Genomic DNA, 268,497 nt, shown 5'->3' with positions numbered 1-268,497 from the left:
TGTTTTCCTTTGCAAAACTTTTTGTGTGCACTAATCAATCCCCGTTTTCTTCCTGTGTGCAGGTCGCTGTGAGCCGAAGGGTGCTTTGACTGGCAGCAACTCCGGGATCACCAGTATAGTTTGACAGTGCTGTGAGTGTCATACTGCTTAATATCCTACCCTGTCTAAAATGGGGGAGGGGAGACTAATTATTCTGTTTGTACGTATGTTAGTCACGTAAAATCTAGCCCAATTTTGATGAATGATGCGTCTTGCCATAGAGCTACGCCATTTACAAAATTCCAAACTTTGAACAAGCATATCTCCTGTCCCGTTTGAGCTCGAATTGTTGTCACTAATTGGCTCAAGGACTGCATCATTCGTGGCGGACAACATGTTAACGGTTGCCTCTGTTTTTTGCTTGTGGATGCTTGCACGGCAAGTTAAGCTGGAGTCACAACTGTAGCTCTTTGGTCTTTTGTGAACTGTTACAACCTGAAAATTGTACTGTTAAAAATTGTTTTTAAATACTTTAAACTAGATTTTTTTTTTGTTTTTAAAAATATTTTTTTATTGAATGCAATGATGCTTTTCCACTTCACTGTTTAATTGTGATATTATGTGTCTCAAGTCTCCTACTTGCTGGCTGCGTCCAATGACTTTGCCAGTAGGCTGTGTGCTGTGGATGACTACAGACTGAGGGTAAGTATGCCTCAGAAGGGCCCTTCTGTACATCCAGAACAAAACAAACCTTATTCACTTGTACTTATTGCTGTAGTATGCAAGTGAAGGTTGTAGGGCTGACCCCATTTAGTCGAATGTTTGGTCGATAGGCTGTTGGTCGACCACAATTTTTTTTAGTTGAGTAGTTGTGTGTGTGTGTGTATATATATATATATATATATATATATATATATATATATATATATATATATATATATATAGCTAGCCTAGTCGATGGATGGATGGATAAATAAATAGATAGATCGATATATATATCTCTATCTATATATATAGCTAGCCTAGTCGATGGATGGATGGATAAATAAATAGATAGATCGATATATATATCTCTATCTATATATATAGCTAGCCTAGTCGATGGATGGATGGATAAATAAATAGATAGATCGATATATATATCTCTATCTATCTCGATTTATTTATTTATCCATCCATCGACTAGGCTGCGGGAATGCTATCGTCCAAGAAGGGGAGTGTGGCTAGGATGTACAAGGCAAGTCTCTCTCTCTCCAGAATGCGATCTCCAGCCATTTTGTGAGCATTCATTGTTTCACAACTTTATTGTGAGTTGTTTGCCCATTGATTGTTCGTGTCTATCAACTCCCCATTACATTCATCACCAGTATTAGCCTTCATTTACTGTTAATTCCCATAATTTGTCATTTCTGTTAATCCATTCAATAATATTATTAGACGTTTCACCATTATTAGCCCATTATTATTGTCGGAGTGGACACCTTTGCAGAGTTCACAACCTATGCTATACTTGTGAGAAACAAGTTTTGGTTTAGTTTGGTCTTTTGTTTGGTGTGGTCCTGTCAATGGTGAGTAAGGATATGCACCTGATTATGCATATAAAAGTAGGCCAAGGCTACCTGGCCTGCACGCAAAAGTAGGCTTACAAATGTGCCCAATTTGGATATGTCTGACAGTATTTTTGATTATCTTAACTCAACACATGCAAATGTCAAATTACGATTTACTTCATATCACTTGCACAAATAGCCTACAGCTGTGTCTGTTCTGAGTTCACTGGTGCAATAAACTGAGGGCCCAGAATATAAATAAAAAAAAGTGAGTTTCAGGCCAGACACAGTTGGTAGTTGCTACAAATGTTTCAAGTACGTTGCAGACAGGTCATGCGTAGCCAATGTGATTTATAGGATAGTTATTTTTAGCAGGATATTTTGTACCTGCAGGCTGCAATGTTATGTGTTGGTTTTATGTAGGCTATTACATAGTTGGCAGTGGCAATTTAATTAAGTAACATTTAGGTTTGTATCATTTTAATTTAGATTAACCAAATTACAATTTTTTTTTTAATATAAAGACTATTATACATTTTATTTTAGCCTATTCCTGGCAACTTCAGGAGCGTAATGGAAGTATCTGCGAAGGCCATCGGGAGGAGGGTCGGGAACAGTTTTTTCTTTTTTCTGGTTAGGCTATCTTTATCTCTTGCTCCTTATTGAGTCATTTTGTGTTGTAATTATTTAATCCATCAGCGTGCTTAAAGCATCAGACAAGCTGTGTATATATAGTTGATTTTATTAAAACGCATGGGGAAAATACACTTTTTAAAAATTTGACCATTCGATTGGTGGAAAGAAAATACGTATTGATCGAACCAAGATTGTTTTTAGTTGGGAACAGCCCTAGACTGTTCTTAGGATGGTTTCAGCAATTACAGCTTTCTTATGATCGATGCTATGTGGTCAGGAAATACTTCTCTCCCTATGTATATAAGAACATTTTTGGAGCCTAAAATGTCCTTCTAGGCTGTTTGTCAGATACTGTAAAAGTCATATGTTGGTCAATGATGTTATGTAAAAGGTCTGACGCCCAGTTCCCACTCCCTGCTATCCATCGGCTCCCAACAGCCCCTGCTCTACCCCCAGCATGCTCTAGTTGTGCATCGTTGGACACAGGGGCTGCTGACATAGAGGATAACCTCACATCCTGTGTCTCTAAGAGACCATGGCGTCACTGTGTTGATGGACATCCAACAGAACCAATCACTAAGGGGTATCAAGCTGTGGTACGGGGCTGGGCCGCTGATCTCAACTTTCAAACTGAGACCATACCTGTTTTCACAAACGCAAAAGGCAATGCTCTTTCTATTCACCTTAATGTGACTGGGCCAATAAGAGATGCTGTTTTTTTTGTCGCACAACCCACCCAGCACACACTGACAGGCCACAGCGGGAAGGTGCTGGCGGCTCGTTTTCTCCTGGACAACACTCTCATCGTCTCCGGGAGCTACAACAGGACTTTAAAATTGTGGGACCTGCGCAGCAAAGTCTGTAAGTTGTATTTTTCCCCATTGGTGTTAGCATTTCGTTGACATTCCTCTTTCCTCTTTTAAAGGATTTTTTTTTTTCAGCCACACAACGTCTTTTTTAAGAGATTAATGTGGATTGTTTTTTAAGAGATTCATGCGTGTATGTTCTACTCGTTGGGGATTCGTTTTTCTTGTGGATGGAGCCTTTGGTCAGTTCTAAACGCCCACTCTGTTTCTTCCTCTCAGGCATGAAGACTGTTTGCTGGATCCAGCTGTAATGACATAGTCTGCACAGAGCAGTGTCATGAGCAGCCAGTTCGATAAGAAAGTGCAGTTCTGGGACATCAGGTGAGTGTGGAGGGTGAAACTTTATTCGGATAGTCCCCAATAGATGGTTTATAGACGTCCACCTAACTGTCTACTAACCTTAAAGGGGCAATCTACAGTTAAAACAAAGTCTTTTCCCTGTCCATTTCAGTGAAAAGCTGCGGGATAGGGCTGGAGAAATGTAACCACTCTCAAAATATATAAACCAGAGCTATGGATACAAGGACTGACCATCCATGATATCAAAATTAGTTTTGAGGCTATATACTGTTTTACAACTACTTTAACAAACATTGGAGTAAAATATGCTTGTATTTGATGTGTTGATGGGGTAAGACAGTTGAACTAACCTCATGAGGCATTTATAAGTTATTTTCTTCAAGTCAATGGGTACATATCATTAATTTACCAAAACGGTAAACCTAACCATATCCCTAGTAAAGCTTAATGTATGCTTTCCATTTGTTTTTCAACCTCTGACATGAAATTAGCAGCAGCAGCAGTACAAAAACTAAGCAAGCAAACACATTCCTTGCTCCTAGAAGAGGAATTAAAGGGGAATTGCAATCAATCTAAATTTGTATTTTCCCCAGATTTAAATGGTCTTCTGATGTGATTTAGACTTGGAACACCCCATTTCGTTGTTTCTCTAAAAATAATTGCAATTCTGAATGAATAACACAATGATCCAAAACCAGGAAAAAATCCAACTGAGAACAGAATTCGGGAAAATATACTGAATTTGGGGAATTTTTATTTTATTGGCTCCCCTTAAAAATTGCTAGTGTATCATAGCCTTTTTAGGCAATATTGCCAAGCAATGTTCCTGGAAACAGTGGGATATGAGACACTGGAGCAATAAAGAGCAACATGAAAATAGATTTCATGTGAAGCACAATTTGATTTAACTTCCATTTATTTACTCATCTCCTATAGCTTATTGCGGCAGGGTAGCGTAGTGGTTAGAGCGTTGGACTAGTAACCGGAAGGTTGCAAGTTCAAACCCCCGAGCTGACAAGGTACAAATCTGTCGTTCTGGCCCTGAACAGGCAGTTAACCCACTGTTCCTAGGCAGTCATTGAAAATAAGAATTTGTTCTTAACTGGCTTGCCTAGTTAAATAAAGGTAAAATGCAATCTGGTTTCCGAGCTGGTCACCTCAGCCACGCTCAAGGTCCTAAACAATGTCATAACCGCCATCGATAAGAGACATTACCTGACCTGGCCAAGGCTTTCGACTGTCAATCACCACATTCCTATCGTCAGACTCAACAGCCTTGGTTTCTCAAATGACTGCCTCGCCTGGTTCACCAACTACTTCTCTGATAGAGTTCAGTGTGGGCCATTTGTCCGGACCTCTGGCAGTCTATGGGGGTGCCACAGGGTTAAATTCTCGGGCTCACTCTCTTCTCTGTATACATCACTGATTCTCTGATCCACCTCTACGCAGACACCCTTCTGTATACGTCTGGCCCTTCTTTGGACACTGTGTTAACTAACCTCCAGACGGGCTTCAATGCCTTCCGTGGCCTCCAACTGCTTTTAAATGCAAGTAAAACTAAACGCATGCTCTTCAACCGATCGCGGACGGTTCTGACCTAGGATATGTGGGCAACTATAAATACCTGGATGACTGGTTAGACTGTAAACTCTCCTTCCAGACTCACATTAAGCATCTCCAATCCAAAATGAAATCTAGAATCGGCTTCCTATTTCGCAACAAAGCAGCCTTCACTCATGCTGCCAAACATACCTACCCTCGTAAAACTCACTGTCCTACCGATTCTAGACTTCGGCAATGTCATTTACAAAATAGCCCCGAGGACAAACCATTCAATGTTGTTTTTTTTAAGTCACTGTCTTTTCAATATGTTTTCATGGGGAATCCAGAATTCTAATAGACTTTTCTGCAGTTCCTACCGCTTTCCACTGGATGTCACCAGTTTGTAGAAATTGGTTGAGGTTTTTCCTTTGTGTAATGAAGAAGTACCATAGCTCAGAACGAACGTCACTTCATGTGTACCTTTTTGATTGAGGCGCGTAACCAGAAAAGTAGCGTCAGTTTGTTTTGCTCCTGTATTGAACACAGATCATCCCGTCTTCAATTTGATCGATTTATATACGTTTAGAAATACCTAAAGTTGTATTACAAAAGTAGTTTGAAATGTTTTGGCAAAGTTTACAGGTAACTTTTGAGAGATTTTGTAGCGGCGTTGTGTAAGTTGGAAGCTGTGTTTTTCCTGGATAAAACTATCCAAATAAATGGACATTTTGGATCTATATCGACGGAATTAATCTAACAAAAGGACCATTTGTGATGTTTATGGGACATATAGGAGTGCCAACAAAAGAAGCTTGTCAAAGGTAAGGCGTGATTTATATTTTATTTCTGCGTTTTGTGTCATGCCTGCAGAGTTGAAATATGCTACTCTCATTGTTTACTGTTGTGCTATCATCAGATAATAGCATCTTGTGCTTTCGCCGAAAAGCCTTTTTGAAATCTGACATGTTGGCTGGATTCACAACGAGTGTAGCTTTAATTTGCTAACTTGCATGTGTAATGTGTGTTTGAATTTGGCGCTCTGCATTTTCCCTGGCTATTGGCCATGTGGGCCTAGCCCAGAGAGGTTAACCATTAACTTCTGGTGTAACAAGTGTTTGAAATTACAACCCAAAAAAGTCCCTCCTATTTGAATAGTAATTCCATAATGTTCAATATCACAAACTTATGACTTATACAGTCGTGGCCAAAAGTTTTGAATTACATATGAATTAAATATTAATTTTCAGTCTGCTGCCTCAGATTGTATGATGGCAATTTGCATATACTCCAGAATGTTAACATTACTGCTAGAAATTTGGTAACTGATTTGTCACCCTGCATTAAAGTCCCCCGCCACTAAGAGTGCCGCATCTGCATGAGCAGTTTTCTGTTTGCTTATTTCCTTATACAGCTGACGAGTGCCGTCTTAATGCCAGCATCTGTCTCTGGTGGTAAATAAACAGCCACAAAAATATAGATTTATCATCAAAGTTTATCATGAGACTGCTTCAGGTGAGCAAAATCTAGAGACTTCCTTAGATTTCGCGCTCCAGCTGTTGTATACAAATATACACAGCCCCCCCACCTCGTCTTACCGGAGTGTGCTGTTCTGTCTAGCTGGTGCAGCGTATATCCCGTCAGCTGAATGTTATCCATGTTGTCATTCAGCCACGATTTTTGTGAAACATAAGATATTACAGTTTTTGATGGTAGGATATTTGTGATCGTACCTCGTCCAATGATTGTACATTGGCAAATAATACTGTAGGTAAGGGCAGCTTTCCCACTCGCCATCGGAGGATCCTTACAAGGCACCCCGCCCTGTGTCCTATATACATGCGTCTCTTGCCAATGACTGGGGTTTTGGCCTTGTCGGGTGTCTGAAGTACACCCTGTGCGTCCTGCTTGTTGAAGAATTAATCTTTGTCTAATCCGAGGTGAGTGATTGCTGTCCTGATATCCAGAAGATACGGTGGCAAACATTATGTACAAAATAAGTTACAAATAACTTTGAAAAAAAACACAATAGCACAATTAGTTAGGGGGCCTGTAAAACAGCTGCCATTTTTTCCGGCGTCATCTTATGGGGATATATGCCTTCTATTAACAATTTTCCAAGGAAGTCATACCCACTTCCCCTGGAGAGTAGTTATGGTTTTTGTGCCTATTAATTGGTCATGATACCTTGTTTTTCGAACCAATACTGAAGCATCTGCAGATTTACGACTGGAGATTACGGGTGACCAAATGTCTTATACCAGTGTTACGCCTCATCATTGACAACACACATTACCAAAACTATTCAGTTGTCTTCCTATTTCCACATAGGGTTTCCCCTCCCAAAAGGGCATAAACCAACCTCTCTCCTTATTGCTACTACGAATACACACATTTGAATATCTTGGTTTTTTTTAAAACCATGAATGTGGCTTTTGTTCAGAATTTATAGACAACCTTATCACCATCCACATTACCTCCGGTTGGCCTTCTCCATGGACTACTTCTTTACAACCTACCGTACTAGTACACAAGCCTAACAATTTATCCATACAGGGCAACACCCCCACTAGGGACCTATCCTGAACGAAACCTACCAGACACTGTAGTGTCACTCACAGATCTCGCAAAGAACTAGCTCGACTCTGGACCTATCCTTATGGAACCTACCCTACACCATATATTTTAATGTATCTTGCTGACAAACACCTCCACTCAGGACCTATCCTTAAAGGAACCTACCCTACACCATATATTTACGACCTGTCGTTACACAATGGGCCTACTGAATAAACTTTCTAGGTCCGTATCCTATAATTGTTCAGCCTACGATTCTCATCTGCCCAATATGTCAGAATGAGTGGTAACAGGTGTAGGAACTGAGCCTACCTTGGTGCTGGCTCCTGTTTCACTGATTCGGACTCTAGTTTGACTGTATAATTGTGGTGAACCCTGCTCGCAGAGCCAACTGTTAGGTTCTAAATAGAGTAACGGACAACTAGTCAAAGCTTAAACCAAGTGTATTCACCCACAAGTATTTATACCCTGCTTTAGGCAGCGTATCCTCCTTTTCTCTAAACACCACTAAACAATTTTTGTTGCTAGGCAGGAAGTTTAATTTACGTGGGTAATAAACTATTCCTTCATCTGACCTGACCTCGACCCACATTCCACCCTTATCAGTGACCGCAACATGTACATTTCTCCTTCATATAACCATTAACTTCTGGTGTAGCAAGTATTTCAAATTACAACCCAATACTTGCGACATGTTTACATTTTTAAAGTAGATCTCAAATTAGAAAAGGGGGGGGGGGGGTCTCATGCTGCTATAGGGGAATATCCAAATAATGAGAATGTTTGGAGGTGGAGAACCCAGCTGGGGAAATCATACATACCCAGTGCATTTGTGTCATGGGCAATGGTTGTATGGGGTCTTTGCCTAGGGGGTCATTTTATTATCATGACACTGGCTTTTTGTCCTGGGGTGTGTTCATTAGGAACCCAGAGGAAGGAAAATCTGCCTAAACGGGAAGGACCTACCTGAATTTGTACAATACGGTGTGCTCTAATAAATATCCCCTCTTGCAACACTTAACGTTTTTTAGCTTGAGCCGTCAGTTCATTTTGATTGTTCTGATCATCGACTTGCGCAGCAACACGGTCCGTCAGACCTTCAGGTACAGGGACATGTCACTTTAGTACTGTAGACTCAAGCTCATTTACCTGACCACCACACACCACTTGATGTCAAACCAGCACTGTTTTATTTCTTGTAAATTTGTAGTCCTGGATAGCCTCATCCATATTGTCAATTAAGATAATCTGAGGTGATTGCATGGGTGGTCAGAGATTGTCTTTTATTCTTATTGGTGAATAGATGCTGTATGTGGGCAATGGAATAGTCCTAATAATGCAAACCCTGCCTGTCTGACACTCAACGTATTTCAAAGGAAACCTAATATTATTGGAACCCAGGTCTGATATAGATTAGTGGTGTTGGAGGTTTGTCAACAGTGTTTTCCAATCTTTCCTCCCAGTGCTCAGGGCTTCAATTGTGGCACTGACTGGACCAGAGTCAGCTTCAGGTGAGTGGACACCACCTTTTTATACCAATGGGTGCCCTAAATGTCACTCTATTCCCTATATGGTGCACTACTTTTGACCAGAGCCCAATCATTGGTTTATAGTTTTACTAACATTGGTCATGGTCAAATTCCCTACCATCCTCCATGAAAGTGTGCACATGCTCACCTATCCAACCACAGTCCCATCAGTCTCCACTCGAGCACCTTGTTTTGATCCTCCTGTTTCCTTGTGTTCTCAGTCCCGATGGCAGTTATGTGGCGGGGGGCTCTGCAGACTGAGCGCTGTATGTGTGGAACGTCCTGACGGGCAAGTTGGACCGCACCCTGGGCCAGAACCACTGGTAAGTTTGAACTTCTGGAGTAGGATCGTCTCCCTTGGACAATTCTTTCTAGTCCATTTTGCATTTTTTAAGTTTCAGGTTCAGAATTTGAGGGATAAGCCATAGACTTGGATAGACAGATCTCGTGCCACAAAGCCTGTTTTTAACGGGCAGGGCCATTGAGGACTTTTACCATTTTTAAGTAGTGAGCTGGGTGGGACTTTTTTGCAGAGTTTCCCTTAAAATTTTAGCAGTGGTGGCAAGGGTCAGGGAAGGATGGGGGAAGAGGGTCTCAAGAGTGCCCCACCGGGAATGGACTGAAGGTCCAACAAGTCTACTATGGGGTTGTCTGATGCTGTTCATTACTCTTGTTGACCGAGGGAAAGTACTTGTTGATAGTTCTAGCATCTTCAAAGTGTGGCGTGTTAGGGCACAGCTTGTCCCATTAATTAATCAGAGAAAGTGTGGATTAGCTGATAACTACGAAACAAACATTCTGGATAATATATATAGGATCTTGAACTATTTATTGATCAGCATTTTGATATGCTTAAAAAAGAATCGGATACACTGACGTGAACAAAATACATTTCCTCGAGCTCTGCGATTGAAACTGAAGGGAAGCCGCTGTCTAAAATTCTAAATGTAATATAGGGGAGGGATGTTTTTATAATATCTCCAGAAGATTGAGCATTGCTTACAAGCATGAGTGAGCCATTTAAAAAAAAATGGATCTATTGCCTGGGCTACTGGGGGAGGTTGAGGCCTTAAACAGGTATGGATTATAGTAGGGATGCACGATATATCGGTGAACATATCGGACTCGGCCAATATTAGCTACAAATGCCAACATCGGTATCGGCCGATATCTAGTTTAACGGCCCGATGTTTAAAACCGTCAAATGTCAAAGCTGACGTGCGTACCTATATAATGTATGTACATGCCGTAATGACGTCACGTTAACGTGCAACACAGCATTCCTAAACTAGCCCACAATGTTTGCTGTGTGGATTGAGCAGTCAACAAGTCGATATATGCATTGATATATGCACTGCATCGCAGTAATTAGTGTCACTACAAACCCAGGTTCGATCCCAGGCTGTGTCACAACCGGGCCGAGGCCAAGTTGTGGCGGGCCGGGCACCTGCAAGCTGACTTCTCTCGCCAGCTGGACGGTGTTTCCTCCGACACATTGGTGCGGCTGGCTTCCGGGTTAAGCAAGCAGTGTGTCAAGAAGCAGTGCGGCTTGGCAGGGTCGTGTTCCAAAGGACACATGGGACTCGGGAGAGGCGAAGGTTGAGGGCCATTGCTGCAAATTCCCTACGGACAAGACTAACTACCAATTGGATATCACAAAATTGGGGAGGGAAAAAAATCCTCTATGGTGCTGCCCATGCTGTCATAGAAGCCATTATGGCACAGATGAAAGGAAGGGATCTTTCTCCATCTCTGAGATACCTGATACTCCTGTTCTGCCGTCCTGCTCAATTCTGACGTTCTGTTTTCTCTTCTCTCTCAGCTCGGCCATCAACTCTGTGTCCTGGTCACCGTCGGGAGCCTACGTGATTAGTGTGGAGAAAGGCAGCAAGGCCGTGCTCTGGTCCGACATGTGATTGGCTCTGCTCTAGCCCTCTGCCATCGGTTGACTGGCTGGCTGTCTGTCTGGACTGTTCAATGGAAGCACAGACTGGACAAGGGGTTCCCTAGCCCCACCCTCTAATGTCCAATCCCCCCATTGGCATTGGACCATTCTGTGCTCAAATGCGTGGGGGGTGGCTTGCCTATAGGAGGAGGTCATCTGTTGGGCAGCAGATAATTAGTTTGTGTCCAGTTGGAAGTGTCAGTGGAAGAGCCATGAAGGCAGTTCTCTAAGTATAACACTATCATATATCCATTTGAAATTATACCCAACCAAGGCGAGTGAGTCACAGTTGAACTTATAAAACAGTTGTTGCCAAATTGCCACTATAACCAGAGCTGGATTGTCTGTTTTTACAGCTGCAATTGGACACATTGTTAGTTTTACATGACCTTGGGGTGGGCATAGGCTTTTAATGTTGGAGTCTGTCTGCTCCTCCTGGGCCCAGTTTTTCAAAAGCTATCTGATTGGATTCCAGCCATAGAATATAATTAAATGCACAGAAATAGAATGGGCGTATCATTGACTTGAATGGGGATGCCCGTTTGATTCACAATATTTCTATACATTTAATCCTATCCAATTGCTGAGCATTGAGGTTGTCAGGGGTCATTTAATACTGTAGTTCAGTGGTCTTCAAACCTTGTCCTGGCTACCCACAGGGCCTGTTAAGTGGTCGTTATAGCTCTGCACCAACACATCACATCAAGTACTTAAGTAGTTGAACTGGGCTGGAGAAAAGGCGTGATCATTTGAATCAGCTGTGCAAGACGAAGACAAAATAAAAAATGTGCACGAGGACTGAGAACCACTGCTCTTCATATGTAGACAGGCTTTCATAGCTCTCTTTATCTGAGGACAGAAAACCTCACAAGAAACAGACTTCATTATAGTCAAATTACACCTCACTGAATATTATGTTACTGTTATCCCCATCCTCACTTCTAGGGACAGGAACTACACAAAGGTACTGTTAGAGTTGCGTCAATTCGAATCTGGTATCAGGATAAATATGACAATGAGTCACCGATTGTATACTATGTATTTTTTATTAGCTAAGCAATAAGTGGTAAATGCAATTTTCGTATATACGGGCTCTCTGTCCCACCTCGCAGGGCAGAACAGAGAACTGACTAGACGTATGTAAAACAGTATTCTTTATACTGTGATAGACAGTTCCAACCCGTCTGTTGGCCTATCACAGTTGAGACTGGGCGAGGTTTAAACTTGCTCAGGCACTCAGGCGGGTCCCCGCCTCTTGGCGCTTCTGTTGATAGATGTAAGTGTTGCTGTGAAGAACATCCAGGCTCTCATGCTCCATACCGTTATCTCGCACCTGGCTCCTGTTATCTAACAAAAGACCGCTTGTTCTGCAACCCCACGCTCTGAATGTGCCCTGTCTTCTGTATTTTTCCATCATGAGAAAGTCCCCTGGCCCTGACACTTTTAACAATGTTTCAAGTCAGCTATGTTGTATAACACATACATACCACACAAGCCAACAGCAGATAATATTCAATAATATATATGGTAATGGGCTATAGTGCATAACACAGAAACCTCATAGTACCTACCCTATCCAGAATAGCCTACTCGCTCACTGATAGTTGAGGCTTCTATCCTATCACCCTCATCCATGGCTGTTAGCTAGCTACCTATCTACAAATTAATATTTTTTTTTTACAGTGATAAATACATCAATATAGCTAGCTAATATGAAGTTAGGTAGATGGTGATATTTAATTCACTTAGCTAGCTATCTATACAGTATGTGAAGTTAGCTAGCCAACTAGCTAGCTCATTTAGCAGCTCATTTGAGTTAGCCTGCACTTTAGCTAGTTAGCTAATAATACATGTTTTATACATATTCAAAATGTATTTACTTACTTGAATAGGTCCTCCCAGCTATCTGTACAATTGGAAACAGGGCAAAAAAGTTTATCACCAGAGCATTTAGAGGATATTACTATTGAACTATGTACCCATTAATAACTAGACCTTCATACAAACTTGCTATGCTGAATTCTTAACGCACAATCAAACATACTGCCAGAATGCCCACGAGCGAGTCACAATGGGTGGCCTAAGCGGCACACGGCAATTTGGAGAGCCTCAAACCCCAAGGCTCTCCAGAGGGTGGTGCGGTTTGCACAACCCATCACCGGGGGCAAACTACCTGTCCTCCATGACACCTACAGCACCCGATGTCACAGGAAGGCCAAAAAGATAATCAAGGACATCAACCACCCGAGCCACTGCCTGGTCACACCGCTACCGTGTGTCTCACGGTCAATGCGTGAGAGTTGGCAACTCAGGAGTTGTTATTTTTCAGTTTCATCCTAATAACAGATTGTATTGGCAAAATACAATAAGGTAGACATTTTTTGGTGCCATTTAGGGAACATTTTATTCTCAGCATCACTCCAGTGAGGAGAGGCTCAGCAACAGTTTGTTTCAATTCTTTTGACATGGCTTCACAATAGTGTTCCAGATCAGCCAACGTTCTTTGGCCTTTTTTGTTGTTGCCATGTGTGAATTTTGTCCAGCCCTTGGAAATCAAGTTTAAAACTATGAGTTTGACGTTATATCTGGTTGCTCTTCTTAGTACAGCTACAGTTGGTTTGTCACTCATTCAACTGACAAGCTCTATTATTATACAATTAATAAACAAGTATTACAATGATCTATTCCAGTGCTTAATTTGAACCGGATCCTGCCCAAACAGGATTAGGCACCTCTCCGTTTTGTACTGTTTTGTTCTGGAATCTATTTGGCTGGATCCGATACCTCTAATGTTATGAAAGATAATTGTCACTTTTTGCAATGTAAACATTCTAATAAACGCAAAGTTCATTCGAGTTGCCTCTTACTTAATTCTCCTTGTATCACTCACAGAACTAGAATGAGATTCACTTTCTTTGATCTCTCTCCCTCTGCTCAGATAGACATCAGCCTGCAACTCATCTCTCCTGCACTGCACTTAATAATTTATTTCCTTATAGAATTATAACCGCACGAAGTGTTCTGTAGGAACTGCAGCACGCCTGATAAATTGAGACAGATTTGCAAAATTTATAGAGTTACTGCTGTCTGTTCAGAAAGAAATGAAATAATTCAGAATAGCCTACTACACCATGAGAAAGCCTATAATTTTGCCACAGAGGATAAACAGCTTATTTTTAAAATTGCCTAGCTGTGGAGTGTAGCACAATAACAAGTCGTTGTCTACTGCCGGGAATGAGGCCAATCTGTCAGTGAACAAACATCATGCAGACAAAATTGGCCTTTCCCAATATTTTAAATACCCTACAAATTCGGGAAAACACAGGTTGGAAAGCAAATGGCTCCTGCTGAAAAGAGAAGAGTCTAATCTGTTAGCTGTAAGCTACCAAAATATTTGATACAAAACGAGAGAGAGCAAGATAGAAAGGCTTTTGGTACGAGCATATAGGCCATCACCAGCTAGTGAGCTGGCATCATTGATTGAGTCAGTGAAAGTGGAAAGCATTTTTAGGACTATCATTTCCACCTCATATTGTAGCATTACAATAGGTGTCTCCACACACGTAGGCCTAGGCTATTGATAGATTCAAGGTTGTTTTCATTGATCTCAGATTTTCAGTTTGTCACTGTCGAAGTAGCCTGTCATTTCGATCATTTCTGCGGTATTATGGTGCTTTCAAGACAACTGGGAACTATGGGGGAAAAAAAAAACAAGGTCGAATCATGACGTCAGTGATCTTCAGGTCAGGAAGTAGGAACTCTAGAAAGAGGCCAGAGTGCCAAAGTCTCAAGTCATGTAAAATTACATAGAATGAAATGCTTTTATAAAAGGCCAAAAATGTCCCTGACCCAGGCCACAAAATGTTTTTTTCCCATGTATGCAACTTTACTCTTTCTGCTCTTTAACACTACGCAAATGTGATGATATGCAATGCTTTATTATAAAGGAAAAAACATTTCTTATGCATTCCTGTACCTCAGAGCTCCTCACGTCACCCCCTCTCATGCTCACTTTTTGTTTCGCACCTCCCGATTTACAAATTCAGCACTGATCTATTCAGCACAAATATATTTGATAATCTTATTCTTCATCTAGCGCTCAATACTCAGCAATAAACAATGTTTCCCCTTTTGTTTATATTCAGTGCCCATTCAGACAGCCTCAGTTACCATGACAACGGCAGTAGCTTCTATGCTAGCGGATTTAAACTAACTATGAAAACGTAATGAAAACAATACAGCAATAACATAACTACGCTCCTTATATTATGTGCTTTACAACTCTCTCACCTTGGAAATCAAGTTTAAAACAAAGAGTTTATATTTGGTTGCTCTTAGTACAGCTACAGCTGCCTTGTCACTCATTCAACTGACAACAAGCTAGCCCAAGAACTACTGCAGTGAGAGCTCATAAAGCAGGGGTGCCCAACCAGTTTATCGCGATCTACTGGTCGATCACGGAGTGCTTGCCAGTCGATCGTGAGATGATTATACATCTACTAAAATTCAGCCACACAAATCAATGCCTATAATCTTTTTCTGTTTTAACGTTCGACAGTCCTCCATTCACAGCAATGTCTGAAAAGTGATTTACATAAAATACGACCTGTCCCAGCCCACTTATTGACGTATGCCTAGTTAGCGCGGTCAAATGCCGCCCGGCAAATCCAAGTCGAAGTAACAGTGATGCCAGTCAGGTAGCTAGCTAGCTAACTTTGTAGCCAGACTCGTTCTTAAATTGTTCTTAAGTTGTGTGGTCGACAGCAGCAATAATGAGTGAAGGGAAGGATACAAAAAAACGTATACCGTTTCCACAAGGAATGGGAGGATGATTATTTTTTCTTCATGTCATACTCAAAATGTGTGTGCCTTATCTGCCATAATAGCAATCGCTACCCCAAAGAAAGGTAACATCACACAAAACCCAGGAAAGAGATTTTCCAAAGACTGAATTACGAAGAAGAAGAAAGAACAAGAACTAAAAAATCAACTGGCAGCGCAACAGCCAATTTCAACAAGGCCTGTGGCCAAAGGGAAGGCGGCAACCATAGCATCTTATCGTGTGATTCACGTTCTTGCTAAACATAAAACGGCGTTCAAAGATGGGGGGGATGATCAAGGAAGCATTTATTGAGGCTGTAGACTTGTTGTTTGGGGATTTTAAGAATAAGACTGAAATTATGGCTGCCATCAATGACATTCAGTTGCACAGAAAGGGGAGGGAATAGCGGAGAACCTCGAGGATCAACTGAAGAAGGATATTGACACCTGCGAGTGTTATTTCCTCAAGTTTGACAAGTCCACAGATATGGTAGATGTGGCACAGTTATGCATTTTCAGCAGAGTGGTATTTGACAACACGAGTATAGAGGAGGAACTACTCGCCATTTTACCACTGAAAGGACGGCAAAGATATTTTTCAAGCTTTTATGAAATTTGCTAACAAATTCCAACTGCCCTTTTGTAAGCTTGTCTCCATTACTACCGATGGGGCACCCGCTATGGTAGGCTGCATTAGTGGGTTCGTTGCATTGTGCAAACGGGATGATTCTTTCCCTGACTTTCTTAGTTATCACTGCGTAATTCATCAGCAAGCTTTGTGCGGGAAGATGTTAAACATGAAAGAGGTGATGGATGTTGCAATTAAGATTGTGTGTTCTAGTCAAGCAAGAAGCCTACAGCGGAGGCTAATTCCCGCTCACTTAGAAGAGACTGAAGTGGAGCACACAGACCTGCTGCTGCACACGGATGTGCGGTGGCTGAGCAGAGGTACATTTTTAGGGAGATTCAGTGAGTTGTTGCCTGAAATCAAGGAGTTTCTCAAGGTCTCCAAGCATGTAGAATATGCACAATTAGAGGACACACAGTGGCTCCTGGATTTAGCTTTTCTCACTGACATAATTTACATGCTTAATGAATTGAATGTAGAGCTACAAGGAAAAGGCAAACATGTAATTGACATGATCAGCTGTGTGAACACTTAAATGCAAACTACAACTGCTCACAAGAAAGCTGCAACGTAAGGACCTGCACTTTTTTCAACACATGCATTCAGAACTTGAACGTCAGCGCAAGGATACAGCACAGCCTGACAGTGCACATTGCGTGGCGCAAGTCCAGAGCATCTTATCCGAGTTTGACAGTCGTTTCACTGACTTTGCATCACTTGAGCCTATTGCCACTTATATGTGCTTTCCCTTTGACACAGACATACATGTGGAAGTCATTGCCCCCAAAATAGGATCACTTTTTCAGTTGGACACAACCATAGCATAAACTGAAATTCTCACCCTTCAAAATGACATTCAGCTGAAATCCAGGGCAACCACTGACATGAAGGAGAGTTCTGGGAGCTACTGCTATCCCAACATAAGATGTGCTCTCAACTTATCAGCTCCTTTTGGATCAACCTACCTCGTGAGTCTGCATTTTCTCACATGAAGATAATAAAGTCCAAGTACAGATCTACTATGACTGATGACCACCTTGTGGCCTGCATGAGACTTGCAACAAGCTGCTTGACTATGAAAAACGACTTGCCTCCACCAATGCCAAAAGTCACACTAAGGTAGGAAATTAAATGAGTTGTACTTATTTGTGGAAAACATGTTATTGGTCCACATTATATTTGGGTATCAAATAGGTATCATAGCAGCAGGTCCATACTCAGTGGTGTGTTGCTTTTCATACGTTTTGTTGGTTGGTTCAGATTTAGAGACTGGTAGATCTCATCAGGCTAGCAAATGAAAAAGTAGATCTCACGTCAAAGAAGGTTGGGCACACCCGTCGTAAAGCAACCGCTAAGAGTCAGCAGCACCCTCTGTTGGCCAAAACCAGCGCAACCCCACTTACATAAATAAATGATTAGCTAGAAATGACAAAGTTGACCATATATCTCACAATACTTCAGCATAGCACCATACACTACATACAGTATACAATACACGGCCCAACATAGTCAGCACAGCTACCGCATGCCATAGGTATGTCAAAGAATTGCATGTATTACTCTGTTCCTTTAGTTACTGCAATGACATTTTTGCAAAACCCTTTTTTATTTAGTCAGAAGTAGTTTCATTCAGAAATGTTAGAGCTTTGAAGATGCAATTTGCAATATTTACTGTCATTTTAATTAACGATACAGTCCATTCAGAAAGTATTCAGACCCCTTGACTTTTTACACATTTTGTTACGTTACAGCCTTATTGTAAAATTTATTAAATGGTTTTTTTCCCCTAATCAATACACAAAAACCCATAAATATATCAACCAGTACAAAAAAAATAATAATTATAAGCTCCATAATATTTCACATGTCCTGTTGCTGCAGGATTATTTTCCTGCTGTGAGAAACTGGTCAAATTAAGATCTGTGCCTGTTGATTCTTGAAGAATATGCCTCATGAGCTTTGTACCAATTGTAACCCCCATCATAACTAAATATTAGGTCATATTACTTCATCGTTTACTCCATGTTAAGAACATGTTTATATAGTTTCAAAATATGCATACTATAACATTGATCTCATGGACTATAAATCCCTGCATCCACTGTTCCAGCAAAGAAGAAGAATACTTTGTCTATTTTCCTTTCAGATGATGAAAATGTGTCTTTTTCTTTCAAACCCGGCTTGGAATACTGGGTCAGCCACAGTGCAGCGCCACTGGAAATGGTATTGGGATAACAAAGCCAGCAACCCTATGGTTGCCAGCTCACTGCTGTTGATAGCCCGCCTTTCAACTACTGCAAACAACCCCAAAATACATAAGACAACCCCAACTACCCCCTGTCTATGTGTTTGATTCAGTTCATCAGTACTCAATACACTACCACACTCCATATCCTAATCCTACTATACTCCAGCAAACACACTAAACACTCATACAATACACATCCCAACAAACAGTCAACACGGCTACCGACCGCATGTCAATATGTATGTCAAAGAATAAATGCATTACACGGTAACCTCAAACAACCCCAAACTATCCCTTCCACAAACAGCTATCACAGATTACCACAAACAACTCTAAACAATCTCAAAATACCAAAGTGCCCAAAACAGTTACCACAAACTACCACAAATAACCTCAAATAACCCCAAAATACCCATATACTGTAACATCAACAAACCACAATCAACCACAAAATACCATAATCTTGGGTAGTTTCTAGTTTGTGCTATTTCGGGATTGTTTGTTGTAGTTTGTGGTATTTTTGGGGGGTTATTTGTGGTAGTCTTGGGTAATTCGTAGGAATGACCTTCCGTCACAAATGGTCTATCTTTAATGTCACAAATAGTTTATTTCAGATATACTGGAGCTAAAATTAATATAATATATAATAATCTATGCCATAGCGCATCCTGACTTTGCAAGTGCCATGCTCTACCAACAGCCACACAGGATCACATTAATGTGATTATACCATTAGACATTGAATACACCATCAGACATTGAATGCGGGAGCAATGCGTGCTCTTTCAGGTGCATGTGGGAAAATGCATGTCAGTATTAAATGCAGGAGGACTGTAAACTCCCTTTGCCCATCTTTCTGTTTACCTACACTCTTCGAAAAAAAGGGTCCAAAGGGTTCTGCGGCTGTCCCCATAGGAGAACCCTTTTTGGTTCCAGGTAGAACCTGCTGTGGAAAATGTTTTACCTGGAACCAAAATGGGTTCTTCAAAGGGTTCTCCTATGGGGACAGCCAAGGAACACTTTTTGGTTATAAATAGCACCTTTTTTCCCGTAAGAGTGTACTGTATCGACAGTTAGTGTGTAGGGTGGTCTGTGAGAGAACAGATTGCAGTGATTCATCTCTGTGGATTTAATATTCAAAGTGAAATCCCATAAGGCCCTCTGATCAAGTCAGTCTGCAGACTGCTGATTTTGACAACAAGGTCTTTACAGCTCAGTCAGGCGAGAGAGACTGCACTGTAGTACACATGTACAGTGTCCATATTAGAACAGCCAAGTCCTAGTGAGATTGAGGCTGTCCTAATATGGACACCTAATTACAGACCTGACTGACTGACCCTGACCTCTGACCTCTGTCTAACAAGTTTTTATTTAACCTTTTATTTTGACAGGGAGTCAATGCTGAGACCAAGGTCTCTTTTCCAGATGAGCCCTGAATAGCACCACAATACACATCAAAATACAATAACACATTAAACTACACATTCATAATCCCCTTGACTTATTCCACATTTTGCTCTGTTACAGCCTGAATTCAAAATGGATAAAATATATTTTTTAAATCCCATCCACACACAATACCGCATAATGACAAATGTATTGAAAATGAAAAACAGAAAGATCTCATTTACATAAATATTGACACCCATACATTACATTACTTTATAAAAGCTTTTGCCCATTATTATTTTCAAAATTCTTCAAGCTATGTCAAATTGGTGGTTGATCATTGCTAGACAACCATTTAAGTCTTTCCATAGATTTTCAGGTAGATTTAAGTCTTCTATCACAGCCATTAAACTCTGTAACTGTTTTAAAGTGACCATTGACCTCATGGTGAAATCCCAGAACGGTTACCTTCCTCTCCGGCAAATGAGTTAGGTAGGACGCCTGTATCTTTATAGTGACTGGGTGTACACCATCCAAAGTGTAATTAATCTACCAATGCCTTTCTTTGTGAGGCATTGGGAAAACCTCCCTGGTCTTTGTGGTTGAATCTGTGTTTTAAATTCAGATGTGTGGGGATGTATGTGTGGGGTACAGGGATGAGGTAATACACAGATTCAAAGAGGAGTCCGTAAAGAAGTTCATGAATTCAAGAATTCATCATTCATTTCGATAGTATAGAAAATAGATTTTGGATTGTTCTTATTCTCCTCAATTAAGTTGGAAAAGTAGGCTGATCGAGCAGCAGTGAGGGATCTTTGATATTCCACTGTACTGTCTTTCCAAGCTAGTCGGAAGACTTCCTGTTTGGCAGAGAATGCACTCGGAGCATGAGTGTGGAGCATGGTAGAATGCATATTGTGTCTTGTGGGCTGCTGAACCTCTCTCCATCCATGATTTTGGGCCAGACGCAGGCAAACTGTCATGTCGACAGAGGCCAAAGACCCATTCATGTTCCCCTACAACATGGTGCAGGATGCCTCTCCACATGTTCTACAACATCGAAAACCATTTATCAGTAACCATTTATTTACTACACAATAGCCTGCCATATGATTAATCACTGTAATGACAGTGCTGAAATTGCGGTTTTAGCGTGATTACCAGCCATTACAATATAAATCATCCAATAGTTGGATTTTCTTAGTGCCACAGTATTTCACTTACAATGAACTCTTCATATGTCCCAGCCTTTTTACAGCACCACCAGAAGTGGTTGACTATGTCCTTACTCCACTGGAGAAGGATGGAGTACCCTGCCTCCTGCCTTGCCTTTTTTGAGAGAACGTTTTGAGAGGGGGTTGAGAGAATTAAATGTACTTGCACACTGTTGATGAGACTGTTGTACTGATGATATTGTCAGTGTCCCCAATAGTCATTTGCATACAAGTAAACATTTTTTGGGCTATTATTAGTTTGAATTCATGCCCTCTTACTTGACCGACACAGTCCAGCTTGAAGCAATGCCAATGCTAGACAGAACATGCACTTCAAATGCTCCATCTTTGGCATGAGTGGATGTGGATGGACCTCATCGTCCCTTCTGGTATCTGAGGATATGTTACCAGAAGGATGAGGATATGTGATATGTTACTATGAGGATTATATGAGGATATAATATGAAAGATATTGCTGTGCATTACAACAACATATTCTCCCAATTACAGACACTATTTGGCAAACTATCCTAACCTTGCAAATTGGTTAATTAATGTTTACATAACGTTAGCTAGCTAGCCAGGCTGGGTAGTAATGTCACACATCACACAAACGGTAACAAATTGACAGTTGGTGTCGAAAGCTGCCGTGTCATTGTAGCTTCTTGTAAACTCTGTTTACATAAAGTTGTACAATGTTTACAATCTTAAATTGTATGCCAAATCAATGTTTGCATTTTTAGTGCAACGGTTCCACATTTTAATTTAGTTACAAGGCACAACAGTCATTTATTTGTACATCTCTAATTTAACAGCAAAGAGGCCACTTGCAATCATTTTCTATTTTGGCTTTATTGAAGTCCTTCTTTGCCATCCCCAGGCAAGCTGAATGGTATCTCCTGAGGTAATAGATTCAACTGTTCAACACTTACAGCCAAACACATTCTGGAAAAGTCTATAGATTCAGTGTTCACTTTATTAGGTACAAACCCCGTTGCATCTGGAACAGCGTGAATTCAAAAGTGTTGATGAACCTGGGAAAGGAGATAGTGTTCAAGTTAAGTCCAGTTGGAGTTTATTACAGTCAGTTCACGTTTTGGAACTTTTCTGAGTTACAAAATACAATCACAGACTGCTGTCATTTTGGACAATATAAAGTTCAAACAAACAGTAACAGAATACATTAATACTTCTCTGCATGCTTTAGTGTCTAGCAAGCCATGACCACGGGACTTGGTGTATGTAGGAGCAATTTATTTTTGTTAATAGGGTGGTGAACCTAATAAAGTGGCAAATGAGTGTAGATATCACAAACAACTCCTTTTGAGCAGTGTCTGTCTGTTATACGTTTGATCAATAGGTATAATGGTCAATCTGATCCCCAAGGTCCTCATAGGCTCACTTGGATATATAGAGTTGGAGGTAAAGAAAATATATGAAACTTGGACATTAAAACACTGGCAGAATTATTTGAAAGAACACACAAGACAACACAAAGCAATAAATAATATAAATAATATACTCAACTAGAAAAAATACAAATAATAAATTTTTTTTTAAAGCTTTAAAGATAGCATACTTTATACAAGTTAAACACACCAGGCAGAAGGCTACAAAGGTTAAAGGGCAAACTATAGTACAGGGACAGAGCAAACACCTCACCATTGTTCCTGTAAACAGTCAAGAGATAGGAGTGGAGAAATGCAACCACTCACAGACAGTCATGGCCGCAGACCGACCATCCACTGGACCAAAAATGAAAGTATGAATAATAATAATTTCATGTAGGCGTGAACAAAAAAAAAAAATATATATATTTTTAAACTGATTAAAGAAGCAACACAATGGAGTGGCAGGGTAGCCTAGTGGTTACAGCGTTGGGCTAGTAACCGAAAGGTTGCAAGTTTGAATCCCCAACCTGACAAGATACAAATCTGTCATTCTGCCTCTGAACAAGGCAGTTAACCCACTGTTCTTAGGCCGTCATTAAAAATAAGAATTTGTTCTTAACTGACTTGCCTGGTAAAATAAAAACTGGCCTTCTTTAGACTAGTTGAGTATCTGGAGCATCAGCATTTGTGGGTTCGATTACAGGCTAAAAAGGGCCAGAAACAAATGACTTTCTTCTATTCTTGTTTTGAGAAATTAAGGCGAGAAATTGCCAAGTAACTGAAGATCTCGTCCCTTCACAGAACAGCGCATACTGGCGCTAACCAGAATAAAAAGAGGAATGGGAGGCCCCAGTGCAAGAGGACAAGTACATTAGAGTGTCTAGTGTGAGAAACAGACGCCTCACAAGTCCTCAACTGGCAGCTTCATTAAATAGTACCTGCAAAACACCAGTCTCAATGTCAACAGTGAAGAGGTGACTCCGGAATGCTGGCCTTCTAGGCAGAGTTGCAAAGAAAAAGCTAAATCTCTGTCCAGTATCTATGTTCTTTTGCCCATCTTAATCTTCTCTTTTTATTGGCCAGTCTGAGATATGGCTTTATCTTTGCAACTCTGCCTAGAAGGCCCGCATCCAGGATTTTTACCATTTTAAATGGCTTTTGGTGAATGTCTGTTGAATGTCTGAATGTGTGAATATCAACCAACTTTACCTCGGTACTCCGGAGCTTCCGTCACCTTTCAAAACTGTCACCAATATTTACTCTTGACCTCCCAATATCTTGTTGTTGTTTTCATTTTTTCCTTTTTTTCTTCGGTTGATAGTGACACTCAAAATATTGGGTAGCCAGGCATTTGTCTGTCATTTGATCAGATTTCTACGAAGACGTTTGCTGCTTTGTGCCAGAGAGCTGTCTTGTGAGAACAATGATTCCGATATAGTCTTGCTGTGTACATCTGATGCAAACACATTCCATAGATTTTTTTTGGTCACCCTAACATGACAAATAATTAATATAAACAAACTGATATAGCAGAATTCGAACTGACACTTACTGAGTCTGGCTTTAATGTTTCATTTTTGTTGTTATTCTGTAATACTACTAGCCACCTAGCAATTTTAAGAAGTTGGCTTTAGCTAGCCCATATACTGTAGGTTCCCAATCTCCCAACCTCATAACTAGCTACCAAGAAACAATTTCAAGCTATCAAACAAGTTATAGTAGCTAGCTTGTCTAGCTGTCTTAGCTGGCATGCCTGCTGGCAAGGTTGGAAGACTTTAGAAAAGCAAGCAATTACTAAATGTACTGAATAAGACTCACATTCCTTTCAATCTTTTACCCAGATTTGAGCACAGATGCAGAGAAGCTTTTCTTTTCGCAAGTCAGGATGATACAGACAGCTCAAGAGGTATGCTTATTATGCAGAAAAATATATACAGTTGAAGTCGGATGTTTACATACACCTTAGCTAAATACATTTACACTCAGTTTCACAATTCCAGACATTTAATCCTAGTAAAAAAATCCCTGTCAGTTAGGATCACCACTTTATTTTAAGAATGTGAAATGTCAGAATAATAGTAGAGAATATGATTTATTTCAGCTTTTATTTCAGCCACATTTCCAGTGGGTCAGAAGTTTACATACACTCAATTAGTGTTTGGTAGCATTGACCTTAAATTGTTTAACTTGGGTCAAACAATTCGGGTAGCCTTCCACAAGCTTCCCACAATAAGTTGGGTGAATTTTGGCTCATTCCTCCTGAGCTGGTGTAACTGAGTCAGGTTTGAAGGCATCCTTACTCGCACACTCTTTTTCAGTTCTGCCCACAAATTTTCTATAGGTTTGAGGTCAGTGTACCTAAACGTAGACTGAGGTCACAAGACGCAGGCCTCCTTATTTTGCCTAGAATTTCTAATGGAATGATCTGCCTGCCTAATGATGGAATTATCTGCCTATCCATGTGAGAGACGCAGACTCAGCCTCGACCTTTAAGTCTTTACTGAAGACTCATCTCTTCAGTGGGTCCTATGATTGAGTGTAGTATGGCCCAGGGTTGTGAAGGTGAACGGCAAGGCACTGGAGCGATGAACTGCCCTTGCTGTCTCTGCCTGGCTGGCTCTCCTCTCTCCACTGGGATTCTCTGCCTCTGACCCTATTACAGGGGCTGAGTCACTGGCTTACTAGTGCTCTTCCATACCGTCCCTGTGAGGGGTGCATCACTTGAATGGGATGAGTCACGGACATAATCTTCCTGTCTGTTTTTGCGCCCCCTCTTGCTTGTGCGGTGGAGGAGATCTTCATGGGCTATACTCAGCCTTGTCTCAGTTTAGTAAATTGGTGGTCTGTTGATAGGGATGTGGGGGCTGTGCTTTGGCAAAGTGTGTGGGGTTATATCCTGTCTGGTTGGCCCTGTCCGGGGGTATCGTCTGACAGGGCAACAGTGTCCCCCGACCCACCCGTCTCAGTCTCCAGTATCTATGCTGCAATAGTCTCTGTGCCGGGGGGCTTGGGTCAGTCTGTTATATCTGGTGTAATTCTCCTGTCTTATCTGGTGTCCTGTGTGAATTTTAGTATTCTCCCTCTAATTCTCTCTCTCTCCCTCCCCTCCCGGAGGACCTAAGCCCTAGGATCATGCCTCAGGACTACCTGGCCTGAGGATTCCTGGCAATCCCCAGTCCACCTGGTCATGCTGCTGCTCTAGTTTCAAATGTTCTGCTTGTGGCAATGGAACCCTGACCTGTTCACCGGACCTGCTGTCTGCCGCACCTGCTGTCTTGACCTCTGAATGCTCGGCTATGAAAAGTCAACTGACATTTACTCTAGGTTGCACCCCCTACAACTACTGTGATTATTATTTGACCCTGCTGGTCATCTATGAACGTTTGAACATCTTAAAAAACAATCTGGCCTTAAGAGAAAGGAGCGAGGGAGCGAGAGATGGAAGGCTGTCACACTGAAAGCTTTTAGGAGCTGTGCTCTTCAGCTGGGGCCCAGTTTTCAAGCTCTTCCTCTCTTTTCCCACTTCATACTCTGGAACCAGAGACCACTTCCTTCACGCTGGCTCCATAATGAGTTCAAGACACCTGAGAAACTTGAACCCTACAAACAATGGGACGACAAACAAAAGGCATTATGTAACCTGAACACCTACACCCAGCGAGTGACCTTGTTTCTCACACCACGATATACATGTACAACTAGATGTACACTTTGTTTAATGGCCTTCCAGTGTCATTGATATGTAACAGTTTGACCTATAAAAGTTTAATAAATTATTATTTACTTGAGAGAAGGCTAAATATCATCCATTCTGCACTTCTTCTATATGCTTTATTGAAACTATCCTCACATTCAATATAGTTGCCTGGTTTGGCTCACTCGCATGGGTAAGCCATAATACACTGGAGAGAGTTGTACAAGTCAGTGGAAAGATAGACTTTTGTTTACTCCCACTGAGACATATCCCACTGGGCACAAACTGGTTGAATCAATGTTGTTTGCACATAATTTCAACAACAAAAATTCAGTCTTACCACTTCTGATGCCGCTGAATCAACGTAATTCTGTGACTTTTAACCTAAATCATGGTTCAAAGTTTTGTTGATTTCACTCTGAATTCATGTTAGTTGACAACTCCATCAAGTGTCAATCAAAACTAGACTTGAACTGATGGCTGTGCCGAGTGGATCTGAGACATCTAAAAATGTTCACCATAAAAATTCACCTTCATTGTAAAATATTCCATGCATCATTGCATTTTCAGACTTATGTGTGATAGCTTATTATTCGTAATGTGATGAGTAAATTGGATAGTCATAATTTAACTCAATTATAGTTTGCAAAAAAGACTGTTCAATGCATGGCTGAGCACTTACACTCTTAGAAAAAAAGGTTCCAAAAGGGTTCTGTCGCTGTCCCCATAGGAGAACCCTTTTTGGTTCAAGATATAACTATTCTGTGGAAAGGGTTCTACATGGAATCCAAAAGGGTTCTACCTGGAACCAAAATGGTTTATTCAAAGGGTTATCCTATGGTTCCCAATGTGTTTAGAAAAGGCAACATGTTGTACAAAGAAAAAAGAAACGTATCTGATATAGCCTATAGCTTAGGTATACTCTATGCTATACACTCTTAGAAAAAAAGGCACCTTTTTTCTAAGAGTCTATAGCACATAGTATAGCGTAGAGTTCATTCAATTAAGTTGAGAATTTTCATAGCCTAACTAAAATACATATTAGAGTCTTTTCATTATATTCTCTTTACAGCAATAGCCATTTGCTTTCCAAACTATGTTTTTTACCACGATTGTATTTTGAAATATTGCAATATGCAATATATTTCCACTGACAGGAGCAAAAATGTTGTGCTATCCAGGAGCACAAGTACAGGACATCAATAAGCTGCTCCCAAACATTTCAAACCAGCATCAGGAAATTGAGTCAGTCTGTCATAACTAATGTGGGATTCAATTGCATTATGAAGTGCAGCTCAGAACAGATTCATTTGAAAGAACTGATTGGGTCACGAATTGACACCAACTTCATACAAGCGCATTTTCGTAATCTTTCCTTCTCCTCGCCGCCTCTCCTCGATTACCTTTGACCCTTTTCCAAAAGAAGGCGAGAGGAGCAGGAGGATGCATGAGTTGAGAAAAACCCCGAGTGGTGCTGCTTTGCCCTGTCTTGAACACAAGGGGGTGCTAATTCCTCTTGACTCCACCTTCCACTCATTGTATATATCATTCCCTGGGGGCGAATGATATGGCGGTGGCAGTCCGAGTCGAGGCCACGGCAAGATGCCTGGATGAATCTTCGGATAGTGAACCAGAGCAGGAACATGGATCTCCGCAGAAATTAATACGCAAAGTTTCCACATCGGGTCAGATACGAAGCAAGGTAAACTGTAATTGCATTGGTAACATTGCGATTCAAAGCCAAAGGCGACCATACTTTTCGGTAGCTGTTCTCTCCATCCGCTATGCTAATTTTCTAGCTTTGCGAGGCCAGATGGGAAACACCGCTCTTTCCTGTCTCTCTACATCCGCAAGATGGCGAGTAGGGTCCCCGGACAGGTCTCGCTTGCGCTAGCTGGAACTATAATAGCTCGAGCTCTCGATATCAGTAACGTTACTGTACTATCATCAGCACCACACCTAACGGTATCATTACTGAGTGTTGATAAATCGTAACGTTAGCTAACCTTCATCAAAACCTTAATCTATTTTAACTTAAAATATATTAAATCCGTGGATTACTGCTGCTAAATACCTCCATATGTGAATGGCCAGCTGTTTCATAGCAATATGATACTCCTCGATTCTGTTGGCCAGCTCTAGCTAGTTTTTGCTTCTAACTACTATCGCAATTGATTCATTCGGCATCTCGTTTGATATTCATAACTATCTATACGTTTTCAGGAGCACTTATCTGCCAACAAATATGTTGTAATATACAATATTGTACATTGGAGACAGGCTAATGATTTTCCTTTCAAGAGTGATTTCACATATAGGCCCCTTTTTTTAAAATAACCGATTTCAGTCCTCTTTAAAGTGAACTCTGAGAAGAAAAAAAACAAGCTAAATAACAGTTGTCGTTGTATTCACACTGCCCTTGCCTTTGAAAGAGGACTCAACTGTTTTGCCACTTCACTTCACCTATTTTGTGGGCCGAGTCCTATTTGCGTTCACATTGCTGTATTTACAAAGGAAGGAAAGAAAGGAACCAATATATTCTCTGGGTTTATACAAAGCATAGGACGAGCCATTCCATCAGAATGTGTTGTCAGTTGGCTGGCCGAAACCTGGTCTCAGAGCATTTCGTATTATTCTGTACGTAAATCCGTTAGCTAGGATAGGATTTAGGGTTAAGTTTAGGAGTTAGTTAAATGGTTAAGTTTTGGTTAGGGGAAGGGTTGCAGTTAAGGGACGGGTTAGCTAACATGCTAAGTTGCAAAGTAGCTACAACATAGTAAGTAGTTAATTAGTTAAAATGCTAAAGTTGTCTGTGTAGTATCTGGGATCTACATATGTTTATATTAGTTACTGTGCTGTTACTAAGCAGTAATGCATTACGGCAGTGTTACGTTACTACACCTAATAGGAAATGCACATGCGCACTGGGGTGCCGGGAACTGTAGAGCACGAGGGGTTTTGACTAAACAAAAACTAACTGTACTCCCGTCTCCTGCCTGGTCATTTCTCCACAAAACAAATATTACAGTCTGTGATGAGATTTGAGCTCGCAACCTTTGTTGCTGGACGTTCGTGTTATACGCTCGCCCATCCACCCTGTCTTATGTAAGCGTACCAAACACAACATATCATACTAATTTGCGTGTTCTGGATTTACGTTTACTACGTTACGTCTATGACACCAGGTGCGACAGCTAGATATACCTACTTACATTTTGAAAGCTAACAGATTTGAGTTAAAAGATGACACATTAATTGTAGTCAGAAAATATTATTAACATGTCAATATTATTGGTAACATAATAAATAAAAGAAGAAGAATTGCAGATGAAAAACATTAATTCCACGTCTATTCAATGTTGGTTCAATGTAATTTCATTGAAATGTGGAAACAACGTTGATTCAACCAGTGTGTGCCCAGGGGGAATGCTGTAATTCAACCGAGACTCTGAGCATTTTGTATTATTCTTTACCTAAATCCAAGCTGCTCCATTCCATGTATTATGCTATGTTTCGAATGGTATGTATTAATGTGGGAATGTCCATCATCCATTTCTTATGATATGTTACGAAATCCATTTAGTTGTAGATAGCTGGCTAACATTAGCTAGGCTAGGGATTAGGATTCAAGTTCTGTAAAATTGTATTTGTCACATGCCGAATACAACAACATTACCTTGAAATGCTTACTTACGAGCCCTTATTAACCAACAATGCATAATAATGCTAAAGAAAAAATAGTAACACAATAAAAAAGGAATAACGGGGCTATATAGAAGGGGTACAATGTGTAGGGCTACAGGGTAGTCAAGGTAATATCTACATGTAGGTATGGGTAACGTGACTATGCATAGATAATAAACACAGAGTAGCAGCAGCGTTCAGTGCATTCAGAAAGTATTCAGACTAGGTTTGCACAGTTTGGGGAATATTCAGAGGTGGAAACATCCCATAGGAATATTTGGGAAGTAACGGAAATATATGCAAATTAATATTAATTCCATTTAAATGTAGATTTTTTTTGCAATGGATATATTTACCATATCATATGGAGACAGAAACATAAACCTTTTACCTTATCATAAGTAGACATAATTGAAAATTATAAAATCCTTCCAATAGAAATTTAAAAAACGATTTAGTTACGAACTTGAATGAAATGAGTTGACTCTTCACATGGGAGGATTTCACTGAACAACAAAAGAAAGGGAATATTGAATGATTCCCAATGATCCATCGTATCTCCCAAAAACGTTTTCAACATACATCTATAAAATAGTCTAGATAGTCTAGAAACTAAAGCTTTGGTTGTCTTCCTCTCAAGCTTCCATTGCTTCTCCCTGGACTTCCGCTTCTCCCTGGACCTCCTTAAAGTCCACCTCTTGAACATCAGACTCTGAGGCTCTGAGGCCTCATCTTCACGGTCACTTTCCAATCTTGTTGAGGATGGCTCATTGTCAGGCTCAAAAAGCCAAAAATTTGCCCGGATGGCCACTAATTCTTCAACCTTTGTATTGGTCAAGCCTGTTGCGTGCTTTGGTGTGTGTGTTCCCAAACAAGAAACAGTTGCGCTCTAAGGCGGCTGATGTTGTTGGGATTTAGAGGATGATGGAGGCAACAGGGGAAAGAGCCTCAGATCCACAAAGTCCCTTCCACCAGGTGGCTGATGAGATATGTTGGCATGACTGCCATATTGCATCACCATCCCAAAGCCCTTGCTTGGACGGGTACTTCGCCAGACTGCCAAGAACCTTCACGCTTTTTGATGTATTTCAAAACTTCAGTTTCCTCTGCTTGGCGCAACAGTGAAGTTGGCAGGGCAGTACAGATTTCTTCTCTTACATCTGCAAGCAGAGTCTGAACATCAGACAGGATGGTCTCCCTGCTGGGCAGCTTCAATGTGGCGAGACTTGCCGAAGCAGTCTCGCCAGGCTTCCGGCTTGTCGACCTCTGTAGCGGCGTCTCCTCTTCTTACGAATTATGTGAATTTAGGTCTGGTCCGGGAAGAGCTGTATATCCTTCGCATCCGACTCATTAAAGAAAAGGTCCTCGTCCAGTTGGAGGTGCTCAATTGCTGTTCTGATGTCCTGAAGTGCTTTTCGGTCATAGGAAACGATGGCGGAAACATTATGTACAAAATAACGTTTAAAACGGAGCATAGAAACACACAAAATAGCACAATTGGTCAGGAGCCCGTAAAACGGTGCCCATCCCCTCCGGTGCCATCCATTCACCAAAGTTAGAGTTAGGTTAAAGGTTAGGGAAAGGGTTAGGTAAAAGGGTTAACAAAAAAAGTGGTCTAAAATCAGGAAAATAGCATTGTCAGCTGGGCTGGATGCTGTGTGAGTACTAACCTACTTATTGTTAAAAGAAACACAAAAACGAACTACGCCGTTGAACTCGTCATCAATTTTCTCTACTCCGGAGGACATAAAACAATATAGAGGTAAGATAGATTTTGAGACATGACATGTATTAGCAATTGCGGAGGCTCCAGAGACTTGTGGATGCCAAATCGAGCTCCGTACCGCATCACCGTGTGCCTCTCAAATTGTGTAACAATGCGGAGGGCTTTTATAGGTCTGTTTAGCTCTGCATTTACATGATTGGTTGACGGTAGATGTGGGAGGGAGGTTTTGTATAAACGCAAACTCACTTCCTTGACAAATTCCTTCACAACAGCTCTGCGAAGCACAAGAAATACGATGCCTCATGTCTACCAAATTCATCAAAGTATTTGCGTTCCGGTGGAAGTCATTCACTGTCAATGGAGCATTTCGCAATGCTACGTTGGGGGTGCCTCATTAGGCTGTGGGGCGTTCTGTGTACCCCATGCGTTTAATATTTTCAACTTTTGCATTGCTTTGCTGTGTGGTGGTACAAACAGAAGTACACACATAGACTCCAACTAGGTAGCTTTAAGCTAGTTGAAAAGCGAAGCATGTGCGTCAAGTACGGAAATCTGGCCAAACAAAACGCTTATGCATCTGGTCGACATCGGGCATGAATGCTCTGACTTCTGCGGAGACCGCATCACAGTAAATGCTGTACGGCCGCAGCAGATGTCGGATTGACCATGCAGAGACTTAATGCCTCTTGAGTAAATCTGAGCTGAAGATCTTTTTTCAGGCTATTCCGTTAAAACAACTAGAGCCTACTGTATGCGCATGTTGTAATCACACTTCAAATCTTAATTGGTTAATTTCAAACTGTAATTTTTTGAGGCGCAGCCATAAACTAGTTTTGTACAATGGCAAGTGGTGGGGTTGATAAAACCCACATTTTAGGATTTTAGCCAGACCTAAACGATATCATAACCGCCATCGATAAGTGCCAATACTGTGCAAACCTGGCCAAAGCTTTCGACTCTGTCAATCACCACATTCTTATGTGCAGACTCAACAGCCTTGGTTTCTCAAATGACTGCCTCGCCTGGTTCACCAACTACTTCTCTGATAGAGTTCAGTGTGTCAAATCGGAGGGCCTATTGTCCGGACCTCTGCCAGTCTCTACGGGACTGCCACAGGGTTCAATTCTCGGGCCGACTCTCTTCTCTGTATACATCAATGATGTCGCTCTTGCTGCTGGTGATTCTCTGATCCACCTTTACGCAGATGACACCATTCTGTATACGTCTGGCCCTTCTTTGGACACTGTGTTAACAACCCTCCAGGCAAGCTTCAATGCCATACAACTCTCCTTCCGTGGCCTCCAACTGCTCTTAAATGCAAGTAAAACTAAATGCATGCTCTTCAACTGATCGCTGCCCGCACTGTATCACTACTCTGGACGGTTCTGACTTAGAATATGTGGACAACTACAAATACCTAGGTGTCTGGTTAGACTGTAAACTCTCCTTCCAGACTCACATTAAGCATCTCCAATCCAAAGTTAAATCTAGAATTGGCTTACTGTTTCAAAACAAAGCATCCTTCACTCATGCTGCCAAACATACCCTCGTAAAACTGACCATCCTACCGATCCTCGACTTCGGCGATGTCATTTACAAAATAGCCTCAAATACCCTACTCAATAAATTGGATGCAGTCTATTACAGTGCCGTCCGTTTGGTCACCAAAGCCCCATATACTACCCACCACTGCGACCTGTACACTCTCGTTGGCTGGTCCTCGCTTCATACTCTTCGCCAAACCCACTGGCTCCGGGTCATCTACAAGACCCTGCTAGGTAAAGGCCCCCCCCCCCCCTTATCTCAGCTCGCTGGTCACCATGGCAGCACCCACCTGTAGCACGTGCTCTAGCAAGTATATCTCTGGTCCCCCCCAAAACCAATTCTTTCTTTGGTCTCTCCTTCCAGTTCTCTGCTGCCAATGACTTGAACGAACTACAAAAATCTCTGAAACTGGAAAACTTATCTCCCTCACTAGCTTTAAGCACCAGCTGTCAGAGCAGCTCACAGATTACTGCACCTGTACATAGCCCATCTATAATTTAGCCCAAACAACTCTCTTCCCCTACTGTATTTATTTTGCTCCTTTACACCCCATTATTTATATCTCTACTTTGCACATTCTTCCACTGCAAATCTACCATTCCAGTGTTTTACTTGCTATATTTTTTTACTTCGCCACCATGGCCTTTTTTTCCTTTACCTCCCTTATCTCACCTCATTTTCTCACATTGTATATAGAGTTATTTTTCTACTGTATTATTGACTGTATGTTTGTTTTACTCCATGTGTAACTCTGTGTTGTTGTATGTGTCGAACTGCTTCGCTTTATCTTGCCCAGGTCGCAATTGTAAATGAGAACTTGTTCTCAACTTACCTACCTGGTTAAATAAAAGTGAAATAAGTAAAGAATTCTCCTAGATTAATTTCACATTTCCACAAACGGCAAAGGGTTTCCTTTCAAATGGTATCAAGAATATGCATATCCTTGCTTCAGATCCTGAGCTACAGGCAGTTAGATTTGGGTATGTTATTTTAGGTGAAAATTGAAAAAAAGGGTCAGATCCTTAAGTAATGGAGTACGAGATTGAAGCAGTCCACACCAACTACATCATTCTCATGGAAAACCAGGGGATTGCAGTAAACAAAAACTGTGTCCATCGGGGCTCTTCCTTTTCATGTTTAGCTGGCTCTCATTTCATTGTTGTTGCGCTTCAGTCTTGTTAATTACTTCCTTTTATATTTGTTCCTAAGCTGCTACATTTTGTGTGTACACAACACATTTTTCCTTTACTAACCGTTGGTAGCGGAAGGCACACTAACGCCCTGGACCAGAGCTAAGCTGTCACCTGCTACCACCCATTGAGCAGCAGTTCCTATTGAAATTAATTTATAGCCATGGTGGCAGCTCTGTGCCCATTCTTACAGTCATATTGGCTACCACAGTATTAGGCTAACTTTCTCGTTAACAAGGAATCATATTCACCTCAGACCTTCAAAGCCTTTTAAAATTTTAAAATAAAGCTATGCTATGATGATAAAGCTGTTATGACTAGGGCTGTGGCGGTCAACCAGTGATTGTCATGCAAATAACTTCAGGTCTCACAGGTATTGGACCATTAATTAACATTAACACGTTTAGTATCTCCTGGCTTCCACACACAGCCTACAAGCCACTGATACAGACCTTTTGGAACGTCTACATTTTCAGTCTAAATCCATGTAATATAGCCTACACCATCACAATAAATACATTATTTATTTTAGACAGATCTAAAGAAACATGATATGAAGAAAATGTAATCTATTTTAAAAGAACAGCATACCCTCATATCTGGCTATGTTATATGGCTGTGGGCTATGCTAGTTCATTTAGCAGACAAGATTTGCTTAGAATTCCTTGGCATTATTTTATAGTATGAAGAATACAATTGAACATAGCTGAATAAAATAGAAAATGCATTTTCTCCATGCGATTTCGAGGGAGTGTCAGGAGTGTGCAAATGTGGCTATTCTGTGTTGAGCGGTTAACAAAGAAACAGGTTCTCATATGCTTCATTTTGAGTTATTTATGTAACTTTAGTTGTGATACAAAAGTTAAGCTATATGCTTTGATTTAATACATTCTAAGGCTGCATTCGACTCTAATGATTTGAAAGAAGTCGCATGAAAGGCATGCTCTCTCCTTGCTCAGGCTGCACACTTCATTAGTCTCATCACCTACTCCTGTTTATACAAAAAAAAATACAATCATTCAAAATAGGCTACTAAAACATGATTTTGGCCACAGAGATATTTAGCTTATTTTTTATAATAAATTGTGTATTGTTTTAAATTGTATTGTTTACAGTCGGAAGGAAAGACAGAGAGCAATTTGACCAGATTATTGTTGAGTTGCGTCTCTGTGAAAAGTAGAGGCCAAGCCAGGCATACCGCAATTTTCAAAATACAATTGCAGGTAAACATAATTTGAAAAGAAAATGGTTATTGCTGTAGAACGAAGACAATGAAAGGACTATTATGTCTTTTTAGTTATCAAAAATTATCAACCTAATTGAGCGAACAACAGTATAGCACCAGCGGAGAGCATCTGTCATCTCCCCGGTGATTTCCCTGTGAGTGCGCACTGTGCATATTCACTATTTAACATTGTTGGGTCAGTGCTACTTAAAAGTTTGTTTTTGGAAAATAATTTCCTCCTCAAGGACGTTCAGAGACTTGTTCCAAAGTCTCACTCCTGCGTTGTCTTGGCGTGTGCTTAGGGTCGTTGTCCTGTTGGAAGGTGAACCTTCGCCCCAGTCTGAGGTCCTGAGCGCTCTGGAGCAGGTTTTCATCAAGGATCTCTCTGTACTTTTCTCCATTCATCTTTCCCTCACGCAAAGATAGAAGAAACATAGGTCTACTATACGTGCTCAGCCATGCATTGAACTGTCTTTTTTTTTTGCGAACAGTGATTGAGTTGTATTATTAGCCTAAATTATGACTATCCAATCTACTCATCACATTACCAATAGGTCTGCAATTGGTAGTTGGTCTGCAATTACATAGGTCTGCAAATGCGATTATGCATGTAATGCATTATTATAAAGGTGCATTTTTATGGTAACTGATTTTCCCCAAACTTGAAACTCAGGAGCCGCCGGTTAGGCTAACCCGGTTGTAAAGTGGATTAATGTGCTTCATTTTAAGCAGCACGAGAAAGCTGGATCCTCTTTTAGATAGTGGCCAGTCAAAATTCTCTTTTCACACGCTGGGCATCATTCACAAGTGATAGATAATACATCATTCACAAGTGATAATATTGTCGCCCACCAGACTATTGTCCATTTAATCTGGTCTTTTACATGTATTAAATAATATGTGACATTTTTTAGATATATTTTAGAATGGACTATTTATCATTCACCTGTCAGAAGCAGGGGGGGATGATCTATGCATATAAATAGCGAATGGAGGACGCTTTTCCCTTAGTTCATTTTCATGCCAGCCAGGTAGGCTATACTCCTGTTATAAAGTGAAGCAATGTGCTTAATATAGTAGGCCTAGCCTATTAAGCTGGTGGGATCCTCCTCTTTTTAATAGAGGCCATCAAAACTCTGTTTTCTCACGTAATTGCTTAACCAATAGAAAATTGGGCAACGTGAGCTCATGGTCTCTCATGATGTTTGATTTGATTTTCGAAAGCATTTGCATTGATGTCAGAGGGATTAGAGTGCCAATAGAGTGCTGAGTACCAGGCCATTACTGACTGGCATTTAGCATGTTTGGTAGATTATTATTGACCATCAGCAGCATCAAAGCACAGCTTTGGAGTTACCGGTGTGGCGGACTGGCGGTAATACGTCACTGTAACACTGTAGTTATGACTGACTGCTTAGATTTAGATGTATTTAAATCTGGACTTCAAAGCCAGTTCCACTGCTGATTTTCACCTGGGACTGATTTAGACCTGGGATACCAAGTGGGTAAAATTATCAGGTAGAACAGAAAACCAGCAGTACTCTGGACCTCCAGAATCGGTTTTGAATATCCCTGCCTTAGGTGATGCTTTACTGCGCAGCACTGCTTTTCAAAGCAGAGGATGACTGTGGAGAGCATGTGGTCAGAGCAAAATGTTGGTTCATCAACAATTCTCTGGTTGCCCCTAATGCTAACATTGGATGCTCGCCCAAAATCTTGTCTCCACTGGAAGGCTAAGTCCCAATACTCCACTCTCTGACTTTTTCGCATAGATTTAACAATGGTGAGCAACTTCTTCCAGTAACTTCTTCCTATGCATTTAAATCCATGCCATGGAGTTTGCAAGGGCACACTTTGGAAGAAGGTTGGAGATTTTGGGACACACCCTATCTTTTTTTGCTGAGTCTCTAATTGGTTAGGTAGAATTCAAGATAGTAGGCCTACCTCCTTCCTACATTTAGACACTAGGTGGGTTTATTTGTGAACTGACTGTGTGTCTCCGCTCTCCAGCTTTGGCAATGTCTTTAATGTCAAGCCCAGTTCAGTGACTCTGCCTCCCTGGATATGTAAATCAACCATGGCCAATGCTACTGTCCAAACCCCCTATATGTCAGAGTAGAGGAGCTAGGCTAGGCTATATCTCTGTGCAGACAGATGATATAACGGTGCTGGTGGTAAGAGTGCTCTGTGCTGCAGGGGTTCGGGTAGCTAAGCTTGGTAGATTAAGGGAGACATCGTTCAGACATTGTGAATGGCTGGCATTGTTAGTGCAGCTCAGGGGATCATACAATCGATTTCACAGACGTTCCCGAGAAAAGGTTGTGTGGTTCATGATGATATTATATTCTTACCTATTTATATAGTCATGGGGTTGATGTTTTGATAAGGCTGCACATTGATGATCCCATGCATCACTTGTGTTTGTGTGTATGTGCATGTACTTTAGTGTGTGTGTGTGTGTTTGGGAGGATGGGGACGTCACTGACTAGTCTCCCTACGTTGTCATCCTGTGCAGACGATCCTGAAGGAGGGCAAATTGGTAAAACAGACCAACTCGTTCCAGCGCTGGAAGAGACGCTACTTCAAACTGCGTGGGAGGACTCTGTACTATGCCAAGACTGCCAAGGTTGGTATTAATTTTTACCCTTTATGTATACAGGGAGACATTTTTTGTTGTTTTGGCTCTGTACTTTAGCAAATGATACAATTACTATTAATTTGAAGATATTTTCATCCATATCGAGTAAACCATTTTAGGGGACCAAAAGTATTGGGACAAATTCATGTAATTGTATTTGTTTTTATTATCTATCCCCACTTCCTGGGGCCAATCAACATTAAGGCAATTATATACAATTTTAAAAACATTTCACAACACAATAAGTGTCTGCCCTCAGGCCACTACTCTACTACCACATATCCACATATCTACAACGCAAAATCTGTGTGTGTGTGTGTCTCCACAGTCCTCTCTGTTCCATTTTTTAAATTTAAATTTGACCCCTTTTTCTCCCCAATTTCGTGGTATCCAATAGTTTTTAATAGCTACTATCTTGTCTCATTGCCACAACTCCTGTGCGGGCTCGGGAGAGACGAAGGTTGAAAAAAGTAATGCGTCCTCCGACACACAACCCAACCAAGCCACACTGCTTCTTAACACAGCGCGCATCCAACCCGGAAGCCAGCCGCACCAATGTGGTGCACAATCATGAAGTGGAACGACATTTATTGGATATTTCAAACTTTTTTAACAAATCAAAAACTGAAAAATTGGGCGTGCAAAATTATTCAGCCCCCTTAAGTTAATAATTTGTAGCGCCACCTTTTGCTGCGATTACAGCTGTAAGTCGCTTGGGGTATGTCTCTATCAGTTTTGCACATCGAGAGACTGACATTTTTTCCCATTCCTCCTTGCAAAACAGCTCGAGCTCAGTGAGGTTGGATGGAGAGCATTTGTGAACAGCAGTTTTCAGTTCTTTCCACAGATTCTCGATTGGATTCAGGTCTGGACTTTGACTTGGCCATTCTAACACCTGGATATGTTTATTTTTGAACCATTCCATTGTAGATTTTGCTTTATGTTTTGGATCATTGTCTTGTTGGAAGACAAATCTCCGTCCCAGTCTCAGGTCTTTTGCAGACTCCATCAGGTTTTCTTCCAGAATGGTCCTGTATTTGGCTCCATCCATCTTCCCATCAATTTGAACCATCTTCCCTGTCCCTGCTGAAGAAAAGCAGGCCCAAACCATGATGCTGCCACCACCATGTTTGACAGTGGGGATGGTGTGTTCAGCTGTGTTGCTTTTACGCCAAACATAACGTTTTGCATTGTTGCCAAAAAGTTCAATTTTGGTTTCATCTGACCAGAGCACCTTCTTCCACATGTTTGGTGTGTCTCCCAGGTGGCTTGTGGCAAACTTTAAACGACACTTTTTATGGATATCTTTAAGAAATGGCTTTCTTCTTGCCACTCTTCCATAAAGGCCAGATTTGTGCAATATACGACTGATTGTTGTCCTATGGACAGAGTCTCCCACCTCAGCTGTAGATCTCTGCAGTTAATCCAGAGTGATCATGGGCCTCTTGGCTGCATCTCTGATCAGTCTTCTCCTTGTATGAGCTGAAAGTTTAGAGGGACGGCCAGGTCTTGGTAGATTTGCAGTGGTCTGATACTCCTTCCATTTCAATATTATCGCTTGCACAGTGCTCCTTGAGATGTTTAAAGCTTGGGAAATCTTTTTGTATCCAAATCTGGCTTTAAACTTCTTCACAACAGTATCTCGGACCTGCCTGGTGTGTTCCTTGTTCTTCTTGATGCTCTCTGCGCTTTTAACGGACCTCTGAGACTATCACAGTGCAGGTGCATTTATACGGAGACTTGATTACACACAGGTGGATTGTATTTATCATCATTAGTAATTTAGGTCAACATTGGATCATTCAGAGATCCTCACTGAACTTCTGTGAGTTTGCTGCACTGAAAGTAAAGGGGCTGAATAATTTTGCACACCCAATTTTTCAGTTTTTGATTTGTTAAAAAAGTTTGAAATATCCAATAAATGTCGTTCCACTTCATGATTGTGTCCCACTTGTTGTTGATTCTTCACAAAAAAATACAGTTTTATATCTTTATGTTTGAAGCCTGAAATGTGGCAAAAGGTCACAAAGTTCAAGGGGGCCGAATACTTTCGCAAGGCACTGTATATACTGCATTTTATATTATTCTACCCTATCTCATTCACTTAATAATGTTTACATATGTGGAGTTACTCATCTCGTATGTACATACTGCATTTTATACTATTCTACCGTATCTCATTCACTTAATAATGCTTACATATCTTGCATTACTTATCTCATATGTACAGTTGAAGTCGAAGTTTACATACACCTTCGCCAAGCACATTTAAACTTAGTTTTTCACAATTCCTGACATTTAATCCTAATAAAAATTCCCTGTCTTATGTCAGTTAGGATCACCACTATATTTTAAGAATGTGACAAGTCAGAATAATAGTAGAGAGGGATTTATTTCAGCTTTTATTTCTTTCATCACATTCCCAGTGGGTCAGAAGTTTACGAACACTCAATTAGTATTTGGTAGCATTGCCTTTAAATTGTTTAACTTGGGTCCAACTTTTTGGGTAGCCTTCTACAAGCTTTCCACAATAAGTTGGGTGAATTTTGGCCCATTCCTTCTGACAGAGCTGGTGCAACTGAGTCAGGTTTGTAGGCCTCCTTGTTCGCACACACTTTTTCAGTTCTGCCCACAAATTTTCTATAGGATTGAGGTCAGGGCTTTGTGATGGCCACTCCAATACCTTGACTTTGTTGTCCTTAAGCCATTTTGCCACAACTTTGGAAGTATGCCTTGGGTCATTGTCCATTTGGAAGACCCATTTGCGACCAAGCTTTAACTGATGCCTTGAGATGTTGCTTCAATATATCCACATACTTTTCCTTCCTCATGAAGCCATCTATTTTGTGAAGTGCACCAGTCCCTCCTGCAGCAAAACACCCCACAACATGATGCTGCCACCCCCGTGTTTCACGTTTGGGATGGTGTTCTTCGGCTTGCAAGCTTCCCCCTTTTTCCCCCAAACATAATGATGGTCCTAATGGCCAAACAGTTCTATTTTTGTTTCATCAGACCAGAGGACATTTCTCCAAAAAGTACGATCTTTGTCCCCATGTGCAGTTGCAAACCGTAGTCTGACTACTTTATGGCGGTTTTGGAGCAGTGGCTTCTTCCTTGCTGAGCGGCCTTTCAGGTTATGTTGATATAGGACTCGTTTTACTGTGGATGTGTGGACCTTCACAAGGTCTTTTGCTGCTGTTCTGGGATTGATTTGCACTTTTCGCACCATGGTACGTTCATCTCTAGGAGATAGAACGTGTCTCCTTCCTGAGTGGTATGAAGGCTGCGTGGTCCCATGGTGTTTATACTTGCATACTATTGTTTGTACAGATGAATGTGGTACCTTCAGGCGTTTGGAAATTGCTTCCACCGATGAACCAGACTTGTGGAGGTCTACAATTTTTTTCTGAGGTCTTGGCTGATTTCTTTTTATTTTCCCATGATGATGTCAAGCAGAGGCACCGAGTTTGAAGGTAGGCCTTGAAATACATCCACAGGTACACCTCCAATTGACTCAAATTATGTCAATTAGCCTATCAGAAGCTTCTAAAGCAATGACATAATTTTCTGGAATTTTCTAAGCTGTTTAAAGGCTCAGTCATCTTAGTGTATGTAAACTTCTGACCCATTGGAATTGTGATACAGTGCATTTATAAGTGAAATAATCTGTCTGTAGACAATTGTTGGAAAAATTACTTGTGTCATGCGCAAGGTAGATGTCCTAACCGACTTGCCAAAACTATAGTTTGTTAACAAGAAATTTGCGGAGTGGTTGAAAAACAAGTTTTAATGACTCCAACCTAAGTGTATGTAAACTTCCGACTTCAACTGTATATACTGTTTTTTTCTATACTATTCTACTGTGTCTTAGTCCGTTCCGCTCTGACATCACTTGTCCATATGTATACAGTCTTAATTCATTCCTACTTAGAATTGTGTTTATTGGGTATATGTCATGTAATTTGTTAGATATTACTGCACAATCGAAGCTAGAAGCACTAGCATTTTGCTACACCTGCAATAACATCTGCTAATCACGTGTATGTGACCAATAAAATGTTATTTTATTTACTGTGTGTCTGCCCATAGTCTGTGTTGGACTTGTGATCTGTGAATAGACCTCTGTTGGCATGTATTGGGTATGCATAGGTGTCTGAGCTGTGTGCTAGTTGTTTAAACTCAGTGCATTCAACATGTCAATTCTTCTCACAAATACAAGTAGTGATGAAGTCGATCTCTCCTCTACCTTGAGCCAGGAGAGATTGACATGCATATTATTAATTTTAGCTCTCCGTGTACATTTAAGGGCCAGCCGTGCTGCACTGTTCTGGGCCAGTTGTACATTTCCTACGTCCCTCTTTGTGGCACTGACCACATAACTGGAAAGTAGTCCAGGTGCGACAAATCTAGGGCCTGTAGCACCTACCTTATTGATAGCATTGTTAAGAAGGCTGAGCGCTTTATTATGGACAGACCTCTCCCCATCTTAGCTACTGTTGCATCAATATGTTTTGACCATGACAGTTTACAACCCAAGGTTATACCAAGCAGTTTTGTCTCCTCAACTTGTTAAATTTCCACATTATTCATTACACGATTTAGTTGAGGTTTAGGGTTTAGTGAATGATTTGTCCCAAATACAATGCTTTTAGTTTTTGTAATATTTAGGACTAATTTATTTCTTGCCACCATTCTGAAACTGACTGCAGCTCTTTAAGTGTTGCAGTAATTTCACTTGCTGTAGTAGCTGACGTGTATAGTGTTGAGTTATCAGCATGCATACAATAGACACACAGGCTTTTATTCTGAGCCAGTGGTAGGTCATTAGTTAAGATTGAAAACATTAATGAGCCTAGACAGCTGCCCTGGGAAATGCCTGACTCTACCTGGAGGCCCCACTGAACACCCTCTGTGTTCTGTTAGACAGGTAACTCTCGATCCACAATATAGCAGGGGATGTAAAGCCATAACACTTATGTTTTTCCAGTAGCAGGCTATGATTGATAATGTCAAATGCTGCACTGAAGTCTAACACAACAACGACCACAATCTTTTTATCTGCAATTTCTCTCAGCCATTCAGTCATTTGTGTAAGTGCTGTGCTTATTGAATGTCCTTCCCTATTAAGCATGCTTGTCAATTTGTTTACTGTAAAATAGCATTGTATCTGGTCAAACACAGTTTTTTGGTAACAGTCTGGTTGGCTTGAGCCAGTAAGGGGGGCTTTACTATTCTTAGTAGTGATGCACCGATATGACAATTTTGGCCGATACCGATATCCGATATTTTCCTTGCCAAAAAAAACAGATACCGATAACCGATTATTGAACATTTACAGTTAAATAGTTAACACACACACACATGGACGCAGCGGTCTAAGGCACTGCATCTCAGTGCAAGAGGTGTCACTACAGTCCCTGGTTCGAATCCTGGCTATCACATCCGGCCGTGATCTGGAGTCCTAAAGGGCGGCGCACAATTAGCCCAGCGTCGTCAGGGTTTGGCCGGGATAGGCCGTCATTGTAAATAAGAATTTGTTCTTAACTGACTCGCCTAGTTAAATAAAGCTTACACACACACACCGCACTGACCAAAAAGTTATTTTGTTGCCGTTTACGTATGTCCCCATTACCAGTAAAACATAATGAAAACCTATTTCTTTCACTTACTTGCTGTTCTATTTCGTTGTTAATTTGCTCAGTCGTTTCATTCTCAACCAGGATTTGAATGGAACGCCGTTTGGGTCTTTGCATGTCAAAAAAATAAAACATTGACCAGTAGATAACACTATTTGACGTGTCAACTTAGCTCGTTGACCAATCATGGCCTGACTATGAGTTCACATCATATAGTATTTTAACGCATACATAAATTTTTTACGTTGTTATTACACATTGATTACACTATCACTTATATTTCATGTCACAACGTACGTATGCTATGATGCTGGTAAAATCGTCTCGTGCACCTACAGTGCTGGTCATAAAAAAAGAGTTTGTTTGCATCCATGAGCTAGCTATGTTCTTCCCCAAAAACATAGAAAAACGACAATCTGTTTCAGTAGCTATAGTTAGCTAGCTAGCTAACTATATAGCTAGGCGGCATCATCTTAACTAACCCTAATTTATAAGACTTTGATTAATAGTCATCAGACCCATCTATGTGAAGATAGCCACAATAAGGATTAGCCCCAATAGTGGACTTTGCGGTTAGCCTTCAAAATAAAATTATGTGATAATTCTACTATTTGTTTTCATTTGCATCACTGTCAATGACATACTTTTATTTTGAAGGCAAACCGCATATTCCACTATTTGTGCCTAATCCTTATTGTGGCTAGCTTCACAACACATAACCAAGTCCAGTCGAGCCTCACGGTAGATTTGGGCAACAGGGTTAAGTAGCTGGCTAGCTATTTATTTTCATTAACTAAAGTTCAATTCAATAGGCAAAAAACAAGTGGCAACCTAGCTAATACTTACTCACAAGGATTCCTGAATCATTGCTAAGAATAATGAAAATGACTGCAGTTTCTACTGGTCGTTGTTTTCAGGCTGATTGTATTGGTGTCTTTTGGTACCAAGCTAAAACTAGCTACCCCCGAAGTTGTGGTCAAACAAATTATGCTTTATTACCAATGCGGTTTTGTAAACACATCGTTCATGGTCGTTGTTTTCTTGTTTGCAGACTTTTTTTGTACAGCTTTGACAACGCTTGATAGCCCCCCATCTTTCTTCAGAGATTGTTCTGTTAGGTGACCTAAACTGGGATATGCTTAACACCCCGGCAGTCCTACAATCTAAGCTAGATGCCCTCAATCTCACACAAATTCAATAAGTAAAATTTCAATAATTTCAATAAGCATTTCTCTACGGCTGGCCATGCTTTCCTCCTGGCCACCCCAACCTGGCCAACAGCTCCACACCCCTCGCAGCTACTTGCCCAAGCCTCCCCAGCTTCTCCTTCACCCAAATCCAGATAGCAGATGTTCTGAAAGAGCTGCAAAACCTGGACCCGTACAAATCAACTGGCCGTTTTGTCACCAAAGCCCCATATACCACCCCCCACTGCGACCTAGTGTGCTGGCCCTCGCCAAATATTTGTTGCCAGAAACACTGGCTCCAGGTCATCTATGAGTCTATGCTAGGTAAAGCTCCGCCTTATCTCAGCTCACTGGTCACCATAGCAGCACCCATCCCAAAGCCAACACCTCCTTTGGCCGCCTTTCCTTCCAGTTCTCTGCTGCCAATGACTGGAACGAACTGCAAAAATCACTGAAGCTAGCTTTAAGCCACAGCTGTCAGAGCAGCTCACAGATCACTGCACCTGTACATAGCCCATCTGTAAATAGCCCACCCAATCTACCTACCTCATCCCCATATTGTTTTTATTTACTTTTTTGCTCTTTTGCACACCAGTATTTCTACTTGCACATCACCATCTGCTCATCTATCACTCCAGTGTTAATTTGCTAAATTGTAATTACTTTACTACTATGGCCTATTTACTGCCTTACCTCCTCACGCCATTTGCACACACTGTATATAGACTTTCTTTTTTTCTATTGTGTTATTGACTGTACGCTTGTTTATTCCATGTTAAACTCTGTGTTGTTGTTTGTGATGCACTGCTTTGCTTTATCTTGGCCAGAATGCAGTTGTATATGAGAACTTGTTCTCAACTTACTAGCTTACCTGGTTAAATAAAGGTGAAATAAAAAATAAATAAAAAAGTGCTACTGTATGTTTTTTTACACGCAAAGACCCAAACAGCGTTCTATAGTATGTATGTTGTGAAGCTAATAGAAGTGACGCTATTACTGTGTAACTCCGGTAGGGCAACATCTGAAAAATAGAACACTTGGTAGTGTGTACCGGTGCTCGACCAGTCGGTGAAAGCCAACATCACCCATGGCAGAGAACGGTTGATTGTCAAGGGCAATGAATTCCATTATCTTGGCTTTAATGGATTTCGTCTTTGAGTTGTCTCGCTGAAATGTTCTTTTTTTTTTCAAATGACTGCTGGACTTGTTGACTGCTCGATCCACATAGCAGACATTGTGGGCTAGGTTATGAATGCTGTGTTGCAGGCGTAGTGCAACATTTTACGTGGAGTCATTAAGGCATGTACCTACGTTATATAGGTATGCACGTCAGCTTTGACATCGTTTTTGCACATCGGCGTTAAACTAGACATCGGCCAATAGTGATGTTGCCATTTTTAGCTAATGTCGGCCAATTCAGATATGTTCACCGATTATATCGTGCATCCCTAATTCTTAGGTAGCAGAATTACTTTTGCTTCCCACCAGGTCTGAGGGCACACACTTTGTAGTAGGCTTTAATTGAAGATATGGCAAAAAGGAGTGGTAATCTCATCCGCTATTATCCTCAGTAGTTTCCATCCAAGTTGTCAGACCCAAAATTTAATTGAATGTGCTCCAAAGCTTCTTTATTTAATTTATCTTGGTTTCAAAGTGTAGTTTATTTTTATTCAGTTTAGTCACATGATTTCTCTATTTGCAGTATGTTTGCCAATCGGTTGTGTAGCAACCATACCATTTTTTCAATTTCTCATCCATCCAAGGGGATTTTTACATTACTTTTCGTAAAGTGTGCTTGTTTATTAGTAACTGGGATAAGCAATTTCATAAATGTGTCAAGTGCAACATCTGTTTGCTCCTCATTACACACCACGGACCAACAAATATTATTTACATCAACAACATAGGAATCACTACAAAACTTCTTGTATGACCTCTTATACACTATTTTATGCCCAGCCTTTGGAACTTTGGTTTTCCTAGATATGGTTACTAAATTGTGATCACTACATCTGATCTGGATACTGCATTCAAGCACATTTCTGCAGCATTAGTAAAGATGTGATCAATACATATTGATGACATAAAGGTTGACTGATAACCTGAACCAGGTTGCAGGCACTGGTTACAGTTTTAAGCTTTTTCTTGAGTGGACAGCTTGATAAAAGCCATTATTGAAATCACCCAGAAAATATACCTCTGTTGATATCACATACATTATCAAGCATTTCACACATGTTATCCAGATACTGACTGTTAGCACTTGGTGGTCTAAAACAGCTTCCCACAATAATGGGTTTTAGGTTAGGCAGGTGAACCTGTAGCCATATTATCTCATTTGACATGAGATCCTCTCTAAGCCTTACAGGAATATGACTTTGAACATAAACGGCAACACTTCCAACATTGGCATGTGCCTCTTCTGAAGCTGTTGAACCATGAATTGCTACCACTGTATCATCAAAGGCATTATCTAAGTAAGTTTCAGAGTTAGTCAGTATATGCATGTCATCTGTTACTAGCAAGTTACCAATTTCATAAACCTTGCTTCTTAGGTTGCATATGTTAACGTGGGCTATTTTTAGCACTTTTCTGTGATTTTTGTTTGTTTTTATTGGTTTACTGGGAGACTTATCTGAGGTATACACGACAGTGCTATTTATGTTTGAGCTGAGGGTAAGTTGTAGGGTGAGTTGCACACAGTGGACCTCCTACTAGGGAAAACTGCATAAGTGCTAACAGTATAATTCAGGTTCATAGGATCATGATTACTGCATACAATAGCTGCAAAATTGACAGAGGCATTTAGGGAAGTTAGAGGGACATACATTAGGTTACTTACATTATGACTGCCAACTCCCATGGGACAATGTACATTTGCAGCAGCACTATGACAACTCAGCGACACAATGGTAGGGATTATCTGAGCAGGGCTTGGGTCATTGATAAATCATTGTCTCAATGTAGCTTTGAAATGTGCGGACAGGGTCCAGGAGGCAAGATGATTTGGATAGACACTGTCATTCACTTTTATGTGTATTAAAGTTGAGTATTTGTTCCCATATTCGTAGCACGCAGTGACTATATCAAGCTTGTGACTACAAATGTGTGTGTGTTTCAGATTAATTTATTGTAAATAAGAATATAATATGTTTCTAAACACCTCTACATTAATGTGGATGCTACCATGATTACAGATCATCCTGAATGAAACGTGGATATATGTGAGTGAGGAAGTTAGAGGCATAAATATCTTATATATATTTGTGCGTCTAACTTTCTCACTCAGGACTATCCGTAATCGTTGTAGCATCCACATTAAGTGTTTAGAAACATATTATATTCTTATTTACAATAAAAGTTACTCTAAAATAACACAATACATTATTTACTATTCATTTCTATGGGCTTCAAAATAATCTGAAACACAACCAAACAAACCGCAAATACATCCAACAAGTTTGTAAAGTCACCAGCTTGATGTAATCATTGTGTGTTAGGAATATGGGACAAAATACTAAACTTTTTACTACTTTAATACAAAAGTTAATTTGTCAGAATACTTTTGGTCCCCTAAAATGGAGGGACTATGTACAATAAGTGTAGTAATTTCAAAATGGTTCATCTGATATGAATGAAAATACCCTCAAATTAAAGCTGTTTGCACTTTAACCTGATAGTATTGAGAGCTATTGACATGTTGAAAGCACTGTTTAAACGGCTAGCGCACAGTTCAGACACCCGAGCATATCCCACAAGACAAGCCACCAGAGGTCTCTTCACAGTCCCCAAGTCCAGAACAGACTATGGGAGACGCACAGTACTACATAGAGCCACGACTACATGGAACTCTATTCCACATCAGGTAACTGATGCCAGCAGTGGAATCAGATAAAAATACACCTTATGGAACAGAGGGGACTGTGAAGCAACACAAACATAGGCACAGACACACACATGATAACATACGCACTATACACACACGTACACATGGATTGTGGAGTATGGGCCTGAGGGTAGATACTTAGTGTGTTGTGAATTCTGTAATGAATGTTTTGTAATGTTTTTTAAATTGTATAACTGCCTTAATTTTGCCGGACCCCAAGAAGAGTAGATGCTGCCTTGGCAGATAGTCATTGAATCGATTCAAATCCAAAGTGCTGGAGTACAGTTCCAGAACAACAAAACCTTTGTCACTGTCCCAATACCTTTGGAGCTAAATGTATATGTATTTTTTTATTGAGCCAGTATAGTGAAGAGGAGATAGGAAAGATTGTGAGTCAGAAGGACAGTGGGTCCAATTCAAACTCATGCTAATTCTGTAAGCCTAGGCTGTACGTGTGTGCCAGGGTCAGCGACACTAACCCCTGGACCACACAGGCCAAATTACATTTGAAAATAGTTCAGTAGTACCTATCTACAGACAGTTTTCTGTATTTTTTATTTAGACCTAACAGTCAGATGATGTAACAATTTCTTCTTTTTTTCCCTCAGTCCATCATCTTTGATGAGGTTGACCTGACAGATGCGAGCGTGGCCGAATCCAGCACTAAGAACGTCAACAATAGTTTCACTGTGGGTCCCTTCTTTCTATTTCTTTCTTTCTTTAGCCTACTTCTTTAGATTTTTCTGTCCGTCTTTCTATATTTACAGTACCAGTCAAAAGTTTGGACACACCTACTCATTCAAGGGTTTTTCTTTATTTTACTATTTTCTACATTTTAAAATATTAGTGAAGACATCAAAACTATGAAATAACACGTATGGAATCATGTAGTAACCAAAAAAGTGTTAAACAAATCAAAATCTATTTTATATTTTAAATTCTTCAAAGTAGCCACCCTTTGCCTTGATGACAGCTTTCCACACTCTTGCCATTCTCTCAACCAGCTTCATGAGGAATGCTTTTCCAACAATCTTCGAAGGAGTTCCCACATATGCTGAGCACTTGTTGGCTGCTTTCAATTCACTCTGCGGACCAATTCATCCCAAACCATCTAAATTGGGTAGAGGTTGGGTGATTGTGGAGGCCAGGTCATCTGATGCAGCACTCCATCACTCTCCTTCTTGGTCAGATAGCCCTTACACAGCCTGGAGGTGTATTTTGGGTCATTGTCCTGTTGAAAAACAAATGATAGTCACACTAAGTGCAAACCAGATGGGATGGCGTATTGCTGCAGAATGCTGTGGTTGCAATGCTGGTTAAGTGTGCCTTGAATTCTAAATAAATCACTGACATTGTCACCAGCAAAGCACCCTCACACCTCATCTTCCATGCTTCACGGTGGGAACCACACGTGCAGAGATCATGCATTCACCTACTCTGCATCTCACAAAGACACAGCGGTTGGGACCAAAAATTTCAAATCTGGACTCGTCAGACCAAAGGACAGATTTCCACCAGTCTAATGTCCATTGCTCGTGTTTCTTGGCCCAAGCAAGTCACTTATTATTATTATTAATGTCCTTTAGTAGTCTCCTCTGAACACTTGATGTTGAGATATGTCTGTTACTTGAAGTCTATGAAGCTTTTATTTGGGCTACAATCTGAGGTGCAGTTACATTTAATGAACTTCTCCTCTGCAGCAGAGGTAACTCTGGGTCTTCCTTTCCTTTGGCAGTCCTCATGAGAGACAGTTTCATCATAGCGCTTGATAGTTTTAGCGACTGCACTTGAAGAAACTTTCAAAGACCTTGACATTTTTGGGATTTACCTTCATGTCTTAAAGTAATGATGATGGACTGTCATTTCTCTCTGCTTATTTGAAATGTTCTTGCCATAATATGGACTTGGTCTTTTACTAAATAGGGCTATCTTCTGTATACCACCCCTACCTATCACAACTAACTGGCTTAAACGCATTAAGAAGGAAAGAAATTCCACAAATTAACTTTTAACAAGGCACACCTGTTAATTGCAATGCATTCCAGGTGACTACCCCATGAAGCTGGTTCGAGAGAATTTCAAGAGTGTGCGAAGCTGTCATCAAGGCAAAGGGTGGCTACTTTGAAGAATCTCAAATATAAAATATATTTTTTTGGTTACTACATGGTTCCATACGTGTTATTTCATAGTTGTGATGTCTTCACTATTATTCTACAATGCAGAAAATAGTAAAAAAATTTAAAAAAATAAACCTTGAATGAGTATAGGTGTGTCCAAACTTTTGACTGGTACTGTATGTCTTTCTGTCTCTTGGCTACTGTCCAGCCATATATGAGCCTTGTGTTGGCCGTGGTCATTTTAACCTAAGGGTCATCATCATGTGGTCATGCGGTGGTCAAACGACCAAACTGCAGGATGAACACCACTAAAAGTGTTGCGGTGTGTTGCCCTTAGGTTGCCTTTGGGGTCGTTTCACTATAAAAAGCAAATGAAAGAGGATTTCGATACCCGCCATCTGATTTGTTCTGAAATTGTTTTGGTTGTTGGAAACGGATAAGTTTAGCATTCCTGCAAAATGATTTTGTTGAAGTATAATCCCCACGCCAATCCCACCCCAACAACAAGTATTTAGTATCAGTTCTCTGTTTGACAAGTAGAATGGAGCTGTAGATTAAATCATTTATGATGAAAGTGCACAGTGATTTGTTTGATGCTCATTTCCAATAAATATTGAGGGTTTTGTTCTGGTGACATGATGATTTGATGCTTGGCTGCCGTTTGACAAGTAAATAATCTCGCTCCTTTGTCCATAATAATCTGATCATGTAGGCTTATACCTGCACTGTATCTGCAAGTTTTTGGCTAGAGCGCACGTGCCAAGATCGGAGTGGGCACATTTACTATATAACGCAACATGTTTTGTAACAAAACCATCAGTGGAGTTAAAAATAATATGGAAACCCATTTAAAGTGGTGCGTAGCCTAGTGGTTAGAGCGTTGGACTAGTAACCGAAAGGTTGCAAGATCGAATCCCTGAGCTGACAAGGTACAAAATCTGTCCTTCTGCCCCTGAACAAGGCAGTTAACCCACTGTTCCTAGGCTGTCATTGAAAATAAGAATTTGTTCTTAACTGACTTGCCTAGTTAAATAAAGGTAAAATGAAAATTAATTTAAAAAAAAGCAAGATTCACCTATTTTGAATGTCATATTGTTTTTGTGCATCTCTGAGCGATGTTCTATTTAGACCCTGGGTCATTTCATGTTTATCTGAGCTATTGCCGTTCAAAGAAACTACACTATGAAACAAAGATAAAAGACAAAGAATGATAGTAAAAAGCTTTGGAGCAGATTTTTTCAATGGCAAGACTACCAAATTTAGGCATGACATGCTGGCAACAAACGCTGACACTACAATTCCAAGTATATCTGACCAAATTGTGAAAGACACAAATTGTAATTTTTAATTCCGTAAAGCGAGTGTGGAAGAAGTGAAACAATTATTGTTGTCTATGAACAATGACAAGCCACCGGGGTCTGACAATTTGGATGGAAAATTACTGAATATAATACCGGACAATATTGCCACTCCTATTTGCCATATCTTTAATTTAAGCCTACTAGAAAGTGTGTGCCCTCTGGCACGGAGGGAAGCAAAAGTAATTCCGCTATCTAAGAATAGTAAAGCCCCCTTTACTGGCTCAAATATCTGACCAATCAGCCTGTTACCAACCTTTTAGTAATGTTTTGGAAAAAATTGTGTTTGACCAGATACAATGCTATTTTACAGTAAACAAATTGACCACAGACTTTCAGCACACTTATAGGGAAGGAAATTCAACAAGCACTTAAACTGAGAAACTGAGAGAAATTGATGATAAAAATATTGTTGGGGCTGTTTTGTTAGACTTCAGTGTAGCTTTTGACATTATCGATCATAATCTGCTGCTGGAAAAAGTGATGTGTTATGGCTTTACACCCCCTGATATATTATGGTTATATATTATTGTGGATAAAGAGTTACCTGTCTAACAGAACACAGAGGGTGTTATTTTAATGGAAGCCTGTCCAACATAATCCAGGTAGAATCAGGAATTCCCCAGGGTAGCTGTCTAGGCCCCTTACTTTTTTTCAATCTTGACAAACGACATGTCACTGGCTTTGAGTAAAGCCAGTGTTTCTATGTATGCGGATGACTCAACACTATACACATCAGCTATTACAGCAACTGAAATGACTGCAACACTTAACAAAGAGCTGCAGTTAGTTTCAGAATGGGTGGCACGGAATAAGTCAGTCTGAAATATTTAAAAAACTAAAAGCATTGTGTTTGCGACAAATCATTCACTAAACCCTAAACCTCAACTAAATCTTCTAATGAATAATGTGGAAATTCAGCAAGTTGAGGTGACTAAACTGCTTGGAGTAACCCTGGATTGTATCAATGTTTTGACCAAGACAGTTTACAAAAGTAGCTAATATCGGGAGAAGTCTGTCCATAATAAAGTGCAGCTCTGACTTCTTAACAGCACTATCAACAAGGCAAGTCATTCAGGTCCTAGTTTAGTCACACCTGCACTACTGTTCAGTCGTGTGGTCAGGTGCCACAGAGGGACTTAGGAAAATTGCAATTGGCTCAGAACAGGGCAGCAAAGCTGGCCCTTGGATGTATAGAGTAGAGGTCGACCGATTAATTGGGGCCGATTTAAAGTTTTCATAACAATCGGGAATCTGTATTTTTGGACACCAAAAACGTATCTTATAACAAACAATCAATCAATCAATCAATCATAATCACTAGTTAACTACACATGGTTGATGATATTACTAGTTTATCTAGCGTGTCCTGCGTTGCATATAATCGATGCGGTGCCCATTCGCGAAAAAGGACCGTTGTTGCTCCAACATGTACCTAACCATAAACATCAATGCCTTTCTTAAAATCAATGCAAAGAAGTATATATTTTTAAACCTGCATATTTAGCTAAAAGAAATCCAGGTTAGCAGGCAATATTAACCAGGTGAAATTGTGTCACTTCTCTTGCGTTCATTGCACGCAAAGTCAGGGTATATGCAACAGTTTGGGCCGCCTGGCTCGTTGCGAACTAATTTGCCAGAATTTGACGTAATTATGACATAAGATTGAAGGTTGTGCAATGTAACAGGAATATTTAGACTTATTGATGATTAGATAAAATACGGAACGGTTCCGTATTTCATTGAAAGAATAAACGTCTTGTTTTCAAGATGATAGTTTCCAGATTTGACCATATTGATGACCCAAGGCTCGTATTTCTGTGTGTTATTATGTTATAATTAAGTCTATGATTTGATAGAGCAGTCTGAGCGATGGTAGGCACCAGCAGGCTCGTAAGCATTCATTCAAACAGCACTTTCGTGCGGTTTGCCAGCTTTTTTTTTGCATTATTTAATCCAAATTGAACATGTTTCATTATTTATTTGAGGAATTGATTTTATTGATGTATTATATTAAGTTAAAATAAGTGTTCATTCAATATTGTTGTAATTGTCATTATTACAAATAAATTTAAAAAAAACAATCGGCTGATTAAACGGTATCGGCTTTTTTGGTCCTCCAATAATCGGTATCGGCGTTGAAAAATCATAATCGGTCGACCTCTAGAACACAGAGGGCAAACATTAATAATATGCATGTGAATCTCTCATCGCTCAAAGTGGAAGAGAGATTGACTTCATCAGTACTTTTTTTGTAAGAGGTTTTGACAAGCTGAATGCACCTATCTGTCTGTTTAAACAGCTCAGACACCCATGCATACCCCCACAAGACATGCCATCAGTGGTCTCTTCACACTCCCCTAGTCCAGAAAAGACTATGGGAGGCGCACAGTACCACCTACAGCCATGACTACATGGAACTCTATTCCACATCAGGTAACTGATGCAAGCATTGGAATCAGTTTTAAATAACATATAAACATTACACCTTATGGAACAGCGTGGACTGTGAAGCAACATAAACATAGACACATGCATACTCACATGTACACATGGATTTTGTGTTGTAGATATATGGTAGTGGAGTGTGGGCATGAGGGCACACACTTCGTGTGTTGTTAATTCTGTAATTAATGTATTGTAATGCTTTTAAAATTGTATCACTGTGTTAATTTTGCCAGATCCCAGGAAGAGTAGATGCTGCCTTGGCAGCAGCTAATGGGGATCCATAATAAATACAAATTGATGAAAAAGTTTGCATTTGAATCAGTGACCAGGTAAAATGGCCTAATTTCTCAGAAATCAAATCAAATCTAAACAAAATAATGTTGCAGGAACGCTCATCTTATCTGTTTCTAACTGTTTCTAAAATATTTCAGAACGATCTGAGATGGTGGGTGTCATGGCTTGATGAAATGATATGGAACAACCCTTTGGACTCATTTACATTTAATAACTGGGTGGGGCTGTGTTAGTCAGTGAGTATCCGGAAGTGGCGGCTTGTGTTTGTGTGTGTGTGTGTGCGTGCATGTCTGTGCATGCGTGATAGAGAATGTTGACAGTATGCGAATGCGTCCACAGAGCTGCATTTTCTGTGTTGAGGTTCATTCCTCCTGCTCTATTTCTATTGGTTTCTCACACTGGCTGGAGTGGAGCTCTCCTAGTCTCTTGTTGATGACAGCCCAAACCCAAGCAGACCTGGGTACAAATACTATTTGAAATAGTTTCTAATACTTTAGTTTTGCTTGATTTAACTTGACTGCTGCAATGAAACCAATAGAATAATCGCAAACTATCTGGCACTCCAGGAAGCCTAAAGCAAACACTCAAAGTATTTGGAAAATTTCAAATAGTATCTGAACCCAGGTCTGAGCTCAGGCGAAGGTGGTCTTTCAGTTCCAGACAGCCAAATTAAGTACTTGCCTTTCACCGCCTGTCTCTCTGTGTTGTAAAGAGGGGCTGCTTTGTGGCCTTCAACACCCCCACTCACACCCCTCCCTCCACTCCAGCCCCCTGTGTGGGATCGCCTTGACGACAGGAAGTTTATATATGTGAGTCAGAGAACAGAGGCAGGCGGATGGGGGAGGGGCCTGCACCACGGTTCCCTGCTCTCTCCCAGTAAGAGACCACTAAGCTGGCTAGGCTAACAGAGCTAACAGCCGAGTGGAAAGAGAAGGAAAACCCTCCTGGAACACCTTCCACTACAGGGATCCACAGAAGGAAATGACTAAGAGAATTCTGGGAATTCTCTGCTGGGTAGAACACTCAGACTACGGGAAAAAAGGAACAAAAGCCAGGCAGTAACGGAAGGTACCTCTTTCGGGACTCCGGAGTGAGAGGCTTCCTTGAGCCAGTTTTTAGATAAGATAGGAGAACTCTACGCCAGCCACGTAGAACTGTTTGTCATTGCTTCGTCAGGAGGACTTCAGGAAAGGAGTGGGAGACTGCAGCCGGTAGAGCCAGTGACTTGCTGTCAAGGAGTAAATAGTGATAGTACAGCTCCTAGACCTGGACCTGACCCATTCTCTCCCAACCCCAGACCAAATATAGCAGAGCACACTCAGCACAGTCTGGAGAAGAAGAGAGGAGAGGGGGAGAGAGAAGGAGAACCACCGGAGCCAAATTTGACTGGACTTCACGCTGGAAGTAAGGCAGAAGAATGTCAGGAATGAGAGTGTGTGGGGGAGCACAGAGACGTGTGTTAGTGGTGCGCGGGTCGGCTGTTTGTTCACCCTCACCTGCCTTCAATTACTAATATTGTAACCGCCGACTACCATCTGTAACCGCCGACTATGTGATAAAGTGAAAATCTGTGGCTGAAGGGTGGGTGGCGGGCGGATGTATAAAGAGAAACAATACTTGAAAAAAAACATACATTTATAATTATTGTTCAATTTCTATTGGCTACATGTAGTTTTTTTCTCTATTATTTTAGGCTCTGGTATTAGTGCATGAGCCTAAGCTTTAGGGCTTAACTGTACCAAATAGCCTACATCGCCAAATAATTAAAAAGTTACCGTCAGTCCACGGAAATGTTATTCAATAAGACGAAACCTGCGAAAGGAAAGTTGAAAAAAGAGAAGGGAAGGCCAGAAAAGTAATGTTTGGGAAATATTTGGTGAAGTGGTAAAAAAGGATCATGTGTGATGTCGACAGTCACAAGACGGGACTTCAAATAGGCCTATGGCATGTCAATGGAACTGTAGTCTACTGTTTAGATGGGTTAAATGGAAACTGAAATCTGGGCGGGCCCCCGAGTGGCTCAGCGGTCTAAGGCAGTGCATCTCAGTGCTATAGGCGTCACTACAGACACTGGTTCGACTCCAGGCTGTATCACAACTGGCCGTGATTGGGAGTCCCATAGGGCGGCTCACAATTTGCCCAGCGCTGTCCAGTTTAGGGTTTGGCCGGGGTAGGACGTCATTATAAATAATAATTTGTTCTTAACTAACTTGCCTAGTTAAATAAAATAACAATTACAAAAATGGACTGTAGGTCTATCACCTCTCACATAGCCTTAATAATAACTCCTGCAGAATTAAGCTTTTCTTGCAGTAAAATGATACACCAAATCTAGGCAAAATTTGGACTTGGGAACAGGAGTGGAGAAACATGATTTCTTTCTTTCTGCTTCTTGAGAGAACGCAATGCTCAGTTAGATACCATCTGTAGATGTGCTGTCTTCATCATAAAAGCATCACAAATGCTGATAGTATTTCAACCTTATAAAATATGCATCGAAGACAAACTGAAATCTTATGAGAAACACGTTGGGTAGTTTTCACAGCTTTCTTTTTCAAACTGATGACATTTTGTACAGAAAATCTTTCCAAGTCTCTAAATGTCTTTGCTATGCAAAAGATAACAGAGAACTTTACCGATGTCAACAAGATTGAAGCATTCATTCTATCGATCTATTATATTATTCTGTTGAGAAAGAGTTTATTTAGTCTTCTAGGGCAGCATATAATGACAAAAGACAAGGTACATAATAATTATAGACAAGTTGACTAACAAATAGCCTACCAAAATGTTTGAAATTATAAGCAGAAACATATCTTAAATCAGGAACAAAAAAAAATCCTGCACCCTGTCAAATCGTTCTGCAGTCTTTGACTGTAGACTATAGAGCATTTTCTATATTTGCGGGTTATGGTTGGATGCGGGCCTCCAGATCTTCACTTTATCACATATATTTGGGCGGTTGCGGATGGGTTATTAGCAATTGCGGACAGGTGCGGGTGAACAAACAGCTGACCTGCGCACCACTAGCTCACTTACACTTTATCAGTGCTGTATCTTCTCTCCATCTCTCTATAGTAGGGGTCTCCAACCATGTGCTAGATTAGGGTTGGGGTGAAAACCTACAGGACAGTAGCTCTCCATGAACAGGGTTGGAGAGCCCTGCCAATAGCCTAGAAGTGTCTAGTGCACGAGTCAAACTCATTCCACAGAGGGCAGAGTGTCTTCGGGTTTTCGCTCCTTCCTTGAACTTTATTTATGAATTAAGGTCACAAATTAAGGAACTCCCCTCACCTGGTTGTCTAGGTCTTAATTGACAGGAAAAACCAAAAACCAGCATACACTAGGCCCTCCATGGAATGAGTTTCAAACCCCTGCTCTAGTGGGTAAGCCATGCATTGTCCGCTCACTTTTTGGCATACATAGTGATGGCGTCCCAAATGGCACCCTATTCCCTACATAGGGTGCTACTTTTGAACAGAGCCCCATGTGCCCAGGTCAAAAGTAGTGTTCTATATAGGGAATAGGGTTCCATTTGGGACACAACCACGGTGTATGCCCGAGTGTGTGGACAACTCATTGTTGGACTGCCAGTGCGTGTGTATTACATCAGCCTTTTTAGATATAGGCAATTGTGCTTTTTGAGGGCCTTTCGCTTTAAGTAGGTGCGTGTGCGTGCGCCATAGACTTACATAGACAACTCTAGTAGCTTAAAGCCTGTTTTACCATGGACGGCGCCATTGAAGAACTTCCTATAGGTTAAGTAAGGATCACATAATTCCATCCTCGTCGTCAGAAGGGATCAGCCAATAAATTATACTCTAAAGCAAACATTCCATAACTGCAGGTGTATTTGGAAAGTACAGGTGTACAGTGTATTTGGAAAGTATTCAGACCCCTTGACTTTTTCCACGTATTGCTACATTACAGTCTTATTGTAAAATGGATTAAATTGTTTTTTTCCCCCTCATAAATCTACACACAATACCCCATAATGACAAAGCAAAAACTGTTTTTTATAAATATTTGCAAAAAACAAGAAAAAAAACCACTGAAAAATCCCATTCACATAAGTATTCAGACCCTTTACTCAGTATTTTGTTGAAGAACCTTTGGCAGCTATTACAGCCTTGAGTATTCTTGGGTATGACGCTAGAAGCTTGGCACACCTGTATTTGGGGAGTTTCTCCCATTCTTCTCTGCAGATCCTCTCAAGCCCTGTCAGGTTGGATGGGGAGCGTCACTGCACAGCTATTTTCAGGTCTCTCCACAGGGTTCAAGTCCGGGCTCTGGCTGGGCCACTCAAGGACATTGAGACTTATCCCGAAGCCACACCTGCGTTGTCTTTGCTATGTGCTTACGGTCGTTGTCCTGTTGGAAGGTGAACCTTCACCCTAGCCTGAGGTTCTGAGCGCTCTGTAGCGGGTTTTCATCAAGGATCTCTCTGTACTTTGCTGTTTCCCTCGATCCTAATAATCAAATCAAATTTTATTTGTCACATGCGCCAAATACAACCTTACAGTGAAATGCTTACTTAAAAGCCAATAAGCAACAATGCAGTTTTAAGACAAGTAAGAAATAAGAAATTAAAGTACCAAGTAGTAACAAGTAATTAAAGAGCAGTAAAATAACAATAGCGAGGCTTTATACCGGGGGTACCAGTACAGAGTCAATGTGCGGAGGCACCGGTTAGTCGAGGTAATTGAGGTAATATGTACATGTAGATTAAAGTGACAATGTATCGATAATAAACAGAGAATAGCATCAGTGCTACCGCTTGCCATGCAGTAGCAGAGAGAACAGTCTATGACTAGGGTGGCTGGAGTCTTTGACACCTTTTATGGCCTTCCTCTGACACTGCCTGGTATAGAGGTCTTGGATGGCAGGAACCTTTGCCCCAGTGAATTACTGGGCCGTACGGCCGGAGGCCGAGCAGTTGCCATACCAGGCAGCTCCCAATGGTGTAGCTGCAGAACTTTTTGAGGATCTGAGGACCCATGCCAAATATTTTCAGTCTCCTGAGGGGGAATAGGTTTTGTCGTGCCTTCTTCACGACTGTCTTGGTCTGCTTGGACCATGTTAGTTTGTTGGTGATGTGGACACCAAGGAACTTGAAGCTCTCAAACTGCTCCACTACAACCCCGTTGATGAGATTGGGGGCGTGCTCTGTCCTCCTTTTCCTGTAGTCCACAATCATTTCATCTTTCTGGATCACGTTGATGGAGAGGTTGTTGTCCTGGCACCACACGGTCAGGTCTCTGACCTCCTTCCTATAGACTCATTGTTGTCGGCGATCGGGCCTACCACTGTTGTGTCATCAGCAAACTTAATGATGGTGTTGGAGTCGTTCCTGGCCATGCAGTCATGAGTGAACAGGGAGTAAATGAGGGGACTGAGCACGCCCCTGAGGGGCCCCCGTGTTGAGGATCAGTGTGGCGGATGTGTTGTTACCTACCCTTGTTACCGGACCATCAGGAAGTCCAGGATCCAGTTTCAGAGGTAGGTGTTTAGTCCCAGGGTCCTTAGCTTAGTGATGAGCTTTGAGGGCACTATGGTGTTGAACGCTGAGCTGTAGTCAGTGAATAGTAGTCTCACATAAGTGTTTTTTTGTCCAGGTGGGAAAGGGCAGTGTGGAGTGCAATACCGATTGTGTCATCTGTGGATCTGTTGGGGTGGTATGCACATTCTGGGATAATGGTGTTGATGTGAGCCATGACCAGCCTTTCAAAGCACTTCATGGCTACAGACGTGAGTGCTATGGGTCGTTAGTCATTTAGACAGGTTACCTTAGTGTTCTTGGGCACAGGGATTATGGTGGTCTGCTTGAAACATGTTGCTATTACAGACTCAGTCAGGGAGAGGTTGAAAATGTCAGTGAAAACTCTTGCCAGTTGGTCAGCGCATGCTTGGAGTACATATCCTGGTAATCCGTCTGGCCCTGCGGCCTTGTGAATGTTTGACCTGTTTTAAAGGTCTTAATCACATCGGCTATGGAGAGCATGATCACACAATCGTCCAGGACAGCTAATGCTCTCATGCATGTTTCAGTATTATTTGCCCCGAAGCGAGCATAGAAGTAATTTAGCTTGTCTGGTAGGCCCGTGTCACTGGGCAGCTCGCGGCTGCGCTTCCTTCCTTGTAGTTTGTAATTGTTTGCAAGCCCTGCCACATTCGACAGGCGTCAGAGCCGGTGTGGTGTGATGGGATCTTAGTCCTGTATTGATGCTTTGCCTGTTTGGTGGTTCGTCTGAGAGCATAGTGGGATTTCTTACAAGCTTCCGGGTTGGAGTCCCGCTCCTTGAAAGCGGCAGCTCTACCCTTTAGCTCAGTACGGATGTTGCCTGAAATCTATGGCTTCTGGTCGTGGTATGAACAGTCACTGTGGTGACTTGATGCACTTATTGATGAAGCCAGTGACTGATGTGGTGTACTCCTCAATGCCATCGGACTAATCCCAGAACATATTCCAGTCTGTGCTAGCAAAACAGTCCTGTAGCTTAGCATCTGCTTCATCTGACCACTTTTTTATTGACAGAGTCATTGGTGCTTCCTGCTTTAGTTATTAGCAGGAATCAGGAGGATAGAATTATGGTCAGATTTGCCAAATGGAGGGTGAGGGAGAGCTTTGTATGCATCTCTGTGTGGTCTAGAGTTTTTTTCCCTCTGGTTGCACATTTAACAAGTTGGTAGAAAGTTGGTGAAATGGATTAAAGTTTCCCTGCATTAAAGTCCCTGGCCACTAGGAGCGCCTCCTCTGGATTAGATTTTTCCTGTTTGCTTATGGCCCTATACAGCTCATTGAGTGCGGTCTTAGTGGCAGCATCGGTTTGTGGTAGTAAATAGACAGCGACATTGAATATAGATAAACTCTCTTGGTAAATAGTGTGGTCTACAGCTTATCATGAGATACTCTACCTCAGGCGAGCAAACCTTGAGACTTTTAGATATCATGCACTAGCTGTTGTTTACAAATATACATGGACCGACACCCCTTGTCTTACCAGAGGCTACTGTTCTATCCTGCTGATACATTGTATAATCCGCCAACTGTATGCGATTAATGTCATCGTTCAGCCACGACTCAGTGAAACATAAGCTTATTACATTTTTTAAATGTCCTGTTGGTAGGATATACGTGCTTGTAGTTCGTGTTTTTTTATTATTCAATGATTGTACCTTGGCTAATAGGACGATGGTAAGGGCAAATTACCCACTCACTGTAAAGGCAAATTACTCACTCATCACGGGATCCTTACAAGGCACCTTGACCTTTGTCCTCAATGTCTCATTCTCTTTCTCCTGCGAATGACGAGTTAAGGGCCTTGTCGGTTGTCTGCAGTAAATGTCTCTCGTCCGACTCCTTAAAGATAAAGTTGTCTTTCAGTACGAGGTGAGTAATCGCTGTTCTGATTTCTAGAAGTTATTTTCAGTCATAACATGTGGCAGAAACATTATGTACGTCAGCCATTCTCTCCGGTGCCATCATCATCATTATTAGTCTACTTGCCGCTGAAAAACATCCCCATAGCATGATGCTGCCACCACCGTGCTTCACCGTAGGGATGGTGCAAGGTTTCCTCCAGATGTGATGCTTGGCATTCAGGCCAAAGAGTTCAATTGTAGTTTCATCAGACCAGATAATCTTGTTTCTCATTGTCTGAGAGTCCTTTAGGTGCCTTTTGGCAAACTCCAAGCGGGCTGTCATGTGCCTTTTACTGAGGAGTGGCTTCCGTCTGGCCACTCTACCATAAAGGCCTGATTGGTGGAGTGCTAAAGAGATGGTTGTCCTTCTGGAAGGTTCTCCCATCTTCACAGAGGAACTCTGGAGCTCTGTCAGAGTGACCGTCGGGTTCTTGGTCACCTCCTGACCAAGGCCCTTTTCCCCGATTGCTCAGTTTGGCCAGGCAGCCAGCTTTAGGAAGAGTGTAGGTGGTTCCAATCTTCTTTCATTTAGGAATGATGGATGCCACTGTGAGCTTGGGGACCTTCATTGCTGCAGACATTTTTTGGTACCCTTCACCAGACCTGTGCCTCGACACAATCCTGTCTCGGAGCTCTACGGACAATTCTTTCGACCTCATGGTTTGGTTTTTGCTCACACATGCTCTGTAAACTGTGAGACTTTATATAGACAGATGTGTGCCTTTCCAAATCATGCCCAATCAATTGAATTTACCACAGGTGGACTCTAATCAAGTTGTAGAAACATCTCAAGGATGATAAATCGACACAGTTTGCACCTGAGCTCAACTGGTCTGAATACTTATGTTAAAAAAATTATGTTTTTCCTTTGTCATTATGGGGTATTGTGTGTAGAATGTTGAGGGGGAAAAAATATTTTATCCATTTTAGAATAAGGCTGTAACGTAACAAAATGTGGAAAAAGGGAAGGGGCCAAGAATACTTTCCGAATGCACTGTATACCAAAATTGGCTTTATACCTGTTCAAACAACACACTCCAGGTGGCAGTATGCACCCTTACAGTTTGTTTACCAACTCATAGAAGAAGAAATGGACTACTTTAAAATGGAGATGGCCTCAATGGTCCCCCATGGTGTCACAGATGCCATAATGCGACAGATGCAAAGAGGAGAAGTCTTACTAAATCTATAGTGTGTGTGTGTGGGTGGATGGGCCATCTTAAGTGTGTGCATGTTTGTGGTGCTGGTCTCTGGGAGAGAGGAAAGGCGTGCAACTATTTTTATCCATCTGGGAACAGGAGCCCCTTTGTGAAGAAGCTGTGGAGGAAAGGAAATGGACGTCCGCTCTGTGGAAATAGCGCTACTTATCCACATTCATCCACATCCTCTGACCCAATCAATCTATCAATACATACACACAAGCACAGACTTCACAACGTTTCCAAAAACGTTGTACATCTAATAAAGCTGATACACAATACACAGGCACGTTCACCCTCACACACATCTTTGTGTCACATTTGTGTACACACACATACTCAAGTTGGCCCATCAACTCAGTCAGAGTGCCAAAGCATGGGACTGGATGTGCTTCCTCCTCTGTTTGTATTCCTGGCCACATGGCATTGCACAACCCCTGGTTTCATTTCTCTGAGCACTTGGTGTGTCTTGCGCTCTCTCTCGCTCTCTCTTTCTGTCAAGTGATATTTGTCTTGTCCTCTCTCTGTGTAGATCATCACTCCTTGTCGCCGGCTGATTCTGTGTGCAGAGAACAGGAAAGAGATGGAGGACTGGATGGCAGCCCTGAAGAGCGTTCAGAACAGAGAACACTTTGAGGTGAGGGCAAGGTCACAGAGTCAGGGGTAAGAGGTCAAGGGTCACTCTTCTCTACCTGTCTTCTCATCCAATCCCAGGGTAAGTCCCATTAATCTCTCCTTCCTCTTGAAGTGTGCGCTCATTCACTACTCCACACAAATGGAAAAGCATTAGATTGGTGTAGGCATGGGCTAGAGGGAGATTCCATGTACCAGTCATTTCCTACCAAATCCCTGAAGGTATGTGATGCACACTTTGGTAAGCAGAGATACCTGGGACCCCCCTCCCCCCAAAAAATTGACCGCTGGACTCTACTCTCCTAGCCTAGACACTTGTGTGGAAGGAAAGGAGAAGCGGGGTACCTAGTCAGTTGTCCAACTGAATGTGTTCAACTGAAATGTGTCTTCCGGGAAAGGATACATACGACAGGTATAAGTAATATGGTAGTAGCAACGATTTGACCTTTAGTAGGTTACAGTGGTTCTTCCTTTAAAAGTTTTGAGCTCATGCCGCGACCATTAGTGGTAGATGGTGGCATTCTGTCATTGCACCACCCTATCACTAGGACGAGTTAGAATGCTAATCTATCGGTAGTCTAAACTGTGGCACAAATGGACTATCTTCTCGTAAATTAATGGAGGTGTTTTCAGTCTGAGTCTCTTCTCTGGCACTAGAGTCCTGCATCAGGGAACAACAACAAAAAACTGTTGGTGGTCCTGTAGTTAAGAGAGAACTTGGGTAAATACAATGGGGGAATTTCACTTGACATGTGGATTTTTGAAAAATAGGCACTGGGGGCTTTTGGTTTCTCTCCCTCTAAAAACAAATAAATAATTCTAAATAACAAATTGGCTTTATTTATAGATTTTTTTTAGACTTACTATATAACATATTGGATCACAAAAAAATACAACTTTTCCATTAGCGTGTAGTTTACCAATAAAATGGACTGACAGGTATGTGGACATACTCGATATACATATCCCGGAAGAAAGAAATGATCTCACTCCAGTACATTTAATAGAAAGTTGGCAAAAATAGTTAGATCTTGCTACCATGGAAAGGAAAATAGCAGTCTATTTGTGGAAAAATCACCCTGATTAACTCTTTAGTCACATCACAGTTGAACTGTTTGCTTATGGTTTTTCCTACACCTAGCGACCTATTTAAATTATATGAGAATGGCAAGCCAGACAAAATTAAAAGGGCCTATTGTCTCAAGAATGGCCTTTTTCCCTTTATTCAGATTACATCTGCTCACTTTCAGTTATATGACTTCTTTTTAAACAAGCCAAAGAAAGTTAGTTGGAATTTCAGTTTCATCCACCAGAAAATACAAATAATACAACAAATGTTGTGGTTAAATTCAAATATACTAATTGATCAAAAAAGCTTTATCAATTGGAACCTTTATCAAGTGGAAGGGGGAAAAGGTAAGGAACCTGTCTGTTGGCCCAGCATTAAAGACCAAAATTGTTCAACGAAAATTGTGATAAATAAAAATATATACCAGTTTCATTTAAGGACCAAAAAATTGACAGCTGTGCCATTACAATTTGCAAAATAGTTGGGAGGAGATTTTTGATGTACCGATTCCATGGCACATGGTTTATGAATTGACACGCAATTTCCCATTCCTCCTAAAAGCCCTAATCTGCTCACTTAAATGAATAGTGATCCTGGTCATTGTTATAGCATAATCAAAGTGAGGACAATCAGTAGTACTCCTCACCCCGCCCCAAACTCCACCCTTAAAACCTGTTGTGACTCGGGGGAAGTATTTTCATTTTTGGAAAAAAAACATTCCCATAATAAATGGGATATTTTGTCAGGACAAGATGCTAGAATATGCATATAATTGACAGCTTAGGATAGAAAACACTCTAACGTTTCCAAAACTGTAAAGATATTGTCTGTGAGTATAACAGAACTGATGTTGCAGGCGAAAGCCTGAGAAAAATTCAACCCGGAACTGCCCCATATTTTGAAAGCGCTGCGTTCCAATGAGTCCCTATTGAGCTGTGAATGGGCTATCAACCAGATTACACTTTCTACGTATTCCCCAAGGTGTCTACAGCATTGTGACGTAGTTTTACGCATTTATGTTGAAGAATAGCCGTAGGCGGCTACGTTGCGCAAGTGGTCACCTGATGCCCCCAGAGAGATTCTTGCGTAAAATACAGAGATAGCCATTACTCCAATCGGTCCTAGTGAAAAACGAATTGTCCCGATGGATATATTATCAAATAGATATTTGAAAAACACCTTGAGGATTGATTATAAACAACGTTTGCCATGTTTCTGTCGATATTATGGAGCTAATTTGGAATATTTTTTGCCGTATTCGTGACTGCAATTTCCGGGTGATTTCTCAGCCAAATGTGAAGAACAAACGGAGCTATTTCGCCTACAAAAATAATCATTTTTTTTCGATTTAACTTGATTGCTTTTCTGATTTCCGTGACCAAGTTACTAGCTGCTAGCTGGACAAAATGCTATGCTAGGCTATTGATAAACTTACACAAATGCTTGTGATTTTCATGAATAGGAATATTTTCTAGGGATATTTATGTCCGTTGCGTTATGCTAATTAGTGTCAGGCGATGATTACGCATGCGGGATGGGGAGTCAGTAGAAGAAAATGTAGCACAGTTACCATTGAAAAACAAGCTGTTTATCTAAAAAAAAAAAATTACATTGCGTCCAAAGAGAACAGATTAAATGGACATAGTTTTCATCAAGCCAGCTTTTTTCTATGGTGCTACCCGTTCCAGGGTTAGGAGTGTAACCACCAGAGGACTAGAAAATGAGATTGTGAACTCTGCAAATAACGTTTCCACTCTGAGAATGAGAATGGTAAATTACTGCAATTAATACATTCAGTCAATGCATTGGACTACAAAAGTGACCATCCACCCATGATGGGCTATTAGGAGGACAATAGACTCTAGTCAAGGAGGGTAGGAAGGAGGGTAAGGGGAGCATTGTATTTAAAGACACTGCACAGTAGCCTAAAAAACATATGTATTTTGAATTAGTAAAAAAAAAAAAACGGATTCAATAACATATTTCTACCACGGTAGATGCTGTGTTTTTGGTTGATGGCCAATATTAAAAATGGACAAATGCATTCTCTCCGTCGCCCACACGCACTTTAAACATTTGGATAATAAAGCATTTAAAGGCTGACATTGGTTGATTTTAATACTTTCTGATAGACAAAATTTTAACTCCACCCATAACTTTTGAACTTTTGAACATTCCCAGAAGGCAGATTATTATAACCTACCGCAGGCCTAAAACCTATGGGTTTAATGTTCTGAATTAATGCTTATATTGAAGATAGAAGCCGCCTCTTAATGAGGGCTGATCTCTGAGAGCTGATCTGTTATCCAACGATTATTATTATTATTATGATATAAAAGCCCCTTAGATGTTATCTGTAAGCTTTTACATTCTAAATCAATATCACACACCAGTTTTGCCATAAAGTTTTGCCATAATAAAAAATGCCCCTTAAATATTAATTTTGAATCCTCCAATCCTCCAATTTAATTAGATCTACAGTGCCTTTCCATAAGTCCACTCAAGTTTCTTCAACTGTCTTCCGACTGTGATTAGAGCGATGTTGTTGTGCCGTGATGCCAGCAGATTCCAGATTGCCTTTGCTGATCGTTCATCATCTTCAATCATCAGTGAGTCGATGGCTTGAATAGTCTCGCTAGAAATTTAATTTAATGTAAAAATGTACAGCATACAGTAAAGACCAGCAGTCAATTTATTTCAGCATTATTTTTAGCATTATTAGGCCTACTTTACTGTATTGTAGCCTACGGTACCTGTTAATTTTCCTGGGCTTTGGAGTTCGGCGTAACACAGGGGAATAGCACTGTCCATGACCATAATCCCCAAGTCTAACAGTATTTTACTGACATGTTTAATTATTCAAGGCTCCTTTCTTTTCTCTGTGCTGGAGTTCTTTTAAGAATACAAAAGAATCCATCCAGCCTTGATAGGCTATCAGCAGGACAATAGACTCTTACCGAGTCCACCAAACACATTGTTTTCTAACCAAATCTGGATGGATCCATAACGAATTACTATGGGAGTAAATATCACTGAATGACAGAAGTATTGCAATAAAGTAGGCTAATGAAGGAAACAAAGTGTTGCTTACTGGAACACCCAAAGTCATCCAATTGTTATAATATGATTTGAAGCAATAGCCTACCCGCGTGTGGTCAACTATTTCAGCACCGTTTCGCGCTGCTCTGAGACAAGCATGGGGACTGGTCTTGATAAATCAATGAGATTGTTATTTTCACTGAATCTCCGTTTGGGTATTGGTTAGCCTAAAATTAGGGTGTGGAAATGTTATGATTATTTTGCTCTTCACTCGCAGTCACTTAGTAGCCTACTCCCGATCGGTCACGTTGTACAGCTCCATATTTTCCTAACTGAAACCCTGAGGGTTTCATTTTTCTTAGAATAATATTAAATCAAATGAATTAAGCTACATTTCTTAAAATCAAACCTATATACTGTCTTTACAAAAAAAGGTTTTTGTAATATTTATTTAATCAGGCAAGTCAGTTAAGAACAAATTCTAATTTTCAATGACGGCCTAGGAACAGTGGGTTAACTGCCTTGTTCAGGGGCAGAACGACAGATTTGTACCTTGTCAGCTCGGGGGTTTGAACTTGCAACCTTCCGGTTACTAGTCCAACGCTCTAACCACTAGGCTACCCTGCCGCCCCAAACAGTCAAATGCTTCTCAAAGATGCACTCTGGTGGCCAAACTAGCACTAACTAGCATTATAATTCTGTGGCAGCCCGCAATCTGTGGCGCAGTACGATGCAACTTTTAAAAGTTTCGCCGTATACATTTTTTGCAAGGCAATAACGATATCTACGCTATTGTCTGCACTGGGTTTCTTAACCCTGATCCTGTTGGACTGACAGGCGTGCACGTTTTTGTTATAGCCCAACACTAACACACCTGATTTCAACTTCTTAAGCCTTTGATAAGTTGAATCAAGTGTAGCCTATTAGTGGTGGGTAAGAAGATGGACATAAATCCTATCCTCTGTGGGAGGATATCCCAAATGGGACCCTATTAGGATATCCCAAATGGGACCCTATTTCCTATAAACTGCACTACTTTTGACCAGGGCCCATAGGGTGCTATTTGGGATGCAACACAGGATGAAGAAATCCTGAAATGAGTAGTGGTTATTAACGGGGACGATTTAGGGCTTATTTCCCCTCTCTTGTCTCCTCTGTTCCCATCCCAGTCCACCCAGTATAGCATGGATCACTTCTCTGGGATGCATAACTGGTACGCCTGCTCCCACGCCCGCCCCACCTACTGCAACGTGTGCCGCGAGGCCCTGTCTGGAGTCACCTCGCACGGACTGTCCTGTGAAGGTACGTACCTCTCTGTACACACACTGCCCTAGCTATATGCCAGCTAAAGGTCTTCACGGATCCACCTGTACCTGAATATCTGAGACCCAATCTGGCCCGAGCGGGTCTGGATCTACAGGTCCGATCTGATATGATTGTCATGGATCTTGGGTATGTGTAATGTTAATTGACTTGTCTGGAAGATTGGAACGCGAATGGAGACACTATGCGCGAGACAGAGACGGTGCACACGAAAGAGAGACTGGTGGAATGCTGCATCACAGTGTGTGAATGTGCATCTGTGTGTCTGTCTCTTTGGCTGTCTATGTGTTTGTCAATCTGATGCGTTTCTCCTTCTCACAGTGTGTAAGTTCAAGGCCCACAAACGTTGTGCTGTCCGAGCGACCAACAACTGCAAGTGGACTACTCTGGCATCCATTGGGAAGGACATCATCGAAGATGAGGATGGGGTGAGTGAGTAAGGGGTCAGTTTAGCATTTTCCCCACTAATGGTTGAGGTTAGGATTGGGGAAGGGGAAGCTGAACCTAGATCTGTACCTAGGGGAAACTTCACCCCGGAGCTGTGTGAGGGCTCCTCAAAGATAAGGCTAGAGATGTCCCCTGTACCCCAGCTAGAGAGAAGTGCAGTGTTGCCGGTTTATTAAACATCATTGTACGTTATGCAAAGTATACATCAAATATGTCGAACAGTATAAATAAAAAAAAGCATGCAACATTAAAAAACAATCCACAGTGTATCAAGAAATGGCATATACGTATAAGGCCTTGCCTTATAATCAATATATTCAACAAATCGTTGATTACAAGTAGTAGCCTATAGTGCCATTGCCCACTATTCCTACTGTTAAAGACGTCTGAAATTATACCTACAACAGGGACTATCAGTTTGTTCTCAAAGCTAATCCTCATTCACTACTAGGTAAACACTCACTGCCCTCACTCTTTCACTCACTCACACTGCGGTGACATGTCATTGGGTGCAGAACATCATCCTGTGGGAACAAATAACTAAAATCACAGTAGTGTGTACAAAGCAGGACAGGGCTTGGTTTTGTACTGTGCAGTGATATTTGAGAGTTAAGAGGATGCTGTTCAGACAAACACACCAGAAAGGAACTATTTGTTTACATGACTAAATATCTAAAGTCAGTTTTCTAATGTTTTTATCATATAAAGTATAAAACTTCTGGAATAATATGGCACTGTGTTAGTTATGTGAATAAACATTTACACTGAACATGCATCCCTGTTAGTGAGCATTTCTTTGCCAAGATCGTACATCCACCTGACAGGGGTGGCCTATCAAGAAACTGATTAAACAGCATGATCATTACACAGGTGCACCTTGTGTTGGAGACTATAAAAGGCCACTCTAAAAGTTGTAGTTTTGTCACACAACACAATCCCACAGATGTCTCAAATTTTGAGGGAGAATGCAATTGGCATGCTAACTGCAGAAATATCCACCAGAGCTGTTGCCAAATAATTTAATGTAATTTTTTCTAACATAAGCCGCCTGAACCACAGGTTCAACAGTACAGGGCAGATGGCAGACGTATGGCGTCGTGTGGGCGAGCGGTTTGCTGATGTTACTGTTGTGAACAGAGTGCCCCATCGTGGCGGTGCGGTTATGGTATGGGCAGGCATAAGCTACAGACAACAAACACAATTGCATTTTATGGATGGCAATTTGAATGTACAGAGATACCATGATGATATCCTGAGGCCCATTATCGTGCCATTCATCCGCCGCCATCACGTCATGGTTCAGCATGATAATGCACTGCCCTGTGTCGCAAGGATCTGTTCACATTTCCTGGAAGCTGAACATTTCCCAGTTCTTCTATGGCCTGCATACTCATCAGACATGTCACCCATTGAGCATTTTAAGGATGCTCTGGATCAATGTATACGACAGTGTGTTCCAGTTCCTGCCAATATCCAGCAACTTTGCACAGCCATTGATGAGGACTGGGACAACATTCCACAGGCCATAATCAACAGCCTGATCAACTCTATGAGAAGGAGATGTTGCGCTGCATGAGGCAAATGGTGGTCACACCAGATACTGACTGGTTTTCCGATCCACGACCCTACATTTATTTTTAAAGGTATCTGTGACCAACAGATGCATATCTGTATTCCCAGTTAGGTGAAATTCATAGATTAGGGCCTAATGAATTTATTTCAATTTACTGATTTTGTCACGTTCGTCATAACGAGGGGACCAAGGCGCAGCGTGATTGGAATACATTTTTATTTTATTTAACGAAGAACACTTAAACAAACTAACAAAAAAGACCGTGACGCTATAAACAACTAGTGCTGACCTGCAACTAACCATAGACAATAACCCACCAAACCAAAATGGAAAATGGCAACCTAAATAGGATCCCCAATCAGAGACAACGATAAACAGCTGTCTCTGATTGGGAACCAATTCAGGCCACCATAGACCTACATATACCTAGACATACCAAAACCCTATAGATATATAAAAGCCCTAGACATGACAAAACACACATACCACCCTCGTCACACCCTGACCTAACCAAAATAATAAAGAAAACAAAGATAACTAAGGTCAGGGCGTGACAGATTTACTTATATGAACTGTAACTCAGTAAAATGTTTGAAATTGTTGTTTATATTTTTGGTTCAGTGTACATTCCCTTTGGTGCAAATTGTTGTCTTATGGGCAAAGGTTGGTTGCGCTCTCTCTCTCTCCCTCTCTCTCTCTCTCTCAATACTAAAGTCTTTATTGGCATGAGAAGTGTAACCACATAGTGTTGCCAAAGCAAACATATATAAACATATTAAGTCAATGATGACAGAAATAAATACTTACTGAATAATAACAGTGACTTCTCCCTCACTGCAGATCTCTATGCCTCACCAGTGGCTGGAGGGCAACCTGCCAGTTAGTGCTAAGTGTACAGTGTGTGACAAGACGTGTGGCAGTGTCCTCCGACTGCAGGATTGGCGCTGCCTCTGGTGCAAGGCCATGGTGAGTCTGCATGCGTGTCCATGCGTGCATATTTGGGTGGTGCTTCTCTGGGTTAAGTGCAAATCAGATAAGTGCAAACTTCATTACTACTATGCCACAATACAGTAGTAATGCACTTTGGTTTCCGCATGCACTGACTTATGACATATTCACAACAGTCACAAGGCCATTGTACTTATCAGGTTGTTGACTGTACATACTTGCCGTAATGCTCTGTGTAGTGTGACCTAAAATAAAGTGTGTGTGTGTCGATGTCCAGGTGCACACGCTGTGTAAGGAGCAGCTGTCCACTAAGTGTCCCTTGGGGCAGTGTAAGGTTTCGGTCATCCCTCCCACAGCCCTCAACAGCATCGACTCCGACGGTGAGTTCTGCTCCTCACTTCATCTCCGGGGCCAAGTTTCCCCTAGGTACAGATCTAAGATCAGCTTTCCCTCTCCCAATGCTAACCTTAACCGTTATTGGGGAAACTGACCCAAGATCAGGGGCAACTTCACTTACACCTGTCTTTGTGGGTGAACAGGACATTTCGGGATGTCAGCGTGTTAGGCCTGGGTAGTGTTCATTAGGCCTAGGTTTCCAAAAATTCCCAGGTTTTCCAGAAATCCCGGTTGGAAGACTCCAGGAATCAGAAGGGAATAAGCACGGTTTTATTAAGCACGGTTTTTGCTTAACCTGGACATTTTGTAAAGTTAACATAACAAAACAATAAAAAATATGCTCTTTCTTATTAGATATTAGGGGCTGGTTTCCCAGACACAGATTAAGCCTAGTCCTGAACTAAAAAGCACGCTCAATGGAGATTCTCCATTAATCTGTGTCTGGGAAACCGACCCTAGAAGTTCAGGTGTGTGCCAGAGTCTGGTATAGAGGTTAAAGCTCCCGACTCCGGACCTTGTTTATCCTCCTGAATATGGGGGTTTGGGGCTGTTCCTGTTTGTGGCCCTCTATGTGCCAGTCATTGGTCCTCATCTGCCTGTCATTGGTCCTCATCTGCCTGTCATTGGTCCTCAGGGTTCTGGAAGGCCACCTGTCCGCCTTCCTGCACCAGCCCTCTCCTGGTGTTCGTCAACAGTAAGAGTGGAGACAACCAGGGCATCAAGTTCCTGCGCCGCTTTAAACAGCTGCTCAACCCTGCCCAAGTCTTTGACCTCATGAACGGTGGGCCGCACCTTGGGTGAGCCTGCCCTGTGAGTCTGCCCATGCTTCTGACATGGCTGTGTGTGTTTCCGACAGCACTGTGTTTATTGCTGCTTGTCTTAGGGGGCTCTCTTCTGTGTCTCCTAGTTTACGGCTCTTCCAGAAGTTCGACACGTTCCGGATCCTGGTTTGTGGGGGTGACGGCAGCGTGGGCTGGGTCCTCTCTGAGATCGACACTCTGACGCTCCACAAACAAGCAAGTTTATCCCGCCCCGTCTCCATCTGCAATGAGCTGAAAATAAGCTTCCATCAGTTGGGCTACACCAACTGACTCTTGGGCTCTTTCTCAATTTGTGTTTCCTCTATTTCTCATGTTCTTGGACATCAGACTTTCTCATCTAATGGGTTTTGTGAAGGAGGCAAGGAGAGGAATCAGGAAAAGATGAATTGAGAAAGAGCTTTTGCCACTTTCCCATCATCCCTCAGCAATCCCTGAGCCTAGCAGGCTACTCTGCCAGTCAGCCACTCTCATGTTTCCCTTGTCCCTCTTTTAGCAATCTAGTAACAAAGCTACCATTTAATAACACTCCCTCCCTCTATTAGATAGATAGACAGAGAAACAGACAGACCACCACTGCCCTCTGCTGGTCGTGAGGTACACACAGTCCTGGCTTTCCGGGCTCTGTGTTCACATATATTAGTTATTTTCGGTTGCTTGAACACTTTTCTTGAAACAGGGTTCACATTTGCAAAACAGTTACCACATCCCACTAAACTGAAGTGCGTTTGCCAAAACAACATATTTCCCTTTCGAAATGCACTTAACACCATCAACTTAAAATACCTATCACAAAATAACTCTTATCAAAACAGTATAATTTGTTGTTTAATGAGAAGAGGACTTCTGCAACATCCTAGAGCATATAATACATGTGACTGAACAATCTGAATCCATCAAAACAGTATAATTTGTCATGGAATAAGTAGGTAATTTCACCATTCAATAGGTAATGCCTCAACAAATACTACACTGAACAAAAATAAACGCAACATGTAATCTGTTGGTCCCAGGTTTCAAGAGCTGAAATAAAAAATCCCAGAAATGTTCTATACTCACAGAAAGCTTATTTCGCTAAAATGTTGCACAAAAATGTGTTTACATCCATGTTAGTGAGCATTTCTCCTTAGCCAAGATAATCCATCCACCTGACAGGTCAAGAAGCTGATTAAACAGCATGATCATTACACAGGTGCATTGACTGATTTTCTAATATGAACTGTAACTCAGTAAAATCAATGAAATTGTTCCATGTTTATATTTTTGTTCAGTATATTAATTGGGTTTTGTTTGGAGCGCACCTGTCAATGTTGAGTAAGGACGCGGACCTGATTGTGCATAGAAGTAGGCCTAGGCTACCTGGCCTGCAATTAAATGGAGGCTTATAAATGTGCCCATTTGGGGATCTGATAGTATTTTATATTGACTTAACTCACCACCACTAATGAGCTGTGTAGCTTCTTAAAGTAATTTTTTCTTCACCTCAAACAGCAAGTAAACAAAGTCTGTTTCTATGTCCATTGAGAATGACAATACTTCCTATTTGAAAAATGTTTCCAGCTCTCTCTGTTTTGATAACCACTCGGTATAAAAGTGAAAACAAATGTCATGCTCTGATCCGGTGGAAGCATCATAAAATATGCCTAACCCTTGCGTAAATAAATAATGCCACAGATGTCTCAAGTTTTAAGGGGGTAAGAAATTGGCATGCTGACTGCGCAGAGCTGTTTCCAGATAATTGAATGTTAATTTCTCTACCATAAGCTGCCTCCAACGTCATTTTAGAGAATTTGGCAGTACGTCCAACCGGCCTCACAACTGCAGACCACGTGTAACCACGCCAGCTCAGGACCTCCGCATCCGGCTTCTTTACCTGCAGGATCGTCTGAGGGGGGTTGCTGAGGAGTATTTATGTCTGTAATAAAGACCTTTTGTGGAAAATAATGAATTCTGAGTGGGTCTTGGAGAGGCCCACCCATGAATGCACCCCTGCCCAGCCATGTGAAAACTACAGATTAGGGCCTGATTTGTTTTATATGAACTGTAACTCAGTAAAATCTTTGAAGTAGTTGCGTTTATATTTTTGTTTAGTATAAATATAACCATCAATATGCATTTCTATGACAAAAACAAAATGGTAGGAGTTACTAATCAAAGATTTGATATGTGAGCTATATTCGTGTTTTCTGAATTAGGATTAAATGGGGGAGAACGGGGGTTAAATGTAACGAGGGTCAGTTGTAACTGGATAAATAACTTGTTGTGTTGCAGTGCCAGCTGGGTGTTCTGCCCCTGGGGACAGGAAATGACCTCGCCCGCGTCCTGGGCTGGGGCTCGGCCTGTGACGATGACGCACAGCTGCCTCAAATACTGGAGAAGCTTGAGAGGGCCAGCACCAAGATGCTTGACAGGTAGGAGAGGGAGGTAGGATGGGAGGAATGTAGAGGGGGGAGAAGCTGTAGAGAGCCAGCACCAAGATGCTCGACATGTAGGTGAGGGAGGGAGGAGGGAAAGAGAGAGAGACTTAGGGAGGGAGGAAGAGAGAGGGAGGAGAACGGGGTGCGGGAAATATTCACCAAGATGCTTGACAGGTGTGAGAGGGAGGAAGAGCATGTAACTAACTGTTAAAAAGGTACCATTAAAGGAACCATTTGCAGAAATCGCTCCACCATTTTCTGGTTGTTAAAATTCTAACAGTTGGCCTAATTTCAGTTTGTGACAAAACAAGCATTGATTGTGTAGAGAGTCGTTTTACCATCTAAACCGCTGTGAAATATCAATGAGAATGAGAATGGCAGATTTATAACTCAGATGTCTATGTAAATTTGGTCAGGTTGCCCAAAAATGTACATATTGTAGCTTTTAAGTCAGTTCTCATTAGTTCAGGAGTTTCTTCTGGTCAGGTCAGAAAGAAAGAAAAAAAGCAGGCCCTATATTATCCATTGTTTTTATTTTTCGTCTAGGTGGAGTATTATGGTGTATGAGACAAAGTTCCCACGGCAACATTCCAGCTCTACGGTGACAGAGGATTGCAGCGATGACTCTGAGGTACCTGGCAATGACATACAGTGCCTTGCGAAAGTATTCGGCCCCCTTGAACTTTGCGACCATTTGCCACATTTCAGGCTTCAAACATAAAGATATAAAACTGTATTTTTTTGTGAGAAATCAACAACAAGTGGGACACAATCATGAAGTGGAACGACATTTATTGGATATTTCAAACTTTTTTAACAAATCAAAAACTGAAAAATTGGGCGTGCTAAATTATTCAGCCCCTTTACTTTCAGTGCAGCAAACTCTCTCCAGAAGTTCAGTGAGGATCTCTGAATGATCCAATGTTGACCTAAATGACTAATGATGATAAATACAATCCACCTGTGTGTAATCAAGTCTCCGTATAAATGCACCTGCACTGTGATAGTCTCAGAGGTCCGTTAAAAGCGCAGAGAGCATCATGAAGAACAAGGAACACACCAGGCAGGTCTGAGATACTGTTGTGAAGAAGTTTAAAGCCGGATTTGGATACAAAAAGATTTCCCAAGCTTTAAACATCCCAAGGAGCACTGTGCAAGTGATAATATTGAAATGGAAGGAGTATCAGACCACTGCAAATCTACCAAGACCTGGCCGTCCCTCTAAACTTTCAGCTCATACAAGGAGAAGACTGATCAGAGATGCAGCCAAGAGGCCCATGATCACTCTGGATGAACTGCAGAGATCTACAGCTGAGGTGGGAGACTCTGTCCATAGGACAACAATCAGTCGTATATTGCACAAATCTGGCCTTTATGGAAGAGTGGCAAGAAGAAAGCCATTTCTTAAAGATATTCATAAAAAGTGTCGTTTAAAGTTTGCCACAAGCCACCTGGGAGACACACCAAACATGTGGAAGAAGGTGCTCTGGTCAGATGAAACCAAAATTGAACTTTTTGGCAACAATGCAAACGTTATGTTTGGCGTAAAAGCAACACAGCTGAACACACCATCCCCACTGTCAAACATGGTGGTGGCAGCATCATGGTTTGGGCCTGCTTTTCTTCAGCAGGGACAGGGAAGATGGTTAAAATTGATGGGAAGATGGATGGAGCCAAATACAGGACCATTCTGGAAGAAAACCTGATGGAGTCTGCAAAAGACCTGAGCCTGGGACGGAGATTTGTCTTCCAACAAGACAATGATCCAAAACATAAAGCAAAATCAACAATGGAATGGTTAAAAAATAAACATATCCAGGTGTTAGAATGGCCAAGTCAAAGTCCAGACCTGAATCCAATCGAGAATCTGTGGAAAGAACTGAAAACTGCTGTTCACAAATGCTCTCCATCCAACCTCACTGAGCTCGAGCTGTTTTGCAAGGAGGAATGGGAAAAAATTCAGTCTCTCGATGTGCAAAACTGATAGAGACATACCCCAAGCGACTTACAGCTGTAATCGCAGCAAAAGGTGGCGCTACAAAGTATTAACTTAAGGGGGCTGAATAATTTTGCACGCCCAATTTTTCAGTTTTTGATTTGTTAAAAAAGTTTGAAATATCCAATAAATGTTGTTCCACTTCATGATTGTTCCCCACTTGTTGTTGATTCTTCACAAAAAAATACAGTTTTATATCTTTATGTTTGAAGCCTGAAATGTGGCAAAAGGTCGCAAAGTTCAAGGGGGCCGAATACTTTCGCAAGGCACTGTAAATTCCTGTTCTACACATTGTGATAGTTTTAGCTGAATTCGAGTACAATTGCAGTTACATTCCATTTATGGATGGAGTCATCAGACACTTGTCTTCAGATACACAGTATGTAGGCTACTGAGCTTGTCTGACACTTTAAGCGCACTGAAGACAAACAACTGACTCAAGAGGGAGTCAGAGATCAAGATAGCATAAACAGAAGAAAAATGACTTTTCCCGAACCATCTCGTCCTGCTGAACTTCGCAGATTCTGACACTATGCTCCCGAAGTTGCTGGTAATAAGCTACACCAGTGGTCAGCAACCTTTTCCATTTGGAGTGCCAATTAAATTAACTGTTCCACAAAAATGTGCATATGATTTTCATATGCACATTTTTGTGGAACAGTTTCATTTATTTTATAATAAAGTCTTCGTATCTCAAAATTGTCATGTGGTTGATAAAAATTATATCTAAATGGAAATTATACAAATCTAAAAATAACTTATATTGCCAACTATGTAAAAATAGCCTAAATAAAGCCAACAAATAAAAACATTGCATTCTGCAGGTAGAAAATATCAGAATAAAAATAAATCACACTTCCTCAAGGAATTTGAAACATTCTATCTACTTGGTCTAGCCCGAAGCTTGCAACATTGAATAAAATATCAGTTTCCCACACAGCTGTAGGCTATTTATTTGTGCAAGGGAGAAGAAGTAATCAGGTAGGTGTATTTTATGACGTTTCTACCGAATCAAAGCATGACATTTGTTTTCCCTTTCACACCGAGTGGTTATCCAAAGGGAAAGAGTTGGAAAGATTTAGGCTACATTGAGGAACTATTGTCATTCTCAATGTATGTAGAAACAGACTTGTTTACTTTAAGAAGCTCCACAGCTCATTGGTGATGGTGAGTTAAGACAATCAGAAATACTATCAGCTCCCAAAATTTGTGTGCATGCCAGGTAGCCTAGGCCTACTTCTATGCGTAATCAGGTTTGCGTCCTTACTCAACTTTGACAGGAGTGCTCCAAACAAAACAATATTAATATATGGAACAAAAATATAAACGCAACATGCAATACTTTCATTGATTCTACTGAGTTACTGTTCATATGAGGAAATCAGTCAATTTAAATAAAAAAATCACATGGCCCTAATTTATGGATTTCACATGCTCTGGCCGATGAGTAGGGTTGATCCGAGCATTCTGACCTCACAATGGCAGTCAAGCACCCTAACTGGCTAACTTTGGCTAACTTGCTAGCTACTTCCAGGCATAAATGAGAGAACACCCCTCTCATTTTACTCACCTTAGCAGAGCTGGTTAGGCTGTTTTCATGTTATCCAGAGTGTTGGTGACTGTAACTGTGCTGCTGGCAACAATAAAATAAAATAAAAAGATTACGTTCAAATGGCTCTTGTGTGAAATAGTGACCCACGACATACGCCTAGTTTCCTGAAACGGGTCACAAATTATAATAACCAAACAAACATTGTAGATTAGAAATATTGCAAATTAACGGTAAATGGTGATACTGGTGTGCCATCCCCGTGGCCGCCACAATGTCACCTTGGAGAACGATGTCTGGTCACATGGTATGTTGAATGCTGAACGAGAGACCTTGGTTTATTGTTTTTGTAAAGTTGTGAGTGTTTCCTTGCAAAGTTTGATTTATAAAATTTTTGAGTTTGGATCCCGCAACTCGGTTAGTTTCAGTTGCTGTGACCGGTACTATCTGTCCCGGGATCCTCCAGACCAAAAAGTCTGAAGTTGTTTACAGAAGCTAGCTACTAACCTATCTGGTAGCTATCAGTATCAAACTAGCAGCCGATGCTGCTACCAACAGTATGTGCAAAGACACTGCTTTTGTGGTCACCGCTGTGAGAGGATTTTAAGAAGGACACATCTTTCTGCTTTTCAGATTTTTCAATTTGTGTGAGTTCTTTTTGTTCACTTAATTGAGAATTCCATGTAAAGAGAGAGACACGGAAGCCCAGCTAGCCCAGCCAGCTAGCCTAGAGGTCCCTATTGAACATTTTCAACGTTGCAGGAGCTGTGTTTATTTTTGCTTTTTTCCCGGGATGATGTGGACCGCCCGGACTTTCAATGTAGCAACTGTTCTTGCAGAGGACTACAGGGGCAAAGTGGCTACTCTTAGCAATCAAGTAGCGAACCTACACAAGCTACTGGGGAATCCACGCCCGCCTACTTTCACTTTCTCTTCTACCCCAGTAGCTGGACGCCGCTCTTATGTGGTGGACTTTTCGCCCCCACGTCGGCTCTCCACAGCCAACTGGCCAGTACTCTGTAGGGATCACTCCTCGAAGCGGTCTCCCCCTTCCCTGGAGAACGGAGTTAATAGAATGCTCCTGAATGACTTGGGGGATGTTCCTGTTCTTGACCCTACCAACCAGCCATGGAGATATGTCACTAGTCATGGAAGTTGAAGACAGCATCCTCTGGTAAACGGGGCCTCCTTGGAGATGTTAAGCCATGACCGGACACAGACAAGAAACGGCTTTGCCGCCTTGGATTCAGAGGTTCCGGCGCCTTCTTCTCTAGGGACTTCTGATTCAAATATGGATCAGGAGGTACCTGCGCCTTCGTCCTCTGTTCTGTCTCACTAGCCGGTGGCTTCTACCTCGGGTTCAGATCCTCAGAGCTCCCCCTCATCAGACAATAAGGCTGCCTGAGACTCCAGCCCATTCATCATCCATGATGGATACTACAGCTGGTTTCCCCCACCGTCCTTCGGTCCTCGAGGGGTTTGCGAAACCACTTGAGGCGAAAATGTCCGGACCTCGTCAGCCATTTGCACCAGCTGTCATCATCAACAGCTCTATTGTAAGAGACATCTTATTTCCCGGAGCAAAAACCCTGTGCTATCCTGGAGCACGAGTACAGGACATTACAAGGCTGCTTCCGAACATTCTGTGACAGATGCTGGGAGCTGATGCTGTCGTACCTCATGTAGGCTAGGTGGGCTAGCTCGGGAACTTCTGAAAATGTATTTTAGAGAACTGATTCTAGCACTAAAGGATTCTGAAAAGTGGACAATCATTTCTGGTCCGGTACCATCGTTGGGCTGCGGGTGTGAAATATTCAGCAGGCTATTGGCATTACACAACTGGCTAAAATATTACTGTAGCTCTGTTGGAATCACTTTTATAGATAACTTCAAAACCTTCTGGAAAGAGAAGATGCTCCAGTGAAATGACAGAGTCCATCCAAATCATCTTGGCTCCTGGAGTCTGTCCACGCTTTTCAAGGCTGTGTTGAGACAATGACTTATCAATGACCCAAGACCAGCTCAGTTAATCACTACCATTGTGTCGAGGGGCGTTGGCAGACAAATTAAGTTACTTACATTGTATGTCCCCCTAACTGATTTGAATGCCTCTGATCCTACAGCTATTGCATGCAGTAATCATGTGCCTATGAACCAGAGTTATACAGTTAGCACTGAGGCGGTGTGCCCTTGTAGGAAGTCCACTGAGTGCAGCTCAGCTCCAATATAAATGACATGAGCAAGTCTGTTTTTAATGCTTTACTGGGAAGCTCATCAGAAGTAATCAGGCATCCCAGAAAGTACTATAAATAGCCCATATCAACATATGTAGCCTTTGAAGTCAATAACATGCTAGTAAAAGATTACATTAATATTCTGTTTCTGAAACTCACTTAGCTAATATCTTTGATGATACAGTGGTAGCAATACATGGTTATAACATCTACAGAAAATACAGAAATACCAATGGGGGCGGTGTTGCGGTCTAAATTCAGAACCACATTCCTGTAAAGCTTAGAGAGGATCTTTTGTTAAATATTGTTGAAGTAACAGCTACAGCTACAGCTTCATCTGCCTCACCTAAAGCCCATTCTAGACCACCAAGTGCCAACAATCAGTATCTGGATAATATGTGTGAAATGCTTGATAATGTATGTGATATCAACAGAGGTATATTTTCTGGGGGTGATTTCATTATTGACTGGCTTACGTCAAGCTGCCCCCTCAAGAAAAAGCTTCAAACAGTAATCAGTGCCTGCAACCTGGTTCAGGCTGTCAGTCAACCAACTAGGGTAGTTACAAACAGGACAGGAATGAAATCATCAACATGTATTGATCATGTTGCAGACATTTTCTTTAAAGCAGTATCCAAATCCATAGGATGTAGTGATCACAATATAGTAGCCATATCTAGGAAAACATAAAGTTCCAAAGGCTGGGTGTCACGTTCTGACCTCTATTTCCTTTGTTTTGTATTTATTTAGTATGGTCAGGGCGTGAGTTGGGTGGGCAGTCTATGTTTGTTTTTCTATGTTTTGGGGCAGTTCTATGTTTTCGGCCTAGTATGGTTCTCAATCAGAGGCAGGTGTCATTAGTTGTCTCTGATTGAGAATCATACTTAGGTAGCCTGGGTTTCACTGTGTTTGTGGGTGATTGTTCCTGTCTTTGTGTTTGCACCAGATAGGGCTGTTTTGAGTTCTCACGTTTCTTGTTTTCGTTAGTTTGTTCATGTATAGTGTCTTCATTAAAATACAATGAACAACCACCACGCTGCGTTTTGGTCCGCCTCCACTTCACAACAAGAGAACCGTTACACTGGGCCTAATATAAGAGGTCATATAATATGTTTTGTAGTGATTCTTATGTTTTTTGCTGGTCTGTGGTGTTTAATAAGAAGCACATTTATGAAATAGCTTATTCCAGTTACTAATAAGCATGTACCCATTTAAGAAAATGACTGTAAAAACTGTTGAATCCCCTTGTATTGATGAGGAATTTAAAAATGGTATGGTTGAGATGGCAAAAGCTATGACAAATAAGGCTGACGGCACAAATTGAGAAATCATGTGACTAAACTAAATAAAAAGAAGAAGAAACTATACTAAGAAATAAAAAATTATAATATAAAGAATGATAGTAAAACGTTTTGGAGCACCTTTAAAAAAAAATTGGGCAAAAAGACAAACTCGGCTCATCATTCAATGAATCAGATGGCTCATTCATCCCAAAACCCACTGATATTACCAACTACTTTAATGATTTTTGCATTGACAAGATGAGTAAACTTGAGGCATGACATGCCATCAACAAACGCTGACACTACACATCCAAGTATATATGACCAAATTATGAAGGACAAGCATTGTACTTTTGAATTCTGTAGTGAGTGTGTAAGAGGTGAAAAAATGAATTGTTGTCTATCAACAATGACATGCCACCGGGGTTTGACAACTTGTATGGAATTTTACTGAGGATAATAGCGGACGATATTGTCAATATAAGCCTACTAGATTGGGGCGGCAGGTAGCCTAGTGGAGTTTTGGGCCGGTAAAAATATGTTGTTCTGCCCCTGAACAAGGCAATTAACCTACTGTTCCTAGGCTATCATTGTAAATAAGAACACTTAACAAATAGCTGCAGTTAGTTTCAGAATGGGTGGCAAGGAATAAGTTAGTCCTAAATATTTCTAAAACTAAAAGCAAGTATTTGGAACAATTAATTAATTCACCAAACCCTTAACCTCAACTAAATCTTGTAATGAATAATGAATTGTAAACTGACATGGTCAAAACATATTGATATTGAACAGTGACTAAGATGGGGAGAAGTCTGTCCATAATAAAGCGCTGCTCTGCCTTCTTAACAACGCTATCAACAAGGCAGGTCCTACAGGCCCTAGTTTTGTCACACCTGGACTACTGTTCAGTTGTGTGGTCAGGTGCCACGAAGAGTGAGGAAAATTACAATTGGCTCAGAATAGGGCAGAACGGCTAGCCCTTAAAAGTACAAGGGATCTAACATTAATGATATGCATGTCATTCTCTCATGGCTCAAAGTGGAGGAGAGATTGACTTCGTCACTACTACTTTTTGTAAGAAGTGTTGACAAGCTGAATGCACCGAGCTATCTGTTAAACTACTAGCACATAGCTCAGACACCCACTCTCTTCACAGTCCCCAAGTACAGAACAGACTATGGGAGGTGCACAAAACTACATAGAGCCATGACTACACAGAACTCTATTCCACATCAGGTAACTGATGCAAGCAGTAGAATCAGATTTAACACATTAAAATATATCTTATGGAACAACGGGGACTGTGAAGAGACACACAAAGTTACAGACACACAAATATGCACACAAGTGCTAGCACACGCACTCTACACACGTACAATGTAATATTATTGTATGGTGGTATTATACGTTTGGTATTGTATATATGCAGTGGTGTAATAATGTTGGCAGCAGCTAATGGGGATCCCTAATAAATACAAATACAAATGGATTAGTCCACTAAGACAGGCATCAATTAAGATGTGCTATAAAACTGGCCAACAGCGTATTAACCCAAACAATCCACCAGTCGACTAAATGAGGTCAGCCCTAGTATTTACAGTGCATTCGGAAAGTTTTCAGACTACTTGACTTTTTCCTAATTTTGTTACATTACAGTCGTGTTCTAAAATTGATGAAATAAAAAATGTTCCTCGTCAATCTTCACACAATACCCCATAATGACAAAGCGAAAACAACAGGTTTTTAGATGTTTTTTCTAAATTAATTTAAAAAATTCATTAAAAATACAAAACAGAACTCTAATCCAATTTTATTTGTCACGTGTGCCGAATACAACAGGTGTAGTAGACCTTACAGTGAAATGCTTACTTACAAGCCCTTAACCCTTAACCAACAATAAAAATAAAAAAGCAACAATAAAATAATAACGAGGCAATATACAGGGTGTACAGGTACAGAGTCAATGTACGGGGGGGTACGAGATAAATGTAGGTACGGGTAAAGTAACTGTAAGGGTTTTCGTAGTATGAAGGATCGGAGGACCAAAATGCAGCGTGGTAAGTGTTCATGTTTTTTTAATGAATAACGAACACTGAACAAAACAAAAAACGTGAAGTAAATCAAACCGAAACAGTCACGGAAAATAAACACCCACAACACGGAAAATAAACACCCACAACTCAAAAGTGAAACCAGGCTACCTAAGTATGATTCTCAATCAGGGACAACTGCCACAGGGCCCACCAGGCGGTGGAGACCTACAGGAGGCCTGATGCATGGAGGAGGCTCTGGATGGACCGCGCTGTGGGGGAGCTCTGGTGCGCAACCATGGCACCACTCCTCTAGGCTGGATGCCCACTTTAGCCCGGACCCTCCCGAGTGCAGGCACAGGTTGAATCGGGCTGTGGGTAAGCACTGGAGCTCTGGTGCATACCACTTGCACCTCTCCCTTCGGCTCAATACCCACATTTGCCCGGCACGGGCGGAGCGCAGGCATAAAACGCACTGCACCCTCCCAGCGCCTTGGAGACACAGCACGCAGCGCCGGCGCAGGATACCCTGGACCGAAACGGCGTACTGGAGACCAAACACGCTGGGCTGGCACAACACGCCCTGGCTGGATGCCTATTCTCGCATGGCACTTGCGGGGGGCTGGCCTATAGCCCACCGGGCTATGAGCGCGTACTGGCGACACTGTGTGTTTGACAGCATAATAAGGTGCCTGACCAGTACTGCGCTTCTTCCGATAAGCACGAGGAGTGGGCTCAGATCTCCAACCTGACTCTGCCCCACTCCCCGTGTGCCCCTTCCAATTTTTGGGGGGGGGGCTGCCTCTCGTGCCTGTCGCGCTGCCTCCTCATATCGCCGCCGATCAGCTCTCGCTGCCTCCAGCTTTGCCTTGGGGCGGCGATATTCCCCAGCCTGTGCCCAGGGTCCCTTGCCGTCAAGTATTTCCTCCCATGACTAGGAGTCCTGCGTTCGCTGCTGCTGCTGCTGCTGCTGCTGCTGCCGCTCGTTACCACGCTCCTTGGTCCTTGGTTGGTGGGTGTCTTCTGCCGAAGAGGAGTAGTATGAAGGATGGGGGGACCAAAATGCAGCGTGGTAAGTGTTCATGTTTTTTAATGAATAACGAACACTGAACAAAACAATAAACGTGAAGTAAGTCAAACCGAAACAGTCCCGCGTGGCACAGACACTAACACGGAAAGTAAACACCCACAACTCAAAAGTGAAACCAGGCTACCTAAGTATGATTCTCAATCAGGGACAATGATTGACAGCTGCCTCTGATTGAGAACCATACTAGGCCGGGACGCTTTCATCCCGAACGATCCCAGAGTGGTTAAGAAGCCTTTTGGACCTAGACTTGGTGCTTGGTGCAAGTTGGAGTGGGTCTAGGGTTTCTGGGATGATGGTGTGGATGTGAGCCATGAGCAGCCTTTCAAAGCACTTTATGGCTACAGACGTGAGTGCTACGGGTCGGTAGTCATTTAGGCAGATTACCTTGGTTTTCTTGGGCACAGGGACTATGGTGGTCTGCTTGAAACATTTATGGGACAGGTTGAAAATTGCCAGTTGGTCACTGCGTGCTCGGAGTACACGTCCTGGTTTTCCGTCTGGCCCTGCGGCCTTGAGAATGTTGACCTGTTTAGAGGTCTTACACACATCGGCTACGGCGAGCGTGATCATACAGTCGTCCGGAACAGCTGGTGCTCTCATGCATGCTTTAGTGTTGCTTGCCTCGAAGTGCGCATTGAAGTAATTTAGCTCATCTGGTAGGCTTGTGCAACTGGGCAGCTCGTGGCTGTGCTTCCCTTTGTAGACTGTGATACTTTCTAAGTCCTGCCACATACGACGAGCTTCGGAGCCAGTGTAATAGTATTCAATCTTCGTCCTGTATTTACGCTTTGCCTGTTTGATGGTTCGTCTCAGGGCAAAGCGGGATTTCTTATAAGCATCCAGGTTAGAGTCCCGCTTCTGGAAAGCGGCAGCTCTACCCTTTAGCTCTTTGCGGATGTTGCCTGTAGTGCATAGCTCCGGTTTGGGGTATGTACGTACAGTCACTCTGGGGACAACGTCATCGATGCACATATTGATGAAGCCGTTGACTGATGTGGTGTACTCCTCAATGCCATCGGATGAGTCCCGGAATATATTCCAGTCTGTGCTAGCAAAACAGTCCTGTAACTTAGCATCTGTGTCATCTGACCACTTCCATATTGAGTGAGTCCCTGGTACTTCCCGCTTTAGTTTTTGCTTGTAAGCACGAATCAGGAGGATGTAATTATGGTCAGATTTGTCAATGAGGGCGAGGGAGAGATTTGTACGTGTCTCTGTGTGTGGTGTAAAGGTGGTCTAGAGTTTTTTTCCCCTCTTGTTGCACATGTAACATGCAGATTTAAGTTTGCCTGCATTAAAGTCCCTGGCCACTAGGAGTGCTTCCTCTGCGTGAGCATTTTCTTGTTTGCTTATGGCTTTATACAGCTCGTTGAGTGCGGTCTTAGTGCCAGAATCAGTTTGTCGTGCAAAATAGACAGCTACGAAGCTATAAATGAAAACTCTCTTGTTAAATAGTGTGGTCTACAGCTTATAATGAGATACTTATCATCAAGATACTTGAGACTTCCTTAATATTTGATTTTGCACACCAGCTGTTATTGACGAATAGACACAGACCGCCACCCCATGTCTTACCGGAGGCAGATGTTCAGCCTTGCCAATGCACGGAAAGACCAGCCAACTATATATTATCCATGTCGTCACTCATCCACGACTCGTGAAACATAAGATATTGCAGTTTTTAATGTCCCATTAGTAAATCCTTTGTGTTCGACTTCTTTAAAAAAATATTTCTCCAGTTCGAGGTGAGTAATCGCTGTTCTAATATCCAGAGGCACTTTTCTGTCATAAGAGAGTGGCAGAAACATTATGTGCAAAATAAATGACAAACAATGCGAAAAACCACACAGAATTCCACAATTGGTTAGGAGCCCGTAAAACGGCAGCCATGTCCTCCGGCGCCATTCTTTCTTATTTACATAAGAAGTATTCAGACCCTTTGCTATGAGTCTCAAAATTGAGGTGCATCCTGTTTTCATTGATCATCCTTGAGATGTTTCTACAACTTGATTGGAATCCACCTATGGTAAATTCAATTGATTGTACATGATTTGGAAAGGCACACACCTGTCTATATAAGGTTCCACAGTTGACAATGCATGTCAGAGCAAAAACCAAGCCATGAGATCGAAGGAACTGTCTGTTGAGCTCTGAGACAGGACTGGTTAGAGGCATCGATCTGGGGAAGGGTACAAAAAATGTCTGCAGCGTTGAAGGTTCCCAAGAACACTTGTCTCCATCATTCTTATATGGAAGAATTTTGGAGCCACCAAGACTCTTCCTAGAGCTGGCTGCCTGGCCAAACTGAGCAATCGGGGGAGATATTCCTTGGTCAGGGAGGTGACTAAGAACCCGATGGTCACAGAGCTCCAGAGCTCCTCTGTGGAGATGGGAGAACCTTCCAGAAGGACAACAATCTCTGCAGCACTCTACCAATCAGGCCTTTATGGTAGAGTGGCCAGACGGAAGCCACTCCTCAGTAAAAGGCACATGACAGCCCACTTGGAGTTTGCCAAAAGGCACCCAAAGGACTCTCAGACCATGAGAAACAAGATTCTCTGGTCTGATGAAACCACGATTTAACACTTTGGCACCATCCCTACGGTGAAGCATGATTGTGGCAGTATCATGACTGTCTTGTGAGGTTAACAATGGGTCAGATCAGCTTGGCAGTGTCTGACATTAACCAGACCCTCTCCCACCTGCAAAGGGGGGGTGGAGGGCACTATACCGGTTTGACAGCTCACACCCGGTCATAAATTTAAGCAGGAGAGAACTCTCTCTCTACCCTTTTGTATCAACCAAGGAAATGCCTTCTTCTAGAGAGGTTTTTGCCCGCCCAAAACTCTTAACGCCCAAAAGTGGATAATGGAACAATAATTCTAACATGGGGAAATGGGTCAGTGGGGAGATGTAGAAAACTAATGTCATATTGTTTTTTATGTTGTGATGTTATTAAAAACTATATGGACCAAATACTGTAACTTGGAAATGATACCCCCTTTATCTGTCAAGTTTTCATCCAATATGTCCGGCATAGTCTATGATAAATGAAGGTATATGTGCTAAGATAAATCAAATAAAATTTTATTGGTCACGTACACATGGTTAGCAGATGTTATTGCGATTGCAGTGAAATGCTTGTGCTTCTAGTTCTGACAGGACAGCAATATCTAACAATTCCACAACAGCTACCTAATACACACAAATCTAAGTAAGGAATGGAATAAGAGTATATACATATAAATCTGTTGTTAGTGCCAGTAAAGGCCGCTTTACCACTCTTGGGTAGTGGAATTACTGTGGCTTCCCTCCAGGCCTGAGGACAAAGACTTTCCTCTAGGCTCAGATAAAACATTTGACAGACAGGAGTGGCTATAGAGTCAGCTACCATCCTTAGTAGCTTTCCATCTAAGTTGTCAATGCCAGGTTTGTCATTATTGATTGTTAACAATCATTTTCCCACTTCTCCCACACAAACTTTACACAATTCAAACTTGCACTGCTTTTCTTTCATTATTCGTTTTTTTTAAATACATTAATATAATGGCTCACTGTTTGTTGTGGTCATTTCCTGCCCAAGTTTGTCCACTTTTCCAATGAAATAATCATTAAAATAATTGGCAACATCAAATGGTTTTGTGATGAATAAGCCATCTGATTCGATGAAAGATGGAGTTGAATTTGTCTTCCTGCCCAGAATTTAATTTAAAGTACTCCAAAGTTTTTTTTCTATCCTTTATTTCATTGATCTTGGCTTCATAATAAAGTGTATTCTTCATTTTGTTGAGTTTAGTCACATAATTTCTCAATTTGCAGTAAGTAAGCCAGTCAGATGTACAGCCAGACTTATGAGCCCCTCCTTTTGCCCCATCTTTTTCAACCATACAGTTTTTAAATTCCTCATCAATCCATGGAGCCTTAACAGTTCTGACAGTCAGTTTCTTAACAGGTGCATGTTTATCAGTAATTGGATGAAGCAATTTCATAAATTCATCAAGTGCAGTGTCTGGATTAATGATATCATTAATGACATCAGACCGACAAATATTTTTAACATCATCCACATAAGAGTCACAGCAAAATCTTTTGTATGATCTCTTATACACTATTTTAGGCCCAGCTGTTGGAACTCTGCCTTTCCTGGATATAGCCACTATGCCACTATATTGTGATCTCTGCATCCAATGGGTATGGATATACCTTTAAAACAAAGTTTTACTGCATTAGTAAACATGTGATCAATACATGTGGATGATCTTGTTCCTGTAGTGTTTGTTAACACTATGGTAGGTTGATTAATAACCTGAACTAGGTTACAGGCACTGGTTACAGTAAGAAGCTTCCTCTTGAGCGGACAGCTTGATGAAAACCAGTCAATATTCAGGTCCCCAAAAAAGTAGACCTCTCTGTTTACATCACCTACACTATCCAGCATTTCACACATATGATTTAGATACTGACTGTTAGCACTTGGTGGCCTATAGCAACACCCCAAAAGAAAATATTTTAGATGTGCCAAGTGAACCTGCAGCCACAACACTTCAATAACACTTGACATAAGATCTTCTCTAAGCATTACAGGGATATGGCTCTGAATCTATCTATCTATATACAGAGGGGCAAAACAGTATTTAGTCAGCCACCAATTGTGCAAGTTCTCCCACTTAAAAAGATGAGAGAGGCCTGTAATTTTCATCATAGGTACACTTCAACTATGACAGACAAAATGAGGAAACAAAATCCAGAAATCACATTGTAGGATTTTTAATGAATTTATTTGCAAATTATGGTGGAAAATAAGTATTTTCTGGATTTTTTTTCTTCTCATTTTGTCTGTCATAGTTGAAGTGTACCTATGATGAAAATTACAGGCCACTCTCATCTTTTTAAGTGGGAGAACTTGCACAATTGTTGGCTGACTAAATACTTGTTTTGCCCCACTGTGTGTGTGCGTGCGTGCCTGTCTGTCTGTCTCTCTGTCTGTCTGTCTGTCTGTCTGTCTGTCTGTCTGTCTGTCTGTCTGATCTTCCCCCATAAGCATTTTTGTCTCTTCTATAAATGTTATATCCTTGTATTGCTACTGATGTATCATCAAATGGATTATCTAAGTGAGTCTCAGAAATGGCTAATACAGTGCCTTGCGAAAGTATTCGGCCCCCTTGAACTTTGCGACCTTTTGCCACATTTCAGGCTTCAAACATAAAGATATAAAACTGTATTTTTTTGTGAATAATCAACAACAAGTGGGACACAATCATGAAGTGGAATGACATTTATTGGATATTTCAAACTTTTTTAACAAATCAAAAACTGAAAAATTGGGCGTGCAAAATGATTCCGCCCCCTTAAGTTAATACTTTGTAGCGCCACCTTTTGCTGCGATTACAGCTGTAAGTCGCTTGGGGTATGTCTCTATCAGTTTTGCACATCGAGAGACTGACATTTTTTTCCATTCCTCCTTGCAAAACAGCTCGAGCTCAGTGAGGTTGGATGGAGAGCATTTGTGAACAGCAGTTTTCAGTTCTTTCCACAGATTCTCGATTGGATTCAAGTCTGGACTTTGACTTGGCCATTCTAACACCTGGATATGTTTATTTTTGAACCATTCCATTGTAGATTTTGCTTTATGTTTTGGATCATTGTCTTGTTGGAAGACAAATCTCCGTCCCAGTCTCAGGTCTTTTGCAGACTCCATCAGGTTTTCTTCCAGAATGGTCCTGTATTTGGCTCCATACATCTTCCCATCAATTTTAACCATCTTCCCTGTCCCTGCTGAAGAAAAGCAGGCCCAAACCATGATGCTGCCACCACCATGTTTGACAGTGGGGATGGTGTGTTCAGCTGTGTTGCTTTTACGCCAAACATAACGTTTTGCATTGTTGCCAAAAAGTTCAATTTTGGTTTCATCTGACCAGAGCACCTTCTTCCACATGTTTGGTGTGTCTCCCAGGTGGCTTGTGGCAAACTTTAAACAACACTTTTTATGGATATCTTTAAGAAATGGCTTTCTTCTTGCCACTCTTCCATAAAGGCCAGATTTGTGCAATATACGACTGATTGTTGTCCTTTGGACAGAGTCTCCCACCTCAGCTGTAGATCTCTGCAGTTCATCCAGAGTGATCATGGGCCTCTTGGCTGCATCTCTGATCAGTCTTCTCCTTGTATGAGCTGAAAGTTTAGAGGGACGGCCAGGTCTTGGTAGATTTGCAGTGGTCTGATACTCCTTCCATTTCAATATTATCGCTTGCACAGTGCGCCTTGGGATGTTTAAAGCTTGGGAAATCTTTTTGTATCCAAATCCGGCTTTAAACCTCTTCACAACAGTATCTCGGACCTGCCTGGTGTGTTCCTTGTTCTTCATGATGCTTTCTGCGCTTTTAACGGACCTCTGAGACTATCACAGTGCAGGTGCATTTATACGGAGACTTGAATACACACAGGTGGATTGTATTTATCATCATTAGTCATTTAGGTCAACATTGGATCATTCAGAGATCCTCACTGAACTTCTGGAGAGAGTTTGCTGCACTGAAAGTAAAATAATTTTGCACGCCCAATTTTTCAGGTTTTGATTTGATAAAAAAGTTTGAAATATCCAATATAAGTCGTTCCACTTCATGATTGTGTCCCACTTGTTGTTGATTCTTCGCAAAAAAATACAGTTTTATATCTTTATGTTTGAAGCCTGAAATGTGGCAAAAGGTCACAAAGTTCAAGGGGGCCGAATACTTTCGCAAGGCACTGTATATGAATCTTATCTGATGTTAACAAGTTATTGATTTCATAAACCTTATTTCTAAGGCTACATATATTAATATGGGTTATTTTCAGCCCTTTCCTGGGTAGCTTATTAGAGATAGACATAATATTGAAAAGTGCAGACAAAGCAAGAGAAAATAATATACATTCAGCAGTCCATTAATCAATTGGTGTGTGTGCTGCGGGTTTGAGGCTACGAACCCATAGGCTTGACTCTCTCATCCCTTCCAGGCTTCTGGGTGGGAGTGTGAACAATGAGCCTGTTGTACGCAATGTCCCCACGTGCTCTGGCAGCTTTCAGCTTTCTCTTCTGGCGCAAAGAACAGCTAGCTACCTTGTCCATGAACCTTAGGAACTTGACCACTATCGGCCTGGGCCTATCACCTGGACCGGTGGTGGGTTTTCCAGTCCTGTGGGTGTGCGCTCCACCTCAATCTTCCTGTGGTCCATCTTCAATTTCTCAGAGATCATTTCCCTCACTTTGTCCTCAGACTCCATCCACGTCTCGGGCAGATTCTGCAATTCTGTCCACAACCATGTTGTTTCGCCTTGATTGTCCCTCGAGATAATCAAATTTCTCTGTCATTGTTATCATGGATTCACATACAGAACTGATGTCCTCTCTCAATGGTTTATAGATTGCTGTCATCATGCCGTTCTCCTATTTCAACTCGTCGAGCTGACCCTGGGAGAATTGCAAACTATTCTTCAGGTCCTGAACCTCTCTGGTCAGGTTGTCCATTCTTTTATTAGTAGAATCCACAAGTATTTGAACAAAACACTTGAAACTTTTTTCTTGTTGTTGTAACAACTGCTTATAGGTTTCTTTTTGTTAATTAAAAGATCCTCAACGTGTGATAGACACCACTGGCACTGTCCTCAACAGTACTCCCGCCGGCTTGGTCTTTGTCATGGTAGCTAGCAATGTATGTTAGGCTGTTACACCTCGCAGTTCCAGACAGGGCAGGTGACAGGGAAAATTGAAAACAACAAACAGCAAGGATCTAGACAGCCACAAGCTCGGGACAATCCGCGGGTCCCAGCCACAATGGCTAACTGCGTCGCGGGCTGCGTTCAAGAACACCTCGCTGGCTTGATGTCCAGCTAGCTAGCAGCTAGGCTAGCTGTGACACCAAATAGCTCCTCAGACCCGTCCTTGGTCGGCAGGATCACTGTAAAGATGCAAGCAGTCCCAGCAACTGATGCCAACTGCGTCACGGGATCCAACATAAGAAGCTAGGTAGCTACCAAAAACTTCCCAATATACTTTTAAACAATAAACTTTCCAGACAAACAAAACTGAGCTCTTCCTTGTTCTGTGTACAACAGGAAGTGACAATGAACAAAGTAATAAATCCCCAAATGTTTGCTGAAGTGAACACCCAAACGCAGTTGCCGTACCAAGCGGTGATACAGCCCGACAGGATGCTTTCAATTGTGCATCTGTAAAAGTTTGTGAGGGTTTTAGGTGACAAGCCATATTTCTTCAGCCTCCTTTCCACCTTCTCTCGATGCTGTCCCATCGATATGGATAAGGGTGTGCTCCCTCTGCTCTTTCCTGAAGTCTACGATAAGCTCCTTTGTTTTGTTGACGTTGAGTAAGAGATTATTTAACTGGCACCTCTTCCCTGTAGGCTGTCTCGTCATTGTTGGTAATCAGGCCTACTAATGTTGTGTCGTCGGAAAACTTGATTGAGTTGGAGGTGTGCGTGGCATGCAGTCATGGTTGAACAGGGAGTACAGGAGGGGGGTGAACACTCACCCTTGTGGGGTGTGTTGTTTCCTACCTTCACCATCTGGGTGTGGCACGTCTGGAAGTCCAGGAACCGATTGCACAAGGCAGGGTTCAGACCCAGGACCCTGAGCTTAATGATGAGCTTGGAGGGTACTATTGTGTTGAATGCTAAGCTCAAGTCAATTAACAGCATTCTTACATAGGTATTCCTCTTCTCCACGTGGAATAGGATAGTGTGCAGTACGATGGCAATTGCATCGTCTGTGGATCTATTGGGGCGGTAAGCAAATTGAAGTGGGTCTAGGGTGTCAGGTAAGGTATAGGTGATATGATCCTTAACTAGCCTCTCAAAGCACTTCATGATGACAGAAGTGAGTGCTACGGGGTGATAGTCATTTAGTTCAGTTACCTATGCTTTCTTGGGTACAGGAACAATGTACAATGTAAACAATGTACAATGTAAACAATCTTGAAGCAAGTGGGGACAGCAGACTGGGATAGGGACAGAGTTAATATATGTCTGTAAACACTCCAGCCAGCTGACCTGCTCATGCTCTGAAGGCCGTCTGGGCCGGCAGCTCTGAAGGCCGTCTGGGCCGGCAGCCTTGCGAGGGTTAACACTCTTAAATGTCTTACGTCGGCCACAGAGAAGGAGAGCCCCCAGTCCTTGGTAGCGTGCTGCATCGGTGGCACTGTGTTATCATCAAAGCGGGTGAAGAAGGTGTTTAGCTTGTCCGGAAGCAAGACGACGGTGTCCGCGACGTGGCTGGTTTTCCATTTGTAGTCCGTGATTGTCTGTCGACCCGGCCACGTACGTCTCATGTTTGAGGCGTTGAATTGTGACTCCACTTTGTCTCTACTGACGTTATGCCTGTTTGATTGCCTTACGGAGGGAATAACTACACTGTTTGTATTTGGCAATATTCCCAGTCACCTTGCCATGGTTAAATGTGGTGATTCGCACTTTCAGTTTTGAGCAAATGCTGCCATCTATCCACTGTTTCTGGTTTGGGTAGATTTTAATAGTTACAGTGGGTACAACATCTCCTATACACTTCCTGATGAACTGTGTATCCGTCAATGTTATTCTCAGAGGCTACCCGGAACATGTCCCAGTTCGTGTGTGCAAAACAATCTTAAAGCATGGAATCTGATTGGTCACACCAGCGTTGAATAGACCTGAGCACATATATTTCCTGTTTGAGTTTCTGCCTGTAGAAAGGGAGGAGCAAAATGGAGTCGTGATCAGATTTGCCGAAGGAAGGGCGGGGGATAACCTTGTAGGCATTTTCGAAAAGTTGAGTAGCAGTGGTCCAATGTATAGGTACAACTTTGGTAGAATTTTCCTCAAGTTTGCATTTTTTAAATCCCCAGCTACAATAAATGTGGCCTCAGGATATCTGGTTTCCAGTTTGCATAAAGTTCAGTGTAGTTCTTTGAGGGCCGTTGTGGTATCGGCTTGAAGGGGAATATACACGGCTGTGACTATAACCGAAGAGAATTCTCTTGGGAGGTAATACGGTCGGCATTTGACTGTGAGGTGTTCTAGGTCGGGTGAACAAAAGGACTGTACGTTTCTGTATGTTATCACAATCACACCATGAGTAGTTAATCATGAAACATATACCCATGCCTTTCTTCTTCCCGGAGAGTTCTTTATTCCTGTCTGTGCGTGGCACTGAGAACCCAGCTGTCTGTATGGACGGGGACATTATATCCCGAGAGAGCCATGTTTCCGTCAAACAGAGTATGTTACAATCCTTGATGTCTCTCTGGAAGGAGATGATCGCCCTGAGCTCGTCTACTTTATTATCCAAAGACTGAACATTAGCGAGCAATCTACTCGGAAGCGGTGGATGGTGTCCATGCCTCCTGAGTCAGACCAGAAGTCCACTCCGAATACCTCTTCTCCACCGCCTGTGTTTTGCCTCTAGAATAAGTTAAATTGCCCTGGGGGGTATGAACAAAGCTCCAATTCGGGAAAGTCCTATTTCTGGTGAGTTACCGCCGCTCTGAAATCCAAAAGTTATTTCCGTCTGTATGAAAAAACATTTCTGGGCTAATTATGTAACAAATAACACACAAAAACTAAATAGCTTAGGAGCTAGATGCAGAGCTGCCATATGTCATTCCCAAAAAGACTTGAGGCTGTAATTGCTGCCAAAGGTGCTTCAACAAAGGACCGAAAACTTATGTAAATGTGATATTTCCAGGTTTTTTTAAATCATTATAATTGCAAAAATTTATAGAAACCTGTTTTTGCTTTGTCATTTTGGGGCATTGGGTGTAAATTGATTGGGGGGGGACGATTTAATCAATTTTAGAATAATCTACAACGTAACAAAATGTGGAAAAGTCAAGGGGTCTGAATAATTTCCGAATGCACTGTATGTTGCACTGTAGGTGGTGATGCTCTGCAGTTCAAGACACATTCCTGAAGACTAGCCTGTTTTTGACCTTGATTGTTACCTGTGCCACAGGTGCAACAGATTCTGACCTACGAAGACTCTGTGGCAGCCCACCTGTCCAAGATCTTGACTTCAGATCAGCACTCAGTGGTCATCTCCTCAGCTAAGTATGTTTGTCGCTTCAATCAGTCTGTCTGCCTGCTCACTCCATACCGTTTCTTAGGTGTAGGTTTCCGTTGCCCTGAGTGTGTTGTGTGTTGTGCATGTTCGTAGGGTACTGTGTGAAACAGTGAAGGACTTTGTGGCTCGAGTGGGGAAGGCCTACGAGAAGAACAAGGAGAGCTCTGAGGAGTCAGAGGCTATGGCCAAGAAGGTAAGCTGTGAGGAACCATGGCTTTGTACCAATTATCTCACCTTGCTGACATCCCTTCACTGATTTTATGTAAATGACTGGTTTAGGAAATATGGTGGAAACTCCCTCCAGCCATATTTGCACTAATCAAGTGAATCAGAGCTGTGTTGATTGGTCGATTGGTTGCAGTGTGGGGTTCTGAGGGAAAAGCTGGACTCGCTGCTGAAGACGCTCAACGAGGAGGCGCAGGCATCTACTATGATGCCTGCCCCCCCCCCAACCATCGCTGAGGAGCAGGAGGAGGGCGAGGGAGTTCTGGTGCCATCGTCGCCCTCACCCGCCACCATCTCGTGCTCCCCCAGGCCCCTGACGGCCATCTTTAAACCCAGGGAACAGCTGATGCTGAGAGCCAACAGCCTGAAGAAAGCCATCAGGCAGATAATCGAGCACACTGAGAAAGGTGAGATGTTACCTTCCTACCGCTACTTCTGTTCTAATTGGTATGGGTCAATTCAGGAAGTAAACTGAAAGACTTCCGTGAAAAGCAATTCTGAATATTGGAATTAGATTTACAGTAAGGTTATTTGTCCTGTAAGGGAAGTTTTTGTCTGTGGTAAAAAAAAAAAAAAAACATAGTAGACTACACTGACCGACTTGGCATACTTGATGTTTCATATGTTACATAAAAACAGAGGACAGACGAAAACTTCAATGCCATAAGCATTGCAACAGTAGAGCAGGACTCCTGGGCAATCTTGTGGCCAGTCTCAGATCAGGCTTGCCGCCCGTATGATAGTTATTGGAATAGGAATTTCAGTTAACTTCCTGAATTGAGTGAAGCAAAATGGAATGGATGTACCACGACCCCCATATAATATAGTTGCTATCTATACTTATCTATACTTATCCAAAAGAGAGCGGTTTTACCTCTCTACTTTTTCAACATACCTGCTCTTGTTGCTGAACGGTCTTTCTCTCCATTCTTCTATCAGCGGTGGACGAGCAGAATGCCCAGACTCAGGAGGTGTTTGCTCTGGGGATGGAGGAGGAGGAGGAGGAAGAGCAGGACAAGCTGTCTCTGCAGTCGTCCTACAGCGGGAACGCCTGTAACAGCACCAGGGGCCATCCAGTCCGCAGAGGTTAGTCATTGAACCCTGAGTCTCCCAACCTGGGTCGTGTTAATTTGGTACCAAACATAAGAAAACAGTCTGAACCAGGGAAGGATCACCTTTTAAATTGTTTTTAATTGCATGCCCTAATGAATACGGCCCAGACGATACGGATGATTTTAATTAAAGATGCGTGCCTATTTAGTATTGAAGATTTTCACTTATAAATGTGCATTTTTCAAATTTAAGGAGTGGGCCTTTAATCAAGATCCCAGTGTCTCATGTCTTTCTGTGTCTTTGTTTCATCCTGTAGTGTCCAAGACTCCTTGTGAGAAGCTCATCAGCAAAGGAAGCCTGTCAGTGGGCAGTTCTGCGTTACTTCCCGCCCAGACAGGAAGTCGCGAGAACATGCCGATGCTCAACACCAAGATCCTCTACCCAAGTAAGGGCATAAATTCTCACCAGCTCTGTACCGAGGGCCCTCAGTTCCCTAATCCCAAATCAACCCCTACTCCCTTGGACACTATTGTACACTGTAGTGCTGTGCGATTAGTGCTTTTTGAAGTCTGTTCGATTATAAAAAACAAATCACAATTTTCAATATCTTTTTTAATCAAATGCACTATGCATTATGTGGGTTGAATGCTGTAACAACACAGAATAAAACAAATAATAAAAGTCCCTGGATAGTAGTGACTGCCCATTACTGTTAATCACTTAAAACCATCAGTTATTCACATTACTTTACTTTAATAAAATATTTCAGTTGGTGTATATAACATTTGTTTTGTTTGATCATATTATTTAATTCCAAGTAATCATCTCATCTCTATAGAACTGCTGCCTATGCTGTCTGACAAAATCACTATTTTAGTAGTTCTTCAAAGCAAAGTACAGTTGAAGTCGGAAGTTTACATACACTTAGATTGGAGTCATTAAAACTAGTTTTTAAACCACTCCACAATTTTCTTATTAACAAACTATAGCTTTGGCAAGTTGGTTAGGACGTCTACTTTGTCCAACAATTGTTTACAGGCAGATTATTTAACATATAGTTCACTGTATCACAGTTCCAGTGGGTCAGAAGTCTACAAGTTGACTGTGCCTCTAAACAGCTTGGAAAATTCCAGAAAATGATGTCATTGCTTTAGAAGCTTCTGATAGGCTAATTGACATAATTTGAGTCACTTGGAGGTGTACCTGTGGATGTCAAGGCATACCTTCAAACTCAGTGCTTCTTTGCTTTACATCATGGGGAAATCAGCTAAGACCTCTTGTCTGGTTCTGGTTCATCCTTGGGAGCAATTTCCAAATGCCTGAAGGTACCACGATCATCTGTACAAACAATAGTATGCAAGTATAAACTCCATGGGACCACGCAGCCATCATACCGCTCAGGAAGGAGATGCGTTCTGTCTCCTGGAGATGAACGTACTTTGGTGCAAAAAGTGCAAATCAATCCCAGAACACCAGCAAAGGACCTTGTGAAGATGCTGGAGGAAACCGGTACAAAAGTATCTATATCCAAAGTCAAACGAGTCCTATATCGACTTAACCTGGAAGGCTGCACAGCAAGGAAGAAGCCACTACTCCAAAATCGCCATTAAAAAAGAGACCAAGTTCGTACTTTTTGGAGAAATGTCCTCTGGTGTGATTAAACAAAAATAAAACTGTTTGGCCATAATGACCATCCCAGTTTGTAGGAAAAGGGGGCGGCTTGCAAGCTGAAGAACACCATCCCAACCGTGAAGAACGGGGGTGGCAGCATCATGTTGTGGGGGTGCTATTCTGCACCAGGGACTGGTGCACTTCACAAAATAGACTGCATCATGAGGAAATAAAATTATGTGGATATATTGAAGCAACATCCCAAGACATCAGTCAGGAAGTTAAAGCTTGGTCGCAAATGTGTCTTCCAAATGGACAATGACCCCTAGCATACTTCCAAAGCTGTGGCAAAATGGCTTAAAGACAACAAAGTCAAGTTATTGGAGTGGCCATCACAAAGCCCTGACCTCAATCCCATAGAAAATGTATGGGCAGAACTGGATGTATGGGCAGAAAGGATGTGCAAGCAAGGAGGCCTACAAACCTGACTCAGTTACACCAGCTCAGGAGGAATGGGCCAAAATTCACCCAATTTATTGTGGGAAGCTTGTGGAAGGCTTCCCGAAACGTTTGACCCAAGTTAAACAATTTAAAGACAATGCTACCAAATACTAATTGGGTGTTTGTAAACTTCTGACCCACTGGGAATGTGATGAAAGAAATAAAAGCTGAAATAAATCATTCTCTCTACTATTATTCTGACATTTCACATTCTTAAAATAACGTGGTGTTCCTAACTGACCTAAAACATGGAATTTTTACTAGGATTAATGTCAGGAATTGTGAAAAACTGAGTTTAAATGTATTTGGTTAAGGTGTATGTAAACTTCCGACTTCAACTGTAAATAAGGCATACATTTAGGACTGCTGAATACCAACTATCAATCACTTAGATCATGTATTTTCAGGTAAATATACCTTGCGAAGAAACTGCCTACTATGTATCCCCTCATGGTCCACATTCTTCTGTCCCTTACGTAGCAGGCGAAAAAGAAACACAGACCTGACAAGTATCCACGCAATGGATTATGGTCATTGTAGAGTTAGGGTAGCCCAGAAAACTTGATAATTATGTAGAACATTGGCCTGTAGGTCACTACAGCTCCCAACTACAATGCACAGTTTTGGCATGATCTGATTAATCTCTAGAGAAACTCACATTGAGCTCATTGAACTCACAGAAAATTGAATTCAAATAATTGAACCAACGTTGGACAATTATTTGTTTAAATAACTAAAAATTGCTGACATTTTGGTTAGTCGCTCAGCTCTAGTGCACCGACTTTTATCAATATTACACTTTATATTCCTGTGATATACTTTTGCTCTCTTTGTGCTCAATTATCTGTCAGTGTGTCTTAAATGTGTGTGTGTTTATGTGTGTGTTCAGGTCTCAAGGCTGGTATCTCTGGCTCCCTCTCCAGCAGTTCAGTCATCAGCAGACTGCTGGTCAATGCTGACTCCTTCAGCTGCGACCCAGAGACCTTGTGAGTGTCTCGTTTCAGTCTTTCTCCTCCTTCCCTTAAAGGGTTAGTTAACTTTTTAGGTTTTAGATTATTTTCAACTCAACTGTTGTTATTTCATCCAAACCGTTTGTAGGTTTTTAGCTGGTTATTAAACAACATCAAGAATCTCCTGACCAGTGTCTTTGGAGCATGGAGCAATGCTAGTGGAAATGGATTGAACTAGCTAGTGGTGTATTGAAAATGAGTTTTGCCTTCCTCTTTCCATGTTTCTGCTTTCCCCATGCGTTTGAAGTGAACTATCACTTTAAGCCCAACCTCATCATCATCTACCTTTTGCCCCAGAGTTGTGAGTGACCATATACTGTGTTTGGTTTCAGTGACTGCTACACTGAGAAATGTGTGATGAACAACTACTTTGGGATCGGCCTGGATGCTAAGATCTCACTGGACTTCAACAATAAGAGGGATGAGCATCCAGAGAAGTGCAGGTAACTGAGGAATGAGGCAGAGCCTCTTGTCTGCTAACTAAACCAGATAGATACACCCAGTACTGGATAGGGTGATAAGCAGAGATGGAGTCTGATCTCGTGGTCTTTGTCTTGAGACCGCATAAATACAGTGTTGGTCTGGTCATGGTCTCAGTACACAGGGTCTGAAAAACGCTTTCAGTGCAAACTTATACGACAAAAATTACATAAAGTATGTAGAAAAGATTATGGAAATAACAATCACCTAAGTAAAACAAAACAGTCGGGGAGAATCGAAAATTCAAAAAACTATTAATTCAGGAGTATTTTTGTCTTGGCTGACCGGGCAAGTAGGGCACACCAATTGGGGCCCACTTTGATTTTCTTATAATGTTTGAGCATAAGAACACAGCGTTAAGCCAAGGAAAAATGCTCAGAATTGTATGAAATGACTCCCCGTCAGTGCATTTTCGTGATTATTTGGACAAAAATCTTTGCAAAATGTCTGTATTGCCGCAGCAAAATCAAGCATTTTTGGAAGAAACACCCAAAATCTGTTTATAGCTCAGACACTTTGTCCTTTAGAATAGCATTTCCTTCCAGTTCTGTGCTACTGCTCTCCACAAAGAGCCTAACCTTTGTTTGTTGAACATAAAGTACATTTCTTTGTGTTGTGTGTGTGTGTGTGTGTGTGTGTGTGTGTGTGTGTGTGTGTGTGTGTGTGTGTGTGTGTGTGTGTGTGTGTGTGTGTGTGTGTGTGTGTGTGTGTGTTGTGGCTCAGTCACTGTGTTCATTTGTGGTTCGGTCTGTGTTAAGGAGTCGCACCAAAAACATGATGTGGTACGGGGTGCTGGGCACCAAGGAGCTGCTGCATCGCACCTACAAGAACCTAGAGCAGAAGGTATTGTTGGAGGTAAGAAAACACAACAGCAGCCAAGTTGGTGCAACTAAGGGTACGCCACATTGAGATTTTGTCTGAATATTCTGGGTGGAGCCAATGGTTTTTCAATGGGTGTCATCCATTGCTGGATGAATGACAATGGAGATGAGTTGACATTGTCCAACAAAAAACTTGTCCGACAAAGAACAATATATTCGCCTTTGTTCGTGCGCAACTCATCCGTAAAAAAAAGCAGAGATGCGTTAACATTTCAACAGACAAAAACGGACAATGATGAACGTCATATACTATTTTATATGTGTCATGCGCCTCAGTGTGCCATACACTAAAGAGACTTGACTGTCATACCATAACACTTACCCTGACCCTAACCCTGTTGGGCAATCTGGAATTGGCATATCCGTTTTTAGACTTTTCAATTAATGTCTGGTGGTGTTAATTGTGATTGTGGGAGTTTGTAACCGAACATATGCAGACAGTTTTGTTCTGTTACTGTATGATAATGTGTGTGTGTGTGTGTGTGTGTGTGTGTGTGTGTTTAGTGCGACGGGAGGCCTATCCCCCTCCCCAGCCTGCAGGGCATAGCTGTCCTGAACATCCCAAGCTATGCAGGCGGCACCAACTTCTGGGGCGGGACCAAAGAGGATGATGTAAGTGTCATCAAAACCCTCTCTTTGTGTTGTTGTTGCATAAGTACAATATGACTCTATAGGCAGCTGGATATTTTTTTATAACACTAATACATAAAGATTATATGACATTGTAACAGTACTCACATGTTTCTTCCACATTTTTGTTTTTAATGTTACTAAAGCATCTTTAGGTCATTGTTATGTAAATCGCATGTATTCATAATATTTTTATAATAATAATTATTATTATTTATCCCCTTCCCTTTACAAAACCAGAATACCCCCTGGACAAATTTGACCCATTTCACATCAACCCCCCCCCCCCCCCCCCCCCCCCCAGTCAGCGTTCATGTGTGACTAACCACATATGAGATATACAATGAGTGTATAAAACATGCTCTTTTCATGACATAGACTGGCCAGGTGAGTCCAGGTGAAAGTTATGATCCCTTATTGATGTCACTTGTTAAATAGATGAAGGGGAGGAGATGGGTTAAAAAATAAGCCTTGAGACATGGATTGTGTATGTATGCCATTCAGAGGGTTCAAAACATATTGATGCAGTAGTAGCTAAGAGGGGGGGGAAGTCTGTCTATAATAAAGCAATGCTCTGCCTTAACACCATCAACAAGGCAGGTCCTACAGTCCCTAGACTACTGTTCAGTCGTGTGTTCAGATGCCACAAAAAAGGACTTAGGAAAATTGCAATTGGTTCAGAACAGGGCAGGACGGTTGGTCCTTGAATGTACACAAAGAGCTAATATTAATAATATGCATGTCAATCTCTCCTGGCTGAAAGTGGAGGAGAGATTGACTTCATCACCACTTTTATTTATGAGCGGTGTTGACATGTTGAATGCACCAAGCTGTCTGTCTAAACTACTGGCACACACCTCGGACACCCATGCATACCCCACAAGACGAGGTCTCTTCACAGTCCACAAGTCCAGAACATACAATGGGAGGCACACAGTACTACATAGAGCCATGACTACATGGAACTCTATTCCACATCATGTTACTGATGCAAGCAGTAAAATTAGATTTAAAAAACAGATGAAAAAACTGTTTATGGAATAGCGGGAACTGTGAAGCAACACAAACATTGGCACAAACACATGCATACACACACACACACAATAACATACGCCCGTTACATACACATGGATTTAGTACTGTAGATGCAGTGGAAGTCGGAAGATTACATACACATTAGCCAAATACATTTAAACTCAGTTTTTCACAATTCCTGACATTAATCCTCTTAAAAATGTCCTGTCTTAGGTCAGTTAGGATCACCACATTATTTTAAGAATGTGAAATATCAGAATAATAGTAGGGAGAATGATTTATTTCAGCTTTTATTTCTTTCATCACATTCCCAGTGGGTCAGAAGTTTACATACACTCAATTAGTATTTGGTAGCATTGTCTTTAAATTGTTTAACTTGGGTCAAACGTTTCAGGAAGCCTTCCACAAGCTTCCCACAATAAATTGGGTGAATTTTTTGGGTGAAACGCTAAAGTTTGTGTAAATGTGAATTGAATGTAGGAGAATAACACACAATAGATCTGGTTTAGATAAAACAATGAAAAATATATAATAATATATATACATTTACAAAATAACATGGGTAACTATTTACACACTTTGAATATTTGGAAGACCCTCAGTCCTCTATCAAATCAAATCTATTTATATAGCCCCAGCCTAAAACCCCAAACAGCAAGCAATGCAGGTGTAGAAGCACGGTGGCTAGGAAAAACTCCCTAGAAAGGCAAAAACCTAGGAAGAAACCTAGAGAGGAACCAGGCTATGAGGGGTGGCCAGTCCTCTTCTGGCTGTGCCGGGTGGAGATCACAGTGGTTGTAGAGGGTGCAACAGGACAGCAGCTCAAGAGTAAAAATGAACAGTTTAGGGTTCCATAGCCGAAGGCAGAACAGTTGAAACTGGAACAGCGGTAAGGCCAGGTGGACTGGGGACAGCAAGGAGTCATCATGCTAGGTAGTCCTGACGCATGGTCCTAGGGCTCAGGTCCTCCGAGAGAGAGAAAGAGAGAATTAGAGAGAGCATACTTAACCTGTAGTGACACCCCATCCCGTGAACGGGACCGTTGTCATCATCTGACACTAATTAGAATAACGCAACGGACATAAATCTTCCTAGAAAATATTCCTATTCATGAAAATCACAAGTGAAATATATTGGAACACAGCTTAGCCTTTTGTTAATCACCCTGTCATCTCAGATTTTCAAAATATGCTTTACAGCCAACGCTAGACAAGCATTTGTGTAAGTTTATCATAGCCTAGCATAGCATTATGCCTTGCTAGCAGCAGGCAACCTTGTCACGGAAATCAGAAAAGCAATCAAATTAAATAGTTTACCTTTGATGAACTTTGGATGTTTTCACTCACGAGACTCCCAGGTAGACAGCCAAAGTTCGGCTACCTCTGTATTTTATGTGAGAATCTCTCTCGGAGCCACCATGTGACCACTTACGCAATGTGGCCGCCTACGGCTATTCTTCAACAGAAATGCGTAAAACTACGCCACAATGCTGAAGACACCTTGGGGAATACGTAGAAAGCGTAAGCTCGTTGATGGTACATTCACAGCTGAAGGAAGTCATTGGAACGCAGCGCTTTCAAAACCTGGGACACTTCCGGATTGGATTTTCTCAGGCTTTCGCCTGCAACATCAGTTCTGTTATACTCACAGACAATATATTTACAGTTTTGGAAACGTTAGAGTGTTTTCTATCCAAAGCTGTCAATTATATGCATATTCTAGCATCTTTTCCTGACAAAATATCCCGTTTAAACGGGAACGTTCTTTTTCAAAAAATGAAAATACTGCCCCTTAACACCACACAGGACACCGGATAAGACTCCCATTCGGAGTAAGTGTCACCGTGAAAGAAAATGTTCAGTTAGAATAGTTTCACATATGAGCCCTGTATCAACAGGTATAATAAACAGATATACAGTGCCTTGCGAAAGTATTCGGCCCCCGTGAACTTTGCGACCTTTTGCCACATTTCAGGCTTCAAACATAAAGATATAAAACTGTATTTTGTGAAGAATCAACAACAAGTGGGACACAATCATGAAGTGGAACGACATTTATTGGATATTTCAAACTTTTTTAACAAAGCAAAAACTGAAAAATTGGGCGTGCAAAATTATTCAGCCAATTACTTTCAGTGCAGCAAACTCTCTCCAGAAGTTCAGTGAGGATCTCTGAATGATCCAATGTTGACCTAAATGACTAATGATGATAAATACAATCCACCTGTGTGTAATCAAGTCTCCGTATAAATGCACCTGCACTGTGATAGTCTCAGAGGTCCGTTAAAAGCGCAGAGAGCATCATGAAGAACAAGGAACACACCAGGCAGGTCCGAGATACTGTTGTGAAGAAGTTTAAAGCCGGATTTGGATACAAAAAGATTTCCCAAGCTTTAAACATCCCAAGGAGCACTGTGCAAGCGATAATATTGAAATGGAAGGAGTATCAGACCACTGCAAATCTACCAAGACCTGGCCGTCCCTCTAAACTTTCAGCTCATACAAGGAGAAGACTGATCAGAGATGCAGCCAAGAGGCCCATGATCACTCTGGATGAACTGCAGAGATCTACAGCTGAGGTGGGAGACTCTGTCCATAGGACAACAATCAGTTGTATATTGCACAAATCTGGCCTTTATGGAAGAGTGGCAAGAAGAAAGACATTTCTTAAATGTCTTAAATTTCTTAAAGTGTCGTTTAAAGTTTGCCACAAGCCACCTGGGAGACACACCAAACATGTGGAAGAAGGTGCTCTGGTCAGATGAAACCAAAATTGAACTTTTTGGCAACAATGCAAAACGTTATGTTTGGCGTAAAAGCAACACAGCTGAACACACCATCCCCACTGTCAAACATGGCTCGAGCTGTTTTGCAAGGAGGAATGGGAAAAAAAATTCAGTCTCTCGATGTGCAAAACTGATAGAGGCATACCCCAAGCGACTTACAGCTGTAATCGCAGCAAAAGGTGGTGCTACAAAGTATTAACTTAAGGGAGCTGAATAATTTTGCACGCCCAATTTTTCTGTTTTTGATTTGTTAAAAAAGTTTGAAATAGGCTATTTCATGTGGGTTGGGGTGGGGCGGCAGGCACACGCATCTCACATTTCATGACATTACATGTTTATATATTGCTTCTAAATGTAAAAAAAAAATCACAAATAATATTTAATATTATTAATTTCAAACAAGGGCATTAGCATGATAAGAACTTACCAGTCCAAAACGATGTCCTCTCCCGTTCAAAAATTATTCCTCCACAATCGCTAAATGAAGCGTCCTACAACAATCTCTGTCTCACCTTCCCAATCAATTTATTCTAAAATTGTGTGTACATCTGTATATCTAGACTTAGATTTAGCTTTCCCTGCCTTAGTCGCCATAATGATTGATATATAAACAGCTGAATCTGCGCGTTCACCAAACAATGCAGTGCGTAATATGCGTAGCTCTTTCCGGTATGAAACTTCAATAGCGAATGACTCACTTTACGCTTACGCTTACTACATGGGTTGGTCTTGCAACACATGAACATGGCGTATTGCCGTTTAGCTCAGCTCATTGGCTATCTACCCAGCTAGATTTCAAGACGAACAGTGGTCATTGGGTTAAAAGACAGTCAATCAACGAAACAGCGGGCAAATCATTGGTGCACAATGATGTCATGACTTGTTATCTTCAAATCGGTTTCTTTCAGTCAATACGTCCCGCGAAATGGCCCATCACGTTTGATTGTGTTACAAACAAACCAGTTGATTGCAGTGAAACCAAACATGACTGGAAAAGTCACTTTCTGTGTGGGTTATTTACCTGTAATGTGTCGTCGAAAATGGAATGAGACGGAATGAACCGACACAAGCGGTTCACAAAATGTTTCGTGTTAGGCTATAAAAACGGATTTTATCAAACAAAATATCATGCATTGTGTAACAATGAGCATTGGAATTGCAAACAGACGAAGATCGTCAAAGGTAAACAATTTATTTTAATGCAGTTTGTGATTATGTTACGCCTGTGCTGGTTAAAATTGTTTTTTTTTATGGGGCTCTATGCTCAGATAATCGCATCGTATTCTTTCGCAGTAAATCCTTTTTTAAATCTGACAACGCAGTTGGATTAGCAAGATTCTAGGCTTTCGATACATGTGAAACACTTGTATTTTCATGAATGTTTAATATGACTATTTATGTAGCGATCACCGTATGTTGTGGAATTTCAGCCCGCTAGCGGGTTCCGTGCGCAGAGGTTAACTTGGATCAAACGTTTCGGGTAAACTTTCACAAGCTTCCCACAATAAATTGGTTGACTGGTGTAACTGAGTCAGGTTTGTAGGCCTCCTTGCTCGCACACGCTTTTTCAGTGTTGCCCACAAATATTCAATAGGATTGAGTTCAGGGCTTTGTGATGGCCAGTCCAATACCTTGACTTTGTTGTCCTTAACTTCTTATGGGCAGCGTCCCACCTGGCCAACATCCGGTGAAATTGCAGAGCGCAAAATTCAAACTACAGAATTATAAATATTTCACTTTCGTACAATCACAAGTGTAATACATCAAAATAAAGCTTAACTTCTTATTAATCAAGCCGCTGTGTCAGATTTCAAAAAGGCTTTAAGGAGTAAGCACGCCATGCGATTATCTGAGGACATCGCCCCGCATACAAAAGCATGAAAAATATATTTCAACCAGGCAGGTGCGCCACGAAAGTCAGAATTAGCGATATAATAAATGCCTTACCTTTGATGATCTTCTTCTGTTGCCACTCCAAAAGGTCCCAGATACATCACAAATTGTCCTTTTGTTCAATAATGTCTTTCTTTATATCCATAAAAACTCAGTTTTGCTGGCGCGCTTCAGTCAATAATCCACCCAGTTTCCCTCCATCAAAATGCATACAAAATGAATACCAAACGTTACTGATAAACTTTTCCAAACAAAAATGTTTAGAATCAAACCTTAGTTACCCTAATATGTAAATAAACGATAAAATTTCAGATGGAGAATCGTTATTGCCTTTACCGGAGAAAAATACCAAAGAACACGCTCTCATCCACGCACTTGGAAACACTACAGACAAAATGGGAGCCACCTAGAAAAACTACAATTTTTGGCTAATTTATCCAAAAACCAGCATGAAACTCTTTCTAAAGACTGTTGACATCTAGTGGAAGCCCTAGGAACTGCAATCTGGGAGGATTTCGCCTTATAATAAAAGTGTCAGCCATTGAAAACAGTGGTAGGCTGAAAAAGTTTTTTTGGAGGGTGGGATGGTTTGTCCTCGGGGTTTCGCCTGCCATATCAGTTATGTTATACTCACAGACATTATTTTAACAGTTTTAGACGTTTTTGAGTGTTTTATATCCAAATCTACAAATTATATGCATATCCTAGCTTCTGGGGCTGAGTAACAGGCAGTTTACTTTGGGCATGCTTTTCATCCGGACGTGAAAATACTGCCCCCATACCCAAAAGAGGTTAAGCCATTTTGCAATAACTTTTAAAGTATGTTTGGGGTCACTGTCCATTTGGAAGACCCATTTGCGACCAAGCTTTGACTTCCTGACTGATGTCTTGAGATGTTGCTTCAATATATCCACATAATTAATTTTCCTCATGATGTAATGTATTTTGTGAAGTGCTCCAGGCCCTCCTGCAGCAAAGCACCCCCACAACATGATGCTGCCACCCCCGTGCTTCATGTTTGGGATGTTGTTCTTCGGCTTGCAAGCCTACCCCTTTTTCCTCCAAACATAACGATGGTCATTATGGCCAAACAGTTCTATTTTTGTTTCATCAGACCAGAGGACATTTCTCCCAAAAAATACGATCTTTGACCCCATGTGCAGATGCAAACCGTAGTCTGGATTTATGGCGGTTTTGGAGCAGTGGCTTCTTTCTTGCTGAGCGGCCTTTCAGGTTATGTTGATATAGGACTCGTTTGACTGTGGATATAGATACTTTTGTACCTGTTTCCTCCAGCATCTTCACCAGGTCCTTTGCTGTTGTTCTGGGATTGATTTGCACTTTTCGCACCAAAGTACGTTCATCTCTAGGAGACAGAACACGTCTCCTTCCTGAGCTGTATGATGGCTGCATGGTCCCATGGTGTTTATACTTGCGTACTATTATTTGTACAGATGAACATGGTACCTTCAGGCTTTTGGAAATTGCTCCCAAGAATGAGCTGATTTCTTTTGATTTTCCCATGATGTCATGCAAAGAGGCACTGAGTTTGAAGGTAGGCCTTGAAATACATCCACAGGTACACCTCCAATTTTCTAAAATTATTTCAATTAGCCTATCAGAAACATCTAAAGCAATGACATCATTTTCTGGAATTCTCCAAGCTGTTTAAAGGCACAGCCAACTTAGTGTATGTAAACGTCTGACCCACTGGAATTGTGATACAGTGAATTATAAGTGAAATAATCTGTCTGTAAACAATTGTTGGAAAAATTACTTGTGTCATATACAAAGTAGATGTCCTAACCGACTTGCCAAAACTATAGTTTGTTAGCAAGAAATTTGTGGAGTGGTTGTAAATGAGTTTTAATTAATCCAATCTAAGTGAATGTAAACTTCCTACCAAATAGGGATTTAGTACTGTAGATATTTGGTAGTGGTGGAGTAGGGGCCTGAGGGCACACAGTTTTGTGAAATCTGTGAATGTATTGTCATGTTTTTAAAAATGTATAAACTGCATTAATGGGGATCCATAATAAATATAAATGGGCAAGACGAAAGATTCAAGTGAATTTGAACGGGTTATGGTAGTAGGTGCCAGGCGCACCGGTTTGAGTGTGTCAAGAACTGCAATGCTGCTGGGATTTTCACGCTCAACTGATGTCCACCACCCAATGGACATCCAGCCAACTTGACACTATAGGAAGCATTGGAGTCAACATGGGCAAGCATCCCTGTGGAATGCTTTCAACACCTTGTAGAGTTCATTACACATTGAGGCTGTTCTGAGGGCAAAAGGGAGTGTATCTCATTATTAGGAAGGTGTTCCTAATGTTTTGTTCGGAAAGTATTGAGACCCCTTGACTTTTTCCACATTTTGTTAAGTAACAGACTTATTGTAAAATGTATTAAAATGTTTTTCCCTATCATCAATCTACACACAATACCCCATTATGACAAAGCAACAAATGTTTTTTTAGACATTTTTGCTAATTTATAAAAAATGAAAAAAAAACAGACCCTTTACTCAGCACTTTGTTGAAGCACCTTTGGCAGTGATTACAGCCTCAAGTCTTCTTCGGTATGATGCTTGCAGATCCTCTCAAGCTCTGTTAGGTTGGATGGGGAGTGTCGCTGCACAGCTATTTTCAGGTCTCTCCAGAGATGTTCGATTGGGTTCAAGTCTGGGCTCTGGCTGGGCTACTCAAGATAATTCAGAGACTTGTCTTGGCTGTGTGGTTAGGGTCGTTGTCCTGTTGGAAGGTCGCCCCAGTCTGAGGTCCAGAGCGCTCTAGAGCAGGTTTTGATCAAGGATCTCTCTACTTTGCTCCGTTCATCTTTGCCTCGATCCTGACTAGTCTCCCAGTCCCTGCCACTGAAAAACATCCCCACAGCATCATGCTGCCACCATCATGCTTCACCGTAGAGAAGGTGCCTTATTTACTCCAGACGTGATACTTGGCATTCAGGCAAAAGAGTTCAATCTTGGTTTCATCAGATCAGAGAATCTTGTTTCTCATGGTCTGAGTGTCCTTTGGGTGCCTTTTGGCAAACTCCAAACGGGCTGTTGTGTCTTTTACTGCGGAGTGGCTTCCATCTGGTCACTCTACCATAAAGGCCTAATTGATGTAGTGCTGCAGAGATGGTTGTCCTTCTGGAAGGTTGTCCCATCTCCACAGAGGAACTCTAGAGCTCTGTCAGAGTGACCATTGGGTTTTTGGTCACCTCCCTGACCAAGGCCCTTCTCACTCGATTGCTCAGTTTGGCCGGGCAGCCAGCTCTTGGAAGAGTCTTGGTGGTTCCAAACTTCTTCCATTTAATAATGATGGAGACCACTGTGTTCTTTGGGGACCTTCAATGCTGCAGAAAGGTTTTGGTAGCCTTCCCCAGATCTGTTCCTCGGCACGATCCTGTCTCAGAGCTCTATGGACTATCCCTTTGACCTCATGGCTTGGATTTTGCTCTGGCATGCACTGTGAAACCTTATATAGATAGGTGTGTGCCTTTCCAAATCTTGTCTAATCAATTGAATATACCACAGGTGGACTCTAATCAAGTTGTAGAAACATCTCAAGGATGGTCAATGGAAACAGAATGCACCTGAGCTCAATTTCGAGTCTCATAGCAAATGGTGTGAATAAGTTTCTGTCTTTGGTGTTTAATAAAGTTGCAAACATTTTAAAAACACTGTTTTCACTTCGTGTGTAGATTGCTGAGGAAATTGTTTTATTTAATCCATTTTAGACTAAGGCTGTAACATTACAAAATGTAGAAATAGTCAAGGGGTCTGAATACTTTCTGAAGGCACAGTATGTTCACACCCCCTGACATTAATTTTTTTGTGTTACAGCCTGCATTTAAAATCAATTACATTTTGATTTTTTTTGTCACTGGCCTACATACAATACCCCATAATGTCAGTGGAATTATGTTTTTCAAAATGTTTACAAATGAATTTGAAAAAACACAGACATGTCTGAGTCAATAAGTATTCAACACCTTGGTTATGGCAAGCCTGAATAAGTTCAAGAGTAAACATTTGCTTACCAAGTCAAATAAGGCAAAGGACCAAACAGATTTAATCGCAAATATCAGGGAGGTTTTCCAATGCCTCACAAAGAAGGGCACCTATTGGTAGATGTGTAAAGTACGAAAACCAGACATTGAATATCCATTTGAGTATGGTGAAGTTGTTAATTACACATTGGAGTGTTTATCAATACACAGTTACTACAAAGATACAGGCGTCCTTCCTAACTCAGTTGCCGGAGAGGACGGTGACTGCTCACAGATTTTTTACATTTACCCACCTACCAGTAAGTGCTCTTCTTTACGAGGCATTGGAAAACCTCCCTGGTCTTTGTAATTTAATCTTTGTTTGAAATTCACTGCTCGACTGAGGGACCTTACAGATTATTGTATGTGTGTGGTACAGAGATGAGGTAGTCATTCATGTTATACACTATTATTGCACACAGTGTGCACTTATTTAGGCTTGCCATAACAAAGGGTTTGAATACTTATTGACTCAAGACATTTCAGCTTTTAGTTTTTATTAATTTGAATAAAAGTCTAAAAACATAATTCCATGTATGGGGTATTGTGTGTGTAAGCCAGTGATACAACCTCAATTTAATATATTTTAAATTCAGGCTGTAACACAACAATGTTTTGAATAGGGTGTGAATACTTTCTGAAGGCACTGTATATGTGACATGCTCTTTCTATGACACCGACTGACCAGGTGAATCCAGGTGAAAAATCCACTTCAGTCAGTGTAGATGAAGGGGGAGACGGGTAAAAATATATACTTTTAAGCCTTGAGACATGGATTGTGTATGTGTGCCATTCAGATGGTGAATGTGCAAAAGACAAAATATTTAAGTGCCTTTGAGTGGGGTATGGTAGCAGGTGCCAGGCACACCGGTTTGAGTGTTTCAAGAATGCTCAAAAGTTTCCTTTGTGTATCAAGAATGGTCCACCACCCAAAGGACATCCAGCCAACTTGACACAACTACGGGGCGGCAGGGTAGCCTAGTGGTTAGAGCGTTGGACTAGTAACCGGAAGGTTGCGAGTTCAAACCCCCGAGCTGACAAGGTACAAATCTGTCGTTCTGCCCCTGAACAGGCAGTTAACCCACTGTTCCCAGGCCGTCATTGAAAATAAGAATTTGTTCTTAACTGACTTGCCTGGTTAAATAAAGGTAAAATAAAAAAAAATAAAAAAATTGGAGTCAACATGGGCCTTGTAGAGCTCATGCCCCAATGACTCAATATTAGGAAGGTGTTCCTAATGTTTTGTACAATCAGTTTATGTAAAAAATGACATGTCCTCATCCCTGCAGACGTTCACGGCGCCGTCCTTTGACGATAAGATCCTGGAGGTGGTGGCGGTGTTTGGCAGCATTCAAATGGCTGTGTCCAGAGTCATCAACCTGCAGCACCACCGTATCGCACAGGTAACACACACAACATTTTCACAAACTCTGAGAGTGTGGAATCCCTCCACATCCTCATAGAGGATCTAGATACTTTTTCAAACCTCTCTGGATTAAAACCAAATTGTGATAGATATTATGTATTCGAACACAAGAAAAGACAACTTTTACATTACCGTGTAGTTTACCAATAAAGTTTTCTGACGGGGATGTGGACGTACTCAGTATACATATCCCGAAAGCAAGAAATAATCTCACTCCAATACATTTTTATAGAAATTTAGCAAAAGTAGATAAGATCTTGCTGCCGTGGGAAGGAAAATAGCTGTCTATTTGTGGAAAATTCTGCCTGATTTATCTCTTTAGTCACATCACAGTTGACCTATTTGCTTATGGTTTTGCCTACACCTAGCAACCTGTTTTTTTTTTATTATATGAGCAAAAAATATAGATTTTTTTTTGGAATGGCCTATTTATGTAATGAATATGAATTCGGAGTGCAGAAATGATTAAACATTAAAACATTAGACCTTTCACTAAAGGCGTCAGTCATACAAAAGTTATACTTAAACCAATCTGGTTCTCTTGCAAATTAGTAAGAATGTCTCATCCGATGTTCAAGAATGGTTTTCCCATTATTCAGATTACAGCCGCTCACTTTCGGTTATTTGAAAACAAAATTATCTCAAAAATATAAAAAGTTGGTTGCAATTTCAGTTTAATCCACCAGAAAAGACAGAAGAAATAATACAACAAATATTGTGATTAAACTCAAGTATACTAATTGATATAAACCGTTATAAAAAAATATATATATACATTTACAAAAAGTTATAATATTTGTAAATTATATCATAAATAGGACTGGTGGAGTTATGTCACACATGGAGCTAACACAAATATATGGAAATGTATGCTCTACCCAAAATTACAACCAAGTAATTGCAGCATTACCACAAAAATGGAAGAGGCAATTGGAAGGGGGAAAAAGTAAGGAACTTGTCTGTCGGCCCTGCATTATGGCTGCAATCCCGTTAACAAGAGCGATATGACAACAACCAGTGACAGGGCGCCATATTCAAAGGAACAGAAATCTCATAATTAAAATTCCTCAAACATACATGTATCTTATATGGTTTTCAAGGTAGTCTTGTTGTTAATCCCACCACAGTGTCCAATTTCAAATAGGATTTACGGGGAAAGCACCACAAACGAATATGTTAGGTCACCAACAACTCACTAAAATACACAGCCAATTTTACCCGCCAAAGAGAGAGAGAAAAAAAGCACAAATAGAGATCAAATTAATCACTAACCTTTGATAATCTTCATCAGATGACACTCATAGGACTTCATGTTACACAATACATGTATGTTGTGTTTGATAAAGTTCATATTTATATAAAAAAATCTGAGTTTACATTGGCGCGTTCACTAGTTCCAAAAACATCCAGTGATTTTGCATAGCCACATCGATTCAACAGAAATACTCATCATAAATGTAGATGATAAGACAAGTTATACACATGGAATTATAGATATACCTCTCCTTAATGCAACCGCTGTGTCAGATTTCAAAAAAACTTTACGGAAAAATAAAACCATGCAATAATCTGAGACGGCGCTCAGAATAATAGTCGCATAGCCGCCATGTTGGAGTCAGCTATAACCATAAATTACATGCTAAATATTCCCTTACCTTTGATGATCTTCATCAGAAAGTCTCCAAGGAATCCCAGCTCCACAATAAATGCTTGATTTGTTCGATAATGTCCATTATTTATTTCCAATTAGCTACTTTTGTTAGCGCGTTTGGTACACCTATCCAAACACTGGAGCTGGTCGACAGTTTCTTCGGACAAAAACTTCAAAAAGTTATATTACAGGTCGAAGAAACATTTCAAACTAACTACGGAATCAATCATTAGGATGTTTTTAACATATAGCTTCAATAGTTCCAACCGGAGAATTGCTTTGTGTCTAGAGGATGAACAGAACGCAGGAAGATATCATTTGCTTTGCGCGTGACCTTGAACTGGCACTCTGCCAGTAGTCTGATGCATTCTGTTCTTATTCAGCCCCACTTCACAGCAGAATCTTCATTCATATCTAACAGGGATTTCAAAAGGGAATGGTTTGACAATATACCAGCCTCAGATTTCTCACTTCCTGTTTGGATTCCTTCTCAGGATTTTGCCTGTCATATGAGTCCTGTTATACTCACAGACATCATTCAAACAGTTTCAGAAACGTCAGAGTGTTTTCTATCCAATACTAATAATAATATGCATATATTAGCAAATGAGACTGAGGAGCAGGCCATTTTCTCTGGGCACCTTTCATCCAAGCTACTCAATAGTGCACCTGCAGCCATAAGAAATTAAAGACCAAAATTGGTTAAAGAAAATTGTGATGAATAAAATTATACCAGTTTCATTTAAGGATAAAAAATGAGACAGATGTGCCATATAGATTCCAAAATAGTTGGGAAGAAATGTTTGATTCCGTGGCAGATGGGTTATGAATTGATACGCAAAACGACACTGTCCATATGTAGCTCAGTTTTGGTCACAGGTCCAGGAATGGCTGAAAAATTGCAGCATTTACCTGGAGCTAATGGTGCAAATAGCAATACTGGGTGATTTAAAAAGTCATAGTCAATTGATCAATAATATAATAATACTTTTAGCAAAAATCTTTGTGCAATATTGCTTTTGATATGATTTTCTGGTAATTTGTTTTTTTTTTTCAATCATTTATTTAGTGCTTCTCAGTTTTAAGTGGTATATTTTCAAAATTCATAAGTACCAATCTCTAAACTGATAACACTTGTAATGCTCCCTATCTTTATAGTCAGAACCTTTGATTGTGCTTTCACCCTTGAGTCATTCATGAAAAATGTATGTTTTCCGTGAAATACCATGAGAACATTTTCATTTAGTCACCAATACATCAGCTATATTGGCTTACCATTTTAGTCATGTTAACTTCCATTTAATCCAATAGCAAAAAATACAAGATACACATTTCAAAACTATTCTTTTTGAAGTGCTTAATAGAAATAAAAGTAGATGGTAAATATCATTTTCATACAGTTCTTGACAAAAAACATTTTATTTTATCATTTTTAACCAATGGCAGGTTTCATTATCCTTAGACATTACATACATAGGACAAATCATCAGGAATAGGGGTATTGTAAAGCAGTTGGCGACTAACAATGTAGCATGATGTGGTATGCCATTTCTGCCGTATCCAACACTGTACAAGATCACCTTTTCGACGTGACTTGTCAACTGATACAGTATTGCCTGTCTCTCTGCTTGAAGCCACATTCATATATAATTTGGTTTTACCTTCCAACATACAGTGGGGCAAAAAAATATTTAGTCAGCCACCAATTGTGCAAGTTCTCCCACTTAAAAAGATGAGAGAGGCCTGTAATGTTCATCATAGGTACACTTCAACTATGACGGACAAAATGAGAAAAAAATCCAGAAAATCACATTGTAGGATTTTTAATGAATTTATTTGCAAATTATGGTGGAAAATAAGTATTTGGTCAATAACAAAAGTTTATCTCAATACTTTGTTATATACCCTTTGTTGGCAATGACAGAGGTCAAACATTTTCTGTAAGTCTTCACAAGGTTTTCACACACTGTTGCTGGTATTTTGGCCTATTCCTCCATGCAGATCTCCTCTAGAGCAGTGATGTTTTGGGGCTGTTGCTGGGCAACACGGACTTTCAACTCCCTCCAAATATTTTCTATGGGGTTGAGATCTGGAGACTGGCTAGGCCACTCCAGGACCTTGAAATGCTTCTTACGAAGCCACTCATTCGTTGCCCGGGTGGTGTGTTTGGGATCATTGTCATGCTGAAAGACCCAGCCACGTTTCATCTTCAATGCCCTTGCTGATGGAAGGAGGTTTTCACTCAAAATCTCACGATACATGGCCCCATTCATTCTTTCCTTTACACGGATCAGTCGTCCTGGTCCCTTTGCAGAAAAACAGCCCCAAAGCATGATGTTTCCACCCCCATGCTTTACAGTAGGTATGGTGTTCTTTGGATGCAACTCAGCATTCTTTGTCCTCCAAACACAACGAGTTCAGTTTTTACCAAAAAGTTATATCTTGGTTTCATCTGACCATATGACATTCTCCCAATCTTCTTCTGGATCATCCAAATGCTCTCTAGCAAACTTCAGACGGGCCTGGACATGTACTGGCTTAAGCAGGGGGACACGTCTGGCACTGCAGGATTTGAGTCCCTGGCGGTGTAGTGTGTTACTGATAGTAGACTTTGTTACTTTGGTCCCAGCTCTCTGCAGGTCATTCACTAGGTCCCCCCGTGTGGTTCTGGATTTTTTGCTCACCGTTCTTGTGAGATCTTGCGTGGAGCCCCAGATGGAGGGAGATTATCAGTGGTCTTGTATGTCTTCCATTTCCTAATAATTGCTCCCACAGTTGATTTCTTCAAACTAAGCTGCTTACCTATTGCAGATTCAGTCTTCCCAGCCTGGTGCAGGTCTACAATTTTGTTTCTGGTGTCCTTTGACAGCTCTTTGGTCTTGGCCATAGTGGAGTTTGGAGTGTGACTGTTTGAGGTTGTGGACAGGTGTCTTTTATACTGATAACAAGTTCAAATAGGTGCCATTAATACAGGTAACGAGTGGAGGACAGGGGAGCCTCTTAAAGAAGAAGTTACAGGTCTGTGAGAGCCAGAAATCTTGCTTGTTTGTAGGTTACCAAATACTTATTTTCCACCATAATTTGCAAATAAATTCATTAAAAATCCTACAATGTGATTTTCTGGATTTTTTTTCTCATTTTGTCTGTCATAGTTGAAGTGTACCTATGATGAAAATTACAGGCCTCTCTCATCTTTTTAAGTGGGAGAACTTGCACAATTGGTGGCTGACTAAATACTTTTTTGCCCCACTGTAAATTGATGCCAAATTGATACATTTGAGGTAAAAATATAGAATTTCAGCTTTCAGCAGATATCAAACTACACTGAGTATACCAAACATTAGGAACACCTAATATTGAGTTGCACCCCCCTTTGCCCTCAGAATAGCCTCAATTCGTCAGGGCATGGACTCAACAAGGTGTCGAAAGCGTTCCACACGGATGCTGGCCAAATTAACTCCAATGCGTCCCACAGTTGTTTCAAGTTAGCTGGATGTCCTTTGGGTGCTGGACTATTCTTGATACACACGGGAGACACTTTAGCGTGAAAAACGCATCAGCGCTGCAGTTCTTGACACAAACCAGTGCGCTTGGCACCTACTACCAGTGTTCCCTCTAATTTGTTTTGTCATTGAGCAAATGTCAGGTCTGCTGAGTGCAAACTTGAACGTTGTGAAAATTCTGTGCAACTTCCAGAGCACGTTTATTGTGAACACTGAGGCTATACCCACTTTGTTAAAGTTTTAACATTGGCCAAATAAGCAAAATGTTGTTGTGCTGTTTGATGCATGAAACCACTTTACAAAATAAAATATACTATTATTCACATATCATTATTACAGAGAATCAGACAAATTATGCTACCCTCTGCCTATTGGCTACTTAGCTTATTCAAGCCTGTCTCAAAATAGAACACCTCCCCTTGAAGCAAAAAAAAAGCTTTTTAACTGACTCACTTTTCAAAGTCTAGAAATGTACATGTTTTGTGCTCTTGTAGGAAGCAATCACTCCCCTATTGCTGACTACAAACTATCTTTAACTGGGCTAGTAACTTACTAACTAGCAAAGGATATGAACAAAATGTGCACACCTGGCTACATGCAGCTCTCGCTTTGATCTCAAAACAAGTGTATCTACTCACGACTGCTCATTCTGTGAACAAAGTCCAGTTTACCGGTCTGTGTAGAGTACGGGCTGAGTCGTGCGTGCTAATGCATTCTTACTCCAATGTGTTGTGCCTAAAACAAAATCTAGTTAGTTAGTTTTGTTCCTGTATGTTGCATTGAAAGTGGCTAATATTGAGTTGATTCGATCACAATTGCTACAGCAAAGGGTAACGTGGATAGTGTTAACATGGAAAACTCTAGAACATTGGTCACCAAACTTTCCTGAGTCAAGATCACTTTCTTAGTCAAAATGCAAGCCGAGATCTACCACTCAGGTTTTTTTTTAACATGACCAATTAAAAACCGTACCATAGCGATGAGGTTTGTGTAGTAAGCTATATGCCCAATACTTTATCACCGCATATTGGCTTTGCTTGAATTGCCCTGCCCAATGCATTGTTGTTTGGGCCATTTAGAAATATATATATTTCTAAATTTGAGGTAGGCTATATGATCACACCGGTAATGGATCCATTGTTGTTTTACTTGTGAGGCACAGCTGAGTGAGTATACATTTAAGTCATTTGCTTTTAAATTGTATTTTACTGGGCTGATGGTGCCTGCATCTGATGGTCAGTCTCAGCAGAGGGAGAGAGCAGCAGACTGAGGATCCACCTCTCATCATCCCTCCACTCTCCCTTTTCACCACTGACTCTGACGAAAAAGGGACACCGTCTTCCAGCTGATGGTGAAACTTGAGTCGCACCGTATTATTTCTGCCTCATGCACAAATTCATGTTGTTACTCCTATGAACAGAGAAAGTTAAATATTCCTCAATATTAAAAAGACCAAGCCGCTAATAATAATAACAACGCAAGCCTATAGATAATGTTAGGTTCTAAATGAACCGAGTAAAACTCACAGACGATTAGGAAAGCTCAAACCAAGTTTGTTCACCCGAAGGTTCGAACAGTTGAACAGGACCATAGGACCATGCCCCAGGACTACGTGTGTTATCATGTGTGGGTATGCATGTGTCTGTGCCTATGTTTGTGTTACTTCCCCCTGTTCCATAAGGTGTATTTCTTTATCTGCTTTTTAACTCTGATTCTACTGCTTGCATCAGTTACCTGATGTGGAACAGAGTTCCATGTAGTCATGGCTCTATTTGTGTAGTACTGTGCACCTCCCATAGTCTTTTCTGGACTTGGAGACTGTGAAGAGACCTCTGGTGGCATGTCTTGTGGGGTATGCATGGGTGTCCGAGCTGTGTGCTAGTATTTTAAACAGACGGCTCGGTACCATCAGCTTATCAACACCTCTTACAAAAATAAGTAATGAGGAAGTCAATCTCTTTTCCACTTTGAGCAATGATAGATTGACATGCATGTAATTAATGTTAGCTCTCTGTGTACCTTTAAGGGCCAGCCTTGCTGCCCTGTTCTGAGCCAACTGCAAGTGGCACCTGACCAAACGACTGAACAGTAGTCCAGGTGCGACAAAACCAGGGCCTGTAGGACCTGCCTTGTTGGTAGTGTTGTTAGAAGGCAGAGCAGCGCTTTTTTATGGACAGACTTCTCCACATCTTAGCTACTGTCATGGTCCAAACATATTGATACGACACCCTCTGAATGGCACACCTACACAATCCATGTCTCAATCCTTGTCTCAATTGTCTCCAGGCTTAAAAATCCTTATTTAACCTGTCTCCTCCCCTTCATCTACACTGATTGAAGTGGATTTAACAAGTGACATCAATAAGAGATAGCTTTCACCTGTATTCACCTGGACAGTCTGTCAGGGAAGGAGCAGTTGTCCTTCATGTTTTGTATGCTCATTGTATATACAGTACGTTAACCAAGCCATACAGTGCCTTGCGAAAGTATTCGGCCCCCTTGAACTTTGTGACCTTTTGCCACATTTCAGGCTTCAAACATAAAGATATAAAACTGTAATTTTTTGTGAAGAATCAACAACAAGTGGGACACAATCATGAAGTGGAACGACATTTATTGGATATTTCAAACTTTTTTAACAAATCAAAAACTGAAAAATTGGGCGTGCAAAATTATTCAGCCCCTTTACTTTCAGCGCAGCAAACTCTCTCCAGAAGTTCAGTGAGGATCTCTGAATGATCCAATGTTGACCTAAATGACTAATGATGATAAATACAATCCACCTGTGTGTAATCAAGTCTCCGTATAAATGCACCTGCACTGTGATAGTCTCAGAGGTCCGTTAAAAGCGCAGAGAGCATCATGAAGAACAAGGAACACACCAGGCAGGTCCGAGATACTGTTGTGAAGAAGTTTAAAGCCGGATTTGGATACAAAAAGATTTCCCAAGCTTTAAACATCCCAAGGAGCACAGTGCAAGCGATAATATTGAAATGGAAGGAGTATCAGACCACTGCAAATCTACCAAGACCTGGCCGTCCCTCTAAACTTTCAGCTCATACAAGGAGAAGACTGATCAGAGATGCAGCCAAGAGGCCCATGATCACTCTGGATGAACTGCAGAGATCTACAGCTGAGGTGGGAGACTCTGTCCATAGGACAACAATCAGTCGTATATTGCACAAATCTGGCCTTTATGGAAGAGTGGCAAGAAGAAAGCCATTTCTTAAAGATATCCATAAAAAGTGTCGTTTAAAGTTTGCCACAAGCCACCTGGGAGACACACCAAACATGTGGAAGAAGGTGCTCTGGTCAGATGAAACCAAAATTTAACTTTTTGGCAACAATGCAAAACGTTATGTTTGGCGTAAAAGCAACACAGCTCATCACCCTGAACACACCATCCCCACTGTCAAACATTGTGGTGGCAGCATCATGGTTTGGGCATGCTTTTCTTCATCAGGGACAGGGAAGATGGTTAAAATGGATGGGAAGATGGATGGAGCCAAATACAGGACCATTCTGGAAAAAAACCTGATGGAGTCAGCAAAAGACCTGAGACTGGGACGGAGATTTGTCTTCCAACAAGACAATGATCCAAAACATAAAGCAAAATCTACAATGGAATGGTTCAAAAATAATCATATCCAGGTGTTAGAATGGCCAAGTCAAAGTCCAGACATGAATCCAATCGAGAATCTGTGGAAAGAACTGAAAACTGCTGTTCACAAATGCTCTCCATCCAACCTCACTGAGCTCGAGCTGTTTTGCAAGGAGGAATGGGAAAAAATGTCAGTCTCTCGATGTGCAAAACTGATAGAGACATACCCCAAGCGACTTACAGCTGTAATCGCAGCAAAAGGTGGCGCTACAAAGTATTAACTTAAGGGGGCTGAATCATTTTGCACGCCCAATTTTTCAGTTTTTGATTTGTTAAAAAAGTTTGAAATATCCAATAAATGTCGTTCCACTTCATGATTGTGTCCCACTTGTTGTTGATTCTTCACAAAAAAATACAGTTTTATATCTTTATGTTTGAAGCCTGAAATGTGGCAAAAGGTCGCAAAGTTCAAGGGGGCCGAATACTTTCGCAAGGCACTGTAGCTTTTCTTAGCCAGTCAAAATCATGAATCAGCTGGCATCATTTTTATGGATATATACAAAGATAAAACATGCAGCTAGTTTGCAGTTTTTCCAGCTTCCATTTGAAGCTGGAAATGAGCTCATTGTTATGGGATGTGTCCAAAGAAAATCACTAGAAAACAGTTTAAACAAATGCAAATGCGGCTACTTTACTGTTATTCTGGCTGCATGTTTTGACGTGACTGTAAGAGCCGTAGTTGGATAGCTAGCAACCAAGTGTTAAGAACGTTGCCAGCCAGTATGTCAATGGAACGTTTAGAAGGAACGACTGGGTCGCGTCTCTAGCAACCGAATCGATAGAATGAACGACCAGCCGGCTTGGGTAGCAACCCTAGATATGTGTCGGGACTACAGTTGAAGTCGGAAGTTTACATACACCTTAGCCAAATACATTTAAACTCAGCTTTTCACAATTCTTATTAACACCCGTGCCAATATATCCTCCAAACACCGGCTTTGAGCGATTTATCACTTTTATATAACTGCTGAACACTGTAAAATTCTATATTCTTACATCATAAATGTGTCAATTGGCATGCATTTATGTTGGAAGGTGAAACCAAATCAAATCATGAGGCTGTAAATAGTACATCATCTTCCATCAGCCAGTGTGTTTTGATAGTGACTTTTTCCACTTTGTCCTATCTGCTACCATTTCGAATGATCGTGTAGTGTACAATGCACTGCTGAAATACCTGGGTTATATTTAACAATATACTCCACTCATTATCTCAGTTGAAAAGTCACATAGAAAATTATATGTTATACATTGTTACATGGGGCAGAAATGGCATACACACACCGTGCTACTGCAATACAATACCCCTTTTTTTATGATTTGTCAATTCGTATGTTCTGTATTCAGTAAGAATAATTCAACTGTAAGACTGAAATAATTCTCAACACGCTCTCAACCTGACATTGAAAACAAAGCATAAAAAATGTGGTTTGCACAACAAAAAGATGTCAAGAAAAATGTTATAGCCTAATACTGTATGGAAAATTATATTTACCATCTACTATTCCTTTTCAAACACTGAAAAAACCATTGTTTAGAAAATGTACCTTGCATTTTTTGCTATTGAATTAAACAAAATGTTCTCATGTTATTTCATGGAAAACATAAATGTTGCATGAATGACTCAGGGGTGAAAGATGTGTTCAGCTCCAATGAATGCACAATCAAAGGTACTGAACAAAATACAAGTGTCATCACTTTTGTACTTTTTGAAAATATACCACTTACATCTGTAAAATGCACCAAAGTAATTGAAAACATGTTCAATATTTATATTTAAGGGATAGTTCACCAAAATCAGGAAATAACATTTTGGTTACCTTTCCCTGTAGACAGTCTATGTACAAGGTATGACAGCAATCCACAGTATCCATTGATTTGGACAACAAATGGTAAAAAGTTTGCATTTGGAAACAGTGGCCAGGTAAACAAAAGCAAATCATGGATTGCTGTCATACCTTGTCCATAGACTGCTTACAGGGTAAGGAAACCAATTAGTAATTTTGTAATTTGGGTGAACTATCCCTTTTTAAATGGAAGCATATACAGTGTGCAGGCCTTTGTGTTATTCTAATGTACCGTGCATTCGGAAAGTATTCGGACCCCTTGACTTTTTCCACATTTTGTTACGTTACAGCTTTATTCTAAAATAGATTTTCCTTTTCAATCTATGTACAATACCCCATAATGACAAAGGGAAAACAGGTTTTAGAACATTTTGCAAATGTATTTATTCAGACCCTTTGCTATGAGACTCGAAATTGAGCTTAGGTGCATCCTGTTTCCATTGATCATCCTTCAGATTTTTTATACAATTTTCTTGGTTTCATAGCATACTGTCTGGTTGAATGTTTCTCCCCATTTGCTCTCCTATTGCAGTGTCGTACAGTGAAGATCACCATCCTTGGGGATGAGGGTGTGCCGGTGCAGGTGGACGGAGAGGCCTGGGTCCAGCCCCCGGGGTACATCAAGATTATTCACAAGAACCGAACGCAGACTCTCACCAGAGACCGAGTGAGTACACATCTATGGGGTCACACATTTTAAATGACATTTGCATTGATGTTAGAGGGATTAGAGGGACCGTAGAGTGCTGAGTACCAGGCAGTTAGCAAGTTTTATAGACTACTAATGACCATCAGCAGTATCAGAGCTTGGAGAAGCCTAATTACCGTGACTACGTGGAATTTGACTGCCGTCATGACTAGTGATCGCCGGTATAGCGCTAATACGGTCACCGTAACAGCTCTACTCATGCTATTTATGTTAGTACAGGGTGAGCTGCACAAAGTGGACTTCCTACTAAGGCACACCGCCACAGTGCTAACAGTATAACTCTGCTTCATAGGCACATGAATACTGCATACAGTACAGTGGTTCCTCCTTTAAAAGTTGCGAGCTTACACCGCGGGACTTAGAGGTACCCGGAGTCACGGCTTCAGTGCTCCAGACCACCGCAAGGGGGAGTTAGAGCACTCATTATGCATTTGGGTCCCAAGGTTTCTATATGACCAGTCATATCGAGTGGTTCCAATGACGAATTTGACGCAAGCCACCCGTCCCTGGTGACTTTCTTCAGCAAAGATGGCTGACAAAACATTATGGTGGAAGCAAATTTAAGTAACTATAACATCATAGCGAGTCAAGCTAAAAATGTACACTTGAGAGGAATATGTTAGTTAACTTCTTGACGCTACCTATCCCGTTAGCGAGATAATTGTCATCAACAACTGCTGAATTGCATAGCGCCACATTCAAATAATATTACTAAAAATATTTATATTCATGAAATCACAAGTGCAATATAGCAAAAGACAGCTTAGCATTTTGTTAATCCACTTGTCATTTCAGATTTTGAAAATATGCTTTACAGCGAAAGCAATCCAAGCGTTTGTGTAAGTTTATCGATCACTAGACAAAACATTATGAACACCTAGCATCAAAGTAGCTTGGTCACGAAAATCAGCAATAAAATTAATCGCTTACCTTTGATGATCTTCGGATGTTTTCACTTACAAGACTCCCAGTTACACAATAAATGTTCCTTTTGTTCCATAAAGATGATTTTTATATCCAAAATACCTCTGTTTGTTTGGTGCGTTATGTTCAGAAATCCACAGGCTCGAGCAGTCACGACAACGCAAAAGAAAATTCGAAATAGTATCCGTAATGTCCACAGAAACATCTTTATGTCCAAATACCTCCTTTTTGTTCGCACATTTAGTCCAGTAATCCAATTGCACAAAGCGCGGGCACAAAGTCTGGACGAAAAGTCAAAAAAGTTCCATTAAATTCGTAGAAACATGTCAAACGATGTATATAATCAATCTTTAGGATGTTTTTATCATAAATCTTCAATAATATTCCAACCGGACAATTCCGTCATTAGAAAGGAAAGAGAACGAACGTCGCACTCACGGCCTTGCGCAAGACTAAACTAATGTCTTTCAGCTTGACCACTTGTTGAAACAGCTTTTATTCGATCCCCTTTCACAATACAAGCCTGAAACAACTTCTAAAGACTGTTGACATCTACTGGAAGCCTTAGGAAGTGCAATCTGACCCCACAGACACAGGGTATTGATAGGCAATCATTTAAAAAAACTACAAACCTCAGATTTCACGCTTCCTGGTTGGATTTTTCTCAGGTTTTCGCCTGCCATATGAGTTATGTTATACTCACAGACATTATTGTAACAGTTTTGGAAACTGTAGAGTGTTTTCTATCCAAATCTATCAATTATATGCATGCCCTAGCTTCTGGGCCTGAGTAACAGGCAATTTACTCTGGGCACGCTTTTCATCCAAACTTCCCAATGCTGCCCACTATCCCAATGAAGTTAACAGAAAAAATGGCTGACAAATAGATAACGTGCCACAGAATGCTGCAGCAGCCCACAAGGTGTGCCGCAGTATGACACAACTTTTAAAGGAGGAACCAATGTAGCTGTGGGATCAGCAGAAGCATCAGGGTAGTTACAGGGATATACTGTAAGTTAGGTTACTTATATTGTGTCTTCCAACCCTCCTGGGATAATGTACATTTGCTGAAGCATTATGATAACTCATAATAAATAGGAATTAACTGAGTTGGGCTTGGGTCATTGTCTCAACGCTGCCTTATAATGCTGTGAAAGGATCCAGGAACCCAAATGATTTGGGTGGATCCCATCATCCTTATAAAATGAGTTTTGTTTCCAGAAGGTATCAAAATTGTCAATAAATATTACACCCACAGAGCCGCAATTGTCTAGTAGCCAGTGATGGAGGGCTAAAAGTTTGCTGAAATGTTCAATGCCACGATTTAGGGAGGGCAGAGGGACAGATATTATGGGGCGTTTCTTTTTGTCAAGCAGTGACCAAATCAGTTCTTTAAAATCCATCTTCAGCTGTTCTGAGCTGCCCTTCATAATGTCATTGAATCTCACATGAACTATCATATACTTAATTTCCTGATGCTGATTTATAATGTTTGGGAGCAGCTTATTGATGTCCTGTACACATGCTCCTGGATAGCACAACGTGTTTGTTCCAGGGACTGAGGCATTTCTCACCATTGAACTGCCCAATACAACGGCTGGAGAAGGGAATGGAGAAATCCACCCATTCCTACCCCTCACACAATTCGTTGAACCTTTCACGGTTCAAAGATTTGACATGATTTGTTTGTATAGTATTTGTATGTCTTGTGTGAATGTTGCTGTTATATTGCGGTCATATTTTTTATTGACGTATCGCATCTAACGTACCACAACTATAGTTCCCTCTGGGAAGAATACAGCTATTCTATCCTATTCTATTCTATTCATCCTGTTGCCTGCTTGTCTCAGGCCTTCGAGAGCACGCTGAAGTCGTGGGAAGACAAGCAGAGGTGCGAGTTCCCCCGGCCGCTGCCCCAGTATGCATTGCAGCCGGAGATCGTATCCGAGGAAGAAGCCTCCCAGATCAACCTGTTTGGACAGGCGGCCGGCGCCCTCATCCACAGGTAAGAGAACATTAATAATTTAATAATAAATAATAACATTGGATTAATAATAATAATAATTAATAAATAAATAATATTAATAATAACATTGGATTAAAGCAGGGTATGGTTGAATTCCATTTGAAAATTGTCCTAGACCATGATATACAATTCCCTCGTGGTTTACCTAACGGCCAAACTATACAGATAGTATGCCAAAAACATCACTTACAGAACGCTTGTGATATGCTTGCAGTGTAGTTTCCCAGTAACATTAGATGTTCGATGTCGTGATGAACTGTGTGTGTTCCCAGTATCCGAGAAATCGCTCAGTCCCACCACAGTATGGAGCAGGAGCTGGCCCACGCCGTCAACGCAAGCTCAAAGGCCATGGACGTGGTTTACGCCAATTCCAAGAGCACAGGGGTACGTGGAGTTCCTGTTCTACCTTTTATACCAGTCAACCAACTTCTACTAATACAGGGGTGCCCAACATACATGTGCCAAATGCGGGAGATCTTTTTTGGCTCATACGGTGCCTTCAGAAAGTATTCATATTATGTTGTTTACAGCCTGAATTCATATTAGGTAAAAACAATCCTCACCCATCTATACACAATGCTCCGTAAATGACAAAGTGAAAACATGTTTTTTGACATTTTTGCAAATGTATTGAAAGGGAAATACAGAAATATGACAAAAGTATTCACACTCCTGAGTGAATAGAATCACTTTTAGCAGCGATGACAGCTTTGGGGTATTCTGGGTAAGTCTTGAAGAGCTTTCCACACCTGGATTGTGCAACATTTGCCCATTATTTTTTTTTTTATTCTTCAAGCTCTGTCAAATTGGTTGTTGATCATTGCTAGACAACAATTTTCGGGTTATGCAATATATTTTCAAGTATATTTACAGTACCAGTCAAACATTTGGATACACCTACTCATTTCACCCTACTTAGGGTTTTTCTTTATTTGGACTATTTTATACGTTGTAGAATAATAGTGAAGATATCAAAACTACGAATTAACATATATTAACCAAACAAGTGTTAAACAAATAAAACTACGTTCTAGATTCTTCAAAGTAGCCACCCTTTGCCTTGATGACAGATTTGCACACTCTTGGCATTCTCTTAAGGAGCCTTCTGGTCCTAGACTTGGTGCTCCTGTACCGCTTGCTGTGCGGTAGCAAAGAAAACAGTCTATAACTTGGGTGACTGGGGTCTTTGACAATTTGCTGGGGCTTTCCACTGACGCCGCCTAGTATATAGGTCCTGGATTTGATTTGATTTGATTTCGATCTCTTTTAGTCCCCATTTTGACTAATCTTCCAAGAGTCCTTAAACATTAAAATACAATTTATAATACGAACACATTTTCACATATAACACACTATTACAAACATACATAATATACTAACATAATGACCCAATAAATACTCATTCTAAAACAATATTGATTCTTCATCTACTATAGTCCCACAACATTTCTATGTATTATATTTAAATCATTTAAAAAAAATGCTTCCATTTATATATTGAAAGGTTTCTGGTTTGCTCAGTTAATTTATTCAATTTCTTTATTGCTCTAAATCGAAATGTTCTTTTGCCTATTTCTCTTTTCTGTCTGGATAATGCATAGATGGTGAACAATCTATTCCTAGTATTTACGAAATGTCTGTCTCTTATCAACTGAATACCGTTGTGAATAGAACTTTGCCGTTTTAAATTATGTATATTATGAAATAAAATAAGCATGTTTTTTTCAATTATCTTGTCGATTGATGACCAACCAAGAACATTGCGCATGACTGCAACAGAAGAACCATATCTCCACCTTAAAACAATCCTTGCTGCTTTGTTCTGTGCATTCTGCAGCCTCCTAACTTCACTTGATGATGCATTTCCCCAGACCACAGAACAGTAGTTCACCTGACTCTCAATTAATGCTTGTGTTATTTGCTTAATCATTTTTCCTGTTTTAAATGTAAAAAAATGGTATATAGATTAGTTATTTGAGATGACCATTATAAGCAGTTGTCTAACTGCACTCCCAATAGTTTGGTTTCTGCCACTTCTTCAATTTGTACTCCTCCCATACTTAATTGTATCCCATCCTGTTTTGGCCTTTTCCTAGTGGAACAGACCAACATAACTTTGGTTTTCTTGGTGTTTAAAACAAGTTTGTTCTGGCAAACCCACTCCCTGATATTATTGCTTGCTGTACCTGTTGAACCGATTGTCTTGCTGCATAAATTGTACTCTATCATCTGCAAATATAGCTGCTTGAGTTTCAGCTAAGGCATAGGGAAGGTTGTTGGTATATATTAAATAAAGAAGTGGCCAAAGGCAGCTGCCCTGCGGTATTCCATAGTTTAACACGAGGGGAAGAAAATGAACCATTGATATAGGTGGACTGTTTAGATATGACTGTACCCAATTCAATGCTACCTCTTTAAAACCTCCTTAAAACCACAATGCATTAATTTTGTCAAAATTATTTAATGATCCACTAAATCAAATGCTGCACTGAAATCTAAAAATAGTACACCCACAAACGTGCCATTATCCATAGCATTAAGCCACTGGTCAGTCATGTCAACCAATGCAGTGGTCGTGGAATGGTTTTTGCAATAAGCATGTTGATTGGCTGTAATCAGATCATTCATTTCCACGTACTCCCATATTTGTCTACTCACAATACCCTCCAATATCTTACTGAGTGTAGGGAGTAGACTAATTGGTCGACTATTGGCAGGAGTAATGGGTTCTTTGCAGTCTTTCGGAATAGGACACAGTTTCGCATGCTTCCATACATTTGCAAACATCCCCTTTTCCAGTGACCAATTAATTATGTATCTCAGTGGAACTGCAATCTGGGGACCAGCACAGCGAAGCAAAAAATTGTCCGTAAAACTGTAATCTGTAGATTTACAATCAAGTAATGACTTCAATATGTTTAACACCTCCTCCACTGACACAGTTTACAGACTAAAAGAGATATCTGCTATCTGTGGCCTGGTCAAACCCAGTACATAAATCATCCAAATATGACACCTTAGAGCTAGGAGGTCTATACACACACCCTACCAATATATGGCTGCCTGGTGAGGCAGATGTACTTGAGCCCATAGTGCCTCTACTTGACATACATTAAGGTCATCCCTCCTCTTAAAAGGTATATGATTCTGAATGTACAGTGCTACACCCCCACCATTCCTATTCCTGTCCCTTCTCAGTAGACTATATCCATGAATGTTAATTTGCCCATCATTTACAGAAGCATCTAAATACGTTTCGGTCAAAGCCAAAATGTAAATGTTATTTGCGTTGACCAAGTTAAAAACCTCAGGTATTTTGCTAGGAAGGCTACATACATTAACCTGAGCTATATGCAACCCTTTCCTTGTCAAGTGAAGATCAATATAGCATGTATTCATTATAGTTGAAGTTGTCATGATACACTACAACACACAAACTCAAATTTTAACATTAAATTAAAATATCCAGGGAGATACTCTAGACGACGCCTGATACAATTCCCCGTTGATATAAACTTTATCCATCACCATGGAGACTCGTTGATTCAGGCAACGCTTTTCCTTCATGATGGGATATAGTTTTTTTCTTCATTCATTGATCTCAGTGGGGAAGTGATCATTCATTCCAAAATCTGTGTTTCTGAGTTCTCTGCCCATGTTCTTCATCATTTCCTTTTGCTCAAAACATGCAATAATAGCCTGTGGCCTAATTTCCAGAGGCCTTACCTATTCTATGGACTCTGGAGAAAGTGACATTACGCACAACATCAGTGGGCAGTTTTAGTTGAGTTGACATAAAGTCTCGGACTGTGTCCTCACAGCCTCTGCTGTTGTCATTCTCCGGTATCCCTGAAAATATGAGATTGTCCCGCATTGATCGACACTGTACATCAAGCAAGGTTTCTTTAAGTTGTTTGTTCTCCCTTTGCACTCCCTCCACCTTGCTATGAATAGAGTCTACAGTACCTTTCAGCGCCGTGTTCTCTTTCCTTAGATCATCAATCTGACGTTGGCTGAGTTCTAGACTAGCACATAATGCATTGGTGTCCTCTCGTAATATATCCAAGATATCAAGTTTGGCAAGCCTTTCGTTGATGGATTTTAACAAGTCAACATCCATATCAGTAAACCTTTCCCCACTCACCACACGCGTCCTCTTACTAGGGGATGGTTTGGTTCCAACGTTGATACCTATTGGCCAACCTGGTTTTGGTTTGTTTTGTTGATTGGGTTGGTTGTCCTTAATAAATTGACATTTTTGATATATATGGACGGAATTAATCGTACAAAAGGACCAATTGTGATGTTTATGGGACATATTGGAGTGGCAACAAAAGAAGCTCGTCAAAGGTAATGCATATTTTATATATTTTTTTCTCTTTTGTTTACTACTGGTGCAGATGGGTGCATGCTATCAGATAATAGTTTCTTATGCTTTCGCTGAAAAGCATTTTTAAAATCTGACATGTTGGCTGGATTCACAACGAGTGTAGCATTAATTGTGTGATTTAATGAAAGTTTGAATTTTATAGCATTTTATTTGAATCTGGCGCTCTGCATTTCCCCTGGCAATTGGCCAGTTGAGACGCTAGCGTCTCCCTATCCTCAAGAGGTTTTAACCTCTTAAAGCTAGGGGGCAGAATTTTCACTTTTGGATAAATAGCGTGCCCAATTTCAACTTCCTGCTACTCATGCCAAGAATATAAGATATGCATATTATTCATAGATGTGGATAAAAAACACTCTGAAGTTTCTAAAACTGTTTGAATCATGTCTGTGAGTATAACAGAACTTAAGTAGCAGGCAAAACCCAGAGGACTAACTGTTCAGAATTTTTTTCCCCCCATCTCTCTTCCCTATTTTGTCTTTTGCCATTGGATATTTAATATCAATCTATTTTCAGTTCCTACCGCTTCCACACGATGTTGCCAGTCTTTGAATATGGCTGAGATTATTCCTTTGTTTTATCAGGAAGTAGGCCAACTCGGAACGGGGGACACTTTTGTGAGTTGCGCAAGACGTGAAGAGCAGAGCTTTTTTCTTTTCGTTCATGTATTGAATACAGATTGCCCCATCTACAATTTGATCGATTATTAACGTTTAAAAATACCTAACGTTGTATTACAAAAGTAGTTTGAAATGTTTTGGCAAAGTTTATAGGCAACTTTTGAAATATTTTGTAGTGACGTTGCGTTTTTCTAAGCTGTTTTTTTTATGGATCAAACGCGCTTAAGAGAATCTGTCCACACCTCCTGACCTCAACTCCTCCTTCGTCTAATCTACAAATGCCCATTTGTCTCCCCTGTTTCCCACGTTGCTCTCATCCCCCCAACACATTCCAAAGCCATCTGTCTTTCTTTAGAGAACCATTAACTTCTGACATAAAACCCATTCTCTTTCATTTCCTATCATTAATTTACTATCTCAATGATCAAAGTCTTTCATTTCCTATCATTAATTTACTATCTCAATGATCAAAATTTAGCCAATTCCATCAATACATTTTAGAATAAGGCTGTTACATAACAAAATGTGGAAAAAGTGAAGGGGTCTGAATACTTTCTGAATGCACTTAAATTGTAAAATGTCATTATGTTTTGTGATTTGATGATTTGTGTCTAGGGATTAAGCCCATATGGGCTGGCACTAAATGGTGTACATGTATGACAATCAATCAGTGAAATATATACACAGTCAACCACATTTAATGCACATTGTACCCCTGCTTCTGTGGTTTGTAATGTGTTTGTGTTCGTCTCTGTTCTACGCAGGGTCTGAACTGCAGTGTTGTGGTTCAGATGGTCAGTAACGTCAAGGCCCTTCACAGTGAGACAGAGCTGCTAATGGCAGGCAAGATGTGCCTGGTAAGTCTCAAAGCTGTTGTCTGCCTGTCTGTCGGTCTGTCTGTTTGTGTGTAGGTGCAGCTGCATGTGTCTGTGTGTGGGGGGGTTATTATGTTTTTGTAAATGGGTGTGTCTTTTCAGCAGTTGGATCCTCCTCAGAAGGAGCAGTTAACTGGAGCCCTGGGAACTGTGGCCCAGCAGCTACGCAGACTCCCAGACATACCCTGGCTGTGTCAGCTCATCGAACCTGGGGATGATGAGGTAGATCTAGATGCGACCACAAACACACAATCACTCACACACACACTATACACACCAGCCGCTTACCTCAGTGCTTTTCTATCTTAGTCCCAGTCCAGTAATACCACACCTGATTTAACCCATTACACTTGTGGGAATTGGCCTATATGGATAGGGCTACATTGAAATGTTTCTTAGAGAAGTGGAAATATGGAAAGCATCTATAACCATGGTAACAATTAAAAGAGAACCGTTTGGAGATTATGGGGAAATTATTAGACTAAAGAGGAGAACACAACAGTTCACCTGACAAAAGACTGAATCCAAGCATTATGTTGTTGATTTTATGTGCATTTGTAGTTGTTTTCTTTGGAACATATTGCTGCATCACCGCCTACACAATTACTGTTGTTGTTTCCACAATCCAAAAACGGTCCATTATAAATCGCAATCTGGTAAAGTGGGCATAATTTGAAAGCTTGTTCTATTGCCAACATGAATACCTAAATTATAAAATACGATCTTACAGTGTTATGCTTTCATTTGGAGGCTACTTCTTGTTGTGCACGGTGCTCAAGTTCAGAACGGCTGTCAGTCAAAACCAATACAGGTCTGTGAAGCAGAGACCCGAGCTCTGACGTCATGTATAGCATGTTACTGTATAGCCACTGTGTTCCCATTTAGGCAGTGTCCAAATCTACTATTTTCAACCTGTTTACAGGTACAAGTGTAAATGGGCTACTTAATCAAGATCTTGGTGATTGATTAATTGAATCAGGTCAGTGTGTTAGTGCTGGGCTAGAGTAAACTGTTCAACTCTGTGGGTCCATGGTACTGGACAGTCTGTATCACCCAATGTCTAATCTGTCTGGCTGTCTTTCTCTCTAACCTGTCTGTATAGCTGTCTAACCTGGCTGTCTAACCTGTCTGTGTTTCTGCAGGGACACCTGACGGATTTCTCCAAGCGCAGCCGCAGTGCCAAGTTCCGTCTCGTCCCCAAGTTCAAGAAGGACAAAAACAACAAGAACAAGGAGGCCTGTGCCACTCTCACACTGCCAGGTACTATCTACCTCTCTTTTTCTCGCACTCTCTCTCTCTCACAGGAATTACTCTGGAACACTGTATTAAATCATGTTTGGACAATGACAAATCATGGTCAACACTCTTTGAAAATCACATTCAATTCTTTCTGAGGTCGCCACAACATTCCACACACCATAATCACTGTAATGGTCAAAGTTAGGATTTAGGGTAGGTTCATCTTATCCTAGAGCTGCGGTTAAGGGCTGTGCAGGGTTGTGGCGTCTCTCTGTGGTGTCTTTCCGTGGTGTGGTTGGGGGTCTGAAGGGGGTCTTGCTTTCTGCAGTACACCAGTGGGGCACAGAGGAGGTAGCCGCCTGGCTGGAGCTCATCTGTCTCACCGAGTACAAGGAGATCTTTATTGGGCACGACGTGCGCGGCGCCGAGCTGCTGCACCTGGAGAGGAGGGATCTCAAGGTACTACACACATACAGGCTGTCCCAAATATCTATCCTTCTTCCCAAAGTGTGCACTTGTTTACTTCCCTTCACTGATTTGAAAGGAAATTAGTGGTATAAGAAACTCCCACTAGCCCATGCCTCCACCAATCCAATGCTTTTAGGTTTGTGGGAAGTAGTGAAAGAGCAGTGATGGGAAGTAGAGAACTACATGTAGTTTAACTAGTAATTGAATTACATTTTGCTGTAGCTTGGTGGTAGTTTAACTAAATTCAAATATTTGTAGTGTTTTCAGTAGTTAGTTATTTTTTTGCTGAGTAGCTAAATACTGGAACTACACACTTCCTTTTTTGCAAAAAGAACAGAAAATACGGGTAAAGTAGGCAAAATTTCAATTCTTTTTCGGCATCAGACCTGCCTAATTTTCACTTGAAACATAGTTTTTGTGTTTAAAAGGCAAAATTATACATTATGTTAACATCTGACTCCAGAGTGTACTTTGTAATTTATGACATTTCAGATTTAGATATGATAATTTTTCATAAAGCATACTGAACAAAAATAAAAATGCAACAGATGACTCAAGTTGAGGGAGCGTGCAATTGGCATGCTGACTGCAGGAATGTCAGCCAGAGCTGTTGCCAGATAATTGAGTGATAATTTTACTACCATAATGCAGCCTTCAGTTTACGTTCAACCAGCCTCACAACCACAGACCATGTGTATGGCGTCCTGTGGGCGAACTGTTTGCTGATGTCAACGTTGGGAACAGAGTGACCCATGGTGGGGTTATGGTTGGGCAGGCATAAGCTACGGACAACGAACACAATTGCATTTTATTAATGGAAATTTCAATGCACAGAGATACCGTGATGAGCTCCTGAGGCCCATTGTCATGCCATTCATCCGCCGCCATACCTCATGTTTCAGCATGTTAATGCATGTTGAAAAGGTATCTACACAATTCCTAGAAGCTGAAAATGTTCCAGTTCTTCCATGGCCTGCATACTCACCAGACATGTCACCCATTGAGCATATTTGGGATGCTCTGGATTGACGTGTACAACAGCATGTTTAAGTTACTGCCAATATGCAGAAACTTCGCACAGCCATTGAAGAGGAGTGATACAACATTCCACAGGCTATAATAAACAACCTGATCAACTCTATGCGAAGTGGATGTGTCGCGCTGCATGAAGCAAATGGTGGTCACACCAGACAGTGACTGCTTTTCTGATCCACGGCCCTACTTTCAAAAAATGTGTATACCCCATTTTTCTCGTCTCATTGCTGCAACTCCCCAACCAGCTCGGGAGGCAAAGGTCTTGTCTTGCGTCCCCCGAAACATGACCCGCCAAACCGTGCTTCTTAACATCTGCCCGCTTAACCTGGAGGCCAGCTGTGTCGGAGGAAACATTGTTCACCTGACGACCGAGGTTAATCTGCCCGCCACAAGGACACTGCCCAAGATCGAACCTGGGTCTGAAGTGAAGCCTATAGCACTGCGATGCAGTGCCTTAGACCGCTGTGCCACTCGGGATCCCCCTAGTTTTTTATTTTTTAAAGGTATCTGTGCCCAACAGATGCAGAACTGTATTCCCAGTTATGTGAAATCCATAGATTATGGTTTAATGAATTTATTTCAATTGATTGATTTCCTCTTTTGAACTGTAACTCAGTAAAATCTTTGAAATTGTTGCATGTTGCGTTTACATTTTTTTTCAGTATAGTTTGGATGTAGTGAACTACTTGTTGAAAATTACTTTAGTTAAGTAAACTGTTTCTTAAGGGTAGCTTTATTGTAGCTTAATTTATTCCAGTGTGAAGTAATTGGTAGCTTGGTAAAATATATTTTCAGAGTAGCTTCCCGAACATTGTGAACGAGTGCACACGTCATGTGAAAGGATATATTATTGGGACACAACCATTCTTTCAGGTGCCATGTAGAGCTTTCTTATGTTTCACTACTATGGGGCTTTACCACGGGTGTTTAATTTAACTCCCTGTTCATTGATTTAAGTTATTTGTAGTCTATAAAGAGCTTTCCCTGCCAGGTGACAACTGGAAAAAGTTATGATCCTACATGGTACATGGGTCCACATGTGTGTCCTGGTGTTTGATCTAATTTGTGTGTGTGTGTGTCCATCCATTGCAGGACTTGGGGGTGACGAAGGTTGGTCACATGAAGCGTATTCTCCAGGGTATCAGAGAGTTGAGTCGCAGCAGCACTGCCAGCGAAGCCTAGGCTCTCTGCTGTACAACTGTGTGTGCTGCACCAGACCCTCTACCTAAACTGACTGTACCCAGCCATGCTGTACACACACCTACCGAGCCTTGAACAGCTTGAACCCAACGGGACCTCTATACACTCAAATATGGATATGAGTTTAGTCCACCAATAAAATTTACCACAGTGCCTTTCTTCACACCCCATCTCTGCAGCGTCCATGTCTGGGATCAACCAACTGAACTGCAAACGGAGGAGGCCAAACCACTATCGCCACTGGGGAGGGGTGTTCAATGATGTCAGTTAAGAGTGGAAGGTCAGGAGAGATTGCAGAGAATCCAATCGGGCTGACTACCAGGAACAAAGTCTGCTGACAGAAAAATTCAACTACCCAGAATGCCTTATCAACAAACCAGCGCCAGACTCCACCAATTAACGTTTGACCAATTGACCTTTTTAAACAGTTGATACATTTCAGAAGCTTGTTTGCCAAGTCAAGGAAGATTCAGAAACTAGCAAGGCTGCATCTCAAATGACCCTATTCCTCATATAGGACACTATTTTTGACCAGAGCTTCATAGGTCAAGAGGTAATGCACTGCATGATACTAGGAGGTGTCTTTTGAACATATAGAGTGGGCACCATAGGTTATATTTCCATAGTTTCCACTGACTGGATCATGGAAAAGACTTATGGAAGAGGCTGAGTTTTTGTATTGAAATATGCATCTATTTATTTCTTATGCGTTGTACTGGATATGTTGAGTTTGAATGTGTTTGAACCAGGATGTTTCTGAAAATGACGTGGGATGCCAGGTAATATGTTCCCAAAAGAAAAACAGATAGACTGGAAGAGGTCTGAACTACAAGGATAAGCAGCGACAATCAACCAACCAATGTAATTTCTCTTTCTCCATCTCTCATCGTCCCTGTCCTTTTTATATGAATAACAATTACAATTCTAACTACCTAGGTTGAATGCGAGGCTGGTAAATTAGACGAAAGCGACGACCCTGCTTTGTCACCAAATGTCATTTTAGAGCGTGATGGGCCCCCGATGTTCGTGTTTATTATTGCACATCAGAGATTCAGGTAGTCTCCCCATTTCAAAAGGTTTCCCTCCTACTGAACACAACACTTATGTATTGTAGGGAAAAGCCAAACTTGACCTTGCCTTAAATAATCTACAAACTGTCACATATCAGGCAGATCTCTTGGTGTGTGGAGCATGTCAATAAGATCATTTTTCGAACACTGCCTTAAGATTATTCACCTCGGTTAAAGTAGTTTCCCGAACCCAGGTTAAGCCTATTTCTGGATTAAACATGCACACTCAATGGAGAATCTACCTCGAAAGTGCTTTTTAGTCCAAGAGTGGGCTCAATCTGGGTCCAAGAAACTGTCCGGTAATGTTTAAGGCCTCTGGTTTTTCCTGACCACGTTATATCCTGAAACTCAAATCAACCACTAGTCCCTACCCCTGTGGGCATTTGTGTAGATATGACAGGATTGGATTGGTCAATAAGCAATATGGTGGCAGCTCAGTTTTGCCCCCCGACAGGCCAGGTGGAATTGTCGCCAATTGCTTATACCTATCCTCTTAGGTCTGCACAAACGAATAGGAGGTAGGGATTAAGGGTTTATTTGGGATTCGGTAATATCTAGGGTATAATAAGTATGGCCCAGTGTTCTTCCTGGTCAAGTCCCTGGGTCAGAAGACACTCTTTGGCCTAGTCATGTTCTCTTCCACTCAGTCCCGTGTGGATGTCCAGGTTCTGTTTTATGTCTGGCTGTGCAGTGATGCAATTATTTTCATTATGGTCTGTATGGTCATATAATTTCCCTCCTCGCAACCTTTGGGGTTGTCCCTTTCTTCTTTGCTTGTCGAGAACCCCTGGGAAGCGGTCTCTTCCGTTCCAGTATTTATTGATAATTTATACATTAGAAATAATACTGTATGCTATACCTCTTTTTTCCTTGTACATAAGACCGACCCACTTGGTTGTAAATATGTCTGTCTTGTATATTGAAATACCGCCATCCTGTAATAAAAATGGTATATGTGTGAGTTGGGTCTTTGGATGTGTTTCTTCAGTCAATACCATCATGTGGATTACGTTCAAGATTTCAATGTTTAGCCATGTTTAAAAATGTTTAGTTCATAAATTGAAGGTCCAACATTGTTTTTAACATGTATACGGCTTCCCTGACCACACTTTAGAACTACGGCAGAATTTTTTTTTTTTCATTAAGACATTCAGTCTCATGATACTTTAGAAGCAGACATGATAAATGAATAGTATGATGAATAGCGCAAAACTGTTGAGTGCCTTGAACGCTGCCCTGGCCAGTGCCAATGATTCACTATGTCAACATTTAGAATCACGTTAAAGATCAATATCCGAGCTTGTGGGGAAAAGCCACCATTTTAGCAGACACCCACAGAAAACGGTAGGTTATTTCTCATAACTACATCTTGATTAGTAATCTGAAGGGGTAATGTGTGCTCCAGGCACAGAGTAGATATCTCAAAGTATGTACTACATGGACACTGATTAAATAAAGACAACAATAGGATTCTCAGAAATTCAGACCACAACTGCGAAAGGATTAGCGCTGTCAATTTGGTTGTTTTACCAAGGAAATTCTATGTGGTAATATGGATAAAGCCGTCCTGGTTTACTATTCCAGTTCCTGCCTTTCTTACTATTTTGTATACTTGTGTCCACACAGAAAAGTCTAGCTGATCCCAGTTCACCCCTTCAACTTCTACCTGGAGCGGAGGAATGTCACAGTCTGACGGTTGGCTCCTTACAGTACTGTTGGTTTCTGTCTGTTCCCTGTTTGAATCAAAAGGTAACACCTCACCTTGTAGTCAGAGTGGAACGTGCCCATTTATTGTACTGTATTTGCAATCTTTAATTAAACCACCTCAATTCCAGCTTACTAGATACTTATTGAGATATTTACATTTGTGATGGGTGTCATACATTAAAATATAACTAAATTCAGTGATATGATTAAGCTACACAACTAAAACCAGCAAATCTCTGCGTTGCAGATGTCAGTATTGTATATGAATGCCACTTAACAGACACTTTTTTTTCAAAGCAGCCAACATGTTTTATGTGTTGTGATCACTGCGAGAATTGAACCCACAACCCTGCCATTGTTAGTGTCATGCTCTTACCAACTGATCCACACAGGACTAAAGCATTGTGCCCGCTCTGGGGTGAAGTTCCCCCTAGGTACAGATCTAGGATCAGCTTCCCCTCCCCCAATCTTAACTTTAACCATAAGTGGGGAAAATGCTAAATTGATTCAAGATCAACGTCTAGTGGCGACTTCACCCTACTCCATTGTACCCAGTGTTTCTGGAGCAGAGGGATGCAGGGCAGCTGCTCCGAGGGCCCCGGCGGCCCAGGGCCAACTTCTTCCTTGAGGAGATGATGCCCGGCAACCTGGAGCGGGAGTGCTATGAGGAAACCTGCTCCCAGGAGGAGGCTGCCGAGATCTTCCAGACCAATGAGAAGACGGTACTAGAACAGCGCCATCACATGAAAGTTCTGGTCCAGGGAATGCGCACTGATGCCCTGGACCAGAGCTTATGAACGCTCTGTTTATACTTTGCGCTAACATGTGTCCAGATTATGCCCTCATCTGGTCACAGTGGACCAATAAGAGATACATTTTAATACCATGTGTAGACTCACCGAGCCTTGATTAGATAGTGATTGGATCATCTTGACTGGAAGACAAACTTAAGGTTACTTGCGTAACCCCGGTTCTCTGATATTATGAGTGAGACATCTCACTAGTGGAATTAACCAGAATCTCCTAAGTAGCTTGAAGAACCAATCATATACGTCTCTCGAAGCCCTTCTCCTCATACTTAAGAGTCACCCGCCTGACCTCTGAGCGTACAAGTTAGGTGAATGTGGTTAGATGTCTCACTCATAATATCAGAGGACTGGGGTTACACAAGTAGCCTTTAGTTCTCTTTCAATTATTTGTTTTGACATCTCACTAGTGTGATAAGACCAACTCCCACATCGCACACGCTCGCCGAAGCCAGGTACTCTCAATATCAACCCTCGGAGGTTCCGACGCTAAGGACAATATGCACAAAAGAGGGTGCAGTGACAGCTAGTCGATAGAACCTCATAAAAGTATGAGGGCATCCCCCAACAAGCCATATAGCAAATCTCATGCAAGGAGATGCCTTTGAACAGTGCCCAAGAGGTAGCCATACCATGCCATACCATGCCAGGCCCTTAGGCCCTCTGGAGGCTGTAAACCCTTGCTTTTATAGGCCAATATAATAGCTTCCACATAACGGGGCGGGGCGGCAGGGTAGCCTAGTGGTTAGAGCGTTGGACTAGTAACCGAAAGGTTGCAAGTTCATATCCCCGAGCTGACAAGGTACAAATCTGTCGTTCTGCCCCTGAATAGGCAGTTAACCCACTGTTCCTAGGCCGTCATTGAAAATAAGAATTTGTTCTTAACTGACTTGCCTAGTTAAATAAAGGTAAAATAAATAAATAACCGTTGACGAGAGAAGGGCCTCCCCTTGCAGGGGGAGTTGTTTGCTTTTGCTCAAAGCTCTCGCCCTACCCAAGTTTTTGCACAGCGTTCGTTCTGGACACAGAGGGCCATGAAAATCTCTCTGTTTGCTTGGGTCAGCAGATCAACTAAAATGTTATGTCACATGCGCCAAATACACCTTACAGTGAAATGCTTACTTACAAGCCCTTAACCAACAATGCAGTTAAGAAAAATTTAGTTAAGAAAAATACCTAAAAATAAGAAATAAAAGTAACAAATAATTAAAGAGCAGCAGTAAAATAATAATAGCGAGGCTATATACAGGGGGTACCGGTACAGAGTCAATGTGCGTGGGCACCGGTTAGTCGAGGTAATATGTACATGTAGGTGGAGTTTTTAAAAGTGACTATGCATAGATAATAACAGAGTAGCAGCAGCGTAAAAGTTTGGGTAGCCATTTGATTAGATGTTCAGGAGTCTTATGGCTTGGAGGTAGAAGCTCTTTATAGAAGCCTCTTGGTCCTAGACTTGGCGCTCCGGTACCGCTTGCCGTGTGGTAGCAGAGAAAACAGTCTATGCCTTCCTCTGACACCGCCTGGTATAGAGGTCCTGGATGGCAGGAAGCTTGGCCCCAGTGATGTACTGGGCCATACGTACTACCCTCTGTAGTCTCTTGAGGTCAGAGGCCGAGCAGTTGCCATACCAGGCAGTGATGCAAACCGTCAGGATGCTCTCGATGGTGCAGCTGTAGAACCTTTTGAGGACCTGAGGACCCATGCCAAATCTTTTCAGTCTCCTCAGGGGGAATAGGTTTTGTCGTGCCCTCTTCACGACTGTCTTGGTGTGCTTGGACCATGTTAGTTTGTTGGTGATGTGGACACCAAGGAACTTGAAGCTCTCAACCTGCTCCACTACAGCCCCGCCGATGAGAATGGGGGCGTGCTCGGTCCTCCTTTTCCTGTAGTCCACAATCTTCTCCTTTGTCTTGATCACATTGAGGGAGAGATTGTTATCCTTTCACCACATGGCCATGTCTCTGACCTCCTCCCTATAGGCTGTCTCGTCATTGTCGGTGATCAGGCCTACCACTGTTGTGTAATCTGCAAAGTTAATGATAGTGTTGGAGTCAGACCTGGCCGTGCAGTCATGAGTGAACAGGGAGTACAGGAGGGGACTGAGCACGCACCTCTGAGGGGCACCCATGTTGAGGATCAGTGTGGCAGTTGTGTTGTTACCTTCCCTTACCACCTGGGGGAGGCCCGTCAGGAAGTCCAGGATCCAGTTGCAGAGGGAGGTGTTTAATCCCATAGACCTTAGCTTAGTGATGAAATTTAAGGGCACTATGGTGTTGAACGCTTAGCCATAGTCAATGAATAGCATTCTGGGTTAATGGTGTTGATGTGAGCCATGACCAGCCTTTCAAAGCACTTTATGGCTGCAGACGTGAGTGATACGGGTCGGTAGTCATTTAGGCAGGTTACCTTAGTGTTCTTGGTCACAGGGACTATGGTGGTCTGCTTGAAACATGTTAGTATTACAGACACGGAGAGGTTGAAAATGTCAGTGAAGACACTTGCCAGTTGGTCAGCGCATGCTCGGTGTACACGTCCTGGTAATCCGTATGTGTATGTTGACCTGTTTAAAGGTCTTACTCACATTTGCTCCGGATAGCATGATCACACAGTTGTTCCAGATCAGCTGATGCTCTCATGCATGTTTCAGTGTTACTTGCCTCAAAGTGAGCATAGAAGTAATTTAACACATCTGGTAGGCTCGTGTCACTGAACAGCTCTCTCTTCCTTTTGTAGTCTGTAATAGTTTGCAAGCCCTGCCACATCCGACAAGCGTCGGAGCTGGTGTAGAGGATTCGATCTTAGTCCTGTGTTGATGCTTTGCCTGTTTGATGGTTCGTCGGGGGGAATAGTGGGATTTCTTATAAGCTTCCGCGTTAGAGTCCCGCTCCTTCAAAGTGACAGCTCTAACCTTTAGCTCAGTGCGAATGTTGCCTGTATTCCATGGCTGCTGGTTGGGGTATGTATGTGCAGTCACTGTGGGGACGACGTCATCAATGCATTTATTGATGAAGCCAGTGACCGATGTGGTGTACCCTTTTTTTATTGATCGAGTCACTGGTGCTTCCTGCTTAAATTTTAGCTTGTAAGCAGGAATCAGGAGGATATAATTCTGGTCAGATTTTCCAAATGGAGGGCGATGGAGAGCGTTGTACGCATCTCTGTGTGTGGAGTAAAGGTGATCTACAGCAGGTATTCCCAAACTGGGGTACGTGCAATGCCGTCGGGGGTACGACATTTATTTTCTTCACATTTTCAAACAGTCCATTTATATTTTCCAACATGGCTATACATTTGGGTGAGGTTTTTTTCTCACCTGAATAGCCTCGTTTCACTGCCAAAAATCAAATTAAACCATCTGGTGTTCAGCGAAATAACAACACGATGTCAAATACAGGTAGCCTAGTCAAATAATTAACATCCAATCACATTAACCATTACTCTCTCGCAGGAATTCCACTAACGGTCCATATGTAACAAAACGTAGATGCTGCTCATGTGAGCATCTGTACTGATGGCGCAAAAGCCATGACAGGGAGACATAGTGGAGTGGTAACGTGCTTTCAAGCAGTTGCTCCCGATGCCATTTGAGTACATTGCAGTACCCACCAGAATCTCTTGCTTCCAAGGGAATGTCTGACAGCTTGAAAGACGTTTTGGACACTACAGTGAAAATGGTTAACTTTGTTAAAGCAAGGTCCCTGAACTCTCGTGTATTTTTTGCACTATGAAATGATATGGGCAGCGACCATGTAACGCTTTTACAACATACAGAAATGCTCTAACAAGGGGCAAAGTATTGACATGTATTTTTTAAATTGAGAGACAAGTTTAAAGTTTTCTTTACTGACCATAATTTTCACTTGTCTGACCGCTTGCATGATGATGTCTGGGTGATGTGTTCTCTCGTCTGAATGATCTGAATCTTAGAATTCAGGGACTCTACGCAACTCTATACAATGTGCGGGACAAAATTGAGGCTATTGGAGCTCTTTTCTGTCTGCATTAACAAGGACAACACACAGGTCTTTCCATCATTGTATGATTTTTTTGTGTTCAAATTAACTCATGCTTACGGACATTGTCAAACATGATATAGCGAAGCACCTGGTACTTTCCTGAAACAGATGACAGAAACAACTGGATTCATTATCCCTTTCATGCCCTGCCTCCAGTTCACTTACCTATATCTGAACAAGAGAGCCTCATCAAAATTGCATCAGGCGGTTCTGTGAAAATTGGATTTAATCAGAAGCCACTGCCAGATTTCTGGATTGGGATGCGCTCAGAGTATCTTGCCTTGGCAAATCGCGCTGTAAAGACACTGATACCCTTTGCAACCACGTACCGATGTGAGAGTGATTCTCGGCCCTCACTAGCACTGTCACTAAATACAAGCACAGACTGTGTGTGGATAATGATTTAAGACAGACTCCCTCAAATACAACCCAACATTGCATAGTTATGTGCATCCTTTCAAGCACACCCATCGCATTAACCTGCGGTGAGTAATTCACAATTTTCAATGAACAAATAAGGTTTTATATGTAAGATGGTTAAATAAATAGCAAAATTATTGATTGTTATTATATTATTATTTGTGCCCTGGTCGTATAAGAGCTCTGTCACTTCCCATGAGCCGGGTTGTGACAAAAACTCCCAATCATTCTTATGTTTAATAAATGTATCGTATAGTGTGTGTGTGGCAGGCTTACAATGATGGCAAAAAACAACATTTGAGAGTGCGCTGACCCTGGTGCTAGAGGTTGAGAGTGCGCTGACCCTGGTGCTAGAGGAGATACACAGCTGGAGGTTGAAAATTTGAAGGGGTACGGGACTATAAATGTTTGGGAACCACTGGTGTATTGTTTTCTTCCCTCTTCTTGCACATTTAACATGCATGTAGAAATGAGGTAAAACGGATTTAAGTTTCCCTGCATTAAAGTCCTGGCCACAAGGAGTGCCGCCCCTGGGTTAACTTTTTCCTGTTTGCTTAGGGCCGTATACAGCTCATTGAGTGCCGTCATATTGCCAGCATTGGTTTGTGATGGTACATAGACAGCTACGAATAATATAGTTGACAACTCTAGGTAGATAGTGTGGTCTACAGCTTATCATGAGATACTCTACCTCAGGCGAGCAAAACCTCAAGACTTCTTTAGATATCGTGCACCAGCTGTTGTTTGCAAATATACATAGAACGCCACTCCTTATCTTACCAGAGGCTGCTGTTCTATCCTGCCGACAGAACAGCAGCATATGTTATTTTCATGTCGTCGTTCAGCCACGACTCGGTGAAACATAAGATAGTACTGTTTTTAATGTCCTGTTGCTAGGATATACGTGCTTGTAGTTCATCCAATTTATTATCCAGCAATAGTACATTGGCCAATAGTACCGACTCGTTACATTTTTTTGTCCAGTTCAACGTGAGTAATCACTGTCCAGAAGCTCTTTTCGGTGATAAGAGACAGTAGCAGCAAAATTATGTTGTTAGGTTCTTATTTTTCAGAGTAAATAACTCACGGACACTAGAGAAGCTTTAACCAAGTTGAATTCTTCCCAAAGGTTCTGTACAGCTGTATTCAGACACCAAAACATTTCTCTCCATCAGTTATATACATCCTACTTAAGACAAGCCTTCTCCCCAATCGTTACATCTTATGGTTCAACAGAAAGAGGGTAACAGGATACCAAACCCTTATTACTCACTTAAGGGAATCTGTCCTCACCTCCTGACCTCAACCCCTCCTTCATCTAATCCACAGATGTCCATCTGTCTCCCCTGTATCAACACGGTGCTCTGCTCCCGTCCCCCAACACATTCCACAGCTATCTGTCTTTCTACAGAGGCCCAGTCTCTTTCTCCTTTGATTCTAAGCTTCTTTCCTATCATTTATTTAATATCTCAATGTTCAAAATGTCGAATCCAATAATGTACAAAATAAGTTAAACAATATGAAAAAACAAACAAAATTGCACGGTTGGTTAAGAGCCCATAAAACGGCAGCCACCCCCTTCGCCGGCTTCTTTCACACAGTCTACTTAGTAACGGTAGTTGACAAGGCTCGTCATATAGCAGGAGAGTGATCTGCGCTATACAGAGCTTGCCTTGCCATTGAGGGGCTATCAAGATGAGGGATAAGCCTTTTTCCCCTCAGTCTGGCCAGAGTGGGGAGTGAGGGGAGGAAATGTATAAAGCAACACCTTCATCCAACCCCAGTGGTGCGTCTCCTGCACGAGAAACAACAGGCAGTAAGTGTTTTCTTGTGATGCAAAGAGCTCTACGGACGCTTGACCCCATCTCGCCCAGATCTGTTTCAACACTTGGGGAAAGAGTCTCCAGTCCCTTAGTTGGGGATTCCCTCTGGAAAATGAGTCCTCTCCTATGTTCAGTACGCCTGAGACATGAGCCGTGTGTATGGGAAGTAAGTGTGCTCTGCGCCAAAGAATAATCCTGGCAGATAGTCTGTGTAGTCAACCTGTCGGTTGATGTACGCCACTACACTTCATTAGCTGTGCCTTGAAAAGCAAACTTCAGAAACCTCCTGTGTACTGGCAGAATGCTTAAGTGAAAATGAGCATCCTGCAGGCCAACTGAGGTGAATGCCTTGACCACAGCTCGATCAACTCTCGCTCACCAGTGATGCCGGAGCACCCTCAGGTGGCTATGGAGAATGTATATTTTTCATTGTCCTTGGCATGACGCTTGGATACAACAGATGCTTTTTTATTGAAATGGAGCGTGTTGACACACTGGAACATGGGGACGGTGCTTGCTGGCGACTGACAATTTGCCGTCCTGCCCCAGCTACTTTAACTGGGGGAGAGCCGTGGCACAGAGGGCATAGTGGATTCCCTCCATCTTCCTAGAGCGTAAACGTGTGAAAATGAGTAGCTGCACAAAGGGTAGGATTTTATGAGCACAAAGGTGCCTCTCCCCAATAGTGGTGGGGAGAAAGTCTGCACCACCCGAGAGGCGGCAGGCCAGAACATGGAGTGAACTGTTGGCTACCCTGAACTGTGGGGTAGATCTGGCAGAAAGTTCTGGTGCCAGCTAATTGCCCTCTCCCTGCCACGCAGCTCTGGCTTGTGGAGGGGTAGGCCAGGTAGCCACCATTCCTGAGTCTACGGAGCAGACAGGAGTTGAAGGCATCGCCCTCCTTTCGAAGTTCGCATGGCGGCGACACCCGGCCCAAACAGTTCCTTCGGCTCGAAAGGAGAAGTGGGTGAAGGTCCTTGGGTTAGCCATCAAAGATGTCAGCCCATGAGGGCAGTGTCTGCGAGGCAGTCTCCCCGCTCGAGTTAGAAGTGGGAGACAAACTACGTTGGGCTGCTCTGCGCACTCTCCGGTGGAGGGTGTTAGCAGCAAAAACCCTGCAATGGATGCATGACCGGGGGTCGTCAAACGCTGCTTCTGCGTGTTCGACACCCAGGCAGATGACACACAGGGAGTGTGTGTCCTTACCCGAAATGGTCACCCCCGCATAGGCATGGATGTGCCGGGGCTGGGGACTTGCTTGGTGCCCTCTGGACCGAGCTAGCAGGTTCCATGGCTCCAGAAAACAGCTAATCCGAGAACAAAGTGAAGCCTAACCAGCATTCGCCACTTGAGCTAGTAGCCTAGCTAGGTAGCACAGTCCTCCCCAGAGAAGCTAATCCTTTAGCAATGTGAACATAGCTAGCATTCACCACGTGGACTATTAGCCTAGCTAGTTAGGACAAAGTTAGCGCTAGCTTCCTTTTGGCTATGTTGGTCTTGCGACAAAGAGAAACGTGGCTCTCAACCGATAAACAGTGATGCTAGGATGGTCGGCCTAGTCGACGCCGTTAGTGGGTTGAGCTAAACTAGTAATTCCACCCTTCCAGCTAGCCGTGTGACGCTAGCTACAAAAGGGGAAAAAATGAAGAAAAGCAGTGAAGCAAATTCTTACCGAAATTGAAAACGTTTCATTTTTTCGGTATAGTCACCTAACGCAGAAGACGAGAGCTGATAAATCCCGCGCTCGGCTGCACACCTGTGAACAGTTAAAGAGGGAAACCGATTAAGTCGTGCTGAGATGAGCAAAATCGAACTCTTCTGTGAAGAAAAGATGCGAGAATGATCAGAGGGCAGGCGGGTGGCTCTTCAATATGAGGGGAGGGGCTCCCTCATTCGCCATTCGACCTGTCTGTCTCCGACAAACGTGTATGATTGGTTCTTCGAGCTTCTTAGGAGATTCTGGTGAATTCCACTAGTGAGATGTAGAACCAAATAATTGAAAGAGAACACATCAGTGATGCGCGTGTCAGCTGGTTGTTTACCTGCACCCGCCTGCAATTGCTAATAACCCATCCGCAACCGTCCGACTATATGTGATGAAGTGAAAATCTGAGGCCCGCACCTGACACTAAACCGCAAATAGGCAGATTGAAAATGCGCTGTTCTGACATGGACAGCAGAAGGCATTTTTGACAGGGGGTGTGGGATTTCGTTTTTTTGTGGCAAAAAAAATTTGTGCTCATTTCCAACATTTTGGCAGGCTATTTGTCAGTCAACTTGTCTTTAATTAGATGTATGCAGTTTCTCTTCCGTCATTACTGCCCTAGAACACTAAATAAAACCTTGCTCACCTGAATAATGTGAATGCTTAAATCTCTAGTTGATATCGGTAAACTTTTCTGCTTCTCTCGCGCAGTAGACGTTTCGGGACCGAGCAGGAAAATGCAATAAAAATAAATAAAAAAACAGGAAAGATTGTGAAAAATGTCCAAATGACATCAGTTTGACCTGTTTTAAGGAAATAAAAATCAGTGAAAACGACCCAACATGTTTCTGATAAGATTTCAGTTCGGCTTGGATGCATATTTTTGTGGTTGAAATACTATCAGTTTGTATGATGCTGATAAAGATGGCACCTTTACAGAGGGTCCCTAACCGCACAATCATTCTCTCAAGATGCTGAAATAAATCAATAATATTTCTCCACTCCTTTTCCCATGTCATAATGTACATTTTGTGTATAATTTTACTGCAAAAAAATGCTTCATTCTGCAGGAGTTCATATTATATTAGGCTATGTGAAAGGTTATAGACCTACAGTCAGCGTCCAGATTTCAGTACTATTCTAAACAGTAGTTCCCTTGAAGTGCCATATTTGAAGTCCCCGTCTTGACTCTTGAATTTGTGTAGTGCCTCACAATCATCATGCACAACATAGCCGGCACTGCTGTCATCTTCTTTAACCACTTCACAAAATAATTCCGAAACATTACTGTTCTGGCCCACCCTTCTCTTTATTTTCAACTATCCATTTCTCAGCTTTTCTCTTATTGAGTTCAACTCTGACATTGTCCTTTTTGCCTCAGTGGATTGACGTTGCAGTTTAGTGCCCATGTTCCCAAAAGCATTTGGCGATTGGCATGTATTTTGCGACAGACAGTTCCAGTTGTTATTCGGTTTTCACCAACACCAAATTCAGACCAGAATTGTGTTAGTGGAAATGAAAACTGCCCTCAAAATAGTATGTTACTCCGCATCGCTGATTGGTCAGTTCAGTGCTGGTAAACCACTTGTTTCTGATTGGCTAGCTTCACAAGCCTAATGCGCCTGAACGGTATCCCGCTGGCTGTGCGAAAATGCTCACGAATCAACGATGACTGAACCCACAAGGTAATCATATTTAAGATATATTATTTCGAACTTATCACTTGTAAAAAACAGAACTAAATCATATTTAGCCCTTGTGAACACCAGTCTAGGGAAACCTCTGCTGTTAGTTTGTTTATTAACAAGCCTAAGATTTCTTTACCTGTCTGTGGAAGTTCCAATAAATAATTACCTAAACTATCATTTAGCCAGCTGCTATTGTGACAGCTGGCTAACATACTCATGTTAATACTAGAAAAGTACATTTCCTGAAGAAAATGTGGTGTGCTTGCTAGCTTGTGTAGGATCGATTGATTGATTGGATAGCCTGAACAATGTTAAATTTGGTTTGGTGTCTCTAGCTTGAATGGTTCAAGAGTTGGTGGGTTATTTTATGCAAATGTATATAATTATAGTTGATACAAGTTTAAGAATTTGAAGTTACAATAGCCTAAACATGTGAAAGTTGGTTTTGTGTCTCTAGCTTGAATGGTTCAAGAGTTAATGTCGGTGAATTATTTTATGCAAATGTACACTACCCGTCAAAAGTTTTAGAACACTTGCTCATTCTAGGGTTTTTCTTTATTTTTACTATTTTCTACATTGTAGAATAATAGTGAAGACATCAAAACTATGAAATAACACATATGGAATCATATAGTAATCAAAAAAGTGTTAAACAAATATATTTTATATTTGAGATTCTTCAACTAGCCACCTTTTGCCTTGACAGATTTGCACACTCTTGACATTCTCTCAACCAGCTTCATGAGGTAGTCAACTGGAATGCAATTCCATGTGTTATTTCATAGTTTTGATGTCTATTATTCTGGACCCCTCTGCTACACAGAACCCTACTAATCCCACGACTGGTCTATCTAACTGCACGAGGAGGCTGAAACAGACTTTCCTCCACGCGACGTCCCTCTAAGGCCCTTCTGCTAGCTTGCTAGCCCCGGGCCTGCTAGCTGTCTGAATCGCCGGGTCTCCAGCCAGCCCAACCATTCACTGGACCCTTATGATCACTCGGATACGCATGCCTCTCCCTAATGTTAATATGTCTTGTCCATTACTGTTCTGGTTAGTGATTATTGTTTTATTTCACTGTAAAGCCTCTAGCCCTGCTCAATATGCCTTAACCAACCATTTAGTTTCACCTCCCGCATATGCGATGACATTACCTGATTTAAATGTTTCTAGAGACAAGATCTCTCTCATCATCACACAGTGCCTAGGTTTACCTCCAATGTATTCACATCCTACCATACCTTTGTCTGTACATTATGCCTTGACTCTATTCTATCGCGCCCAGAAACCTGCTCCTTTTACTCTCTGTTCCAAACGTACTAGATAACCAGTTCTTATAGCCTTTAGCCATACCCTTACCCTACTCCTCCTCTGTTCCTCTGGTGATGTAGAGGTTAATCCAGGACCTGCAGTGCCTAGCTCCACTCCTATTCCCCAGGTGCTCTCATTTGTTGACTTCCGTAACTGTAAAAGCCTTGGTTTCATGCATGTTCACATTAGAAGATTCCTCCTTACGTTTGGTTTATTCACTGCTTTAGCACACTCTGCCAACCCGGATATCTCAGCCGTGTCTGAATCCTGGCTTAGAAAGACCACCAAAAACTCTGAAATGTCCATCCCTAACTATAACATTTTCCGCCAAGATAGAACTGCCAATGGGAGCGGAGTTGCAATCTATGGCAGAGACAGCCTGCAGAGTTCTGTCTTACTATCCAGGTCTGTACCCAATCAATTCGAGCTTCTACTTCCAGAAACAAGTCTCTCACCATTGCCGCTTGCTATAGACCACCCTCTGCCCCCAGCTGTGCCCTGGACACCATATGTGAATTGATGGCCCCCATCTCTCTTCAGAGCTCGTGCTGCTAGGTGACCTAAACTGGGACATGCTTAACACCTCAGCCATCCTACAATCTAAGTTTGATGCCCTCAATCTCACACAAATTATCAATGAACCTACCAGGTACAACCCCAAATCCGTTAACACGGGCACCCTCATAGATATCATCCTAACCAACCTGCCCTCCAAATACACCTCTGCTGTTTTCAACTAAGATCTGAGAAATCACTGCCTCATTGCCTGCATCCGCTCTGGGTCAAATGACCACCCCTCATCACTGTCAAACGCTCCCTAAAACACTTCAGAGAGCAGGCCTTTCTAATCGACCTGACGGGATGAGGTCAATATCCTGGAATGATATTGACCTCATCCCGTCATCCCGTCAGTAGAGGATGCCTTCCGGCGCCGACAGAGATGGCCGCCTCGCTTCGCGTTCCTAGGAAACTATGCAGTTTTTTGTTTTTTGTTTTTTTCTGTGTTATTTCTTACATTGGTACCCCAGGTCATCTTAGGTTTCATTACATACAGTCGAGAAGAACTACTGAATATAAGAGCAGCGTCAACTCACCATCAGTACGACCAAGAATATGACTTTCCCGGAGCGGATCCTGTGTTCTGCCTTTCACCCAGGACAACGGAATGGATCCCAGCCTGCGACCCAAAACAACGACGTCGTAAAAGAGGCAAATGAAGCGGTCTTCTGGTCAGGCTCCGGAGACGAGCACATCGCGCGCCTCTCCCTAGCATACTACTCGCCAATGTCCAGAGGGACATCGGACTGTAACGTTCTTTGCTTCACGGAAACATGGCTCACTCGAGAGACGCTATCGGAGTCGGTGCATCCAGCTTGTTTCTCCACGCATCGCGCCGACAGAAACAAACATCTTTCTGGTAAGAAGAGGGGCGGAGGCGTATGCTTTATGGTTAACGAGACGTGGTGTGGTCACAACAACATACAGGAACTCAAGTCCTTCTGTTCACCTGATTTAGAATTCCTCACAATCAAATGTCGACCGCATTATCTACCAAGGGAATTCTCTTTGATTATAATCACAGCCGTATATATTCCCCCCCAAGCAGACACATCGATGGCTCTGAACGAACTTTATTTGACTCTTTGCAAACTGGAATCCATATATCCTGAGGCTGCATTCATTGTAGCTGGGGATTTTAACAAGGCTAATCTGAAAACAAGACTCCCTAAATTGTATCAGCATATCGATTGCGCAACCAGGGCTGGTAAAACCTTGGATCATTGCTATTCTAACTTCCGCGATGCATATAAGGCCCTCCCCCGCCCTCCCTTCGGAAAAGCTGACCACGACTCCATTTTGTTGCTCCCTGCCTACAGACAGAAGCTAAAACAAGAAGCTCCCACGCTGTCTGTTCAACGCTGGTCCGACCAATCTGATTCGGTCGGACCAGCGTTCACGCATTTGCGTGAAACTGAAAGCGCGAACCACTGCTTTTAATCAGGGCAAGGTGACCGGAAACATGACCGAATACAAACAGTGTAGCTATTCCCTCCGCAAGGCAATCAAACAAGCTAAGCGTCAGTATAGAGACAAAGTAGAGTCGCAATTCAACGGCTCAGACACAAGGTATGTGGCAGGGTCTACAGTCAATCACGGATTACAAAAAGATAACCAGCCCAGTCACGGACCGGGATGCCTTGCTCCCAGGCAGACTAAATAACTTGTTTGCCCGCTTTGAGGACAATACAGTGCCACTGACACGGCCCGCAACCAAAACATGCGGACTCTCCTTCACTGCAGCCGAGGTGAGTAAAACATTTAAACGTGTTAACCCTCGCAAGGCTGCAGGCCCAGACGTCATCCCCAGCCGCGCCCTCAGAGCATGTGCAGACCAGCTGGCTGGTGTGTTTACGGACATATTCAATCGATCCCTATCCCAGTCTGCTGTTCCCACATGCTTCAAGAGGGCCACCATTGTTCCTGTTCCCAAGAAAGCTAAGGTAACTGAGCTAAACGACTACCCATAGCACTCACCTCCTTCAATTATTTGAGGAACAGAACAGAAAACGAAAGTGATCTATACTGTTCCTGGGCAGAACTGTTATTTTGAAAGCATGGGAACTGGTTAATAACTTCATTTTAAGTTCCAAGCGCCTACACAAAGCCCTCAGTCTGTCACTCAGAAATGTATTCCAGCGTCTGCCTGCCAGCTGGAAATTATTGCTGGTGTTTGTGTGTAAACTACCTGTCTCTCCCCTCTGAAGCATAGGTTACTGTAGCTTACAGATGAGATTAGAAGAGTAATTCAGAAATTAGGGAGAGATGTTAATTAGAGAAGAATGGATTGCCTTTTTCTGTGCTAGTTAAGGATACTATAGTTATTTTTGTAACTACAAAAAGTGAATACGTTTTTAATTATAGTACTGCTCTGCACACAAAAGCTTTGGTCAAAAGTGGGGAGGCAGGAGCAGCATTCTCAAACAGTAATCTGTGCCACTCGATCATTTTGTCAACAGGGCATTGTTTATCTTCCAGAAATCTCTTTTCCATAAAATAAATGTTCGAATTTTTCATTGGGAAAGCAGATAAAGCATTTCTATAAAAAGCTATCACTTTTGCATGGGAAAACACAGAATCCTATTTTTTTTATTTATTATTTCACCTTTATTTAACCAGGTAGGCTAGTTGAGAACAAGTTCTCATTTACAACTGCGACCTGGCCAAGATAAAGCACAGCAGTTCGACACATAAAACAACACAGTTACACATGGAATAAACAAATGTACAGTCAATAATACAGTAGAAAAAAGAAACATCTATATACAGTGAGTGCAAATGAGGTAAGATAAGGGAGGTAAGGCAATAAATAGGCCATGGTGGCGAAGTAATTACAATATAGCAATTAGACACTGGAATGGTAGATGTGCAGAAGATGAATGGGCAAATGGAGATACTGGGGTGCAGAAAAGCATGATAAATAAATACATTATGGGGATGAGGTAGTTGGATGGGCTGTTTACAGATGGGCTATGTACAGGTGCAGTGATCTGTGAGCTGCTCTGACAGCTGGTGCTTAAAGCTAGTAAGGGAGATATGGGTCTCCAGCTTCAGTGATATTTGCAGTTCATTCCAGTCATTGGCAGCAGAGAACTGGAAGGAGAGGCGGCCAAATGAGGAATTGGCTTTGGTGGTGACCAGTGAGATATACCTGCTGGAGCGCGTGCTACGTGTGGGTGCTGCTATAGTAACCAGTGAGCTGAGATAAGGTGGGGCTTTACCTAGCAGAGACTTGTAGATGACCTGTAGCCAGTGGGTTTGGTGACGAGTATGAAGCGATGGCCAGCTTCCAATTTGTTGAGTAGAGTGTTGGAGGCTATTTTATAGATGACATCGTCGAAGTCGAGGATCGGTAGGATGGTCAGTTTTACGAGGATATGTTCGGCAGCATGAGTGAAGGATGCTTTGTTGCGGAATAGGAAGCCGATTCTAGATTTAATTTTGGATTGGCGATGCTTAATGTGAGTCTGGAAGGAGAGTTTATAGTCTAGACAGACACCTAGGTATTTGTAGATGTCCACATATTCGAAGTCAGAAATGTCCAGAGTAGTGATGCTGGACGGGCGGGCAGGTGCGGGCAGTGATCAGTTGAAGAACTTGCATTTAAGAGCAGTTGGAGGCCGCGGAAGGAGAGTTGTATGTCATTGAAGCTCGTCTGGAGATTAGTCAACACAGTGTCCAAAGAAGGGCCAGAAGTATACAGAATGGTGTTGTCTGCGTAGAGGTTGATCAGAGAATCACCAGCAGCGAGAGCGACATCATTGATGTGTACAGAGAAGAGATTCGGCCCGAGAATTTAACCCTGTGACACCCTCATAGAGACTGCAAGAAGTCCGGACAACAGGCCTTCCGATTTGACACACTGAGCTCTATCAGAGAAGTAGTTGGTGAACCAGGCGAGGCAGTCATTTGAGAAACCAAGGCTGTTGAGTCTGCCAATAAGAATGTGGTGATTGACAGAATCGAGAGCCTTGGCCAGGTCGATGAATACGGCTGCACAGTAATGTCTCTGATCGATGCCGGTTATGATATCGTTTAGGACCTTGAGCGTGGCTGAGGTGCACCCCATGACCAGCTCTGAAACCAGATTGCATAGTGGAGAAGGTACGGTGAGATTCTAAATGGTTGGTAATCTGTTTGTTTTCTTGGCTTTCGAAGACCTTAGAAAGGCAGGGTAGGATAGATATAGGCCTGTAGCAATTTGGTCTAGAGTGTCTCCCCATTTGAAGAGAGGGATGACCGCGGCAGCTTTCCAATCTTTGGGAATCTCAGACGATACGAAAGAGAGGTTGACCAGGATAGTAATAGAGGTTGCAACAATTTCGGCAGATAATTAAAAAAGGGTCCAGATTGTCTAGCCCGGCTGATTTGTAGGGGTCCAGGTTTTGCAGTTCTTTAAGAACATCAGCTATCTGGATTTGGGTGGAGAAATCAGGGTGGCTTGGGTGAGTTGCTGTGGGGAGTGCAGGGCTGTTGACCAGGGTAGGGGTAGCCAGGTGGAAAGCATGGCCAGCCGTAGAAAAATGTTTATTGAAATTCTCAAGTATAGTGGATTTATCGTTGGTGACAGTGTTTCCTAGCCTCAGTGCAGTGGGCAGCTGGGAGGAGGTGCTCTTATTCTCCATGGACTTTACAGTGCTTAATTACTACACGTGCTTAATTACGTCACTTTTGTTTTGAGCCAACATCTCAGTAGGCTTTGAATTGGGCACCTGGCTCATGCCCTGGTGGCAACCTGGTTCCAAATCCAATCAACTTTCAGCCGATGCAAAACATGCCTACATGGGCGTGATAATTCGAACCTGCTCAGCATGATTAAACCATGCTGTTACTTCAAAATACAATTTGCTTTTAACTACTTTCCTATACAAATTAAATCGCTTACCTGCTCCACAGCAAGCTGCTCTATCTGATTGGTGAAGTAGTTTAATGTTGAGCTAAATGTAAAAAAATATATATATACTTCAGAGGTTTAACAAATAACAGAAAGGGATGATATAAACCAGAACTTGTTGTTGTTAGAACCGGTTCAGAACTTAATTTTGCTTGTCGGAACAGTGGAACTGAATTTAAAAAAGAATGGTTCTGTTCAGAATTAAATGATTGGAAAATAATTTGTTCCAAACCCTGGTTATAATTGATAAAGTTAGGATAGCCTGAACATGTTATTTGGTTGGTGTCTCTAGCTTGAACAGATCAAGAGTTACTGTTGGTGTGATATTTTGTGCTAATTCATTTTTGTATAGTTTATAAAGGTTTTAGAGAATTTGAAGTTAGGATAGCCTGAACGTTTTAAAGTTGTCTTATAGCTTGATTAACCAAGGAGCAGGACAATTTTGAATAGCAACCAGTGTGTATTCCTATGGTTCTCATTCAAACCCATGTTAATTCATGCAAATGGTTAAAGTTCCAAAAGTATACATTGTATCAAATATCCTTTGACAAGCAATCTAAATTGGGCCAGTGTGAATATCTCAACATTACTTGTGCCAGGCCAAGAGTAAAAATCCAAAGATCCTTAGGCAGAGAAGGATTCACCCATTTCTCTAAAATGTGAAGTTAGTGAAATATAAGTTTTAATAGATTCAGGGCAGCTCACCGTTCGTGAGCCATTCATGGCTAAACAATGTCAGTGCTACGGGGCTTTATTCATTTAGGTAGGTTACCTTTGCATTCTTGGGCACAGGGACTATGGTGGTCTGCTTGAAACACGGGCATTACAGACTCGGTCAGGGAGGGTTTGAAAATGTCAGTGAAACACTTGCCAGTTGGTCTGCGCATGCTGAGTACACACCCTGGTAATCCATCTGGCCCTCCGGCCTTGTGAATGTTGACCTGCTTAAAGGTCTTGCTCACATCGGTTACAGAGAAGGTGATATCACAGTCGTCCGGAACAGCTGGTGCTCTCATGCATTCTTCAGTGTTGCTTGCCTTGAAGCGAGCATAGAAGGCACTTAGCTCGTCTGGTAGGCTTGCGTCACTGGGCAGCTCGTGGCTGGGTTTCCCTTTGTAGTCCGTAATAGTTTGCAAGCCCTGCCACATCCGGCCAGCGTCATAGCCAGTGTAGTAGGATTCAATCTTAGTCCTGTATTCACACTTTGCCTGTTTGATGGTTCGTCTGAGGGCATAGCGGGATTTCTTATAAGTGTCTGAATTAGTGTCCTGCTCCATGAAAGCGGCAGCTCTAGCCTTTACCTCGATGCGAACACTGCCTGTAATCCATGGCTTCTGGTTGGGATATGTACTTACGCTCACTGTGGGGACGATGTCGTCAATGCACTTATTGATGAAGCCGATGACTGAGGTGGTATACTCAATGCCATTGGATGAATCACGGAACATATTCCAGTCTGTGCTAGCAAAACAGTCCTGTAACGTAGCATCCGCGTCATCTGACCACTTCCGTATTGTGTGAGTCACTGGTACTTCCTGCTTTAGTTTTCGCTTGTAATTAGGAATCAGGAGGATAGAATTATGGTCAGATTTGCCAAATGGAGGGAGAGCTTTGTATGCATCTCTGTGTGTGGAGTAAAGGTTGTCTAGAGGTTTTTCCCCTCTGGTTGCACATGTAACATGCTTGTAGAAATTAGGTAAAACAGATTTAAGTTTGCCTGCATTAAAGTCCCAGGCCACTAGGAGCGCCGGTTCTGGATGAGCATTTTCTTGTTTGCTTATGGCCTTATACAGCTCATTGAGTGCGGTCTTAGTGCCAGCATCAGTTTGTCGTGGTAAATAGACGGCTACGAATAATATCGATGAGAACTCTCTTGGTAGATAGTGTAGTCTACAGCTTATCATGAGGTACTCTACCTCAGGCAAGCAATACCGCAAGACTTCTTTAATATTAGACATTGTGCACCAACTGTTATTGAAAAATAGACACACATCCCCGCCCCTCGTCTTACCCGACGTAGCTGCTCTGTCCTGTCAATGCAGGACAGAGCACAGCTCTATATTATCCGTGTCGTCGTTCAGCCATGACTCGGTGAAACAAAATATATTACAGTTTTTATTGTCCTGTTGGTAGGATAGTCTCAACCGCAGATCGAGTTTTCCAGTGATTGCACGTTGGCCAATAGAACCCGATGGTAATGGTGATTTATTAACTTGCTTATTAATCCTAACAAGGCACTCCGACCTTCTCCCTCTGTATCTCCGCCTTTTCTTCACGCAAATGACTGGGATTTGGGCCTGGTCTCCGGAGTGTAGTATATCCTTTGCGTCGGACTCATTAAAGAAAAAATCTTTGTCCAGTTCGAGGCCTCCGTCACTCTTGACCATCCAACTGTGCATATCCTAAATGGAAAACATAGTATATTACTAATCACATTAATACAGGAGGGTGAAGAAATTTGGCTTGTCACCAAAAGCACTCACAAACTTCTACAGATGCACAATCGAGAGCATCCTGTCGGCCTGGTACGGCAACTGCTCCGCCCACAACCGTAAGGCTCTCCAGAGGGTAGTGAGGTCTGCACAACGCATCACCAGGGGCAAACTACCTGCCCTCCAGGACACTTACACCACCCGATGTCACAGGAAGGCCATAAAGATCATCAAGGACAACAACCACCCGAGCCACTGCCTGTTCACCCCGCTATCATCCAGAAGGCGAGGTCAGTACAGGTGCATCAAAGCTGGGACCGAGAGACTGAAAAACAGCTTCTATCTCAAGGCCATCAGACTGTTAAACAGCCACCACTAACATTGCGTGGCTGCTGCCAACACACTGACTCAACTCCAGCCACTTTAATAATGGGAATTGATGTAAAATATATCACTAGCCACTTTAAACAATGCTACTTAATATAATGACCTTTATTTAACTAGGCAAGTCAGTTAAGAACAAATTCCTATTTTCAATGACGGCCTAGAAACAGTGTTTAGGGTTGCAACCTTCCGGTTATTAGTCCAACGCTCTAACCACTAGGCTACCCTGCCGCCCCATAATGTTTACATACCCTACATTATTTATCTCATATGTATACGTATATACTGTACTCTATATCATCTACTGCATCTTTATGTAATACATGTATCACTAGCCACTTTAACTATGCCACTTTGTTTACATACTCATCTCATATGTATATACTGTACTCGATACCATCTACTGCATCTTGCCTATGCCGCTCTGTACCATCACTCATTCATATATCTTTATGTACATATTCTTTATCCCTTTACACTTGTGTGTATAAGGTAGTAGTTTTGGAATTGTTAGCTAGATTACTCGTTGGTTATTACTGCGTTGTCGGAACTAGAAGCACAAGCATTTCGCTACACTCGCATTAACATCTGCTAACCATGTGTATGTGACAAATAACATTTGATTTGATTTGATTTACCAGGGTTGGGCTCAATTCAGATTTGAATTGAAAATGCCTCAAATTCCAATTAAAATCTTGAGTTTGAATTGAATTAGTCAACAAGATACCACATTTGTATTAAAGTAAATGGAATTTAATTTATTGAAATTCCTATTGTTTGGGCAGAGACATAAGGATCTCTTCATTATATCCAGTATCTCTGACTGAATTAAATGCTACTTCCTGTCACTCAAACTCTATATCCTGTGGCCAATTCAATTCGAATAGGAGTCAATTTCAAAATTCTGAATAGAGCCCAACCTTGATTAATGATGCTTATTTTTCTGGAGGTAGTCTTCAATGAAGCACTCTCTTGGCTGTCTCAGAATGTATATCTCCCTTTCCACTCTTTGGTCCTGCTCTTTTCTCTGACTTGAGTCGATGGAGAGTAACCAACCACAGTTGCTCTATTGGGTTGCTTTCTTGTCCTGTAAATGCTGCGTTTAGGTGAGGGACGCAAAAACTGTCATACCTGTTGGCATAGCAGGATAAAAAAGCAAGAAAGAGGGTGATGGCAAAAGCAAGCCAGTGCGATGGTGTTGCTGTGGTGTATTAAACAACACTACAGCAGAAAAAATATGACTTTGGCGGAAAGTCCTGTCTGCCGTGGCGGCATTCACCGCCAGCCTCAACAGTATTTATCGTCGTGCTCTCATTGAAAACAATGACATCCGGTTTGTCGTCTACCTCGTGCCATGTTATGTAAACGCGGCATAAGGAGGATAAATTGAAGTTACTGAAAAATAGCCTTATCTCTAAATTAAAACATACAGTACTTTACTACCACTGGGTCTGTAAAATTAAGCTATTTTATTTCATGAATACTGCCAAAGATATATTGATGTACTGACAAGATACATGTTGACAGTATATCAAGTTGTCCGTTTTGTCACCAAAGCCCAATATACTACCCACCACTGCGACCTGTATGCTCTCGTTGGCTGGCCCTCGCTACATATTTGTCGCCAAACCCACTGGCTCCAGGTCATCTATAAGTATTTGTAGGTAAAGCTCCACCTTATCTCAGCTCACTGGTCACCATAGCAATACCCACCCGTAGCACGCGCTCCAGCAGGTATATTTCACTGGTCATCCCCAAAGCCAACACCTCCTTTAGCCACCTTTCCTTCCAGTTTTTTGCTGCCAATGACTGGAACGAATTGCAAAAATTACTAGAGACATATCTCCCTCACTAGCTTTAAGCGTCAGCTGTAAGAGCAGCTTACCGATCGCTGCAGCTCCATCTGTAAATTGCCCATCCAACCAACTACCTACCTCATCCCCATATTTGTTTTTCTGCTCTTTTGCACATCAGTAATTTCTAATTGCACATATATCTCCAGTGTAAATTGCTAAATTGTAATTACTTCACCACTATTGGCCTATTTAATGCCTTACCTCTTTAATTCATTTTGCACACACTGTATATTGCTTTTTCTATTGTGTTGTTTTTGTCGCACTGCTTTGCTTCATCTTGGCCATGTCGCAGTTGTAAATGACAACTTGTCTCAACTGGCCTACCTGGTTAAATAAAGGTGAAATTAAACATGTCTCTCCTTAACCTAACACTGGGGAGTTACAAAGCAGCACAGAGGGCTGTCTAGCTTCCTATTCTTTCTTTGGATTGGTGGATACATCTCATTATTGTAATCATTTTTTGAATATTCAATGAGTGTTGGTGACATAAACCACCTATATTCAATGAAGAGAAATGGTCGGAATATGCATCGAAACAACTTCTATTCGATCAAATAACCATTAATGTTTTTGTTGACCAAATTCGACACTTATTGACCTTCATACAAATAGTCCTTGCTTGATGGACGAAAAACACCACCTGCTGGAGGGAGACAGATTTTCCAGAGAGTCTTCCTCAAATCATTGCACATGATTTACAGATACCTTCATAAGATTAGTACACTCCCTTCTAAAAACACATTGACATAGCATGAATTAATTATTACAACTAATAATAAGCTAACATACATGTTATGAGTTTTGGACCACTGTTCCTGGACTTTTCTCAGTTTAGCCAGTCTGTCATCAAAGTGAGAAAGCCTCTTTTAAAAGAACATTAGCTAGAGCAACTAGCTAGCTACGACTCTGGTCAAAACCCACTGTTAAGCTTACCCACTAATGGCAGATAAAAAATAATGAAAGAAAACCTCAATGTAGCCTATAGATATGAATTGCACAAGAATGTATACATTTATGGATTTTTTTATGCATCGTTTTCTCTTTATTCAACCCACCCGCCCTTCATTCACAAAATATTTCATGACCCTAAACCCCCCCCCCCCCCCCCCCCCCCCGCTCACATGTTAATGCAAGGTGTAAGTAACCAGGCCTTCTTACATGACAGGATAGTCAGAGGAGTAGGCTAAAGTGCATACAGCTCAAAATACCACATTTAAACTGACTGTAATCCCTTTTGTTTTATCTTACAGATGGAGTTTTGGTATAGGTATAAGAGTGAGTACCGTATTGCTTCATTAGATTATTTTCAGTTGTTTTGAAAATATCAGAAATCCGCATTGTCACTTAAAAGGAACGCTTGTGATGAGATGTCTCTGTATGAATTGTGAATTAGATCTAAATCCTTGCCACTACAACCCATGTAAGAATGGAGGAATCTGCACCATCGATCGGGATGGATACCTCTGTCTGTGTCCCCCACGCTACGATGGGAAAACCTGTGCAATAGGTATGGTTTTACTCAGTCATAATACATCTGTTTTCCTGTGTCTATAAACTCTCACCTCCTGAATTACATGACCCTGGACCTCCCAGTCATAGACTGGAATCCACACTGAATATTGCTTTGTTACAGGACTGGTGCCGTTCACACTGGCACGTCTACAACAGAGGTGGCAAATGGGAGGAAATATAGGAGGTTGCAATGGCATAAATGGAACGGTATCAAACATATGACTCTGTTCCATTCCAGTCATTAAAATGAGCCCATCCTCCTATAGCTCATCCCACTATAGCTCATCCCACCAGCCTCCTCTGGTCTACAATCATTGTACAACACGTCCCAACTGTTGTGGCACGGCAGATTATTTTGTGAATGTGACCTCACTGGACAATTTACAGGACAGTTGTTGGAAAACCACTTGTAGAAGTTACTGTACAACCCTTCTCGTAGTTGAATGAGTGTAATGTGAACTCTCCACATTGCTTTCACATTTTGCTCCCATCTAAGGGGAAACCAACATATTACATAAGTATTCAGACCCCTTGACTTTATCCACATTTTATGTTACGTTATTCTAAATTATTTGTATCTATTAATCTACACACAATACCCAATAATAACATTGCAAACAGATTTTTGGAGAAAAAAAATCAAAATTATAATACGTATTCAGACCCTTTACTCAGTACTTTTTTGAAGCACCATTGGCAGCGATTACAGCATTGAGTATTCTTGGGTATGACCCAACAAGCGTAGCACACCTGTATTTGGGGAGTGTCTCCCATTCTTCTCTGCAGATCCTCTCAAGCTCTGTCTGGTTGGATGGGGAGCTTCGCTGCACAGCTATTTTCAGGTCTCTCCAGAGATGTTCGATTGGGTTCAAGTCCATTTCAAGTCCGGACTCTGGCTGTGCCACTCAAGGACATTGAGACTTGTCCCAAAGCCACTTCTGCGTTGCCTTGGCTGTATGCTTAGGGTCGTTGTCCTGTTGGAAGGTGAACCTTCGCCCCAGTCTGAGGTCATGAGCACTCTTGAGCAGGTTTTCATCAAGGATCTCTGTATTTGCGCCGTTCATCTTTCCCTCGATCTTTCCCACAGTCCCTGCCGCTGAAAAACATCCCCACAGCATGAAGCTGTCACCACCATGCTTCACCATAGGGATGGTGCCACGTTTACTCCAGACGTGACGCTTGGCATTCAGGCCAAATAGTTAAATCTTGGTTTCATCAGACCAGATGAGTCTTTCAGGTGCCTTTTAACTGAGTAGTGGCTTCCGTCTGGACATTGTAACAAAGGCCTGATTGGTAGAGTGCTGCACAGATGGTTGTCCTGTCAGTGTGACCATCCGGTTCTTGGTCACCTCCCTGACCAAGGCCCTTCCCCCCCGATTGCTCAGTTTGGCCGGGCGGCCAGCTCTACGTAGAGTCTTGGTGGTTCCAAACTTCTTCCATTTAAGAATGATGGAGGCTGCTGTGTTCTTGGGGACCTTCAATTCTGTAGAAATGTTTTGGTAACCTTCCCCAGATCTGTGCCTCACCACAATCCTGTCTCTTTCGGACAAATCCTTTGTCATAGCTTGATTCTTGTTCTGACATGCACTGTTTAGAATAAGGCTGTAACGTAACAAAATATGGAAAAAGTCCAGGGGTCTGAATGCCCTATCTAAACAATAGAATTAGGACTTGTTTATAAAACTCGCTAGCAAACTAATTACTGTACTTATAGTAGGAAGTATTTGTACGCTAATTTTGATTGATACTGTAGGATCCTTCAGGTTAAAAAAATAAGAGCTAATTGCCTGCTCAATAAAATACAATTTAGGAGTCAATTATTTTCTACTCTTCTAATACCACAAATTGGCCATTTCGTTGAAACTTGTTCTGTTCCTCCAGAGGTGTTTGAGTGCCAGTTTAAGAATGGTGGCTGTCTGCATTACTGCACCAACCAGGAGCGCACCACAGGGGTCCAGTGCAGCTGTGCAGAAGGCTACCAGTTAGATGAGGATGGCAAGACCTGCTCTGAAGCAGGTAGACAAAGCACTGAAAAACAAATCACCTATTTCTTTACAGTCTCTAGAGGCATATGCTCTAGATAGTTATGGTTTTCCTGTACTGTACATTTTCATTGCCAGTGGCGTTCCCTTGTGGGAAGAAGCAGAGTGAGGCTTCCCTGCATCGCTCTCTGCTGGACGAGTCCGAGGCCTTGACCCTCCGCAACTCTGACAGGAACCTCAACATCTCCATGGAGGTCGAAGGGAACTCAACTTCCAGACTGTCTGGGATTAACTCAACCCAGCCAGGTGGGAACAGCACTGAATACATGGAGGGTGCTAATGAAGACAACCGGATAGTGGGAGGACAGCTGGAGAGGCAGGGAGGAAGCCCATGGCAGGTAGGCCTACAACACAGGGCTACGAGGTGGCATTATTTTTTATAATTACAGTACCAGTCAAAAGTTTGGGGACACCTACTCATTAAAGGGTGTTTATTTTTTTATTATTGTAGAATTATAGTGAAGACATCAAAACTATGAAATAATGTAGTAACCAATAAAGTGTTAAAGTATTTTATATTTGAGATTCTACAAAGTAGCCATCCTTTGCCTTGATAGCTTTGCACACTTGTGGCATACTCTCAAACAGCTTCAGGAGGTAGTCACCTGGAATACATTTAAATTAACAGGTTTCTTTCTTCTACTTTCTTTGCTCAATCAGTTGTCTTGTGACAAGGTAGGGGTGGAATATAGAAGATAGCCCTATTTGGTAAAAGACCAAGTCCATATTATGGCAAGAACAGCTTAAATAAACAAAGCGAAACGACAGTACATTATTTTAAGACGTAGGTCAGTCAATTTGGAACATTTCAAGAAAGTTTCTTCAAGTGCAGTCACAAGAACCATCAAGCGCTATGTTGAAACTGTCTCTCATGAGGACCGCAACAGGAAAGGAAGACCCAGAGTTAACTCTGCTGCAGAGGAGAAGTTCATTCCAGAAATGGCAGCCCAAACAAAGTTCAAGTAACAGACACATCTCAGCATCAACTGTTTAGAGGAGACTGTGTGAATCAGGCCTTCATGGTCAAATTTCTGCAAAGAAACCACCACTAAAGGACACCAATAATAATAAGAGACTTGCTTGGGCCAAGAAACACAAGCAATGGACATTAGACTGGTGTAAATCTGTCCTTTGGCCTGATGAGTCCAAATTTGAGATTTTTGGTTCCAACCACCGTATCTTTGAGACGCAGTGTAGGTGAACGGATGATCGCCGCATGTGTGGTTCCTACCGTGAAGCCTCGAGTAGGTGTGATGTTGTGGGGGTGCTTTGCTGGTGACACTGTAGGTGATTTATTTAGAATTCAAGGCACACTTAACCAGCATGGCTACCACAGTATTATGCAGCGATACGCCAACCCATCTGGTTTGTGCTTCAGTGGGACATTTGTTTTTTCAACAGGACAATGACCCAAAACACACCTCCAGGCTGTGTAAGGGCTATTTGACCAAGGAGAGTAATGGAGTGCTGCATCAGATGACCTTGTCTCCACAATCACCCGACCTAAACCCAAATGAGATGGTTTGGGATGAGTCGGCTGCTTTTCCTTCACTCTGCGGTCCAACAAGGGCTCAGCATCTGTGGAAACTCCTTCAAGACTGTTGGAAAAGTATTCCTCATGAAGCTGGTTGAGAGAATACCAAGACTGTGCAAAGCTGTCATCAAGGCAAAGGGTGGCTACTTTGAAGAATCTAAAATATTATTGTTATTTGTTTAACACTTTTTTGGTTACTACATGAAATTTTGTTTGTCACATGTACCACATACAAAAGGATGTTAGTGAAGTGCTTACTTACAAGTCCTTAACCAACAATGCAGTTGAAGAAAAATATGTGTTAAGAAATGATTTACTAAAATAAAAACAGAAGTGAATATTTGTACAGCGGGTACCGGTACAGAGTCAATCTGCGGGGGCACAGGTTGGTCGAAGTATTCGGCCCCCTTGAACTTTGCGACCTTTTGCCACATTTCAGGCTTCAAACATAGATATAAAACTGTAATTTTTTGTGAAGAATCAACAACAAGTGGGACACAATCATGAAGTGTCATGAACGACTTTTATTGGATATTTCAAACTTTTTTAACAAATCAAAAACTGAAAAATTGGGCGTGCAAAATTATTCAGCCCCTTTACTTTCAGTGCAGCAAACTCTCTCCAGAAGTTCAGTGAGGATCTCTGAATGATCCAATGTTGACCTAAATGACTAATGAGGATAAATACAATCCACCTGTGTGTAATCAAGTCTCCGTATAAATGCACCTGCACTGTGATAGTCTCAGAGGTCCGTTAAAAGCGCAGAGAGCATCATGAAGAACAAGGAACACACCAGGCAGGTCCGAGATACTGTTGTGAAGAAGTTTAAAGCCGGATTTGGATACAAAAAGATTTCCCAAGCTTTAAACATCCCAAGGAGCACTGTGCAAGCGATAATATTGAAATGGAAAGAGTATCAGACCACTGCAAATCTACCAAGACCTGGCCGTCCCTCTAAACTTTCAGCTCATACAAGGAGAAGACTGATCAGAGATGCAGCCAAGAGGCCCATGATCACTCTGGATGAACTGCAGAGATCTACAGCTGAGGTGGGAGACTCTGTCCATAGGACAACAATCAGTCGTATATTGCACAAATCTGGCCTTTATGGAAGAGTGGCAAGAAGAAAGCCATTTCTTAAAGATATCCATAAAAAGTGTAGTTTAAAGTTTGCCACAAGCCACCTGGGAGACACACCAAACATGTGGAAGAAGGTGCTCTGGTCAGATGAAACCAAAATTGAACTTTTTGGCAACAATGCAAAACGTTATGTTTGGCGTAAAAGCAACACAGCTCATCACACTGAACACACCATCCCCACTGTCAAACATGGTGGTGGCAGCATCATGGTTTGGGCCTGCTTTTCTTCAGCAGGGACAGGAAAGATGATTAAAATTGATGGAAAGATGGATGGAGCCAAATACAGGACCATTCTGGAAGAAAACCTGATGGAGTCTGCAAAAGACCTGAGACTGGGATGGTGATTTGTCTTCCAACAAGACAATGATCCAAAACATAAAGTAAAATCTACAATGGAATGGTTCAAAAATAAACATATCCAGGTGTTAGAATGGCCAAGTCAAAGTCCAGACCTGAATCCAATCGAGAATCTGTGGAAAGAACTGAAAACTGCTGTTCACAAATGCTCTCCATCCAACCTCACTGAGCTCGAGCTGTTTTGCAAGGAGGAATGGGAAAAAATGTCAGTCTCTCGATGTGCAAAACTGATAGAGACATACCCCAAGCGACTTACAGCTGTAATCGCAGCAAAAGGTGGCGCTACAAAGTATTAACTTAAGGGGGCTGAATAATTTTGCACGCCCAATTTTTCAGTTTTTGATTTGTTAAAAAAGTTTGAAATATCCAATAAATGTTGTTCCACTTCATGATTGTGTCCCACTTGTTGTTGATTCTTCACAAAAAAATACAGTTTTATATCTTTATGTTTGAAGCCTGAAATGTGGCAAACGGTCGCAAAGTTCAAGGGGGCCGAATACTTTCGCAAAGCACTGTAGGTAGAGGTAAAGTGACTATGCATAAATAATAAACAGAGAGTAGCAGCAGCATAAACATGGTGGTGGGAGAGACAATGTAAATAGTCCGAGTAGCAAATTGATTAGCTGTTAAGGAGTCTTATGGCTTGGGGTAGAAGCTTTTAAGAAGCATTTTGGGCCTAGACTTAGCGCTCCGGTACCGCTTGCCATGCCGTAGCGTGGGCAATTTTTAGGGCCTACTTCTGACACCGCCTGGTATAGAGGACCTTGATGGCAGGAAGTTTGGCCCCAGTGATGTACTGGTCCGTACGCACTGCCTACCACTGTTGTGTCGTCGGAAAACTTAATGATGGTGTTGGAGTCGTGCTTGGCCATAGTCATGGGTGATCAGGGTGTACAGGAGGGGACTGAGCAAGCACCCCTGAGGGGCCCCTGTGTTGAGGTTCAGCGTAGCAGTTGTGATGTTGCCTACCCTTACCACCTGGGGGTGGCCCGTCCGGAAGTCCAGGATCCAGTTGCAGAGGGAAGTGTTTAGTCCCAGGGTCCTTAGCTGAGTTGAGAGCACTATGGTGTTGAACGCTGAGCTGTAATCAATTAATAGCATTCTCACGTAGGTGTTCCTTTTATGCAGGTGGGAAAGGGCAGTGTAGAGTGCAAGAGAGATTGCATATGTGGATTTGTTGGGGCGGTATTCAAATTAGAGTGGGTTTAGGGTTTCTGGAGTGGGTCTATGGTTTCTGGGATAATGGTGTTGTGAGCCATGACCAGCCTTTCAAAGCAATCCATGGCTACAGACGTAAGTACACCAGGTTAGTAGTCATTTAGGCAGGTTACTTTGGTCTGCTTGAAACATGTTGGTATTACAGACTCAGTTGACAGGTTGAAAATGTCAGTGAAGCCACCTGCCAGTTGGTCAGCGCATGCTCAGAGTACACGTCCTGGTAATCTGTCTGGCCCCGCGGCCTTGTGAATGTTGACCTGTTTAAAGGTCTTACATCTGCTGCGGAAAGGGTGATCACACAGTTGTCCAGAACAGCTGATGCTCTCATGCATGCTTCAGTGTTGCTCGCCTCTAAGCGAGCATATAAGTTATTTAGCTCATCTGGTAGGCTCGTGTCACTGGGCAGCTCTCGGCTGTGCTTCCCTTTGTTGTCCGTAATAGTTTGCAAGCCCTATCATGTCCGACGAGCATCAGAGCCAGTGTAGTATGTTTCAATCTTAGTCCTGTATTGACGCTTTGTTTGATGGTTCGTCGGAAAGCATAGCGGGATTTCTTATAAGCGTCCAGGTTAGAGTCCCGCTCCTTGAACGCAGCAGCTCTACCCTTTAGCGCAGTGCTGATGTTCCCTGTCATCCATGGCTTCTGGTATGTACGTACTCAACGCCATCGGAAGAATCCCGGAACATATTCCAGTCTGTGCTAGCAAAACAGTCCTGTAGCTTAGCATCTGCATCATCTGACCACTTCCTTATTGAGCAAGTCACTGGTAGTTCCTACTTTAGTTTTTGCTTGTAAGCAGAAATCAGGAGGATAGCGTGATGGTCAGATTGGCCAAATGGAGGGGGAGGGAGAGCTTTGTAGCATCTCTGTGTGTGTGTGGAGTAAAAGTGGTCTAGAGTATTTCTTCCTCTGGTTGCACATGTAACATGCTGGTAGAAATTAGGTCAAATGGATTTAATTTTCCCTGCATTAAAGTGCCCGGCCATTAGGAGCGCCTCCTCTGGGTGAGCATTTTCTTGTTTGCTTATGGCCTTACACAGGTCGTTGACTGCCGTCTTAGTGCCAGCATCGGGTTTGCGGTGGTAAATAGACAGCTACGAAAAAAATGTGATCTACAGCTTATCATGAGATACTCTACCTCAGGCGAGCAAAACTGAGACTTCCTTAATATTAGATTTTGTGCACCAAATAGACAGACCGTCACCCCTTGTCTTACCGGAGGTGACTGTTCTATCTTGCCGATGGACCAAAAACCCAGCCAGCTGCATGTTATCCATGTCGTTGTTTAGCCACAACTTGATGAAATATAACATTTTCATTTTTAATGTCCCGTTAGTAAGATAGTCTTGATTGGAGCTCTACTGACACAACCCTGTGGCACTGCAGGCACTAATCTCAGAAATCATAATGCATGTAGTGTATGATGATGACAATAGTATTTGTGGCAGGCCCCTAATACTAGTCCTACCTGTTCCATGTCCCTGCAGGTCATGCTCTGGAGGGAGGATGGGTATGGCTTCTGCGGGGGAACTCTGATCAGTCAGCGGTGGGTGGTCAGTGCCGCACACTGCATGCAGGAAACCCCTGACCATGTGACTATCGGTGAGGCTGTGTGATCCACTGTTTAGAAGTAGTGAGCATACTGTCAAATGCTCTAGCAGTTTGAGTGTCCGTTGAGTTTTTTTACTCTAACACAATGAAAGCTTAACCAAGTTCTCCCAGGGGGTCAATACAGCTGCATCAGACAACATTTCACACAAGCACTGATATTTAACCCTTCCTTCTGAGTCTCCTGCACATCTGAACAGCCAATGCATCTGTTGCTAGACAGAACCTTGGTGATATCTGTTCTTCCTCTGACCTCTACCCCAAAGTGCTCACTCCTCCCAAACTCACAGCTGTCATGGTTCCTGGTACCAGACTGTGTCTCCTCCTCCCAGAGGATCCCTCCTGGCTAACAAAAACATATCCTGACATAATGTCAATGTCATACATTACCCGCTCTCCCCTAGTGACATGAATAAGTATATTTCATATTCTCAGAACTCAACAAGTGCAACATGTTGATGAGCCATTGTGCCCGTTTAAACTGTCTGTCTGTGTTTTACAGGGGACTATGACAAGCGACGTCCCGACCCAAACGAGCAGAAGATCAAAGTGGCGAAGGTCGTCGTCCACCCTCACTTCCACGACTACACCTTCGATAGCGACATTGCTCTTGTCTACCTCTCTGCCCCTGTGGCGCTGAGCCCTGTGGCGGTGCCCGCCTGCCTTCCCAATGGTCAGCTGGCCCACCACCTCCAGAGGGAGGATGTGAGGGGCTTGGTCACAGGCTGGGGCGCCACACAGTACCTGGGGCGCTCCTCACGCTTCCTGAGGAAAGTCGCTCTGCCCGTGGTCGACCAGCAGAAGTGCATCCGCTCCACGGAGCAGGTCATCACAGACAACATGTTCTGCGCGGGCTACCTGGAGGCTAGCTTGGATGCCTGCAGTGGGGACAGTGGGGGTCCCTTTGTGGTCAACTACCGCGGGACCTGGTTCCTCACAGGGGTGGTGAGCTGGGGGGAGAAGTGTGCCGCCAAGGGGAAGTATGGCATCTACACCCGGCTAGGGAACTACCTGCATTGGATACAAGATACTATAGAAAGGCAGGCACATAACATTTCACATACCTGAGGTGCAGCTCGGAGACAATCCCAATTCATTCCCTACCCCTTGGCGCTTTGATTATCTGAAGGGTCTGGATAGGTGCAAGCAGTTTAGTGGTGTCGCTTCTACCATATTGCTTACACACCTGCAAAGATCAAAGGGTTAGGGACAAGGAACAAATTGGGAGTGGCTGATAATGAATTCCAAGTCAAACCCTAGCCCCTAAACAATTTATGTAGATTTGAATTGCCCTCCGCATTAAATTGCCTTCTGAGGAGGAATTTAAACCATATAGGGTACAACTGTCCAATCCATTTAGCTCTACAGAAATGCACAAGTTATGGAATGAGTTGCATCAGGGGGTTCAGAAGATAGTTCAGAGGATACACTGCAACAGAGCGTTCAGATAACTGCATATCATGTCAGAACATTGCAGATAGAAAAGCAATGAATAGTGCTTCCACAAGTTAGTTACCTTATTTCATTTTATTGTGAATAACATATTACAAGTTAAAGATTTGACCACATACAAACTGTGCATATTGTTAATTAGGTATAATTTGGTTCCCAGAGCACTTTCAGTTTCCCTGCCCCATTAAAAACAATGTACCCCCAAGTAATGCAACGTTTTAGGACTGTTATTGAAACTTAACAGTACATGTAATAAGTAGTTTGAATTATTTCACTCAAATCAATGCGTCATGTTTTTAAGACATCAACAGTAGTGAAATGAGATTGATATAGTTCAAGGCCTTAGGTAACCTTTCTCAAATAAAGAAGAGAAATCAAGAGATCTGGTGAAACCCTCTTTATTAGGAAAGTAACTTCGGAACCAACCAGCACACAGTGAAGACACACAGGCAAGCTCCTAAGTCTGTACAGCTTCTTCAGAAACAAAGTAAAACAATGAAGGCCTAATGTATATTCAATATGGAGCAATTGCAATTTAAGGGCAATGTTTGGTAAACGCTAAATGTCTGCTCAATCGCGCTACAACGTGAATCTTCCACACTCCGTATTGAATCTATCCCAGTCTAGAGGACCGAAGGCCAACCAGCCTGTGAATCCACACCACTATCATACATTCAGGCTGGGCTGAAGGGGTTTATATAGGGAATGGTCCCATGTGCTTTAGCCAACTCTTCTAAACATTGTCATGCTAGTTAGAGGAGTTGGCTAAAGTGCACAGAACTGGGACCCTGGCCCAAATCAAAGAAATAATTGCATTATTCTATCATCCCTTCCTTGGAATAATCACAGCTCTGAATTGAAACCTATGCTTTCATGTAGCCAATCACTTCAAGAAAGTAATGATGAACAATTTGAACTGGGACCATGCTATAGGAGCAACATATAAAAAAGGAGAAATAAAAAAAGTCTGAAAAAAAACTAGAAGTTTTAAAAATCAGAGGGGCATCCGGTTGCCCTGGACGCTGATTTTCACCGCGTGGCCCGTCTTCGTCATACGCTTGATGTCGGCAAAGCGGCGCAACTGTTTGTCCACCCGTGACATGCCCTTCTTAACCGGGGCCTGAGAGACAGAGGGAGGAGGAGAGGATTAGTGACGGGGAGAGGAGAAAGTTAAACTACTCACTAAAACAGTGTTTCTTCGACAACATATATATATTTGCCGTAGTGGTAATATACTGTAGCACCACTATAAACCTAGCGAGTGAGGTTACCAAGACACAAACACTCTTTGGAATCATGAAAATTGGAATGTTTTGCATTCGAAACCCTAGTATTTAAAACACAACACTAAGTTGAATAGTAACACATTCCCCACGCCGGACACAGAAACTCAAGCGGCATGCTGGTATAGCCTAATGTCTTAAAACCAGCGTACTTATTAAATTATTAGGTGGCTGGCAACAGCGTGCAGAGCCGTTTGACCTGGTGGGAGGGTTACTCTCCTACCCAGGACCAGCAAGAGGCATGCAGGTGGCACTTACTGCCCCGTGTGGTGACAGTAGGTACTACAGGGGCATGCCATTGCCGTCCACATTGATCTTCACCGCCATGATGCGCCGCTGTGACCTCTGCTGGGCGATGCGACGCTTATGCTTTTCCAATCGGCTTATCCCTTTCTTAAACCTGTCTACAGTCGGGAACCAATCACATTCAACTCCTTACCATCCTTCCTTTACTGATGCCCAAGTAGTGACAAAACAGCTAACAAGCTACAATTCAGACCCAGTTCAGTCACACCTAAGGTAACATAACTAAAATAACAATTTCTAGGTCATGTCCAGAATGCAGGTCTGATGAGAAAATGATTGGTCTGGTCAAGACAGTCAAAATAAATGGACAACTATCATGGGTCCTTCTCTCTGGCAGACAGATGGACAGCCAAACACTCACTGCTCTGGACTCGCTCTCCACGTTCCATTTGGGCCGCACAACGTAGTCCTTGTTGGATGGCATGGGCACCCTGGCTCGGGCACAGAACCCAGGGTCGCCTGGGCGTAGAGCTCTGTCGGGCAACAAACACAGGAGGGGTGTCAGCAGAAAGCAACATACACAGACTCAAGACAGACATACAAAGGACTCAGCTACTCACTTCTCTTCTCCTGTCAGTACTTTCTCCAGGTCTCTATGAGGAGTCTGTCCCCCTGAGCTGTAGAGAGGGAGAGAGATACTGTCAACTCTCTCTGGTCCTGAGTGACCACTGACTGCTTAGGCCACACACAATTTACCAAATGTAAATGTTCAGCTACAGTAGCACTCTGCACACTGGTCTTAAGTCTTAACACATGCCATACTACCACTTCCCTGTTCTCAAAGGGTTCAAGTTTGAGAGTAGTAGCAAAGACAGGCAGAAACTGCTTCTTCAATAAAAATCCCAGATCACACTTATAGACTATGTCATGGCAACATTGGCTAGCTAAGCTCATGCGTAGAAACACGTCAGCGGGTCTAACCCTCTTCTCGCGCCGAACTACACATGCGCATCATGTCAAATCAAACGCACCTCTTCGATATAAAGTTGTTTTTGAGAAAAATGTAAACGTGTCAATTTCATGAGGTTGGAGTAATAACATGTTCACTACTTACACATTGGCTCGAATCTAGGTTGTGCTTTTCGATTGAGAAAATGAACTAAAGAATCATTTCACTTCTCAAACCCCACAGGAAAGTGATGTTTGAATGAATGGTTATGAGCCTGCTGCTGCCAACCACCGCTCAGTCAGACTGATCTATCAAATATTAAAATCATAACTTAATTTTAATAAACACACAGAAATACGGTCAGTAATATGGTCAAATCCGGGAAATTATCATTTCGAAAACATTTATTCTTTCAGTGAAATACGGAACCGTTCTGTATTATATCGAACGGGTAAGCAACCCTAAGTCTAAATATCGCTGTTACATTGCACAACCTTCAATGTACAATTCCGGCAAATTAATTACGGTCTTTGTTAGGAAGAAATGGTCTTCACACAGTTCGCAACGAGCCAGGCAGCCCAAAATGCTGCATACAGTGGGGCAAAAAAGTATTTAGTCAGCCACCAATTGTGAAAGTTCTCCCACTTAAAAAGATGAGAGAGGCCTGTAATTTTCATCATAGGTACACTTCAACTATGACAGACAAAATGAGAAAAAAAATCCATTAAATCACATTGTAGGATTTTTAATGAATTTATTTGCAAATTAGTGGAAAATAAGAATTTGGTCAATAACAAAAGTTTCTCAATACTTTGTTATATACCCTTTGTTGGCAATGACAGAGGTCAAACGTTTTCTGTAAGTCTTCACAAGGTTTTCACACACTGTTGCTGGTATTTTGGCCTATTCCTCCATGCAGATCTCCTCTAGAGCAGTGATGTTTTGGGGCTGTTGCTGGGCAACACAGACTTTCAACTCCCTCCAAAGATTTTCTATGGGGTTGAGATCTGGAGACTGGCTAGGCCACTCCGGGACCTTGAAATGCTTCTTACGAAGCTACTCCTTCGTTGCCCGGGCGGTGTGTTTGGGATCATTGTCATGCTGAAAGACCCAGCCACGTTTCATCTTCAATGCCCTTGCTGATGGAAGGAGGTTTTCACTCAAAATCTCACGATACATGGCCCCATTCATTCTTTCCTTTACATGGATCAGTCGTCCTTGTCCCTCTGCAGAAACACAGCCCCAAAGCATGATGTTTCCACCCCCATGCTTCACAGTAGGTATGGTGTTCTTTGGATGCAACTCAGCATTCTTTGTCCTCCAAACACAACAAGTTGAATTTTTACCAAAAATGTTTGGTTTCATCTGACCATTTGACATTCTCCCAATCTTCTTCTGGATCATCCAAATGCTCTCTAGCAAACTTCAGACGGGCCTGGACATGTACTGGCTTAGGCAGGGGGACACGTTTGGCACTGCAGGATTTGAGTCCCTGGCGGCGTAGTGTGTTACTGATGGTAGGCTTTGTTACTTTGGTCCCAGCTCTCTGCAGGTCATTCACTAGGTCCCCCCGTGTGGTTCTGGGATTTTTGCTCACTGTTCTTGTGATCTTTTTGACCCTACGGGGTGAGATCTTGCATGGAGCCCCAGATCGAGGGAGATTATCAGTGGTCTTGTATGTCTTCCATTTCCTAATAATTGCTCCCACAGTTGATTTCTTCAAACCAAGCTGCTTAGCTATTGCAGATTCAGTCTTCCCAGCCTGGTGCAGGTCTACAATTTTGTTTCTGGTGTCCTTTGACAGCTCTGTGGCCTTGGCCATAGTGGAGTTTGGAGTGTGACTGTTTGAGGTTGTGGACAGGTGTCTTTTATAATGATAACAAGTTCAAACAGGTGCCATTAATACAGGTAACGAGTGGAGGACAGAGGAGCCTCTTAAAGAAGAAATTACAGGTCTGTGAGAGCCAGAAATCTTGTTTGTAGGTGACAAAATACTTATTTTCCACCATAATTTGCAAATAAATTCATTAAAAATCCTACAATGTGATTTTCTGGATTTTTTTTTCTCATTTTGTCTGTCATAGTTGAAGTGTACCTATGATGAAAATTACAGGCCTCATCTTTTTAAGTGGGAGAACTTGCACAATTGGTGGCTGACTAAATACTTCTTTGCCCCACTCTATACCCTGACTTCTCTTGCGTTCAGTTCAAGCAAAGTGACAATTTCCCTAGTTAATATTGCCTGCTATCATGAATTTATTTTAACTAAATATGCAGGTTAAAAAAAACATACTTGTGTAAAAATATACTTGTGCATTTATGTTTATGGTTAGGTACATTGGTGCGTTGATTGTGCTTTTTACGCGAATGCGCTTTTGTTAAATCATCACCCGTTTAGTGAAGTGATTTGATGATAATTTAACAGGCACCGCATTATATGCAACGCAGGACAAGCTAGTTAAACTAGTGATTATGTTAAGATAAGTTTAATGTTAGCTAGCAACTTACCTTGGCTCCTTGCTGCACTCGCGTAACTGGTGGTCAGTCTGCCACAGTCTCGTGGATTGCAATGTAATCGGCGTCCAAAAATGCCGATTGTTATAAAAACTTTAAAAATCGGCCCAATTAATCAGCCATGCCGATTAAATCGGTCAACCTCTAATAAAGACCCATGCACCAGAGGGGGAGAGCAACAATATTTTCTGACAGGACATTTTGCCCTGCTTTGGTGGAATTCTTTGTTCTGTCTAGACTACATTACTTTTGAGTTCTGTATAACATTTAATGAAATAAGCTATAGCAAATAGGAAAATTACTCTTAATGTCACTTGTGTGCTGCCTGAACTGACTCAGTTCTTTAGGTTCTAACATAACCTAGTATCAATACAGCATTGAACTATCAAAACATGATGCACACCCAAACAAAACGTACAGGCTACACGAAGAAAAACTAAACACCCCAAAAAACGAGTTGTTCATTCCTCAGCTGGAAAGAGATGTCATTTGAAGAGCAAAACGGTATGAAGAGCACAAAGGGTAGGGTTAATTAAGGTCAGCGAGAGGGCAAATGGCCAGACAACCTTCACTACTAACTGAGGGAAGCTATACTCTGCTTTATGCCAAGATCGAAACCCTGGCCCAGTGATCCATTTTAACTTCTGACAGACATGGTTAGAGTTACAACAGCAAACACTGATCCAGCATGATTCAAATGAAGAGAATCTCCCACACAAACAATACATTTACAAAGTAGCCTTTCGAATCCCAAACAAAATGGAAAAAGAAACAAACTCAAAATTAAGCCACCGACACAACAAAGCCTCAGTAAAGCTAGGCTCAATTTGACTCTATCCTCTACCATTCATACCAACAACTATCATCGTCTTTGTGTGTGTGTGGGGGGGGGGGGACGACATCAAGCATAACAACCTGGAGAGGTTGAAAATCTGACTGCAGCCAAAGTCACTCGGGAGGCGGAGCAACCATGCAACCACACTGAACCTGAGTTGCTGCGGGGAGAAGACATCCGGTTCCTTGGACCTATCCACCGTTTGGGGCTGACTGGGGGGAAAGGAAGGGAAGGAGGGACCACATCGAGAAGTATAGACAGATGTCATGGAAAGAGGGGATTTGACAAACATGAGAATGACAGTGAAATGAGGAGAGAGGACTGAAAAGTGGATGGAGGATTTGATAGGACAGTGGGACAATGAGCTGGAAAGGGTGGGAGGGGGTTGGTTGGAGAACAGATCATGTCTACAGTGATAATGTGAAACAACCGCATGTGTGTTTCAGGAGTATATTGTATAACGAGTGTGTGGTACATCTACGCGTGTCAGGGTTTTCGTTAGTCGGCAATAGGCAGATGGAGAAAAAATTAAGCAGATAAAAAAAGACCAGGAGAAAATAAATTCCATTGCAAAATAATGCTTTTTATTAAATTGATGGAAATACATTTGACTGTCATGCTTATAAGTCTATAGGTTAATTTGCATAATTTTATGGAATTAAATTGGCCCGTGTGTATTTTCATTAGTTGTTGGATAAATAAGATGCATGATGACTATCACACACGCACAGCCTATTTTGAGCGGGATTTCACCTGCAGTTCCTCAGCTGGAGTAAAACATGGTTTTATATGCCCATTTATTGTGCAACAATTATAAATCCAGTTAAAAACAGTTTTGGGACACGATTGAAATGCACTACCATTTTTATTTCTCAACTGGTAGTTGAAGCACGCATCCCATTCACCATTAAAGTGCAGGCAACAGGCTATCAGTGCGTCAACCACCACTTTACAATGTGAGCAGGGGGCAGTATGCATTTTGAAAACATACTTGTTAGAACCCTGAACATTTTATTACATTATGAGGTATGTCTTACCTTGCTTCAAAGTAGCCTATAGGCAAAATCCAACCAAGTAAACATGGAGGAAATTATTTTATTAAAAAAGACAATAGAAAAGAAAAAAAAGACACCAGTCTTAATGTCTACAGTGAAGCGGCGACTCCGGGATGCTGGCCTTCTAGGCAGAGTTGCAAAGAAAAAGCCATATCTCAGACTGGCCAATAAAAGAAAATATTAAGATGGGCAAAATAACACAAACACTGGACAGAGGAACTCTGCCTAGAAGGCCAGCATCCCGGAGTCTCATCTTCACTGTTGACGTTGAGACTGGTGTTTTGCAGGTACTATTTAATGAAGCTGCTAGTTGAGGACGTGTGAAGTGTCTGTTTCTCAAACTAGGCCTCCCACTCCTCTTTCTATTCTGGTTAGAGCCAGTTTGCCCTGTTCTGTGAAGGGAGTAGTACACAGCGTTGTACAAGATCTTCAGTTTCTTGGCTATTCCATGCAAGAAATTGCCTTCATTTCTCAGAACAAGAATAGACAACTTTCAGAAGAAAGTTCTTTGTTTCTGGCCATTTTGAGCCTGTAATCGAACCCACAAATGCTGATGCACCAGATACTCAACTCGTCTAAAGAATGCCAGTTTTATTGCTTCTTTAAATCAGAACAACTGTTTTCAGCTGTGCTACCATAATTGCAAAAGGGTTTTCTAATGATCAATTAGCCTTTTAAAATGATCAACTTGGATTAGCTAACACAACGTGCCATTGGAACACAGGAGTGATGCTTGCTGATAATAGGCCTCTGTACGCCTATGTAGATATTCCATAAAAAATATATATTAAAAAAAAAAAAATTATAATAATAAAAATTAATAATAATCTGCTGTTTCCAGCTACAATAGTCATTTACAACATTAACCATGTCTACACTGTATTTTTGATCCATTTTATGTTATTTTAAATGGACAAAAGATGTGATTTTCTTGCAAAAAACATTTACATTTCTAAGTGACCCCAAACTTTTGAACGGTAGTGTATATATTTTTTCAAATAAATTGCCGGTCACCTTATCCAGCGCCACATTTTCCTAAAGGAAACCCTGGGGTGTGCACACATTTACCTGAGGAGTCTTTTTTGCGGCATTTGCTGGTCAAGGTCTCTCTGTTGTCTCTCCTCGCGCGTCATGCCCTTGTAGTTGGATGTCAGGCCAAAGATGGGGCGGGACCACTCGTCTGTGCAGACATGGCACGTATCAATACTAATACTCTACCAACACCCAAACACTATTTACCTCTACAGGGGGACCGTGTCCTATTGCATGCTCGTTAGAAGCCACTGGAACTTACTAAAAACCAAAGCTTTGAAACAATAATAATAACCTACTTCCCTTTTCAGAGTCAGACAATATTTGGTCAGCTATTAATGTCACCAAAATGCACATTATTGTATGCATATTATATGTTTTTGAGCGTAGATATCTAGGCACTTACTGATGAGTTTGAGGGCGAGGTCCTTGTTGGGGCGCGACTCCTTGGGGTGTTTGTAGAGGAACATGACGGCTCGGCCAATCCCGCTGTGTTTAAGAGTCTCCTGACTCACACTGGGGAGCTGGGGGGAGAACCGAAAACTATATGAAAACACAGGTCTTTACAAAGATTAAAAACCATGGTGGCGTTTCAGGGGGGAGTTGGCAGAAATGGAATCACTAGCACTTACTTCCTGTAGGATCTTGAGGAGATCCTCTCTGATTTTGAGGGCCGGGAGACTCTTGTCTGGCAGCGGGCCAATCCACTCCTTGATGGCCGACATCACTCCACTGTCGATGAACGTCTCCTTGAGGTCTTGCCTGAAAACACACACACACGTCAGACCATATATGCAGGCAAAACGCCAATCACCTACGTGCTACACATTAACTCAATTGTACTACATTTGAATTTAAAAACTCTAAATCATTCAGTCTGTGCGCACACATACAGTGGGGCAAAAAAGTATTTAGTCAACCACCAATTGTGCGAGTTCTCCCACTTAAAAAGATGAGGCCTGTAATTGTCATCATAGGTACACTTCAACTATAACAGACAAAATTAGAAAAGAAATCCAGAAAATCACATTGTAGGATTTTTTATGAATTTATTTGCAAATTATGGTGGAAAATAAGTATATACACACACACACACATATATGTATATACACACACACACACACTGCATGCATGTACTTACGTACAGTACCAATCAATTTAGGACACACCTCATTTAAGTTAAAAATGTATTTTTTAAAACTATTTTCTACATTGTAGAATTATAGTGAAGACATCAAAACTATGAAATAACACAAATGAAATCATGTAGTAACCAAAAAAAGTGTTAACAAATCAAAATAAACATCCCTTTTCAGGACCCTGTCTTTCAAAGATAATTAGTAAAAATCCAAATAATTTCACAGATCTTCATTGTAAAGGGTTTAAACAATGTTGCCCATGCTTGTTCAATGAACCATAAACAATTAATGAACATGCACCTGTGGGACGGTCGTTAAGACACTAACAGTTTACAGACGGTAGGCAATTAAGGTCACAGTTATGAAAACTTAGGACACTAGAGGCCTTTCTACTGAGACTGAAAAACACCAAAAGAAAGATGCCCAGGGTCCCTGCTCATCTGTGCAAGGAGGAATGAGGACTGCAGATGTGGCCAGGGCAATAAATTGCAATGTCCGTACTGTGAGACACCTAAGACAGCGCAACAGGGAGACAGGACGGGCAGCTGATCGTACTAGCAGTGGCAGATCAGGTATAACACCTGCACAGGATCAGTACAGGATGGCAACAACTGCCCGAGTTACACCAGGAAAGCACAATCCCTCCATCAGCACAGACTGTCCGCAATAGGCTGAGAGAAGCTGGACTGAGGGCATGCAGGCATGTTGTAAGGTAGGTCCTCACCAGACATCATCGGCAACAAAGTCGCCTATGGGCGCAAACCCACCATTGCTGGACCAGACGGGACTGGCAAAAAGTGCTCTTCACTGACGAGTCGCGGTTTTGTCTCAACAGAGGTGATGGTCGGATTCGCGTTTCTCATTGAAGGAATGAGCGTTACACCGAGGTCTGTACTCTGGAGCGGGATCGATTTGGAGGTGGTGGGTCCGTCATTGGGGCGGTGTGTCACAGCATCATCGGACTGAGCCTGTTGTCATTGCAGGCAATCTCAACGCTGTGCATTACAGGGAAGACATCCTCCTCCCTCATGTGGTACCCTTCCTGCAGGCTCATCCTGACATGATCCTCCAGCATGACAAATGCCACCAGCCATACTGCTCGTTCTGTGCGTGATTTCCTGCGACACTGGAATGTCAGTGTTCTGCCACGACCAGCGTAGAGCCCGGATCTCAATCCCATTGAGCAGGTCTGGGACATGTTGGATCGTAGGGTGAGGGCTAGGGCCAGGGCCATTCCCGCCAGAAATGTCTGGGAAATTGCAGGTGTCTTGGTGGAAGAGTGGGGTAACATCTCACAGCAAGAACTGGCAACTCTGGTGCAGTCCATGAGGAGATGCACTGCAGTACTTAATGCAGCTGGTCTCCACACCAGATCCTGACTGTTACTTTTGATTTCGGAGGCCAGGTCATCTGATGCAGCACTCCATCACTCTCCTTGGTCAAATTGCCCTTACACAGCCTGGAGGTGTGTGTTTGGGTCATTGTCCTATAAATGATTGTGGAACTAAGCGCAAATCGGATGGTATGGCATATCGCTGCAGAATGCTGTGGTAGCCATGCTGGTTAAGTGTGCCTTGAATTCTAAATAAATCACAGACAGTGTCACCAGCAAAGCACCCCCACACTATCACACCTCCATGTCTCACGGTGTGAACCACACATGCAGAGATCATCCGTTCACATACACTGCGTCTCACAGACACGGCGGTTGGAACCAAAAATCTCAAAATTTGGACTCTAGACCAAATGACAGATTTCCACAGATCTACTGTCCATTCTTGGCCCAAGCAAGTTTCTTCTTATTATTGGTGTCCTTTAGTAGTGATTTCTTTGCAGCAATTCGACCGTGAAGGCCTGATTCACGCAGTCTCTGAACAGTTGATGGTGAAATGTCTGTTACTTGAAGTCTGTGAAGCATTCATTTGGGCTGCAATATCTGAGGTTGGTAACTAATAAACTTATCCTCTGCAGCAGAGGTAACATCTGGGTCATCCTTTCCTGTGGTGGTTCTCACGAGAGACAGTTCATCATAGCGCTTGATGGTTTTTACGACTGCACTTGAAGAAACTTGGAAAATTCTCAAATCTTAAATATATTTTGATTTGTTTAACACTTTTTTGGTTACTACATGATTCCATGTGGTATTTCTCACACACAGTGTACGAAACATTAGGAACACTTGCTCTTTCCATTACATAGACTGATCAGGTGAAAGCTATGATCTCTTATTGATGTCACTTGGTAAATCCACTTCAAATCAGTGTAGACGAAGGGGAGGAGACAAGTTAAAGAATAATTTTTAAACCTTGAGACATGGATTGTGTATGTAGCTGTTACGGTGACTATTACCACCTCACCGGGGGTCACGAGTCATGACGACAGTCAAATTCCATGTGACCGTTTTGTCACGGTAATTAGGCTTCTGCTGATGGTCATTAGCAGTCTACCAAACATGCTAACTGCCTGGTACTCAGCACTCCATTGTCCCTCTAATCACTCTGACATCAATGCAAATGTATTCTAAAATCTAATCAAACACTTCATGAGAGCCCATTAGCTCATTTTGAGCAACATTTCAATAGGCTATGCAGTTATGTGAGAAAACAGATTGATGGCCTCTACTAAAAAGAGGATCCCCTAAGCCTTCTATAGCAATGGAAGCACATTGTTTATCTTCACAACAGGAGTAAAGCCTACCTGGCTGGCATGAAAATTATCCACCGGAAAAGCATCCTCCATTTGCTATTTAAGTGCATAGATTACATGTATTTTAACCCGCTGCCTGTTTTGAGACAGGTGCATGATAAGTGTCCATTCTAAATCAAAAGAAATTTCACACATACATAATTTTGTATATGTAAAGACCAGAACAATAGGTGACAATATTAGCCTATTAAACTATCACTTGTGAATGATGCCCAGCATAAGATACAATGCCGTTCGAATCATAGTCGCACACCTCATGTAGCCTAGCCCATAGACCTATATGTTTTGATAAGGTTTGTATCACAACTAAAGTGACCAAATAACTTCTTAAAATGAAGCACATTAATCTGCTTTTCAAGGTGTTTAGAGCTTAACTGGCACACTTAAGCAGCATGTGAGATTCAAGTTTGGGTTAGAATTTACCATAAAAACGCACCGTTATAATAAAAGCATTACATGTATAATCACCTTTGCGGTCACCTTTGATAATGGTGTTTTCGGGTAATGGAACATTTACGCTTATAGCCTACTGCCATGTACACACTGCTCCGCTTATAATGTGAAGAAATAGCCTCAGTTTATCAACAATTTAAGCTAAATGTTCTGATTTGTTGCGTCAGCCACATTGCATAAAAAAGCTTTTTTTGATGCTAGTGGGGTTGTATTAATTTGGGATCTATAGTGTCCCACAACTGTCCCAGACTATGTTTGGAATATTTATTTATCGTACAGAACAGGTCAACTTCTGTATTATGGGGGTTAGTAGATTGACATAGGCTAGTGCTTTTGCTGTTCTTTTAGGCCTACTCATCTTGTTGGCTGACGAAAAGTAAAATTTGGACAGTCTTTTATTTGCATCTCGGAATTGCATAAGGATGCGCGCAGTTGCGTCCCTGATGTGTCCCTTCACTTGTAGCCTGTGAGAAAGATCCGATCACCTGATGGAGAGCCATCTGAGTGAGAGGTGCTTAGGAGTGCATAGTGCTCAGTGAGAGGGGCACAACGCAGCTCTCCAGGCCAAGGGCACAACGGCCACTGGCTGCAAAAGGCATGGATTTTTTAGGGGGCATTACAGCCACAGAGGGGATGCCGCCGTGAAATTCGAGGCATTATCAAGCGCTTGTCAAATTGAATGAGAGACTAATGAAGTGTGTACAGCCTGCGCAAAAAACAAAAATCAAAACATAAAGCTAGTGCTTAATTTGAACAGGATCCGGCACTGCTCAGATTGGACTCTGTTTGTTCCGACACTTATTTCCCCGATCCGGTACCTCTCGCGGCATGATTTATTAATTGTTTCACTGTTTGCACTGTAGACATTCTAATAAAAGCGATCAGGGTTAAAATCACTTCCCCTGCCCCCCAGAAAGACCATCAAGTAAATGCAGGGTGATCCTTTTGTGTAAGCATTCCATCTTGCCTCATTGATCCCAGACTTGCGCTATTATTTGTACATAGAGGTTATGGGGAGGGCCAGTGTTGGAAGTAACTGATCAGGTCTTGGTAGTGGTGATCAGCTGGTGTAGAGGTCCCTACGTAAATCACGTCACGTTGTCTAGGCCAGTCGTCTCCCTACTGAATTTGAAATGTGGGAAAGCCAAATATATTTTTTTTAATTGATAAGAAAAGGCAATCAAGGTTGATGACATTTTCCAAGTCTGAAAATCCAGAGAACGAGCCTGAGATCGGTCAGTGCGGAGGAGAGGCATGAGAGGCAAACTGTTCCTGATGGCAATGCCTCTTAGCTTGCAGTGCTGCTAATCTCACCAGTTCAGCATCACCACCAGCACCCCCACTGTAGGCCTACTAGCGAGTCAGACTCCGCATGAGGGAGATGGGGAGCTGGAGGGAAGGGGGTGGTGCATCTACCGACGAAGTGCTCAGAGCATGTGTAATTTGCTGTTCAACAACAAGCAAACGCATAACCCCTGGCTTGTCATGCAGAATTCAAAGTTGGGCTGTACAACACCCAACCAAGGCGCATTTGGTGGCAGGAAGCCTTGTAGACAGGGCTAGAGGACATCAAGTTTATAGTTAACAGTCAAAAAAAAAAAAAGAAGACTACAGCCATCCTTCAGAACAGCCTTGGGAGGTTGGAACCTACTACGATACCCCATTCCAAGGCACTTAAATATTAGGTCTTGCTAATTCACCCTCAATGGAACACACACACAATCCATGTCTCAAGACTTAGAAATGATTATTTAACCGGTCTCCTCCCCTTCATCAACACTGATTGAAGTGGATTTAACAAGTGACATCAATAAGAGATCACATCTTTCACCTGGTCATTGTCATGGAAAGTTCCTAATGTTTTGTAAAGTCAATGAATATAGACTATGCTTGTGGTAGTATCGAGAGCCATAGATGGACTCACTTTTTCAGGTGCATAACTACAGTGGGGAGGAGGGTCAGCTTTTTTAAGGCTGGCTTCTTCTGAGCATTCAGTGTTCTGTCCTCCTGTAAATCACACAGTTAGAATGGTACACCCGCATCTGCATTGAAGAGCTGACAGAACACATACACAGTTTGGGGCCTGAACATCACCTCTGCAGCCTCTGTCATGGCACTGATCATGGCACTGACCACATCATCAGCATCACTTATGAAAGTTCCCCCGTCGCGGTTCCGTCGTCGCTTCCCGCTCTGGGCCTTCTTACGAGCCAGCATCACGTCAAAGTCTGACATGAAGCTGGTGCTGAATAGAGACAGTCAGCCAGTTAGCCATGCCTCCACTATAGAATTAAAGTATAGTGGCAAGAGGAAATCGATTGATTGAAAATATTGACAAAGACTTCATGAGATACTCACTCTTGGACACCACCCCTGTCCACGCCCTCGTCAGAGTCCGAGTCGTCTTCCATTGCTTTCTTTGCCGAGGCCTGTGATTGGTTCTTATCCCCCTCCAGATCCTCCTGATTGAAACCCTATTGGTGCAGAAACAACATCAGTCGTTTTGATCGGGAATCAAAGATGAGGTATAGTTTCGGTGTCTGGACAATTCCCAAAAGTCCCTAAACATTTGGGGGCAGTTTCCCCAGACAGATTAAGTCTAATCCTGGACTAAAAGCCATTTCAATGGAGATTCTCCATTAAGAATGCTTTTTAGTCCAGGACAAGCTTAATCTGTGATTGGGACCCTTGATGTTCACAGATCTGAAAGGACTGGATATGGTCAAAAAAAACAATTTCACAGTATTTCTCTCATTTTTGACTGTATTTTATGTTCCTGAATAATACAAGTTATAGGATAACTATGCTTTATGGCTAGCTCTCACTTGTCCAGTACTTTAAGGTCTGTAAAAAAGTGCAGGGGTAGGATTGCTAGCGGGACCAATGGAAACAGAACACTAGGAGAGGAGGCAGAACAGCAAGACAACATACTGCTTGACATCTGACCCGCAAGTGGCTACCCTCTGTTGTGCATACGGCCCAGTACATCTACACCAGGCGGTGTCAGAGAAAGGTCCTAAAAATGTACAAACTTTAGCCACCCAAGTCATAGACTGTTCCTCTGTGCCACCGCAGGGCATGCGGTAACGATGCTAGAACAAACAGGACCCTGAATAGCTTCTACACCCAAGCCATGAGACTGCTAAATAGTTTGTTAAATAGTTAACCAAATAGCTACCACAAAGTGTAAGTGTAATTTTATTTTTTAGAAATAAACAAAAAATAAATGTTAAAGCTGAAATGCCTTGAGTCACTAAGTATTCAACCGCTTTGTTATGGCAAGTCTACATACGTTCAGGAGTAAGAATTTGCTTAACAAGTCACAGAAGTTGCATAGACTTATTCTGTGTGCAATAACAGTGGTTAACAATTTATGAGTACCCAATAAACAAATAATTGTAAATTCCTTCAGTCGAGGAGTGAATTCCAAGCAAAGACCATGGATGTTTTACAATGTCTCGCAAAGAAGAAGTGCACCTATTGGTAGATGTGGAGGAAAAAAAGCAGACACTGAATATCCCTTTCAGTATGATGAAGTTATTAATTACGCTTTGGATGGTGTATCAATACACCCAGTCACTACAAAGATACAGGCATCCTTCCTAACTCATTTGCCGGTGAGAAAGAAAAAGGCTTAGTGATTTCACCATGAGACCAAAGGCTACAAAAGGTACATAGCTTAATGGCTGTGATAGGAGAAAACTGAGGATGGATCAACATTGCAATTGCTCGACAATACTAACCTAAATGACAGAGTGAAAATGAAGTCTGTAGAGAATACAAATATTCCAAAATTTGTTTGCAATAAGGAACTATAAAGTGATACTGCAAAAAAAAAGGCAAAGGACAATTTTTTGTCTTGTCCTGATTACAAAACATTATGTTTGGGGCAAGTCTAACAACATCACAGGTACACCAAGTTATCATTACTCACTGTGTATTTATAATTGTGTGTTATTACGTTTAGATTATTTCTCTATTTTCTTTGTTGGGAAGGGCCCGTGAGTAAGCATTTAACTTTTGTTTACGAAGCATGTGTCGAATAAAATTGTGCAACAGGGTCCTGGACTTCCTGATGAACCGCCCCCAGGTGGAGAAGGTAGTAAACACCTCCACTTTGCTGATGCTCAACACAGGGGCCCCACAAGGGTGTGTGCTCAGCGCCCTTCTGTACCCCCTGTTCACACACACACACACGACTGCATGGCCACGCACACCTCCAACTCAAACTATCAAGTTTGCAGACGACACAACAGTAGTAGGACAGATAACCAACAATGAGACAGCCTACAGGGTTGAGGTGAGGGCTCTGGGAGAGTGGTGCTAGGAAAATAACCTCTCACAACAAAACAAAAGGAGCTGATCGTGGACTTCAGGAAACAGCAGAGGGGAGCACGCACCTATCCACATCGACGGGACCGCAGTAGAGAAGGTGGAAAGCTTCAAGTTCCTCGGCGTATACATCACTTACGATCTGAAATGGTCCACCCACACATACAGTGTGGTGAAGACACCGCAATAGCACCTCTTCAACCTCAGGAGGCTGAAGACATGTGGCTTGGCCCCTAAAGCCCTCACAAACTTTTACAGATGCACAATTGAGAGCATCCAGTCCAGATAGGTGCGTGCTCCCCTCTGCTGGGTATCACCACCTGGTACAGGACCTGCACCGCCCGCAACGCATCACCGGGGGCAAACTACCTGCCCTCCAGTACACCTACAGCACCTTCACAGGAAGGCCAAAAAGATCATTAAGTACATCAACCATCCGAGCCACGGCCTGTGGACACCGCTATAATCCAGAAGTCGAGGTCAGTACAGGTGCATCAAAGCTGGGACTGAGAGACTGAAAACTACATTAAGGCCATCAAGGCTGTTTATTTATTTATACCCCATTTTCTACCCAATTTCGTGATATCCAAATTGGTAGTTACAGTCTTGTCCCATCGCTGCAACTCCCGTACGGACTCGGGAGGCAAAAATAGTAAAAATAAAGAAAAACCATGGAATGAGTATGTGTCCAAACTTTTGAAATTTGATTTGTAAAGTTAGTAAAACTCACCGTAAACTCTTCCTCCTCTTCATCACCTGAGTCACCAAAAATGTCTGCAATCATTTTCCTATATGAGAGAGAGCATAGGAACCCTACAAATCAGAACCAACCATACAGTCTAGAATACATACGCACCCTTACAGTACTTATGTATCGCATGTACTGCAGACAATGCGATACTTTTGGGTAAGCTGTCATTAATAGGACTGGGATCGGAAGCCTGTCGTTGGTTTCATGACTATCTAAAGGATAGAAGTCAAGCTGTTAGAGTCGACGGCATCCAGTCAGAGCCATTGGAGTTGGTGAAAGGGGTCCCACAAGGTTCTATACTTGGTCCATCACTGTTCACTCTCTACATAAACAACATCGGTGATGAGATAAGTGTAAAATTCATTTATATGCTGATGACACTCATGTAACTATTGCTTCAACAGCTGACCAAGCATTATCACAATTGGAGACAGATTTAAAGTTTTTACAAGGGTCTTTTATAAAGCTGAAACTTGTTTTAAATGCAAAGAAAACACATTTTTTACATTTGAATAGGTTCAAAAAGTTGGTTGAAAATACACTTGCACTTACAAGCTTAGAATGGCTCTCGAATTAATCAGGTTTCTGCATATAAATACTTGGGGATATGGTTGGATGATAAACTGTCTTTTAAAATGCATGTTGACGAACTTTGTAAACGGCAAAAAAATCAAGCTAGGCTTCCTCTATAGAAACAGGACATGTTTGTCCTCTACAAATAGAAGACAAATTGTGCAAGCTACTTTTATGTCTGTATTAGATTATGTGGATATCATCTACATGCATGCTACGGCATCCACACTTAAATCGCTGGATGCTACTTATCACTGCGCACTTAGGTTTATTACGGGTGCTAGCTACAGAACTCACCACTGTGATTTATATCAAAATGTGGGTTGGACGTCGCTGTCCATGAGACGAGAACAACATGCTCTCATGTGTCTATAAAGCAATTCTGAATAAACTACCTTATCATCACTCATCAACATTATAACTATAATTCATAAAACCAGGTCTCAAGCAAGGATTACACGTGACGCCCCTGCGATCTCCACAGAGTTGGGTATGGCTGCCTTTTCCTGATATGCTCCTTGCTTATGGAATAGCCTGCAGACTAAACTTAAACTTGAGACTTGTCCCCCTTGCCCATTTTAAACAATTATTGGAGGATTTTTATTTTTGTATTGCTTGCAACTGATTCAGGTAATGCAAGTTCTTGTGCTATTAGCGGAATAACCTGTGTGTAAATGTAACAATCTGCTACTGTATTTTTTTTAATGTTATCTGTGATCGCTTTGTTTGTCTTGTGTAATTTCTTAATCATTGTCCCAAAACTGTATGTGTAAACATGTATACGCAGGGCTCAGCTGTAAAAGAGACCTTGGTCTCAGTCTGTGTTCCTTGTTTCAAATAAAGGTATAATAATAACCACCTCATACACCAGCACAGCGACTCGGTACTGGTACTTCCCTGTTATTTTTACTCATTGTTATTTGTTACTCACTGTGTATTTATTCCTTGTGTCACTATTTTAATAGAGTTTTTTGTAATCTGTCTTTAACTCTACATTGTTTGAAAATGACCCGTGAGTAAGCATTTCACCTGTTGTTTATGAAGCATGTGAAAAATCCAAAATCCAATACAATTTTATTTATGTCAAGTTACAGAATAAAAATAACAATAATACCTTGTACAGTGCTATCATTACAGAAATAATGACAAAGTTAGTAAAAAGCAAACAGCAAATTCTAATTTATATAAGGAAATTCAAAACTCAAAACTGAGTGTGAGTGTAGGGATCGGAATACTTACTCTTCCTCGTCACCTGATTCGCTGTCGCTACCAAACAGTGTTTTCTCATCCTTCCCTCCTGACGCCTTCTGTCCATCATCCTCGTCTTCGCTTTCTGAGCCCAGTTCCCGCAGTTTGGCCATGGTTTTGTCGGGCGCTTCTGAGCCTGCGTTACTGTCAGAGTTCTCATCGTCAGACACGGTGCGGCTCTTCTTCGACGCTGAGGAAGAGGAGTCACCATCATTATGATCATAGAGCCCCACGGCTCTGACCACAACTATTTATCTAGGAAGTCCGATTGAGGTCAGAAGACCTCTTTTACAAGTGAGACCTGGCCAACAGAGCAGCTCAATAAAAAAATACATAGACCTAACACACCACAGTGTACACTATGGAGTAATTTAAGATGCAGCCTTAATCTCCACACATTCGCTAACCATCATAGACTTCAAGATATGGTGAGTATCTTAAATGGCACCCTATTCCCCATACAGTACATTACTTTTGACCAGAGCCACCCAATTGCACTGGTCCAGCTGCCGGTCTTTCATTTTACCTGGTTCGTCAGCCTTTTCCTGCTCATCTTCACTGTCTGACAGGATGGCTTTCTTCCTCTTCACTGTAACAGCACATACACATTCAACACAATCACATTAAGAAACCAACAGATGGAGTTAGAGACCTGATAGATACAGTGCAGGGATGTGCATCTTTCATTGAGAAAAGTAACAATACATTTTGAAACAATTTGGTGCGATTCATTTTGATTCAATGCCCTAACATTTCTTGCATAAACACATTAATTGTCCATTCTAAATTAAAATATGCTGCTGACAGAGTACATGAATGAGTTGGACCTCTCTGAGCTGGATCTGTCCAAGCTGACTCCTGCCTGTGTCTGTCTGAGCTGAATTTGTGTGGTCTAACTTCACTATCATTTTGGGTTCCAAAAGTCCTTTTTTTTTTTTACCTTTATTTTACTAGGCAAGTCAGTTAAGAACAAATTCTTATTTTCAATGACGGCCTAGGAACAGTGGGTTAACTGCCTGTTCAGGGGCAGAACGACAGATTTGTACCATGTCAGCTCGGGGATTTGAACTTGCAACCTTTCGGTTACTAGTCCAACACTCTAACCACTAGGCTACGCTGCCGCCTCCAAAAGTCCTCACAAGGATAGTAAAACAAGGGGGATTTTAAAAAAAAAGTGTATATATTTAAAACGAGACATTTCGCCAGTCCCCAAAATAAAACATGTTTGTTCGATTTTGGACTTCAGTAAGGCTTTTCTCGGCTGTTCGGGCGCAAACAAAAAATTTGAGGCAAGCCAGAATTGATAGCCGAAGTCTATGCCCCTTCGTCGGTGATTGGTCAACAGTACGGATTATTCAATAAAGTCTGTTGTCTTTCAACAAGAGGACTTGTTTTCATGCACATTTTTTAATTGAGAAATACTGCAAACATCTTAGATGTAAAATTGCACAACTAAGATCTCCTCTGCTAAAACAAAGTATGACATTTCTTGAGTCATCTTAGATTCATTCTGACTATTTTGAGGAAGTGTATGTATACTGGCTATGGCATCAAAAAATTGACACAGTACTATATTTCTTACAGTTTTTCAAACGAAGGACTTTTAAGGGAGTATGCGAGCACACTCGTTTGGTTCGCCTGGCATGCTAACGCCTTTAGGTTTAGGGATACAAATAGGGTTATTTTTTACGGTTAGGGGTTAAGGAAAATAGGATTTTGAAAGGGAATAAATGTTTGGTCCCCAATGGGCAGTAAAACCAAGGCGTGTCTGTGACAAGTATATGTGTCTATGGTGTATGCAGACACCTGAGCTGAGCTACACGGGAGACTGGGCATCTACCACCCCGCAATCTAGCCAAGACAATATTTAAGGGCCTTTGAACAGGGTATGGTAATAGGTGCCAGGGGCACCAGCTTGAGTGTGTCATAATCTGCAACACTGCTGGGTTTTTCACACTCAACAATACTTCATGCTGAGCACTTGTTGGCTGCTTTTCCTTCACTCTGCGGACTAACTCATCCCAAACCATCTCAATTTGGTTGAGATCGGGTGATTGTAGAGGCCAGGCCATCTGATGCAGCACTCCATCACTCTCCTTGGCCAAATAGCCCTTACACAGCCTGGAGGCGTGTTTTGGGTCATTGTCCTGGTGAAAAACAAATGATAGTGGGACTAAGCACAAACCAGATGGGATGGTGTATCACTACAGAATGCTGTGGTAGCCATGCTGGTTAAGTGTGCCTTGAATTCTAAATAAATCACTGACAGTGTCACCTGCAAAGCACCCCCACACCACCTCCTCCATGCTTCACGGTGGGAACCACACAAGCGGAGATCATCCGTTCACCTACTCTGCATCTCACAAAGACACAGCGGTTGAAACCAACTCATCAGATCAAGGACACAGTTGATGTTGAGATGTGTCTCTTACTTGAACTCTGTGAAGCATTGATTTGGGCCGCAATCTGAGGTGCAGTTACCTCTAATGAACTTATCCTCTGCAGCAGAGATAACGCTGGGTCTTCCATTCCTGTGGCTGTTCCCATGAGAGCCAGTTTCATCATAGCACATGATTGTTTTAGCAACTGCACTTGATGAAACTTTCAAAGTTCTTGAAATGTTCCGGATTGACTGACCTTTGTGTCTTAAAAGTAATGATAGACTGTCATTTCTGTTTGCTTATTTGAGCTGTTCTTGCCATAATATCGACTTGGTCTTTTACCAAATTGGGCCATATTCTGTATACCAACCCTACCTTGACACAACTGAATGGCTCAAACACATTAAGGAAAGAAATTCCACAAATTAACTTTAACAAGGCACGCTTTTTAATTGAAATGCATTCCAGGTGACTATATCATGAAACTGGTTGAGAGAATGCCAAGAGTGTGCAAACGGAGGCTACTTTGAAGAATCTCAAATATATGTTAAGTTGTTTAACACTTTTTTGGTTACTAAATGATTCCATATGTTATTTCATATTTTTAATGTCTTCACTATTATCCTACAATGTAGAAAATAGTTTTTAAAAAACAACCCTGGAATGAGTTTTGACAGGTACTGTATGTGTTCGTGAGAGTCACCTTTCCAAAAAGGGGCCCGTGTGTGTTTGGACGCTACAGACAGAAGTTGGCATGTAGGCTGAACCGACTTCAGATGAGTCCCAAGACACTTGTGGGGTTGTGATAGAAAAATTATGTATTCACCTTATTTGTTGGATATGTAAAAATTATTTTCTTAACAAACAGTAAGGCATTTCTGTCCTGCTAATACTGTGCTTTATGGTCTCCACTTCAGCACCCTGCAGCTAGTCTGGGTGTTGAGGACAGGGGCTTTACTGGAGATAGCTTCAAGCTGACTACTGACGTTGGTGATAAAAACGTAAACGCTGGCATTCCATAGGACAAGATGTGGTGTGTGTGTGACCCGAGATAGCCTGGAATAGTTTAGAACAATGCCTCATTGTCTCATCTTCCTGGCACCTGGGAAACTAATCCGGGTCGGGTAAAACACCATCCTGTGTAGATAACCAAGGTGGCTTATGGGAAATAGAACCATTGTGACTAAGCATTTTTAGGTCCTATATAATATGTTTTTTTATTTCCAGTTAGGCTCTCAGCCCAACAGTCAGAACAAGACTGTTGGGCTGACTGTTTCATTATTACAATAATGAATCGATATTAAATAAAGATGATTGTTTGAAGAAATGACCAAGTCTCTCTCAGTACTGAATTTCTACGACAGGGGTGAAAATGGACAACATCATCGTGTTCGTCTGTCTCTTCTTTCCATAGACTAATGCGAATTAGATTTCCGTGGTCGAAATGTTGAAACATGATTTTCCATATATGCGTTTTAATCAAATCAACTATATTCACTGAGCTTGTTTGATGCTTTAAGTACCCGGTTTGATTAAATATTTAAGACACAAATGACTAGTCCGACCAGCAATTGATTTAGACTTACTGTCCTATTTAAAAAAAAAAGTTATAAATAAAAAAGACGGCAAGTGACTGACTAGCACATTGTCTCTCTCCATGCTGCAGCAACCACCAAAGAACATCAAAGTGTTTATCACGCTGACCGTGTTGCTAAAGCTGCAACATAATTACAACAAATTGACTGAAAAGTTGTTACCGAAATCCTTAATTTGTTTAGGAAAAACATTCCCTAGTCCCTCAACCCTTGCCCTCTTTACTTGACACATATATGCATCACGTGCACGTGACCAAATAACTATTCGCAGTGGACTAGTATTACTAGAGATTTTTGGTTATTTAATTACTACTCCAGAATGGCCGTTATTCCAGAGGACAAAAGAGAACAGGGTTCCAGAGGACAATTCGAACAGGGTTCGATTTTTCCAACCTGCCCCCTGTAATTATTTATATTTTTTCAATCAATCAATTGACAGTTATGACGGAAGCCTGGAAGTTTTTATTCTAGGCATTAAGATAGTATTTCAACATGTCCAGGTGATAGGGCCACAATGATAATGCAAGCTTGGTGTCACCATAATATTTGAATTGAGGAAGTGTGATCATAATCAATAGCATATTTTTGCGATCCGCAGTAGGTCCTAAATGCACCCCGGCCTTCAGATTTGAGCTAAGGCTATGGATGAAGTTTACTAATTTCCAACCGTTTAGGTGAGTTGTATGCTGCTTTGCGATCTATTAACAACAAGGGTTGCATTAAATAGGCAAAGTATTTTTACTGCCGCATTCGGCAATATTACATTTATATGCACAAAACAAACAAAAGCATTCACTGTGAAAGTTGATAGGCTACATGTAGGCCATTCATATATAGCTTATGCGTAGCACTTAGTTCAATTTATCGAATCAGTTATTGTTTCTTGCACAAACCGTGACAAACACTTGGCAAACTCAGACATCGCTCTCAAAACACAGGGATGTCGATTTGCACGGGACTAGGAGTTAGCCCAAAAAGTTATTCTGGCTGAAATTGTTACTCTGCTGCCATGTAAAAAAAAAATACTGACATGACAGTATCAGACACGACTAAAATTACAGATGGGTAATTATGTACACAAACACTACAACTTCCACAGTAAAACTAATCCCATCCGAATAGGGCCTGACCTATAACATATAATCACATCAATAAATTGTTTATAACAAACACTGAACACCATAACACGTGACAGCAAAATGGACGCGGATGTGACAAATAAACTTGAAAAGAGGGAATGTTGCTCAGGAGGTAAAGTCAGATGTGTGGAATAAAATGTGATTAGTTATGGAAAATATTGGAGATCAAGAAAAAGATGGTAAGGAGCAAGCGCTGCGTGCATATTGTGTGCACCAAAGGTATAGATTACAATATCATTTCTGACAGTTTGGAACAATGTAAACACTAAATAAATTAGTGTACCAGAGAGTCCGTTTAAGTTTTTTTTATCCTTTGTTACAGCAAAGACAAAAAAAACAGTCGCATTCATTGGTGAATGCAATTTCCGAAATGGAACGGTTTATTTATTGTTTAAGAAAATTATTCAAGGCTTGCTTTATTTTATTTAAAAACTAAAATGCTTGATTGCATTTCAATCATGAATGACTCGTATGCTGTGTGATGCCATTAACAAATAAATGACTGGCTGAAATCTAAACAAGTTACAGTATTAAGACTAAACCGGATTTGCTCTTAGGCCTACAGCTCCATTAATGTTATACAAGGCTTCTATACTAAGCCTACTAATGATAAATGACATTACTTAATAATAGTAATATAAGGAGATCAAGAAAAAGGAGCGTTATTGTTGTAATAAATATTTGGAGCAGTGTAAACAAACCTAAATAATTAACAAAAAAATCTGTGTAAAGCTTCCATTACAGCAAAGCAAAGATTAAAAACAGCCAAATTAGTGAAATTGTTTACTTGACATGTCGTTGTGAGGCTTGGTGCTCACGGAATCAGTAAGCTATTAAACACTGACAGGCAACAGAAACAGGATCTGTCTTATTTCTGTAGATATATTGATGACTTCTAAAGCCAGGCACATTTAACAGTTAGTCTATTGATTATAGACCTTTTCTATAATCTGCTGCTGCCTCCATTGTTCTCAAAACCAGTATGCTGGTCAACTTTGCTATTATGCACATAGCAAGCAACATGGTCTAGGATAAGGCGCCATTTCAACAGTGCACTGATGTTTCAGAACCATGGAGAGCGACCTCTATCCACAACGAGGGAGAAAGTGCATTTGTTATAAAATAATATTTCTATTAGTTTTGCACCATTGTTATTATCACCACATACAATTTCAGTAGCACATGTCTTCGAGTGATTGACTGACATCCCCACAGCCTCCACAATGGATTAGTCCACTAACACAGGTGTGAAATCACAATTATCTTTTTTTTTTTTGCTATATGCTTTATTGACATCTCGATTGACCAACAGCCTATTGACCAAACAACCGACTAAAGGGGTCAAACCCAACGCAGTTACATGGTTAATTCAACACTGAAAGAGAGGACACATCAGCTGTCACAACAAGAAAAAGTTTCAGAAGGTAGAAAGTAATATGCGAACCGGAGATTCATTGGTTTGGGGTTCCGACGGCCGATGAACTCAAATCTTAAAAACACCCACTCCTTTAGAAATCCACTTTTTCAAGCTGAAAGACAATGGCCAGAGCTTACCCATGATGTTGCACAACAATGCAAGTCACTGTTTTAGTCAAAGTATGACATATTTGGGCTTGAAGTGACAAAACCGAACTGCCCGCTTTGTGCACATTTGTGCGTTCCAAAATCTTAGTTTAGATATTTCTAACATATGCAGCCCTAATTTTATAAGAAAAGTGAATCTCTCGTGAAGTTTAATGACTTTACTTACATAAAAATATTGAATATAATGCAAAAAGTCCAGAATGGGCTTAATAGGTACCTGTTAACTGGGTTAACAGTTAGTTAACAGTCTAAAATGTGCTAAATGCTCTGCAGTTGGGCATTTGGATTGCTAGTTAACTATCGAGCTAAGTGGTTAGAACAAGAGACATACTGTCTAATATTTATTTTGTGCGTGCAGCAAACCGCGAGTACCATTTTTTTGTTCATGAGCTGAAATGTCTGTCCTGAAAATAGTTTAGGTCAAATGTACGGAGTCGCTGTGGGGACGACGTCCTCGATGCACTTATTGGTAAAGCCAGTGACTGATGCCACCGGAAGAATCCCAGAACACGTTCCAGTCTGTGATAGCAAAACAGTCCTGTAGTTTAGCATCGGCTTCATCTGACCACTTTTTTATAGACCGAGTCACTGGTGCTTCCTGCTTTAATTTTCGCTTGTAAGCAGTAATCAGGAGGATAGAATTCTGTGTGTGTGGAGTACAGGTGATCTAGATTTGTTTTCCCCTCTGGTTGCATATTTAACATGTTGAAATAAATTAGGTAGAACTGATTCAAGTTTCCCTGCATTAAAGTCTCCGGCCACTGGAAGCGCTGCCTCTGGGTGCGCGGTTTCCTGTTTGCTTATATCCTTATACAGCTGACTGAGTGCGGTCTTTGTGCCAGCATCAGTCTGTGGTGGTAAATAAACAGCCACAAAAAGTATAGCTGAAAACTCTAGGCAAATAGTGTGGCCTGCATTTTATCACGATACTCTACTTCAGGAGAGCAAAATCTAGAATTCCTTAGATTTCGTGCACCAGCTGTTTACAAATATGCACAGACCACACCCCTCGTCTTACCAGAGTGTGCTGTTCCATCTTGCCAGTGCAACATATATCCCGCTAGCTGAATATCCATGTCATCATTCAGCCAAATTCCGTGAAACATAAGATATTACAGTTTTTGATGTCCCATTGGTAGGATATTCGTGATCGCACCTCGTCTAATTTACTGTCCAATGATTGCACGTTGGCGAGTAATATTGACAGTAACGGCAGCTTTCCCACTCGCCCTCTGCGGATCCTTACGAGGCACCCCGCTCTGTGTCCTGGATATAACCAGATGAATTAGTTGACACATTAAAAAAGCTGCATTTTTTTATTTAATGGGTACGTGGACTCAATAGGTAATCTTTGGATACAGCAAAGATGGTGGCTAAATTAAGATAGTTTACTCCGGCCGATTACCATTGAAACATCTTTTGGTTCCGGTTTACTTAACGGGGTGGTTGTCTGAAAGACAATAATGCAATAGCAGCTGGGTCTGGTCTTCTTAGTTCATTACTTTCACAGAAGCAGAAAAAACAGCTAAGTTGGGTGTCTCGCTTCCTCTTCCTTCTCTGGCTACAGCTTTTCGCCTAAGCCTACACTTGGCTGCCTGAAACATGGAGCAAATTAAAATGTGGTGAAAACTAATGTTTTTAAACCTCCACGTTTTAGGCCAGAAAATGATCATAATCCATTGGATAATTTCACTTATTTTTGAGCTAGTCTGCATAAAAAAATATGGAATATGGCTGAGATTATTCCTTTGTTTTATCAGGAAGTAGGCCAACTCGGAACAGGGGACACTTTTGTGAGTTGCGCAAGACGTGAAGAGCAGAGCTTTTTTCTTTTCATTCATGTATTGAATACAGATTGCCCCATCTACAATTTGATCGATTATTAACGTATAAAAATACCTAACGTTGTATTACAAAAGTAGTTTAAAATATTTTGGCAAAGTTTATAGGCAACTTTTGAACTATTTTGTAGTGACGTTGCGTTTTTCTAAGCTGTTTTTTATGGATCAAAAGCGCTTTATAAATGGACATTTTCGATATATATACGGAATTAATCGTACAAAAGGACCAATTGTGATGTTTATGGGACATATTTAAGTGGCAACAAAAGAAGATCGTCAAAGGTAATGCATATTTTATTTCAGCGTTTTGTGCAGCGTCTGCTACGCTAGCTCTTTTGTTTACTACTGGTGCAGATGGGTGCATGCTATCAGATAATAGCTTCTTAAGCTTTCGCCGAAAAGCATTTTTTAAATCTGACATGTTGGCTGGATTCACAACGAGTGTAGCTTTAAATGAGCATCTTACATGTGTGATTTAATGAAAGTTAGAATTTTATAGCATTTTATTTGAATCTGGTGCTCTGCATTTCCCCTGGAAATTGGCCAGTTGAGACGCTACCGTCGCCCTATCCTCAAGAGGTTTTAAGAGGCTCCTCTGTCCTCCACTCGTTACCTGTATTAATGGCACCTGTTTGAACTTCAGTATAAATCAGTATAAAAAAGACACCTGTCCACAACCTCAAACAGTCACACTCCAAACTCCACTATGGCCAAGACCAAAGAGCTGTCAAATGACACCAGAAACAACATTGTAGACCTGCACCAGGCTGGGAAGACTGAATCTGCATTAGGTAAGCAGCTTGGTTTGAAGAAATCAACTGTGGGAGCAATTATTAGGAAATGGAAGACATACAAGACCACTGAATCTCCCTCAATCTGGGGCTCCACGCAAGATCTCACCCCGTGGGGTCAAAATGATCACAAGAACAGTGAGCAAAAATCCCAGAACCACACGGGGGGACCTAGTGAATGACCTGCAGAGAGCTGGGACCAAAGTAACAAAGCCTACCATCAGTAACACACTAGGCCGCGAGGGACTCAAATCCTGCAGTGCCAGACGTGTCCCCCTGCTTAAGCCAGTACATGTCCAGGCCCGTCTGAAGTTTGCTAGAGAGCATTTGGATGATCCAGATGAAACCAAAATATAACTTCTTGGTAAAAACTCAACTCATCGTGTTTGGAGGACAAAGAATGCTGAGTTGCATCCAAAGAACACCATACCTACTGTGAAGCATGGGGGTGGAAACATCATGCTTTGGGGCCGTTTTTCTGCAAAGGGACCAGGACGACTGATCCATGTAAAGGAAAGAATGAATGGGGCCATGTATTGTGAGATTTTGAGTGAAAACCTCCTTCCATCAGCAAGGGCATTGAAGATGAAACGTGGCTGGGTCTTTCAGCATGACAATGATCCCAAACAAACTGCCCGGGCAACGAAGGAGTGGCTTCGCAAGAAGCATTTCAAGGTCCTGGAGTGGCCTAGCCCGTCTCCAGATCTCAACCCCATAGAAAATCTTTGGAGGGAGTTGAAAGTCTGTGTTGCCCAGCAACAGCCCCAAAACATCACTGCTCTAGAGGAGATCTGCATGGAGGAAATGGGCCAAAATACCAGCAACAGTGTGTGAAAACCTTGTGAAGACTTACAGAAAACGTTTGACCTCCGTCATTGTCAACAAAGGGTATATAAAGTATTGAGATAAACTTTTGTTATTGACCAAATACTTATTTTCCACCATAATTTGCAAATAAATTCATTAAAAATCCTACAATGTGATTTTCTGGATTTTTTTCCTCATTTTGTCTGTCATAGTTGAAGTGTACCTATGATGAAAATTACAGGCCTCTCATCTTTTTAAGTGGGAGAACTTACATAATTGGTGGCTGACTAAATACTTTTTTGCCCCACTGTAGCTTTTTGAGCAAATATAGCTTTTTGATCATGTCCGTGTGCATATCCACATATTAATGACGTCTGGAATCCAACAGGGTCGCTGGAATTATCAAAGGGTCAAAAGTCAGACAAGACAACAACAAAAGTCAGACATTATCAAAAAGTCAGAAAAGCGTCAACATCTTGTATAGGCATGGTTTTGCTGAAACTCATCTCGACAGGTAGTCTTTCTGAAATAATAATATTTCATCTGACTTTCAGTATTGCCCGTCTTAACTGAAATGGTGCTCACATAACTTGAATTAGCTAGCTACGGTTAGCATACTAGCTATCAGTCAGTGCCTTATTTGTTGTTATTTCTCTGCTACACGTGGAAATAACCACAACGTTTAAACATTTGAACCGGGGAACGACGCATGTGACAAATGTAAAAAATGTGGTTAATGTTTAAACTGCCATTTATTAATCGTTAAATGATAAGAAAATGTTATGATTTATGTGACTTCACTATTCAGATATGGTCCTCCGTATGACCACTAAGGGGCAATGCAGTTCAATCTACCGCAATCCAGTTCGACCAGACGGTCGTCACTAGTTACCACAGCCACAGAGTCATAAACCCCGCTTATTTATACAACCTCTCTTAACTTCTTACCTCTTGTTAATCCAGCCTCTGTGTCAGATATCAAAAAGGCTTTACGGCTAAAGCACACCATGCGATTCTCTGAGGACAGCACCGCGTATACAAAAGCATGAAAAACATTTTTCAACCAGCCAGGTGTGCCACGAAAGTCAGAAATAACGATATAATAAATGCCTTACCTTTGAAGATCTTTTTCTGTTGGCACTCCAAAAGGTCCCAGCTACAGCACAAATGGTCCTTTTGTTTGATAAATAACTCAGTTTAGCTGGCACGCTTCATTCAATAATCCACCGGTTTCCCTCCTTCAAAACACATACAAAATGAATCCCAAACTTTACCAATAAACTTCTCCAAACAAGTCAAACAACGTTTATAATCAAAACTCAGGTACCCTAATACATAAATAAACAATACATTAAGACGGAGAATCGTTATTGTCTTTACAGGAGATAAACAACAAAGAACGCGCTCTCATCCACGCGCATGAAAACACTACAGCCAAAATGGGAGCCACTTAGAAAAACTACAAATTCTAGTGGAAGTCCTAGGAACTGCAATCTGGCAGTTCCATTGGAAACAGTAGTAGGCCGAATTATTATTATTTTTTGATGGTTTGTCCTCAGGGTTTCGCCTGCCATATCAGTTCTGTTATACTCACAGACATTATTTTAACAGTTTTAGAAACTTCTGGGCTTCTGGGCCCGAGTAACAGGCAGTTCACTTTGGGCACGCTTTTCATCCAGATGTCAAAATACTGCCCCCTAGCACAAAGAGGTTATTAAAGCAGCAATGTGTAACTTTTTGTGCGACACAAACACATTTCACATAGAAATGTGAGTTATAGATCTGTAATTCTTATTGAAAGCAAGTTTAAGGAGAAGTAGATTCGTTCTGTATGCGCTATTTCTTAAGTTTTGTTTTTGCGACTTTTACCTTTAGTTTTGTACACCAGCTTCAAAACAGCTGAAAATACAAGATTATTGGTTATTGGTTTTATTTTTATGCATTTTTACAATATAGACAATAATGACTTTGTGAACTAGTGGAAACCCTACCAGAAGGCGCTCACCTTACTACTGGTGAGCGCCGTCTGGTAGGGCTTACTGCACCAATTCTCTGCTGTGTGCCTGTTCGCACTTCTCAATGTGATGGCTCGTTGCAGTGATGTGTGACAGCGTGTTCATAAACTTCCAACAATCTGGTGTTTGAGAGCTTGCACTTTGTACCTACAGAGCAATCATTATACAATTTCTACATCCAGACATTCACAGTTTGGCATCTTGTAGTCTGGCTCTATACATGCCATTAAGGCAACATTGAAGCCGACATCCTCTACCATTGACATGGGCTGCATATCAACTGCAATCATCTCTGTCCCTAATCGCACTGCTGCAAGCAACAGGTTGGGTCTCACAGTGCCTCCCTTCAGCATTGCACCTGACACGTGTACTGCCACAACTTGGAACGGTTGTAGTATGAATGTGTGTACTAATCCAGAGCATGCCGATATCTGGAGAAAGCGAATAGAAAATATATTTGAATAGGGATCAGTAGATTGATTGATTGTGTACTTATCAGGAGTAAACTGTTTTCCCCCATCCCAATACACTGATTTAGATGGCACCTACTTGGCATTGCGTCATCATCCTCACTATCGTCCACCACCCGTTTTGCGGGACTATCCTTCTCCTGGCCACTGCCTGCAGCTGCTTTCACTGACCGAGCCTCCACCTCATCCTCACTGTCGGAATGCATTACAGCCTTCCACTTCCCTTTCTTCTCACCGCACGCCTCCTCCTTTCCATCAGACTTGATCTGCGCTTTGTGTTCAGGCACCTCAGTCTCAGAATCACTGCGTGCATTTGAGTGTCTGCTCCGTGCTGGAGACGGGGGCTGATCCTCGTTCTCAGAGTCACTCCCGGCTGCAGCCTGCTTGGTTTCTTTCTCCTCCATGTCAGAGGTGCAGCCTCTGTGTTTGATTGGGGGCCCCTCAATGTCCGAGTTGCTGCCTCTGCGTTTGGTTGGGGGGGTGCACTCTATGTCTGAGGTGCTGCGTTTGACTGGTGCCTCCTCCTCAGAGTCACTGTCCTCCCTTTTGTGGCCCTCGTTGTCTGACCCACTGGCCAAACCATTTGTCTCCATGGCCTGAGCTGCTCCCTCACCATGACTATTCTCATCCTGCATAACAAAAAGTGGAAATATAAAATGCTTTATAAGTCTAAGGTTAGGATAGATACAGGGTTCTACAGTGCCACCATTTAACTTGCATATGAGCCTAAATATTTTGCTGTGCGATCTGACATTTTAATTTAGGAGCACCAACGCGCCTAGAAAAATGAAGTATTCTAGCTTTATTGTGCTCCTAAATGTCTGTGTGCACCTCCATTTTTCCTTGTAAAAAAAGGTCCGCATAGAGCCCTGGGATATTATACATATTTTTTAAATGTTAATCAGTATGTGCAAGATGGTTGGGAAATCAAGAGGGTTTGACCACAACACTAGACTGGTGTTGAACACGTCTTGCTTAGATGACAATCCCCTTACCTCTGAGTGGCACGACTCATTCCTCGTCTCCTCTTCCGCATCTGAACCGGGAGCATTTTCGTCCTGTACAGGGGTGCCACCACCATCTACAAGACCAGGACATAACCAACACATTTTTTGGCATTCCAGAATGAATGTTTACAACTGTTGGTATCATATACAATGGGCATGCCGACAATGTAAACAATAATATTGATGCAACAGTAGCTCAGACGGGGAGAGGTCTGCCCATACTAAAGCGCTGCGCTGCCTTGTTAACAACAATATCAACTAGGCAGGCCCTCCAGGCCCTGAGGAACTTGGGAAAAAGAGGAAAAGAGGAACTTGGGAAAATTACAACTGGCCCAGGACAGGGCAGCACGGCTGGCCCTTAAAATGTACATGCAGAGTTAACATGAATAATACGCATGTCAATCACTCATGGCTCAAAGAGACTGACTTCATCATTACATGTTTTTGTATAAAGAAGATAGCCATATTTAGTAAAATACCATGTCCAGATTATGGCAAGATCAGCTCAAATAAGCAAAGAGAAACAACAGTCCATCATTACTTTAAGACAAGAAGATCAGTCAATCCGGAAAATGTCAATAACTTTGAACGTTTCTTCAAATGCAGTCGTAAAAATCATTAAGCACTATGACAAAACAGGCTCTCACGAGGACCGCCACAGGAATGGAAGACCCAGTTACCTCTGCTGCAGAAGATAAGTTCATTAGAGTTACCGGCCTCAGAAATGGCAGCCTAAATAAATGCTTCAGAGTTCAAGTAACAGATATCTCAACAGCAACTGTCCAGAGGAGACTGTGAATCAGACCTTCACGATCAAATTGCTGCCAAGAACACACTACTAAAGGACACCAATAAGAAGAAGAGACTTGCTTGGGCCAAGAAACATGAGCAATTGACATTAGACCGGTGGAAACTTGTCATTTGGTCTGGAGTCCAAATGTGAGATTTTTGGTTCCAACTGCTGTGTCTTTGTGAGACGTGGTGTGGGTCAACAGATGATCTCCGCATGTGTATTTTCCACCGTAAATTATAGAGGGGGAGGTGCTATGGTGTGAGGGTGCTTGCTGGTGACACCGTCTGATTTATTTTGAATTCAAGGCACACTTAACCAGCATGCCTACCACAGCATTCTGCAGCAATACGCCATTCATGTGGTTTGGGCTTAGTGGGACTATCATTTGTTTTTCAACAGGACAATGACCCAATACACCTCCAGGCTGTTTAAGGGCTATTTTACCAAGAAGGAGAGTGATGGAGTTCTGCACCAGACGACCTGGCCTCCGCAATCGCCGGGCCTCAACCCAATTGAGATGGGATGAGTCGGAACGCAGAGAGAAGGAAAAGCAGCCAACAAGTGCTCAGCATATGTGGGATGTCCTTCAAAACTGGTGGAAAAGCATTCCAGGTGAAGCTGGTTGAGAGAATGCCAAGAGTGTGCAAAGCGGTCATCAAGGCAAAGGATGGCTATTTTAAGAATCTCACATATAAATATATATTTTTGGCTGCTCTATGATTTCATATGTGTTATTTAATAGTTATGATGTCTTCACTATTATTATACAATGTAGAAAATAGTAAAAAGTTAAGAAAAACCCACCACAACACTACAAATGAAGCCACGCGTTATTGACATGCGTATTATTAATGTAAGGTACGGCCGTGCTGCCCTGTTCTGGGCCAGTTGTAATTTTCCCAAGTTCTTCTTTGTGGCAACTGACCAGTAGTCCAGAAGCGACAAAACTAGGCCTGTAAGACCTGCCTTGCGGGGAACCATAATAAATACACGAAAGAACAGACAACTCGTTGCTGGTACAGTAAACAACAAACCAATAGGACCTAGCTGGCAAGCTAGCCCCCGCCGAGGCGGAATCAAAGCAGTTTTTACCAGAGTGGTTCCCGGAGAAGAATTCGTCCTCTTCGCCATCCATTTGTCTGAAAAACACTATGGACAATCAGCTCATTACTTAGGCTCGCCGATTAATCAATATTATCTGTGTTTATTAAATCAATGAGAACATATAAGTTCTGAAACAAGAAATCTGCAACGACAAAATAATAGGTCAACCTGCTAGGTAGTTAGCAACCACAACTTGAACATCAAGATCTAGCTAATTAACTAATACCATCTGGTCAGAAAGCTAGCCAGCAATGATAGTGTACCATGCAGGTCAACAAATTAAAACAATAGCTAATTGATCAACATTAGCAAGTACCTGAAGAAAAACAGTCCTGCGATGTTTCAAATGGCGTCAAAGGACTGGGGCCGTCATATGCGCATGCGTTTAGTTTTGGTCGCGCTTCGATATACGTAGTTCCTATGCGTCTTTACTTGCATTGAAATTCTTTGGTACTTCTGTTGTATTTAAAAAAAAAATTAAGCTTTGTTTAACTAGGCAAGTCAGTTAAGAACAAATTCACTATTTACAATGACGGCCTACCAGAAGGCAAAAGGCACCCTGCTGGGACTAAACAATAAAATATAGGACAAAACACAGATCACAAGACACCACAACACGACATAAAGAGAGACCTAAGACAACAACAGCATAGTAACTGTTTCGATATGCTTTGTGTTGGTTGTAGTCACGACAAAGGTATATAGTTAAGCAAACTTTACTATGCATGTTGTCTTTTTTTTATTAACAACAAATCAATACAGAAAGTACATGAGGGAACACAAGTATATATAAATTATAAACAATGGACAATCGAGCTAGGGGGTACAATATCACATTACAATTACACAAGGACCTTAAGGGACATACATACACTTACAATTCTAACAGCTTTTTTGTTAGTAGAGTATTTAACTGTCTTAAAATACAGTTCAATTTATTTTTGTAGGGTAAGAAAGGGTTTTTTTGGTTTGTAAATGTACATTTGTGTATACGAAATTTGGCCAAAAGAATAATGAAATTAATTACATAAAAATGTTTCAGCTTAGAAAGAATCCAAGCAGTACATGTCTCCACAATAGTGTAAAATCTTCATAAATGTGTTCAATTATAAATCTACTGATGTCTTACCACAGTTTTCATATATGAATACAATGCCAAAAAAGATGCAACACTATTTCTGGGTGGTCATTACAAAATGAGCAATTTGAGTTGATGTTTTCCTTAAACTCCTTCATATAGTGGTTGGCAGGATAATATTTATGAATCATTTTAAAGGAAACTTCCTTAATTTTGTTAACAAGTAGGTAAGTGTGTGGCAACCTCCAAACTTTTTTCCAACCGATATTATCAATAAATCCATTCCAATAAGGCATGACATAAGGTATAGATACAACATCCTGCTGAAACAAGATTCACATCGCTCTGTTGTTGAATGGACCAAAAGAGAAACAAATGTTTCCTACTGATGAGTCAACAGGGTCAATAGAAGGTAGGCTCTGAGGGTCAGGTCTTGACACGTTTCTGAATAACAGAGCAACACCTGAGGGAATGGCATCTAAAACAATTGCAAAATCTTTAGGTGTTACAGGGACCTTATAGAGTGATAAGAATTCCTTATAACTGAGTAAAAGACCCTCTGCATTTACCAGTTGTCTCATCAATAGGATATTATTTCGGAACCAATATTCTAAAAACAAAGAAGTATTTTTATACAATATATCACGATTATTCCATATATAATATATGTGTGGAGAAAAATTGTGTTTATAAATTAAAGACCATGACAAGAAAACCTGCCGATGAAAAGCAGAACTTTTCACTGGAACTTTTTCAATATTATAATTGCAAAAAACATGAAGTTAAGGCCACCAAAAGTAGAGAAGACTAGGAATAAAATTAGGAATAAAATTCCAGATCTGGGTCTTCATAGGAATTGTTTTATCCAGTTGATCTTAAAAGTATTATTTCAGGTAGTAAAGTCCAGAAAATTCAGCCCACCTTTCTTATAAGTGTTCATTGCAACAGTTTTCCTAATGTAATGGGTACGGTTTCTCCACAGAAAGTTGAAAAGCATCTGGTCTATCTCCTTGCTTATTTTACTGTCACGATATAAAGATAGAGCACCATGTGTTAGTCTAGAGATACCTTCAGCCTTGGTAATTAGGACTCTACCTTTTAAAGATAAGTCCCTCTGTAGCCATTGATTTAGCTTCTTCTGGGGTTTTTTAAAAAAGAGGGTTAAAATTTAGTAAGCCTCTAGACTTCTGATCCTTTGTAATGGTTATGCCTAAATATGTATACCATAATATTAACGTGTCACACAATATTTGACAGCTATGAGTTCACATTTATTAATGTTAAGATGTAGACTAGACGCTTTGGAAAAGGATTGTATCACATTGATCGATATGGGAATTTGGTCTTTCAGAAAAGTGTAGTATCGTCAGCCAGCTGGCTTATAATAATTTCTTTATCAGCTATGGAAATACCTTGTACAGGACTATTATTTAAAGAATTTGCAAGAAGTTGGGTGATTCATAAAAATAGGTACGGAGAGATAGGACAACCTTGCCTAATTCCTCTCTTTAACTCAAATCTAGGTGAGGTGCCATATTTCAATTTGATAGAGCTGTTACCGTTTGCATAGAGAGTCTTAATAGCCTTACAGAAAAAATCCCCAAAGCCAAGTCTAACAGGGGAGTGGAAGAGAAACTGATGCTCTACTGTGTCAAATACTTTATAAAAATCTAAAAATAATATGAAGCTATCCTCGGTTATTAGGTCTGAGTAGTCAAGTATGTCTAATACTAGTCTGATATTGTTAGAAATATGTTTGTTCCTCATGAAGCCAGACTGTGTTTCACCAATGATTGCAGCCAGGAATTTTTTAATTATTTTTGCAGTTATTGAGGCTAATATTTATAGTCATTATTAAGAATACAAATTGGACGGCAGATATCGATGAGCAGCACTTCTTTTTTAGACTTAGGTATCAGTGTTATTAACCCCTGACTCATTGTAGGAGGGAGAACATTGTTTTTAATACTCTCTAAAAATACTTCAAATAGGAAGGGAGCTACTTGTTATGAAAATAATTTGTAAAATTATGATGTAATTCCATCAACACCTGGTGATTTATTGTTCTTTAGATGTTTGATAGACTCTATAATTTCTTCAACTTTGATGGGTTCGTCACACTGTTTAGATTCTATATCACCGATAGAGTAAACATTATTCAGTGAGTTAAAAAAACATATCTGTGGATTCCTGACAGTACGTAGAGTTATACAATTTTCTGCAAAAATTGCTACAGTATTTAGCGATTCATTTTTGGTCATCTGTAATAACACCCATGTTTAACTTATGGATAGTGTTATTTTTAGAGTGAAATTTCTCAAGTCTAAAGAAATAGGATGAATTCTGTTCTCCCTCCTCAATCAATTTTTTCCTAGATCTAATAAAGGCTCCTTCTGCTTTTAATCTATATATATTATCCAGTTTATTTTGTAACTCAATTAGTTCCATCTTCTCCTCCCCCGAGAGGTCAGCTGGGGACCTCTGAGAAAGGAAAGTTATCTTAATGATCACCTTTTCCTCCTCAGCTCTTCTGGTCTTAGCAAGATTACTACCATATTTTCTAAGGTATTTGGACACCTCAAATTTAAAGAGCTCCCAGTTCTTGCAATAAGATTTTTCTTCACAAGCCCTTTCCCAAAAGTGTGAGAGCAGATCTTTAACCTCAAATTTAACTATATTATTATTTAATAATGAGCTATTTAGCTTCCAGTAGGATGCTGTACCAAGGTTAGTATCAGGGGTAAATATTTTGATATCAATGTAAATGGCCCTATGGTCTGTGAGGGGAGTAGTACAAATATTTGTGGTAACACACTCACTGTCAATACATTTGGATATAAGCCAAAAATCTATTCTGGATTGTCTGGAACATGTTTTGTTACTCCAAGTGAATGAATGATCTATCAGCCGGAAACCTCTCTCTCCATATATCAGTAAGATCAAACTTTTCCATAAAATTATTAAACCCAAATTCTGATTGATTGGCCTACCTGGGGGCTATCTATCAGTTGAATTATCTATAGTAATGTTAAAGTCCCCTCCTATCAATAATAACGAATTGGGAAATTTAGATAACCAATGAAGTATATGTTTCTCTATAGATTCAAGCAACTCATCATTCTCATGTTTGGTGTTGTACCTGTAGAAGTTTACAGTAATGGGTGTAATGGCATTGTATCTGATCACAAGACAAATAAAGTGACCAAAGTGGTCACATTCCGAGTGTAGAATATTACCATCAAAGGTATTTTTCAATGTAGTGACACCAGCGGAGCGTTCAGATCCATGGGAAAGCCAAATATCGTTGCCTCACTGCGACCTCCAGAAGTTGGCATCAGCCGAAATTGAGTGAGACTCTTGAAAAAAGCTCAAATCTGTTTGAAATTGTTTAGCAAATAAAAATAAGGCCTTGCGCTTCACATTGTTTCATAACCCCCTAGCATTAAGAGAAGGTATAGACAAAGACAAAACAACAAAGATGATATAAAAGTATAAACTGTAGTAGGAGGAGTCAAAGACGTAGGAGCAGTGAACGTGAACAATAAAGAACCGAGATCTGCACCATTTAAGTCTATTTAAAGTGAAAATAGCTTATTCCATAAACTTTGAGCTAGACGTTATCTGGCTTTGAAATTCAACTCAACTGAAAATTATGTTCAAGACCAAACCAAGGGTTCTTGTAGTAAGAGAGACTAAAAACCCAGGAACTATTCTGAGAAATAAAATACAAAATAATAATTTAAATAAAAGGGTACCTACTATTCTAAGTGCATATGAAAACTGATCATACATTTCTTTTTATAAAAAATGTTTTACATATACATGTTCCTACCTTTTTCACTTGGAAATAAGTATTAATAACTAAATAGAACAATACCCATGTAAAGTCAGAGCAGACCTGTATGCCCTTTAAAACAGTATCTTAGTTACTGTATATATAAAAAATAAATACAGCTTTCAGTCTTCTTCGTAAGTTTGTAAACAAAATAGGTATTCTGGTCTGGTCATACAAGAACAAGCTAATACATTATTGAGGTACCGGAGAGTTCTGAAAAATAGTCACCTGATGCTTGTTAGGTAAACAATATAAGGAAAATGAGAATACAATGGCTGAAACCATCAATCTGTTCCTTCTGGTGAGATTTTAGGGAGGAATATGGATTTCTGAACTGTTGATGAAGCCTCGTTCTCCGACGAAGTAGGCAGCCTTTCCCTCAATTCCTGCTATCTTGATCGTTGGCCACTACTTGTTCCTTCTTTCTATGTCCTCCGGGCTGAGATGCTCGGCGAAATGCATACCATGGCTCTGAAGGAACTTTTGCCACTCTCGTGTTCACATCCTTGATTTCACCACATGCAAACTCCACAGTCTTTTTCAAGCTTTCGATAACCATGGTGTTTGTTATGGGTGTAAGATGGCACAGTGATGCCATCTGTTGATAAATGTTCATTACTGCAACTCATGTGTTTTACCGGTGTGCTCAGATACTGTGATATTGTGATGTACTGAACAAGACTGGTTACTAGCATCAATGCCCCTGTCTCGTCATTTAACATTCAAACATGGTGTCAGAGTCGGATAACTAACCATGCTTTCCACAAATTAGAGTCACCTGTTCTGGTTTACCAAACAAATGCTTATTTGAGTAACATTTCGCCACAATTGGCCTTAGCTAGAGTGAGTTTGCTAGTTAGCTTCAGTGTTGTTAGCACCGGTTAGACATGGCAGCGAACATTCCCCCTCCCGCCGCTATGAAGCTCAGCGGGGATTGGAGCACGAACTGGGATACGTTTAGAGGTGAATGGGAGGACTATGCGCTAGCAACTGGACTTCTGGAAAAGGACGATGAGGTAGTGGCTGCCACTTTGAGGACTATAATGGGAACTGAATGGCGACACGTATACAAACACAACCTGAACCTAACAGCAGCTCAGCAAGGTAACGCTATAGCTATTCTTGATGCTCTTGAACATTACTTTAAGCCAGCAAAGAACGTCATCTACGAGCGTTATGTTTTCGGTTGTTGCAAACAGGAGGACGGGGAGTCCATTGACAGCTTTGTCACTAGGTTAAGGGAAAAGGCTATGGTGCTTTAAAAATGACTATGACTATGGTGCTTTAAGAGATGAACTAATCAGAGATAAGATTGTGCATGGAATAACTGATGAGGGCACCCGCAGACATTTGCTGAGAGAACGTGACCTGACGCTGGTCTTGGCAGTGGAGACATGCCGTGCAGCAGAGCTTACTGATAAGGTCCATGGAGATAGAAAGGCAACATATGGACAATGTCAATGCTACATTCAGGCAGCCAGTAAAGAAGTTCCCCTTTGCCACAGCTAATGCTAATACTACAGCCAACGCTGCAGTAGACAACCCCAATACATGCCGATATTGTGGCATTTCTCATGGACGAGGAAAAGAACACTGCTCAGCCTATGGAAAAATATGCAAATCCTGTGGTACAGCTAATCACTTCGCAAGGGTCTGCATGAAAAGCAAGAGAAAGGAGGGTAAAGTGCACTCCATGGAAACAAACACAGATGAAGGGAACAACAGCACAGAGGATGTATATACTAGCGAGTGCATAGGGGCAGTGAGGGCAAAAGGACAAAAGTGGTTTCTCATTCTGCTACTTAATAATAAACCACAGCAATGCCAGCTAGATTCAGGGCCACATGCAATGTTATGAGCATTAAAGACAAAAGGACAGAGACAAACTCACACAGAGTAGCACCAAGTTGAAACTGTATTCAGGCCAGTTCATGACCTCTTTAGGCCTGTTTGTGACAGAGTGTGTTTTACGTGGCCAGAAACACACCCTTGAGTTTGAAGTAGTTGAGGCTAGTCAACAGCCATTACTGTCAGGTTCTACATGTGGGCGCCTTGGGCTTATTAACTTCACCATCCCAGCTGATCTTAACATTATAGACAAAGTCCAGGCTGGGCCCTGAGCAAGGAGACACTCCTAAGCAAGTACCATGATGTCTTCAACGCACCGGTCGAGTCAGTTCCCGGGGAAGTCCACTTTGAGTTGGAAGCAGCAATCCAGCCTGTCCAGTGTGCACCACACAATGTACCAGTGGCCATGAAAGCAGCTACGAAGGCTCAGCTTGACAAATACGAAGCAGATGGCCACATCATATCCGTCACCGAGCCTACAGACTGGATAAGTAATATGGTTATCATCAAGAAACCAGACAAGCTACGGATATGCATTGATCCTAAACACCTCAACCGGGCTCTGCGACGTTCACATTACATTATGCCCACGTTGGAGGATGTTCTTTACAAGCTCCCAAAGGCCAGAGTCTTCACGCTCGTGGATGCCAGAGATGCCTTCCTGCAGTGCAAGCTCGACGAGCCCAGCAGCTACATGACCACCTTTTGGACACCCTGGGGCAGGAAGGTGGTTGAACTTCCGTTTGGTGTCTCCGTGGCTCCAGAGGTTTATCAGCGGAAACAGTGTGAGCTGTTGATGGGACTCAGTGGCATGGAACCCATAGCAGATGACATCCTCGTAGTGGGCTGTGGGGACAATGATGAGAAGGCAGAATGTGACCATGACGCCAAGCTGCTGGCCCTGATGGTCAGATGCAGACAGGTCAAGCTAAGGCTAAGCATAAAAACGCTTCAGTTTAAAGTGCCAGAGGTCCGCTTTCATGGGCACATCTTGTCCTCCACCAGATTGAAGGCGGATCCTGAAAAAGTGAAGGCTGTCTTGGAAATGCCCCAACCATCTGACGTGAAGGGAGTGCAGCGCTTCGTTGGATTCGTCATCTACCTGGCCAAATTCCTACCGCGGCTCTCTGAGGTGTGTGAGCCACTAATGAGGCTCATGGACAAGGACACCATCTGGCTCCATTGGCTCCCAAAACATGACGCAGCGGTGAGGGAATTAAAACAACTGGTCACCCAGACACCTGTACTGCGATACTACAATGTGTCAAAACCTGTCACGATACAGAGTGACTCAAGCCAGTATGGACTTGGCTGTTGCCTCATGCAGGAGGGCCAGCCTGTGGCATTCGCCTCTAGGGCACTCACCCCAACAGAGCAGAACTATGCCCAGATAGAGAAGGAGTGCCTCAGCATTGTGTTTGCATGCCAACGCTTCCACCACTACCTGTACGGGCGGACAATATTACCGCAGAGACAGATCACAAGCCCCTTATTGCTATATTCAGGAAGCCTCTTCTGAATTCCCCAAAACGACTGCAGAGCATGCTACTGGCCCTACAAAACTACAACTTCAAGGTGGTGTATAAGCCAGGGCCAGAGATGTATGTGAGTGATACGCTCAGCAGGGCTACTGCATCAGGCACTCACACACGCTCCATGCATGAACAACACGCAGTGTGCAGCTTACAAACAGAGCAAGTGGATGTTGAACACATCAACCGGGCTGACTACCTCAATGTTACGGACCAGCGCCTTATACAAATCAGACTGCACACAGACAGGGATGAGCAACTCCAGGCATTGAGGTCTGTGATTCTGATGGGCTGGCCCGACTGCAAGGAAGAAACTGCTTTAGCCGTCAGAGAATATTGGCCAGTCAAGGAGGAGCTCAGTGTTCAAAACGGAGTAATATTCAAGTGTCAGAGAGTCATTATTCCCCGGTCTCTGCGCCCTGAGATGTTGGCGCGTGTGTGCTCAAGTCACATAGGAGGTGAGGCCTGTTACAGACAAGCATGTGACACACTGTATTGGCCAGGAATGCAGAGTGAAATCAAAGACTATGTCAGTAAATGCACAATCTGCAATGAATATGCCATTGAGCAACAGAGAGAGACGATGATGTCCCACGAGCTACCGATGCGCCCCTGGCAGATAGTAAGTCTAGATCTCTTCCAGCACAGTGGCAAAGACTTTCTGCTGGTAGTCGATAATTACTCTGACTTTCGGGAGATTGACCTCCTCCCCGACCTCTCAGCAGAGGCAACGATCAAACGCTGCAAGACTCAGTTTGCCCGCTATGGCCAGCCAGATAGGGTAATTTCAGACAATGGACCCCAATTCTCTGGAGTTGAGTTCCGAAAATTTGCTGCAGGATGGGAATTTGAGCACGTCACTTCCTCACCACGACATCCAAAAGCTAATGGGAAGGCGGAGTCCACAGTAAAGATCGCAAAGAAATTCTGCAAAAAGGCTCTGCGAGAGGGCAAAGATGCCTGGAAAGCAATCCTGCAGTGGCGCAATACCCCGACGGAAGGCATTGATAGCAGCTCGGCCAAGCGCCTCATGGCACAGCGCTTAAAAGCCAGCACTCTCCTGGAGCCATGTGTGGTGACAGACGTGCTGGTGAAGCTATGTCACAGAAGACAGGTCTCCAAGTTCATCTACGACAAATCAGCAAAAGACTTAACCTGAGCTCAGGGTGGGTGAAACGGTGCGAATGAAGCCACTACCAGGGGACCGGACGGGCCTCTGGAGACTCGGATCCTGTGTACAGAATGTGGCCCCACTCTCCTACTTGGTCGAAGTGAATGGATCACTATACCGTCGTAACAGGGTTGACCTTCGGATTGCTGAGCCAGCACGTACTCAGAACCCTGATGGTCAAAGGGGTCGCATGACAAAAGACGGAACCCCAGCAAGTCACATGGGGCCTGATGCACTGGGCGAAGAGCCAGGGGATCACAGGTTGGCCGCTCCCTTGCCCATCAATACTCCCCTTAGACAGTCAGGTGACACGCCTGTGTGGGAACCCGCAGTCCTCGCAGACAAGCTCCCTGTCTTTTCACGCTGCGGGCGTCTGTCCCAGCCACCAAAAATACTTAATCTGTAGGTTTCCCATCAGGGATTGTTGACAGACAGAAGTGAAGAGTGAAGAGAATATCAAAATGTGTTGTTGTTACCTGAGAAAAAAGAAGAACAAATACTAAACTGCTCATGTTGGAAATTATTACTAGGTTTGTTTTGTTAGTGAATTGACACCTCCTGTCATATTTTATTAAAGGGAAGACGTTATGGGTGTAAGATGGCACAGTGATGCCATCTGTTGGTAAATGTTCATTACTGCAACTCTTGTGTTTTACCAGTGTGCTTAAGATACCTGGATGTATTGTGATGTACTGAACAAGACTGGTTACTCGCATCAATGCCTCTGTCTCGTCATTCAAACTGTTTGCGCCTACCATTTTCTCAATGGCGTCAGACCTGGAGTTGATGAGTAAGGAGAGGGTAGCCACAATGTCAGAGTTCATGTTGGGTTTTTTGGAGGGTGTAGGTTTGCACGGAGTAACCGGTAAAGAGGGGAATTCATCATCTTCAACAGCATTCGAAAGCATGATTTTATCCATAGGCCAAGCATAGTTATGGCAGTTGTCTATAAGCACGTTTCGCTCTTGTTGATTAGCAATAGAACGGCTAACTTCTTCCTTTCTTTTTTTGTCACGACTTTGCATGGACATGCCGAAATAAATGATCCATATTCCAGTCACAGGAAAGGTCTTATATCTTTAACAAATAAAAACAGTAATAGTAATGACTGTAAACTTGTTTTTTTCACAATCTTTCTGAAGTTTGGTATGGAGCTCGGTAAAAATAGCATCTGTTCAAGCCGCCATCTTGGCACCTCCCCACTTGGCAAGAAAGACCTGGCAGCAGAGCCTACCGGTTGATGTCTCAATCGCACTGTGCTTGTTTAGGCCAACAGAGGGGGCTGCTCGCTATAGCAGCTTCATTCACTCTTCTTCTTCTACCAACTACTTGCTCGCGATAGTTTTAAAGAAAACTGCTGTGGAAAACTCGGCCAGAAGCTAGCAAGTATCAAGTGAATCCACAACATCACCACAAACTTATTTTCAAGCCAGGTAAGTAAGTTACAATCGTTTGAGATACTAGCTAGTGATGTTATAATGTCACAATTTATTATATAGATGGATGATCTGCTCTATAAGGTTTTAAATAGGTTATGCTAGCTAGGTTAGCTATGCTAGCTATGTAGACTAAGTTAGCTAGCTAGGTTAGCTAGCTACTGTTATGGTAGCTAGGTTTAAAAAACGTTCACATGTAAACATGCGGGCTATTTTGAATATATGATTATATTAAATGAATGCACAATTAATTATGAGAATATTTTTGTAGATTACAATTTTAATGGTTTGGCATTATAATAAGTTGCGTGAAAATATATTTAGAAATGTTCATGGATAACATTAGCAGTGGAGAGGAGGAAGACTGGATAGGATGAAGAGTGAAGGAGACAGAGGAGGAAAGGTAAAGATATGATTGCAGAGCCTGCCAATGTATTATTCCAAACAATGTTTTTGAGATAAAATACAAAAATGAGGCAAGCAATGGGAATCTGTTAACCAAAGTATTTTATCTAATAGTATGCTATTTATTAATTCAGGTTGGAGAGGAAGGAGAAGGAACAAATAAGGGAGTAAAAAGAGTGAAACAAGGAGAGTGTAGAAGAGTGAGGTGGAAAGGTGAAGAGAAGCAAAGGAAGGAAGACGGGTGAAGAAAAGAGGAGAAAGATTCAAGGAGAAGAAAAAGTTAAGAGAGTAAGAAGAGTGACACAAGGAGAGTGAAGAAGAGCAGACAAAGGAGATACAATGACTCTTTCCAAGAAGCGGAAATGCACTTTTTATGAAAAACATGATGAGAGAATTTCCATTTATACGCTCAGGTCAAGACGATAGAATGGTTGTAATTCCTCTCTTTCAATTGGCAGCCGGAGAAGAACGGCAGTGGTAGAACATCAGCAGACGAAAAAGCATAAAGCCTCTCTGATTGCCCGTGTTGGTATGCACTCTGTCACCACATTCTTCAAGAAGGTAGAGCCTTCCCAAGAAGAATATGGTTTAGCTGTGCAGGAGGGTGTCTTTGCATACCACACTATGCGACACAATCATAGTTACAGATGTGAATTGATCGCCCCCCATCTAGCCTCAGAGTTTGTTCTATTAGGTGACCTAAACTGGGATATGCTTAACACCCCGGCAGTCCTACAATCTAAGCTAGATGCCCTCAATCTCACACAAATCATCAAGGAACCCACCAGGTACAACCCTAAATCTGTAAACAAGGGCACCCTCATAGACGTCATCCTGACCAACTGGCCCTCCAAATACACCTCCGCTGTCTTCAACCAGGATCTCAGCGATCACTGCCTCATTGCCTGTATCCGCTATGGAGCCGCAGTCAAACGACCACCCGTCATCACTGTCAAACGCTCCCTAAAACACTTCTGTGAGCAGGCCTTTCTAATCGACCTGGCCCGGGTATCCTGGAAGGACATTGACCTCATCCCGTCAGTTGAGGATGCCTGGTCATTCTTTAAAAGTAACTTCCTCACCATTTTAGATAAGCATGCTCCGTTCAAAAAATGTAGAACTAAGAACAGATATAGCCCTTGGTTCACTCCAGACCTGACTGCCCTCGACCAGCACAAAAACATCCTGTGGCGGACTGAAATAGCATCGAATAGTCCCCGCGATATGCAACTGTTCAGGGAAGTCAGGAACCAATACACGCAGTCAGTCAGGAAAGCTAAGGCCAGCTTCTTCAGGCAGAAATTTGCATCCTGTAGCTCCAACTCCAAAAAGTTATGGGACACTGTGAAGTCCATGGAGAACAAGAGCACCTCTTCCCAGCTGCCCACTGCACTGAGGCTAGGTAACACGGTCACCACCGATAAATCCATGATTATCGAAAACTTCAACAAGCATTTCTCAACGGCTGGCCATGCCTTCCGCCTGGTTACTCCAACCTTGGCCAACAGCTCCGCCCCCTCCGCAGCTACTCGCCCAAGCCTCTCCAGGTTCTCCTTTACCCAAATCCAGATAGCAGATGTTCTGAAAGAGCTGCAAAACCTGGACCCGTACAAATCAGCTGGGCTTGACATTCTGGACCCTCTATTTGTGAAACTATCCGCCGCCATTGTCGCAACCCCTATTACCAGCCTGTTCAACCTCTCTTTCATATCGTCTGAGATCCCCAAGGATTGGAAAGCTGCCGCAGTCATCCCCCTCTTCAAAGGGGGAGACACCCTGGACCCAAACTGTTACAAACCTATATCCATCCGTCTTTATAAGGTCTTCGAAAGCCAAGTCAACAAACAGGTCACTGACCATCACGAATCCCACCGTACCTTCTCCGCTGTGCAATCTGGTTTCCGAACCGGTTACGGGTGCACCTCAGCCACGCTCAAGGTACTAAACGATATCATAACCGCCATCGATAAAAGACAGTACTGTGCAGCCGTCTTCATCGACCTTGCCAAGGCTTTCGACTCTGTCAATCACCATATTCTTATCGGCAGACTCAGTAGCCTCGGTTTTTCTGATGACTGCCTTGCCTGGTTCACCAACTACTTTGCAGACAGAGTTCAGTGTGTCAAATCGGAGGGCATGCTGTCCGGTCCACTGGCAGTCTCTATGGGGGTGCCACAGGGTTCAATTCTCGGGCCGACTCTTTTCTCTGTATATATATATCAATGATGTTGCTCTTGCTGCGGGCGATTCCCTGATCCACCTCTACGCAGACGACACCATTCTATATACTTCCGGCCCGTCCTTGGACACTGTGCTATCTAACCTCCAAACGAGCTTCAATGCCATACAACACTCCTTCCGTGGCCTCCAACTGCTCTTAAACGCAAGTAAAACCAAATGCATGCTTTTCAACCGTTCGCTGCCTGCACCCGCACGCCTGACTAGCATCACCACCCTGGATGGTTCCGACCTTGAATATGTGGACATCTATAAGTACCTAGGTGTCTGGCAAGACTGTAAACTCTCCTTCCAGACTCATATCAAACATCTCCAATCGAAAATCAAATCTAGAGTCGGCTTTCTATTCCGCAACAAAGCCTCCTTCACTCACGCCGCCAAATTTACCCTAGTAAAACTGACTATCCTACCGATCCTCGACTTTGGCGATGTCATCTACAAAATTGCTTTCAACACTCTACTCAGCAAACTGGATGCAGTTTATCACAGTGCCATCCGTTTTGTCACTAAAGCACCTTATACCACCCACCACTGCGACCTGTATGCTCTAGTCGGCTGGCCCTCGCTACATATTCGTCGCCAGACCCACTGGCTCCAGGTCATCTACAAGTCCATGCTAGGTAAAGCTCCGCCTTATCTCAGTTCACTGGTCACGATGGCAACACCCACCCGTAACACGCGCTCCAGCAGGTGTATCTCACTGATCATCCCTAAAGCCAACACCTCATTTGGCCGCCTTTCGTTCCAGTTCTCTGCTGCCTGTGACTGGAATGAATTGCAAAAATCGCTGAAGTTGGATACTTTTATCTCCCTCACCAACTTCAAACATCTGCTATCTGAGCAGCTAACCAATCGCTGCAGCTGTACATAGTCTATCGGTAAATAGCCCACCCATTTTTACCTACCTCATCCCCATACTGTTTTTATTTATTTACTTTTCTGCTCTTTTGCACACCAATATCTCTACCTGTACATGACCATCTGATCATTTATCACTCCAGTGTTAATCTGCAAAATTGTAATTATTTGCCTACCTCCTCATGCCTTTTGCACACAATGTATATAGACTCTCCTTTTTTTCTACTGTGTTATTGACTTGTTAATTGTTTACTCCATGTGTAACTCTGTGTTGTCTGTTCACACTGCTATTCTTTATCTTGGCCAGGTCGCAGTTGCAAATGAAAACTTGTTCTCAACTAGCCTACCTGGTTAAATAAAGGTGAAATAAAAAAAATAAAAAATAAAAACAGATCTATGGACTTCACAGCACAACTGACATGGATGCTTTATGAGCCAAAGTTTACATGTGCTAGGACAAAATGTGATGCCATAGTGAGTAACGTGTTAGCAACATGGGCAACTACTTTGGTAACACAGGACCTAGACCAGGTTGAATTTGTGTCCCCGTCCATTGATGTGTCCATTCATGGACATGTAAAGCTGCTGCCAATAGTAGATATTAGTCAGATATTGTAAGATATATGATGGCAGCACATCTGTGGAAACAAAACTGCTTGATTTTGTTGAATTGAACGGAGAAACAGGTCCTGGTGGTCATCCAAAAATGTAACCTGGAAAACATTCTCAGTCGACAACAAATACCAACTTTGGAGGACTGAATAGGCTGGGGAGGGTCAATGTCCATACCAAAGTAAAAAATATTCTGCAGCGGGAGGCGATTTCCTGCCCACATCATTCATATCACAGCCAGAACAGCTTTGGATATGATGTTGAGTATCTGCTCACAAAGATATTTGGGTATGTTCATATTTTCACCGTCAGAGTAGAAAGACTGAAGGGTTTTGTGAGTTTGTTGGCCAGGAGTACCATAACATTTTAGGACACAGCAATGTTCGCTGGCTGTCCATGCTCCCTGCTCTAGAAAGAGTGCTGAAAATGTATGTGCCATTGAAATCCTTTTTTATTTCTGAAGACACATACCCTGATGTCCTGCGAACAATGTTTGAAGATCCACTGACTGAACTTCGGCTGGCCTTTGTCCATGGAAACTTGATTGTATTCAGTGACACGATCAAGATGCTTGGAGGCCAGAACCACTGTGCTGTGGAGTCCGCTGTAATTCTGAGAAATGTTGAAGCAAAATTGACTGCAAGACGTGATGACAACTTCATTCCAGTTTTGGTCAGAGGACTTCTGAGAGAGCTAGAGGAAAATAGAGCCATGTCTAAAGAGAGCTTTCTCAAAATATCCCAATCATTCTTCATTATGGCTATGAACTACTTGCAAGCATGGAGAAAGGACACAGATAATCTAAAAGATTTACGTTGTCTCCTTTTTAAAAAGGCAACCTCTGCGTGAAGAGATCCAGAAGGCAGCAGGCACACTGCAGGTAAAATGCCCCCCAAAAATGCCCCTTATTGTGACCATCAATGAGGATGCAATGTGTGACAAGGCTACTGGCCTGCAAGAGTTCCTAAAGGGGGGGATCACTTGAAGAATGGAAAACATCTGAGACACCGCTTAGTCAGTTTCCAAGATGGCGTAGCAGTCAGACGTCTTTGTCCTGTCCCTTGTATATATCGTTTTACATCTTTTTCCTCGCATATCCTTTAAAATATTTTGCTAAACCTCAACATCTAAATACTCCCCTGCAACCCGCCTCACCCAATGTGGCGTGGATCTGCTTTTTTTCCCTAAAGTATTTATATTTACTTCGGATCCGGAATCCCTTACTGAAGCTAGCCAGCTAACTACTATCAGTCAGCAAACCATTGCCAGCGGTCATCAGCTAACCTTCAGCTCGGAAAGCTCTCGTCAGTTCGAACAACCTAACTCTAACCAGCGCATAATGGACCTGTTATTTTATCCCCGGATTCCTACCGCAAACCATCCCAGAACAAGCACCAATTAGCTTGAAGATAGCCCGGCCAGGGCTCCTGTGCTACCACCGAAGTATACTCCTGGTCTACAATATCCGGACCCCTTCTACAGCCGTTACGGGGCATGGAACCCCGCAGATCCCCTACGACCGGAATACCGATATAATCTGCCCGAGGACTCCAACAGGCCCCTCAGGCGCGACGCCCGCTGAAGGTCCATTATGCTAACCAGCTAGGCCTGCTAGCTACCTAGAGCTACTTGGGACCCTACTAATTCCACGACTGGTCTATTGACGTCACCGCACGAAGAGGTAAAAACAGACTTACCCCCATTGCGACGTCCCCCAAAGGCTAACTTTCTAGCCCCTGCTATCTGCTTGCTTGCTAACCCGGTCTGCTAACTGCTAGCTTGCCTGCCCGGTCTGCTAACTGCTAGCTTGCTAACCTGGCCTGCTAACTGCTAGCTTGCCCCGGTCTACTAACTGCTAGCTGCCGGCCCCGGCCTGCTAACTGCTAGCTTACCTGCCCGGTCTGTAACTACTAGCCCATGCTAACGGCTTGCTTGCTAACCCGGCCAGCTAACTGCTAGCTTGCCCCGGTCTACTAGCTCCTAGCTTGTTTTGCCCCGGCCTACTAACTGTTAGCGTGTTAGCCTGCTAACTGTCTGAATCGCTGTGTCCCCAGCCAGCCCAACCACTCACTGGACCCATATGTTCACTTGGCTACGCATGCCTCTCTCTAATATCTCTCTAGTCCATTACTGTCCTGGTTAGTGATTACTGTCTTATTTCACTGTAGAGCCTCTAGCCCTGCTCAATATGCCTTAACCAACCATGTTGTTTCACCTCCTACATATGCGATGACATCACCTGGTTTAAACATCTCTAAAGACTATATCTCTCTCTTCATTACTCAATGCCTAGGTTTACCTCAAATGTACTCACATCCAACCTTACCTTTGTCTGTACACTATGCCTTGAATCTATGCTACCGTGCCCAGAAACCTGCTCCTTTTACTCTCTGTTCTGAACATGCTAGACGGCCAGTTCTTATAGTCTTTAGCCGTACCCTTATTCTACTTCTCCTCTGTTCCTCTGGTGATGTGGAGGTTAATCCAGGTCCTGCAGTGCCTAGCTCCACTCCCACCCCCAGGTGCTCTCATTTGTTGACTTCTGTAAACGTAAAAGCCATGGTTTCATGCATGTTAACATTAGAATCCTACTCCCTAAGTTTGTTTTACTCACTGCTTTAGCACACTCTGCCAAACCAGATGTCTTAGCCGTGTCTGAATCCTGGCTTAGGAAAACCATCAAAAACCCAGAAATCTCCATTGCTAACTATAACATTTTCCGCCAAGATAGAACTGCCAAAGGGTGGCGGTGTTGCAATCTACTGCAAAGATAGCCTGCAGAGTTCTGTATTACTATCTAAGTCTGTACCCAAACAATTTGAGCTTCTACTTCTAAAAATTCACCTCTCACTGTTGCCACTTGCTATAGAGCTCCCTCTGCCCCCAGCTGTGCCCTCGATACCTTAATGTGAATTGATTGCCCCCCATTTATCTTCTGAGCTCGTGCTACTAGGTGACCTAACCTGGGACATGCTTAACACCCCGGCCATCCTACAAACTAAGCTTGATGCCCTCAATCTCACACAAATTATCAATGAACCTAACAGGTACAACCCCAAATCAGCAAACACAGCACCCTCATAGATGTCATGCTAACTAATTCACCCTCCAAATACACCTCTGCTGTTTTCAATCAAGATCTCAGTGATCACTGCCTCATTGCCTACATCCGTAATGGGTCTGCGACCAAACGACCACCCCTCAGAGTGTGTCAAACGCTCCCTGAAACACTTCTGCGAGCAGGCCTTTCTAATCGACCTGGCCGGGGTATGACATTGACCTCATCCCGTCAGTAGATGATGCCTGGCTATTCTTTAAAAGTGCCTTCCTCACCATCTTAAATACGCATGCCCCTTTAGAACTAGGAATAGATATAGTCCTTGGTTCACTCCAGACCTGTCTGCCCTTGACCAGCACGAAAAACATCCTGTGGCGTTCTGCATTAGCATCGAATAGCCCCCGTGATATGCAACTTTTCAGGGAAGTTAGGAACAAATATACACAGGCAGTTAGAAAAGCTAAGGCAAGCTTTTTCAAACAGAAATTTGCATCCTGTAGTACTAACTCAAAAAAGTTCTGGGACACTGTAAAGTCCATGGAGAATAAGAGCACCTCCTCCCAGCTGCCCACTGCTCTGAGGCTAGGAAACACTGTCACCACCGATAAATCCACTATAATTGAGAATTTCAATAAGCATTTCTCTATGGCTGGCCATGCTTTCCACATGGCTACCCCTACCCCGGTCAACTACCCTCCTCAGCAACCCGCCAAAGCCCCCACCATTTCTCCTTTACCCAAATCCAGATAGCTAATGTTCTGAAAGAGCTGCAAAATCTGGACTCTACAAATCAGCCGGGCTAGACAATCTGGACCCTCTCTTTCTAAAATGATCTGCCGAAATTGTTGCAACCCCTATTACTAGCCTGTTCAACCTCTCTTTCCTATCGTCTGAGATTCCCAAAGATTGGAAAGCTGCCGCGGTCACCCCCCTCTTCAAAGGGGGTGACACTCTTAGACCCAAACTGATACAGACCTATATCTAACCTACCCTGTCTTTCTAAGGTCTTCGAAAGCCAAGTTAACAAACAGATTACTGACCATTTCGAATCCCACCATACCTTCTCCGCTATGCAATCTGGTTTCAGAGCTGGTCATGGGTGCACCTCAGCCACGCTCAAGGTTCTAAACGACATCATACCCGCCATCGATAACAGACATTACTGTGCAGCCGTATTCATCGACCTGGCCAAGGCTTTCGACTCTGTCAATCACAACATTCTTATTGGCAGACTCGACAGCCTTGTTTTCTCAAATGATTGCCTCGCCTGTTTCACCAACTACTTCTCTGATAGAGTTCAGTGTGTCAAATCGGAGGGCCTGTTGTCCGGACCTCTAGCAGTCTCTATGGGTGTGCCACAGGGTTCAATTCTTGGGCCGACTCTCTTTTCTGTATACATCAATGATGTTGCTCTTGCTGCTGGTGATTCTCTGATCCACCTCTACGCAGACGACACCATTCTGTATACTTCTGGCCCCTCCTTGGACACTGTTCACTAACCTCCAGACGAGCTTCAATGCCATACAACTCTCCTTCTGTGGCCTCCAACTGCTCTTAAACGCAAGTAAAACTAAATGCATGCTATTCAATCGATCACTACCCGCACCTGCTCGCCCGTCCAGCATCACTACTCTGGACGGCTCTGACTTAGAATACGTGGACAACTACAAATACCTGGGTGTCTGGTTAGACTGTAAACTCTCCTTCCAGACTCACATTAAGCATCTCCAATCCAAAATTAAATCTAGAATCTGCTTACAATATCGCAACAAAGCATCCTTCACTCATGATGCCAAACATACCCTCGTAAAACTGACCATCCTACCGATCCTCGACTTCGGTGATGTCATCTATAAAAAAGCCTCCAACACTCTACTCAACAAACTTGATGCAGTCTATCACAGTGCCATCCGTTTTGTCACCAAAGCCCCATACACTACCCACCATTGCGACCTGTACGCTCTCGTGGGTTGGCCCTCGCTTCATACTCGTTGCCAAACCCACTGGCTACAGGTTATCTACAAGTCTCTGCTAGGTAAAGCCCCGCCTTATCTCAGCTCACTGGTCACCATAGCAGCACTCACTGGTAGCACGCGCTCCAGCAGGTATATCTCACTGGTCACCCCCAAAGCCAATTCCTCCTTTGGTCGTCTTTCCTTCCAGTTCTCTGCTGCCCATGACTGGAAGGAATTGCAAAAATCTCTGATGCTGGAGACTCACATCTCCCTCACTAGCTTTAAGCACCAGCTGTCAGAGTAGCTTACAGATCACTGCACCTGTACATATCCCATCTGTAAACAGCCCATCTATCTACCTACCTCATCCCCATACTGGTATTTATTTATTTTGCTCCTTTGCACCCCAGTATCTCTACCTGCACATTCATCTTCTGCCGATCTACCATTCCAGTGTTTAATTGCTATATTGTAATTACTTCGCCACCATGGCCTATTTACAGACAGATACCACAGAAGGTGAAAGAACAATATTTACCCACATAGTTTAGATAGACTTTGTTGGGTCGATGTGTTCACTTCAACACTGGAAATCACTATGACTTGCAACTCTGTGGGAATCGGGCCAATATGGATGGGGCTAAATTGAAATGTTTCTTACAGAATAAATATGAAAAGCATATGTATAAGCATGGCAGCAATTGAAAGGGAACAGTTTGAAAATTATGGGAAATTATTCAACCAAAGTAGAGAACACAACAGTTCATTGCAGGACTGTTTTCTGTGCATTTTACATTTACTGTACTTTTTGCCACATTTGTTGATAACAAAATCTGAAAATACTCTGGATACATTTTGTAACATGATAAGAATATTTCTGGAAAATGTGTGGTAGGTGCAATATAAGACAAAACAATGACAAGGGTTTGAGTGAGAGGACTAACTGGTGTCTCGAAGTGACCACACAACTCTCCAAAGTATGCACAGTAATTTCAATGCACTTTTATGTATCAAAGAACAGTCTTCAACTATAAGGTTATTTTTTGAGCTCTCTTAGCTGTGCTGTTTAGGAAGTAGAGCAAGCACACTTGTAGTTGTTTTGAACAGAGCCCTGCATCCCATCCATCACACAATTACTGTTGTTGTTTACACAATCCAAAAATGGCAAAAATTATAAATGGCAGTCTGGGTCAGGTGGGCATAATTTGAAACCTTGTTATTTTTCCAACATGATTTGTTGGAAAAAGTTATAAAAAAAAGTTATAAAATACAATCCTAAAAGAGTCATGCGTGCATTCAGGTGCATGTTCCGCGGCAAATTTTCTTCACAATAGACAAACATCGGCTCATTCTGTTCACATCGGCTCATCTTGTAACTGTACAATCGAACATAATGATCATAAATGTTGACACTGTGTATGAGAGACTTATGATAGGGAAATGTGAAGTGCACAATTGGATTAACAGGTGTTTGCTTGCTTGTATGACATCAAAGTGATATTTATTATAATCCTCAACGTCTCATCTTTCAAAATACAGAGTCCTCTTAATTTACAGAATTTCCCTCACTCAGACAAAACATTTGCAAAAGTTGCCCAATTAGCAGGAGGAATGGGGGCAACTTCTTGTTATGTGCAGTGCTCAAGTTCAGAAAAACTGTCCTTGAAAAACCATACAGCAATGTGAAGCGGAGACCCTGAGCTCCGATGTCATGTATAGCATGTTACTGTACAGCCACTGCGTTCCAATGTAGGTACTTATCAGTGCCCAAATCTGCCATTTTCAACTCGTATACAGGTACAAGTGTAAAGGGTACAGGTGAGAAACAAATTAAGTTATCTGCATTTTATTAAACATCAACATAGCGAATTTTACCCATAGACGCAAAGAATCCCCCTGAGTCTCTCATCTCTTCATTCACACGAGCTATTTGTAGTCTGGAAGACAGTCCCCAAAAAATAGAGGGCATTAACAAACTACCACAAAACGGCCACTTATCCTGCATTTCATTGAGTAGATTTACTTACAGGGTCACAATATCGGCGTGTCCTGTCTCTATGGCAATGGCGAGTGGGTCCTGCCCCTTCTCGTCAACTACATACTGATTGGCTTCCTTCTTTAGAAGTAGACACACTTGCCTGTGAGGAACATGAGGCATACATGTTATTAATTTGTACTCGTCGAACTGATTTTAACCAATAATAGACTTTGATATACTGTAGCCTAAGACAGCAGTGGTTCTCAAAATGGGGTGCGCAGACCCGAGGTACTGCTATTGTTCCAATAGCCACTTGGGCATGCATAGTGTGGATATTGTAAAATACCCAGCCGTAGTCTATGGTGTTGCCCATCCTTGCTCTATATACTGTATTCCCTATCTGTGTTAGGGTTGGACAATGTTATCACACCCTATTGGCTAGTAAGTGCCTGTCAAGGGAATTTTTTCAATGATAACTAATTATGTATACATTTCAATCAGGACTGACAAATCCGAATACAATTATGTTACTGTATATGCACTAATCAAAATACTAAATGTCTGTATATGTATACATTTTCTTATCTGATCCCAGTACTGAAGTGAATGTGGTCAAGAGTTTAGTAACAATGACGGTCTGTTCATTGGTACAAATGAATGAGACTGGCTAGAATGCTTATCTACACAAGAAAACCTTGACTCGTAAATTATATTAAATTGGTAGGGAGACTGATGTGGGAAGGCTTGAGACACAGCCTTGGTACTGGAACGGATGTGTGTGAACATGGGCAAAAGTTGGAACAATGACGGTCTGTTACTTGTACAAATGAATGAACTATCTCCAGATGGTAGGGACGGACTATCTCCAGACTGTCTAGAATGCTTATCTACACTGACTGACCTTGGCTCTAGGCGAGGAGGGAAGGCTTGAGATCTATAGAGCCTTTCTACCAGTGTCAAGAAGAGACGGAACATTTAGAAAACGCTGACGTCATTTTCAGTTTATAACCTGTGGTAAAATGTGTATGAACTCAGTACTCTCTTGAATTAAAGGCTGTGTACTTGACTTTTAAGACCGGGGCTCTGTCCATTCTTATAACGTAAGGGTCTTACACACCCTTATGCATCGACAGAGTGTTTAATTTTGATTGGGAATTAAAACAGAGGAATTTAGAATTCCTTCAACAGTGCCTTAGTGCAGGATTTTCACGTAGACTCCTCAGTTACTGGACCAACGCGCCGCTAGGCTATCTGGCTGTCAGTCATCGTCAATACTATCGTAATATCACCCAACCCTAGTCTGTGAAAGCATTGGTGTGAATTAAATAGAACACTATTCAACACCATACATCAGTTACATACAGTGCCTTGCGAAAGTATTCGGCCCCCTTGAACTTTGCGACCTTTTGCCACATTTCAGGCTTCAAACATAAAGATATAAAACTGTATTTTTTTGTGAAGAAGCAACAACAAGTGGGACACAATCATGAAGTGGAACGACATTTATTGGATATTTCAAACTTTTTTAACAAATTAAAAACTGAAAAATTGGGCGTGCAAAATTATTCAGCCCCCTTAAGTTAATACTTTGTAGCGCCACCTTTTGCTGCGATTACAGCTGTAAGTCGCTTGGGGTATGTCTCTCTCAGTTTTGCACATCGAGAGACTGACATTTTTTCCCATTCCTCCTTGCAAAACAGCTCGAGCTCAGTGAGGTTGGATGGAGAGCATTTGTGAACAGCAGTTTTCAGTTCTTTCCACAGATTCTCGATTGGATTCAAGTCTGGACTTTGACTTGGCCATTCTAACACCTGGATATGTTTATTTTTGAACCATTCCATTGTAGATTTTGCTTTATGTTTTGGATCATTGTCTTGTTGGAAGACAAATCTCCGTCCCAGTCTCAGGTCTTTTGCAGACTCCATCAGGTTTTCTTCCAGAATGGTCCTGTATTTGGCTCCATCCATCTTCCCATCAATTTTAACCATCTTCCCTGTCCCTGCTGAAGAAAAGCAGGCCCAAACCATGATGCTGCCACCACCATGTTTGACAGTGGGGATGGTGTGTTCAGCTGTGTTGCTTTTACGCCAAACATAACGTTTTGCATTGTTGCCAAAAAGTTCAATTTTGGTTTCATCTGACCAGAGCACCTTCTTCCACATGTTTGGTGTGTCTCCCAGGTGGCTTGTGGCAAACTTTAAACAACACTTTTTATGGAGATCTTTAAGAAATGGCTTTCTTCTTGCCACTCTTCCATAAAGGCCAGATTTGTGCAATATACGACTGATTGTTGTCCTTTGGACAGAGTCTCCCACCTCAGCTGTAGATCTCTGCAGTTCATCCAGAGTGATCATGGGCCTCTTGGCTGCATCTCTGATCAGTCTTCTCCTTGTATGAGCTGAAAGTTTAGAGGGACGACCAGGTCTTGGTAGATTTGCAGTGGTCTGATACTCCTTCCATTTCAATATTATCGCTTGCACAGTGCTCCTTGGGATGTTTAAAGCTTGGGAAATCTTTTTGTATCCAAATCCGGCTTTAAACTTCTTCACAACAGTATCTCGGACCTGCCTGGTGTGTTCCTTGTTCTTCATGATGCTCTCTGCGCTTTTAACAGACCTCTGAGACTATCACAGTGCAGGTGCATTTATACGGAGACTTGATTACACACAGGTGGATTGTATTTATCATCATTAGTCATTTAGGTCAACATTGGATCATTTAGAGATCCTCACTGAACTTCTGGAGAGAGTTTGCTGCACTGAAAGTAAAGGGGCTGAATAATTTTGCACGCCCAATTTTTCAGTTTTTGATTTGTTAAAGAAGTTTGAAATATCCAATAAATGTCGTTCCACTTCATGATTGTGTCCTACTTGTTGTTGATTCTTCACAAAAAAATACAGTTTTATATCTTTATGTTTGAAGCCTGAAATGTGGCAAAAGGTCGCAAAATTCAAGGGGGCCGAATACTTTCGCAAGGCACTGTACTTATGTAGGCTTATGTATGTTATTGAGTTGCACATTTTTTACATCTCCATTACAATTTAGCCTTCAATGTATGCTATCAATTTGTTATCTCATGAAACCACACTGATCCTTTGTTTAAGGTAAACAATATATGCTTTTGCTCATTGGTGTGGGGAGGTGTGCCCCTTTTCGTACAATGACGGCATTTCTGGGCAATTTATCGGTAAATTTTTCCATGAAGGTGGATGGCGTATGGCACCACGTACTCTGGCAGCAGCGAGAACAGGTTCTCTACAAGAAGAACACATACGAGCACACACACACAAATCATGAGGACCATGCCACACAGCGCTATGGCACACTGCTGACTACAGTGTGGGGCAGGCAATCAACAATTACGATGTTCGATCCATCCCTAGGGTCAAGAGTTATTCCTGATAACATAACGAGTCCAGGAAAACCCATAGGCCCTAGTCATTTAAAGAAATTGTTAGAATTTGTTGTTGTATACAATGCTTCCGGAAAGTATTCAGACCCCTTGACTTTTTCCAAATTTTGCTACATTACAGCCTTAGTTCCCCCCCACCCCCCCATCATTCTACACACAATACTCCATAATGACAAAGCAAAAGCTTTTTTAGAATCTTTTCAAATGTATATAAAAAATGGAAATATCACATTTACATTACTATTCAGACCCTTTACTCAGTACTTTGTTGAAGTCCCTTTGTCAGCGTTTAAAGCCTTGAGTCTTCTTGGGTATAACGTTACACGCTTGGCACACCTGTATTTGGGGAGTTTCTCCCTTTCCTTTCTGCAGATCGTCTCAGGCTTTGTCAGGTTGGATGGCGAGGTCAGTTTGGATATATTCAGTCTCTCCAGAGATGTTCGGGTTCAAGTCCGGGCTCTGGCTGGGCAACTCAAGGACATTAAGAGACTTGTTCTGAAGCCACTCCTGCATTGTCCTATTGTAAGGTGAACCTTCACCCCAGTCTGAGGTCCTGAGCGCTCTGGAGCTGGTTTTCATCAAGGATCTCTCTGTACTTTGCTCTGTTCATCTTTGCCTTGATCCTGACTAGTCTACCAATCCCTGCCGCTGAAAAACATCCCCACAGCATTATGCTGCCACCATGCTTCACTGTCACCTCCCTGACCAAGGCCCTTCTCCCCCGATTGCTCAGTTTGGCCAGGCGGCCAGATGTAGGAAGAGTCTTGGTGGTTCCAAACTTCTTCCATTTAAGAATGATGGAGGCCACTGTGGTCCTGGGGACCTTCAATGCGGCAGACATTTTTTGGTACCCTTCCCCAGATCTGTGCCTCAACACAATCCTGTCTCGGAGCCCTACGGACATTACTTTCGACCTCATGGCTTGGTTTTTGCTCTGACATGCACTGTCAACTGTGGGACCTTATATAGACAAGTGTGTGCCTATCCAAATCATGTCCAATCAATTGAATTTACTACAGGTGGACTCCAATGAAGTTGTAGAAACATCAAGAATTATCAATGGAAACAGGATGCTCCTCAGCTCAATTCCGAGTCTCAAAGCAAAGGGTCTAAATACTTAGGTAAATAAGATATCTGTTTTGTGTGTAGATTGCTGAGGATTTTTTTTATTTATCCCATTTTAGAATAAGGGTGTAACATGACAAAATGTGTAAAAAGTCAAGGGGTCTGAATACTTCCGGAAGGCACTAGGTGTTAGCTTATTTTCAATTTACCTAGGCTGTTCTCGCTTCTTTTCAACAGCTTTTACGTTTTATATAGCAATTACCAGAATCTCCTGGCGAGCATTTTTCGAGTATGTAACAATGATTGTGAAAATGTAATACTGTAAATGTAAATGTAATTCATATTCCTACAAACAAATAATCTTATATTGAAAAACTGTGAACTATCACTTTAAAACTCCAGGCCCTAAACTGCCATTTCTCCTGATCATGTCTTACCACTGATGGCGGCGTGCTGTTTCAGGTACTTCCTTCTGAGTTGATGTTTTTGACCAGTCACTGACGTGCATGCGCCCGCCGCTCCTTCATGGGTTCCTTGGCGCACAGAGCGAACACAGGCAGGTACTCCAGCAGACGACATAGACCCCTATGGAGCTTCTGGGCAAAGGCCTGCCGCACCTGATAACGCTCGTCCTGAAGGAAGAAAAAGACACGAAAACAGGATCATGTTCAGTATGTACAAAACAGGATAAAAATGGTCCAAAACAGTTTAACAGGAAGGTTTTAACTAAACTTTGAAAAGAAGCAATGGTTTTCTGTTGCAAAACCTTTTGCCACAGTATGCCCTAACGAACACAACCCAGATAAAGCATAATCAACTGATCCAACTTAAAAGAGACAGAGCTGCAAGCACAAAAATATACATTTATATTGCCAATTAAATTAAGAACTAGGTGTAACGATGTGTGCTGAGAGCCGGGAAGCAAGGTCAGGGAGCGAGGTTTTTAATGAAAAAAACGCAACATAAAACACGAACAACACACAGACAGAAACAATGAAACAACAGAAACAATGACACCTGGGAAAGGAACCAAGGGGAGTGACATATATAGGGCAGGTAATCAAGGAGGTGATGGAGTCCGGGTGTTAGGAATTTTATGAATAATGACTAAACAATATCTACATTTAAATAGAACTATAACTAATTAAACTCTACCCTGTTTTACAATATCTGATTAATAATGTTAGTTCCTAAGAAAGAGGATATGTAGCATGGATAAGGGGTAATTGGAAATGATAACCATTGAAGGAAGGAATGTGTGTGTGTGTGTGTCTTAAGTAAGCAAAGAGGTTCATTAACCTATGTTTGAACCGACTCATTTATAACTCTGTGGCGATCAAATAAGACAGCGAGAGCCTCTCCAGGTTTTCCGTATCTGGAACTGTCTGCTAAGTAGTGATAAATTATGGTGAGACTTATAGTGGACTATATAGTGTGTGTCATGAGTGTGCGCTAGTAAGTTGGAATGAACTTTTGAACCTGCTTTGTCCTGGTCGAGAAGAGGAGATTCATTTTATAACCTATGACATCATATTTGATATATAAACAGTTGTACAAGGTTCTATGTGCGCTCTGAGAATAAATGCTATTGGCTAATTTTGATAAGACTGGTCTCTGTCTATTTTATGCAAATAAGGATCTTACAAATTCTTAGAAACAGACAGAGTGATTTTAATTGAATTGGTTAATGAACACATATAGGAATTGTAAAATTCCGTTGACAATTTGGTCCTTCGAGCGGATTTCCAAAAATCTGTCCCTGTCGTCAGAAGGTAGTACGCCGAAAACCGTGTACGGGCGGGTCATTGACCCGTAAATTAAAGACCTGGCCCCTGGATTGGGGTTCAAAGAACAGGCTGATATAATATCTAAGGCCGACAGAGACGGTGACGGAATTTCATGAACATTGCTTTTCCCAGTCTACAAGACGACGGTAAATAGTCTTTATTCTCGAATTTGGGGGGAATGATGTAAGTTATCTTTGATTTGATGTTCTAAAAATGTTATAATTTATCAATAATAGGAGCTTCACTATTCCAAACAGATTTGGTGGGTTACCTGTATGACCAATATGCAAGGGTTTGTGTGTCGCAGGTCCGAAATGACCTGAGGTAAGGTACGCTACCATAAATAAAATATCTTAATAGATCCGGGCCTTGCAAGCCATGAGGGTTATTAGGGGTGGGATATAGTAAGTGTTGTTAGATAGGACCGTCGTTTTGTACAAATAGGACAGCCATTAATTCAAAAGACATACCTAAATAAAGTCCTAACCTAAGTAGTAAAACAGGTGAGGATATAAACTAGGCTTGGTGAGAAGGAAAGGTAATTCTATGCGAATGGGATAACTGCACCTATTCAATACTGAAATAAATAATATCCAAAAAAGGAGGACAAGTTCCGCTACTTAATGTAGCGGAGTGAGATTGGATAACACAACCCGAGGTTAACTAGTAATGTATGGCCCCTGGGTAATAATTTATAGTTGTGCAAGTGAGATCTAATGTCCGATCGACAGCAACGCTATAGATAAAGTTTCCAGGGAAGAGAACCATATAAATCCATACACATAGATTGTAACTAGGTAACGGTAAACAGAACATACATAGATCATATAAATACATACACATAGATAGTGATAAATACCATAGCTACTAGTAACGGACCTCAAAGGAGGTCCCGGGATTAACGGTAAGGATGTGAAGAAGCAGAATAAACAGGGGTTGTACACAGCTAGAGTCTGGCTTTCGGAAGCCAGGAAAAGAGTAGAAGGCGAGAAAAAAAAGGCAAAGAGAGCCAAGATACGCTGCCCTCCGCTACCGCAGCTGAAAAAGTTAGAGTAAAAAAACTCTATCCTTCTCTAGTATACCAACCATACAGAGGTGATCCTGTTGATGAAATAATGGTGGTGAGGATACGGCTGCAGGAGCTACCCGCACAACCACCACCCACATATGTGGAGCCTGCTGGAGCCGAGGCAGGGATCCTAGAGGTAGAGGAAGGAAAAAAGTAGAGAAAAGTGGATAGGGCGAGTCAAAAGAAAAAGAGAGGGTGTTTCAATTGCAATAAGACAGGACATCTCGCCAAGAAGTGTAATGCTCCCTGCAAAAAATGTGACAGAGTAGGACATAATCACCGAGATTGTAATTTAACTAAGGGGAAGGTCAGGCGCGACAATCGGGAGAAAAAGAGAGAGTCAGAAACAACAAAAGCGAGATTAATGAGAATCCTCGCTGAGGAAAAGCTTGGACCTTTAATTTAGGGCTATTTTTGTTGTCTCGGTGCCGGAGTTACGAATACAGACAATTGTAAAGAGGGTTTATTTGTGGAGAGTCTTAATCATTCACATGTCTTTGGTGGTTCAGTGGTAGAATTCTCACCTGCCATGCGCGAGGCCCGGGTTCTGTTCCCAGCCAATGCTGGGACTAAATTTGGAGTTTTTGATTGTAATTCAACTATTTGTATGTTTTGCCTGAACAGATACGGTCGCTAGTGATTGTATAATATATTAACTGAACGTTTTAATAGCTTGTTTGCTTTAAATTGATAGAAGGGGTAAATTTAATAGATTGTTCGCTGTCTTGCCTAAATAGCCTACTCAAATAACGTATTGAGTCAAATTTAAATTACTGAATCATAGAAGAGACAGTTACCTAAATCTAATGAATTCTAAATCATAATAAAGAGACAATTATGATAGAGTTGTGCCCATTGAAATGTTCTTATAAATTTAGCGAAGTACATGCTACGTTTAAATTTTGGAGTAGTGAAAGTTTGATTTTACGATAAAATTAAAGCAAAACTCAATCCAAATAGGGGATACATCTTTGACAAGAGGTAGGTTGAATTGTTTCGTGATAAAGTAAAACTGCGTCATTACGTTGAATGCACAATAATGTTACTCAAATTGATTTGACTGTTGTTCAGGTACACTCTTTTCTGTACTTTGTTGAGCGCCTGTTACTGACATCACTCACAATGCACTCTTGCCGCCAGGCAATGATGTTGTAATTGAGGGTGACAGAGAAAATTGTTTGTGTCATTTAGAGGGAAAATGTGTGCATTATAGCTTTGTCACTTTTCAGAAGTTGTTAAAAGTTCCAAATACATTTTTAAAAGTAGCTGAATATTGTCAGGGTAGTCTGAAAAGATGCTAAAACTAGCAACACAATTGCTAGGTGGCCATCACGGATTGGTGGCGTTCACTGGGCTATATTTGGCTATAAGAGAGGGAGGTCTGAATAGTTGAATCGTAAAAAGTTGTGGTAGTTCCCGGTTATTGATTTTTGGTTTGATTGTTTAGGTAACACCAGTGAATTTGAACAAGAAGTTAACGTATTCTAAACATTATCTGTTATCATTACGGGGAACAATGAAAGGTCCGCAAAGTGGATTGCAGGCTGAGTTTGTTTTATTTTAAAATGGGACAGTGCACGTTTATCACAGTTGTGTGGGTCTAATGGCAGGGTGTTCCTATCAAGCATTTTGGGGGAGACTATTTGGAGAAAGACTGAATGAGTTACATGAAACATTGAGGAAATTTAAAACGAATGATTTGAGGGACTACAATAGGATTATCATAATTATTAGGTTTTGTTTGTAGTAAACGTTTGGGTTTAAGGGGATTTCCATGTTTCCCAGATACAAGAAATCTTAAAGGGGTACACTCACATATGGAATGTTAGGAGTTTTATTTTCTGAGTTTGGGGAGCGGTGGAATAAACTCTAGTGAGGAAGAGGAAGAGGTTCAGGATTCTGTTTTTAAACATTGGCTAAACATGTCTTTCAAGCTGTCAGGCATTCCCTTGGCAGCAAGAGCCTCTTGGTGGATGCTGCAGTGTACCCAAGTGGTGTCGGGAGCAACTGCTTGCACGCGCGTTATCACTCCACTATGTCTCCCTGTCATGGCTTTTGCGCCATCAGTACAGATACCAAAGTCCATTTGATGTCACAAAGCTGTCCAGTACTTAAGAAATATCTTCTACTGTTGTCCTGGTTTCCAGAAGAGGATGTCTTCCTTAATTGTCCCCCCCATAAACGTTACGGACATATACCAGGAGCTGTGCCAAGCCTACCACGTCTGTTCAGTCATCCAGCTGTAACGCATAGAATTCACTGGCTTGTATGCGAAGCAATAATTGATTCAAAACATCTCCTGTTATGCCACTGATGCCTTGTGAAACAGTGTTGTTTGATGAAGTCATTGTCTGTATAGTTTTTTTGGCCTTTTCCCAGCATTGTCCCAGCCAAATCCACGGCAGCAGGAAGAATGAAGTACTCTACAATAGTATGGGGCTTGCCTGTCCTAGCCACTCGGTAGCTCGCCATATAAGACACTTCGAGCACCTTCCTATTAATGTTATCTGTTGCTTTTATACATGTCTTACTACTCAAAGTTTTTGCTCAAAAAACTCCTGTGGCTTATTTTTCAAATTGCCATGTTTTGTTTCTAAATGTCTGCATAAGAGTCAAATCAAATCAAATTGTATTTGTCACATACACATGGTTAACAGATGTTAATGCGAGTGTAGCGAAATGCTTGTGCTTCTAGTTCCGACAATGTAGTAATAACCAACAAGTAATCTAACTAACAATTCCAAAACTACTGTCTTGTACACAGTGTAAGGGGATAAAGAATATGTACATAAGGATATATGAATGAGTGATGGTACAGAGCAGCATAGGCAAGATACAGTAGATGGTATCGAGTACAGTATATACATATGAGATGAGTATGTAAACAAAGTGGCATAGTAAAAGTGGCTAGTGATACATGTATTACATAAGGATACAGTCGATGATATAGAGTACAGTATATACGTATGCATATGAGATGAATAATGTCGGGTAAGTAACATTATATAAGGTAGCATTGTTTAAAGTGGCTAGTGATATATTTACATCATTTCCCATCAATTCCCATTATTAAAGTGGCTGGAGTTGAGTCAGTGTCAGTGTGTTGGCAGCAGCCACTCAATGTTAGTGGTGGCTGTTTAACAGTCTGATGGCCTTGAGATAGAAGCTGTTTTTCAGTCTCTCGGTCCCAGCTTTGATGCACCTGTACTGACCTCGCCTTCTGGATGATAGCGGGGTGAACAGGCAGTGGCTCGGGTGGTTGATGTCCTTGATGATCTTTATGGCCTTCCTGTAACATCGGGTGGTGTAGGTGTCCTGGAGGGCAGGTAGTTTGCCCCCGGTGATGCGTTGTGCAGACCTCACTACCCTCTGGAGAGCCTTACGGTTGAGGGCGGAGCAGTTGCCGTACCAGGCGGTGATACAGCCCGCCAGGATGCTCTCGATTGTGCATCTGTAGAAGTTTGTGAGTGCTTTTGGTGACAAGCCAAATTTCTTCAGCCTCCTGAGGTTGAAGAGGCGCTGCTGCGCCTTCTTCACAATGCTGTCTGTGTGAGTGGACCAATTCAGTTTGTCTGTGATGTGTATGCCAAGGAACTTAAAACTTGCTACCCTCTCCACTACTGTTCCATCGATGTGGATAGGGTGTGTTCCCTCTGCTGTTTCCTGAAGTCCACAATCATCTCCTTAGTTTTGTTGACGTTGAGTGTGAGGTTATTTTCCTGACACCACACTCCGAGGGCCCTCACCTCCTCCCTGTAGGCCGTCTCGTCATTGTTGGTAATCAAGCCTACCACTGTTGTGTCGTCCGCAAACTTGATGATTGAGTTGGAGGCGTGCGTGGCCATGCAGTCGTGGGTGAACAGGGAGTACAGGAGAGGGCTCAGAACGCACCCTTGTGGGGCCCCAGTGTTGAGGATCAGCGGGGAGGAGATGTTGTTGCCTTCCCTCACCACCTGGGGGCGGCCCATCAGGAAGTCCAGTACCCAGTTGCACAGGGTGGGGTCGAGACCCAGGGTCTCGAGCTTGATGACGAGCTTGGAGGGTACTATGGTGTTGAATGCCGAGCTGTAGTCAATGAACAGCATTCTCACATAGGTATTCCTCTTGTCCAGATGGGTTAGGGCAGTGTGCAGTGTGGTTGAGATTGCATCGTCTGTGGACCTATTTGGGCGGTAAGCAAATTGGAGTGGGTCTAGGGTGTCAGGTAGGGTGGAGGTGATATGGTCCTTGACTAGTCTCTCAAAGCACTTCATGATGACGGAAGTGAGTGCTACGGGGTGGTAGTCGTTTAGCTCAGTTACCTTAGCTTTCTTGGGAACAGGAACATGCTCTTGAAGCATGTGGGAACAGCAGACTGGTATAGGGATTGATTGAATATGTCCGTAAACACACCGGCCAGCTGGTCTGCGCATGCTCTGAGGGCGCGGCTGGGGATGCCGTCTGGGCCTGCAGCCTTGCGAGGGTTAACACGTTTAAATGTCTTACTCACCTCGGCGGCAGTGAAGGAGAGACCGCATGTTTTCGTTGCAGGCCGTGTCAGTGGCACTGTATTGTCCTCAAAGCGTGCAAAAAAGTTATTTAGTCTGCCTGGGAGCAAGACATCCTGGTCCGTGACTGGGCTGGATTTCTTCCTGTAGTCCGTGATTGACTGTAGACCCTGCCACATGCCTCTTGAATTGAGATTCTACTTTGTCTCTGTACTGACGCTTAGCTTGTTTGATAGCCTTGCGGAGGGAATAGCTGCACTGTTTGTATTCGGTCATGTTACCAGACACCTTGCCCTGATTAAAAGCAGTGGTTCGCGCTTTCAATTTCACGCGAATGCTGCCATCAATCCACGGTTTCTGGTTAGGGAATGTTTTAATCGTTGCTATGGGAACGACATCTTCAACGCACGTTCTAATGAACTCGCACACCGAATCAGCGTATTCGTCAATATTGTTATCTGACGCAATACGAAACATATCCCAGTCCATGTGATGGAAGCAGTCTTGGAGTGTGGAGTCAGCTTAGTCGGACCAGCGTTGGACAGACCTCAGCGTGGGAGCCTCTTGTTTTAGTTTCTGTCTGTAGGCAGGGATCAACAAATTGGAGTCGTGGTCAGCTTTTCCGAAAGGGGGGGCGGGGCAGGGCCTTATATGCGTTGCGGAAGTTAGAGTAACAATGATCCAAGGTCTTTCCACCCCTGGTTGCGCAATCGATATGCTGATAAAATTTAGGGAGTCTTGTTTTCAGATTAGCCTTGTTAAAATCCCCAGCTACAATGAATGCAGCCTCCGGATAAATGGTTTCCAGTTTGCAAAGAGTTAAATAAAGTTTGTTCAGAGCCATCGATGTGTCTGCTTGGGGGGGATATATACGGCTGTGATTATAATCGAAGAGAATTCTCTTGGTAGATAATGCGGTCTACATTTGATTGTGAGGAATTCTAAATCAGGTGAACAGAAGGATTTGAGTTCCTGTATGTTTCTTTCATCACACCATGTCACGTTAGCCATAAGGCATACGCCCCCGCCCCTCTTCTTACCAGAAAGATGTTTGTTTCTGTTGGCGCGATGCGTGGAGAAACCCGTTGGCTGCACCGCCTCGGATAGCGTCTCCAGTGAGCCACGTTTCCGTGAAGCAAAGAACGTTACAGTCTCTGATGTCCCTCTGGAATGCTAACCTTGCTCGGATTTCATCAACCTTGTTGTCAAGAGACTGGACATTGGCAAGAAGAATGCTAGGGAGTGGTGCACGGTGTGCCGTCTCCGGAGTCTGACCAGAAGACCGCCTCGTTTCCCTCTTTTTCGGAGTCGTTTTTTTGGGTCGCTGCATGGGATCCACTCCGTTGTCCTGTTTGTAAGGCAGAACACAGGATCCGCGTCGCGAAAAACATATTCTTGGTCGTACTGATGGTGAGTTGACGCTGATCTTATATTCAGTAGTTCTTCTCGACTGTATGTAATGAAACCTAAGATGACCTGGGGTACTAATGTAAGAAATAACACGTAAAAAAAACAAAAAACTGCATAGTTTCCTAGGAACGCGAAGCGAGGCGGCCATCTCTGTCGGCGCCGGAAGATTATGTGGAGGTTTAATCGAGATAGTACTTTTTGCACATATAACACACTGTGGCTGAGGAAAGGCACTACCTCCCAATATAAGTGAACCCCAAATCAATGTAGTTCTCATCATATTTGCACCTCTTCGATGGTCCTACGTCCCTGTCTGTTGTTCGGTGCTTTCCCGGTTAAGGGGGCAGTAGCTCTTCAGCTGCATCAGATTCACAACTGCCAGTGCCCATAATAGCTGGGCTAACAACAAATGTAAAATTACTGATGCTAGCATTGGATGTGCTCGGGAAGCAGAACGACTTGTGTTGTCATCAGGTGCAGGTGTAGCACTGCTGGTAGTTGTAATACTACCAGTAGAGCTGGTTTGTGTCTCGAGTCAGCAAACGGAATGAGCAGCAGCTACGTTTGGCTACATAAGGACCGTTAGTGGAATTCCAGCAAGGGAGTAACGGTTAATGTGATTGGATGTTCATTATTTGACTAGGCTACTTGTATTTGGCATTGTGTTGTTATTTCGCTGAACACTAGATTATTTTTGCCAGTGAAACTGGGGCTACTTAGGCGAGAAAAACTCACCCAAATGTATAGCCCCGTTGGAAAATATAAATGGACTGTTTGAAAATGTGAAGAATTAAATTTAAACCCCCCAAAATGTGAGCGTTTTTTAATTTAAAAAAGTGGACCACATTTTTATTTGGCATACCCCCGACAGCATTGCGCGTACCCCTGGGGGGAGTGGAGTTGCCCGATTTACTCTGGTTGTTCTTCACTCCGAGAAGCCACCGCACCAGCAAATTGATGCCCTGGATCTGCATGGACACATAGGCAAACAAAGAGAGACACGCAGACAGTAAGGTTTTGTTACGTGTTGGGGGATGGTTGTTCACCATTGTACAGTCTAGGTATGGCTTACTATATCTACAGTAAACCATACTATGAATCCTCATTAATCTACACACAATACCCCATAATGACAAGGCAAAAAACAGGTTAGAAATGTTTGCAAATATAAGAAAACAACTAAAAATACCTTATTTACATAAGTATTCAGATCCTTTGCTATGAGACTCAAAATTGAGTTCAGGTGCACCCTGTCTCCATTAATCATCCTTCATGTTTCTACAACCAAACTGGAGTCCACCTGTGGTAAATTCAGTTGAGTGGAATTGTTGTGCAATTTAAATGTTTAAAAATGAAACTATTTGTGCAAAGACTAAATGTAATTTTAGCTTCTAAATGAGAGAATTGTTTTCATAAGTAAACTATGCTCACTCAGTGGCCACGCCCAAGTGAACAGACATTGGTTGAGATCTATGTAACACGCCCTTCTCTCCCACAGTACGGAAGTCAACCTCAGTTCCCGATGACGTAAGGACTGGTGTCCATACATTTAAAAGGGCTCATTTCAACGTGGAGGTGACAATCACCACGCTGGAAGGATGAATTTCGACTAGACCTGCTAGAATACAGCACGAGCTGAGTATGACAACTTGGTATGAACTTTTAAATCTTATTCACTAAAGAAGAAGATACATCCTAGACGTTGAGTTATCAGCTGCAGCTGTAAACGTATGTGACCTAGGAAAGGACAGACAATCTCCTGAGAACGACAGGGACTTCAACATATCCACTCTACAACACTCTGACCAGATTGAAGAATCTAAGGACAATGGTGATCTCTGCTGGGGAAACCAGTCTTCCATCTTCGACCCATTTATCGAAGCACAGCTCAGTGTAAATTGTAAAAGTGTAAGTTGCATTTTCCTTTTCAGAATGGCCAGTTATTAGAATACATAAGATTCTGTATTTAATTTAGGTGACACCCAAAAGTGCATCACGTGGTTACTTATGATAACCAGCCAATCGCAATTGATTGGATATCGATATCTCATTCAATTGAACTAATAAGTAAAATTGCCAGACTTACCTTTTCAGATAGATCGTTTAAATAATATCTAAATTGATTGGTTTTCTACAATGAGACAATTTCAACTTTTTCACATTAACCTAGAGCAACAAGGCTCTCAGATTAATTAAAGTTTAATTCCCAAATAACCTATACAGTTTTGATGTATCATTAACTTTGCATTTGCAAATTTGACAGATTTAATCAAAGTTCATTCAGGACTACCCAGTACTGAATGAAGTCCTGCCTCCAGCGGGAATCCCATGTGGCTTTGGCCTTAGGGACATATGAACCTGGTGATGAATGTACCCTAACATTTAAACTACTGTTTACACTTATGATAATCCAGACAATCTCAATTGATTGGATATCATCGTCTCATTCAATTTAATTGGTTACATTTTAAACGTTCCCATATTAACCTATATGAACCAACTTCTCAGTTTTATTAAAGTTTAATTGCCAGATAGCCTAACCAGGTATGATTAATCATTATCATTGATTAATCAATTTGCTTTTGCTAAATTCATTCACATCCAACTCCCACATTACTGATACAGTATTGATGGTTCATTAACATCTATAAATAGATTCAAATCATCTTTGCAGCTTCCAATGAATTCCCAACCCAAATTTTGAAAAAAAGCTTAATTTTTCCTCTAAATATTATTGTGCAAGCTATCAGAGGTGGTCACCACTCCTCCTCTAATTAGTGAACCTCCTCCCATAAAAGGATTGATATCTGACATCAGCAGCGATACCGACCCTAACTATGCCATTAGCAGAAAAACAGCAGAAATTGCGAAACGCTCTCCACTTTAGCCCTTATGTATCGCCATCAAAGACTGGCATCGGTCCAATACCACAGTGCACAGCTGAAGCATGTGCAAGACATGACTGACATGACAGGTGGAGAGAACCGAGCAACTATTGACAAAAGCAGGAAATTAAAACATTCTGCTAGCCAAGGAACTGTGTTTGAAATCTAAACAATTAAAAATAATGGCAAATACTTATGATGATGAACGAGCACAAACTCTTCAACAAAATCGTTGTCTCCAGGAAGAACTCGATTTAGCCAAAACTAAATACGATGTAGTCCACTCCAAACAAAATAAATCTGTCGAGTTATCTACAAACAGGAGCACGCAATTTGATAACATGCATGCAGTTTGGTTGAACGTTACTCAAAGTAACAATGTTCTACTCCAAATGCTGCAGACCAAAGACGATCAGATAATGAACACAATGACTAAGTTGGACGACAAATCAGCAGAACTCATTGAAGTCGCTGACCAAATGAATGATGAGAGAACTCAGGTGATGAAGATGGAAATATTGATTTCTAAGCATGCGGAGGAAATCTCATCACTGAATCTCTCGCTCTGTACTCAGGAGCTCTATCTGCAAACAATGACAGATAAGTTTGAGACCGAAAGGAGCAAGTGTGACACTCATGTGTCCAAAATCAGTACTCTAAGCGCTCAAGTGGACTCTGCAATGCAGCAGAATACCACCTTTAGGTACAATCTGGTGGAATTCCAGAACGGTCACACGACTACCCAACCAAGCAACCGGAGTCCGGTACTCAAAGAAGTGGAGATGATTGGAGGTTTCAGACTTGGCCTCCCTCATGTGTCCCTCAGTCTTCTCTTGGCCATTCGTAACTGAGTAATATGGCACCTCTTCGCCAACACAGCCAAAGCTTTGCTTCTCCTCTTGGCGCCAATTTCCTCACAGGATGAAGCCAACCCTCCCCTCTCCGCCAGCGGCCACGGAACGCCTTGACAAACTCGTCAAGAATTTCCCCACTTTAGACCCCATTCCAGGTCAGCCAAACGATACTGAGACGTTCCTAGCTGACATAGAGGACGCATTGGATGGGTTCCTGAATGCTTACGGGTTCTGACAGGCTTCATCTTGTTGAAGCAAATGTCAAATAGACTTGACGAGGTTCATTCGTCTAAAACAGCACCACGTGCTAAACGACTACGCTAAACTTGCCACAGCTTTGAAATTAGAATTCAGTGGTTGTGACTCGCAAACACGATAGCTCACTGGCTAACAATGTTAAACATGCTCAGATCATAGGCTTCGTTCAGTTTACTTTGGTCTACTCACTGAAACAGGAATGGAAGAGCTGTTACCATTCAAACAAATGTTTCTGTCGAACATGTATCCCACTTTCATTACCTTCTTGGGCCCTACAGCCCACGTTGGCTTGCCTATCTTATAACTCAGGGAGCTTGCAAGCACAGCAATTGAAGCATCAAAAGCTCGCAACGCTAAGAGCCCTGACCACTCGGCTTGAAGTTTGACCAGGAGCACTCACTCCAGTTAGGAGGGTGCATTATCAGGTATTGGAGCATTGAGAGATGAAACCAATAACCACGGTCGAAATAACTGTAAAGTACATCGCCATCGAAATGACTACCACTACAATCGACCTGTTCTCTACGTTCTTGCACCCAACCCACACAAAGTGTCAGAGCACAAGGGTAACAAAGGGTTTTAAAGGATGATCAAAATGTAGACCAATGTTCTCTAGAAGTTCCACTATATGAAGAACTAAAGCGAGAAAAATTTGAGAAAGGGTAAAAGATAGGACTAGACGGGGAATTGCCGGATACCAGGTCTGCAGGAATTAACACCCTTACAAGGACATTAAATATCTAATTTCTCCCGCTCTCACTCAAGACCCTATCCAGGGCCTGCTTGATCAAGAAACAAGCCCATAGACTTTGTCTATAGAAGAAAAAGGTCAAAAGCTTTGTTAAAACTTCTTGTGACTCCCCATCCCGGGTCCAGAGTGTAATCATCGCCTGACACTAATTAGCATAACGCAACAGACATAAATCTTCCTAGAAAATCTTCCTATTCATGAAAATCACAAGTGAAATATATTGGAACACAGCTTAGCCTTTTGTTAATCACCCTGTCGTTTCAGATTTTCAAAATATGCTTTACAGCCAAAACTAGACAAGCATTTGTGTAAGTTTATCATAGACTAGCATAGCATTATGCCTTGCTAGCAGCAGGCAATCTTGTCACGAAAATCAGAAAAGCAATCAAATTAAATAGTTCACCCTTGATGAACTTCGGATGTTTTCACTCACGAGACTCCCAGGTAGATAGCCAAAGTTTTATTTTTGTAGGCTAAATAGCTCCGTTTGTTCTTCACGTTTGGCTGAGAAATCGCCCGGAAATTGCAGTCACGAAAACGGCAAAAAATATTCCAAATTAGTTCCATAATATCGACAAAAACATGGCAAATGTTGTTTATAATCAATCCTCAAAGTGTTTTTCTAATATCTATCTACTCACTGTTCCTAGGCCGTCATTGAAAATAAGAATTTGTTCTTAACTGACTTGCCTAGTTAAATAAAGGTAATTTTATATATATATATATATATATATATATATATATATATATATATATATATATATATATATATATATATATATATATATATATATTCGTCGGGACAATTCGTTTTTCAGTAGGACCGATTGGAGTAACGGCTACCTCTGTATTTTACGTGAGAGTCACCCTGGGAGCCATCATGTGACCACTTACGCAATGTAGCCGCCTACGGCTATTCTTCAACATAAATGCGTAAAACTACGTCACAATGCTGTAGACACCTTGGGGAATACGTAGAAAGCGTAAGCTGGTTGATAGGGCATTCACAGCTCAATAGGGACTCATCGGAACGCAGCGCTTTCAAAATATGGGGCACTTCCGGATTGGATTTTTCTCAGGCTTTCGCCTGCAACATCAGTTCTGTTATACTCACAGACAATATCTTTACAGTTTTGGAAACGTTAGAGTGTTTTCTACCCAAAGCTGTCAATTATATGCATATTCTAGCATCTTGTCCTGACAAAATATCCCGTTTAAAACGGGAAAGTTTTTTTCCCAAAAATGAAAATACTGCCCCTAGAGTCGCAACAGGTTAAAGCCAAACCCACTCAATATCCAAAAAGTCGATCTGCTTTCACCTTGAACCGAAATGGCACATCACGTCGTTGCGAACGACCACTCCACTTTGTGGGAAATATGTCCACTAAACGCGAATCTGAATGGCTATACCTGGAAACAGTCCTGGAGGACTGCTTAACCTCTCTAGGGTACGTGGGACGTTAACATCCCACCTGACCAACATCCAGTGAAAGTGCAGGGCGCCGAATTCAAACAGAAATCTCATAATTAAAATTCCTCAAACATACATGTTTACATACACCATATTAAAGATAAACTTGTTGTTAATCCCACCACGGTGTCCGATTTCAAAAAGGCTTTACGACGAAAGCATACCATGCGATTATGTTAGTTCAGTACCTAGTCACAAAAACCAGCCATTTTTCCAGCCAAAGAGAGGAGTCACAAAAAAGCAGAAATAGAGATAAAAATGAATCACTAACCTTTGATGATCTTCATCAGATGGCACTCATAGGACTTCATGTTACACAATACATGTATGTTTTGTTCGATAAAGCTCATATTTACATAGAAAAATCTCTGTTTACATTGGCGCATTGTTACTTTTGAACTCCAAAACATCCGGTGACAGTGCAGAGAGCTATGTCAATTTACAGAAATACTCATTATAAATGTTGATGAAAATACAACTGTTATGCAAGGAATTAAAGATATACTTCTCCTTAATGCAACTGCTGTGTCAGATTTCAAAAAAGCTTTGCGGAAAAAGCACACCATGGAATAATCTGAGTACAGCGCTCAGAGACCAAAACAAGCAATACAGATACCGGCCATGTTATGGCGTCAACAAAAGTCAGAATTAGCATTATAAATATTCACTTACCTTTGATGATCTTCATCAGAATGGACTCACAGGAATCCCAGTTCCACAATAAATGTTAGTTTTGTTCAAAAAAGTAAATCATTTATGTCCAAATACCTCATTTTTGTTTGCGCATTTAGTACAGTAATCGAAATGCGCAGGCACTAGGTCCAGACAAAGTCAAAAAAGTTATATTACAGTTTGTAGAAACATGTCAAACGATGTATATAATCAATCTTTAGGATGTTGTTATCATAAATCATCAATAATTTTTCAACCGGAGAATTCCTTTGTCTTTAGAAATGAGAGGGAACGGAGCTATCTCTCACGGGGGCGCGCGCCTGACTGAGCACATGTCCTTCTGGCAGACCCATGACTCAATCAGCTCTCATTCTCTCCCACTTCACAGTAGAAGCCTGAAACAAGGTTCTAAAGACTGTTGACACCTAGTGGAAGCCGTAGGAAGTGCAATATGACCCCACAGACACTGTATATTGGATAGGCTAAGACTTGAAAACCTACAAACCTCAGATTTCCCACTTCCTGGTTGGATTTTTTCCTCAGGTTTTTGCCTGCCATACGAGTTCTGTTATACTCACAGACATCATTCAAACAGTTTTAGAAACTTCAGTGTTTTCTATCCAAATAATATGCATATCCTAGCATCTGGGCCTGAGTAGCAGGCAGTTTAAAAATGAAAATACTGTGAAAATACGTGAAAATACTGCCCCCTACCCCAAAGAAGTTAACTTGTCATGCACTAATTGATTCGGGCGCGACAATATCGCTCATCTCTCAAACATTGTTCAATGATCTCAAAAGGGCTTTGAAGCCAACTAAACGTTGGTTAAAAGTGGAACGATGCGACACTACACTTCGAGGTTTCACTCAGACTACCTCGCCTCTCACATTGAGTCTCATGCTGAAACTACACTTCCAGGACGTATTGCTCGTTCATTCTGTGTATGTTACCAGCCTCGAATCTGAACCCCTGCTACTTGGAGCAGACTTTATGGATCGGTTACTACCACTGACATTTATGGTCACAGGCCACATTGCCTTTTCCACTGACCACATTGTCTTCCCCCAACGCTAGCTGCAGCGCAGTCATCCATGAGGGGTATGTGTTGAAAGTATCCCTTGGGAAAAAGACGTTTAGAAACCTCTTGGTGCAGAATCCGATCCAAGGAGATATTACGAGATGTCAATACATTCCATCAGCAAACCTGATTGACCATTCTTTTCATAATTTCGAGCCAGCAGTCTCTGTGAATGCGCATCCTCCCTTCTCCTTGGAGTCATGCAATATTGTTGCTGTGATGAACTTCTCTTGTCCTTCGGACACTTCCGCAAGCACCGCAGCCACCAGAGCAGTAAAAGCGTCGGCGCGCAAAGTGTACTCTGCTTCCGATTATACATCTTCCGCTTTGTGGTGGACTGTCACCCCTTACAAGGACACTAATGGCGTCAGTCCAGCAACTGACCCGATGACTCCCACTGGTGAAACACTTTGCAATATCACAGAAAGATATCCTTGTCTCAGTTCCCAGGTACTGAAGAGGTTGCCAAACGCGGATGCTGTGGTGACTGACAGGCCTCGACAGCCACTGAGTGTTTTGAAGCACAAACACCAGGAGATTTGGTGAAAAGGTTAGCGCCATTCTCATGACGCGGTCGCTGACAACTTGTACATAGGGTCCGACCTTTTCGTTTGTGCCTCGTATACCCACATCCCCCGCTGGTGGGGGGGTCCCGAGACACAAAGGGGGGGGAATACTCGCCCATGATAAGCCTCGTCGAGGCCGGTGGGGGGGGTGGGGGGGGGGGTCGAGACCACTTGCAAAACCGTACGAGGCCGCAAGAGCAGAAAGCAAATCTAGTTGTAAACTCCACAATGAGAACAGTGAGGAGCAGACAGGCCCCTAGACAGGGATAATCTTAGAACACATTGTCGTGTCTTTGGCATCATTAAACTCAAGACTTATTTTTAATTTATCAAATTAATTCTCTGTAATTATTATTACGTGATTAACTAATCAAGTAGATGTAATTAACTAGGAAGTCGGGGCACCAAGGAAAATATTCACATTACAAAGTTATAATTTTCCTAATATAACTTTCAGATATTTTAATATCTGATCAATTAGTCTTCTAATTAATGAGTTATTCTTTACCTCACGTTAGTCTCATTCCAGGCATCGTAAATTGTTGGTTATCTGCACAAACCCAGTCTTCACTATGAGTCATCCATACATCAATTGTCTTAAATCCTTTATTTACTAACTAAATAATCACAGAAATGCACAAACAAACAAGTAGATATTGGTACAAGGAAATTATAGGGGAATGTGCCCTAGTGGGCTAAACCGGCATCGCAGCTTGGTGGACAAAAGGGAAGTGGGGGTCGACTGAGATAAGACACTACAAAGTTAATAATTATAACAATTGAAATGCTAATACTTTGCACATGAACGCTCACTCATTCGGGAATAATTGCAATCAATATATATATTTACGCTCAGTGTGTCGTCGGGATCTTGCAGGATAATCGCAAGATCAAACCCAACAAAGGGGGAATGTCATGAAGTTGCCCTGTTGGGTGTGGTTTATGACCCCCCCCCCCCCCCCCCCCCCCCCAATAAAATACCTTTCCACCTTTTCTCTCCACTCTACAGAATGGACTCTTGGAAAGCCCTTTGTTAACAGAGAGATTATGGGAGCATCAAAAGGTTGGGGAATGGAACAATATTTCCACCTTTTCTCTCCACTCTACAGAATGGACTCTTGGAAAGCCCTTTGTTAACAGAGAGATTATGGGAGCATCAAAAGGTTGGGGAATGGAACAATATTTCCATTTCTCAACCAGTTGAAAGTGTCCATTGGAACATAAAGAATATGATGTCAGATCATAACTTAAATTGTACCTTGGAAGCAAGTCCCCACAGCAATGTTCCAACGTCTAGTGGAAAGACTTCCCAGAAGAGTGGAGGCTGTTATAGCAGCAAAGAGGGGACCAACTCCATATTCATGCCCATGATTTTGGAAGGAGATGTTGAACGAGCAGGTGTCCACATACTTTTGGTCATGTAGTGTGTGATATATTTATTAAAAGTATATATAAATACCATATGTAAAGTATTGGTCCCATGTTTCATGGGTTGAAATAAAAGATCCCAGAAATTGTGTACAAAAACATCCCTGTTAGTAAGCATTACTCATTTGCCAAGATAATCCATCCACCTGACAGGTGTGGCATATCAAGAAGTTGATTTAACAGCATGATCATTACACAGGTACACCTTGTGCTGGGGACAATAAAAGGCCACTCTAAAACATGCATTTTGTCACACAACATTGCCAGAGATGTAAAGTTTTGAGGAAGCGTGCAATTGTCATGCTGACTGGTGAAATGTCCACCAGAGCTGTTGCCAGATAATTTCTCTACCATAAGCCACCTCCGTCATTTTAGAAAATTTGGAAGTATGTCCAACCGGCCTCAGAACCGCAGACCACGTGTAACCACGCCAGCCCAGGACCTCCACATCCGGCTTCTTCACCTGCAGGATCATCTGAGACCAGCCACCCGGACAGCTGATGAAACTGTGGGTTTGCACAACCAAAGAATTTCTGCACAAACTGTCAGAAACCATCTCAGGGAAGCTCATCTGCGTGCTCTTCGTCATCACAAGGGTCTTTACATGACTGCAGTTTGGTGTCGTAACCAACTTCAGTGGGCAAATGTTCACCTTCAACGGCCACTGCGATGCTGGACAAGTGTGCTCTTCACAGATTCATCCGTTTCAACTGTACCGGGCAGATAGCAGACAGTGTGTATGGAGTTGTATGAGTGAGAAGTATGCTGATGTCAACATTGTGAACAGAGAGCCCCATAGTGGTGGTGGGGTTATGGTATGGGCAGGCATAAGCTATGGACAACGAACACAATTGCATTTTATCGATGGCAATTTGAATACACAAAGATATCGTGACGAGATCCTGAGGCCCATTGTCATGCCATATATTCGCCACCATCATGTCATGATAATGAACCCCATGTTGCAAGGATCTATACACAATTCCTGAAAGCTGAACATTTCACAGTTCTTCCATGGCCTGCATATTCACCAGATATGTCACCCATTCAGCATGTTTGGGATGCTCTGGATCGACGTGTACAGTATCCAGCAACTTTGCACAGTCTTTGAAGAGGAGCAGGACAACATTCCACAGGCCACTATACACAGCTTGATCAACTCTATGCGAAGGAGATGTGTCACGCTGCATGAGGCAAATGGTGGTCGCACCAGATACTGACTGGATTTTCTGATCCACACCCCTACTTTTTTTTTTTTTAAGTATCTGTGACCAACAGATGCAGATCTGTATTCTCCATCATGTGAAATCCATAGATTAGGGCCTAATGAATTTATTTCAATTGACGGATTTCCTTATATGAACTGTATCTCAGTAAAATCTTTGAAATTGTTGCATATTGCGTTTACTTTTGTTCAGAATAAATTGCTACTGTGTATACCTCCTGAATTAAGAATTTTTTTTTGACAAGTGTGAAACATCAACTCAGTCACAGTGCTGAAAGATCAGACAGAATGGTTGTTTTTATTGGGTAATTTTCAAATGTTTGTATTAAACAGACAAAAATGTATTTTGAGTATCTGTTGTCAACTCCGTCACTGATGGAGACCATATGTTTTTGGCAGTATTCTGAAAAAATATATTTTTTAACACCATTCTGCAACATATGCTTAAACAATTGATGTATTTGCTGTGCTAGACCTAAGGGATAATGTTTTTATTTGACCAGGTAGGCCAGCTGAGAACAAGTTCTCATTTACAACTACAACCTGGCAAAGCAGTGCGACAAAAACAACAGTTACACATGGAATAAATAAACGTACAGTCAATAACACAATAGAAAAATCTGTATACAGTGTGTGCAAATTAAGTAAGGAGAGAAGGCAATAAAGTGGCGAAGTAATTACAATTTAGCAGATTAACACTGGCGTGATAGATGAGCAGATGAGGATGTGCAAGTAGATATACTGGTGTGCAAAAGAGAAGAAAAACAAAAACAAATATGGGATGAGGTTGGTTGGATGGGCTATTTACAGATGCAGATTACAGCTGCAGCGATCGGTAAGCTGCTCTGACAGCTGATGCTTAAAGTTAGGTAGGGAGATATAAGTCTCCAACTTCAGTGATTTTTGCAATTCGTTCCAGTTATTGGCAGCAGAGAACTGGAAGGAAAAGCGGCCAAAGGAGGTGTTGGCTTTGGGGAGGACCAGTGAAATATACCTGCTGGAGCGCGTGCTATGGGTGGGTGTTGCTATGGTGACCAGTGAGCTGAGATAAGGCGGAGCTTTAACTAGCAAAGACTTATAGATTACCTGGAGCCAGTGGGTTTGGTGATGAGTATAGCGAGGACTAGCCAACGAGAGCATACAGGTTGCAGTGGTGGGCAGTATATGGGGCAAAACGGATGGCACTGTAATAGACTGCATCCAGTTTGCTGAGAAGAGCATTGGAGGCTATTTTGTAAATGGCATCGTCCATGTCAAGGATCAGTAGGATAGTCAGTTTTAGGAGGGTATGTTTGGCAGCATGAGTGAAGGAGGCTTTGTTGTGAAATAGGAAGCAGATTCTAGATTTAGTTTTGGATTGGAGATGCTTAATATGAATCTGGAAGGAGAGTTTACAGTCTAGCCAGACACCTAGGTATTTATAGTTGTCCACATATTCTAAGTCAGAACCGTCCAGAGTAGTGATGCTAGTCGGGCAGGCGGGTGTGGGCAGCAATCGGTAGAAGAGCATTCATTTAGTTTTACTAGCATTTCAGAGCAGTTGGAGGCCACGAAGGAGTGTTATATGGCATTGAAGCTCGTTTAGAGGTTTGTTAACACAGTGTCCAAAGAAGGGCTAGATGTATACAGAATGGTGTCGTCTGTGTAGAGGTGGATCAAAGAATCACCCGCAGCAAGAGCGACATTGATAAATGATGCTTTGTGAAATGTTTTATGTTCTAAACAAAATAAAAAAAACATGTCAAAATGCTAACGAAATTAACCCTGGAGCTTTTAATAGTGCTATGAAAGAAAACTAAGTTTGGATATTTGTATTACATACTTGAATAATCTATTGTTAGAATTAAACAATCAAGGCCTTTAAATACTTGTTGGACAGTAATTGTAAATGAAATGCCTTTTATGGTGTCTGAAGGAGTTTAAATAAATCCAGTTAGTTGCATTTAAGGAACAACATTATATTAGCTTGTTCTTTTACATGGTGAGATAGCTAATACTTTGGTCTATCAAAATATGTCAAATGTTAATATTATGGGGTGTTCATCCATAGAATGAAATAATCATTTTATGTTTATGAAAATAAACTGCACCAGAAAAACCTTAGGTCTCTACCATATATAGCTCAAAAGTTTTACTACTTCATCAGTGAATTTAGCATGATTAAAGTGAAAAGAATGTTATTACGAACATGGTCAAAAAGTGTTCTCTGCTCAATAGAACTCTGTCACTACTCGGTGGGCAGAACAGCATCAACTTCGAACACCAACTGACAAGCTAGCTTGTGGCTGCAGGTTTGTGTGTGATAACATGGGCTTTTTCTAAATGAAACACAGGCAATAACAGAGATAACAGACTGAATTTCATTATGTACCATCCCCGAAAAAAATCTGTTCCAGATTTGATTGTCTTCCCTCTTAAAATTGCCATAGAAACGGCCCTCTCAACATTGACTGACCGTGATTAGAGGATCAGGAGATGAAAATGAATGTATCAAGTTGATTTTGTTTGGTCCAAAGTGCGGAAATGCCTCCTGATCAGACTGATGCTGGCACTAAGACCGCACTGACAAGCTGTATTCCGCCATTAGCAAACAGGAAAACGCTCACCCAGAGGCAGCGCTCCTAGTAGCCCGGGAATTTAACGCAGTGGATCTTAAATCCGTCTTACCAAATTTCTATCAGCATGTTAAATAAACAACCAGAGGAGAGAGAGAAAAAACAAAACAAAAAACTCTGGACCACCTTTACTCCACACACAGACGCATACAAAGCTCACCCTCCATTTGGCAAATCTGATTAGAATTCTATCCTCCTGATTCCTGCTTACAAGCAAAAATTAAAACAGGAAGCACCAGTGACTCGATCAATAAAAAAAAAAGGTGGTCAGATGAAGCAGATGCTAAGCTACAGGACTGTTTTGCTAGCACAGACTGGAATATGCTCCGGGATTCCTCCGATGGCATTGATGAGTACACCACATCAGTCATCGTTTTTATCAATAAGTGGATCGATGACGTCGTCCCCACAGTGATTGTACGTACATACCCCAACCATTAGCCATGGATTACAGGCAACATCTGCACTGAGCTAAAGGGTAGAGCTGCCTCTTTCAAGGAGCGGGACTCTAACCCAGACGGGAAGCACAGCTACAAAGGGAAGCACAGCTGCAAGCTGCCCAGTGACACAAGCCTACCAGACGAGCTAAACTACCTCTATGCTCGCCATGAGGCAAATAATACTGAAACATGCATGAGAGCACCAGCTGTTACGGAAGACGGTGTGATCACGCTCTCCGCAGCCGATGTGAGTAAGACCTTTAAACAGGTCAAAATTCACAAGGCCGCAGGGCCAGACGGATTAGCAGGACGTGTACTGCGAGCATGCGCAGACCAACTAGCAAGTGTCTTCACTGACATTTTCAACCTCTCCCTGTCAGAGTCTGTAATACCAACATGTTTCAAGCAGACCACCATAGTCCCTGTGCCCAAGAACACTCAGGTAACCTGCCTAAATGACTACCGACCCGTAGCACTCACATCTGTAGCCATGAAGTGCTTTGAAAGGCTGGTGTCATGACGTTGGCCTGGGGGTAGGTTTATGACAGTCATAAATTCCTCTTCCCCCCTTTTTCCTTTCTCTACCCTACTGATGTTACATTTGCAAACACCTTGGTTAACATAGAGATTCTGGGAACATCAGAAGGTGGGGGGAAATGAACTATATTCTGGTAATCCGACCAATTGAACATATGCGGTGGTACTTAATGAATATGATATCAGTTCGGTTGTCATCTGAGACATTCTCATCAATGATAAGATGACAAACTCTACAGTGGAAAGTCTACACATCAGAGTTACCGGATTCACATGGAATTGTTGTTCAATTTAAATGTTTGAATATGAAATTATTCGTGATGGGATGAAATGTGAGAATTTGATTTTTATAAGGTTAGGGCTCTGCTCAATCAGTGGTCCGCCCCTGTGAAGGGACATGGGCTATAAAACTTTGACGACAATATAACCTCCTGTTCCGAGGATGGGAGGACGACGGTCCAATGTCAGAATGGTTCAGATAATAACTACAGAACGAAGCCAACATCAGCGTGAGCTTTGGTTGCGAATGGTATGAACTTTGAACTCTTATTCACGACAGAAGTGATACCTCCTAGCCGTTGAGTTAGCAACAGCAGCTGCAAACGCAGGTTAGGAAGGAACAGACAGAGTATTATAATCATATAAGAGCAATGTCAACTCACCAACATTATGACTTTCCCGAAGTGGATCCTCAGTTTTGCCTACCACCCAGGACAATGGATCGGATCCCAGCCAGCGAACCAAAACAACGACTTCGTAAAAGGAGCAGACGAAGCGGTCTTCTGGGCAGGTTCCGGAGACGGGCACACCGCTCCCGAGCATACTACTCGCCAATGTACAGTCTCTTGACAACAAGGTAGATGAAAGCCGAACAAGGGTAGCAATCCAGAGAGACATAAGAGACTAGCGTTCTTTGTTTCACGGAAACATGGCTCACTCGAGACATGCTATCGGAGTCGGTACAGCCAGCTGGTTTCTGCACGCATCGCGCCGACAGAAACAAGCATATTTCTGGTAAGAAGAAGGGCGGGGGGGGGGGGGGGGGGGTATGCCTTATGATTAACGAGACGTGGTGTGATCATAACAACATACAGGAACTCAAGTCCTTCTGTTCACCTGACTTAGAATTCCTCACAATCAAATGCCGCCTGCATCTACCAAGAGAATTCTCTTTGATTATAATCACAGCCGCATATATTCCCCCCCAAGCAGACACATTGATGGCCCTGAACAAACGTCATTTGACTCTATGTAAACTGGAAACCACATATTCCGAGGCTGCATTCATTGTGGCTGGGCATTTTAACAAGGCTAATCTGAAAACAACTCCCTTAATTCTATCAGCATATCGATTGTACTACCAGGGCCGGTAAAACCTTGGATCATTGTTATTCTAACTTCTGCAACGCATATAAGGCCCTCCCCCGCCCTCCTTTCGGAAAAGCTGACCACGACTCCATTTGGTTGCTCCCTGCCAGAAACTAAACAGGAAGCTCCCGCGCTCAGGTCTGTTCAACACTGGTCCGACCAATCTGATTCATCACTTCAAGATTGCTTCGATCACGTGGACTGGGAAATGTTCCATATTGCGTCAAACAACAACATTGATGAATACGCTGATTTGGTGAGCGAGTTTATTAGCAAGTGCATCGGTGATGTTGTACCCACAGCGTTTATTAAAACATTCCCCAACCAGAAACCATGGATTGATGGCAGCATTCACACCAAACTGATAGCACAAACCACTGCTTTTAATCAGGGCAAGGTGACCGGAAACATGACCGAATACAAACAGTGTGGCTATTCCCTCCGCAAGGCAATCAAACAAGCTAAGTGTCAGTATAGAGACAAAGTAGAGTCGCAATTCAATGGCTCAGACATGAGAGGTACAGTGGAGCAAAAAAGTATTTAGTCAGCCACCAATTGTGTAAGTTCTCCCACTTAAAAAGATGAGAGAGGCCTGTAATTTTCATCATAGGTACACTTCAACGATGACAGACAAAATGAGGAAAAAAATCCAGAAAATCACATTGTAGGATTTTTAATGAATTTATTAGCAAATTATGGTAGAAAATAAGTATTTGGTCAATAACAAAAGTTTCTCAAAACTTTGTTATATACCCTTTGTTGGCAATGACAGAGGTCAAACGTTTTCTGTAAGTCTTCACAAGGTTTTCACACACTGTTGCTGGTATTTTGGCCCATTCCTCCATGCAGATCTCCTCTAGAGCAGTGATGTTTTGGGGCTGTTGATGGGCAACACAGACTTTCAACTCCCTCCAAAGATTTTCTATGGGGTTGAGATCTGGAGACTGGCTAGGCCACTCCAGGAACTTGAAATGCTTCTTACGAAGCCACTCCTTCGTTGCCCGGGCAGTGTGTTTGGGATCATTGTCATGCTGAAAGACCCAGCCACGTTTCATCTTCAATGCCCTTGCTGATGGAAGGAGGTTTTCACTCAAAATCTCACGATACATGGCCCCATTCATTCTTTCCTTTACACGGATCAGTCGTCCTGGTCCCTTTGCAGAAAAACAGCCCCAAAGCATGATGTTTCCACCCCCATGCTTCACAGTGGGTATGGTGTTCTTTGGATGCAACTCAGCATTCTTTGTCCTCCAAACACGACGAGTTGAGTTTTTACCAAAAAGTTATATTTTGGTTTCATCTGACCATATGACATTCTCCCAATCTTCTTCTGGATCATCCAAATGCACTCTATCAAACTTCAGACGGGCCTGGACATGTACTGGCTTAAGCAGGGGGACACGTCTGGCACTGCAGGATTTGAGTCCCTGGCGGCGTAGTGTGTTACTGATGGTAGGCTTTGTTACTTTGGTCCCAGCTCTCTGTAGGTCATTCACTAGGTGTGGTTCTGGGTTTTTTGCTCACCGTTCTTGTGATAATTTTGACCCCACGGGGTGAGATCTTGCGTGGAGCCCCAGATCGAGGAAGATTATCAGTGGTCTTGTATGTCTTCCATTTCCTAATAATTGCTCCCACAGTTGATTTCTTCAAACCAAGCTGCTTACCTACTGCAGATTCAGTCTTCCCAGCCTGGTGCAGGTCTACAATGTTGTTTCTGGTGTCATTTGACAGCTCTTTGGTCTTGGCCATAGTGGAGTTTGGAGTGTGACTGTTTGAGGTTGTGGACAGGTGTCTTTTTTATACTGATTTATACTGAAGTTCAAACAGGTGCCATTAATACAGGTAATGAGTGGAGGGCAGAGGAGCCTCTTAAAGAAGAAGTTACAGGTCTGTGAGAGCCAGAAATCTTGTTTGTTTGTAGGTGACAAAATACTTATTTTCAACCATAATTTGCAAATAAATTCATTAAAATTCCTACAATGTGATTTTCTGGATTTTTTTTCTCATTTTGTCTGTCATAGTTGAAATGTACCTACGAGGAAAATTACAGGCCTCTCATCTTTTTAAGTGGGAGAACTTGCACAATTGGTGGCTGACTAAATACTTTTTTGCCCCACTGTATGTGGCAGGGTCTACAGTCAAATCACGGATTACAAAAAGAAAACCAGCCCCGTCGTGGACCAGGACGTCTTGCTCCCAGACAGACTAAATAACTTTTTTTGCTCGCTTTGAGGACAATACAGTGCCACTGACACGGCCCGCTACCAAAACCTGCGCAATCTCTTTCACTGCAGCTGACGTGAGTAAAACATTTAAACGTGTTAACCCTTGCAAGGCTGCAGGCCCAGACGGCATCCACACCCACGTCCTCAGGGCATGCGCAGACCAGCTGGCTGGTGTGTTTACGGACATATTCAATCAATCCTTATCCCAGTCTGCTGTTCTCACTTACTTCAAGAGGGCCACCATTGTTCCTGTTCCCAAGAAAGCGAAGGTAACTGAGCTAAACGACTATAGCACTCACTTCCGACGACATGAAGTGCTTTGATCACCTCCACCCTACCTGACACCCTAGACCCACTCCAATTTGCTTACCGCCCCAACAGGTCCACAGACGATGCAATCGCAACCACACTGCCTAACCCATCTGGACAAGAGGAATACCTATGTGAGAATGCTGTTCATCAACTACAGCTCAGCATTTAACACCATAGTACCCTCCAAGCTCGTCATCAAGCTCGAGACCCTGGGTCTCGACCCCGCCCTGAGCAACTGGGTACTGGACTTCCTGACGGGCCGCCCCCAGTTGGAGAGGGTAGGTAACAACATCTCCACCCCGCTGATCAACACTGGGGTCCCACAAGGGTGCGTTCTGAGCCCTCTCCTGTACTCCCGGGTTCCCCCACGACTTTTACAGATGCACAATCGAGAGCATCCTGTCGGGCTGTATCACCGCCTGGTACGGCAACTGCTCCGCCCACAACCGTAAGGCTCTCCAGAGGGTAGTGAGGTCTGCACAACGCATCACCGGGGGCAAACTACCTGCCCTCCAGGACACCTACACCACCCGATGCCACAGGAAGGCCATAAAGATCATCAAGGACAACAACAACCTGAGCTATTGCCTGTTCATCCCGCTATCATCCAGAAGGTGAGGACAGTACAGGTGCATCAAAGCACTTTAATAAAATAATGTGGGACCTTTTCTTTAATGCAGAACTTACTCGGAAACATGCATTATGTCCCTGTTGTCAACTTCTGTCTGCAATTGCATTAAATGTTTTTGAATGATTTAAAGAGTCATAATGCTAATTTCACCAATGAGTCAATGATTGACAAGGAACAAGGAAATTAACCCCAAAACCTGCACAGAGCCCCCAACTCAACCCAATCGAACACCTTTGGGATGAATTGGAACTCTGACTGCGAGCCAGGCCTAAACGCCCACCATCAGTGCCTGACCTCACCAATGCTCATGGTGGAATGGAAGCAAGTCTCTGCAGCAATGTTCCAACATCTAGTGGAAAGTCTTCTCAGAAGAGTGGAGGCCGTTATAGCAGCAAAAAGGGGGACCAACTCCATATTAATGGCCATCATTTTAGAATGAGAAGTTTGATGAGAAGGTGTCCACATACTTTTGGTCATGTGTTTATAAACAAGTTCCTTGAATTTTCTTTAGCGGGTGCCTTTTCATTATAGGATAGACACAATCAAAGCAGTGATTGAGCATGTAGTAAAGAAAAACTTGTCGTTGTCAAAAACATTGATCTTGGGGCGACGGGGGGAGAGGGGATACAAAATGCAATCATATAATGCATTTACACCATTTATAAAATGGTTAGATATATATAATTAATACAGACGAGCTAGAAAATAAGTGAAAATTGACAAATTATCCAATGGATTAGAATAGTTCTGGTAAAAAAAAAAGTGTAGGTACAAAAAACACAAGTTTGCAACCACTGTTTTATTTGTACAATGGGCTCAGGCAGCTAAGTGGTTGCAAGGCTGTTTAGCTCCACTCAGTTGTAAAGAGGAATAACTTTTCAGGTATTTCTGATTAATAACCAATGCAGTGCTGCGAACATTCAAATAAAACCCAGCCATGAAATATAACAGGCTAAAAATAAATTGCACGTATTGGACATGTTCTAGTACATATGTGACACCTTCGAGTAAAATCAGTGCACTCTGTGTGTCTAGGTCATTAGACGGCATTAGACATGCACCTGTCTTGGGAGTGGGCATGTCTGTTTATTTTTGTACTATTGCTTTGGCTCTAATGTTTCTATGCCCTAAAATGAAACCAAACAAAAATTTGTGCAAGGCAAAAAGATAATGGTGGCTAAATGCCAGAGGGGATGAATCATTAACATAAAGAGGAGTTATTATGTGTGTGACGTAAGGATGAAACCTGTGTGTGCCAAGGCTGGAAAGGGAGTTACTTCATGAACCAGCTCGGCTCAGGCTCCGGTATTTGAGAAATATTATTGACTGAATATTTCCACGACACATGTCATCTCATAAGAAAAGACAGCGCATTGACACAGATTTACACGAATGTCTCACTTCGGATTTCCAACTTTATCATACTTACTGGCTAAAATGACAACCTTTTGAAATATTTCGATGTACTACAACATGGGTAAACTCTGGCCATCGTCTTTCAGATCGAAAAAGTGTATTTCTGCTGGTGTGGGCGTATAAATGACCATATAAACAGCCTCTCAACATAGATTGATCGTGGTTATAGCCAAAGAAAGCCAATGATCTGGAGATGAAACTGACCAGGGTATCAAGTTAATTTTGATTGGTCCAGTGTGGAAACGCCTCCAAATGTTACCACGTTCAAACGCCGAAATTGATAGCGACAGTCAGTTTAAACTTGCATGGTCACAAAAAAAAAAACTGTTCTTATTTCATCATCACTGCTAAGTAAGGTTATAATATTGTAGAGAATAATGTAATGAATCATTGTATGTGATTTATGACATGGGGCAAAGAAAACTAGGTTGACATTAATTTAGTAGCACACTCTTAAATTGACCAGTTTTCCTCTGCATTCAAGTGAGTGAATGCCCTTTGATGTACTGTATATAATTTGTATAATGCATATTCTCTAAATACATGGGCATGGCATCTTACATGACATTAGTACAGGTATCTTTTAATGCAGACAATCATGGACAGAATTACTTTTCTAACTCTATGGGATCAAATTTACAACTGGTGTGAGGCTCATTAAAGTTGATACTGTATCCTCTCGCCAAGCCCTGCATTGTGAAAAATAAGTATTCAACATATTTATAAAAATGTACATAAAATGGGTTGATTTTTGATAACTGAACAATGGATTCTGCAACACAGACAATATAACAGGATAAAAACTTACCAGTTTAACGTATGGCTTCATTTCCCAAGCTTGCATGTTTGTTTTATCAATAATGACAGGAGAACAGCGTTTACACGACTTCTTTGGCTGAAAGAATACAAAGCATTGATGTAAAACTATTAATCCATGCATCTTTTTTACATGTTTACAAAACAAACACTATATCCAATTAAACAATACATCATATTAATACCAATGATGGTGGCCTGGCTGGTCTAACATGAATGCCTCAGCTTCCAACATGCGTCTTCAGTATCGGCATAGGTTTGAATCAGGCCTACTACCCTTTGACACAATTTCTATCTTTCCCACTGTCATTCTCTCTTTCTGGGTGTTCAATAAAATCAGAATATAGCTTAAAAACAAATTTTAAAACTATAGCAACGATGGACTTTTGTAAAGACACTGCTATGAGCCAACCTCTGTTCTGGTTCCAATAGTGTGCGGCCCCAAGCAGACTGGGGTCGTAGGGGTAGCCTTCCTCCAGGGAAAAGTAGTCTTCTGTACTCAGCCCACTGGAGCCTGTCGACAGCAGTTCCCTAGAATAACACACATGCAATGGCTCAAAACAAATGCTTTAAAAAAAGAAGAAGAGAGAAATACATTCAAACATGAGTAGAGTCTCTATGATTAATTATATGACATGCTATTTTATCAAATCGATAACCTTACGTTTAATTGATTACGTGATTGAATTAAACCATGCGACAAGTAAACCATTAATAACCTGGGGCACCACGGAAGCATTAATTTATATAGAGCGGTTATCTCCTGAATCCACTCTTGAAGATCTTTTATATCAATATTAATCGTCACCTCGATCGGTTTCATTCTGATTGTCGTAAGTACTCGGTTATCTGCACGAACCCTAGCTAACAAGTTGAATCAGCAATACACAAATTGGCTTAATTATTTATTTACTAAATGTCTGTTCACTTGGGTGTGGCCACTGAGTGGACCTACATTCTACAATGAAACATTTATCTTATTTAGGAGGCTAAAATTACATTTAATCGTTTCACAAATAGTTTCATATTTAAACATTGAAATTGCACAACAATTCCATGTGAATCTGACTTTCCAAGATACAATTTATGTCGTCCTATCATCAGATATAATGTCCCAGACACCAACTGAACTGATATCATATTCTTTATACACCAACGGGGGGGGAGGGGAATCATAAACCTCACCCTAAAGGGCAACATAGTTTTTGTTGTCATTTTGATGCTTGACAAATAGAGAATCACAATTTCAACCAATTTCAACAGTTTTATAACTGATTATTGAACGGTCTATATACTTTTTCTAAAACCTTTGTTACCCGACAATGTTTCCCTGATAAAAACACACCTGGACAGTGTTGATTTCCCAGATCCCGGGGCTCCCCTCATCAGAATGAGAACCAGAGAAGGATCATAGTCATATGTTGTATCTTCTGGTGGTTGGTGCTGATCCTCTGTAAAACCTCTGCTGCCATTGAGAAGAACCTTGCTGGTCATTACCCTGCTGTTCATACTCATCACTCCAACCATAGCCCCCACTCTTTTAGAGTGCTGTGGGGGAAAACCATGGTCATCCAAGACTGGAGAGTTCCTGTACCCATCAGGGACAGGGAACTTGTGGAAATGTAGGACCTGCTGGGAGCCCTCTCTTTGGGGGTGTTACTGGTGGTCTGCGGGAGGCGGTGGCGGGAGGCAGGGGTTTGGAGGTGGTGGCGGGAGGTGGTGTGGAAGTCTGTGGAACCTGGGGTATGGCTGAGTGTGGAAAGGTGGGGGAGGTTGCCAGTGATTGTGATCTGAGTTAGGACCATAGCTGGTCCCCCAAGGCATCAGTCTCCTGGGCTGGAATAGCTCGTTGTCATACCAGTGTGGGCAAGGCTCGTTATTACAGTAGGTCGGTTATGGTAAAAAAAATTGTAAACCTCCACAAGTCTGGTTCATCCTTGGGAGAAATTCCCAAAAGCCTGAAGGTAGCACGTTCATCTGTACAAACAATAGTATGCTATTGGGACCACGCAGCCA

The 268,497-nt window shown here is 41.9% G+C and overlaps 3 protein-coding genes, 1 non-coding gene and 1 pseudogene across 11 annotated transcripts in view; 4 read left to right on the top strand and 1 right to left on the bottom strand.

Moving 5' to 3' along the window:
• The window catches only part of LOC110490054, a 32,182-nt pseudogene extending 18,406 nt beyond the window's left edge, over positions 1-13,776 (top strand). The window contains exons 7-13 of the transcript XR_005036297.1: positions 63-113; positions 611-681; positions 2,906-3,026; positions 3,251-3,278; positions 8,860-8,958; positions 9,198-9,299; positions 10,799-13,776. The product of XR_005036297.1 is annotated as an autophagy-related protein 16-1-like (transcript). The remainder of the gene's footprint in view (positions 1-62; positions 114-610; positions 682-2,905; positions 3,027-3,250; positions 3,279-8,859; positions 8,959-9,197; positions 9,300-10,798) is intronic.
• LOC118938969 lies at positions 2,535-2,803 on the top strand. The gene has a single exon (XR_005036363.1).
• Positions 13,777-27,846: 14,070 nt separating the features above from the next.
• On the top strand, positions 27,847-141,554 carry LOC110490047 (diacylglycerol kinase delta). 4 transcript variants are annotated; one of them, XM_036944349.1, is made up of 30 exons: positions 27,847-28,008; positions 38,192-38,302; positions 49,632-49,712; positions 64,394-64,498; positions 69,772-69,904; positions 70,247-70,353; positions 72,786-72,911; positions 73,171-73,273; positions 73,924-74,086; positions 74,197-74,305; positions 76,379-76,518; positions 77,071-77,155; positions 97,684-97,778; positions 97,885-97,984; positions 98,153-98,423; positions 98,956-99,102; positions 99,386-99,514; positions 102,071-102,167; positions 102,524-102,634; positions 103,430-103,526; positions 104,057-104,164; positions 115,241-115,354; positions 126,572-126,706; positions 129,523-129,677; positions 129,971-130,082; positions 135,470-135,562; positions 135,686-135,802; positions 136,723-136,840; positions 137,148-137,278; positions 139,415-141,554. In XM_036944349.1, exons 1-30 carry the CDS (start codon positions 27,874-27,876, stop codon positions 139,502-139,504), a joined length of 3,618 nt encoding a protein of 1,205 aa, XP_036800244.1. In that variant the 5' UTR covers positions 27,847-27,873; the 3' UTR covers positions 139,505-141,554. The 4 variants fall into 4 exon arrangements, with proteins under 4 accessions (XP_036800244.1, XP_036800245.1, XP_036800243.1 ...); XM_036944348.1 differs by having other exon boundaries at positions 27,848-28,008; positions 135,683-135,802; XM_036944350.1 differs by lacking the exon at positions 49,632-49,712 and having other exon boundaries at positions 135,683-135,802.
• A 275-nt stretch (positions 141,555-141,829) lies between these two features.
• Positions 141,830-175,435, top strand: LOC110490052 (coagulation factor IX). Its single transcript, XM_021563173.2, has 9 exons — positions 141,830-141,936; positions 142,219-142,341; positions 142,855-143,021; positions 165,443-165,467; positions 165,586-165,699; positions 167,586-167,720; positions 167,825-168,084; positions 173,483-173,597; positions 174,106-175,435. The coding sequence occupies exons 2-9, from the start codon at positions 142,272-142,274 to the stop codon at positions 174,669-174,671; spliced, it is 1,452 nt and encodes a 483-aa protein (XP_021418848.1). The 5' UTR covers positions 141,830-141,936; positions 142,219-142,271; the 3' UTR covers positions 174,672-175,435.
• A 2-nt stretch (positions 175,436-175,437) lies between these two features.
• On the bottom strand, positions 175,438-210,112 carry LOC110490049 (protein IWS1 homolog). 4 transcript variants are annotated; one of them, XM_036944352.1, is made up of 17 exons: positions 210,015-210,112; positions 209,687-209,743; positions 207,790-207,875; positions 206,874-207,423; positions 194,698-194,760; positions 194,163-194,361; positions 192,330-192,387; positions 189,626-189,741; positions 189,362-189,512; positions 189,192-189,274; positions 183,602-183,731; positions 183,376-183,493; positions 183,006-183,117; positions 181,035-181,094; positions 177,205-177,261; positions 177,006-177,117; positions 175,438-176,175 (listed from the first exon to the last, which is right to left on the bottom strand). In XM_036944352.1, exons 2-17 carry the CDS (start codon positions 209,727-209,729, stop codon positions 176,050-176,052), a joined length of 2,064 nt encoding a protein of 687 aa, XP_036800247.1. In that variant the 5' UTR covers positions 209,730-209,743; positions 210,015-210,112; the 3' UTR covers positions 175,438-176,049. The 4 variants fall into 4 exon arrangements, with proteins under 4 accessions (XP_036800247.1, XP_036800248.1, XP_036800249.1 ...); XM_036944353.1 differs by having other exon boundaries at positions 209,687-209,733; positions 210,015-210,103; XM_036944354.1 differs by lacking the exon at positions 189,192-189,274 and having other exon boundaries at positions 189,339-189,512.
• Positions 210,113-268,497: the final 58,385 nt, after the last annotated feature.

This window comes from Oncorhynchus mykiss, chromosome 15 (assembly GCF_013265735.2).
Source record: "Oncorhynchus mykiss isolate Arlee chromosome 15, USDA_OmykA_1.1, whole genome shotgun sequence".
NCBI classification, from domain to species: Eukaryota; Metazoa; Chordata; class Actinopteri; order Salmoniformes; family Salmonidae; genus Oncorhynchus; species Oncorhynchus mykiss.
This window is presented reverse-complemented; position numbering and strand designations above follow the sequence as displayed.

Coding starts and splice junctions, on each gene's coding strand:
- LOC110490047 (XM_036944348.1), top strand. CDS start 27,874: ATGGCGGTGGCAGTCCGAGTCGAGGCCACGGCAAGATGCCTGGATGAA. Junction 76,519..77,070: donor AGCACCAAGATGCTTGACAG/GTAGGAGAGGGA, acceptor TTTTTCGTCTAG/GTGGAGTATTATGGTGTATG. Junction 102,168..102,523: donor AGCTGCGACCCAGAGACCTT/GTGAGTGTCTCG, acceptor GTTTGGTTTCAG/TGACTGCTACACTGAGAAAT.
- LOC110490052 (XM_021563173.2), top strand. CDS start 142,272: ATGTCACAGTCTGACGGTTGGCTCCTTACAGTACTGTTGGTTTCTGTC. Junction 165,700..167,585: donor TGGGAAAACCTGTGCAATAG/GTATGGTTTTAC, acceptor CTGTTCCTCCAG/AGGTGTTTGAGTGCCAGTTT. Junction 168,085..173,482: donor AGGGAGGAAGCCCATGGCAG/GTAGGCCTACAA, acceptor ATGTCCCTGCAG/GTCATGCTCTGGAGGGAGGA.
- LOC110490049 (XM_036944352.1), bottom strand. CDS start 209,729: ATGGATGGCGAAGAGGACGAATTCTTCTCCGGGAACCACTCTG. Junction 194,761..206,873: donor GGATGATGACGCAATGCCAA/GTAGGTGCCATC, acceptor GTGCTGTTACAG/TGAAGAGGAAGAAAGCCATC. Junction 189,275..189,361: donor CCATGACAGAGGCTGCAGAG/GTGATGTTCAGG, acceptor TGTGATTTACAG/GAGGACAGAACACTGAATGC.